Source organism: Somniosus microcephalus, chromosome 1, assembly GCF_052327205.1.
Source record: "Somniosus microcephalus isolate GS21.2 chromosome 1, FLI_Smic_1.0, whole genome shotgun sequence".
Lineage (NCBI taxonomy): Eukaryota > Metazoa > Chordata > Chondrichthyes > Squaliformes > Somniosidae > Somniosus > Somniosus microcephalus.
The window spans coordinates 33,148,925-33,437,282 of NC_140987.1; positions in this window are offsets into that span (position 1 = coordinate 33,148,925).

The following is a 288,358-nucleotide window of genomic DNA, read 5'->3' on the forward strand; positions in this document are numbered from 1 at the left end:
GCTGCACTGTCGGAGGGGCAGTACTGAGGCAGGGCTGCACTTTCGGAGGGGCAGCACTGAGGGAACGCTATACTGTCGATGGGGCAGTCCTGAGGGAGTGCTGCACTTTCGGAGGGGCAGCACTGAGGGAGCGCAGCACTGTTGATGAGGCAGTACTGAGGGAGTTCTGTACCGTCGGAGGGGCAGTACTGAGGGAATGCTGCACTGTCGAAGGGGCACTACTGATGTACCGCCGCACTGTCAGAGGGGCAGTACTGAGGGAGTGCTGCACTGTCGGAGGGCAGTACTGAGGGAGTGCTGCACTGTCGGAGGGGCAGTACTGAGGGAGTGCTGCACTGTTGGAGGGGCAGTACTGAGGGAACACTGTACTGTCGATGGGACAGTCCTGAGGGAGTTCTGCACTGTCGGGGGAGCAGTACTGATGGAGTGCTGCAATGTCGGAGGGGCAGTACTGAGGGAGCACTGCACTGTCGGAGGGGCAGTACTGAGGGTGCGCTGCACTGTCGGAGGGGCAGTACTGAGGGAGCGCTGCACTGTCGGAGGGGCAGTTCTGAGGGAGTGCCGCACTGTTGGAGGGGCAGTACTGAGGGAATGCTGCACTGTCGTCGGGCCAGTATTGAGGGAACACTGTACTATCGGAGGGGCTGTACTGAGGGAGTGCCGTACTGTCGGAGGGGCAGTATTGAGGGAGTGCTGCACTGTCAGAGGGGCAGTACTGAGTGAGCGCTGCGAGGGGCAGTACTGAGGGAATGATGCAGTGTCGAAGGGGCAGTACTGAGGGAGTGCTGCACTGTCAGAGGGGCAGTATTGAGGGAGCGCTGCACTGTCGGAGGGGCAGTACTGAGGCAGGGCTGCACTGTCGGAGGGGCAGTACTGAGGGAACGCTATACTGTCGATGGGGCAGTCCTGAGGGAGTGCTGCACTTTCGGAGGGGCAGCACTGAGGGAGTGCAGCACTGTTGATGAGGTAGTACTGAGGGAGTTCTGTACCGTCGGAGGGGCATTACTGAGGGAATGCTGCACTTTCGAAGGGGCAATACTGATGTAGCGCTGCACTGTCGGGGGGCAGTACTGAGGGAGTGCTGCACTTTTAGAGGCAGTACTGAGGGAGTGCTGCACTGTCGGAGGGGCAGTACTGAGGGAACGCTATACTGTCGATGGGGCAGTCCTGAGGGAGCGCTGCACTTTCGGAGGGGCAGCACTGAGGGAGTGCAGCACTGTTGATGAGGCAGCACTGAGGGGGTTCAGTACCGTCGGAGGGGCAGTACTGAGGGAATGCTGCACTGTCGAAGGGGCACTACTGATATACCGCCGCACTGTCAGAGGGGCAGTACTGAGGGAGTGCTGCACTGTCGGGGGGCAGTACTGAGGGAGTGCTGCACTGTCGGAGGGGCAGTACTGAGGGAGTGCTGCACTGTCGGGGGGCAGTACTGAGGGAGTGCTGCACTGTCAGAGGGGCAGTACTGAGGCAGGGCTGCACTGTCGGAGGGGCAGTACTGAGGGAACGCTGTACTGTCGATGTGGCAGTCCTGAGGGAGTGCTGCACTGTTGGAGGGGCAGTACTGAGGGAGTCCTGCACTGTTGATGAGGCAATACTGAGGGAGTGCTGTACTGTCGGAGGGGCAGTACTGAGGGAATGCTGCACTGTCAGAGGAGCAGTACTGAGGGAGTGCTGCACTGTTGGAGGGGCAGTACTGAGGGAGTGCCGCACTTTCGGAGGGGCAGTACTGAGGGAGTGCTGCACTGTTGGAGGGGCAGTACTGAGGGAGTGCCGCACTGTCGGAGGGGCAGTACTGAGGGAGTGCTGCACTGTTGGAGGGGCAGTACTGAGGGAACGCTGTACTGTCGATGGGGCAGTCCTGAGGGAGTTCTGCACTGTCGGAGGGGCAGTACTGATGGAGTGCTGCAATGTCGGAGGGGCCGTACTGAGGGAGCACTGCACTGTCGGAGGGGCAGTACTGAGGGAGCGCTGCACTGTCGGAGGGGCAGTACTGAGGGAGCGCTGCACTGTCGGAGGGGCAGTTCTGAGGGAGTGCCGCACTGTTGGAGGGGCAGCACTGAGGGAGTGCTGCACTGTCGGAGGGGCAGTACTGAGGGAATGCTGCAGTGTCGAAGGGGCAGTACTGAGGGAGTGCTGCACTGTCAGAGGGGCAGTATTGTGGGAGCGCTGCACTGTCGGAGGGGCAGTACTGAGGCAGGGCTGCACTGTCGGAGGGGCAGTACTGAGGGAACGCTATTCTGTCGATGGGGCAGTCCTGAGGGAGTGCTGCACTTTCGGAGGGGCAGCACTGAGGGAGTGCAGCACTGTTGATGAGGCAGTACTGAGGGAGTTCTGTACCGTCGGAGGGGCAGTACTGAGGGAATGCTGCACTTTCGAAGGGGCAATACTGATGTAGCGCCGCACTGTCGGGGGGCAGTACTGAGGGAGTGCCGCACTTTTGGAGAGGCAGTACTGAGGGAGTGCTGCACTGTCGGAGGGGCAGTACTGAGGGAATGCTATACTGTCGATGGGGCAGTCCTGAGGGAGTGCTGCACTTTTGGAGGGGCAGCACTGAGGGAGTGCAGCACTGTTGATGAAGCAGCACTGAGGGGGTTCTGTACCGTCGGAGGGGCAATACTGAGGGAATGCTGCACTGTCGAAGGGGCACTACTGATGTACCGCCGCACTGTCAGAGGGGCAGTACTGAGGGAGTGCTGCACTGTCGGGGGGCAGTACTGAGGGAGTGCTGCACTGTCGGAGGGGCAGTACTGAGGGAGTGCTGCACTGTCGGGGGGCAGTACTGAGGGAGTGCTGCACTGTCAGAGGGGCAGTACTGAGGCAGGGCTGCACTGTTGGAGGGGCAGTACTGAGGGAACGCTGTACTGTCGATGGGGCAGTCCTGAGGGAGTGCTGCACTGTTGGAGGGGCAGTACTGAGGGACTCCTGCACTGTTGATGAGGCAATACTGAGGGAGTGCTGTACTGTCGGAGGGGCAGTACTGAGGGAATGCTGCACTGTCAGAGAGGCAGTACTGAGGGAGTGCTGCACTGTTGGAGGGGCAGTACTGAGGGAGTGCCGCACTGTCGGAGGGGCAGTACTGAGGGAGTGCTGCACTGTTGGAGGGGCAGTACTGAGGGAATGCCGCACTGTCGGAGGGGCAGTACTGAGGGAGTGCTGCACTGTTGGAGGGGCAGTACTGAGGGAATGCTGCACTTTTGGAGGGGCAGTACTGAGGGAGCGCTGCACTGTCGTAGGGGCAGTACTGAGGGAGTGCTGCACTGTTGGAGGGGCAGTACTGAGGGAGTGCTGCACTGTTGGAGGGGCAGTACTGAGGGAGTGCTGCACTGTCGGATGGGCAGTACTGAGGGAGTGCTGCACTGTCGGGGGGCAGTACTGAGGGAGTGCTGCACTGTCGGAGGGGCAGTCCTGTGGGAGCTCTATACTGTCGGAGGGGCAGTACTGAGGGAGCGCTGCACTGTCGGAGGGGCATTACTGTGGGAGTGCTGCACTGTTAGAGGGGCAGTACTGAGGGAGCGCTGCACTGTCGGAGGGGAAGTTCTGAGGGAGTGCCGCACTGTTGGAGGGGCTGTACTGAGGGAGTGCTGCACTGTCATAGGGCCAGTACTGAGGGAACGCCGCACTGTCGGAGGGGCTGTACTGAGGGAGTGCCGTACTGTCGGAGGGGCAGTACTGGGTGAGCGCTGCACTGTCGGAGGGGCAGTACTGAGGCAGGGCTGCACTGTCGGAGGGGCAGTATTGAGGGAATGCTGCACTGTCGAAGGGGCAGTACTGAGGGAGTGCTGCACTGTCAGAGGGGCAGTATTGAGGCAGCGCTGCACTGTCGGAGGGGCAGTACTGAGGCAGGGCTGCACTTTCGGAGGGGCAGCACTGAGGGAACGCTATACTGTCGATGGGGCAGTCCTGAGGGAGTGCTGCACTTTCGGAGGGGCAGCACTGAGGGAGCGCAGCACTGTTGATGAGGCAGTACTGAGGGAGTTCTGTACCGTCGGAGGGGCAGTACTGAGGGAATGCTGCACTGTCGAAGGGGCACTACAGATGTACCGCCGCACTGTCAGAGGGGCAGTACTGAGGGAGTGCTGCACTGTCGGAGGGCAGTACTGGTGAGGGAGTGCTGCACTGTCGGAGGGGCAGTACTGAGGGAGTGCTGCACTGTTGGAGGGGCAGTACTGAGGGAACGCTGTACTGTCGATGGGGCAGTCCTGAGGGAGTTCTGCACTGTCGGGGGGGCAGTACTGATGGAGTGCTGCAATGTCGGAGGGGCAGTACTGAGGGAGCACTGCACTGTCGGAGGGGCAGTACTGAGGGAGCGCTGCACTGTCGGCGGGGCAGTACTGAGGGAGCGCTGCACTGTCGGAGGGGCAGTTCTGAGGGAGTGCCGCACTGTTGGAGGGGCAGTACTGAGGGAGTGCTGCACTGTCGTCGGGCCAGTGCTGAGGGAACACCGTACTGTCGGAGGGGCAGTATTGAGGGAGTGCTGCACTGTCAGAGGGGCAGTACTGAGTGAGCGCTGCACTGTCGGAGGGGCAGTACTGAGGGAATGCTGCAGTGTTGAAGGGGCAGTACTGAGGGAGTGCTGCACTGTCAGAGGGGCAGTATTGAGGGAGCGCTGCACTGTCGGAGGGGCAGTACTGAGGCAGGGCTGCACTGTCGGAGGGGCCGTACTGAGGGAACGCTATACTGTCGATGGGGCAGTCCTGAGGGAGTGCTGCACTTTCGGAAGGGCAGCACTGAGGGAGTGCAGCACTGTTGATGAGGCAGTACTGAGGGAGTTCTGTACCGTCGGAGGGGCAGTACTGAGGGAATGCTGCACTTTCGAAGGGGCAATACTGATGTAGCGCCGCACTGTCGGGGGGCAGTACTGAGGGAGTGCTGCACTTTTGGAGAGGCAGTACTGAGGGAGTGCTGCACTGTCGGAGGGGCAGTACTGATGGAACGCTATACTGTCGATGGGGCAGTCCTGAGGGAGTGCTGCACTTTCGGAGGGGCAGCACTGAGGGAGTGCAGCACTGTTGATGAGGCAGCACTGAGGGGGTTCTGTACCATCTGAGGGGCAGTACTGAGGGAATGCTGCACTGTCGAAGGGGCACTACTGATGTACCGCCGCACTGTCAGAGGGGCAGTACTGAGGGAGTGCTGCACTGTCGGGGGGCAGTACTGAGGGAGTGCTGCACTGTCGGAGGGGCAGTACTGAGGGAGTGCTGCACTGTCGGGGGGCAGTACTGAGGGAGTGCTGCACTGTCAGAGGGGCAGTACTGAGGCAGGGCTGCACTGTCGGAGGGGCAGTACTGAGGGAGTCCTGCACTGTTGATGAGGCAATACTGAGGGAGTGCTGCACTGTCGGAGGGGCAGTACTGAGGGAATGCTGCACTGTCGGAGGGGCAGTACTGAGGGAATGCTGCACTGTCAGAGAGACAGTACTGAGGGAGTGCTGCACTGTTGGAGGGGCAGTACTGAGGGAGTGCCGCACTGTCGGAGGGGCAGTACTGAGGGAGTGCTGCACTGTTGGAGGGGCAGTACTGAGGGAATGCCGCACTGTCGGAGGGGCAGTACTGAGGGAGTGCTGCACTGTTGGAGGGGCAGTACTGAGGGAATGCTGCACTTTTGGAGGGGCAGTACTGAGGGAGCGCTGCACTGTCGTAGGGGCAGTACTGAGGGAGTGCTGCACTGTTGGAGGGGCAGTACTGAGGGAGTGCCGCACTGTCGGATGGGCAGTACTGAGGGAGTGCTGCACTGTCGGGGGGCAGTACTGAGGAAGTGCTGCACTGTCGGGGGGCAGTACTGAGGGAGCGCTGCACTGTCGGAGGGGCAGTCCTGTGGGAGCTCTGTACTTTCGGAGGGGCAGTACTGAGGGAGCGCTGCACTGTCGGAGGGGCAGTACTGTGGGAGTGCTGCACTGTTAGAGGGGCAGTACTGAGGGAGCGCTGCACTGTTGGAGGGGCAGGACTGAGGCAGGGCTGCACTGTCAGAGGGGCAGTACTGAGGGAACGCTGTACTGTCGATGGGGCAGTCCTGAGGGAGTTCTGCACTGTCGGAGGGGCAGTACTGATGGAGTGCTGCAATGTCGGAGGGGCAGTACTGAGGGAGCACTGCACTGTCGGAGGGGCAGTACTGAGGGAGCGCTGCACTGTCGGAGGGGCCATACTGAGGGAGCGCTGCACTGTCGGAGGGGAAGTTCTGAGGGAGTGCCGCACTGTTGGAGGGGCAGTACTGAGGGAGTGCTGCACTGTCATAGGGCCAGTACTGAGGGAACGCCGCACTGTCGGAGGGGCTGTACTGAGGGAGTGCCGTACTGTCGGAGGGGCAGTACTGGGTGAGCGCTGCACTGTCGGAGGGGCAGTACTGAGGCAGGGCTGCACTGTCGGAGGGGCAGTATTGAGGGAATGCTGCACTGTCGAAGGGGCAGTACTGAGGGAGTGCTGCACTTTCGGAGGGGCAGCACTGAGGGAGCGCAGCACTGTTGATGAGGCAGTACTGAGGGAGTTCTGTACCGTCGGAGGGGCAGTACTGAGGGAATGCTGCACTGTCAAAGGGGCACTACTGATGTACCGCCGCACTGTCAGAGGGGCAGTACTGAGGGAGTGCTGCACTGTCGGAGGGGCAGTACTGAGGCAGGGCTGCACTTTCGGAGGGGCAGCACTGAGGGAACTCTATACTGTCGATGGGGCAGTCCTGAGGGAGTGCTGCACTTTCGGAGGGGCAGCACTGAGGGAGCGCAGCACTGTTGATGAGGCAGTACTGAGGGAGTTCTGTACCGTCGGAGGGGCAGTACTGAGGGAATGCTGCACTGTCGAAGGGGCACTACTGATGTACCGCCGCACTGTCAGAGGGGCAGTACTGAGGGAGTGCTGCACTGTCGGAGGGCAGTACTGAGGGAGTGCTGCACTGTCGGAGGGGCAGTACTGAGGGAGTGCTGCACTGTCGAGGGGCAGTACTGAGGGAGTTCTGCACTGTCAGAGGGGCAGTACTGAGCAGGGCTGCACTGTCGGAGGGGTAGTACTGAGGGAACGCTGTACTGTCGATGGGGCAGTCCTGAGGGAGTGCTGCACTGTTGGAGGGGCAGTACTGAGGGAGTCCTGCACTGTTTATGAGGCAATACTGAAGGAGTGCTGTACTGTCGGAGGGGCTGTACTGAGGGAATGCTGCACTGACGGAGGGGCAGCACTGAGGGAGTGCTGCATTGTTGGAGGGGCAGTACTGAGGGAGTGCCGCACTGTCGGAGTGGCAGTACTGAGGGAGTGCTGCACTGTTGGAGGGGCAGTACTGAGGGAATGCAGCACTGTTGGAGGGGCAGTACTGAGGGAGCGCTGCACTGTCGTAGGGGCAGTACTGAGGGAGTGCTGCACTGTTGGAGGGGCATTACTGAGGGAGTGCTGCACTGTCGGATGGGCAGTACTGAGGGAGTGCTGCACTGTCGGGGGGCAGTACTGAGGGAGTGCTGCACTGTCGGGGGGCAGTACTGAGGGAGCGCTGCACTGTCGGAGGGGCAGTCCTGTGGGAGCTCTGTATTGTCGGGGGGCAGTACTGAGGGAGCGCTGCACTGTCGGAGGGGCCGTATTGTGGGAGTGCTGCACTGTTAGAGGAGCAGTACTGAGGGAGCGCTGCACTGTTGGAGGGGCAGGACTGAGGCAGGGCTGCACTGTCAGAGGGGCAGTACTGAGGGAACGCTGTACTGTCGATGGGGCAGTCCTGAGGGAGTTCTGCACTGTCGGAGGGGCAGTACTGATGGAGTGCTGCACTGTCGGAGGGGCAGTACTGAGGGAGCACTGCACTGTCGGAGGGGCAGTACTGAGGGAGTGGCGCACTGTCGGATGGGCAGTACTGAGGGAGCGCTGCACTGTCGGAGGGGAAGTTCTGAGGGAGTGCTGCACTGTTGGAGGGGCAGTACTGAGGGAGTGCTGCACTGTCATAGGGCCAGTACTGAGGGAACGCCGCACTGTCTGAGGGGCTGTACTGAGGGATTGCCGTACTGTCGGAGGGGCAGTATTGAGGGAGTGCTGCACTGTCAGAGGGGCAGTACTGAGGGAGCGCTGCACTGTCAGAGAGGCAGTACTGAGGCAGGGCTGCACTGTCGTAGGGGCAGTACTGAGGGAGTGCTGCACTGTTGGAGGGGCAGTACTGAGGGAGTGCCGCACTGTCGGATGGGCAGTACTGAGGGAGTGCTGCACTGTCGGGGGGCAGTACTGAGGAAGTGCTGCACTGTCGGGGGGCAGTACTGAGGGAGCGCTGCACTGTCGGAGGGGCAGTCCTGTGGGAGCTCTGTACTTTCGGAGGGGCAGTACTGAGGGAGCGCTGCACTGTCGGAGGGGCAGTACTGTGGGAGTGCTGCACTGTTAGAGGGGCAGTACTGAGGGAGCGCTGCACTGTTGGAGGGGCAGGACTGAGGCAGGGCTGCACTGTCAGAGGGGCAGTACTGAGGGAACGCTGTACTGTCGATGGGGCAGTCCTGAGGGAGTTCTGCACTGTCGGAGGGGCAGTACTGATGGAGTGCTGCAATGTCGGAGGGGCAGTACTGAGGGAGCACTGCACTGTCGGAGGGGCAGTACTGAGGGAGCGCTGCACTGTCGGAGGGGCCATACTGAGGGAGCGCTGCACTGTCGGAGGGGAAGTTCTGAGGGAGTGCCGCACTGTTGGAGGGGCAGTACTGAGGGAGTGCTGCACTGTCATAGGGCCAGTACTGAGGGAACGCCGCACTGTCGGAGGGGCTGTACTGAGGGAGTGCCGTACTGTCGGAGGGGCAGTACTGGGTGAGCGCTGCACTGTCGGAGGGGCAGTACTGAGGCAGGGCTGCACTGTCGGAGGGGCAGTATTGAGGGAATGCTGCACTGTCGAAGGGGCAGTACTGAGGGAGTGCTGCACTTTCGGAGGGGCAGCACTGAGGGAGCGCAGCACTGTTGATGAGGCAGTACTGAGGGAGTTCTGTACCGTCGGAGGGGCAGTACTGAGGGAATGCTGCACTGTCAAAGGGGCACTACTGATGTACCGCCGCACTGTCAGAGGGGCAGTACTGAGGGAGTGCTGCACTGTCGGAGGGGCAGTACTGAGGCAGGGCTGCACTTTCGGAGGGGCAGCACTGAGGGAACTCTATACTGTCGATGGGGCAGTCCTGAGGGAGTGCTGCACTTTCGGAGGGGCAGCACTGAGGGAGCGCAGCACTGTTGATGAGGCAGTACTGAGGGAGTTCTGTACCGTCGGAGGGGCAGTACTGAGGGAATGCTGCACTGTCGAAGGGGCACTACTGATGTACCGCCGCACTGTCAGAGGGGCAGTACTGAGGGAGTGCTGCACTGTCGGAGGGCAGTACTGAGGGAGTGCTGCACTGTCGGAGGGGCAGTACTGAGGGAGTGCTGCACTGTCGGGGGGCAGTACTGAGGGAGTTCTGCACTGTCAGAGGGGCAGTACTGAGCAGGGCTGCACTGTCGGAGGGGTAGTACTGAGGGAACGCTGTACTGTCGATGGGGCAGTCCTGAGGGAGTGCTGCACTGTTGGAGGGGCAGTACTGAGGGAGTCCTGCACTGTTTATGAGGCAATACTGAAGGAGTGCTGTACTGTCGGAGGGGCTGTACTGAGGGAATGCTGCACTGACGGAGGGGCAGCACTGAGGGAGTGCTGCATTGTTGGAGGGGCAGTACTGAGGGAGTGCCGCACTGTCGGAGTGGCAGTACTGAGGGAGTGCTGCACTGTTGGAGGGGCAGTACTGAGGGAATGCAGCACTGTTGGAGGGGCAGTACTGAGGGAGCGCTGCACTGTCGTAGGGGCAGTACTGAGGGAGTGCTGCACTGTTGGAGGGGCATTACTGAGGGAGTGCTGCACTGTCGGATGGGCAGTACTGAGGGAGTGCTGCACTGTCGGGGGGCAGTACTGAGGGAGTGCTGCACTGTCGGGGGGCAGTACTGAGGGAGCGCTGCACTGTCGGAGGGGCAGTCCTGTGGGAGCTCTGTATTGTCGGGGGGCAGTACTGAGGGAGCGCTGCACTGTCGGAGGGGCCGTATTGTGGGAGTGCTGCACTGTTAGAGGAGCAGTACTGAGGGAGCGCTGCACTGTTGGAGGGGCAGGACTGAGGCAGGGCTGCACTGTCAGAGGGGCAGTACTGAGGGAACGCTGTACTGTCGATGGGGCAGTCCTGAGGGAGTTCTGCACTGTCGGAGGGGCAGTACTGATGGAGTGCTGCACTGTCGGAGGGGCAGTACTGAGGGAGCACTGCACTGTCGGAGGGGCAGTACTGAGGGAGTGGCGCACTGTCGGATGGGCAGTACTGAGGGAGCGCTGCACTGTCGGAGGGGAAGTTCTGAGGGAGTGCTGCACTGTTGGAGGGGCAGTACTGAGGGAGTGCTGCACTGTCATAGGGCCAGTACTGAGGGAACGCCGCACTGTCTGAGGGGCTGTACTGAGGGATTGCCGTACTGTCGGAGGGGCAGTATTGAGGGAGTGCTGCACTGTCAGAGGGGCAGTACTGAGGGAGCGCTGCACTGTCAGAGAGGCAGTACTGAGGCAGGGCTGCACTGTCGTAGGGGCAGTACTGAGGGAGTGCTGCACTGTTGGAGGGGCAGTACTGAGGGAGTGCCGCACTGTCGGATGGGCAGTACTGAGGGAGTGCTGCACTGTCGGGGGGCAGTACTGAGGAAGTGCTGCACTGTCGGGGGGCAGTACTGAGGGAGCGCTGCACTGTCGGAGGGGCAGTCCTGTGGGAGCTCTGTACTTTCGGAGGGGCAGTACTGAGGGAGCGCTGCACTGTCGGAGGGGCAGTACTGTGGGAGTGCTGCACTGTTAGAGGGGCAGTACTGAGGGAGCGCTGCACTGTTGGAGGGGCAGGACTGAGGCAGGGCTGCACTGTCAGAGGGGCAGTACTGAGGGAACGCTGTACTGTCGATGGGGCAGTCCTGAGGGAGTTCTGCACTGTCGGAGGGGCAGTACTGATGGAGTGCTGCAATGTCGGAGGGGCAGTACTGAGGGAGCGCTGCACTGTCGGAGGGGCCATACTGAGGGAGCGCTGCACTGTCGGAGGGGAAGTTCTGAGGGAGTGCCGCACTGTTGGAGGGGCAGTACTGAGGGAGTGCTGCACTGTCATAGGGCCAGTACTGAGGGAACGCCGCACTGTCGGAGGGGCTGTACTGAGGGAGTGCCGTACTGTCGGAGGGGCAGTACTGGGTGAGCGCTGCACTGTCGGAGGGGCAGTACTGAGGCAGGGCTGCACTGTCGGAGGGGCAGTATTGAGGGAATGCTGCACTGTCGAAGGGGCAGTACTGAGGGAGTGCTGCACTTTCGGAGGGGCAGCACTGAGGGAGCGCAGCACTGTTGATGAGGCAGTACTGAGGGAGTTCTGTACCGTCGGAGGGGCAGTACTGAGGGAATGCTGCACTGTCAAAGGGGCACTACTGATGTACCGCCGCACTGTCAGAGGGGCAGTACTGAGGGAGTGCTGCACTGTCGGAGGGGCAGTACTGAGGCAGGGCTGCACTTTCGGAGGGGCAGCACTGAGGGAACTCTATACTGTCGATGGGGCAGTCCTGAGGGAGTGCTGCACTTTCGGAGGGGCAGCACTGAGGGAGCGCAGCACTGTTGATGAGGCAGTACTGAGGGAGTTCTGTACCGTCGGAGGGGCAGTACTGAGGGAATGCTGCACTGTCGAAGGGGCACTACTGATGTACCGCCGCACTGTCAGAGGGGCAGTACTGAGGGAGTGCTGCACTGTCGGAGGGCAGTACTGAGGGAGTGCTGCACTGTCGGAGGGGCAGTACTGAGGGAGTGCTGCACTGTCGGGGGGCAGTACTGAGGGAGTTCTGCACTGTCAGAGGGGCAGTACTGAGCAGGGCTGCACTGTCGGAGGGGTAGTACTGAGGGAACGCTGTACTGTCGATGGGGCAGTCCTGAGGGAGTGCTGCACTGTTGGAGGGGCAGTACTGAGGGAGTCCTGCACTGTTTATGAGGCAATACTGAAGGAGTGCTGTACTGTCGGAGGGGCTGTACTGAGGGAATGCTGCACTGACGGAGGGGCAGCACTGAGGGAGTGCTGCATTGTTGGAGGGGCAGTACTGAGGGAGTGCCGCACTGTCGGAGTGGCAGTACTGAGGGAGTGCTGCACTGTTGGAGGGGCAGTACTGAGGGAATGCAGCACTGTTGGAGGGGCAGTACTGAGGGAGCGCTGCACTGTCGTAGGGGCAGTACTGAGGGAGTGCTGCACTGTTGGAGGGGCATTACTGAGGGCGTGCTGCACTGTCGGATGGGCAGTACTGAGGGAGTGCTGCACTGTCGGGGGGCAGTACTGAGGGAGTGCTGCACTGTCGGGGGGCAGTACTGAGGGAGCGCTGCACTGTCGGAGGGGCAGTCCTGTGGGAGCTCTGTATTGTCGGGGGGCAGTACTGAGGGAGCGCTGCACTGTCGGAGGGGCCGTATTGTGGGAGTGCTGCACTGTTAGAGGAGCAGTACTGAGGGAGCGCTGCACTGTTGGAGGGGCAGGACTGAGGCAGGGCTGCACTGTCAGAGGGGCAGTACTGAGGGAACGCTGTACTGTCGATGGGGCAGTCCTGAGGGAGTTCTGCACTGTCGGAGGGGCAGTACTGATGGAGTGCTGCACTGTCGGAGGGGCAGTACTGAGGGAGCACTGCACTGTCGGAGGGGCAGTACTGAGGGAGTGGCGCACTGTCGGATGGGCAGTACTGAGGGAGCGCTGCACTGTCGGAGGGGAAGTTCTGAGGGAGTGCTGCACTGTTGGAGGGGCAGTACTGAGGGAGTGCTGCACTGTCATAGGGCCAGTACTGAGGGAACGCCGCACTGTCTGAGGGGCTGTACTGAGGGATTGCCGTACTGTCGGAGGGGCAGTATTGAGGGAGTGCTGCACTGTCAGAGGGGCAGTACTGAGGGAGTGCTGCACTGTCGGAGGGGCAGTACTGAGGGAATGCTGCACTTTCGGAGAGGCAGTACTGAGGGAGTGCTGCACTTTCGGAGGGGCAGTACTGATGGAGTGTTGCACAGCCGGGGGGCAGTACTGAGGGAGTGCTGCACTGTCAGAGTGGCAGCACTGAGGGAGTGCTGCACTGTCGGAGGGGTAGTACTGAGGGAACGCTCCACTGTCGATGAGGCAGTACTGAGGAAATGCTGCACTGTCAGAGGAGCAGTGCTGAGGAAGCGCTGCACTGTCGGAGGGGCAGTACTCAGGAAGTGCTGCACTGTCGGAGGGCAGTACTGAGGGAGTGCTGCATTGTCAGCGGGGCAGTACTGAGGGACCGCTGCACTGTCGGATGGGCAGTACTGAGGTAGGGCTGCACTGTCGGAGGGGCAGTACTGAGGGAGTGCTGTACTGTTGATGGTGCAGTACTGAGGCAGTGCTGCACTGTCGGAGGGGCAGTACTGGGTGAATTCAGCACTGTCAGAGGTGCAGTACTGAGGGAACGCTCCACTGTCGCTGGGGCAGTACTGAGGGAACGCTGTATTGTCGGAGGGGCAGTACTGAGGGAGTGCTGCACTGTCGGAGGGGCAGTACTGAGGGAGTGCTGCACTGTCGGATGGGCAGTACTGAGGGGGTGCTGCACTGTCGGAGGGGAAGTCCTGTGGGAGCTCTGTACTGTCGGAGGGGCAGTACTGAGGTAGTGCTGCACTGTCGGGGGGCAGTACTGAGGGAGTGCTGCACTGTCGGAGTGTTAGTCCTGTGGGAGCTCTGTACTGTCGGAGGGGCAGTACTGAGGGAGCGCTGCACTGTCGGAGGGGCAGTACTGTGGGAGTGCTGCACTGTTAGAGGGGCAGTACTAAGGGAGCGCTGCACTGTTGGAGGGGCAGGACTGAGGCAGGGCTGCACTGTCAGAGGGGCAGTACTGAGGGAACTCTGTACTGTCGATGGGGCAGTCCTGAGGGATTTCTGCACTGTCGGAGGGGCAGTACTGATGGAGTGCTGCAATGTCGGAGGGGCAGTACTGAGGGAGCACTGCACTGTCGGAGGGGCAGTCCTGAGGGAGCGCTGCACTGTCGGAGGGGCAGTACTGAGGGAGCACTGCACTGTCGGAGGGGCAGTTCTGAGGGAGTGCCGCACTGTTGGAGCGGCAGTACTGAGGGAGTGCTGCACTGTCATAGGGCCAGTACTGAGGGAACGCCGCACTGTCGGAGGGGCTGTACTGAGTGGGCGCTGCACTGTCGGAGGGGCAGTACTGAGGGAATGCTGCAGTGTCGAAGGGGCAGTACTGAGGGAGTGCTGCACTGTCAGAGGGGCAGTATTGAGGGAGCTCTGCACTGTCGGAGGAGCAGTACTGAGGCAGGGCTGCACTGTCGGAGGGGCCGTACTGAGGGAACGCTATACTGTCGATGGGGCAGTCCTGAGGGAGTGCTGCACTTTCGGAGGGGCAGCACTGAGGGAGTGCAGCACTGTTGATGAGGCAGTACTGAGGGAGTTCTGTACCGTCGGAGGGGCAGTACTGAGGGAATGCTGCACTGTCGAAGGGGCAATACTGATGTAGCGCCGCACTGTCGGGGGGCAGTACTGAGGGAGTGCTGCACTTTTGGAGAGGCAGTACTGAGGGAGTGCTGCACTGTCGGAGGGGCAGTACTGATGGAGTGCTGCACTGTCGGGGGGCAGTACTGTGGGAGTGCTGCACTGTCGGAGGGGCAGCACTGAGGGAGTGCTGTACTGTCGGAGGGGCAGTACTCAGGGAGTGCTGCACTGTCGGAGGGCAGTACTGAGGGAACGCTGTATTGTCGGAGGGGCAGTGCTGAGGGAGCGCTGCTCTGTCGGAGGGGCAGTGCTGAGGGAGTGCTGCAGTGTCGGAGGGGCAGTACTGAGGGAGCGCTGAACTGTCGGAGGAGCAGTACTGAGGGAGTGCTGCACTGTCAGAGGGGCAGTCCTGAGTGAGTGCTGCATTGTCGGAGGGGCAGTACTGAGGCAGGGCTGCACTGTCGGAGGGCAGTACTGAGGGAGTGCTGCATTGTCGAAGGGGCAGTATTGAGGGAGCGCTGCACTGTCGGAGCGGCAGTACTGAGGCAGTGCTGCACTGTCGGAGGGGCAGTACTGACGTAACGCTATACTGTCGATGGGGCAGTCCTGAGGGAGTGCTGCACTTTCGGAGGGGCAGCACTGAGGGAGTGCAGCACTGTTGGTGAGGCAGCACTGAGGGAGTTCTGTACCGTCAGAGGGGCAGCACTGAGGGAATGCTGCACTGTCGAAGGGGCACTACTGATGTACCGCCGCACTGTCAGAGGGGCAGTACTGAGGGAGTGCTGCACTGTCGGGGGGCAGTACTGAGGGAGTGCTGCACTGTCGGGGTGGCAGTACTGAGGGAGTGCTGCACTGTCTGGGGGCAGTACTGAGGGAGTGCTGCACAGTCAGAGGGGCAGTACTGAGGCAGGGCTGCACTGTCGGAGGGGCAGTACTGAGGGAACGCTGTACTGTCGATGGGGCAGTCCTGAGGGAGTGCTGTACTGTTGGAGGGGCAGTACTGAGGGAGTCCTGCACTGTTGGAGGGGCAGGACTGAGGCAGGGCTGCACTGTCAGAGGGGTAGTACTGAGGGAACGCTGTACTGTCGATGGGGCAGTCCTGAGGGAGTTCTGCACTGTCGGAGGGGCAGTACTGATGGAGTGCTGCACTGTCGGAGGGGCAGTACTGAGGGAGCACTGCACTGTCGGAGGGGCAGTACTGAGGGAGCACTGCACTGTCGGAGGGGCAGTACTGAGGGAGCGCTGCACTGTCGGAGGGGCAGTTCTGAGGGAGTGCTGCACTGTCATAGGGCCAGTACTGAGGGAACGCCGCACTGCCGGAGGGGCTGTACTGAGGGAGTACCGTACTGTCGGAGGGGCAGTATTGAGGGAGTGCTGCACTGTCAGAGGGGCAGTACTGAGGGAGTGCTGCACTGTCGGAGGGGCAGTACTGAGGGAATGCTGCACTTTGGGAGAGGCAGTACTGAGGGAGTGCTGCACTTTCGGAGGGGCAGTACTGATGGAGTGTTGCACAGCCGCGGGGCAGTACTGAGGGAGTGCTGCACTGTCGGAGGGGTAGTACTGAGGGAAAGCTCCACTGTCGGAGGGGTAGTACTGAGGGAAAGCTCCACTGTCGATGAGGCAGTACTGAGGAAGTGCTGCACTGTCAGAGGAGCAGTACTGAGGAAGCGCTGCACTGTCGGAGGGGCAGTACTCAGGAAGTGCTGCACTGTCGGAGGGCAGTACTGAGGGAGTGCTGCGTTGTCAGAGGGGCAGTACTGAGGGACCGCTGCACTGTCGGATGGGCAGTACTGAGGCAGGGCTGCACTGTCGGAGGGGCAGTACTGAGGGAGTGCTGTACTGTCGATGGTGCAGTACTGAGGCAGTGCTGCACTGTCGGAGGGGCAGTACTGGGTGAATTCTGCACTGTCAGAGGTGCAGTACTGAGGGAACGCTCCACTGTCGCTGGGGCAGTACTGAGGGAACGCTGTATTGTCGGAGGGGCAGTACTGAGGGAGTGCTGCACTGTCGGAGGGGCAGTACTGAGGGAGTGCTGCACTGTCGGATGGGCAGTACTGAGGGAGTGCTGCACTGTCGGAGGGGAAGTCCTGTGGGAGCTCTGTACTGTCGGAGGGGCAGTACTGAGGTAGTGCTGCACTGTCGGGGGGCAGTACTGAGGGAGCGCTGCACTGTCGGAGGGTTAATCCTGTGGGAGCTCTGTACTGTCGGAGGGGCAGTACTGAGGGAGCGCTGCACTGTCGGAGGGGCAGTACTGTGGGAGGGCTGCACTGTTAGAGGGGCAGTACTAAGGGAGCGCTGCACTGTTGGAGGGGCAGGACTGAGGCAGGGCTGCACTGTCAGAGGGGCAGTACTGAGGGAGCGCTGTACTGTCGATGGGGCAGTCCTGAGGGATTTCTGCACTGTCGGAGGGGCAGTACTGATGGAGTGCTGCAATGTCGGAGGGGCAGTACTGAGGGAGCACTGCACTGTCGGAGGGGCAGTCCTGAGGGAGCGCTGCACTGTCGGAGGGGCAGTACTGAGGGAGCGCTGCACTGTCGGAGGGGCAGTTCTGAGGGAGCGCTGCACTGTCGGAGGGGCAGTACTGAGGGAGCGCTGCACTGTCGGAGGGGCAGTTCTGAGGGAGTGCCGCACTGTTGGAGGGGCAGTACTGAGGGAGTGCTGCACTGTCATAGGGCCAGTACTGAGGGAACGCCGCACTGTCGGAGGGGCTGTACTGAGGGAGTGCCGTACTGTCGGAGGGGCAGTATTGAGGGAGTGCTGCACTGTCAGAGGGGCAGTACTGAGTGGGCGCTGCACTGTCGGAGGGGCAGTACTGAGGGAATGCTGCAGTGTCGAAGGGGCAGTACTGAGGGAGTGCTGCACTGTCAGAGGGGCAGTATTGAGGGAGCGCTGCACTGTCGGAGGAGCAGTACTGAGGCAGGGCTGCACTGTCGGAGGGGCAGTACTGAGGGAACGCTACACTGTCGGTGGGGCATTCCTGAGGGAGTGCTGCACTTTCGGAGGGGCAGCACTGAGGGAGTGCAGCACTGTTGATGAGGCAGTACTGAGGGAGTTCTGTACCGTCGGAGGGGCAGTACTGAGGGAATGCTGCACTGTCGAAGGGGCAATACTGATGTAGCGCCGCACTGTCGGGGGGCAGTACTGAGGGAGTGCTGCACTTTTGGAGAGGCAGTACTGAGGGAGTGCTGCACTGTCGGAGGGGCAGTACTGATGGAGCGCTGCACTGTCGGGTTGCAGTACTGAGGGAGTGCTGCACTGTCGGAGGGGCAGCACTGAGGGAGTGCTGTACTGTCGGAGGGGCAGTACTGAGGGAACGCTCCACTGTCGATGAGGCAGTACTGAGGAAATGCTGCACTGTCAGAGGAGCAGTACTGAGGAAGCGCTGCACTGTCGGAGGGGCAGTACTCAGGGAGTGCTGCACTGTCGGAGGGCAGTACTGAGGGAACGCTGTATTGTCGGAGGGGCAGTACTGAGGGAGCGCTGCTCTGTCGGAGGGGCAGTGCTGAGGGAGTGCTGCAGTGTCGGAGGGGCAGTACTGAGGGAGCGCTGCACTGTCGGAGGAGCAGTACTGAGGGAGTGCTGCACTGTCAGAGGGGCAGTACTGAGTGAGTGCTGCATTGTCGGAGGGGCAGTACTGAGGCAGGGCTGCACTGTCGGAGGGCAGTACTGAGGGAATGCTGCACTGTCGAAGGGGCAGTACTGAGGGAGTGCTGCACTGTCAGAGGGGCAGTATTGAGGGAGCGCTGCACTGTCGGAGGGGCAGTACTGAGGCAGGGCTGCACTGTCGGAGGGGCAGTACTGAGGGAACGCTATACTGTCGATGGGGCAGTCCTGAGGGAGTGCTGCACTTTCGGAGGGGCAGCACTGAGGAAGTGCAGGACTGTTGATGAGGCAGTGCTGAGGGAGTTCTGTACCATCGGAGGGGCAGTACTGAGGGAATGCTGCACTGTCGAAGGGGCACTATTGATGTAGCGCCGCACTGTCGGAGGGGCATTATTGAGGGAGTGCTGCACTGTTGGGGGGCAGTACTGAGGGAGCGCTGCACTGTCGGGGGGCAGTACTGAGGGAGCGCTGCCCTGTCGGAGGGGCAGTACTGAGGGAGCGCTGCACAGTCGGTGGGGCGGTACTGAGGGACCGCCGCACTATCAGAGGGGCAGTACTGAGGGAGTGCTGCACTGTCGGAAGGACAGTACTGATGGAGCGCTGCAATGCCGGAGGGGCAGTACTGAGGGAGTGCTGCACTGTCGGAGGGCAGTACTGAGGGAGTGCTGCACTGTTGGAGGGGCAGTGCTGAGGGAGTGCTGCACTGTCGGAGGGGCAGTACTGAGGGAGTGCTGCACTGTCGGAGGGGCAGTACTGAGGGAGTGCTGCACTGTCGGGGGGCAGTACTGAGGGAGTGCTGCACTGTCGGACGGGCAGTACTGAGGGAGTGCTGCACTGTCAGAAGGGCAGCACTGAGGGAGCGCTGCACTGTCGGAGGGGCAGTGCTGAGGGAGTGCTGCACTGTCAGAGGGGCAGTACTGAGTGAGCGCTGCACTGTCGGAGGGGCAGTACTGAGGCAGGGCTGCACTGTCGAAGGGGCAGTACTGAGGGAGTGCTGCACTGTCAGAGGGGCAGTATTGAGGGAGCGCTGCACTGTCGGAGGGGCAGTACTGAGGCAGGGCTGCACTGTCGGAGGGGCAGTACTGAGGGAATGCTATACTGTCGATGGGGCAGTCCTGAGGGAGTGCTGCACTTTCGGAGGGGCAGCACTGAGGGAGTGCAGCACTGTTGATGAGGCAGTACTGAGGGAATTCTGTACCGTCGGAGGGGCAGTACTGAGGGAATGCTGCACTGTCGAAGGGGCACTACTGATGTAGCGCCGCACTGTCGGAGGGGCAATACTGAGGGAGTGCTGCACTGTCGGGGTGCAGTACTGAGGGAGTGCTGCACTTTTGGAGGGGCAGTACTGAGGGAGTGCTGCACTGTTGATGAGGCAATACTGAGGGAGTGCTGTACTGTTGGAGGGGCAGTACTGAGGGAATGCTGCACTGTCGGAGGGGAAGTACTGAGGGAGTGCTGCACTGTTGGAGGGGCAGTACTGAGGGAGTGCCGCACTTTCGGAGGGGCAGTACTGAGTGAGTGCTGCACTGTTGGAGGGGCAGTACTGAGGGAATGCCGCACTGTTGGAGGGGCAGTACTGAGGGAGCGCTGCACTGTCGGAGGGGCAGTACTGAGGGAGTGCTGCACTGTTGGAGGGGCAGTACTGAGGGAGTGCTGTACTGTCGGATGGGCAGTAGTGAGGGAGTGCTGCATTGTCGGAGGGGAAGTCCTGTGGGAGCTCTGTACTGTCGGAGGGGCAGTACTGAGGGAGTGCTGCACTGTCGGGGGGCAGTACTGAGGGAGCGCTGCACTGTCGGAGGGGTAGTCCTGTGGGAGCTCTGTACTGTCGGAGGGGCAGCACTGAGGGAGCACTGCACTGTCGGAGGGGCAGTACTGTGGGAGTGCTGCACTGTTAGAGGGGCAGTACTGAGGGAGCGCTGCACTGTTGGAGGGGCAGTACTGAGGGAGTGCTGCACTGTCATCGGGCCAGTACTGAGGGAACACCGTACTGTCGGAGGGGCTGTCCTGAGGGGGTGCCGTACTGTCGGAGGGGCAGTATTGAGGGAGTGCTGCACTGTCAGAGGGGCAGTACTGAGTGAGCGCTGCACTGTCGGAGGGGCAGTACTGAGGGAATGCTGCAGTGTCGAAGGGGCAGTACTGAGGGAGTGCTGCACTGTCAGAGGGGCATTATTGAGGGAGCGCTGCACTGTCGGAGGGGCAGTACTGAGGCAGGGCTGCACTGTCGGAGGGGCATTACTGAGGGAACGCTATACTGTCGATGGGGCAATCCTGAGGGAGTGCTGCACTTTCGGAGGGGCAGCACTGAGGGAGTGCAGCACTGTTGATGAGGCAGTACTGAGGGAGTTCTGTACCGTCGGAGGGGCAGTACTGAGGGAATGCTGCACTGTCGAAGGCGCAATACTGATGTAGCGCCGCACTGTCGGGGGGCAGTACTGAGGGAGTGCTGCACTTTTGGAGAGGCAGTACTGAGGGAGTGCTGCACTGTCGAAGGGGCAGTACTGAGGGAACGCTATACTGTCGATGGGGCAGACCTGAGGGAGTGCTGCACTTTCGGAGGGGCAGCACTGAGGGAGTGCAGCACTGTTGATGAGGCAGCACTGAGGGAGTTCTGTACCGTCGGAGGGGCAGTACTGAGGGAATGCTGCACTGTCGAAGGGGCACTACTGATGTACCGCCGCACTGTCAGAGGGGCAGTACTGAGGGAGTGCTGCACTGTCGGGGGGCAGTACAGAGGGAGTGCTGCACTGTCGGAGGGGCAGTACTGAGGGAGTGCTGCACTGTCGGGGGGCAGTACTGAGGGAGTGCTGCACTGTCAGAGGGGCAGTACTGAGGCAGAGCTGCACTGTCGGAGGGGCAGTACTGAGGGAACGCTGTACTGTCGATGGGGCAGTCCTGAGGGAGTGCTGCACTGTTGGAGGGGCAGTACTGAGGGAGTCCTGCACTGTTGATGAGGCAATACTGAGGGAGTGCTGTACTGTCGGAGGGGCAGTACTGAGGGAATGCTGCACTGTCAGAGGGGCAGTACTGAGGGAGTGCTGCACTGTTGGAGGGGCAGTCCTGAGGGAGTGCCGCACTGTCGGAGGGGCAGTACTGAGGGAGTGCTGCACTGTTGGAGGGGCAGTACTGAGGGAATGCCGCACTGTTGGAGGGGCAGTACTGAAGGAGCGCTGCACTGTCGTAGGGGCAGTACTGAGGGAGTGCTGCATTGTTGGAGGGGCAGTACTGAGGGAGTGCTGCACTGTCGGATGGGCAGTACTGAGGGAGTGCTGCACTCTCGGGGTGCAGTACTGAGGGAGTGCTGCACTGTCGGGGTGCAGTACTGAGGGAGCGCTGCACTGTCGGAGGGGAAGTCCTGTGGGAGCTCTGTACTGTCGGAGGGGCAGTACTGAGGGAGCGCTGCACTGTCGGAGGGGCAATACTGTGGGAGTGCTGCACTGTTAGAGGGGCAGTACTGAGGGAGCGCTGCACTGTTGGAGGGGCAGGACTGAGGCAGGGCTGCACTGTCAGAGGGGCAGTACTGAGGGAACGCTGTACTGTCGATGGGGCAGTCCTGAGGGAGTTCTGCACTGTCGGAGGGGCAGTACTGATGGAGTGCTGCAATGTCGGAGGGGCAGTACTGAGGGAGCACTGCACTGTCGGAGGGGCAGTACTGAGGGAGCGCTGCACTGTCGGAGGGGCAGTACTGAGGGAGCGCTGCACTGTTGGAGGGGAAGTTCTGAGGGAGTGCCGCACTGTTGGAGGGGCAGTACTGAGGAAGTGCTGCACTGTCATAGGGCCAGTACTTAGAGAACGCCGCACTGTCGGAGGGGCTGTACTGAGGGAGTGCCGTACTGTCGGAGGGGCAGTACTGAGTGAGTGCTGCACTGTCGGAGGGGCAGTACTGAGGCAGGGCTGCACTGTCGGAGGGGCAGTACTGAGGGAATGCTGCACTGTCGAAGGGGCAGTACTGAGGGAGTGCTGCACTGTCAGAGGGGCAGTATTGAGGCAGCGCTGCACTGTCGGAGGGGCAGTACTGAGGCAGGGCTGCACTTTCGGAGGGGCAGTACTGAGGGAACGCTATACTGTCGATGGGGCAGTCCTGAGGGAGTGCTGCACTTTCGGAGGGGCAGCACTGAGGGAGCGCAGCACTGTTGATGAGGCAGTACTGAGGGAGTTCTGTACCGTCGGAGGGGCAGTACTGAGGGAATGCTGCACTGTCGAAGGGGCACTACTGATGTACCGTCGAACTGTCAGAGGGGCAGTACTGAGGGAGTGCTGTACTGTCGGGGGGCAGTACTGAGGGAGTGCTGCACTGTCGGAGGGGCAGTACTGAGGGAGTGCTGCACTGTCGGGGGGCAGTACTGAGGGAGTGCTGCACTGTCAGAGGGGCAGTGCTGAGGCAGGGCTGCACTGTCGGAGGGGCATTACTGAGGGAGTCCTGCACTGTTGATGAGGCAATACTGAGGGAGTGCTGTACTGTCGGAGGGGCAGTACTGAGGGAATGCTGCACTGTCGGAGGGGCAGTACTGAGGGAGTGCTGCACTGTTGGAGGGGCAGTACTGAGGGAGTGCCGCACTGTCGGAGGGGCAGTACTGAGGGAGCTCTGTACTGTCGGAGGGGCAGTACTGAGGGAGCGCTGCACTGTCGGAGGGGCAGTACTGTGGGAGTGCTGCACTGTTCGAGGGGCAGTACTGAGGGAGCGCTGCACTGTTGGAGGGGCAGGACTGAGGCAGGGCTGCACTGTCAGAGGGGCAGTACTGAGGGAATGCTGTACTGTCGATGGGGCAGCCCTGAGGGAGTTCTGCACTGTCGGAGGGGCAGTACTGATGGAGTGCTGCAATGTCGGAGGGGCAGTACTGAGGGAGCACTGCACTGTCGGAGGGGCAGTACTGAGGGAGTGCTGCACTTTTGGAGAGGCAGTACTGAGGGAGTGCTGCACTGTCGGAGGGGCAGTACTGAGGGAACGCTATACTGTCGATGGGGCAGTCCTGAGGGAGTGCTGCACTTTCGGAGGGGCAGCACTGAGGGAGTGCAGCACTGTTGATGAGGCAGCACTGAGGGAGTTCTGTACCGTCGGAGGGGCAGTACTGAGGGAATGCTGCACTGTCGAAGGGGCACTACTGATGTACCGCCGCACTGTCAAAGGGGCAGTACTGAGGGAGTGCTGCACTGTCGGGGGGCAGTACTGAGGGAGAGCTGCACTGTCGGAGGGGCAGTACTGAGGGAGTGCTGCACTGTCGGGGGGCAGTACTGAGGGAGTGCTGCACTGTCAGAGGGGCAGTACTGAGGCAGGGCTGCACTGTCGGTGGGGCAGTACTGAGGGAACTCTGTGCTGTCGATGGGGCAGTCCTGAGGGAGTGCTGCACTGTTGGAGGGGCAGTACTGAGGGAGTCCTGCACTGTTGATGAGGCAATACTGAGGGAGTGCTGTACTGTCGGAGGGGCAGTACTGAGGGAATGCTGCACTGTCAGAGGGGCAGTACTGAGGGAGTGCTGCACTGTTGGAGCGGCAGTACTGAGGGAGTGCCGCACTGTCGGAGGGGCAGTACTGAGGGAGTGCTGCACTGTTGGAGGGGCAGTACGGAGGGAATGCCGCTCAGTTGGAGGGGCAGTACTGAGGGAGCGCTGCACTGTCGTAGGGGCAGTACTGAGGGAGTGCTGCACTGTTGGAGGGGCAGTACTGAGGGAGTGCTGCACTGTCCGATGGGCAGTACTGAGGGAGTGCTGCACTCTCGGGGTGCAGTACTGAGGGAGTGCTGCACTGTCGGGGTGCAGTACTGAGGGAGCGCTGCACTGTCGGAGGGGCAGTCCTGTGGGAGCTCTGTACTGTCGGAGGGGCAGTACTGAGGGAGCGCTGCACTGTCGGAGGGGCAGTACTGTGGGAGTGCTGCACTGTTAGAGGGGCAGTACTGAGGGAGCGCTGCACTGTTGGAGGGGCAGGACTGAGGCAGGGCTGCACTTTCAGAGGGGCAGTACTGAGGGAATGCTGTACTGTCGATGGGGCAGTCCTGAGGGAGTTCTGCACTGTCGGAGGGGCAGTACTGATGGAGTGCTGCAATGTCGGAGGGGCAGTACTGAGGGAGCGCTGCACTCTCGGGGGGGCAGTACTGAGGGAGCGCTGCACTGTCGGAGGGGCAGTACTGAGGGAGCGCTGCACTGTCGGAGGGGAAGTTCTGAGGGAGTGCCGCACTGTTGGAGGGGCAGTACTGAGGGAGTGCTGCACTGTCATAGGGCCAGTACTGAGAGAACGCCGCACTGTCGGAGGGGCTGTACTGAGGGAGTGCCGTACTGTCGGAGGGGCAGTACTGAGTGAGCGCTGCACTGTCGGAGGGGCAGTACTGAGGCAGGGCTGCACTGTCGGAGGGGCAGTACTGAGGGAATGCTGCACTGTCGAAGGGGCAGTACTGAGGGAGTGCTGCACTGTCAGAGGGGCAGTATTGAGGCAGCGTTGCACTGTCGGAGGGGCAGCACTGAGGCAGGGCTGCACAATCGGAGGGGCAGTACTGAGGGAACGCTATACTGTCGATGGGGCAGTCCTGAGGGAGTGCTTCACTTTTGGAGGGGCAGCACTGAGGGAGCGCAGCACTGTTGATGTGGCAGTACTGAGGGAGTTCTGTACCGTCGGAGGGGCAGTACTGAGGGAATGCTGCACTGTTGAAGGGGCACTACTGATGTACCGTCGAACTGTCAGAGGGGCAGCACTGAGGGAGTGCTGCACTGTCGGGGGGCAGTACTGAGGGAGTTCTGCACTGTCGGAGGGGCAGTACTGAGGGAGTGCTGCACTGTCGGGGGGCAGTACTGAGGGTGTGCTGCACTGTCAGAGGGGCAGTACTGAGGCAGGGCTGCACTGTCGGAGGGGCAGTACTGAGGGAGTCCTGCACTGTTGATGAGGCAATACTGAGGGAGTGCTGTACTGTCGGAGGGGCAGCACTGAGGGAATGCTGCACTGTCGGAGGGGCAGTACTGAGGGAGTGCTGCACTGTTGGAGGGGCAGTACTGAGGGAGTGCCGCACTGTCGGAGGGGCAGTACTGAGGGAGTGCTGCACTGTTGGAGGGGCAGTACTGAGGGAATGCTGCATTGTTGGAGGGGCAGTACTGAGGGAGCGCTGCACTGTCGTAGGGGCAGTACTGAGGGAGCGCTGCACTGTTGGAGGGGCAGTATTGAGGGAGTGCTGCACTGTCGGATGGGCAGTACTGAGGGAGTGCTGCACTGTCAGGGGGCAGTACTGAGGGAGCGCTGCACTGTCGGAGGGGCAGTCCTGTGGGAGCTCTGTACTGTCGGAGGGGCAGTACTGAGGGAGCGCTGCACTGTCAGAGGGGCAGTACTGTGGGAGTGCTGCACTGTTAGAGGGGCAGTACTGAGGGAGCGCTGCACTGTTGGAGGGGCAGGACTGAGGCAGGGCTGCACTGTCAGAGGGGCTGTACTGAGGGAACGCTGTACTGTCGATGGGGCAGCCCTGAGGGAGTTCTGCACTGTCGGAGGGGCAGTACTGATGGAGTGCTGCAATGTCGGAGGGGCAGTACTGAGGGAGCACTGCACTGTCGGAGGGGCAGTACTGAGGGAGCGCTGCACTGTCGGAGGGACAGTACTGAGGGAGCGCTGCACTGTCGGAGGGGAAGTTCTGAGGGAGTGGCGCACTGTTGGAGGGGCAGTACTGAGGGAGTGCTGCACTGTCATAGGGCCAGTACTGAGGGAACGCCGCACTGTCGGAGGGGCTGTACTGAGGGAGTGCCGTACTGTCGGAGGTGCAGTACTGAGTGAGCGCTGCACTGTCGGAGGGGCAGTACTGAGGCAGGGCTGCACTGTCGGAGGGGCAGTACTGAGGGAATGCAGCACTGTCGAAGGGGTAGTACTGAGGGAGTGCTGCACTGTCAGAGGGGCAGTATTGAGGCAGCGCTGCACTGTCGGAGGGGCAGTACTGAGGCAGGGCTGCACTTTCGGAGGGGCAGAACTGAGGGAACGCTATACTGTCGATGGGGCAGTCCTGAGGGAGTGCTGCACTTTCGGAGGGGCAGTACTGAGGGAGCGCTGCACAGTCGGAGGGGCAGTACTGAGGGAGCGCCGCACTGTCGGAGTGGCAGTTCTGAGGGAGTGCCGCACTGTTGGAGGGGCAGTACTGAGGGAGTGCTGCACTGTCATCGGGCCAGTACTGAGGAAACACCGTACTGTCGGAGGGGCTGTACTGAGGGAGTGCCGTACTGTCGGAGGGGCAGTATTGAGGGAGTGCTGCACTGTCAGAGGGGCAGTACTGAGTGAGCGCTGCACTGTCGGAGGGGCAGTACTGAGGGAATGCTGCAGTGTCGAAGGGGCAGTACTGAGGGAGTGCTGCACTGTCAGAGGGGCAGTATTGAGGGAGCGCTGCACTGTCGGAGAGGCAGTACTGAGGCAGGGCTGCAATGTCGGAGGGGCAGTACTGAGGGAATGCTATACTGTCGATGGGGCAGTCCTGAGGGAGTGCTGCACTTTCGGAGGGGCAGCACTGAGGGAGTGCAGCACTGTTGATGAGGCAGTACTGAGGGAGTTCTGTACCATCGGAGGGGCAGTACTGAGGGAATGCTGCACTGTCGAAGGGGCAATACTGATGTAGCGCCGCACTGTCGGGGGGCAGTACTGAGGGAGTGCTGCACTTTTGGAGAGGAAGTACTGAGGGAGTGCTGCACTGTCGGAGGGGCAGTACTGATGGAACGCTATACTGTCGATGGGGCAGTCCTGAGGGTGTGCTGCACTTTCGGAGGGGCAGCACTGAGGGAGTGCAGCACTGTTGATGAGGCAGCACTGAGGGAGTTCTGTACCGTCGGAGGGGCAGTACTGAGGGAATGCTGCACTGTCGAAGGGGCACTACTGATGTACCGCCACACTGTCAGAGGGGCAGTACTGAGGGATTGCTGCAATGTCGGGGGGCAGTACTGAGGGAATGCTGCACTGTCGGAAGGGCAGTACTGAGGGAGTGCTGCACTGTCGGGGGGCAGTACTGAGGGAGTGCTGCACTGTCAGAGGGGCAGTACTGAGGCAGGGCTGCACTGTCGGAGGGGCAGTACTGAGGGAACGCTGTATTGTCGATGGGGCAGTCCTGAGGGAGTGCTGCACTGTTGGAGGGGCAGTACTGAGGGAGTCCTGCACTGTTGATGAGGCAATACTGAGGGAGTGCTGTACTGTCGGAGGGGCAGTACTGAGGGAATGCTGCACTGTCAGAGGGGCAGTACTGAGGGAGTGCTGCACTGTTGGAGGGGCAGTACTGAGGGAGTGCCGCACTGTCGGAGGGGCAGTACTGAGGGAGTGCTGCACTGTTGGAGGGGCAGTACTGAGGGAATGCCGCACTGTTGGAGGGGCAGTACTGAGGGAGCGCTGCACTGTCGTAGGGGCAGTACTGAGGGAGTGCTGCACTGTTGGAGGGGCAGTACTGAGGGAGTGCTGCACTGTCATAGGGCCAGTACTGAGAGAACGCCGCACTGTCGGAGGGGCTGTACTGAGGGAGTGCCGTACTGTCGGAGGGGCAGTACTGAGTGAGCGCTGCACTGTCGGAGGGGCAGTACTGAGGCAGGGCTGCACTGTCGGAGGGGCAGTACTGAGGGAATGCTGCACTGTCGAAGGGGCAGTACTGAGGGAGTGCTGCACTGTCAGAGGGGCAGTACTGAGGCAGCGCTGCACTGTCGGAGGGGCAGTACTGAGGCAGGGCTGCACTTTCGGAGGGGCAGTACTGAGGGAACGCTATACTGTCGATGGGGCAGTCCTGAGGGAGTGCTGCACTTTCGGAGGGGCAGCACTGAGGGAGCGCAGCACTGTTGATGAGGCAGTACTGAGGGAGTTCTGTACCGTCGGAGGGGCAGTACTAAGGGAATGCTGCACTGTCGAAGGTGCACTACTGATGTACCGTCGAAGTGTCAGAGGGGCAGTACTGAGGCAGGGCTGCACTGTCGGAGGGGCAGTACTGAGGGAGTCCTGCACTGTTGATGAGGCAATACTGAGGGAGTGCTGTACTGTCGGAGGAGCAGTACTGAGGGAATGCTGCACTGTCGGAGGGGCAGTACTGAGGGAGTGCTGCACTGTTGGAGGGGCAGTACTGAGGGAGTGCCGCACTGTTGGAGGGGCAGTACTGAGGGAGTGCTGCACTGTTGGAGGGGCAGTACTGAGGGAATGCTGCACTGTTGGAGGGGCAGTACTGAGGGAGCGCTGCACTGTCGTAGGGGCAGTACTGAGGGAGTGCTGCACTGATGGAGGGGCAGTATTGAGGGAGTGCTGCACTGTCGGATGGGCAGTACTGAGGGAGTGCTGCACTGTCGGGGGGCAGTACTGAGGGAGTGCTGCACTGTCAGGTGGCAGTACTGAGGGAGCGCTGCACTGTCGGAGGGGCAGTCCTGTGGGAGCTCTGTACTGTCGGAGGGGCAGTACTGAGGGAGCGCTGCACTGTTGGAGGGGCAGGACTGAGGCAGGGCTGCACTGTCAGAGGGGCAGTACTGAGGGAACGCTGTACTGTCGATGGGGCAGCCCTGAGGGAGTTCTGCACTGTCGGAGGGGCAGTACTGATGGAGTGCTGCAATGTCGGAGGGGCAGTACTGAGGGAGCACTGCACTGTCGAAGGGGCAGTACTGAGGGAGCGCTGCACTGTCGGAGGGGCAGTACTGAGGGAGCGCTGCACTGTCGGAGGGGAAGTTCTGAGGGAGTGGCGCACTGTTGGAGGGGCAGTACTGAGGGAGTGCTGCACTGTCATAGTGCCAGTACTGAGGGAACGCCGCACTGTCGGAGGGGCTGTACTGAGGGAGTGCTGTACTGTCGGAGGGGCAGTACTGAGTGAGCGCTGCACTGTCGGAGGGGCAGTACTGAGGCAGGGCTGCACTGTCGGAGGGGCAGTACTGAGGGAATGCTGCACTGTCGAAAGGGCAGTACTGAGGGAGTGCTGCACTGTCAGAGGGGCAGTATTGAGGCAGCGCTGCACTGTCGGAGGGGCAGTAATGAGACAGGGCTGCACTTTCGGAGGGGCAGAACTGAGGGAACGCTATACTGTCGATGGGGCAGTCCTGAGGGAGTGCTGCACTTTCGGAGGGGCAGCACTGAGGGAGCGCAGCACTGTTGATGAGGCAGTACTGAGGGAGTTCTGTACCGTCGGAGGGGCAGTACTGAGGGAATGCTGCACTGTCGAAGGGGAACTACTGAGGCAGTGCCGTACTGTCGGAGGGGCAGTACTGAGGGAGTGCTGCACTGTCGTGGGGCAGTACTGAGGGAGCGCTGCACTGTCGGACGGGCAGTACTGAGGGAGCGCTGCACTGTCGGAGGGGCAGTACTGAGGGAGTGCTGCACTGTCAGAGGGGCAGTACTGAGGCAGGGCTGCACTGTCGGAGGGGCGGTGCTGAGGGAACGCTGTACTATCGATGGGGCAGTCCTGAGGGAGTGCTGCACTGTTGGAGGGGCAGTACTGAGGGAGTGCTGCACTGTTGATGAGGCAATGCTGAGGGAGTGCTGTACTGTCGGAGGGGCAGTACTGAGGGAATGCTGCACTGTCGGAGGGGCAGTACTGAGGGAGCGCTGCACTGTTGGAGGGGCAGAACTGAGGGAGTGCTGCACTGTCGGGGGCAGTACTGAGGGAGTGCTGCACTGTCGGGGGGCAGTACTGAGGGAGCGCTGCACTGTCGGAGGGGCAGTCCTGTGGGAGCTCTGTACTGTCGGAGGGGCAGTACTGAGGGAGCGCTGCACTGTCGGAGGGGCAGTACTGTGGGAGTGCTGCACTGTTAGAGGGGCAGTACTGAGGGTGCGCTGCACTGTTGGAGGGGCAGGACTGAGGCAGGGCTGCACTGTCAGAGTGGCAGTACTGAGGGAATGCTGTACTGTCGATGGGGCAGTCCTGAGGTAGTTCTGCACTGTCGGAGGGGCAGTACTGATGGAGTGCTGCACTGTCGGAGGGGCAGTACTGAGGATGGACTGCACTGTCGGAGGGGCAGTACTGAGGGAGCACTGCACTGTCGGAGGGGCAGTACTGAGGGAGCGCTGCCCTGTCGGAGGGGCAGTTCTGAGGGAGTGCCGCACTGTTGGAGGGGCAGTACTGAGGGAGTGCTGCACTGTCATCGGGCCAGTACTGAGGGAACGCTGCACTGTCTGAGGGGCTGTACTGAGGGAGTGCCGTACTGTCGGAGGGGCAGTATTGAGGGAGTGCTGCACTGTCAGAGAGGCAGTACTGAGGCAGGGCTGCACTGTCGGAGGGGCAGTACTGAGGGAACGCTGTACTGTCGATGGGGCAGTCCTGAGGGAGTGATGCACTGTCATAGGGCCAGTACTGAGGGAACGCCGCACTGTCGGAGGGGCTGTACTGAGGGAGTGCCGTACTGTCGGAGGGGCAGTATTGAGGGAATGCTGCACTTTCGGTGAGGCAGTACTGAGAGAGTGCTGCACTTTCGGAGGGGCAGTACTGATGGAGTGTTGCACAGCCGGGGGGCAGTACTGAGGGAGTGCTGCACTGTCGGAGTGGCAGCACTGAGGGAGTGCTGCACTGTAGGAGGGGTAGTACTGAGGGAACGCTCCACTGTCGATGAGGCAGTACTGAGGAAGTGCTGCACTGTCAGAGGTGCAGTACTGAGGAAGCGCTGCACTGTCGGAGGGGCAGTACTCAGGAAGTGCTGCACTGTCGGAGGGCAGTACTGAGGGAGTGCTGCATTGTCAGAGGGGCAGTACTGCGGGACCGCTGCACTGTCGGATGGGCAGTACTGAGGCAGGGCTGCTCTGTCGGAGGGGCAGTACTGAGGGAGTGCTGTACTGTCGATGGTGCAGTACTGAGGCAGTGCTGCACTGTCGGAAGGGCAGTACTGGGTGAATTCTGCACTGTCAGAGGAGCAGTACTGAGGGAACGCTCCACTGTCGCTGGGGCAGTACTGAGGGAACGCTGTATTGTCGGAGGGGCAGTACTGAGGGAGTGCTGCACTGTGGGAGGGGCAGTACTGAGGGAGTGCTGCACTGTCGGATGGGCAGTACTGAGGGAGTGCTGCACTGTCGGAGGGGAAGTCCTGTGGGAGCTCTGTACTGTCGGAGGGGCAGTACTGAGGTAGTGCTGCACTGTCGGGGGGCAGTACTGAGGGAGCGCTGCACTGTCGGAGGGGTAGTCCTGTGGGAGCTCTGTACTGTCGGAGGGGCAGTACTGAGGGAGCGCTGCACTGTCGGAGGGGCAGTACTGTGGGAGTGCTGCACTGTTAGAGGGGCAGTACTGAGGGAGCGCTGCACTGTTGGAGGGGCAGGACTGAGGCAGGGCTGCACTGTCAGAGGGGCAGTACTGAGGGAACGCTGTACTGTCGATGGGGCAGTCCTGAGGGAGTTCTGCACTGTCGGAGGGGCAGTACTGATGGAGTGCTGCAATGTCGGAGGGGCAGTACTGAGGGAGCACTGCACTGTCGGAGGGGCAGTACTGAGGGAGCACTGCACTGTCGGAGGGGCAGTACTGAGGGAGCGCTGCACTGTCGGAGGGGAAGTTCTGAGGGAGTGCCGCACTGTTGGAGGGTCAGTACTGAGGGAACGCTATACTGTCGATGGGGCAGTCTTGAGGGAGTGCTGCACTTTCGGAGGGGCACGACTGAGGGAGTGCAGCACTGTTGATGAGGCAGTACTGAGGGAGTTCTGTACCATCGGAGGGGCAGTACTGAGGGAATGCTGCAATGTCGAAGGGGCAATACTGATGTAGCGCCGCACTGTCGGGGGGCAGTACTGAGGGAGTGCTGCACTTTTGGAGAGGCAGTACTGAGGGAGTGCTGCACTGTCGGAGGGGCAGTACTGATGGAGTGCTGCACTGTCGGGGGGCAGTACTGAGGGAGTGCTGCACTGTCGGAGGGGCAGCACTGAGGGAGTGCTGTACTGTCGGAGGGGCAGTACTGAGGGAACGCTCCACTGTCGATGAGGCAGTACTGAGGAAATGCTGCACTGTCAGAGGAGCAGTACTGAGGAAGCGCTGCACTGTCGGAGGGGCAGTACTCAGGGAGTGCTGCACTGTCGGAGGGCAGTACTGAGGGAGTGCTGCACTGTCAGAGGGGCAACACTGAGGGAGTGCTGTACTGTCGGAGGGGCAGTACTGAGGGAACGCTCCACTATCGATGAGGCAGTACTGAGGAAATGCTGCACTGTCAGAGGAGCAGTACTGAGGAAGCGCTGCACTGTCGGAGGGGCAGTACTCAGGGAGTGCTGCACTGTCGGAGGGCAGTACTGAGGCAGGGCTGCACTGTCGGAGGGGCAGTACTGAGGGAGTGCTGTACTGTCGATGGTGCAGTACTGAGGCAGTGCTGCACTGTCGGAGGGGCAGTACTGGGTGAATGCTGCACTGTCAGAGGAGCAGTACTGAGGGAACGCTCCACTGTCGCTGGGGCAGTACTGAGGGAACGCTGTATTGTTGGAGGGGCAGTACTGAGGGAGCGCTGCTCTGTCGGAGGGGCAGTGCTGAGGGAGTGCTGCAGTGTCGGAGGGGCAGTACTGAGGGAGCGCTGCACTGTCAGAGGAGCAGTACTGAGGGAGTGCTGCACTGTCAGAGGGGCAGTACTGAGTGAGTGCTGCACTGTCGGAGGGGCAGTACTGAGGCAGGGCTGCACTGTCGGAGGGGCAGTACTGAGGGAGTGCTGCATTGTCGAAGGGGCAGTATTGGGGGAGCGCTGCACTGTCGGAGGGGCAGTACTGAGGCAGGGCTGCACTGTCGGAGGGGCAGTACTGACGGAACGCTATACCGTCGATGGGGCAGTCCTGAGGGAGTGCTGCACCTTCGGAGGGGCAGCACTGAGGGAGTGCAGCACTGTTGATGAGGCAGCACTGAGGCAGTTCTGTACCGTCGGAGGGGCAGTACTGAGGGAATGCTGCACTGTCGAAGGGGCACTACTGATGTACCTCCGCACTGTCAGAGGGGCAGTACTGAGGGAGTGCTGCACTGTCGGAGTGGCAGTACTGAGGGAGTGCTGCACTGTCAGGGGGCAGTACTGAGGGAGTGCTGCACTGTCAGAGTGGCAGTACTGAGGCAGGGCTGCACTGTCGGAGGGGCAGTACTGAGGGAACGCTGTACTGTCGATGGGGCAGTCCTGAGGGAGTGCTGCACTGTTGGAGGGGCAGTACTGAGGGAGTCCTGCACTGTTGATGAGGCAATACTGAGGGAGTGCTGTACTGTCGGAGGGGCAGTATTGAGGGAATGCTGCACTGTCGGAGGGGCAGTACTGAGGGAGTGCTGCACTGTTGGAGGGGCAGTACTGAGGGAGTGCCGCACTGTCGGAGGGGCAGTACTGAGGGAGTGCTGCACTGTTGGAGGGGCAGTACTGAGGGAATGCCGCACTGTTGGAGGGGCAGTACTGAGGGAGCGCTGCACTGTCGTAGGGGCAGTACTGAGGGAGTGCTGCACTGTTGGAGGGGCAGTACTGAGGGGGTGCTGCACTGTCGGATGGGCAGTACTGAGGGTGTGCTGCACTGTCGGGGGGCAGTACTGAGGGAGTGCTGCACTGTCGGGGGGCAGTACTGAGGGAGCGCTGCACTGTCGGAGGGGCAGTCCTGTGGGAGCTCTGTACTGTCGGAGGGGCAATACTGAGGGAGCGCTGCTCTGTCGGAGGGGCAGTACTGTGGGAGTGCTTCACTCTTAGAGGGGCAGTACTGAGGTAGCGCTGCACTGTTGGAGGGGCAGGACTGAGGCAGGGCTGCACTGTCAGAGGGGCAGTACTGAGGGAACGCTGTACTGTCGATGGGGCAGTCCTGAGGGAGTTCTGCACTGTCGGAGGGGCAGTACTGATGGAGTGCTGCAATGTCGGAGGGGCAGTACTGAGGGAGCACTGCAGTGTCGGAGGGGCAGTACTGAGGGAGCGCTGCACTGTCGGAGGAGCAGTACTGAGGGAGTGCTGCACTGTCAGAGGGGCAGTACTGAGTGAGTGCTGCACTGTCGGAGGGGCAGTACTGAGGCAGGGCTGCACTGTCGGAGGGGCAGTACTGAGGGAGTGCTGCATTGTCGAAGGGGCAGTATTGGGGGAGCGCTGCACTGTCGGAGGGGCAGTACTGAGGCAGGGCTGCACTGTCGGAGGGGCAGTACTGACGGAACGCTATACTGTCGATGGGGCAGTCCTGAGGGAGTGCTGCACCTTCGGAGGGGCAGCACTGAGGGAGTGCAGCACTGTTGATGAGGCAGCACTGAGGGAGTTCTGTACCGTCGGAGGGGCAGTACTGAGGGAATGCTGCACTGTCGAAGGGGCACTACTGTTGTACCTCTGCACTGTCAGAGGGGCAGTACTGAGGGAGTGCTGCACTGTCGGAGTGGCAGTACTGAGGGAGTGCTGCACTGTCAGGGGGCAGTACTGAGGGAGTGCTGCACTGTCAGAGGGGCAGTACTGAGGCAGGGCTGCACTGTCGGAGGGGCAGTACTGAGGGAACGCTGTACTGTCGATGGGGCAGTCCTGAGGGAGTGCTGCATTGTTGGAGGGGCAGTACTGAGGGAGTCCTGCACTGTTGATGAGGCAATACTGAGGGAGTGCTGTACTGTCGGAGGGGCAGTATTGAGGGAATGCTGCACTGTCGGAGGGGCAGTACTGAGGGAGTGCTGCACTGTTGGAGGGGCAGTACTGAGGGAGTGCCGCACTGTCGGAGGGGCAGTACTGAGGGAGTGCTGCACTGTTGGAGGGGCAGTACTGAGGGAATGCCGCACTGTTGGAGGGGCAGTACTGAGGGAGCGCTGCACTGTCGTAGGGGCAGTACTGAGGGAGTGCTGCACTGTTGGAGGGGCAGTACTGAGGGGGTGCTGCACTGTCGGATGGGCAGTACTGAGGGTGTGCTGCACTGTCGGGGGGCAGTACTGAGGGAGTGCTGCACTGTCGGGGGGCAGTACTGAGGGAGCGCTGCACTGTCGGAGGGGCAGTCCTGTGGGAGCTCTGTACTGTCGGAGGGGCAGTACTGAGGGAGAGCTGCTCTGTCGGAGGGGCAGTACTGTGGGAGTGCTTCACTCTTAGAGGGGCAGTACTGAGGTAGCGCTGCACTGTTGGAGGGGCAGGACTGAGGCAGGGCTGCACTGTCAGAGGGGCAGTACTGAGGGAACGCTGTACTGTCGATGGGGCAGTCCTGAGGGAGTTCTGCACTGTCGGAGGGGCAGTACTGATGGAGTGCTGCAATGTCGGAGGGGCAGTACTGAGGGAGCACTGCACTGTCGGAGGGGCAGTACTGAGGGAGCGCTGCACTGTCGGAGGGGCAGTACTGAGGGAGCGCTGCACTGTCGGTGGGGCAGTTCTGAGGGAGTGCCGCACTGTTGGAGGGGCAGTACTGAGTGAGCGCTGCACTGTCGGAGGGGCAGTACTGAGGCAGGGCTGCACTGTCGGAGGGGCAGTACTGAGGGAATGCTGCACTGTCGAAGGGGCAGTACTGAGGGAGTGCTGCACTGTCGGAGGGGCAGTATTGAGGGAGCGCTGCACTGTCGATGGGGCAGTCCTGAGGGAGTGCTGCACTTTCAGAGGGGCAGCACTGAGGGAGTGCAGCACTGTTGATGAGGCAGTACTGAGGGAGTTCTGTACCGTTGGAGGGGCAGTACTGAGGGAATGCTGCACTGTCAGAGGGGCAGTATTGAGGGAGCGCAGCACTGTCGATGGGGCAGTCCTGAGGGAGTGCTGCACTTTCGGAGGGGCAGCACTGAGGGAGTGCAGCACTGTTGATGAGGCAGTACTGAGGGAGTTCTGTACCGTTGGAGGGGCAGTACTGAGGGAATGCTGCACTGTCGAAGGGGCACTACTGATGCAGTGCCGCACTGTCGGAGTGGCTGTACTGAGGGAGTGCTGCACTGTCGGAGGGGCAGTACTGAGGGAGTGCTGCACTGTTGGAGGGGCAGTACTGAGGGAATGCCGCACTGTTGGAGGGGCAGTACTGAGGGAGCGCTGCACTGTCGTAGGGGCAGTACTGAGGGAGTGCTGCACTGTTGGAGGGGCAGTACTGAGGGGGTGCTGCACTGTCGGATGGGCAGTACTGAGGGTGTGCTGCACTGTCGGGGGGCAGTACTGAGGGAGTGCTGCACTGTCGGGGGGCAGTACTGAGGGAGCGCTGCACTGTCGGAGGGGCAGTCCTGTGGGAGCTCTGTACTGTCGGAGGGGCAATACTGAGGGAGCGCTGCAATGTCGGAGGGGCAGTACTGAGGGAGCACTGCAGTGTCGGAGGGGCAGTACTGAGGGAGCGCTGCACTGTCGGAGGAGCAGTACTGAGGGAGTGCTGCACTGTCAGTGGGGCAGTACTGAGTGAGTGCTGCACTGTCGGAGGGGCAGTACTGAGGCAGGGCTGCACTGTCGGAGGGGCAGTACTGAGGGAGTGCTGCATTGTCGAAGGGGCAGTATTGGGGGAGCGCTGCACTGTCGGAGGGGCAGTACTGAGGCAGGGCTGCACTGTCGGAGGGGCAGTACTGACGGAACGCTATACTGTCGATGGGGCAGTCCTGAGGGAGTGCTGCACCTTCGGAGGGGCAGCACTGAGGGAGTGCAGCACTGTTGATGAGGCAGCACTGAGGGAGTTCTGTACCGTCGGAGGGGCAGTACTGAGGGAATGCTGCACTGTCGAAGGGGCACTACTGATGTACCTCTGCACTGTCAGAGGGGCAGTACTGAGGGAGTGCTGCACTGTCGGAGTGGCAGTACTGAGGGAGTGCTGCACTGTCAGGGGGCAGTACTGAGGGAGTGCTGCACTGTCAGAGGGGCAGTACTGAGGCAGGGCTGCACTGTCGGAGGGGCAGTACTGAGGGAACGCTGTACTGTCGATGGGGCAGTCCTGAGGGAGTGCTGCACTGTTGGAGGGGCAGTACTGAGGGAGTCCTGCACTGTTGATGAGGCAATACTGAGGGAGTGCTGTACTGTCGGAGGGGCAGTATTGAGGGAATGCTGCACTGTCGGAGGGGCAGTACTGAGGGAGTGCTGCACTGTTGGAGGGGCAGTACTGAGGGAGTGCCGCACTGTCGGAGGGGCAGTACTGAGGGAGTGCTGCACTGTTGGAGGGGCAGTACTGAGGGAATGCCGCACTGTTGGAGGGGCAGTACTGAGGGAGCGCTGCACTGTCGTAGGGGCAGTACTGAGGGAGTGCTGCACTGTTGGAGGGGCAGTACTGAGGGGGTGCTGCACTGTCGGATGGGCAGTACTGAGGGTGTGCTGCACTGTCGGGGGGCAGTACTGAGGGAGTGCTGCACTGTCGGGGGGCAGTACTGAGGGAGCGCTGCACTGTCGGAGGGGCAGTCCTGTGGGAGCTCTGTACTGTCGGAGGGGCAGTACTGAGGGAGCGCTGCTCTGTCGGAGGGGCAGTACTGTGGGAGTGCTTCACTCTTAGAGGGGCAGTACTGAGGTAGCGCTGCACTGTTGGAGGGGCAGGACTGAGGCAGGGCTGCACTGTCAGAGGGGCAGTACTGAGGGAACGCTGTACTGTCGATGGGGCAGTCCTGAGGGAGTTCTGCACTGTCGGAGGGGCAGTACTGATGGAGTGCTGCAATGTCGGAGGGGCAGTACTGAGGGAGCACTGCACTGTCGGAGGGGCAGTACTGAGGGAGCGCTGCACTGTCGGAGGGGCAGTACTGAGGGAGCGCTGCACTGTCGGTGGGGCAGTTCTGAGGGAGTGCCGCACTGTTGGAGGGGCAGTACTGAGTGAGCGCTGCACTGTCGGAGGGGCAGTACTGAGGCAGGGCTGCACTGTCGGAGGGGCAGTACTGAGGGAATGCTGCACTGTCGAAGGGGCAGTACTGAGGGAGTGCTGCACTGTCGGAGGGGCAGTATTGAGGGAGCGCTGCACTGTCGATGGGGCAGTCCTGAGGGAGTGCTGCACTTTCAGAGGGGCAGCACTGAGGGAGTGCAGCACTGTTGATGAGGCAGTACTGAGGGAGTTCTGTACCATTGGAGGGGCAGTACTGAGGGAATGCTGCACTGTCAGAGGGGCAGTATTGAGGGAGCGCAGCACTGTCGATGGGGCAGTCCTGAGGGAGTGCTGCACTTTCGGAGGGGCAGCACTGAGGGAGTGCAGCACTGTTGATGAGGCAGTACTGAGGGAGTTCTGTACCGTTGGAGGGGCAGTACTGAGGGAATGCTGCACTGTCGAAGGGGCACTACTGATGCAGTGCCGCACTGTCGGAGTGGCTGTACTGAGGGAGTGCTGCACTGTTGGGCGGCAGTACTGAGGGAGCGCTGCACTGTCGGACGGGCAGTACTGAGGGAGCGCTGCACTGTCGGAGGGGCAGTACTGAGGGAGCGCTGCACTGTCAGAGGGGCAGTACTGAGGCAGGGCTGCACTGTCGGAGGGGCAGTACTGAGGGAACGCTGTACTGTCGATGGGGCAGTCCTGAGGGAGTGCTGCACTGTTGGAGGGGCAGTCCTGAGGGAATGCTGCACTGTCGGAGGGGCAGTACTGAGGGAGTGCTGCACTGTTGGAGGGGCAGTACTGAGGGAGTGCCGCACTGTCGGAGGGGCAGTACTGAGGTAGTGCTGCACTTTTGGAGGGGCAGTACTGAGGTAATGCCGCACTGTTGGAGGGGCAGTACTGAGGGAATGCCGCACTGTTGGAGGGGCAGTACTGAGGGAGTGCTGCACTGTTGGAGGGGCAGTACTGAGGGAGTGCCGCACTGTCGGAGGGGCAGTACTGAGGGAGTGCCGCACTGTCGGAGGGGCAGTACTGAGGAAGTGCTGCACTGTTGGAGGGGCAGTACTGAGGGAATGCCGCACTGTTGGAGGGGCAGTACTGAGGGAGTGCTGCACTGTTGGAGGGGCAGTACTGAGGGAGTGCTGCACTGTCGGATGGGCAGTACTGAGGGAGTGCTGCACTGTCGGGGTGCAGTACTGAGGGAGTGCTGCACTGTCGGGGGGCAGTACTGAGGGAGCGCTGCACTGTCGGAGGGGCAGTCCTGTGGCAGCTCTGTACTGTCGGAGGGGCAGTACTGAGGGAGCGCTGCACTGTCGGAGGGGCAGTACTGTGGGAGTGCTGCACTGTTAGAGGGGCAGTACTGAGGGAGCGCTGCACTGTTGGAGGGGCAGGACTGAGGCAGGGCTGCACTGTCAGAGTGGCAGTACTGAGGGAATACTGTACTGTCGATGGGGCAGTCCTGAGGTAGTTCTGCACTGTCGGAGGGGCAGTACTGATGGAGTGCTGCACTGTCGGAGGGGCAGTACTCAGGAAGTGCTGCACTGTCGGAGGGCAGTACTGAGGGAGTGCTGCATTGTCAGAGGGGCAGTACTGATGGAGCGCTGCACTGTCGGATGGGCAGTACTGAGGCAGGGCTGCACTGTCGGAGGGTGATACGCTTATCAATTACTTCATAAAAGGTGATGAGTCAAAGAAGAGATGACGAGTCGAAAGAAGAGATGAATAAGGCTTTTATTAGCTAAGAAGAGACCATGCTTCTTCGTGAGTGACTGAACAAGTCTGAACGAAACCCACACAGTGGTGGGTGGAGTCAGCTGAGGCATGCCTCCATACACAGCGCCACCCAGAGGTGGCAATATACAATACAGTGGTTTACCACATTCACCCCTTGTTTAATGTGAAGTCCGGCAGGGTGAAGGGTACTACAAGTTAAGTCTATCAGGAGGCCTTGTCTGACGTCCTGACCGTCGTGGTGGCGGCGGTGGTGTTGCAGCATCCGACGTCGGGTCTGGTGTCTGGGTGGTTGGCGAAGATTCCTGGGGCTTTGGCATGCCGTCTGCAGGGGTTGGGTTGGGAGGGGTGGTGGGGGATAACAGTGGTAAGGGGGATAACGGTGGTAAGGGGGATAACGGTGGTAATTCAGGGGTACCCGAGGGTGCGAGATCTCGTATGGAGACCGTGTCCTCCCGCCCGTCTGGGTATGTCACCCAGGCATACTGGGGGTTGGCGTGTAGGAGGTGCACCCGCTCGACCAGGGGGTCCGTTTTATGCGTCCTCACGTGCCTCCGCAGTAGGACGGGCCCAGGAGAAGTCAACCATGCCGGTAGCGAGGTTCCCGATGTAGACTTCCGGGGGAAAACGAACATTTTCTCATGAGGGGTCGCATTAGTGGCAGTACAAAGCAGTGACCGAATGGAGTGGAGTGCTGCAGGGAGGACCTCCTGCCAGCGGGAGGTCGGAAGGCCCTTAGATTTTAGTGCTAAGAGGACTGCCTTCCAAACCGTCGCGTTCTCCCTTTCCACCTGGCCGTTCCCCCGGGGGTTGTAACTGGTGGTCCTGCTCGTGGCGATACCTCTTGTTAGCAGGTACTGCCGAAGTTCGTCGCTCATGAACGATGAGCCCCTGTCGCTATGTATATAGCTGGGGAACCCGAACAGAGCGAAGATGTCATTCAGACACTTGATGACCGTGGTACTGGTCATGTCTGGGCAAGGGATGGCAAAGGGGAAACGGGAGTACTCATCAACTATGTTGAGGAAGTACACATTGCGGTCAGCGGAGGGGAGGGGCCCTTTAAAATCGACGCTCAGGCGTTCGAAGGGGCGGGTGGCCTTGATCAGGCTTGCTCTGTCCGGCCTATAGAAGTGCGGTTTGCACTCGGCGCAGATTTGGCAGCTCTTGGTCATGGTCCTGACCTCCTCGATGGAGTAGGGCAGGTTACGGGATTTGATAAAATGGAAAAACCTGGTGACCCCCGGGTGGCAGAGGTCATTGTGGAGGGACTGCAGCCTATCACTCTGCGCGTTGGCGCATGTACCACGTGATAGGGCATCTGGGGGCTCATTGAGTTTCCCTGGCCGATACAAGATATCATAATTGTAGGTGGAGAGTTCGATTCTCCACCTCAAGATCTTGTCGTTCTTGATTTTACCCCTCTGCTTATTATTAAACATAAAAGCTACTGAACGCTGGTCAGTGAGCAGGGTAAATCGTTTCCCGGCCAGGTAATGCCTCCAGTGACGCACCGCTTCTACAATAGCCTGGGCCTCCTTTTCGACGGAGGAGTGTCTCGTCTCGGGGCCCTGGAGGGTCCTTGAGAAAAAGGCCACGGGTCTGCCCGCCTGGTTAAGGGTCGCGGCTAGGGCGAAGTCGGAGGCATCGCTCTCCACTTGGAAGGGGATGGACTCATCCACCGCGTGCATTGCGGCCTTCGCGATATCGTTCTTGATAAGAGTGAAGGCTGCACACGCCTCTGGTGTCAGGGGGAAGGAGGTGGCTTTGATGAGGGGCCTGGCTTTGTCTGCATAGAGGGGCACCCACTGGGCGTAGTAGGAGAAAAACCCCAGGCATCTCTTCAGTGCTTTTTGGCAGTGGGGAAGGGGTAGCTCCATTAGGGGGCGCATTCTGTCGGGGTCGGGCCCGATGACTCCGTTCTCCACCACGCAGCCGAGGATGGCCAGGCGCTTGGTGTGAAACATACATTTTTCCTTATTGTACGTTAGGTTCAGCCGTTGGGCCGTACGGAGGAAATTTGCTAGATTAACGTCGTGGTCCTGCTGGTCGTGGCCGCAGATGGTGACGTTATCCAAATAGGGGAAGGTTGCCCGCAGCGCGTTCTGGTCAACCATTCGGTCCATCTCCCTTTGGAAGACCGAAACCCCGTTGGTGACGCCGAAGGGGACCCTAAGGAAGTGGTAGAGGCGGCCGTTTGCCTCGAAGGCAGTATACTGGCGGTCCTCATGGCGGATGGGCAGCTGGTGGTACGCTGACTTAAGGTCGATGGTGGAGAATACTTTGTATTGCGCAATCTGATTGACCATATCAGATATGCGAGGGAGGGGGTACGCGTCCAGCTGGGTGTACCGGTTTATGGTTTGGCTGTAGTCGATTACCATGCGGCGTTTTGCAGTGGTTTTAACGACTACAACCTGGGCTCGCCAGGGGCTAGTGCTACCTTCGATAATGCCCTCCTTCAAGAGCCGCTCCACCTCAGAGCTGATAAAAGCTCTGTCCCCGGCACTGTACCGCCTGCTTTTGGTAGCGATGGGTTTACAGTCGCGGGTGAGGTTAGCGAACAGGGGAGGGGGGGGACTTTTAATGTGGAAAGGCTGCAGGTGGTTTGCAGCGGGCGATTTAAAAGTTGTTGGTTGCAGACTGTGAGTGGGGGGAGGGGTCCACCGTATGCTAGTGTGACACTCTTAAGGTGGCACTGAAAATCCAACCCTAGCAGGACGGCAGCGCAAAGACGGGGCAGGACTAGCAGTTTAAATTTTTGATATTCAGTGCCCCCTACTGACAGGGTCACCACACAGTAGCCGCTGATGTCCATTGACTGGGACTTGGACGCCATAGAAATGCGATGGTGCGTTGGCAGAATCGTGAGGGAGTGGCTACGTACCGTGTCGGGGTGGACGAAACTCTCTGTGCTCCCGCTGTCGATCAGGCAACTGGTGGCGCGGCCGTTTACCGCGATATCCATCATGGAGCTGGATAGATGGTGAGGGAGGGCTTGATCCAGCGTCACGGAGGCCAGTATGTGGCTTAGTGAGTCACTATAGTCATCCGCCGAGACGGTGGTCGGTTCCGGTGACGAAATGGCGGTTGAGTGCGTTGGATACGATGGCGGCGGATGCCATGCGGCCGGGGGTACACAAAATGGCGGATAAGATGGCTGCTCCCACGGCCCGCACGCTGCGCTGCTGGCTGGCTTCCCCTTGCAGGCGTTAGCGTAATGGCCTTTCTTCCCGCAGCCCGAGCAGGTAGCTGTCTTAGCTGGGCAGTGCGCTCTGGGATGTTTTAACTGGCCACAGAAATAGCATTTTTGGGCCTGGTTACTGGGCATCGAAGCAGTTCTTACCGGAGGCTGCTGTCTCGGTTGGGTCGCTGCAGCGGTTGGTGCCGGGGGCGGCGGTCCCGTGTCCCACGGTTTCGATTGCCATGTCTCGGCGCCGTTACGGGGGTATGCCTCGAGGTTTCGGTGGGCCTCTTCTAACGAGAGCGCAAGGGCAATGGCCGTCTTCAGGTCGGGTTCCTTGCTTTCTAGCAGTCTCTGCCGGGTGTGGTCTGACTGGAGGCCCCTGACGAAGGCATCACAGGCGAGTCCCTGCGCGTGCTCCACAGCCGTTACCGCTTTACAATCGCAGTCTCTGCAGAGTGCCAGTAGCGCCCGTGCAAATGCCCCTACCGATTCTCCCGGTTGCTGCCTGCGGGATCCCAAGAGGTGTCGGGCGTAAATTGTGTTCACTGGGCGCGTATATTGCCCTTTTAGTAGCTCGAGGGCCGCCACGTACGTATTAGAGTCCCGGATTAGCATATATACTTGATGGCTCACCTGGGCGGTCAAAATTTTCAGTTTGTGATCCTCCTCTGTAACCTGTGAGATTGCGAGGAAGGATTCAAAGCAGCTCAGCCAGTGTTCAAACTTGGCTGATGCACCCACATCTTGAGGGTCGAGGTCCAGGCGTGGTGGTCTGAGGGCTCTCAGCAATGTCTGCTGTATCCGTTGCTGTTGTTGCTCCTCAGGTGTCGCCATTTAACTTTTAGCTAATAAAATTGATACGCTTATCAATTACTTCATAAAAGGTGATGAGTCAAAGAAGAGATGACGAGTCGAAAGAAGAGATGAATAAGGCTTTTATTAGCTAAGAAGAGACCATGCTTCTTCGTGAGTGACTGAACAAGTCTGAACGAAACCCACACAGTGGTGGGTGGAGTCAGCTGAGGCATGCCTCCATACACAGCGCCACCCAGAGGTGGCAATATACAATACAGTGGTTTACCACAGAGGGGCAGTACTGAGGGAGTGCTGTACTGTCGATGGTGCCGTACTGAGGCAGTGCTGCACTGTCGGAGGGGCAGTACTCGGTGAATTCTGCACTGTCAGAGGAGCAGTACTGAGGGAACGCTCCACTGTCGCTGGGGCAGTAATGAGGGAACGCTGCATTGTCGGAGGGGCAGTACTGAGGGAGCGCTGCACTGTCGGAGGGGCAGTGCTGAGGGAGTGCTGCACTGTCGGAGGGGCAGTACTGAGGGAGCGCTGCACTGTCGGAGGAGCAGTACTGAGGGAGTGCTGCACTGTCAGAGGGGCAGTACTGAGTGAGTGCTGCACTGTCGGAGGGGCAGTACTGAGGGAGTGCAGCACTTTTGATGAGGCAGTACTGAGGGAGTTCTGTACCGTCGGAGTGGCAGTACTGAGGGAATGCTGCACTGTCGAAGGGGCACTACTGATGTAGCACCGCACTGTCAGAGGGGCAGTACTGAGGGAGTGCTGCACTGTCGGGGGGCAGTACTGAGGGAGTGCTGCACTGTCGGAGGGGCAGTACTGAGGGAGTGCTGCACTGTCGGGGGGCAGTACTGAGGGAGTGCTGCACTGTCGGAGGGGCAGTACTGAGGGAGTGCTGCACAGTCGGAGGGGCAGTACTGAGGGAGTGCTGCACTGTCAGAGGGGCAGCACAGAGAGAGCGCTGCACTGTCGGAGGGGCAGTACTGAGGGAGTGCTGCACTGTCAGAGGGGCAGTACTGAGTGAGCGCTGCACTGTCGGAGTGGCAGTACTGAGGCAGGGCTGCACTGTCGGAGGGGCAGTACTGAGGGAATGCTGCACTGTCGAAGGGGCAGTACTGAGGGAGTGCTGCACTGTCAGAGGGGCAGTATTGAGGGAGCGCTGCACTGTCGGAGGGGCAGTACTGAGGCAGGGCTGCACTGTCGGAGGGGCAGTACTGAGGGAACGCTATACTGTCGATGGGGCAGTCCTGAGGGAGTGCTGCACTTTCGGAGGGGCAGCACTGAGGGAGTGCAGGACTGTTGATGAGGCAGTACTGAGGGAGTTCTGTACCGTCGGAGGGGCAGTACTGAGGGAATGCTGCAGTGTCGAAGGGGCACTACTGATGTAGCGCCGCACTGTCGGAGGGGCAGTACTGAGGGAGTGCTGCACTGTTGGGGGGCAGTACTGAGGGAGCACTGCACTGTCGGGGGGCAGTACTGAGGGAGCGCTGCACTGTCGGAGGGGCAGTACTGAGGGAGCGCTGCACTGTCAGAGGGGCAGTACTGAGGGAGTGCTGCACTGTCGGGGGGCAGTACTGAGGGAGTGCTGCACTGTCGGGGGGCAGTACTGAGGGAGCGCTGCACTGCCGGAGGGGCAGTCCTGAGGGAGCTCTGTACTGTCGGAGGGGCAGTACTGAGGGAGCGCTGCACTGTCGGAGGGGCAGTACTGTGGGAGTGCTGCACTGTCGGAGGGGCAGTACTGAGGGAGCGCTGCACTGTCGGAGGGGCAGTCCTGAGGGAGTGCTGCACTGTCATAGGGCCAGTACTGAGGGAACGCCGCACTGTCGGAGGGGCTGTACTGAGGGAGTGCCGTACTGTCGGAGGGGCAGTATTGAGGGAGTGCTGCACTGTCAGAGGGGCATTACTGAGGGAGTGCTGCACTGTCGGAGGGCAGTACTGAGGGAGTGCTGCACTTTCGGAGAGGCAGTACTGAGGGACTGCTGCACTGTCGGAGGGGCAGTACTGATGGAGTGCTGCACTGTCGGAGGGGCAGCACTGAGGGAGTGCTGCACTGTCGGAGGGGCAGTACTGAGGGAACTCTCCACTGTCGATGAGGCAGTACTGAGGAAGTGCTGCACTGTCAGAGGAGCAGTACTGAGGAAGCACTGCACTGTCGGAGGGGCAGTACTGAGGGAGTGCAGCACTGTCGGAGGGCAGTACTGAGGGAGTGCTGCACTGTCAGAGGGGCAGTACTGAGGGAGCGCTGCACTGTTGGATGAGCAGTACTGAGGCAGGGCTGCACTGTCGGAGGGGCAGTACTGAGGGAGTGCTGTACTGTCGATGTGGCAGTACTGAGGCAGTGCTGCATTGTCGGAGGGGCAGTACTGGGTGAATGCTGCACTGTCAGAGGAGCAGTACTGAGGGAACGCTCCACTGTCGCTGGGGCAGTACTGAGGGAACGCTGTATTGTCGGAGGGGCAGTACTGAGGGAGCGCTGCACTGTCGGAGGGGCAGTGCTGAGGGAGTGCTGCACTGTCAGATGGGCAGTACTGAGGGGGCGCTGCACTGTCGGAGGAGCAGTTCTGATGGAGTGCTGCACTGTCGGAGGGGCAGTTCTGAGGGAGCGTTTCACTGTCGAAGCGGCAGTACTGAGGGAACGCTGCACTGTCGGAGGGGCTGTACTGAGGGAGTGCTGCACTGTCGGAGGGGCAGTACTGAGGGTTTCTGCACTGTCGGATGGGCAATACTGATGGAGTGCTGCACTGTCGGAGGGGCAGTACTGAGGGAGTGCTGCAGTGTCGGAGAAGCAGCACTGAGGGAGTGTTGTACTGAGGGAGCGCTGCACTGTCGCTGGGGCAGTACTGAGGGCTCGCTGCACTGTCGGAGGGGCAGTTCTGAGGGAGCTTTGCACTGTCGAAGCGGCAGTACTGAGGGAGCGCTGCACTGTCAGGGGCAGTGCTGAGAGAGTGCTGCACTGTCGGAGGGGCAGTACTGAGGGTTTCTGCACTGTCGGATGGGCAGTACTGATGGAGTGCTGCACTTTCGGAGTGGCAGTACTGAGGGAGTGCTGCAGTGTCGGAGAAGCAGTACTGAGGGAGTGCTGTACTGAGGGAGCGCTGCACTGTCGCTGGGGCAGTACTGAGGGATCGCTGCACTGTCGCTGGGGCAGTACTGAGGGATCGCTGCACTGTCGGTGGGGCAGTATTGAGGGAACGCTGCACTGTCGGAGGGGCAGTACTGAGGGAGCGCCGCACTGTCGCTGGGGCAGTACTGAGGGATCGCTGCACTGTCGGTGGGGCAGTATTGAGGGAACGCTGCACTGTCGGAGGGGCAGTACGGAGGGAATGCTGCACTGTCGAAGGGGCAGTACTGAGGGATCGCTGCACTGTCGAAGGGGCAGTACTGAGGGATCGCTGCACTGTTGGTGGGGCAGTATTGAGGGAACGCTGCACTGTCGGAGGGGCAGTACGGAGGGAATGCTGCACTGTCGAAGGGGCAGTACCGAGGGAACGCTGCACTGTCGAAGGGGCAGTACCGAGGGAGTGCTGTACTGTCGAAGGGGCAGTACCGAGGGAGTGGTGCACTGTCGGATGTGCCGTTTTTTGGATGAAACGTTAATCTAAGGCCCCATCTGCTCTCTCAGGTGGACGCAAAAGATCTCATGGCACTATTTCAAAGAAGAGCAGGGGAGTTTTTCCTGGTGTCCTGGACCAATATTTATCCCTCAACCAACATCACCAAAACAGATTATCGTGTCATTATCACGTTGCTGTTTGTGGGAGCTTGCTGTGAGCGAATTAGCTGCCGCGTTTCCCACATTACAACAGTGACTACACTTCAAATGTATTTCATTGTCTGTAAAACGCTTTGGGACATCCTGAGATCATGGAAGGCACTGTAGAAATCCAAGTCTTCCTTTAGTACACTGAGGGGCCGATTTTCCTGGAGCCGTCAGGTGGGCTTTCAGGCGTGTGGGGGGGGGGGAAATCGCAAAAATAGGGGGTCGCAACCGTTCCCCCCGCCTGATTCCCCGCCCCGTTCGATTTTCACCCAGGCGTTTCTGTCCAACCTGAATCAGTCCCACCCGCAGCAGGCGGGACTGGTCTTCAGGCACCTTAATCACCAATAATTGGCATCTATAATGCCATTTTAAGGGGCCCTTGCTATTTTCAACCTTTTCTCACGTTAAACACGCCTGGTGGGAACCCCGCTGATGAAATCTGGCGTGAACAATATCGGATTGCTGACGATCAGCTGCAGGTCAATCAGGAAAGAAGAGATTGAATCAGACATCATTTGTAGGTTGCAGGACCTTGTTGTTTCAGGCTTGGGGCAACTTGTTCAAGGCTTAGGCACAGCTGTGGAAGGTTGGAGCCTCACACACTTCTCCAGTGTGAGCTCCTGGGAAGCCCCTCTCGCCACCCTCACTCAGCGCTTCCTCAACTGAAGCACCTACCAGAAGCATGGGAGGCCTTTTTTTCCTTCCCCTCTTGGCATTAGAAGACCTCCAGCCCCATTCGCGAAATGACACATGCCACAACTGCAGAAGTTGCCATCAGAAATTTTATTTACAATAACCAACTGATGGCATTTTTCAAATAAACACAACATTCCACCCAAGTGACTACCCTTGTGACTATTAGTGATTTATTTTCCTCTTACGCGTGCTCCTACGTAGTGGTTCCCCTGTGGCTTCAGCAGATGTGGAGGCCCCTTGCTCACTTTCCTGCTGCTCCTGTCTCGACACCTTTGGCGGGCGTCCTCTGGGATGGCGAGCCTGTGAGGGCTCGCCAGCAGTCTGCTGCTCCTGGGGCTGTGCAGGGGTTGAGATCTCTATCTCCGTTGGGTGTGGACTCCAGCGGGGCTTTGACCGAGGGCTCTGCAGTTGCATGGAAGTGTGAGTGCTTGGAGAGGAGCCCCCACTTCCTTGAGGTCTGCCACCAACCTCCCTCTCATGGGTCAGGTCCCCCTCAGTGCCTGCAAGTGGCTTGAGAGCAGCTTGCTACACATCAGGGGGGCCATGGGGACCCGTATCTACAATGCCAGTCCTACTCAGAGGGCCTGCCATGAAGGTCTGGTTTCTCTGCTCAATAGCTGACCATCGCTCCTCCAGAGATGTCAGTCTATTCTGAACACTCACCATGTTTTCAACACTCTGGTGACTTAGCTCCTCCATGGCTGTAGCCACCCTCTCCTCTACTGTAGCCATCCTTACCACGGAGGTTGCCATCCTTTCCATGGTGATGCGTTCATGCGCAAATGACTCCACAAAAGCTCTGCTCATATTCGCTATGGACTCCTCCATTCGCTCCACACTCGCAGCGACCCTGGAGACAAAACCTGCCAGAGACTCCTGCATCTGTGCATGGAGATCCATCACCTCTGCTCTTGCGGATGGACCCAGAGGCAGAGGGTCGACATGCAGCTGAGCTGAGCTGGCAGAGTCCTGCGCCCTCCGACGAGGACTCTCCACTGCTGTCCTGTCTCCACCATCTGCTGATGCTCACTTGTGAGCTGTGATACACCAGGTGACAACACTACTCTATCTCGCCAAGGTCCCACCAGAATCACAGAAACAGAATCACAGAAACCCCACAGTGCAGATAGAGGCCATTTCGGCCCATCGAGCCTGCACTGACACATATCCCACCCGCTCCCCGTAACCCCTACACCAACACATATCCCACCCTATCCCCGTAACCCCACGTATTTAATCCCCCTAACACTAAGGGTCAATTTTTTTTTTTGATCATAGCCAATCAACCTAACCCGCACATCTTTGGACTGTGGGAGGAAACCGGAGCACCCGGAGGAAACCCACGCAAACACGGGGAGAATGTGCAAACTCCACACAGTCACCCGAGGCCGGATTCGAACCCGGGTCCCTGGTGCTGTGAGGCAACAGTGCTAACCACTATGCCACCGTGCTGCCACCAAGGTGTGAGTGTCTGCGCTGGTGCTGGGTGCGTTGAATTCTGCTGACGCTGTGCCCTCAGAGGTTGGAGCTTCCTCTGAGGAGTCTGGCTGCTCAGCCTCTTCCTCCTCTGCAGTGGGGACGGGGGCTCTGGATGGTCCTGTGGGGGGGTAAAGGAAAGAGTTAGAAGTGTGATGCCAAGGTTACATGCACATTGGATTTTGCAGATGTTCATAAGTCCAAATGATGTAGCTTCAGAATCATAACAGCGACTCATGCAATGTCAATGAGAGAGATGGAAAACTATTCTGTCACCAGCTTGCAGGACTGCCCTTGTCTCTCCTTTCCAAACTTCCGCAGCCACATCAGCCCCGACAATTTCCAGCACTCCTTCCTCCCAGGGGGTCAGGTGGGCTACTGAGGGTGGGCCTCCTCCAGTCCTGGCTCACTCTCTGTTGTTGTGAGCTCTCTTTTCCTGCAATGAGGGAGACAAGTGGAGTCTGAGTGAGAATGAAGGAGTGAGTGTAGAGATTGCATAGCATAGATACTTAGAGGAAGACAAAGATGGTGTGAGGCTGCAAGACCAAGGGCCCTCCCTGTGTGTTGTTAGTTGTGTTCAAAGCATCAGAGTGAGAGGGAGTGTGAGGGCTGCATGGTGGAATGGTTATGTGAATGTGAGCATAGAGAGAGAGGGAATGGGTAAGGGTGCATGGATGTGACTGTGAAGTGGGATGTGGAGGAAGAGAGTGCTAAAGCTGAGTGCTGATGGGGAAAGGCAATGGGGATCAGTTTGACGATGATGGAAACTTCGTACTTACTTTTCCTGTACGGTGAAGGTCATGGAATCGTTTCCGACACTGTATCCAGGTTCTTCTGGTGACTCCCAGTGAGTTGACATCTGCTGTCACCTGCATCCATGCAGCCTTGGTCTCAGTGGGAGGCCTCTTCCTCCCTGACCTAGGGAAGTGGACCTCCCTGTGGGGCCTGACCCCATCCAATAATGCCTGCAGTGAAGCCTCATCGAATTTGGAGGCAGCTCGGGGTCTGGCACTGGCCACAGCTGCTGCAGGCTCCTCTGCCATCCTGTATGGTTCGTTTGGAAACCTGCAGAGGAAGCAATGCTTGCTGTGGACCTTAAAAGCACCACGAATGATGACATCATACTGTGCGACTTTCTGACTGGAAATAGTCAATTAGCAAGGGTTCCCACACGCCGGAAATGAATTGGCCAATTGAAGGAAAATTGCATCAGTCTGGCAGACCCATTTACATTCGTGTGGGAACCCCGACATTCGGGGAACCCGACAATTCCCCACACCTGTAGGAAAATCGGCCCCTGAGTGTCAGAGAAGCAGATATTTGGGGAACTTACATTTTTTGGCCGGAAATCAGGATGTTTACTTTTAGTTATAAAAATAGAAAATGCGGGAAATGCACAGCAGCTTCTTAATGAAGAGTTTGCGCTAACTTGCCCTTTCTTTTTGCAGATGCTGGCCTTGAAACTGGTCTTGCGACGAAAGTGCGACGAGGGCGATAGCGAGTGAACGGCTCGCTTTATACCGTTGGAAAATAAAATGAGGCGCGGTGTTGAACGGGCTGCCGATTCACTGTCTGCCATTTCACCCGCCACTCCCCCCCCACCACCCAACTGTGTTTCACCGTTTCTATCGAAACATAGAATCATACAGCACAGAAGGAGGCCATTCGGCCCATTGTGCCTCTGCCGGCTCTTTGAAAGAGCTCTCCAATTAGCCCCATTCCACCCTGCTCTTTCCCCACAGCCCTGCAAATGTTTCCACTTCAAATATTTATCCAATTCCCCTTTTGAAAAAGTTGCTGTTGAATCTGCTTCCACCGCCCTTTCAGGCAGCGCGTTCCAGATCATCACAACTCGCTGCGTTAAAAAAAAAGATAAATTCTCCTCATCTCCACCTCTGGTCCTTTTGCCAATTATCTTAAATCCGCTTCCTCTGGTTCTAATTCAGATTCACGTCCCTCGCCGCTTTTGGATTTCGATTGATCTGTTGAGATGGAGAATTCCCTCAAGGAATGGGAAACACTTGGACAGGGTTGAAATCTCACTCTGGATCAGAACGATGCTGGAAGGAGGCCACGTCCTTTATCTGAGGTCGAGAGTTGCTGTCAGTTTGTTTTGGGAACGTGACTCGAGCCACCAGACAAAACACAAGGAGGCTGTGGTTAGGGAATCCTGTGCAGGAGCAGTAGAAGTGCGGCGGTCTGCTGAGTCTGTAAAATCTACCGCAGTGCTAGCTTTGGATCGGGCCGAAGAAATAGATTTACTACAACAATGGGGAAAGTTACGAATCCGAAAGCGCTTGGAAAGCAAAGTTAATTATTTTACCATTAGAAAGTAACAGATCAAAAAAAAAATCTCCTTTGCCTTACATGACAGAATGCGTCCTCCTCTCCTTTGTAGAAAGACATATGACCTTAGCAACAACTGACACAACAGACACAGAGATGATTGTCTGCCGAGTAAAGCAACTAGGCAGATGTAGCAAACATCGAGATCTCGATCTGAAGAATTTGGCTCCAATTCAGTTGCCTGTCCTCTCTTTTAACCCTTGAGGTTTTGACAGTTGGAAGACAAACTGTTTCCTTTAGTGCCTGTCTGCTGCGAACCCTTAATGTTCTGAAGTAACTTGGTACACAATTGTAGGGCTGCGGAGAAAGGGCCGGGCAGTGGGACTAATTGGAGAGCTCTTTCAAAGAGCTGACAGAGGCACGATGGGCCGAATGGCCTCCTTCTGTGCTGTATCATTCTATGATTCTATGAACAACAATCCATTCCTGGCATATTTTTTCTTGATAGCAGTCCCCAGTTTTACAGACTGTGCTGTCCAAAGAGTATATCAGAATGTTAAAGGGCTTGTGAGATTTGTTTTATTCCCCTTAGAGCGAAGATTGATTCAAAGATAATGGACGTGTCTGGTTTAGGCCCACGGGGGTGGGGCTGATGTTCATGTCGAGCGACAGAGGGAGCGGTTGCATTGCCTGCCCCATGGCACTAGCGAGAGGCCTGAATGATTGCCGTGGTTGGCCCTAATTTGAATGGGATCAGCAAACGCTGACAGGCAGCTCACCAATCCGGGGGGGATTGCTGGGGGGCAAGAAGACAGCTTACCAATCAGGGTAGGGGTGCGGTGTAGGAATGACACACTGCCGGGGACTCGCTACAAACACTGACACACTGCCGGGGACTCCACAAAAACACTGAAACACTGCCGGGGGCTCCCTACTATTACTGACACACTGCTGGGGACTCGCTACAAACACTGAAACACTGCCGGGGGCTCCCTACTATTACTGACACACTGCCGGGGACTCCACAAAAACACTGAAACACTGCCGGGGACTCCCTACAAACACTGACACACTGCTGGGGGCTCCCTACTATTACTGACACACTGCCGGGGACTCCACAAAAACACTGAAACACTGCCGGGGGCTCCCTACAAACACTGAAACACTGCTGGGGGCTCCCTACAAACACTGACACACTGCTGGGGACTCCACAAAAACACAAACACTGCCGGGGGCTCCACAAAAACACTGAAACACTGCCGGGGGCTCCCTACAAACACTGACACACTGCTGGGGACTCGCTACAAATACTGACACACTGCCGGGGGCTCCACAAAAACACTGAAACACTGCCGGGGACTCCCTACTATTACTGACACACTGCTGGGGACTCCACAAAAACACTGAAACACTGCCGGGGGCTCCCTACTATTACTGACACACTGCTGGGGACTCCACAAAAACACTGAAACACTGCCGGGGGCTCCACAAAAACACTGAAACACTGCCGGGGACTCCACAAAAACACTGAAACACTGCCGGGGGCTCGCTACTATTACTGACACACTGCTGGGGACTCCACAAAAACACTGACACACTGCTGGGGACTCGCTACAAACACTGACACACTGCTGGGGACTCCACAAAAACACTGAAACACTGCCGGGGGCTCCCTACTATTACTGACACACTGCTGGGGACTCCACAAAAACACTGAAACACTGCCGGGGGCTCCCTACTATTACTGACACACTGCTGGGGACTCCACAAAAACACTGACACACTGCTGGGGACTCGCTACAAACACTGAAACACTGCTGGGGACTCGCTACAAACACTGACACACTGCTGGGGACTCCACAAAAACACTGAAACACTGCCGGGGGCTCCCTACTATTACTGACACACTGCTGGGGACTCCACAAAAACACTGAAACACTGCCGGGGGCTCCACAAAAACACTGAAACACTGCCGGGGACTCGCTACTATTACTGACACACTGCTGGGGACTCGCTACAAACACTGACACACTGCTGGGGACTCCACAAAAACACTGAAACACTGCCGGGGACTCCCTACTATTACTGACACACTGCTGGGGACTCGCTACAAACACTGACACACTGCTGGGGACTCCACAAAAACACTGAAACACTGCCGGGGGCTCCCTACTATTACTGACACACTGCTGGGGACTCGCTACAAACACTGACACACTGCTGGGGACTGCCTACAAATACTGACACACTGCTGGGGACTGCCTACAAACACTGAAACACTGCCGGGGGCTCCCTACTATTACTGACACACTGCTGGGGACTCGCTACAAACACTGACACACTGCTGGGGACTGCCTACAAACACTGACACACTGCTGGGGACTCGCTACAAATACTGACACACTGTTGGGGACTCGCTACAAACACTGACACACTGTTGGGGACTGCCTACAAATACTGACACACTGTTGGGGACTGCCTACAAACACTGACACACTGCTGGGGACTCCACAAAAACACAAACACTGCCGGGGGCTCCACAAAAACACTGAAACACTGCCGGGGGCTCCCTACAAACACTGAAACACTGCTGGGGGCTCCCTACAAACACTGACACACTGCTGGGGACTCCACAAAAACACAAACACTGCCGGGGGCTCCACAAAAACACTGAAACACTGCCGGGGGCTCCCTACAAACACTGACACACTGCTGGGGACTCGCTACAAATACTGACACACTGCCGGGGGCTCCACAAAAACACTGAAACACTGCCGGGGACTCCCTACTATTACTGACACACTGCTGGGGACTCCACAAAAACACTGAAACACTGCCGGGGGCTCCCTACTATTACTGACACACTGCTGGGGACTCCACAAAAACACTGAAACACTGCCGGGGGCTCCACAAAAACACTGAAACACTGCCGGGGACTCCACAAAAACACTGAAACACTGCCGGGGGCTCGCTACTATTACTGACACACTGCTGGGGACTCCACAAAAACACTGACACACTGCTGGGGACTCGCTACAAACACTGACACACTGCTGGGGACTCCACAAAAACACTGAAACACTGCCGGGGGCTCCCTACTATTACTGACACACTGCTGGGGACTCCACAAAAACACTGAAACACTGCCGGGGGCTCCCTACTATTACTGACACACTGCTGGGGACTTCACAAAAACACTGACACACTGCTGGGGACTCGCTACAAACACTGAAACACTGCTGGGGACTCGCTACAAACACTGACACACTGCTGGGGACTCCACAAAAACACTGAAACACTGCCGGGGGCTCCCTACTATTACTGACACACTGCTGGGGACTCCACAAAAACACTGAAACACTGCCGGGGGCTCCACAAAAACACTGAAACACTGCCGGGGACTCGCTACTATTACTGACACACTGCTGGGGACTCGCTACAAACACTGACACACTGCTGGGGACTCCACAAAAACACTGAAACACTGCCGGGGACTCCCTACTATTACTGACACACTGCTGGGGACTCGCTACAAACACTGACACACTGCTGGGGACTCCACAAAAACACTGAAACACTGCCGGGGGCTCCCTACTATTACTGACACACTGCTGGGGACTCGCTACAAACACTGACACACTGCTGGGGACTGCCTACAAATACTGACACACTGCTGGGGACTGCCTACAAACACTGAAACACTGCCGGGGGCTCCCTACTATTACTGACACACTGCTGGGGACTCGCTACAAACACTGACACACTGCTGGGGACTGCCTACAAACACTGACACACTGCTGGGGACTCGCTACAAATACTGACACACTGTTGGGGACTCGCTACAAACACTGACACACTGTTGGGGACTGCCTACAAATACTGACACACTGTTGGGGACTGCCTACAAACACTGACACACTGCTGGGGACTCCCTACAAACACTGACACACTGCTGGGGACTCCCTACAAATACTGTCACACTGTTGGGGACTGCCTACAAACACTGACACACTGCTGGGGACTCGCTACAAATACTGACACACTGCTGGGGACTCGCTACAAATACTGTCACACTGTTGGGGACTGCCTACAAACACTGACACACTGCTGGGGACTCGCTACAAATACTGACACACTGTTGGGGACTGCCTACAAACACTGACACACTGCTGGGGACTCCCTACAAACACTGACACACTGCTGGGGACTCCCTACAAATACTGTCACACTGTTGGGGACTGCCTACAAACACTGACACACTGCTGGGGACTCGCTACAAATACTGACACACTGCTGGGGACTGCCTACAAACACTGACACACTGCTGGGGACTCGCTACAAATACTGACACACTGCTGGGGACTCGCTACAAACACTGACACACTGCTGGGGACTGCCTACAAACACTGACACACTGCTGGGGACTCACTACAAATACTGACACACTGCTGGGGACTCGCTACAAATACTGACACACTGCTGGGGACTGCCTACAAACACTGACACACTGCTGGGGACTCGCTACAAATACTGACACACTGCTGGGGACTGCCTACAAATACTGACACACTGCTGGGGACTCACTACAAACACTGACACACTGCTGGGGACTGCCTACAAACACTGACACACTGCTGGGGACTCACTACAAATACTGACACACTGCTGGGGACTCGCTACAAATACTGACACACTGCTGGGGACTGCCTACAAACACTGACACACTGCTGGGGACTCGCTACAAATACTGACACACTGCTGGGGACTCCCTACAATTACTGACACACTGCTGGGGACCTCCTACAAATACTGACACACTCCTGGGGAATCCCTACAAATACTGACTCACTCCTGGGGACTCCCTACAAATACTGACACACGCCTGGGGATTCCCTACAAATACTGACTCACTCCTGGGGACTCCCTTCAAATACTGACACACTCCTGGGGACTCCCGACAAATACTGACACACTGCTGGTGATTCCCTACAAATTCTGAAACACTGCTGGGGATTCCCTACAAATACTGACACAATTCTGGGGACTCAATACAAATTCTGAAACACTGCTAGGGATTCCCTACAAATACTGAAACACTGCTGGGGACTCCCTGCAAAGGCTGACACACTGCTGGGGACTCCCTACAAATACTGACACACTGCTGGGGACTCCCTACAATTACTGACACACTCCTGGGGAATCCCTACAAATACTGACTCACTCCTGGTGTCTCCCTACAAATACTGACACACGCCTGGGGATTCCCTACAAATACTGACTCACTCCTGGGGACTCCCTTCAAATACTGACACACTCCTGGGGACTCCCTACAATTACTGACACACTGCTGGGGACTCCACAAAAACACTGAAACACTGCCGGGGGCTCCCTACTATTACTGACACACTGCTGGGGACTCGCTACAAACACTGACACACTGCTGGGGACTCGCTACAAACACTGACACACTGCTGGGGACTCGCTACAAATACTGACACACTGTTGGGGACTGCCTACAAACACTGACACACTGCTGGGGACTCGCTACAAATACTGACACACTGCTGGGGACTGCCTACAAACACTGACACACTGCTGGGGACTGCCTACAAATGCTGACACACTGCTGGGGACTCCCTACAAATGCTGACACACTCCTGGGGACTCCCTACAAATACTGACATACTACTGGGTACTGCCTACAAATAATGACACACTCCTGGGGACTCCCTGTAAATACTGACACACTCCTGGGGACTCCCGACAAATACTGACACACTGCTGGTGATTCCCTACAAATTCTGAAACACTGCTGGGGATTCCCTACAAATACTGACACAATTCTGGGGACTCAATACAAATTCTGAAACACTGCTAGGGATTCCCTACAAATACTGAAACACTGCTGGGGACTCCCTGCAAAGGCTGACACACTGCTGGGGACTCCCTACAAATACTGACACACTGCTGGGGACTCCCTACAAATTCTGACACACTGCTGGGGATTCCCTACAAATATTGACACACTGCTGGGAATGCCCTACAAACACTGACACCCTCCTGGGGATTCCCTACAGTACCGACACACTCCTGGGGACTCCCTGTAAATGCTGACACAGTCCTGGGGACTCCCTACATAGAAGAAACATAGAAACATAGAAGATAGGAGCAGGAGTAGACCATTCGGCCCTTCGAGCCTGCTCCGCCATTCAACGAGATCATGGCTGATCATCCAAACCCTAGCACCCAGTCCCTACACCGACAGCCATCCCACACTAGCCCTATCCCCGTAACCCCGTAACCCCACGTATTTAATCCCCCCCTAACACTAAGGGTCAATTTTTGTCATGGCCAATCAACCTAACCCGCACATCTTTGGACTGTGGGAGGAAACTGGAGCACCCGGAGGAATCCCACGCAAACACGGGGAGAATGTGCAAACTCCACACAGACAGTCACCCGAGGCCGGATTTGAACCCGGGTCCCTGGCGCTGTGAGGCAACAGTGCTAACCACTATGCCACTGTGCTGCCCTACGAATACCGACACATTCCTGGGGACTCCCTACAAATACCGACACACTGCTGTGGACTCCCCCCATAAATATTGTAAGGTTCTCAAAATTCCAACATTCATCGAAGTTATTATTAATTAAAAGGGACTCTGGATGGACTTGATTTTAAAACCAGGGTACCCAAAATGGCTGCGGTAAACCTGGTGACCGGGCCAAATGGGATTTTAAAACAAAGGTTCTGCAAAACAAGCAGGTCAAGGAGTTCAAGTTTTAAACTAATCAAAGACTTTGTAAGGACTGATAAAATGAACAAAAGACTGTACGTTCCAGTCATTAGGTTGGAATGGGCTCCATCAAGCCATTAGGCTTTCTGCATTTTAAATCGGGAACCGCTCACCAGGGACATTAAGCCTGAATGGGAGCAATTCACAACTTGTCTTGAACAATGGCCAGGGTTTCGAGGCTACTTTAGACATAATGACTATCACTCTACAGGTCATTTTTTATAAACGTTTTTAAACATTTAAACGAGCTCACCCAAATCAGACAAAGGACTGAACTGATTTAGAGCGCAGATAAGGGCTCCCGATGGGGATATAACTATGGGCCCATCGGGAAGCCACTCGATCTCTTGCCTCTTCTCTCCTGCCTCCTGCCTCTCAACTTGCTGCCAGATTACAAACAGGACGGGTTGTATGAAGAAGACTGCGTGGGGCTTCGAATAAATGGGCCCTCAGTCCAGCTCATTCAACCCAACAGGATCAACCAAGGAAGAACATCAACTGAAGAAGAGCCCATCCTGCGAGGTAAAATACCCAGGCAGAGACTTTAATATTGGGGTATTTAACCTGGACAGCACCCTTGCAGCACGCTGGAACCACGTGATGTCGGCAGGCCACAGAGTGCACAAGGAGTGAACCCAAAACCTTCAACTTTTTTTAAACGTAACAAGTTCTTGGATTGGTGAGCATGAAGTTCTGGCCCCCTCATAGTCTAATCTAGTTAGGTACAGGGGGTGGGAATTAAGGTGATTGCTAATATAGTTGTTTTCCCTCGATTGTGCCGTGTGTTCCCCATTCCCTTTAAGTAAAAGCATTTTATGTCTGTAGTGTGCTGTACCAGTAATTTTCTCATGTAAGATTGTTATAATTTTTCAGTTCAATAAAATCTTGGTTCTTTTACACCAAACCACCTGTCTACTCGATTTTCTGTATCGCTGCCTGTATCTAAGTCCAGTGTCCAGAACCCAGGGGGCGAGTGATTCGAACCGCTCAAAGAAGGTAGTCAGAGGCAAAGCTGGCTGACTAAGCACGCCTGTGCAAACCCCCTACAGAAATGGCGACCGCGGCAGGACATCAGCAACAGGGTTGCGATACAGTAGACAATGGTTTGGATGAGCGAACCGTAATGGAGGAAAGGTTTTCAGATTATGGCCTAGAAATTCAGCATAGCCACGTTTGGGGTGCTACAGCCGGGCGTTCGCTAAATTTAGCGCCCGGCGCAACTTAGTGCCTCCTTCGCCGATATTCAGTTGCATCGCCCCAAGAGGTTGCTGCTGCGCTAAAGCAGGCGATGCACGACTATCATAAGGCGCTAAGCCGGCGTGCCGAGGCGCTAACACCGAGGGCGGGCGCAGCCCAGGTGCGGCGAGTTGCTGATTGAAGGCAGACACGCTGGCGCCGATCAGCTCTTAAAGGGGGAGGGTGGACTTGTTTGGCTGCCACGCCCTGCACACTGCAGCCCTGAATCAAGGCCTGAATATAACTGCTTCAACAGTTCAACGCCCACGAGTATGGAGAAGGCTAGGGAGCGAGTGCAGCGCTTCAGCGAGGGTGCCCTGAAGCTACTGGTTGGCGCAGTGGAGCGCAGGTGACTTGTCCTCTTCCCTGATAGTGGCAGGAGGCTGCTGCCCAGCGAGTATAGAAAAGCCTGGAGGGAGGCGGCAAACAGGGTGCCCTCCAACAGCATGGTTGCCAGGACTCCTGTGCAATGCAGAAAAAAGTTCAACGACCTCACTCTGGTTGTCAGGGTGAGTACCCTTTCCAGTATCCTCCTCATCCCTGCATGTGCACCTCACTTTATGGCCAAAGGGACCTGAAAGCCCCAATGCCCAGCCCTCATCCAACAGCTATGGGACTCTCATGAAAATCACTTGCACATTCAGCACTTTACACACTGTCAGGGCTATTCCACCATGGGAGGCAGTGCAAGCAAGATGAGGGCTTGACACGGTCAGGTCTATTCCACCATGGGAGGCAGTGCAAGCAAGATGAGGGCTTGACACTGTCAGGGCTATTCCACCATGGGAGGCAGTGCAGGCAAGATCAGGGCTTGACACTGTCAGGGCTATTCCACCATGGGAGGCCGTGCAGGCAATATCAGGGCTTGACACTGTCAGGGCTACTCCACCATGGGAGGCAGTGCAGGCATGATCAGGGCTTGACACTGTCAGGGCTATTCCACCATGGGAGGCAGTGCAGGCAAGATCAGGGCTTGACACTGTCGGGGCTAGTCCACCATGGGAGGCAGTGCAGGCAAGATCAGGGCTTGACACTGTCAGGGCTATTCCACCATGGGAGGCAGTGCAGGCAAGATGAGGGCTTGACACTCTCAGGGCTATTCCACCATGGGAGGCAGTGCAGGCAAGATCAGGGCTTGACACTGTCAGGGCTATTCCACTGACACTGTCAGGGCTATTCCACCATGGGAGGCAGTGCAGGCAAAATCAGGGCTTGACACTGTCAGGGCTATTCCACCATGGGAGGCAGTGCAGGCAAGATGAGGGCTTGACACTGTCAGTGCTATTCCACCATGGGAGGCAGTGCAGGCAAGATCAGGGCTTGACACTGTCAGGGCTATTCCACCATGGGAGGCAGTACAGGCAAGATCAGGGCTTGACACTGTACTTAGAGGCCGTCCTTTCTCTTGCAGGGCAAGCTTGCCCACAATCGCAGGCAGCAGCGACGGACCGGGGGAGGCCGTCCTGACCTCAAAGAGCTCAGTGACCTGGAGCAGCATGTGGAGCTCATTATGGCAGGCTGGCTGATTGGCCCCATTACCAGTGGAGATGCCGACCCTGTTCTGGACAGCAATGGTAAGGTCATCACCTTTTTGACCTCTCTCTTTCCACTTGTGCCTCACACCAGCATCCTTTGCCACTATCGAACCAATGCAGTGCATAGCAGCACTCATGCCTCCCTCGCTGCCGCCCTGTCCTCACTCTAAAGCAACTCTTGTGCCTCCCTGCTTTCAGATGCTGTTTCGCCAGGTGAGGAGGCGGGCCCTCAAGCTGCCACTGTGTCTGATTCTGAATTCGAGGAGGAGGAAGAGGATGCCGGCCCATCAGTGCCACCCTCAGCCGAGGCAGCCCATGGCCATGATGGGGACACGTCTTCCCTGGAGGGGAGCAGGGGGGAAGGGTCTGAGGAGAGTGAAGCTCCGGGGCCCAGCGGGCTGCAGCAACGCGGGAGGGGTGGGGAAGCTCGGCGGCCTTCTCCCCGGAGGGTAAGTGCAGCCTCCAGTCCTGCTACAGTGAGCGCAGAGGAGGTGCAGCTCCTTGGTGAAATGGGCGCCCAGGCTGAGCGCAGGCACACTGAGCTCATGGCTGCAGTGGCAAGGATGCCTGACTCCATAGAGTCACTGGCAAGGAGTGCTCAGGAATTCAGTGCAGCACAGGCCAGGAGTCTGCAAGAATTCAGTGCAGCACAGGCAAGGAGTCTGCAGGACTTTGCGGCAGCACAGGTGGCTTCCAGCCAAGTGCTCAGTTGTGGCGTGCATTCACTGGCTGGTCTGATGCAGACACAGATCAGGGCCACATGGGCACTAACTGCTGCCACCCTCGCTGGATCGGCCAGGCATCGCCGGGGCCCTCGCCGCCCCACAGCAGCCCAGCAGTCTGTGCTTCAGCAGATTGCTGCGCATGCTGCAGTGCTGGCCCGTGCAAGTGCCAGTGTATCAGCCGACCAGGGAGCGCCTGTGCTCTGTCAGGTTGGCAGCATTCCTGCAGCCAACACTGTCACTCCTCCACTGCAGCTGCCACCACCCGTAGGACAGACTGCTGCCGCCCAAGCAGAGTTGGAGCAGTCAGCAGCCGGGCCCTCCAGGCCCAGAGCTGGTCCAGGCCATCCCCCAAGGGCATCTGCCGTCTCACCATCTGACCCTCAGCAGCCTTCCCCCAGCCTTGCTGCAGCCACTGGGTTCCCATTGAGGAGGAGCTGCAGGGCGGGAAGGGGCCACTCGCGGAAGCGAGGAGGATCACCCTCGCAAGGGAAAAAGTAGAAGGTGTGGCCAAATGTTTTTTTTATATATGAAGGCCGAGAAGGTTTTTTTATATATGAAAGCCGAGACTGTTGTGTTTGTTTTTTATGAAGGCCGAGACTGTTGTGTTCGTTTTTTATGAAGGCCAAGACTGTTGTGTTTGTTTTTTATGAAGGCCGAGACTGTTGTGTTTGTTTTTTATGAAGGCCGAGACTGTTGTGTTTGTTTTTTATGAAGGCCGAGACTGTTGTGTTTGTTTTTTATGAAGGCCGAGACTGTTGTGTTTGTTTTTTATATGAAGGCCGAGGATCATGGTCATTTTTGTTTAACTGTTTTTTTCATTTTCTGAAGGTTGTGAGAGCCAGTTATGTCTCTGACTGTTTTTTGGGGAGTTTATCGGAATTAGTTTGTCATGCGGGAAGGGTACAGAGTTTGCACAGTAAAAAATTTTCTTTAATCACATTGTCCATGTTTGCACTTTGATCTATTTGTTGCCTTGACCGGCTGAGGGCTTGCGGAGCGGCTCCATTCATGTTCTTTCATTGGCACAAGCCATTCCCTGAGATAGGGCCTAGAACTGAGTTGCAATAAGCCGCCGACGGACGGCCCTTGCACTTTGTGCCTCCCTCCCCCTCCTCCTCCTCCTCCTCTGGTGGGCCTCCAATGTCTGGTGGCAGTGGCTGAGTCCTAAGGATAGCCAGGTTGTGAAGCATGCAGCACACTACAACGAAATGGGAGACTGGCTCAGACGAGTACTGTGGGGCTCCTCTGGAATGATCTAGACAGCGGAACCATTGCTTGAGCACGCCGATTGTGTGCTCAATGATGTTCCTGGTAGCTTGATGGCTGTCATTGTATCGCTCTTCAGCAGGGGTGCTGGGCGCACGGAGCGGGGTCATCAGCCAGGTGCACAAAGGATAGCCTTTGTCCCCGAGAAGCCATCCTCGTGGGTGAGCCTGGGCTTCGAAAATGTCTGCCACAGAAGTCTGGTGCAGGATGAAGGCATCATGGCTGCTGCCTGGAAAGTGGGCATTGACAGCTAGTATGAGTTGCCTGTGGTCACACACTAACTGGACGTTGAGCGAATGGAAGCCCTTCCGGTTGCGGTAATCCTCGGCATTCTGTAGAGGTGCCCGCAAAGCCACATGCATGCAGTCAATGGTGCCCTGGACCATGGGGAAGCCCGCTATTCCTCCAAATCCCATTTCACGCTCTTGCAGCTTGTCCAGGGTCATGGGGAAGGAGATGTACTGACGTCTCCTTCTGAAAAGGGCATTGGTCACCTGGCGGATGCAGCAATGTACCGCGAACTGGGAGATGTTGACAATGTCCCCAGTAGCGGATTGGAAGGAACCGGTTGCATAGAAGTTGAGAGCCACCGTCACCTTCACTGCCACCGACAGAGACGTCCTGCTCCTCAGCTGTGGCTGCAGATCTCTGCGAAGCAGGTGTCAGATCTCAGTGACAACCTCCCTTCTGAATCGCAGCCTCCGAACACACTGCTCCTCAGACATGTTCAGATATGAGAACTGCTGGCGGTATACCCTGGGTGGGTAAGGCCTCCTGTGCCGATGCCTGTTGGCCCTTCTCCATCTGGCCATGACTGGCACTCTCTCACGGCGTCTCTGAGCCCTTTGAATGCAATGCAGTAAGCCAATGTTTCCACCCATTGCAGCCCCCATTATATGTGGCGACTCAAGGCTATGGCACTGAAAGTTAAATCCAAGTGCAAACCTCTGGCCTGAAGCCAGAAGTACCTGTGCGAGTGCTGAGTCAAACCAGAAAGCTCTCTGCCTTTGTCTCTCTCCAAATATCTGTCTCTCACAAAGAAGGATTGCCACAAAATGGCTGCCACTTATAATGCAGGAGGAGTCCCCTTTAAATAGCTCCCCCCGCACCCCGCAGCGACTGGGAGCCATTCCCCTCTACCAGTCGCTGGGGGCGCCAGGCGCACAGAAGGGCGGCGCCACTGAAGTTCCTGTTCGGGGCGCACCAAGGGCGTTGCACCATGAAATGACGTCAGGATCTGCGCGCGCAGCTGAGCAGGTGCTGCGGTTTTGCGCCGCCGCTAAATCTTGAGTGAAGTTCACGAGATGTGCAGATCGCGCCGCGCCCGGGCGCTAGCTGCTTAGCGCCCCACTTCTCCTCCTCCTAAGGCACTAGCGGCTGGTGCTAACAACTGAATTTCTAGGCCTATGTGTTTAAGAAGGTGAATACCACCAAAAGGTGGATCACCACTCTGTTAAGGGCTGGGTGTCGGTAGATGCCGCAGCCAAGTGGACAGAGGGTAAAGAGCATAAGAAGTCTATAGAAGAGGCAGTTTGGCTGATGTGCTACAAAAAGCAGGTCCAGCTTTTGGACGGAGCTGTTGCAGCACAGGCAGCCAAGATCAAAGATGCAGCCCTGGAGATTCAGGATAAGGCCCTAGCAGGGGAGAAATTATTGGTCGCGCTCCAGGCTTTAAATCAGGAAAGGGTACTGTAATGATCAATAACATGTCATTCTATAGTGGACACTAGGTGGAGCCGTAGAGCTGTGTAGAGCTGTATATAGCTGTATGTATAAGACTACACTACCCAGCTGTATGTATATTAAGACTACATCACCCATGAGGCACTAGGCTACCCACAAGGCAGCAGTCAAGATGGCTGCCTCTACAGATACTGTACCTAGTCCACATGGGCTCAATAAAGTGTCTAGCAAAAGCTAGCTGTGTTCACAATAAGAATGTCTATTTATTAATGAACATAAGATGGTACCAGGATGGTGAAGATCTGCTGAAAATTGTGAAAAGCGACATGGAGAATTTGAAGCCACCAGAGCGTTTGAAACTCACAGGAAATATCGACTACAATTGGCAGACTCTTAAACAACAATTTGAACTCTACATTGCAGCCATCGGATTCAGTATGAAGCCAGACGCAAGGAAGATAGCGTTGCTGCTTATGGTTGCAGACCCACAGGCGATAAAGGTATTTAATAAATTTGTATTTAATCCAGAGGAGAACAGAGAAAAATTAGAAGATGTGCTAAAAAAATTTGATGCACATTGCTCTCCCAAAAAGAATGAGACCTATGAAAGATACATGTTCTGTTCAAGGACACAGCAGCAAAATGAGACTTTTGATAGCTTTATAACTGATCTGAAACTGAAAGCACAGACATGTAATTTCTCTGAGCTGAATCATCCATGATTCGTGACCAGATTGTGTTTGGTATTCATGATAAAAAAGTCAGGGAACATCTGTTGAGAGAAACCGAATTAAATTTGGAAAATGCAGTGAAAATATGCCAAGCCAGCGAGCTAGCTTAAAAGCACGCGAAGACTTTCAGTGAAATCAATAATGATGCGATTGTAATGAGTGATAATGCTGCTGTTGGTGCTGTGTCCTACAAGGGGAAGAAACGTGGGCAGAACAGAAATGAAAAGCAATCGGAGGATGAAATTTTTAATTGTAAACGCTGTGGTTACAAACACCAGTTAAGACAATGCCCAGCATTTGGAAAAATGTGCACAAAGTGTAATGGAAAGAATCACTTTGCCAAACAATGCTTTACAAAAGTAAAAACTAAGAAAGGGCAACGAGTTAATGTAATTCAGGACACTGATTTAAGTGAGACATTTTTTGTAGGAATGGTGTCATGTGACAATATCAAAAAGGATACAGAAAATGTGCAGCCCTCAGAAATGGACAATGCTGAACATAAAGTTAATGCAGTAAAAGAGGACAAATGGATGATCCCACTGCAGGTAAATGGAGCATTAGTTACCTTGAAACTAGACACTGGGGCAAAAGCAAACTTAATCAGTATGAGTGACATTAACAATGTGAAAGAAAAGCCCAAAATACAGAAAAAGTCAGTACTACTGAAGGACTATAATGGACAGAAAATAGATAGCTTAGGTGTATGCAGACTCAAAGTGACAGTCAAAGACAAAGTGCATCATCTCATGTTTTCTGTTGTGGCTGAAAGACTTGATTCACTACTGGGTGACAAAGCTTGTGAGGACTTAGAACTGGTCAAGAGAGTCTACCGTATAAACTGGGCCATAAGCAGACCAGATGACTCAGTGGATTCTGTAGTGAATAATTTCCTGGATGTGTTTAAAGGATTTGGAGTTCTACCATTCACTTACAAGATCCAGCTAAAGGAGGATGCTCAGCCAGTGGTACATGCTCCATGAAGAGTTCTAGCACCCCTGCATGACCGGCTCAAGAATGAACTGGACAGAATGACCACACTAGGAGTCATCAGGAAAGTCGAAGAGCCAACAGACTGGGTTAACTCCATGCTATGTGTAAAGAAAAAGAACAATGATCTAAGAATATGCATGGATCCAAAGGACTTAAATGCAAACATAAAATGTGAACACTACCAGATTCCCAAGCGAGAAGAAATCACCAGTGAAATGTCAGGTGCCAGATACTTTACAAAGCTCGATGCCTCACAAGGATTTTGGCAACTAAAACTGGATGAAGAGAGCACCAAATACTGTACCTTCAACACACCATTTGGCAGGTATTGTTTCCTCAGAATGCCTTTCGGGATAATATCTGCATCTGAAATCTTTCATAGAGCGATGGAACACATAATTGAAGGTCTGGAAGGAGTTTGGGTCTATGTTGATGACATCATCATCTGGGGCTCCACACTGAAAGAACACAATGAGAGACTGACTAAAGTGCTACAGAGCATACGCCGGAATGGACTGAAGCTCAACAAAGCCAAGTGTCAGTTTGGCATCCAGGAAGTCACTTTCCTAGGAGATAATCTATCTGGTAAAGGAATAGAGCCAGATATGGAAAAAGTAAACGCCATACTCAAAATGCCCCGACCCACTGACAAAAAAGGAGTGCTATGCGTCATGGGGATGATAAACCTCATTGGAAAGTTCATTCCTAACTTGTCAGCAAAGATAGCCTGTCTGCGAGACCTGCTACATAAAACAAATGAGTTCGCATGGACAGAAAGACATGAACAAGAGTGGATAAACCTCAAAACAGTGCTGACAACCACACCTGTACTCACCTTCTTTGACCCAACAAAAAGAATCAAAGTGTCAACGGATGCATCAAAAGATGGCTTAGGTGCGGTCTTGCTACAAGCAGAGGGTGAAGATTGGAAGCCTGTTGCCTATGCCTCCAGGTCTATGACTGATACTGAGTGTCGATATGCCCAGATTGAAAAGGAATGTCTAGGCTTGGTAGTTGGACTAGAAAAGTTTCATGGCTACATATATGGACTTCCCACCTTCACAGTTGAGACAGACCACAGCCCTCTGGTTGCCATCATAAAAAAAAACCTGAATGAGATGTCTCCAAGGATTCAACGACTCATGATGAAGCTGCAAAGATATGACTTTGAACTGATGTACACACCAGGCAAATACATAGTGTTAGCAGATGCACTATCCCGAGCACCCACAATGAGTCATGTGAGCTCTACTGAAGAAGACGTGGATGTTCATGTGAGTAGGGTCACTGCTGCGCTGCCCGTGTCAGACACAAAATCAAAGCAAATAGCAGAAGAAACAGTAAAAGATACAGTATTACAAACAGTAATAGAGAACATTCATCATGGTTGGCCAAAAGGTTCCTGTCCAAAATATTTTCACATAAGGTCAGAATTGAGTGTCGCAAGTGGACTACTACTAAAACAGAACAGAATAGTCATTCCACAGGCTCTACATCAAGACATGCTCAAAAGGATTCATGAGCGACACCGCGGAATTGAAAAATGCAAAAGGAGAGCAAGAGACACTGTTTATTGGCCTGGCATAAATAAGGACATTGAGAACATGATAGGCATATGTGAGACATGTCAGAAACACCAAAACAAACAAGCAAAGGAACCAATGATAATAGCTGACATACCAACAGCACCATGGCAAAAGGTTGGTATGGACCTTTTTCATTTAAATGGTAAAGACTATCTAATAGTGATTGGCTACTATTCTAACTATCCTGAGATGGCGCTGCTCTCAAGCACCACAGCAAGCAGTGTCATAATGCATGTGAAATCCATCTTCGCCAGACATGGAATTCCCAGGACTGCCGTTAGCGACAATGGTCCGTGCTTCAACTGTAAGGAGTGGCAACAGTTTGCAGCGCATTATGACTTTCAGCACATCACATCCAGTCCTTGTATGCTCAGTCAAATGGTAAGGCAGAGAAAGGTGTTCAGGTTCTCAAGCAGCTACTGAAGAAAGCGACAGAAAGCAAGTCTGATCCTTATCTCACCCTGCTGAGCTACCGAGCCTCACCTTTAGACTGTGGTTCTTCAGCTGCTGAACTACTAATGGGTCGCAAGTTGCGCACCACGCTACCCTGCTGTGCAAAAGAACAGTAAAGTGAGGAACTGAGACAGAGACTTCAACTGTTAAAGCTGAAACAGAAATCATACTATGACAAGTCATCCAAAACTCTAAAACCATTGACAAGGGATGATGTTGTCAGGATTGAGGATCCAGATGCATGGAACAGGAATGCTACAGTTCTTGAGGAAGTAGGACCAAGGTCATACACTGTTAGAACTGAGGAAGGACAGATTCTCAGGAGGAACCGCCGTTCCCTCCTAAAAACACAAGAGACTATTCAAGAGCAGATTGATGACAATGCCGCAACTGTATCTTGTCATTCACCGCCAGAACAATCTCATGAAGACACATCAGACTTACCCATGTTGAGAAGATCCACACGTGAAGTAAAAAAGCCTGATAGACTTAATCTTTGAGTACAATGTAAAGCTTTGAAAATGTGTTGACTGTTTTGAAAATGTTTATTTATAGAGCACTAACAAAAGTGTTACTGATATTATCTTTATTGTTTTCTTGAAAGTTGATTGATATTGATTTTGTTAAACCTCAAAGAAAGGGGGATGTAATGATCAATAACATGTCATTCTATAGTGGACACTAGGTGGAGCCGTAGAGCTGTGTAGAGCTGTATATAGCTGTATGTATAAGACTACACTACCCAGCTGTATGTATATTAAGACTACATCACCCATGAGGCACTAGGCTACCCACAAGGCAGCAGTCAAGATGGATGCCTCTACAGATACTGTACCTAGTCCACATGGGCTCAATAAAGTGTCTAGCAAAAGCTAGTTGTGTTCATAATAAGAATGTCTATTTATTAATGAACATAAGAGGTACAATTAATGGGGAAGCACCAGGCTAAGTTAGAGTACCTGGAATGCCAGGTCACCGAGGCCAAAAGTAACGAAGTGAGGTTGCGGGAGAAAAATGCCCGCCTCGCACAGCAAGTGAAAGAGCAGGAGGAGAAAGTTAAGGAAGTTAAAGCAGCTTATAAGTTAGCATGTGATCGGGGTTTTGAGGAAGCGGATCATGGCCCCTGCAGAGAGGAAATTGAAAGTCTAAGTGTGGCCCATAAGGGCAAAAGACATGGTGTGCCTCATAAGCCCAAAGGCAGGTCAGGCAGATTTCATGGGGAACCAGGGGAGAACAGTTCCACAAGAACCAGTTGGGGAAACAGAGGTTTCACGGCCACCACCCATAGCGCCGAGCTTTAGCGAGGCCTGGCAGCAAAGGGGGGTGGAAACAGAAGTAGAAGCGGAGGTAGAGCAACCCCCGTTAGAAAGGTCGGAGCCGGGACCAATGTGCCCCGCCCGGCATCGGAGGTTCGGCCTGCCCGTTGACGGCGATGGTGATGGACCCCTCCAAAACCAGTTCGTGTTACCACATAGCGCCCAACAGCTTAGGGCCATGGTGAGCCATAATCCAAAGCTCACTGAGACAGGGGACCCCTCAGGGAAGTAGAACAGGCGGCTGGCATCAACGAGTGTGATGATGCCGAGCAGGCCAAAATGTTGCTATTTTCCCTGGACAGTAGGCTCCTCCAATCCCTCTCTGACAAGTGTAAGAGGGGGCAGAGTGGGTATGAGGAGCTCAGAGACGAAGTTCTGGAGGCCATGAGGATGAATGAGGGCAGTCCTTTCTCCCGTGTGTAGAGGACTGTGCAGCTTGCAGGGTAAGCCCCGCAGGCTTTTGCAGACAGGCTGTGGCCAGTTTATAGGAGTGCCTGTCCTGGCATGCCTGACCGGGCATTCCTGAACCAGGATCAGCTGACCCACTGGCTCTGTTGCCTGGTGGCGAACAGCCTGCCACAGGTCCGGGCCAAGGCAGAGGTCTGGTTCGACCCCAGAAATCCCCAGACCACCGAACTTACGGTGATCAGGCAGCTAACCCTAGCTTACAAAAACGGCAGGGGAACCGATGCACACCCACTTAAAGGGAAGGTGCATGAGGTAAAACCCGAAGTGCAGAGTAGAATGGAGTGGCATCAGGAAGGGAATCACCCTTCCAATGCCAAGCTCAATTGCTATGGGTGCGGGAAAGACGGTCACTGGATAAAAGACTGTAAGAATCCCTGGAAAGACAACAAGGGAAAGAATCCCACAGCCCCAGTCCAAAAGGTAGAGACAGGAATTCCTCCCGCCTTGGTCGAGTCACTATTGGAGGCAATGCATAGAAACATAGAAACATAGAAGATAGGAGCAGGAGTAGGCCATTCGGCCCTTCGAGCCTGCTCCGCCATTCAATGAGATCATGGCTGATCATCCAAATTTAGTACCCTGTCCCTGCCTTCTCCCCATATCCCTTGATCCCTTTAGCCTTAAGAAATATATCCAACTCTTTCTTGAATATATTTAATGAACTGGCCTCCACCGCCCTCTGTGGCAGAGAATTCAACAGGTTCACCACACTCTGGGTGAAGAAATTCCTCCTCATTTCAGTCCTAAATGGCTTACCCCTCATCCTTAGACTATGACCCCTGGTTCTGGACTCCCCGGCCATCAGAAACATCCTTCCTGCATCTAGTCTGTCCAGGCCTGACAGAATTTTATAGGTTTCGATGAGATCCCCTCTCAATCCTCTAAACTCCAGTGAGTATTGTAGTGTATGTACCTTTAAGGGGAGAACTACTTTTTACAGCTCCTGTATACTGTAGTACCGGCAGTGACCACACCTGTATATAAACCCTGAGTAGGGATCTGTACAGTTACTTTTTAGAGTAACCCTCATCCAGTAAACATCTGTTGATTGTTCCTTGCAGTCTCGTGTCTAGTTATTGAAGGACACACAATGTAGTGTATGTACCTTTAAGAGAGAACTACTTTTACAGCTCCTGTGTACTGTAGTACTGGCAGTGACCACACCTGTATATAAGCCTTGAGCATGCCTCTGTACCCCCAGTCTTGAGACTACCCTACTCCAGTAAATACCTGTTGATTGTTAAGTTACAACATCCGTGTAGTTATTGAAAAACATCATAACCTCAGAATCACGGATCTAACAGTGGCGACGAGTGTCGATTCGAATCTACCTGCAACTCTGCATTTCCCTTCGAGGATTCGCTCCGGGAGGGCGGTGGAAGAAAGTCGAGGCCAGAAGCACGGGCGTCGACCACGAGCAACCGCCCAATCGTCCGGCAGAGAGTGAACATCGCAGGGGAGGCTGTGGAGAGCCGGGCTTGGTTCCCCAGCCACGACGATCAGCAACAGACTGACGACAGCTACAGCGCAGACCCTTCCTGGACAGCGGCGGCTGGAGCCGACCGATGGCAGAGAAAAAAGCCGAGCAGCATCGACGGGGTAAGATAGAGGGTGAAGTGCACAGGGCGCAGCCGGGGGTTGAAAACCGAGCAGCGTCGAGGAAAAACAAAACGGAGAGAGAGAGGGTAAAGCAGCAGCCGGGTTCAGGACCGAGCGGCAGAAACGGGAAAGGCGCACAGAAATAAAACGCGCAGAGCACAGCCAGGGCTCAAGGGCTGAACAGTGTCCGCGGGGAGAAGAAGGGAGAGCGCGGGAGACGCCATTGAGCCGCGGAGAAGAAGGAAGAGCGCGGGAGACGCCATTTTTAGAAGCCGCAGTGGAGAAGAAGGGCGAGCGCGGGAAGAAAGGAAAGCGCGGGAGACGCCATTTTGAGCCAGCGGAGAAGAAGGGAAAGCGCGGGAGACGCCATTTTTGACAGTAAATCACACCCAGGGATGCCGAAGAGTGGCAGTATCTCTACGTTCGACAATGAAGTCAAAGATTGGCGACATATGTGGAACCTATTGAGGTGCACTGCAGGGCGAATGAAGTGCCAGATACTAGGAAAGCACTGGTTTTGTTAAATTCCATGGGTGCAAAAACTTATGGGTTACTGCAAAACCTAATAACCCCAGAGAAGCCTGTGAACAAGAATTTCGAAAACATAGTAGAAATCCTACAGGACAACTTAAACCCCACACCGCTGCTGATAGCAGAACGATTTAAGTTCCATAAAAGGAACCAACACAAAGACGAGAGCAATGCTGAGTACTTAACGGAACTGCGCAAGCTATCGAAACACTGCCAGTTTGGAGTGGGACGAGCAGATACATTAAGGGACAAGTTTGTGTGTGGGCTTCAAAGTGAAGGAACCCAGAAACGGCTTCTATCAGAAAAGGATCTTATGCTGGACAAGGCTTTCAGTATGGCAATATCACACGAAGCAGCCGCAAGGGGCGCTGCAGAGATACAACAGAGACCGCAAGAATATGGCACCAATGAAATGTCCTATGGAACAGGGGGTGTTATCGCTGCGGCAGAACAACACACGACCAGAAGGATTGTTGGTTCAAGGACCAAGTGTGCAGACAGTGTGGAAAAGCAGGACACATAGCAAGAGTCTGCAGGTCTGGGAAGAAAACCAACAGCAAGAAATCTCCACAGGAGAAGTACAAAAAGGTACACAAGGTGATGGACAGTAGTTCAGACGAACAGAAAAGTGACACAGACTCCGGAAGCAAGGAGCTGGGTTGTCTGAAACTACATAAGGTAATCAAAATGGAGGATCACCAGACTATCTGGGTTACACTCAAGATAGACGGAGTCCAAGTGAAAATGGAATTGGACACAGGATCAGCCCTAACAGTCATAAACCAAAGGGACTACAAGCGGCTATTTTCACATATACCCTTGAAAGCTACAGAGATTGTCTTGAAGACGTACACGGGGCAAAAAGTCTACCCCAAAGGAAAAATAAGGGTGAAAGTGATATACAAAGGCCAGGAAATACCTAAAATGGACCTATATGTATTGCCAGATGGAGGACCACCACTGCTAGGACGTGAATGGATCCGAAAGATACAATTAGATTGGCATTCCATACAGGCACTGAAGGTTGAGGCCAAAAAGGATGACGACGTCACACCTGGACGACTGTCAAAAATGCTAACTGACGCAAAAGAACTGTTCCAGGAGGGACTCGGAACACTAAAAGGCATAACAGCAACGATTAAAATAGAGGAAAATGCAAGCCCAAAGTTTCTTAAGGCCAGACCAGTGCCTTATGCGATCCGCCCAGCCGTCGAAGCAGAGCTGGAAGGGTTGGAACGTTCAGGAGTACTGTCCAAAGTAGACTGCAGCGAGCGGGCTACACCCATCATTCCTGTAATGAAGAGGTCGTTGAGTAATACGCCTGGGGAACCAAAGAAGGTCCGCATCTGTGGGGATTTTAAGGTGACAGTGAAGCCAATCCTTCACATGGTACAATATCCGCTTCCACGAATTGAGGATATTTTTGCCTCGCTATCTGGAGGTAAACGCTTCACCAAAATTGATCTAGCCCAGGCGTACTTGCAAATTGAGGCAGAAGAAGCCTCGAACCAATACCTCACGATCAACACTCATAAAGGTCTCTATCAATGCAACCGGCTGGTGTTCGGGGTAGCATCAGCTCCGGCTATTTGGCAAAGGGCGATGGATCAAGTCCTGCAAGGGATTCCAGGGACCCAGTGTTATTTGGACGACATCCTGGTCACGGGCGAAAATGACAGTGATCACCTCGCCAACTTGGAGAAGGTGCTCACCAGATTAAAGGAATATGGGCTACGAGCTAATCGCCACAAGTGCGAGTTTTTCCAGAAGCAGATCTCGTATTGTGGCCACGGCATCGATGAAGAGGGGTTACATAAGTCCCCTGAAAAGATTGAGGCAGTAGTCAAGGCTCCAGCACCAGAAAATGTGTCACAACTGAGGTCGTTCCTCGGGCTGGTAAACTACTACCATAAGATCTTACCAAATTTGTCTGAGGTATTACACCCACTGAACACCCTACTGCAAACAGGGGTACCATGGAAGTGGAATGACGAACGTAGATGAGCTTTCCAGAGGTGCAAAGAATTGATTACATCAAAAGAGGTGTTGGCCCATTTCAACCCAGCACTACCAATTCATTTGGCATGTGATGCATCACCCTATGGTATTGGAGCGGTGCTGTCGCACAAATTCCCAGACAGGTTGGAGAGGCCAGTAGCCTTTGCGTCTTGGTCACTAAACTCAGCCGAGCGCAACTAAGCCCAGATTGACAGGGAGGCCCTCAGCCTAGTATGGGGAGTAAAAAAATTCAACCACTATCTGCATGGGCAGAAGTTCACCTTGCTGACTGACCACCAACCACTTGTCTCCATCTTTAATCCTAAGAAGGGCGTTCCAGTGATGACTGCACAACAGTTACAAAGATGGTCCCTGTTTCTAGGGGCGAATCAATATGAAATAGAATATAAAGGCACGAAACAGCATGGAAATGCTGATGGGCTATCAAGCCTGCCACTGCCTACTGTGGAGGAAGCACCAGCAGTGGACCCTATCGAGATATTTTATTCGTCAATAATTGAACGATTGCCAGTAACGAACGCGGATATAGAGAAGGAGACCCGCAATGATCCGACGCTGTCTAGGGTATATGATTTGACGGTGAGGGGATGGCCAACACATGGCGACTCATTGTTGCCAGCATTCTCATCCAGAAGAGAACAGCTGTCAGTATGCTAGGGGACAGTGATGTGTGAATCCAGAGTGGTGATTCCACCCAAGTTAAGGGAGAGAGTGCTAAATGAGCTTCATGAAGGTCATCTGGGAGGAGTGAAAATGAAAAGCCTTGCTAGGGCTTATGTGTGGTGGCCGGGAATCGATCAACAAATCGAAGACCTAACCAAGAGCTGCTCAGGATGCCAGAAGGTCCAAAATGCACCACCACATGCCCCTCTACACCCATGGAGTGGCCCTCCTCTCCATGGCAACGGGTGCATATTGATTTTGCTGGTCCATTCATGGACTCCATGTTCTTAATAGCAGTGGATGCTCATTCAAAATGGCCTGAGGTGATAAAAATGTCCTCAACCACTACAGAGAAAACAATTGCAGTCCTACGGACCATATTTGCCAGGAACGGCTTGCCAGAGCAGATTTGCTCTGATAATGGACCACAGTTTGTGTCCGAAGAGTTTCGAAAATTTATGAGAAGGAATGGGGTAAGCCATTACACATCTGCCCCGTATCATCCAGCCACAAATGGATTGGCTGAGAGGTTTGTACAAACCTTTAAGAAGGCGATAAAGGCCATGTGCGACGATGAAATTCCACTACAGCATAAGGTGGACAATTTCTTATTAGCCTACCGAAACGCGACACATGCAGTTACCAACCAGACCCCGGCCATGATGTCCTTTAACCGAAGGTTGAGATCTTGTCTGGACTTGCTCAGACCAAATGTGTGAAGAAATGTTGAGGATAAACAATTCCAGCACATCAACGAGAAGCCGACAAGGAGCTTCAACGTAGGACAACCAGTCTTGGCCCGTGACTACCGAACAGAGAAATGGCAACCCGGAACGATATGCACAAGGCAGGGGCCATTAATGTACACAGTGGATGTCGGGGAGAACATTGTGAGACGCCACGTCGCTCAGATCTTAGTGTCACAGGAACGAGTCAACCCCATGTCTCGCGTACCTGGGGATGAACGCGACATACCGGTAGCATCTACCTCCGAACCAGTAGCAGTGGAAACCGATGAATTAACCGACGAAAAGGGGCCAGAATCGCCTCCGCACCAAGAAGAACCACCTCAGGAAAGGCGCTACCCTGAAAGGATCAGGAAGCCGCCCCAAAGACTGAATCTATAAATGGACTATTGTTGTTTAATGTACATGTTAAAGTGTTAATTGTTATTTGAATATTATGGGTACTGCTAATCTAAAAGGGGAGGAATTGTAGTGTATGTACCTTTAAGAGAGAACTACTTTTACAGCTCCTGTATACTGTAGTACCGGCAGTGACCACACCTGTATATAAGCCTTGAGCATGCCTCTGTACCCCCAGTCTTGAGGCTACCCTACTCCAGTATATACCTGTTGATTGTTAAGTTACAGCATCCGTGTAGTTATTGAAAAACATCATAACCTCAGAATCACGGATCTAACACACAACATCAAGATACACGGATCTAACATTGGCGACGAGAAGATTCAAACCTACCTGCAACTCTGCATCACCTCCCAGGGATTCGCTCCTGGAGAAAAGTGAAAGAAGAAGGCCGAGTCTAGAAGCACGGGCATCGACCATACCAGCGGAGACTTGAGCATCGCAGGGGAGGCTGTTGAGAGCTGGGCTTGGTTCTCCAGTCACGGTGGTCCAGCGATAAGGGCTGGCAACAGGTACGGCGCAGACCCTTCCCGGACAGTGGCGGCTAGAGCCGACCGACGGCACAGAAAAAGGCCGAGCAGCATCGACGGGAAAAGAGAGAGGGTAGAGCGCACAGGGCGCAGCCGGTGTTCAGGACCGAGCGGTGTCGACGGGAGAAGAGAGAGGGTAGCGTGCACAGGGCGCAGCCGGGGTTCAGGACCGAGCGGCGTCAACGAGAGAGAGCACAGCGTAGCGGTGTTCAAGGACCAAGCAGCGTCAACAAGAGAGAGAGAGGCGCACAGGAAAACACACAGAGCGCAGCCGGTGTTCAAGGGCCGAGCAGCGTCAGCGGGGAAGAAAGGAAAACGCGGGAGACGCCATTTTGAGCCGCAGCGGAGAAGAAGGGAGAGCGCGGGAAAACGCCATTTTGAGCCACAGCGGAGAAGAAGGGAGAGCGCGGGAAAACACCATTTTGAACCACAGCGGAGAAGAAGGGAGAGCGTGGGAAAATGCCATTTTGAGCCAGTCTAACCACACCCAGGTGTGCCGAAGAGTGGCAGTGTCGCAGCGTTCGACAATGAAGTCGAAGATTGGACGACATCCTGGTCACGGGCGAAAATGACAGTGATCACCTTGCCAACCTGGAGCAGGTGCTCACTAGTTAGAAGGAATATGGGCACCGTGCAAATTGCCACAAATGTGAGCTTTTCCAGAAGCAGACCTCGTATTGTGGCCACGTTATTGATGAAGAGGGGGTACATAAGACCCCTGAAAAGATTGAGGCAGTAGTCAAGGCTCCAGCACTGGAAAATGTGTCACAACTGAGGTCGTTCCTCGGGCTGGTGATCTACTACCATAAGTTCTTGCCGAATTTGTCAACAGTACTACACCCACTGAACACCCTACTGCAAATGGAGGTACCATGGAAGTGGAATGACGAATGTAAACGAGCTTTCCAGAAGTACAAAGAATTGATCACATCAAAAGAGGTGTTGGCTCATTTCAACCCAGCACTACCAATTCGGTTGGCGTGTGATGCATCACCCTATGGCATTGGAGCGGTGCTGTCGCACAAATTCCCGGACGGCTCGGAGAGGCCGGTAGCCTTTGCGTCTCGGTCACTAACCTCAGCCGAGCGTAACTATGCCCAGATTGACAGGGAGGCTCTCAGCCTAGTGTGGGGAGTGAAAAAGTTCAACCACTATCTGCACGGGCAGAAGTTCACCTTGCTGACTGACCACCAACCACTTGTCTCCATCTTTAATCCAAAGAAGGGCGTTCGGTGATGACTGCGCAACGGCTACAAAGATGGTCCCTTTTTCTAGGGGCGAACCAATATGAAATCGAGTATAAGAGCACGAAACAGCATGGAAACGCTGATGGGCTATCACGCCTGCCACTGCCTACTGCGGAGGAAGCACCAGCAGTGGACCCTGTCGAAATATTTTATTCGACTATAATTGAACGGTTGCCAGTAACTAACGCTGATATAGAGAAGGAGACCCAAAATGACCCGACACTGTCTCGGGTATATGACTTGATGGTGAAGGGATGGCCAACACATGGCGACTCACTGTTGCCAGCATTTTGATCCAGAAGAGAACAGCTGTCAGTATGCCAGGGGACCTTGATGTGTGGATCCCGAGTGGTAATTCCACCCAAGTTAAGGGAGAGAGTGCTAAATGAGCTTCACGAAGGCCATCTGGGAGGGGTGAAAATGAAAAGCCTTGCTAGGGCTTATGTGTGGTGGCCGGGAATCGATCAGCAAATCGAGGACCTGACAAAGAGCTGCTCAGGATGTCAGAATGTCCAAAATGCACCACCACATGCCCCTCTACACCCATGGGAGTGGCCCTCCTCTCCATGGCAACGGGTGCATATTGATTTTGCTGGTCCATTCATGGACTCAATGTTTTTAATAGCCGTGGATGCGCACTCGAAATGGCCTGAGGTGATCAAAATGTCGTCCACCACCATGGAGAAAACTATTGCAGTCCTATGGACCATATTTGCCAGGAACGGCTTGCCAGAGCAGATTTGCTCTGATAACAGACCACAGTTTGTGTCCGAAGAGTTTTGAAGATTCATGAAAAGGAATGGGGTAAGGCATTACACATCCGCCCCGTATCATCCAGCCACAAATGGATTGGCTGAGAGGTTCGTACAAACCTTTAAAAAAGCAGTAAGGGCCATGTGCGATGACGACATTCCACTGCAGCATAAGGTGGACAATTTCCTGTTAGCCTACAGAAATGCGACACATGCAGTCACCAACCAGACCACGGCCATGATGTTCTTTAACCGAAGGTTGAGATCTCGTCTGGATTTGCTCAGACCAAATGTACGAAGAGATGTTGAGAATAAGAAATTCCAGCACATCAATGAGAAGCCGACAAGGAGCTTCAACGTAGGGCAACCAGTCTTGGCCCGCGACTACCGAACAGAGAAATGGCAACCAGGAACGATATGCACACGGCAGGGGCCACTAATGTACACAGTGGATGTTGGGGATGACATTGTGAGACGCCATGTCGACCAGATCCTAGAGTCACAGGAACGAGTCAACCCCATGTCTCGCGTACCTGGTGATGAACCCGACATACAGGTAGCATCTACCCCAGAAATAGTAGCATCGGAAACTGATGAACCAACTGACGACAGGGGGCGTCCGCACCAAGAGCAAGACACTCAGGAAAGGCGCTTTTCCAGAAAGGATCAGGAAGCCGCCCTAGAGACTGAATTTATAAATGGACTATTTTTAGTTAATGTTGCATGTTAAAAGTGTTAATTGTTAAATGAATGTTATGTACTGTTAATCTAAAAGGGGAGGAATTATAGTGTATGTACCTTTAAGGGGAGAACTACTTTTTACAGCTCCTGTATACTGTAGTACCGGCAGTGACCACACCTGTATATAAACCCTGAGTAGGGATCTGTACAGTTAGTTTTTAGAGTAACCCTCATCCAGTAAACACCTGTTGATCCCTGCAGTCTCGTGTCTAGTTATTGAAGGACACACAACATCAAGATACACGGATCTAACAAGTATAAGCCCAATCGATACAATCTCTCCTCATACGTCATTCCTGCCATCCCAGGTTTCAGCCTGGTGAATCTTTGCTGCACTCCTTCCATGGCAAGAACGTCCTTCCTCAGGTAAGGTGACCAAAACTGCACACAATATTCAAGGTGCGGTCTCACCAAGGCCCTGTACAACTGTAGCAAGACATCCTTGTTCCTGTACTTGAACCCTCTTGCTATGAAGGCCAACATACCATTTGCCTTCTTAACCGCCTGCTGCACCTGCATGCTTACCTTCAGCGATTGGTGCACAAGAACACCCAGGTCTCTTTGCACTTCCCCTTCTCCCAATCTATTGCCATTCAAATAATAATCTGCCTTCCTGTTTTTGCCACCAAAGTGGATAACCTCACCTTTATCCACATTATAGTGCATTTGCCATGTTTCTGCCCAATCACCCAACCTGTCCAAATCATACTGGAGTTTCACGACATCCTCCTCACAGCATACCCTCCCATCCAGCTTTGTGTCGTCTGCAAATTTGGAGATATTACATCCAATTCCCTCGTCCAGATCATTAATATATATTGTGAACAGCTGGGGTCCTAGGACCGATACCTGCGGTACCCCACTTGTCACCGCCTGCCACCCGGAAAACGACCCGTTTATTCTAACTCTTTGCTTTCTGTCCGCCAACCAGTTCTCTATCCAAGTCAATACCTTGCCCCCAATCCCATGTGCCTTAATTTTGTACGCTAATCTCTTATGCGGGACCTTATCGAAAGCCTTCTGAAAACACAAATACACTACATCCACTGGTTCTCCCTTATCTATTTTACCAGTTACATCCTCAAAAAATTCCAGTAGATTAGTCAAGCATGATTTACCTTTTGTAAATCCATGTTGACTTTGTCCAATCCTGTCACTGCTTTCCAAGTGCTCTGCTATTACATCTTTTATAATGGACTCTAGCATTTTCCCCACTACCGATGTCAGGCTTACTGGTCTATAATTCCCTGCTTTTTCTCTACCACCCTTTTTGAATATTGGGGTAACATTAGCTACCCTCCAATCCATGGGTACTGTTCCAGAGTCTATCAAGTTCTGGAAGATGACTAGCAATGCATCTACTATTTCTAGGGCCACTTCTTTAAGTACCCTGGGATGTAGACCATCAGGCCCTGGGGATTTATCGGCCTTCAGTCCCATCAATTTTCCTAACACCATTTCCCTACAAATACTGATTTCTTTCAGTTCCACCCTTTCATCAGACCCTATGTTCCCTGGCATCTCTGGGAGGTTATTTGTGTCCTCCTTTGTGAAGACAGAACCAAAATATGTATTTAGTTGGTCTGCCATTTCTTTGTTCCCCATTATAAATTCCCACAATTCTGACTGCAAGGGACCTACGCTTGACTTCACCAATCTTTTTCTCTTCACATATCTATAAAAGCTTTTACAGTCAGTTTTTATGTTCCCTGCAAGCTTACTCTCATATTCTATTTTCCCTTTCTTAATTAATCCCTTTGTCCTCCTTTGTTGAATCCTAAACTGCTCCCAATCCTCAGGATTATTGCTTTTTCTGGCCAATTTATATGTCCTCTCCTTGGATCTTATGCTATCCCTAATTTCCCTTGTTAGCCACGGTTGAGTCACCTTTTTTGTTTGATTTTTATGCCAAACTGGGATGAACAAATTCTGTAGCTCATCCATTTGGTCTTTGAATGTTTGCCATTGCTGATCCACTGTCAACCCTTTGAGTGCCATTCCCCAATCAATCCTACGCAACTCGCTCCTCAGACCATCGTAGTTTCCTTTATTTAAATTGAGGACCCTAGTCTCTGAGTCAACTACTTCATTCTCCATCTTAATGAAGAATTCGATCATATTATGATCGCTCTGACCCAAGGGGCCTCGTACAACAAGATTACTAATTAATCCTTTCTCGTTACATAATACCCAGTCTCTGGTTGGTTCCTCAATATATTGGTCCAGGAAACCATCCCGTAAACACTCCAGGAATTCCTCCTCCACATTATTGTCACTAATTTGATTGGCCCAATCTATATGTAGATTAAAGTCACCCATGATGACTGCTGTGCCCTTATTGCACGCTTCTTTAATTTCCCTTTTAATGCCATCCCCAACCTCCGCTTTACTGTTTGGAGGTCTATATACTACCCTCACTAACATTTTTTTCCCCTTAGTATTTCTCAATTCTACCCATACAGATTCCACATTATCAGAGCTAATATCCTTCATTACAATTGTGTTAATCCCTTCTTTAACCAGTAATGCTACTCCACCTCCCTTTCCTTTTTGCCTATCTTTCCTTAATATCGTATACCCCTGGATGTTGAGTTCCCAGTCTTGGCCATCCTTGAGCCATGTTTCCGTAATCCCAACCAAATCATATTCGTTTACCTCTATTTGCACAGCCAATTCATCCACCTTATTACAAATGCTCCTCGCATTAAGACACAAAGCCTTTAGGCTTGTTTTTTTAACGCTCTTAGACCTATTCGAATTATTATTTACTGTGGCCACGTTTGATTTAAACCGTTGATTTCTCTGACTGCCACTTTTGTTTTTCTCCTTCCTATCTTTTGCTTTTATCCTTGTTTCCCTTTCCTCTGTCTCCCTGATCAGGTTCCTAACCCCCTGCCATTTTAGTTTAAACCCTCCCCCACAGCACTAGCAAACACTCCCCCTAGGACATCGGTTCCAGCCCTGCCCAGATGCAGACCGTCCGGTTTGAACTGGTCCCACCTCCCCCAGAACCGGTTCCAATGTCCCAGGAACTTGAATCCCTCCCCCTGGCACCATTCCTCTAGCCACGTATTCATCTGAAGTATCCTTCTATTTCTACTCTGACTAACATGTGGCACTGGTAGCAATCCTGAGATTACTACCTTTGAGGTCCTATTTTTCAATTTATCTCCTAACTCCCTATATTCCGCTTTTAGGACTTCATCCCGCTTTTTACCTATATCGTTGGTGCCTATATGCACCACGACAACTAGCTGTTCACCCTCCCCTTCCAAGATGTTCTGCAGCCGCTCGGAGACATCCTTGACCCTTGCACCAGGGAGGCAACACACCATCCTGGAGTCTCGTTTGCAGCCGCAGAAACGCCTATCTATTCCCCTTACAATAGATTCCCCTATTACTATCGCTCTACCCCTCTTTTTCTTCCCATTCTGTGCAGCAGAGCCACCCCTGGTGCCAGGAAGTTGGCTGCTGCTGCCTTCCTCTGATAAGCCGGATGGAGAGGGGGATGGCCACAGGGGACCCCTGCACTACCTGCCTGCGCCTAGTACTCTGCCTGTTGGTCACCCGTTCCATTTCTTCCTGTCCAACCTCTACCTGCGGTGTGTCCAACTCCGTAAGTGTGATATTCACGATGTCCTGAGCATCGTGAACGCTCCAGTATGCATACAATCGCAGCTCCAGTGCCGCAATGCGGTCTGTCAGTAGCTGCAGCTGGATGCACTTCCTGCACATGTAGTTGTCAGGGACACAGGAAGTGTCCCTGAGTTCCCACATAGTGCAGGAGATGCATACTATGGGGCTGGGCTGTCCTGCCATGACTTACCCTTTAATTAATTAATTAAAATTAAATGAATCCCACCAATTTTTCTTCAATTAAATGATATACTCAAAGGCCTTTGCTTAACAGTAGTCCCCGCTACACAACAGAGTCCTTAGAAACCACAACATTTAAGTTTAGAAAAATTTAGAAAGAAAATACTCACCAACCAATCACTTACCTGCTTCTTGGTGACGTCACACTTCGATTACTTTTTGCTTCCCTCTCCCGGAACCTGGATTGGTAAGCCGCCTCTGATGCTCCCTCGCAGGTCTGCCGCCTCTCCGCTCTCTCGGGGCTCTGGGCCTCGCTGCTCGCTGCCTCGGGGCTGCTCATTATGTACCGCCGCCGCCTCTGATGCTCCCTCGCAGGTCTGCCGCCTCTCCGCTCTCTTGGGGCTCTAGGCCTCGCTGCTCGCTGCCTCGGGGCTGCTCCTTATGTACCGCCGCCACCTCTGGTGCTCCCTCGAAGGTCCTCCGCTCTCTCGGGGCTCTGGGCCTCGCTGCTCGCTGCCTCGGGGCTGCTCCTTATGTACCGCCGCCGCCTCTGGTGCTCCCTCGCAGGTCCGCCACCACTCCGCTCTCTCGGGGCTCTGGGCCTCACTGCGGTCTCTTCTGACTGGCCAGGGGAGAGTAGCAGCCACCACCGGTGCTTTGACCCCATCTGCCCCATCCCACTCCCAGCAATGACTAGAGCTAGCGCAGCCTGTCGACCTGTGTCCCCGCGAAAACGCTGAGGGGAGCAGGCCTTATGTTAGGATGGGGGTGAAGACGGTACAGGGGAGATATTTGGTGGACACTGGAGCTTCCAGCACGGTGGTCCATTCGGAAGACCCGACCATTCCACCCAGGTCTAACAAGGTCCGATTTAGCTTAATGGGATCCACAGGGAACCAGCAGGCTGGGGAAAGGTCAATACCTTTGGCCATAGGTTTAGCATCCCTCCATACCATGTGGGAGGGTAACCAAAAAACCGACGAGGTGGCCAAGCAGGGGGACAGGGAAGGAGAGTTCTGGGACCCCTGTAGAGCAGGCCCGGTAGACGCAATCCGGGACAAGGGAGGCACACAGCGGGTAGCTTGGCCCCGGACCAAAAGCAGGTCCAAGCCCAAGATCCCGTCTTTAAGGCCGCCCTGGTAAGGAGAAAGAATTTAGAACAGGGTTACTGGCAGGCAGCTAGTTATATTAAACAATGTAAGTCATTTAAATCCGAAAAGAAAGAGCAGCCAGTTGGGACAAGGTCTGAGGATAGAGATCCTCAGCCCGCAGCGGGTACAAGCTCACAGGCTGCACAGGCAGGCGCTGTGGCTTGTGTTAGGGGAGGAGCCATTCCGCCCACCGTTCAGGACACTCCCCCAATTTTTGGGGATTCAGATGGGGAGGAGACCGAGCTGCGGTCCGAGCCAAAGGTCCACCCACCAAGAAAACCCCACCCGTAGCACCCCCTAGAAGGTCCCCTCGGACACCCCAGCCTAGGAAACCATGATCACCGGCTCCCCAGTTTAAAAGGGCAGCCTCCCGAGTTAGGGATAGGTCAAGGATAGAGGTCCCCAGCCAGCAGCCACAGGCTGCAAGGGACCGGAAGTGCAGGTCAGTGCGACCACGCCGCAGGAAGTGGTGTGCCGCAGCCCAAACAGGGATTAGGCTGGCCGCCCGGAGATGGGCAGCGGATGTATATAGTTTAGGTAGTTTAAGTTTTAAGTTTATATAGTGTTAAGTTTAGGGTGTAACCAAAAGACTTGGAAGGAACATTACGTTCTGTTTTGTATCATTAAAGCATCATTGTTATTTTGCCGTGTTGTAATGTTTAAAGGTTGTTTTTGCATGTTCCTTTTATTAATTTTAATAAAGATGTTTGAAGTATGGTATTTTAAATAAAGATATGTGTGTACAAAGTGGTGCAAGGGTGTTGGACCCCCTCCACACTTGGATGTGTATAACTGACTGTATTCTATCTATGGATGCTTAATGTACACTATGTTTTTTTCTAGAATGGGAAATGCATGTGTCGTGGGGTCGTAGATAGGTAAATACAGGGGAAGGTTGATTATGGAGGGTCAAAAATTTTGCTCACCTTGTAAGCATGATACTTCAAGCAAGTTCTAGTATCACAAGGCGGACTGTAAGGTTCTCAAAATTCCAACATTCCCCGAAGTTATTAATTAAAAGGGACCCTGGATGGACTTGATTTTAAAACCAGGGTACCCAAAATGGCTGCGGTAAACCTGGTGACCAGGCCAAATGGGATTTTAAAACAAAGATTCTGCAAAACAAGCAGGTCAAGGAGTTCAAGTTTTAAACTAATCAAAGACTTTGTAAGGACTGATAAAATGAACAAAAGACTGTACATTCCAGTCATTAAGTAGGAATGGGCTCCATCAAGCCATTAGGCTTTCTGCATTTTAAATCAGGAACCGCTCACCAGGGTCATTAAGCCTGAATGGGAGCATAAGAACATAAGAACATAAGAAATAGGAGCAGGAGTAGGCCATACGGCCCCTCGGGCCTGCTCCGCCATTCAATAGGATCATGGCTGATCTGAATCTAGACTCACGTCCACTTCCCTGCCCTCTCCCCGTAACCCCTAATTCCCTTATCTGCTAGGAAAATGTCTATCTCCATTTTAAATTTATTTAATGTTGCAGCTTCCACAGCTCTCTGGGGTAGCAAATTCCATAGATTTACTACCCTCTGAGTGAAGAAGTTTCTCCTCATCTCAGTTTTGAAAGGGCAGCCCCTTATTCTAAGATTATGCCCCCTAGTTCTAATCTCACCCATCAGTGGAAACATCCTCACCGCATCCACCCAATCAAGCCCCCTCACAATCTTATATGTTTCGATAAGATCGCCTCTCATTCTTCTGAACTCTAATGAGTAGAGTCCCAACGTCAACCCCCTCATCTCTGGAATCAACCGAGTGAACCTTCTCTGAACCGCCTCGAGAGCAAGTATATCTTTTCTTAAATATGGAAACCAAAACTGCACGCAGTATTCCAGGTGTGGCCTCACCAATACCCTGTATAACTGCAGCAGGACTTCCCTGTTTTTATACTCTATCCCCCTTGCAATAAAAGCCAAGATTCCATTGGCCTTCCTTGATCACCTGCTGCACCTGCATACTAACTTTTTGTGTTTCATGCACCAGGACCCCCAGATCCCTTTGTACTGTAGCACTTTGCAGTTTCTCTCCATTTAGATAATAACTTGCTCTTTGATTTTTTCTGCCAAAGTGCATAACCTCACACTTTCCAACATTATATTGCATCTGCCAAATCTCTGCCCACTCACTTAGCCTGTCTATGTCCTTTTGCAGGTTTTTTATGTCCTCCTCACTCACTGCTTTCCCTCCCATCTTTGTATCGTCGGCAAACTTGGATATGTTGCACTTGGTCCCTTCCTCCAAATCGTTAATATAGATTGTAAAGAGTTGGGGTCCCAGCACTGACCCCTGCGGAACACCACTAGTTACTGATTCACAACTTGTCTTTAACAACAGCCAGGGTTTCGAGGCTACTTTAGACATAACGGCCTAGAAATTGGGTTTTGGCTTAGCCAGGGCTTTAGCGCCGGAAGTTAGTGCCGGCGCTAAGTCCCCTGCGCGCGCCAAAAATTCAGTGGTGCCGCGCCCAAATGGCTGCCGGCGCTACTGAAGGGTCTTTGCGGCGGTACATCGGCGCTAACTGCCGTTTCGCGCCGCAATTCCGGCGCTGCGGCACCCGATGCGGTGCGGCAGGCTGGGGACGTGCAGGTCTCCTCCTCCCGTTAAGGAGGAGCTGCCTGCACCCGGCCGCGGCCCGCGCAAATCAGCTTAAAAATGAGCCCGGCACCTCGGACAAGTGCCGGGCTTGCATCTGTTCCGGGGGGGGCGGGGGGAGAAGTCCGGGGAGGGAGCTGCGGGCAGGCGGCCGGCGGGAAAGTGGCCGGCCGCCGCGGGGCCTTTAATGCGCCGGCGCAAACTGGAGTAAGGCACCTCTGCCAGAACGTTGCTTGCGGCTGCCACGGGCGAGGCGGCCGCAACTCAATTTCGGAGTTCGGGCGGGTTACCACGGCAACCGGGACTCTGCGCACACCGATGACGTCATCGGTGCCGGCGCAGCGCTACCGGTGCAACGCCGATTTAGGGCCCCAGGGAATTTTTAAACTGGCCATAACTCTGGCGCTAGTCCCTCTAGCGCCTCAAAAGCGGCGCTAAGGCAACTGAATTTCTAGGCCAACGACTATCACTCTACAGGTCATTTTTTATAAACGTTTTTAAACATTTAAACGAGCTCACCCAAATCAGACAAAGGACTGAGCTGATTTGGAGCGCAGATAAGGGCTCCCGATGGGGGTATAACTATGGGCCCATCGGGAAGCCACTCTCTCTCTTGCCTCTTCTCTCCTGCCTCCTGCCTCTCAACTCGCTGCCAGATTACAACCAGGACGGGTTGTATGAAGAAGACTGCGTGGGGCTTCGAATAAACGGGCCCTCGGTCCAGCTCATTCAACCCAACAGGATCAACCAAGGAAGAACATCAACTGAAGAAGAGCCCGTTCTGCGAGGTAAAATACCCAGGCAGAGACTTTAATATTGGGGTATTTAACCTGGACAGCACCCTTGCAGCACGCTGGAACCATATGACATCGGCAGGCCACAGAGTACACAAGGAGTGAACCCAAAACTTTCAACTGTTTTTTAAACGTAACAAGTTCTTGGATTGGTGAGCATGAAGTTCTGGCCCCTCATAGTCTATAATCTCGTTAGTATAGGGGGTGGGAATTAAGGGGATTGCTAATATAGTTGTTTTCCCTCGATTGTGCCGTGTGTTCCCCATTCCCTCTAAGTATAAGCATTTTATGTCTGTAGTGTGCTGTACCAGTAATTTTCTCGTGTAAGATTTTTATAATTTTTCAGTTCAATAAAATCTTGGTTCTTTTACACCAAACCACTTGGCTACTCGATTTTCTGTATCGCTGCCTGTATCTAAGTCCGGTGTCCAGAACCCAGGGGGCGAGCGATTCGAACCGCTCAAAGAAGGTAGTCAGAGGCAAAGCTGACTGACCAAACACGCCTGTGCAAACCCCCTACAATAACGACACACTCCAGGGGACTCCCTACAAATACAGAAATAATCAAGGGGATTCCCTGCATATACCGACACACTGCCGGGGACTCCCTGCAAATACTGACTCACTACTGGGGACTCCGCAGAAATATTGACACACTGCTGTGTACTCCGTACAAACATTGACACACTGCTGCGGACTCCCTACAAAGACTGACACACTGCTGGGGACTCCTTACAAAGACATACACACTCCTGCGGCCTGCTACAAATACCGATAGGCTACTGTGGTTTCTCTGCAAATACCGGCACACTGCTGGGACTCCCTACAAATACTGACCCACTCTTGGGGACCCGCTACGAATACCGACACATTCTGGCCGACTGCCTACAAATACTGACAGACTACTGGAGATGCCCTACAAATACTGAAACACTACTGGGCACTCCCTACATATACTGACACACTCCTGGGGACTCTCTGCCAATACCGACTCACTCCTGGGGACTCCCGACAATACGGACACACTCCTGTGGACTCCCTGCCAATACCGATTCACTCCTGGGGACTTCCTGTAAAATGATGGGACTCAAGGCGGATAAATCCCCTGGACCTGATGGCTTACATCCTAGGGTCTTGATGGAAGTGGCGGTAGGGATTGTGGATGCATGGTAATAATTTTCCAAAACGCCCTGGACTCAGCAAAGGTCCCGACAGATTGGAAAACTGCTAATGTAACACCCTTATTTAAAAAGGGTAGTAGGCAGAAGGCTGGAAACTATAGACCTGTTAGCCTAACATCTGTGGTTGGTAAAATGTTAGAGTCCATTATTAAGGAGACAGTAACAGGACATTTGGATAAACATAATTTAATAGGACAAACTCAGCATGGTTTCATGAAGGGGATTCATGTTTGACAAATTTGCTTGAGTTCTTTTGAGGAAGTAACATACAGGGTGGATAAAGGGGAACCAGTGAACATAGTGTATTTAGACTTCCAAAAGGCATTTGACAAGGTGCCACACAAAAGATTATTGCTCAAGATAAAAAATCACAGGATTGGGGGTAATATTCTGGCGTGGGTGGAGGATTGGCTCTCTAACAGAAAGCAGAGAGTTGGGATAAATGGTTCATTCTCAGACTGGCAATCAGTAACTAGTGGTGTTCCGCAGGGGTCAGTGCTGGGTCCCCAACTCTTTACAATCTATATTAACGATTTGGAGGAGGGGACCGAGTGTAACATATCAAAGTTTGCAGATGATACCAAGATGGGAGGGAAAGTAGTGAGTGAGGAGGACATAAATAACCTGCAAAGGGACATAGACAGGCTAAGTAAGTGGGCAGAGATTTGGCAGATGGAATACAATACTGGAAAGTGTGAGGTTATGCACTTTGGCAGGAAAAATCATAGAGCAAGTTATTATCTTAATGGCAAGAAACTGGAAAGTACTGTAGTACAAAGGGATCTGGGGGTCCTGGTGCACGAAACTCAAAAAGTTAGTATGCAGGTGCAGCAAGTGATCAAGAAGGCCAATGGAATGTTGGCTTTTATTGCTAGGGGGATAGAATATAAAAACAGGGAGGTATTGCTGCAGTTGTACAAGGTATTGGTGAGACCGCCCCTGGAATACTGCATACAATTTTGGTGTCCATACTTAAGAAAAGACATACTTGCTCTCGAGTCAGTACAAAGAAGGTTCACTCGGTTAATCCCGGGGATGAGGGGGTGGTCATATGAGGAGAGGTTGAGTAGATTGGGACTCTACTTATTGGAGTTCAGAAGAATGAGAGGCGATCTTATTGAAACATATAAGATTGTGAAGGGGCTTGATCGGGTGGATGCGGTGAGGATGTTCCCAATGATGGGTGAAACTAGAACTAGGGGGCATAATCTTAGAATAAGGGGCTGCTCTTTCAAAACTGAGATGAGGAGAAACTTCTTCACTCAGAGGGTGGTAGGTTTGTGGAATTTGCTGCCCCAGAAAGCTGTGGAAGCTACATCATTAAATAAATTTAAAACAGAAATAGATAGTTTCCTAGAAGTAAAGGGAATTAAGGGTTAAGGGGAGCGGGCAGGAAATTGGACATGAGTCTAGGTTCGGAATGGTCATGGCCCTGTGGGTAGTGGAGAGGGCCCAGGGGCCGTGTAGCCTGGTTCTGCTCCTACTTCTTGTGTTCTAATTCTGTGTTAGATTTCAGGAGATGGTTTTATTCCTGTTCCTGGCTGGGGTGGCGATCGCCTTTACAGAAGGTAAGTACTGCAGAAAATATAGGGACAGAGTGATCTCCTGGACGAGTTTCGATCGCCTAGATGGGTCGGAGAGGAATTTCCCAGATTTATTTCTCCCAAATTGGCCATTGGATTTTTAGCTGGTTTTTCGCCTCTCCCGGGAGATCACATGGGTTCGGGTGGGATGGAGAGTGATAGAAGATTTGAGGTTAGGATCAGATCATCCATGATCTTATTGAATGGTGGAGCAGGCTCGAGGGGCCGATTGGCCTACTCCTGCTCCGTTTCTTATGTTCTTATGTTCTTATGTCACTACTGGGGACTCCCTGTAAATACTGACACACTCCTGGGGACTCCCTACAAATACTGAAACACTGCTGGGGATTCTCTGCAAATATCGACACACTGCTGGGGATAACCTACAAATACTGACACACTCTAAGGGACTCGCTACGAATACCGACACATTCCGGGCGACTCCCTACAAATACCGACAGACTACTGGAGATGCCCTACAAATACTGAAACACTACTGGGCACTCCCTACATATACTGACACACTCCTGGAGACTCTCTGCCAATACCGACTCACTCCTGGGGACTCCCTACAAATACCGACACACTACTGTGCACTTCCTACATATACTGACACACTCCTGGGTACTCTCTGCCAATACCGACTCACTCCTGGGGACTCCCTACAATACGAACACACTCCTGTGGACTCACTGCCAATACCGATTCACTCCTGGGGACTCCCGACAAATACTGACGCACTGCTGGGTATTCCCTACAAATACTGACACACTGCTGGGGACTCCCTGTAAATACTGACACACTCCTGGGGACTCCCTGTAAATACTGACACACTACTGGGGACTCCCTGTAAATATTGACACAATCCTGGGGACTCCCTACAAATACTGACACACTCCTGGGGACTCCCTACAAATACTGACACACTGCTGGGGACTCGCTACGAATACCGACACATTCCGGGCGACTCCCTACAAATACCGACACACTACTGGGCACTTCCTACATATACTGACACACTCCTGGGGACTCTCTGCCAATACCGACTCACTCCTGGGGACTCCCTACTAATACTGACACACTGCTGGGGACTCCCTACAAATACTGACATACTCCGGGGGACTCGCTACGAATACCAACACATTCTGGGGACTCCCTAGAAATACTGACATACTGTTGGGGACGCCCTTCAAATACTGACACTGCTGGGGACTCCCTACAAATACTGACACACTGCTGCGGACTCCCTACAAATACTGACACACTGCTGCGGACTCCCTACAAACACTGACACACTCCTTGGGACTCCCTACGAATACCGACACATTCCTGGGGACTCCCTACAAACACTGACACACTCCTGGGGACTCTATACGAATACCGACACATTCCTGGGGACTCCCTACAAATACTGACAGACTACTGGGTATTCCCTACAAATACTGACACACTCCTGGGGACTGCCTACAAATAATGACACACTCCTTGGGACTCCCCACAATACTGACACAATGCTGTGTACTCCGTACAAACACTGACACACTGCCGGGGACTCCCTACAAATAGTGACATACTGCTGGGGACTCCCTACAAATACTGACACACTCCTGGGGACTCCCTACAAATACTGACACACTCCTGGGGACTCCCTACAAATACAGAAATAATCCTGGGGATTCCCTGCAAATACCGACACACTGCTGGGGTCTCCCTACAAATACATACACACTCCTGGGGGCACCCTGCTAATGTTGACACACTGCTGGGGACTCGCTACAAATACTGATACAATCCTGGGGACTCCCTGCCAATACTGACTCACTCCTGGGGAATCCCCACAAATACTGACAAGCTGCTGTGTACTCCGTACAAACACCGACACACTGCTGGGGATTCCCTACAAATACTGACATACTGTTGTGTACTCCGTACAAACACTGACACACTGCTGGGGACTCCCTACAAATTCTGACACACTGCTGGGGACTCCCTGTATATACTGACACACTCCTGGGGACTCCCTACAAATACTGACACACTGTTGGGCACTCCCTACAAATATTGACCCTCTCCTGGGGACCCCTTACAAATACTGACCAACTCCTGGGGACTCCCTACGAATACCGACACATTCCTGGGGACTCCCTACAAATACTGACAGACTACTGGGGACTCCCTACAAATACTGACACACTCCTGGGGGCTGCCTATGAATAATGACACTCTCCTGGGGACTCCCTACAAATACTGATGTAAGGGGTGGTGTGTGTGGTCAGCTTTACCTCTGACTCCCTGGGTGGTTCAAATCGCTCCCACTCTTTTTGTTCTAGGCTTTAGACTTATTTGGGGGTTGTAATGAAATTGCAACAGACACCTGGGTTGGTCAAAAGAATTGAGATTATTTTTTGAGACAGGAAAATATACAATACAATAAAATCTTATACTCTAAAAGGGTGGGGAACACTCGGAATGTGCGAGGCAGAATTACAATATACAAAAATACCTCACCCTCTCAACCCCACTATCCTAACTAGGTTGAAATCCAGAGGAACAGGAAATGCTCACCAAATGACTTTCTTGACAGATTGTAGAGGTTCGCGATTTTGGGGTTCTCCTTAGTTGTGGCGATTGGGGCCTGCCGTACCGCAGACATGGTAGAAGACTGCACCTGCATTTGGTCTTCAGTCTCGGGTTGTCCGCTGATGCGGTTAGCTGCGTAGTTGGATTTATCGGGTAAGAACCCAATTTTCTTTAGTTAGGTAACATTTTTAGGGTCTTTTGTGTCAAATCTTACCCAGGGGTAAGTCAGACTAGCCTGTAGAGTGGAAACAAGTTTGTGACTTTTGATTTTTCGGTGGTTGGTTTCTTGTTGGTCGCGGTGGCCCAATATTACCTGGTTGCTTGTAATATTGGTAGTTGTTGGTTTCTTGAGGCCTTTGGTTGCCGCAACTTTCCTTTTCCTTCTGTTTCGTTCTTCTTTCTTCAAGTCTCCGATTGTCCTGTACTGTCTTTCGAATGCAACGATGATGTTGGTCTCTCCTGAATGTTACCGTGCTGTCTTGCCTGCTGAACTTGAATGTGCTGACTGTACTGAACTCGTGCTCTGATCTTACTGTTTCACTGAACACACAGGCCTCAATTATATTGGTTTGAGGCCTGGCTTATCTGACCGCCAAATCTCTGGTTCCTTTGTTAATTTTGGCGGGCTCGTTATTTTTAACATGTTTTAAATCCACAATGAGCTTCAGGGATGGTCCATCTATTTATAATTGGCTTTTAACTGGTTTCGGGATTGCCTTGAAATCAGTTTAAAATGTGTAAAGTGTTTTGGAAATCTTTCTGATTGGTTTTAAATTGCTGTTCGATTGACTTTTCCTGCTGGGGGCCAGGTTCTCTTTTGTTGACTGTTGGCATGTATTGTTTTATTCATGTTCTTGGTGGCTCTGTGAGTTTCGGTGGGAACAGATTTTATTGTCTTTATGTAAAGGCTGGGGTGGCCCAGAACATTCCCAGACGGCCCAATACTCAAACTGTCTGTGTTTTGGGGACCCATCCCACCTCCCATTTGTCACAATTTTCACAGGCCTGAACATGCCTTTAAAAACTAGTCAAATCTTCCTGGGGTTTTGACTTTAAGCCCCTTTGGCCCAATATTAATTCAAACAGTCCAATATCTCTTCTTTTCTTACTCTGGGGGAATTTGTATAATTTTGCGAGCCTTGTACTGACACATTGCTGGGGACGCCCTACAAATACTGACATACTGCTGGGGATTCCCTACAATACTGACACACATAGAAACATAGAAGATAGGAGCAGGAGTAGGCCATTCGGCCCATCGAGCATGCTCTGCCAATCAATGCGATCATGGCTGATCATCCAAATTCAGTACCCGGTCCCTGCTTTCTCCCCATACCCCTTGATCCCTTTAGCCTTAAGAAATATATCCAACTCCTTCTTGAATATATTTAATGAATTGGTCTCTACTGCCTTCTGTGGTAGAGAATTCCACAGGTTCACCACTCTCTGGGTGAAGAAATTCCTCCTCATTTCTGTCCTAAATGGCCTACCCCTTATCGTTAGACTGTGACCCCTGGTTCTGGACTCCCCGGCCATCAGGAACATCCTTCCTGCATCTAGTCTGTCCAGTCCTGTCAGAATTTTATATGTTTCAATGAGATCCCCTCTCATTCTTCTAAACTTCAGCGAGTACAAGCCCAATCGTCCCAATCTCTCCTCATACGTCATTCCTGCCATCCCAGGTATCAGCCTGGTGAATCTTCGCTGAACTCCTTCCATAGCAAAAACATCCTTCCTCAGATAAGGCGACCGAAACTGCACACAATAGTCAAGAGGTGGTCTCACCAAGGCCCTGTACAACTGCAGCAAGACATCCTTGTTCCTGTACTCAAACCCTCTCGCTATGAAGGCCAACATACCATTTGCCTTCTTAACCGCCTGCTGCACCTGCATGCTTACCTTCAGCGACTGGTGCACAATAACACCCAGGTCTCCGTGCACTTCCCCTTCTCCCAATCTATTGCCATTCAGATAATAATCTGCCTTCCTGTTTTTGCCACCAAAGTGGATAACCTCACATTTATCCATGTTATATTGCATCTGCCATGCTTCTGCCCAATCACCCAACCTGTCCAAATCATCCTATAGTTTCTTGGCATCCTCCTCTCAGCACTCACGCCCACCCAGCTTTGTGTCGTCTGCAAATTTGGAGATATTGCATCTAGTTCCCTTGTCTAGATCATTAATATATATTGTGAATAGCTGGGGTTCAAGGACCGATCCCTGTGGTACCCCACTAGTCACTGCCTGCCACTCGGAAAAAGACCCGTTTATTCCAACTCTTTGCTTTCTGTCTGCCAACCAGTTCTCTATCCAAGTCAATACCTTGCCCCCAATCCCATGTACCTTAACTTTACACGCTAATCTCTTATGCAGGAGCTTATCGAAAGTCTTCTGAAAGTCCAAATACACCACATCCACTGGTTCTCCCTTATCTATTTTACCAGTTACATCCTCAAAAAATTCCAGCAGATTAGTCAAGCACGATTTACCTTTTGTAAATCCATGTTGACTTTGTCCGATCCTGTCACTGTTTTCTAAGTGCTCTGCTATTACATCTTTTATAATGGACTCTAGCATTTTCCCCACTACCGATGTCAGGCTTACTGGTCTGTAATTCCCCATTTTCTCTCTACCACCTTTTTTGAATAGTGGGGTAACATTTGCTACCCTCCAATCCATGGGTACTGTTCTGGATTCCATCGAATGTTGGAAGATGATCAGCAATGCATCTACTGTTTCTAGGGCCACTAGGATGTAGATTATCAGGCCCTGGGGATTTATCGGCCTTCAATCCCATCAATTTCCCTAACACCATTTCCCTACAAATACAAATTTAGGACAGAGATGAGGGGGAATTTCTTCACCCAGAGAGTGGTGAACCTGTGGAATTCTCTACCACAGAAGGCAGTGGAGGCCAATTCATTAAATACACACTGCTGGGGGCCCCCTACAAATACTGACGCACACGTGGGCACTCCCAACAAACACTGACACACTGCTGGGTACTACCTACAAATACGGACACACTCCTGGGCACTCCCTGCCAATACTGACTCACTCCTGGGGACTCCCGACAAATACGGACACAATGCTGGGGACTCCCTGCCAATATCCACTCACTCCTGGGGACTCCCTACAGACACTGAAACACTGCTGTGGACACCCTACAAATACTGACACACTGCTGGGGACGCCCTACAATTACAGACACAATGCTGGGGACTCCCTGCCAATATCCACTCACTCCTGGGGACTCCCTACAGACACTGAAACACTGCTGGGTACTCCCTACAAACACTGACACACTCCTGGGGCCTCCCTACAAATACTGACATATTGCTGGGGATTCCCTACAAATACCGACACATTCCTGGGGACTCCCTACAGATATTGACACAATCCTGGGGACTCCCTACACCTACAGACACCCTCCTGGGGACTCCCTACAAATAGTGCCACACTGCTGGGGACTCCCTACAAATACTGACACACACCTGGGGACACCCTGCAAACACTGACACACTCCTGGGGACACCCTACAAGTACTGACGCACTCCTGGGGACTCAGTACAAACACTGCTGGGGACTCCCTACAATACCGACACACTCGTTGGAACACCCTACACACACTGACACACTCCTGGGGAATCCTTCTGACATAATAAAACTCACTATGCGCTTGGTTTGAGTATAAAGCAAGGCTTTAATCAACTTGTTTCAGAACATTGAAGTCTAATTGTACTTCACTAGTTCCTATTTTACAAAATGTCCCTGACAAGCTGGGCCCACACCCGAGTATTTATACTCCTTGTACAGTGCCACCAGCTGGCCATCCAGCGTTATTTCATGAGTAGTTTCTTAATGATGATGAGATTTACAACATTCTTCCTGCCTAAAAGATTTGGAAGTCCGACTTCCTCTTAACGGATTAGGCGGACCACGAATAGCCGCAGTCCGTTAGATTTTTGTTTAAGGCTAGAAGGCACATCTCCCTGGACCATGTCTTGGTCCCTGGGCTGCTTGATCTGTACCGGTGGATCGACAGGGCCTGTGTTGCCCTGATCGGCCCGAGGGAGGCTAGGGAGATCGTGACTCCGGGTGCGGGTCCCCACAGGCACAGAACTGGCTTCATCCTGTTTGATAGCCGGGGATTCACCGGCGTCCTGGCCTCGGGTGGCCATCCTACGGGGAGCGCTCGGCTCCCCGAGTGGATCCGGTGGGGCAGCTGGCAGATCTCTCGATGTCCCAGGTAGGGCGTCACCTTCGGGGGAGCGCAGAGTGTCGGCATCATCACCGTTTGTCCCTCTATTAGTTGGGTCCGTGGAACCGGCTGGACAGGGAGCCAGGTCCTGGAGTGAAACAGTGGACTCCCGGCCATCAGGGTGCCGCACGTGTGCGTACGTGGGATTGACGTCCGTGAGTTCTACCTCGTCGACGAGAGGATCATTTTTGGACGATCGGACGAATCTTTGGAGCAGCATGGGGCCGGGAGCTGCCAACCATGACGGGAAGCTGAAGAATCGCTCGTGAGGTATGACATTGGTAGACGTAGAAAGGAGAGACCTGATGGAATGCAACACGTCAGGGAGCATAGTTTCCCACTGCTGGTCTGGTAGGTTGCGTGACCTCAGCGCGAGACGAACAGCATTCCAAATGATAGTGTTGTATCTCTCAACCTGTCCGTTACCGATGGGATGGTACAGTGTTGTTTTACTTGTGGCGATTCCCCGTTGGGAGAGATAACTTTTGAGTTCGCTTGACATGAAGGAGGGACCTCGATCAGAGTGGATGAAATTGGCCGTACCACAAAGGGAAAAGACTTGATCAAGGCATTTGATCACTGTGGAAGTAAGCATATTGGGACAGGGGAAAGCAAAGGGAAAGCGTGAATATTCATCCACCATAGTCAGTAAGTAGGTGTTTCACGTTGAGGAAGGCAATGGCCCTTTAAAGTCAATGCTGAGTCGCTGCATAGGCTGCATAGTGTGTATGAGCGAGCCATCCGATGGACGGAATAATTGCGGTTTTAATTCCGCACAAATTCTACAGGAGGAGTATGTTCTTTTCACATCTTCCGTAGAAAATGGGAGATTTTTAGATCGCACAAAGTGCAACATACAGGAAACGCAAGGATGGCATAAGTCAGTATGAAGATTCGTAAGAGTCGAAGTTGACATAGAAGAGCAGAATGCCCGTGTGAAGGTATCCGGGACCACATTCTCTTTGCCAGGTCGATAATGTATGGTGTAGCCAAAGGCGGGCAATTCCATCCAGAGTTGTATTTTGTTATTCTTGATCTTAGTGCGTTTCCGGTTATCCAGCATAAAGGCCACGGAGCGCTGATCAGTTATAAGTGTGAAATGGCGACGAGCGAGAAAATGACTCAATTTACGTACAGCTTCGATGATGGCCGTAGCCTCCTTCTCGACAGGAGGATAATGGAGCTCGCTACCCTGCAAAGTTCTGGACAGAAATGCAATGGGTCGACCACCTTGATTCAAGGTAGCAGAGATCGCCACACCCGATGCATCCCACTCGACCACGAAAGGAAGATTTTCATCAATGGAACGAAGCGTGGCTTTTTCCAGTTGTCGCTTGAGGAGGTTGAAAGCTGAAATAGCCGTCGCCTCCAATGGAAATGACTTTGCGTGAAGCAGGGGCTGGATCTTGTCGGAGAAGTGGGGTATCCATTTCGCATAATAGGCGAACATGCCTAGTGCCCGACGAAGAGAGCCGAGATTCGTAGGGGGAGGGAGCTCCTGAAGCGGACGAAGTCGCTCCAGATCCGGTTTGATGACACCGTTGCCCACCCAGTAGCCAAGGATGTTGACTGATGGTACTGATTTCACAGATTTGGACTCAATTAAGGTTAAGTTGCGACAACGGAGAAAGTCAAAAAATTTCTGGAGGTTGGCATCATGCTCCTTCTGGTCATGACTAGCAATGGTGATATTATCCAGATATGGAAAAGTGTCCATTACGTTCTCCTGTTTGACTAGGCTATCCATTGCCCGTTGAAAGATGGCCACCCCATTGGTGACCCCAAATGGAAGGCGACAAAACCGGTAAAGCTGACCATTGGCCTCAAAGGCTGTATACTTTTTGTCAGAGTTCTTTAACAGTACTTGATGATATGCGCTCTTTAAATCAAAAGTTGAAAATACCTTTCAGTTGGCAAGGTTATTGACCATGTCATCGATGCATGGTAGTGGGTAGGCATCCAGGTCGGTATGCTGGTTAATAGTTTGTGAGTAATTGATGCAAAGATGTTTCTTGTGTTGCTTCAGAGGATTTTTAACAACGACGACTTGAGCCCGCCAGGAAGATGAACATGGCTCAATGATACCGTCAGCTAGAAGGCGAGAGATTTCTGCCTCGATAAAGGATCGATCATCTTGGCTGAAACGTCGTGATTTAGTGACTATAGGCTTACATCGGGGGGAAAGATTAGCAAACAGGGAGGGCTCGTCGAGCGAAGCCGCCGAAAGCGCACAAAATGGTACTTTGGAAATAGTAAGCTGCGGCTTTGACCCTCCAAACTCGAAAGTGAGCCTTTTGTGTTGTTTCTGGAAATCCTGTCCCAGGAGCACATCACTGCATCGGTTGTTGAGCACCCCGAGCCGGGTGGCAAAATAAGTGCGACCATTGAGAATAAGCTCGACAAGACAAAAGCCGGAAGAATTGGTGTTCAGTGTCGTCAGAGCCATTGCAATTTCCCTGTCCGAGGGGTAAATACGCAGTTTTAACTTACTGACAGCCCGCTCACTAATGAAGCTGTCAGAGCTGCATGAATCGATTAGTGCACTCAAAATGTGTCCATTTACCGAAACCTTCGTGGCTGCATGGGACAGACTTTGGGGAAAAACAGCTGTGATGGGAGGAGGGGCAGTTTTACCCTTGACAGCTGTAACCTTAGTAGTGGTTCTTGGGAGAGGAGCAGTTTTACAGATTGCAGCTGTAACCTTAGTAGTGGCTCTTGGGGGAGGAGCAGTTTTATAGATAGCAGCTGCAAAACTAACAGGAGCTCTCGACCGGTTTACCTTGGAAAAGTGGCCTTTCTTGCTGCAATGATTGCAGGTTGCGTTACGAGCAGGACAAAATTTCCTATAATGGAACGCACCTCCACAGAAGAAACACTTCCTTCCAGATTGCCAAGATGCCGCTAGGTCGGGGTCATCATCAGTGTAGGTTTCTAGGGTAGGGTTGTCATCCGCTAACTTACAGTCATCATCACTGAGGGCGTCCGCCCAAGACCTTTCGAAGGAGTCATTAAAAGTGATAGCAGCAGCCCGTGCATGAGGTAAAAGATAGGTATCTGCATTCCTCTTTGCTAAGTCCAGGGAACACGCCTGGTCATAGGCAGCCTGTAACTTGAGGGTTTTATTCTCCAACAGACGCTCGCATATGAAGGGAGACGTAATTTCATTAATAAAGGAATCGCGAATTAGCTCCTTCTGGTACTGCTCAGCTGTGACAGTTTTAAGGTTACAATCCTTGCTGAGCCTGCAAAGCTTCTGAATTAATTCGTCAAGTGATTCCCCGGGATGTTGTCGAGTTGTGGCCAATAGATGCCGAGCAAAAATTTTGTTTGGGGCCTTAACATACAGTCGCTGTAATATTAGGATAGCGGAGTCATAGAGCTGGATTTTGCTACAGGGGCGGGTTGGAGGTGGGAAACCCACATTCGGGCTTGTTGTCCCGCCTCCATGGAGATGTGGCCAACCCACTGGATTTTCCTCTGATTGACCTTGTTGAGCCCGCCCTGTGGGCTCAGCAGGCCAATTAAGGGCCACCCGGCAACAGGTGACGTCAGAGATTGACATTTCATCTGTCAAAAGCTTTTGGCACATGAAATATCAGTGTTTAACAGCTGTTTGAAGCTGTCAAGCACTGAAAAACTGCTAATTCAGCCTCAGTCCTTTCTCAGGATAACTTTAAAATCATTTTGCTGTAGAAACAAAGAAGCTGATTTTTTTTTTTAAATCGGAGCTTCTGTGGTTCTTGCAGCCGACTCCCGACACCGGAATGCAGGACTCCTGTAAAGGTAAGTAAAAGTAAGTTAAACTTATTTAAACACTTGCAAAACACTTACCTTTGCACTCCTGCACCCCTCACTCACCTGAACACTGGGCATCTCGACCCCTCCAAGACCTCAGACCCACGTCCCGCCTCGAAAACTTTTCGTGGTTTGGAGCTGTCGGGAAGCCCACAAACCTGCAATAAAAATCGCGAATAGGCAAAAAACTACCTGTTAACTACCTGTTAACAGGCAGTTTAATTGCCTTTAATCCCTTCCCGCCTCTGGGAGTCGGGTTCCAGCACTTGTCGGGAACCCGACTCCTATGAAATTGACATGGAGGCGGGTTGGAGGCGGGATGGGGTTGGGACCCCCGGATCTCCGATTTTTATCGCCCGCACGCCTCCAACCCGACTCCAGGGGCTTAGGAAAATCCAGCCCATAGTCTACACAGTCTTCGATATAGTCAAACACATGAGGAGATACATAATTGGCAAGTATCTCTAATTTATCAGGAACATTCTCACCACACACCCTGAGGAAGTTGCTGAAGGTACGATACCAGTGTTTCCATATCTTGGCAGTTGTAGTTGAATTTGGGTCCAGGTCAAGATGGGCGGGCCTGAGTAGTTTGTCCATGATGGATTGATTTCTACGCCGGAGTTCCCTTCTGCAGTTGAAGTCATAGCTGGCTGTTCCCGGAATCACTCAGAGTGTGGAGTTGATATCAAGTTGATTAAATTGACTTAATAAAACTCACTACGTACATGGTTCGAGTATAAAGCAAGGCTTTAATCAACTTGTTTCAGAACATGGAGGTCTAGTTGTACTTCACTAGTTCCTGTCTTACAAAATGTCCCTGGAAAGCTGGGCCCACGCATGAGTATTTATACTCCCTGGACAGCGCCACCAGCTGGCCATCCAGCGTTATTTCATGAGTAGTTTCTTGATGATGAGATTTATAACACCTTGAAAATACTGACAGCGCTGGGGACTGCCTACAAATACCGACACACTCATTGGAACACCCTACACAGACTGACACACTCCAGGGGACTCTCTATAAATACTGACAATGCTGGGGACTCACTACAAATACTGACACACTGCTGGGGACTCCCTACAAATACTGACACACTGCTGGGGACTCCCTACAAATACTGACACACTGCTGCGGACTCCCTACAAATACCGACACACGGCTGGGGTCTCCCCACAAATACTGACACACTGCTGGGGACTCCCTACAAATACTGACACACTCCTGGGGACTCACTGCCAATACCCACTCACTCCAGGGGACTCCCTACAAATACAGAAACACTGCTGGGGACACTCTACACACACTGACACACTCCTGGGGAATCCTTGCAAATACTGACACACTGCTTTTGACTCCATACAAATACTGAAACACTGCTGGGGATACCCTACGAATACTGACACACTCCTGGGGACTTCCTACAAATACTGACACACTGCCGGTGACTCCCTACAAACACTGACACACTCCTGGGGATTACCTGCAAATACTGACACACTGCTGGGGACTCCCTACAAATACTGACACATTCCTGGTGCCTCCCTACAAATACTGACATACTGCTGGGGACTCCCTACAAATACTGACACACTGCTGGGGACTCCCTACAAATACTGACACACTCCTGGGTACTCCCTGCCAATACCCACTCACACCATGGGACTCCCTACAAATACGACACACTGCTGGGGACTCCTTACAAATACTGACACACTCCTGGGGTCTCCCTACAAATACTGACATATTCCTGGGGACTCCATACAAATACTGACACACTCCTGGGGACTCCCTACAAATACTGACACACTCCTGGGGACTCCCTACAAACACTGACACACTCCAGGGGACTCCCTACAAATACAGAAACACTGCTGGGGTCAACCTACAAATACTGACACACTGCTGGGGATTCCCTACGAATACTGACACACTGCTGGGGACTCCCTACGAATACCGACACATTCCTGTGGACTCCCTACAAATACTGACACTCTCCTGGGGACTCCCTACGAATACTGACACATTCCTGGCGACTCCCTACAAATACTGACACACTGCTGGGGACTCACTACAAATACTGACACACTACTGGGGACTCCCTACAAATACTGACACACTGCTGGGGACGCACTCCTCTTCTTCTTAGGCAGTCCCTCGGAACCGAGGATGACTTGCTTCCACATTAAAAATGAGTTCGCAGCTGACTGATGAGTCCAATGCGGGACCTGCAGTCTCTGTCACAGGTGGGGCAGAAGGTGGTTGAAGGAGCGGGTGGGTGGGGTGCTTGGGTTGACGTGCGCTCCTTGCGCTGCCTGTGCCTGGCTTCCGCTTGCACCCGGCGAAGAGACTCGAGGTGTTCGACGCCTTCCCGGATGCTTCTCCTCCACTTTGTGCGGTCTTGGGCCAGGGATTCCCAGGTGTCGGTGGGTAGTTACACTTTTTCAAGGAGGCTTTGAGGGTGTCCTTGAAGCGTTTCCTCTGCCCACATGGGGCTCTCTTGCCGTGTTGCAGTTCTGAGCAGAGCGCTTGTTTTGGGAGTCTCGTATCGGGAATGCGGACAATGTGACCTGTCCATCGGAGCTGATCCAGCGTGGTCAAAGCTTCGATGCTGGGGATGTTGGCCTGAGCAAGAACACTGACATTGGTGTGCCCATCCTGCCAATGGATTTGCAGGATCTTGCGGAGGCAGCGTAGGCGGTACCTCTCTAGTGCTTTGAGGTGCCTTCTGTACATGGTCCATGTCTCTGAGGCATACAGCAGGGTGGGTATCACTGCTGCTCTGTAGACCATGACCTTAGTGCCGGGTTTGACGTCCTGGTCTTCAAACACTCTGTTCCTCAGGCGACCGAAGGCTGCACTGGCACACTGAAGGCGGTGTTGGACTTCGTCGTCGACGTCTGCCCTTGTTGACAGTAGGCTCCCGAGGTATGGAAAGTGGTCCTCATTGTCCAAGGCCTTGTCGTGGATTTTGATAATCGGGGGGCAGTACTGTGTGGCGGGGGCAGGTTGGTAGAGGACCTTTGTCTTATGGATGTTTAGTGTAAGGCCCATGTTCTCATATGCTTCGGTGAAGGTGTTGACGATGGTTTGGAGTTCGACATCCGAGTGAGCGCAGACGCAAGCGTCGTCTGCATACTGTAATTCGACGACAGAGGATGGGACGACATTGGATCTGGACTGGAGGCGACGGAGGTTGAACAGTTTCCTGTTTGTTCTGTGAATTAGCTCCACTCCAGCGGGGAGCTTACTGAGGGTGAGATGGAGCATTGCAGTAAGGAAGATCGAGAAGAGCGTTGATGCGATGACACAGTCTTGCTTGACCCCGGTCCGTATTTGAATTGGGTCTGTGCTGGAACCGTTGGTCACGATCACAGCTTGCATGTCATCGTGAAGCAGGCGGAGGATGGTGACAAACTTTTAAGGGCAGCAGAATTTGAGGAGGATACTTCATAATCCCTCACAGTTGGACAACTGTCACTACAAATACTGACTCACTACTTGGGACTCCCTGCCAATACAGACTCACTCCTGGGGACTCCCTATGAAAACTGACACACTGCTGAGGACTCCCTACGAAAACTGCACACTGCTGGGGACTCTCTACAAATACTGACACACTCCTGGGGACTCCTTACAAACACTGACACACTGCTGGGGACTCCCTACAAACACTGACACATTGCTGGGGACTCCCTACAAACACTGACACACTGCTGGGGACTCCCTACAAACACTGACACATTGCTGGGGACTCCCTACAAACACTGACACACTGCTGGGGACTCCCTACAAACACTGACACATTGCTGGGGACTCCCTACAAACACTGACACACTGCTGGGGACTCCCTACAAACACTGACACACTGATGGGAACTCCCTACAAACACTGACACACTCCTGGGGACTCCCTACAAATACGGACACACTCCTGGGGACTCCCTACAAATACTGACACACTGATGGGAACTCCCTACAAACACTGACACACTCCTGGGGACTCCCTACAAATACTGACGCACTCCTGGGGCCTCCCTACAAATACTGAAACACTGCTGGGGACTCCCTACAAATACTGACTGTTATGTCTTCTAGTGCTCGTAGTGCTTTGTAAAGACGACTCTGGACTCAGTAGTTTGTAATTATAACTACTGTTTTATTTGTGTTGTAATGGCTGCCTGCCGCATGGTGCGGGCTGATATTTCCAAAGTCCTGTGCGGCGCCTGTGCACTACTTTCCCAGCATCGTAGTGCTGCTACACTTGATTTGAGTGTTAGTACACTTGTACAATGTAGTCCCAACATAACTATGTAACATCCCTCTTTCCCAACAAAACTAATTACATCAATTTTCTATTTTACAATGTTTCCAGTTGAATAACGTTAACAAAATACAGAACGTGAGCTTTCTTTGCTCAGTTTATGTACAGGTATTTGTTCATGTTGTTTTACTGTTCTGTGCGAATTATAATTGTCTTTATAATTATTCGCGATACCGCTCAGGTGGTTGTTTGTTACTCCTCCATCTTGTGGACTTGGCTGTAACTATTCCTTTCTGCGGTGTTTTGGTGTGTTCTTTTCTTGTTGCCGGTGCTGTCGTGTTTGGCTCTGGAGAGTGCATGTTTGCAGTTGTTGTATTTGAGGTGTTTGTTTCTGGCGTTATATTGTTTTCCGTGTCTGGTACTCTAACTGCTGTTAATGTTGTCCGCTGTTTGACAGCTTCAGGTGAGGGTCTGATATGGATCCTGTTTCGCCTGTATTGGTTTCCAGGTTCTGTCTCTACCAAGTAAGATCTTGGAGTATCAGCTTTTCCAATAACCTTGGCTGGACTCCATGTTCTCAACAACAGATCTTGTATATGCACTGATTGCCCATTTAGCAGCTCCGGTAGTGGTTTTGCATGCTTGTTATAGTGTGTGCTCCCCGTAGCTTGTGTTTCCATCAGCTTCTGCCGAACGTCCTCTTGGTCCTGGGGAGGATATACCTTTGCTAGTAGAGTTGTTTTGTATTTTCTACCGTTTAGTAGTTCTGCTGGTGATTTCGAGTCTGCTCTCAAAGGTGTCGATCTGATTGCCAAAAGGGCGAGGTCTTGGTCTTCTCCCATCTCCTTGCTTTTAATGAGAGCTCTTTTGACTGTTTGGCTCTGTCTTTCAATAAATCCGTGTCCCCTTGGGTAATGTGGGGATGAGGTAATTATTTTAAATCCGTATTTTCCAGCCAGTGCTCTGAATTCGCTGGAGGTGAATTGTGTCCCATTGTCGCAGATGACCTTCTCTGGGATGCCCTGTTCTGCGAATAAGTTTTTCGCAATTTTTGTGATTGTTGTGGCTCTCATGTCGTTTATCCTTCTGACAAAAGGAAATTTTGAGTAGTAGTCTGCTACTATGATGTACCACTCCTGGTTGCACAGGAACAGATCTGTTCCGACTGTGTGCCATGGTCTCGGGGGTACTTCCATTTGAATAATCTCCTCCTTCTGCTGTGTGTTTCGGTATTTCTGGCATATGCAGCATGTGGAGACCATTTGTTCTATGACCCTACCCACCCCAGCCACAGTCTGTTCACCCTCCTGCCATCTGGGAGACGCTACAGATGCATTCGCACCTGAACGACCAGATTTAGGAACAGCTTCTTTCCCAGGGCTGTCATCCTACTGAACTCCACAAACAAACTCTAAAGCCTGCACATCTGCCAATGCACTTTATTATGTTTATGTTAATGTATTACAAGCCAAATGAATGCTGTATGTTTAAATGTCTCCAAATGTACACTCTCGGGAGCCGCAAGCCTACGTTTCGTTGTACTGCACTTGTGCACTAACAATGACAATAAAGTTGATTATTATTATTATATGGCCTTGGTGTATTAAGTGGAGAAGTTCCATTTGCATCGTTTTTGGTATTATGATTCTTGAGCCAGCAAGGAGAACACCGTCCTCCACCGAGATGTCGTCTTTGATTGTCCAGTACTGTTGGATTTGGTTTTGGACCTGCTGGATCTTCTCTGGCCACCCCTGTATTACCTGTTGCATGAGTAGTAGCAACTCCTCTTCTTTACCAGTCTCCTCTTGAATTTGGCTAAGCTTTGTGGGAGTAACATTTACGAGGTGGTGTATTTTTACCGTCAGGCCCTTCATCTCGTGTTTTTCGTGTGGTGACAATTGAGACAATGCATCTGCCAGTGCCATTTCTTTCCCTGGCTGATATTTTAATTCAAAGTCGTAACTTTGGAGTCTTAACAGTAACCTTTGCAGCCTTGCTGGGGCCTTGCTTAGGTTTTTCTTGTAAATTTGTTCGAGTGGATGATGGTCACTCTCTACCTCGAATTTTCTTCCGTATAAGTAGGTGTGGAACTTTTCGCATCCGTGTACTACTGCCAATAGCTCTCTTTCGATGTTTGCGTATCTTGTCTCTGCTGATGTCAATGCCTCCGATGCGAAAGCTATTGGTTTTCCTTCCTGCACGAGGGCTGCCCCTAGCCCCCTGGTAGAGGCATCTACCTGTAGGGTGACAGGTTTTTTTCTATCGTAATAAGACAGGCTGGTTTCTTTACATAATAATTCCTTTAGGTGTTTGAAGTTCCTCTCATGGGATTCTGACCATTGGTATTCAGTGTCTTCTTTTAGTAATTCTCTTAGGTTCGCTGTTTAGTCTGACATATTCGGGATGAAAGAGCTCATATACTGGACCAAGCCGAGGTAGCTTCTCAGCTCCTTCTTGTCGTTTGGAGGTTTCATCTCTGCTATCGCCTCGGCCTTTTCGGGATTAGGCTTGACACCCTCCGGTGTCTAGGTCATGCCAAAAAATTTGCATTTCGTACTTTTAACGATGCACTTCTCGGCGTTCAGCTTGATGCCAACCATTCTGGTGCGCTCCATGGCCTCGTGCAAGTGCACGTCGTGGTCTCTTTCGTTTGATCCGTAAACTTGGATGTCATCAGCGATTCCAATGGCTCCTTCACAGCCTTTGTACGTTTCATCGATCTTTTGTTGGAAGATGTCTTGGCTGACTTTCAACCCGAATGGCAGCCGCAGGAATTTATAACGCCCCAATGGTGTATTAAAAGTCGTCAGGTTAGTTGATTCTTCGTCCAGTTTTACATTCCAGTAGCCGTTTCTGGCATTCAGTTTGGAGAAGACTTTGGCTCCTGCCAGTGCTGGTGTGATTTCTTCTAATGTTGGTGTGAGGTAGTGGTCCCGCTTTATTGCCTGGTTTAAGTCTTTGGGGTCCAGACAGATTCTGAGCCGCCCGTTCGGCTTTTCCCGTACCACAATCGAGTTTACCCAGTCTGTGGGTTCAGTGACCTTTGCGATTATTTCTTTCTCTTCCATTTCTTTTAGTTCGGTGTATAATTTTTCTTTTAGCTCGATGGGTATTTTTCTTGGAGCGTAGATGACAGGTTTTACCTCTGGATCTATTGTTATATGGTACTTGAACTCCCCGAAGCATCCTACAGTGTCATCAAAACATTCTGGATACATGCCCATCAAATGTTTTGTGTCCATGATTTGTGGACGATTCTCCAGTGGGGTGTTGCTGTCGACTTTCAGTGATATTTTTGTTAGTTCGTGGTTTACCGAGATTAACTCCCGCTTCTCGCAACTGTTTAATCCCAGGATCGCCGGTTCCTCGGAGTCGGTCACATAAAACATGCAGTTGATGGTTCTGCTTTTGTGTGTTCCTTTTATATAGGTTGTTCTGAGTTGTCTGATCTCGCTCCCCCCATACGCTGTCAGCATGATGTTGTTTGCTTTTAAACATCCGCTTTTCGGGCATCTATCTTCGCCCAAGTTTTCGGGGAAGATCCTCTGGTATAGCCTCAGTGGAAGGATGTTGCTCTGAGCTCCTGTGTCCAACTTTACTTTTAGATTGGCGGTTGTGGGTTGTCCTTCGATCCTCTTTTTAATCTGGATGATAGTATGCCATTCTTTCTTTGGGGTGCTTTCCGCTCTGGACGTTTCGTGTAAGAGAACCTTTATGGTTTCAATGTTGAGAGCTTTGTCGTACCCGCAGTCTTCGTCATCTTGCTCACCCATGGTATGGATTTTGTTTTTCTTTTGTTGGTTCTGCTGCCCACCTCTGGTTTTGGTGTGTAGCCCCTCTCTTTTAGCTCTGCACATCTTTTGCCAGTGGTTTGCTTTACCACACGTGTTGCAGCTTGTTCCATACGCTGGGCATTTCCTTCTGTCTGTGTAGTCGTGCTGTCTTCTGCAGTTTCTACACATATTCTTCCCGCTGTCATATACTTGTTTTTGTGTGCTGTGCTTTTCGCGCACTGCATCTACTCTGTGATCCGGTTCAGGAGTTGTCCGCATGTCAGCCATATGAGTATTCAGCGTTTTCATCTGTTGTTTTGTGGCTTCGCAAGCCCTCGCTGTATCTATGGCTTCTGATATTCTGAGCTTTTCTTTTCCTATTAGTTCTTTTTGTACTTCTGTATGTGCTGATCCCCATATTAATTGGTCTACCAGCCTTTCTTCTAGCTCCGTAAACTTGCATTTGCTGGCTTCGTTTTTTAATCTCGTCAGGAAATTGTCAGCCGTTTCACCAGGTTCCTGTCTTAAGCTTTGGAATTTATACCTGTGTATGCGGTGGTTTGATTTAGGCTCGAGATGGTTACTGAACTTTTCATAAATCTTCGCAGGGTTTGTTTAATCCTCTTTGGATAAACTCCAGCTGTTATAGAGATCTAAGCCTTTTTCTCCCGCCCACAGTAGAATGTAGCTGACTTTTTCCTCGTCGGAGGAGCTTTTCAGGAAACTTTTAAATGGAAGCTCGCATTTTTGCTTAAATTTCCGGAAAGCTTCCACGATATCGTCGGCTTCCCAGTTCATGATGGGGAGCATATTTGCGGTCAGTGCATTGGACGCCGCCATTTTAGCTGCCCGTACGATTCGCGGTTACAACGCTGCAGAGTTTACTTTTAAATTTCTTTCTTCAATCTGATATCGTTTTTATTTGCGTAAGTTTTACTCACTTATACCGCTGCCACCATGTTATGTCTTCTAGCGCTCGTAGTGCTTTGTAAAGATGACTTTGGACTCGGTAGTTTGTAATTATAACTACTGTTTTATTTGTAATGGCTGCCTGCCGCACAGTGCGGGGTGATATTTCCAAAGTCCTGTGCGGCGCCTGCACACTACTTTCCCAGCATCGTAGTGCTGCTACACCTGAATTGAGTGTTAGTACACTTGTACAATATAGTCCCAACATAACTATGTAACACTGACACACTCCTGGGGACTACCTACAAATACTGGCACACTGCTGGGGACTCCATACAAATACTGACACACTGCTGGGGACTCCCGACAAATACTGACACACTGCTGGGGACTCCCTGCAAACACTGACACTCTCCAGGGGACTGCATATGAATACTGACACAGTGCTGGGGATAGATAAGGGAGAACCAGTGGATGTGGTGTATTTGGACTTTCAGAAGGCTTTCGATAAGGTCCCGCATAAGAGATTAGCGTGTAAAGTTAAGGTACATGGGATTGGGGGCAAGGTATTGACTTGGATAGAGAACTGGTTGGCAGACAGAAAGCAAAGAGTTGGAATAAACGGGTCTTTTCCGAGTGGCAGGCAGTGACTAGTGGGGTACCGCAGGGATCGGTCCTTGGACCCCAGCTATTCACACTATATATTAATGATCTAGACAAGGGAACTAGATGTAATATCTCCAAATTTGCAGACGACACAAAGCTGGGTGGGCATGTGTGCTGTGAGGAGGATGCCAAGAAACTACAGGATGATTTGGACAGGTTGGGTGATTGGGCAGAAGCATGGCAAATGCAATATAACGTGGATAAATGTGAGGTTATCCACTTTGGTGGCAAAAAAAGGAAGGCAGATTATTATCTGAATGGCAATAGATTGGGAGAAGGGGAAGTGCAAAGAGACCTGGGTGTTCTTGCGCACCAGTCGCTGAAGGTAAGCATGCAGGTGCAGCAGGCGGTTAAGAAGGCAAATGGTATGTTGGCCTTCGTAGCGAGAGGGTTTGAGTACAGGAACAAGGATGTCTTGCTGCAGTTGTACAGGGCCTTGGTGAGACCACATCTTGAGTATTGTGTGCAGTTTTGTTCACCTTATCTGAGGAAGGATGTTCTTGGCATAGAAGGAGTTCAGCGAAGATTCACCAGGCTGATACCTGGGATGGCAGGAATGACGTATGAGGAGAGATTGGGATGATTGGGCTTCTACTCTCTGGAGTTCAGAAGAAAGAGAGGGGATCTCATTGAAACTTATAAAATTCTGACAGGACTCGACAGACTATATGCTGGAAGGATGTTCCCGATGGTCGCGGAGTCCAGAAACAGGGGTCACAGTCTAAGGATAAGGGGTAGGCCATTTAGGACAGAAATGAGGAGGAATTTCTTCACCCAGAGAGTGGTGAACCTGTGGAATTCTCTAACACAGAAGGCAGTAGAGGCCAATACATTAAATATATTCAAGAAGGAGTTGGATATATTTCTTAAGGCTAAAGGGATCAAGGGGTATGGAGAGAAAGCAGGGGCCGGGTACTGAATTTGGATGATCAGCCATGATCGCATTGAATGGCGGAGCAGGCTTGAGGGGCCGAATGGTCTACTCCATCTCCTGTCTTCTATGTTTCTATGTTTCTATGTCTGCAAATACCAACACAAATACTGACACACTCCTGGGGCCTTCCTAAAAATACGAACACACGGCTGCGGACTCCCTACAAATACTGACACACTCCTGGGGACTCCCTACAAATACTGACACACTCCTGGGGACTCGCTGCCATAACCCACTCACTCCTGGGGACTCCCTGCAAATACTGACACACTGCTGGGGACTCCCTACAAATTCTGACACACTGCTGGGGATTTCCTACAAATACTGACATACTGCTGGGGACTCCATACAAATACTGACACACACTGGGGGACTCCCTGCAAATACTGACACACTCCTGGGGATTCCCTATAAATACAGACACACTCCTGGGGATTCCCTACAAATACTGACATACTCCTGGGGACTCCCTACAAACACTGACACACTCCTGGGGACTCCCTACAAATACCGACACACTCCTGGGGACTCCCTACAAATACTGACACACTCCTGGGGACTCCCGACAAATACCGACACACTCCTGGGGACTCCCTACAAACACTAACACACTCCTGGGGACTCCTGACAAATACCGACACACTGCTGGGGCTCCCTACAAACACTGACACACACTCGGGGCCTCCCTTCAATTACTGACACACTGCTGGGGACTCAATACAAATACTGACACACTCCTGGGGATTCCCTGCAAATACTGACACACTCCTGGGGCTCCCTACAAATACTGACACACTCCTGGGACTCCCTACAAACACTGAGACACACTGGGGGCCTCCCTTCAATTACTGACACACTGCTGGGGACTCCCTACAAATACCGACACACTGCTGGGGACTCCCTGCAAATACTGACACACTGCTGAGGACTCCCTACAAACACTGACCCACTCCTGGGGCCTCCCTACAAATACTGACACACCCCTGGGGATTCCCTGCAAATACTGACACACTCCTAGGGCTCCCTACAAATACCGAAACACTGCTGCGGACTCTCGACAAATACTGACACATTCCTGGGGACACCCTACAAACACTGACACACTCCTGGGGCTCCCTACAAATACCGAAACACTGCTGCGGACTCTCGACAAATACTGACACATTCCTGGGGACACCCTACAAACACTGACACACTCCTGTGGACTCCCTACAAATACAGAAACACTGCTGGGGACTCACTACAAATTCTGACACACTGCTGGGGACTGCCTACAAATACCGACACACTGCTGGGGACTCCCTACAAATACCGACACACTCCTGGGGCTCCCGACAAACACTGACACACACTGGGGACCTCCCTGCCAATACTGACACACTGCTGCGGACTCCCTACAAATACTGGCACATGCCTGAGGACACCCTACAAACAGTGACAATCTGCTGCGGACCCCCTACAAACACTGACACTCTACCGGGGACTCACTACAAATATTGACACACTCCTGGGGACTCCCTACGAATACCGACACACTGCTGGGGACTCACTACAAATACTGACACACAGCTAGGGACTCCCCACAAATACTAACACACTGCTGGGGACTCCCTACAAATTCTGACACACTGCTGGGGACTCCCTGCAAATACTGATACACTGCTGGGGATTCCCTGCAAATACTGACACACTGCTGGGGATTCCCTGCATATACTGACACACTGCTGGGGACTCACTACAAATTCTGACACACTGCTGGGGCTCCCTACATGTATTGACACACTCCTGGGGACTCTCTAATAATACTGACACACTGCTGGAGACTCCCTAGAAATACTGACACTCTGCTTGGGACTCCCTACAAATACTGACACACTGCTGGGGACGCCCTACAAATATTGACACACTGCTGGGGACTCCCCACAAATACTGACACACTGCTTGGGACTCCCTACTAATACTGACACACTCCTAGGGACTCCCTACAAATACCGACACAGTGCTGGGGCCACCCTACAAATACTGACACATGCCTGGGGACTCCCTACAAACAGTGACAATCTGCTGCGGACCCCCTACAAACACTGACACACTACCAGGGACTTCCTGCAAATACCGACACACTGCTGGGGATTCCCTACAAATACTGACACACCGCTGGGGAATCCCTACAAATACTGACACACTGCTGGGGACTCCTTACAAACAGTGACCCACTCCTGGGGCCTCCCTACAAATACTGGCACACTCCTGGGGACTCCCTTCAATACCGACACACTCCTGGGGATTCCCTACGAATACGGACACACTGCTGGGGACTTCCTACAAATACTGACACACTCCTGGGGCTCCCTACAAATACCGACACACTGCTGCGGATTCCCTACAAATACCGACACACGGCTGGGGACTCCCTACAAATACCCAATCTCTCCTGGGGACTTCCAGCAAATACTGACACACTGCTGGGGACTCCCTGCAAATACTGACACACTGCTGGGGACTCCCTACAAATTCTGACACACTGCTGCGGCTCCCTACAAACACTGACACACTGCTTGGGACTCCCTACAAGTACTGTCACACTGCTGGGGACTCCCTACAAATAGTGACACACTGCTGGGGACTCCCTACAAATACTAACACACTGCTTGGGACTCCCTACAAATACTGACACACTGCTGGGGACTCCCTGCAAATACTGACACACTGCTGGGGACTCCCTACAAATACTGACACACTGCTTGGGACTCTCTACAAATACTGACACACTTCTTGGTGTAGTGTATGTACTTTGCAGAAGGAACTATATTCTGCAGCCCCTGTATACTGCAGTACCAGTAGTGACCACCCCTGTATATAAGCCTGTGTAGTAACATTTGCATAGTAGTTCCAGGTTGTCTCCATTCAGTAAAGACCTGTTATAACCAACTCCTGCCGTCCGTCTCTCAATTATACACGGACATAATACCGGCGACGAGCAGATACGAACTCACCTACAGTCTGCACCGCCTCATGGGGATCCATCCCTGAAGCGAAGTTATCAGAGGTCGAGGCCAGAAGGAAGAAAGAAACAGAAGAAACGGGCATCGACCATGGGCATCCGCCTCTGAGTCAGCGGAGTTGAAGATTTGCAGGAGAGGCTGTCGAGAGCGGGGCTTGGTTACCCTGTCAATGGTGCTTCAGCTAATCGGGCTGGTGGCAGGTAGTACACTGATTCTTCCTGGGCTGCGGCGGTCTAGAGCTCGAGCGGGTGGCTTTGCAACAGGGCCGAGCAGAGTTGTCGGGAAGAGGAGAGAGAGAGAGGGTGGAGCACGCAGGGTGCGGCCGGTGCTACGAAGCCGGGCAGCGTACAGACCCGAGAAGAGGGAGGCAAGTGTCCCGCAGGGTTGTTCCGACGACGGGGAAATAATAAAAATTAAACGCGCAGAAAACCGCGAGGAGCTGCAGTTTGCCACGGGAACCGCGGAGAGCGGCGTTAGCAGCAGCACGGGGGGAAGTGCGCGAAGACCATAGGGCGTTGCCATCAAGGCATAAAACGCCAGCAACAGCTCTAGCAACAGTGGAGAAGACAGAAAGCGCGGGAGGAGCCATTTTGTTAAATCGGGGAAGAAGGCAAAGCGCGGGAGGCGCTATCTTAGATTTCCAAGATGCCGAAGACTGGCAATATCACTGCCTTCGATAATGCAATAGAAGACTGGACAACGTATGTGGAAAGAGTCGAGGTACATTGCGAGGCAAACGAAGTAGCCGATGAGAAAAAGGCATCGGTACTGCTAAACTTAATGGGCGCAAGAATGTACGGCCTATTGCGGGACCTGATTACTCCAGCCAAACCGAAGGCGAAGAGTTTTAACGAAATTGTTGCTATCCTACAGGAACACCTAAATCCTACACCGCTGCTGATAGCAGAAAGATTTAAATTCCACAGGAGAAATCAGCATAAAGATGAGAGCAATGCTGATTACCTTACGGAACTACGCAAGCTATCAAAGCACTGCCAGTTCAGAGCAGGACTGGCAGATACCTTACGGGACAAATTTGTCTGTGGACTCCTGAGTGAAGGAACCCAGAAGAGGTTACTCTCAGAGAAAGAGCTGACGCTAGATAAGGCTTTCAGCGTGGCAGTATCGTACGAAGCAGCAGCAAGGGGAGCTGCAGAAATACAGCAAAAGCCACAGGAATACTGCACCCACGAAATGACACGGGGATTTGCAAAATGTTATCGCTGCGGCAGAACAACCCATGACCAGAAGGACTACTGGTCCAAGGACAAAATATGCAGGCAATGCGGAAAGATGGGACACATTACATGAGCTTGCAGGTCTGGGAAGAAGACCAACGACAACAAAAAGGCTACTAAGGAACCGTACAGGAAAGTACAAAAGATGACGGACAGTAGTTCCGAAGACCAGATGAGCGATAGTGAATCCGGGAAGAGACTAAGCTGTCTCAAACTTCACAACATAATCGCAAAAGACGATCACCGAACCATTTGGGTCACCCTCACGATAGCAGGGTCCCAAGTCAAAATGGAATTTGATACAGGATCAGTTCTAACCGTCATGAATCGACGAGACTACAAGCGGCTATTCTCACACATACCCTTGAAAGAGACATCCATTGTCTTGAAGACGTATACGGGGCAAAAAGTAAAAGAGGAAAAATAAGGGTGCCTGTCGAATACAACGGCAAGGAAATACAGAAATTGTATCTGTACATACTGCAAGATGGTGGACCACCGTTATTGGGACGTGAATGGATCAGAAAGATAAGTTTAGACTGGCACTCCATTCAGGCACTGATGGTGGCTGGTAAAAAGGATGACGACGTCACACCTGGCCGATTGGCAACAATCTTAGCTGACGCCAAAGAGGTATTTCAACAAGAACTGGGCACTCTTAAAGGCGTAACCGCCTCGATAAAAATAGAGGAGAATGCAATTCCCAAGTTTTTCAAAGCAAGACCGGTACCATATGCAATTCGCCCAGCCGTCGAGGCAGAGCTGGAGAATCTGGAGAATGCAGGCGTGTTATCTAAGGTAGACTGGAGCGAGTGGGCGACACCCATTGTTCCTGTCATGAAGAAAACGTTAAACAATAAGTCTGAGGAGCCAAGGAAGGTTCGCATCTGTGGGGACTTCAAGGTGACGGTGAACCCAGTCCTTCACACAGTACAATATCCTCTTCCAAGGATAGAAGATATCTTCGCCTCACTATCTGGAGGGAAGCGTTTTACAAAAATTGACCTAGCACAAGCATATTTGCAGATGGAGGTTGAAGAATCCTCTAGGAAGTACCTCACGATAAACACTCACAAAGGTCTTTACCAGTATAATCGACTGGTATTCGGAGTAGCATCAGCTCCGGCGATATGGCAAAGAGCGATGGAACAAGTCCTGCAAGGGATTCCGGGGACTCAGTGTTACTTGGACAACATCCTAGTGACAGGTGAAGATGACAGTGAACACCTTGCCAACCTAGAGCAGGTGCTCACTAGACTACGTGAACATGGGCTACGAGCCAATCGCCCCAAGTGCGAGTTTTTTAAGAAACAGATATCGTATTGTGGCCACGTGATTGATGAAGAGGGGTTACATAAGTCCCCTGACAAAATTGAAGCGGTAGTTAAGGCTCCAGCGCCTGAAAATGTGTCGCAACTGAGGTCATTCCTCGGATTGGTGAATTACTACCATAAGTTTTTGCCGAATTTGTCCACAATTCTGCACCCACTGAACGCCGTACTACAAACGGGAGTAGCATGGAAATGGAGCGATGAATGTAAGCGGGCCTTTCAGAAGAGTAAGGACCTAATCACTTCAAGAGAAGTATTGGCTCACTACAACCCATCACTACCGATAAGACTGGCGTGTGATGCGTCTCCCTACGGCATTGGGGCGGTACTGTCACATAGATTCCTTGATGGTTCAGAGAGGCCGATAGCTTTTGCGTCACGCTCGTTAACTTCAGCCGAGTGTAACTACGCCCAGATTGACAGAGACGCCCTCAGCCTGGTGTGGGGGGTGAAGAAGTTCAATCACTACCTGCACGGTCAGAAATTTACTCTACTTACTGATCATCAACCTCTTGTCTCCATTTTCAACCCTCAGAAGGGCGTACCGATAATGACAGCACAACGGCTACAGAGGTGGTCCCTTTTCCTAGGGGCACACCAATATGACATCGAGTACAAAGGAACTAAACAGCATGGGAATGCTGATGGATTGTCGCACCTACCGTTGCCGACAGTGGAAGAAGAACTTGCAGTGGATCCAGTGGAGATATTCCACTCGACCATAGTCGAATGTCTCCCTGTGACGAATGCAAACATAGAAAAGGAAACACGAAATGACCCGACACTCTCCTGGGTCTATGATTTAACGGTGAAGGGATGGCCAGCACATGGCGCACCACTGCTGCCAGCATTCTCGCCAAGAAGAGAACAGCTGTCAGTGTGCAGAGGAACCTTGATGTGTGGATCCAGAGTAGTAATTCCACCCAAATTGAAGGATAGAGTGCTCAATGAGCTTCATGAGGGTCACCTGGGAGGGGTAAAAATGAAGAACTTAGCCAGAGCGTTTGTGTGGTGGCTGGGAATCGATAGAGAAATCGAAGAGATGACCAAGAGCTGTACAGGATGCCAGAAGGTCCAAAACGCCCCACCACAAACCCCTCTACATCCATGGGAGTGGCCCTCATCTCCATGGCAAAGGGTGCACATTGATTTTGCTGGTCCATTTATGGACTCGATGTTTTTAATTGCGGCGGATGCACATTCAAAGTGGCCAGAGATAATAAAAATGTCCTCAACCACCACAGAAAAAACTATCACAGTCTTACGAACCATATTCGGCAGGAATGTGCTGCCTGAACAGATTTGCTCCGACAATGGACCACAGTTTGTGTCTGAAGAGTTCCGGAGGTTCTTAAAGAACAATGGTGTTAAGCATTACACATCCGCCCCATATCATCCAGCCACTAATGGATTGGCCGAGAGGTTCGTTCAAACATTCAAGAAGGCTATCAAGGCAATGTGTAATGAAGATATACCCCTACAACACAAGGTGGATAACTTCTTGTTTGCCTACCGGAATGCGACACATGCGGTTACCAACCAAACTCCAGCCATGATGTTCTTCAATCGAAGACTACGATGCCGCTTGGATTTGGTTAAGCCAAACATCAGAAGAGATGTGGAGAACAGGCAGTTTCAGAATATGAATGAAAGGCCAACCAGGAGTTTTAAGATAGGTCAACTAGTTTTGGCCCGGGACAACCGCACAGAGAAATGGCAGCCAGGAACGATCTGTACACGGCAAGGACCTCTAATGTATACCGTGGACGTTGGAGAGAGCATTGTAAGATGCCATGCTAACTAGATTCTAGAGTCATTGGGAAACGTCAACTCCACACCACGATCTGATACACCTGGCGATGAAACCGAAGTACCAATTGCATCTACCTCAGAATCGGTGATATAGGAAGTAGACGAACCAAACAATGACATTGATCCCGACTCAACTTTGCCAGAAGAACCTGATACCCCAAAGCGGCGTTATCCAGACAGAATCAGGAAGCCTCCTCAAAGACTGAACTTATAACTGCTTAACTTCAACTAATGTATCTAGCAACTGTAATTGTAAATATGTTATTTCATTGTTAATCGAATGTTATGTACTGTTTAGCTAAAAGGGGAGGAATTGTAGTGTATGTACTTTGCAGAAGGAACTATATTCTGCAGCCCCTGTATACTGCAGTACCAGTAGTGACCACCCCTGTATATAAGCCTGTGTAGTAACATTTGCATAGTAGTTCCAGGTTGTCTCCGTTCAGTAAAGACCTGTTATAACCAACTCCTGCCGTCCGTGTCTCAATTACACACGGTCATAATACTTGGGACTCCCTACAAATACTGACACACTCCTAGGGACTCCCTACAAATACCGACACAGTGCTGGGGCTCCCTACAAACACTGACACACACTGGGGACCTCCCTACAAATACCGGCACACTGCTGCGGACTCCCTACAAATACTGACCCACTCCTGGGGCCACCCTACAAATACTGAGACATGCCTGGGGACCCCCTACAAACACTGACACACTGGCGGGGACTTCCTGCAAATACTGACACACTGCTGGGGATTCCCTACAAATAGTGACACACTCCTGGGGCTCCATACAAATACTGACACACTCCTGGGGCTCCCTACAAGTACCGACACACTGCTGCAGACTCCCTACAAATATTGACACACACCTAGGGACTCCCTACAAATACTGACACACTGCTGGGGACTCCCTATATAGACTGCCACACTGCCGGGGACTTCCTGCAAATACTAACATACTGCTGGGGATTCCCTACAAATACTGACACACCGCCGGGGAATCCCTACAAATACTGACACACTCCTGGGGCTCCCTACCAGTACCGACACACTGCTGCTGACTCCCTACAAATATTGACACACACCTAGGAACTCCCTAAAAATACTGACACACTCCTGGGGAATCGCTACAAATACTGACACACTCCTGGGGCTCCCTACAAATACTGACACACTCCTGGGGCCTCCCTACAAATATTGACACACTACTGGGGCTCCCTACAAGTACCGACACACTGCTGCGGACTCCGTACAAATATTGACACACACCTAGGGACTCCCTACAAATACTGACAACCTGCTGGGGACCCCCTATATACACTGCCACACTGCCGGGGACTTCCTGCAAATACTGACAAACTGCTGGGGATTCCCTACAAATAGTGACACTTTGCTGGGGAATCCCTACAAATACTGACACACTGCTGGGGACTCCCTTCAAATACTGACACACTCCTGGGGCTCCCTACAAGTACCGACACACTGCTGCGGACTCCCTACAAATATTGACACACACCTAGGGACTCCCTACAAATACCGACACACTGCTGGGGACTTACTACAAACACTGACACACTCCTGGGGCCTCCCGACAAATAATGACAGACGGCTGGGGACTCCCTACAAATACCGACACACTGCTGGGGACTTACCACATAAATACCGACACACTGCTGCGGACTCCCTACAAATACTGACACACACCTGGGGACTCCCTACAAATACGGACACGCTCTTGGGGATTCCCTACAAATACCGACACACTGCTGGGGACTCCCTACAAATACCGACACACTGCTGGGGATTCCCTACAAATACCGACACACTGATGGGGTCTTCCTACAAATACTGACACACTCCTGGGGACTCCCTACAAACACTGACACGTGTGTGGGCACTCCCTACAAACAGTGACAATCTGCTGCGGACCCCCAACAAACACTGACACACTACCGGGGACTTCCTGCAAATGCTGACACACAGCTGGGGATTCCGTACAAATACTGACACAGTGCTGGGGAATCTCTACAAATTCTGACACACTGCTTGGGACTCCCTACAAATACCGACACAGTGCTGGGGCTCCCTACAAACACTGACACACACTGGGGGCCTCCCTACAAACACCGACACACTGCTGCGGACTCCCTACAAATACTGACACACTCCTGGGGATTCCCTACAAACACTGACACACCGCCGGGGAATCCCTACAAATACTGACACACTGCTGGGGACTCCCTAAAAATACTGACACACTCCTGGGGCTCCCTACAAATACTGACACACTCCTGGGGCGCCCTACAAATACTGACATACTCCTGGGCTCCATACGAATACCGACACACTGCTGGGGACTTACTACAAACACTGACACACTCCTGGGGCCTCCCTACAAATAATGACAGACGGCTGGGGACTCCCTACAAATACCGACACACTGCTGGGGGCTCCCTACAAATACTGACACATTCCTGGGGACTCCCTACAAATACTGACACACTCCTGGGGACTCCCATCAAATACTGACACACGCTGGGGAAACCCTACAAATACTGACACACCGCTGGGGATTCCCTACAAATGCCGACAAACTGCTGGGGGCTCCCTACAAATACCGACACACTCCTGGGGACTTCCTACAAATACAGACACACTCCTGGGACTCCCTATGAGTACTGACACACTCCTGGGGACACCCTACAAACACTGACACGTGCGTGGGCACTCCCTACAAACAGTGACAATCTGCTGCGGACCCCCTACAAATATTGACACACTACCGGGGACTTCTTGTAAATACTGACACACTGCTGGGGATTCCCTACAAATACTGACACACTGCTGGGGACTTACTACAAACACTGACACACTCCTGGGGACTCCCTACAAATACTGACACACTGCTGGGGACTTACTACAAACACTGACACACTCCTGGGGACTCCCTACAAATACTGATACACTCCTGGGGCTCCCTACAAATACTGACACATTCCTGGAGACTCCTTACAAATACTGACACACTCCTGGGGACTCCCTACAAATACGGACACACTCCTGGGGACTTCCTACAAATACCGACACACTGCTGGGGACTCCCTACAAACACTGACACACTCCTGGAGACTCCCTACAAATACTGACAGACTGCTGGGGACTCTCTACAAATACTGACACACTCCTGGGGAATCCCTACAAACACTGACACATGCCTGGGGACTCCCTACAAACAGTGACAATCTGCTGCGGACCCCCTAGAAACACTGACACACTACCGGGGACTTCCTGCAAATACCGACACACTGCTGGGGATTCCATACAAATACTGACACACCGCTGGGGAATCCCTACAAATACTGACACACTGCTGGGGGCTCTCTACAAATACTGACACACTCCTGGGGTTCCCTACAAATACTGACACACTCCTGGGGATTCCCTGCAAGTACTGACACACTCCTGGGGACACCTTACAAATACTGACGCACTGCTGGCGGCTCCCTACAAATACCGACACACTGCTGCAGACTCCCTACAAATATTGACACACTCCTGGGGACTCCCTACAAATACCAACACACTGCTGGGTATTCCCTGCAAACACTGACACACTGCTGGGAAATCACTGCTGGGGAATCCCTACAAATACCCATTCACTCCTGGGGACTTCCAGCAAATACTGACCCACTCCTGGGGCCTCCCTACAAATACTGACACACTCCTGGGTACTCTCTGCAAATACTGACACACTGCTGGGGACTCCTTACAAACACTGGCGCATTGCTGGGGACAGCCTACAAATACCGACACACTCCTGGGGATTCCCTGCAAATACTGACACACTGCTGGAGACTCCCTACAAATACTGACACACTCCTGGGGACTCCCTATAAATACCGACACAGTGCTGGGGCTCCCTACAAACACTGACACACACTGGGGGACTCCCTACAAATACCGACACACTGCTGCGGACTCCCTACAAATACTGACCCACTCCTGGGGCCACCCTACAAATACTGACACATGCCTGGGGACTCCCTACAAACAGTGACAATCTGCTGCGGACCCCCAGAAACACTGACACACTGCCGGGGACTTCCTGCAAATACTGACACACTGCTGGGGATTCCCTACTGTTACGTCCGTGGAATAATAAGAAAAGGACTGCAGAGAACGGTACAACAGGTGTTTACTCAATGTGGTTCAAACTGCAACTGAAACAACAGATTACTACTCAGCGTTATATACAGGTGTGGTCACTGTCGGTACTACAGTATACATGAGCGGTAGAAAGTAGTTCCCCCCTTAAAGGTACATACATTACAATTCCTCCCCTTTTAGATTAACAGTACCATAACACTCATTTAACAATTAAATATCAAACTAATTACAATTAACACTTTTAACATGCAACATTAGCTGAAAATAGTCTAATTATAAATTCACTCTTTGTGGAGTCTTCCTGGTCCTTTCTGGATAGCGCCTTTCCCGAGTGTCTTGCTCTTGGTGTGGAGGCGATTCTGGCACCCTGTCGTTGGTTGGTTCATCAGCTTCCGATGCTACTGTTTCTGGGGTAGATGCTACCTGTACGTCGGGTTCATCACTAGGTACGTATGGGCGAGGCATGGGGTTGACTCGTTCCTGTGACTCTAGGATCTGGTCAGCATGGCGTCTCACGATGCTCTCCCCAACGTGCACTGTATACATTAGTGGCCCCTGCCATGTGCATATCGTTCCTGGTTGCCATTTCTCTGTTCGATAGTCGCGGGCCAAGACTGGTTGCCCTACATTGAAGCTCCTTGTCGGCTTCCTGTTGATGTGCTGGAATTGCTTACTCTCAGCATCTCTTCGTACATTTGGTCTGAGCAAATCCAGACGAGATCTCTGTTGTGTATGTACCTTTAAGGGAATAACTGGTCTCAGACTGCAGTACCGGCAGTGACCACCCCTGTATAAAAGGCCCTAGCAGGCTTCTGTAGTTTCAGTTTCCAGGTTGTCTCCATTCAGTAAAGACTTGTTATAATCAACTCCTGCAGTCTCAATTATACACAGACATAATACTGGCGACGAGTAAGAAACGAACTTACCTGCAACTTGGCAGCACCTCAGACGACGTTATTGAAGGTCGAAGACAGAAGAAAGAAAAAAAAAAAAATCCAAAGAAACTCGAGAAACGGGCGTCGACCGTGGGCAACCGCCCTCCAAATCATCAAATTGAAAAGTGCAGGAGAGACTGTCGAGAGCCAGGCTTGGTTCTCCAGTCTGTGGTTTCCCAACTAATCGTGCTGGTGGCAGGTAGTGCATTGATTCTTCCTGGGCTGCGGCGGGCTAGAGCTCGATCGGGTGGCTCTGCAACGGGGCCGGGCAGCGAGTCGGGAAGCAAAGAGAGAGAGAGAGGGTGGAGCACACAGGCCGCGGCCGGTGCTTCGAAGCCGGGCAGCGTTCGGACCTAAGAAGAGGGAGGGAAGTGTCCCAGAGGGTCCGCTCCACGACAGGAATGGTTCTTCAATTAACGGAGCAAATATTGAAGCGCGATAGAAAATTAAAAATACCGCGGAGAGCGGCGTTGGCAGCAGCGATCGGGGAGGCGCCATCTTAACTTGGCGGGGAAGAAGGAAAAGCGCGGGAGGCGCCATTTTAATCCGTCGGGGATGAAGGCAAAGTGCGGGAGGCGCCATCTTAGATTTTCAAGATGCCAAAGACTGGCGATATCACTGCCTTCGATAATGCAATAGAAGACTGGACCACGTACGTGGAAAGAGTCGAGGTATATTGCGAGGCAAACGAAATAGCCGATGAGAAAAAGGCATCGGTATTGCTAAATTTAATGGGCGCAAGAATGTACGGCCTATTGCGGGACCTGATTACTCCAGCCAAACCGAAGGCGAAGAGTTTTAACGAAATTGTTGCTATCCTACAGGAACACCTAAATCCTACACCGCTGCTGATAGCAGAAAGATTTAAATTCCACAGGAGAAATCAGCATAAAGATGAGAGCAATGCTGATTACCTTATGGAACTACGCAAGCTATCAAAGCACTGCCAGTTCGGAGCAGGACTGGCAGATACCTTACGGGACAAATTTGTCTGTGGACTCCTGAGTGAAGGAACCCAGAAGAGGTTACTCTCAGAGAAAGAGCTGACGCTAGATAAGGCTTTCAGCGTGGCAGTATCGTACGAAGCAGCAGCAAGGGGAGCTGCGGAAATACAACAAAAGCCACAGGAATACGGCACGCACGAAATGACACGGGGATTTGCAAAATGTTATCGCTGCGGCAGAACAAACCATGACCAGAAGGACTACTGGTCCAAGGACAAAATATGCAGGCAATGCGGAAAGATGGGACACATTGCACGAGTTTGCAGGTCTGGGAAGAAGACCAACGACAACAAAAAGGCTACTAAGGAACCGTACAGGAAAGTACAAAAGATGACGGACAGTAGTTCCAAAGACCAGATGAGCGATAGTGAATCCGGGAACAAGAGACTAAGCTGTCTCAAACTTCACAACATAATCGCAAAAGACGATCACCGAACCATTTGGGTCACCCTCACGATAGCAGGGTCCCAAGTCAAAATGGAATTGGATACAGGATCAGCTCTAACCATCATGAATCGACGCGACTACGAGCGGCTATTCTCACACATACCCTTGAAAGAGACATCCGTTGTCTTGAAGACATATACGGGGCAAAAAGTATACCCCAGAGGAAAAATAAGGGTGCCTGTCGAATACAACGGCAAGAAAATACGGAAATTGTATCTCTACATTCTGCAAGATGGTGGACCACCGTTATTGGGACGTGAATGGATCAGAAAGATAAGTTTAGACTGGCACTCCATTCAGGCACTGACGGTGGCTGGTAAAAAGGATGATGACGTCACTCCTGGCCGATTGTCAACAATCTTAGCTGACGCCAAAGAGGTATTTCAACAAGAACTGGGCACTCTTAAAGGCATAACCGCCTTGATAAAAATAGAGGAGAATGCAATTCCCAAGTTTTTCAAAGCAAGACCGGTACCATATGCAATTCGCCCAGCTGTCGAGGCAGAGCTGGAGAATCTGGAGAATGCAGGCGTGTTATCTAAGGTAGACTGGAGCAAGTGGGCGACACCCATCGTTCCTGTCATGAAGAAAACGTTGGGCAATAAGTCTGAGGAGCCAAGGAAAGTTCGCATCTGTGGGGACTTCAAGGTGACGGTGAACCCAGTCCTTCACACAGTGCAATATCCTCTTCCAAGGATAGAAGATATCTTCGCCTCACTATCTGGAGGGAAGCGTTTTACAAAAATTGACCTAGCACAGGCATATTTGCAGATGGAGGTTGAAGAATCCTCTAGGAAGTATCTCACGATAAACACTCACAAAGGTCTTTACCAGTATAATCGACTGGTATTCGGAGTAGCATCAGCTCCGGCGATATGGCAAAGAGCGATGGAACAAGTCCTGCAAGGGATTCCGGGGACTCAGTGTTACTTGGACGACATCCTAGTGACAGGTGAAGATGACAGTGAATACCTTGCCAACCTAGAGCAGGTGCTCACTAGACTACGTGAACATGGGCTACGAGCCAATCGCCCCAAGTGCGAGTTTTTTAAGAAGCAGATATCGTATTGTGGCCACGTGATTGATGAAGAGGGGTTGCATAAGTCCCCTGACAAAATTGAAGCGGTAGTTAAGGCTCCAGCGCCTGAAAATGTGTCGCAACTGAGGTCATTCCTCGGATTGGTGAATTACTACCATAAGTTTTTGCCGAATTTGTCCACAATTCTGCATCCACTGAACGCCCTACTGTGAACGGGAGTAGCATGGAAATAGAGCGATGAATGTAAGCGGGCCTTTCAGAAGAGTAAGGACCTAATCACTTCAAGAGAAGTATTGGCTCACTACAACCCATCACTACCGATAAGACTGGAGTGTGATACGTCTCCCTACGGCATTGGGGCGGTACTGTCACATAAATTCCTTGATGGTTCAGAGAGGCCGATAGCTTTTGCGTCACGCTCGTTAACTTCAGCCGAGTGTAACTACGCCCAGATTGACAGAGAGGCCCTCAGCCTGGTGTGGGGGGTGAAGAAGTTCAATCACTACCTGCACGGTCAGAAATTTACTCTACTTACTGATCATCAACCTCTCGTCTCCATTTTCAACCCTCAGAAGGGCGTACCGATAATGACGGCACAACGGCTACAGAGGTGGTCCCTTTTCCTAGGGGCACACCAATATGACACCGAGTACAAAGGAACTAAACAGCATGGGAATGCTGATGGATTGTCGCGCCTACCGTTGCCGACGGTGGAAGAAGAACTGGCAGTGGATCCAGTGGAATTATTCCACTCGACCATAGTCGAATGTCTCCCATGTGACGAATGCAAACATAGAAAAGGAAACACGAAATGACCCGACACTCTCCTGGGTCTATGATTTAACGGTGAAGGGATGGCCAGCACATGGCAAACCACTGCTGCCAGCATTCTTGCCGAGAAGAGAACTGCTGTCAGTGTGCAGAGGAACCTTGATGTGTGGATCCAGAGTAGTAATTCCACCCAAATTGAAGGATAGAGTGCTCAATGAGCTTCATGAGGGTCATCTGGGAGGGGTAAAAATGACGAACTTAGCCAGAGCGTTTTTGTGGCGGCCGGGAATCGATAGAGAAATTGAAGAGATGACCAAGAGCTGTACAGGATGCCAGAAGGTCCAAAACGCCCCACCACAAGCCCCTCTACATCCATGGGAGTGGCCCTCATCTCCATGGCAAAGGGTGCACATTGATTTTGCTGGTCCATTTATGGACTCGATGTTTTTAATTGCGGTGGATGCACATTCAAAGTGGCCAGAGGTAATAAAAATGTCCTCAACCACCACAGAAAAAACTATCACAGTCTTACGAACCATATTCGCCAGGAATGGGCTGCCTGAACAGATTTGCTCTGACAATGGACCACAGTTTGTGTCTGAAGAGTTCCGGAGGTTCTTAAAGAACAATGGTTTTAAGCATTACACATCCGCCCCATATCATCCAGCCACTAATGGATTGGCCGAGAGGTTTGTTCAAACATTCAAGAAGGCTATCAAGGCAATGTGTAATGAAGATATAACCCTACAACACAAGGTGGATAACTTCTTGTTTGCCTACCGGAATGTGACACATGCGGTTACCAACCAAACTCCAGCCATGATGTTCTTCAATCGAAGACTACGATGCCGCTTGGATTTGGTTAAGCCAAACGTCCGAAGAGATGTGGAGAACAGGCAGTTTCAGAATATGAATGAAAGGCTGACCAGGAGTTTTAAGATAGGTCAACCAGTTTTGGCCCGGGACTACTGCACAGAGAAATGGTAGCCAGGAACGAACTGTACACGGCAAGGACCTCTAATGTATACCGTGGACGTTGGAGAGAGCATTGTAAGATCCCATGCTGACCAGATTCTAGAGTCACTGGAAAACGTCAACTCCACACCACGATCTGATACACCTGGCAATGAAACCGAAGTACCAATTGCATCTACCGCAGAATCGGTGATATTGGAAGAAGACGAACCAAACAACAACATTGATCCCGACTCAACCTTGCCAGAAGAACCTGATATCCCAAAGAAGCGTTATCCAGACAGAATCAGGAAGCCTCCTCAAAGACTGAACTTATAATTGCTTAACTTCAACCACTGTATCTAGCAACCGTAATTGTAATTGTAATTAGTTATTATTTAGTTGTTAAATGAATGTTATGTACTGTTTATCTAAAAGGGGAGGAATTGTTGTGTATGTACCTTTAAGGGAATAACTGGTCTCAGACTGCAGTACCGGCAGTGTCCACCCCTGTATAAAAGGCCCTAGCAGGCTTCTGTAGTTTCAGTTTCCAGGTTGTCTCCATTCAGTAAAGACTTGTTATAATCAACTCCTGCAGTCCGTGTCTCAATTATACACGGACATAATAACCTCAACCTTCGGTTAAAGAACATCATGGCCGGGGCCTGGTTGGTGACTGCATGTGCCGCATTTCTGTAGGCCTACAGGAAATTGTCCACCTTATGCTGCAGTGGAATGTCGTCATCGCACATGGCCTTTACTGCTTTTTTAAAGGTTGGTACGAACCTCTCAGCCAATCCATTTGTGGCTGGATGTTACAGGGCGGATGTGTAATGCCTTACCCCATTCCTTTTCATAAATCTTCGAAACTCTTCGGACACAAACTGTGGTCCGTTATCAGAGCAAATCTGCTCTGGCAAGCCGTTCCTGGCAAAAATGGTCCGTAGGACTGCAATAGTTTTCTCCGTGGTGGTGGAGGACATTTTGATCACCTCAGGCCATTTCGAGTGCGCATCCATGGCTATTAAAAACATTGAGTCCATGAATGGACCAGCAAAATCAATATGCACCCGTTGCCATGGAGAGGAGGGCCACTCCCATGGGTGTAGAGGGGCATGTGGTGGTGCATTTTGGACCTTCTGGCATCCTGAGCAGCTCTTTGTCAGGTCCTCGATTTGCTGATCGATCCCCGGCCACCACACATAAGCCCTAGCAAGGCTTTTCATTTTCACCCCTCCCAGATGACCTTCGTGAAGCTCATTGAGCACTCTCTCCCTTAACTTGGGTGGAATTACCACTCGGGATCCACACATCAAGGTCCCCTGGCATACTGACAGCTGTTCTCTTCTGGATGAGAATGCTGGCAACAGTGAGTCGCCATGTGCTGGCCATCCCTTCACCGTCAAATCATATACCCGAGACAGTGTCGGGTCATTTCGGGTCTCCTTCTCTACACCAGCGTTAGTTACTGGCAAGCATTCAATTATAGTCGAATGAAATATTTCGACAGGATCCACTGCTGGTGCTTCCTCTGCAGTAGGCAGTGGCATGCGTGATAGCCCATCAGCATTTCCATGCTGTTTCGTGCCCTTCTAGTCGATTTCATATTGGTGCGCCCCTAGAAAAAGGGACCATCTTTGTAGCCATTGCGTAGTCATCACCAGAATGCCCTTCTTTGGATTAAAGATGGAGACAAGTGGTTGGTGGTCAGTCAGCAAGGTGAACTTCTGCCCGTGCAGATAGTGATTGAACTTTTTCACTCCCCACACTAGGCTGAGGGCCTCCCTGTCAATCTGGGCGTAGTTACGCTCGGCTGAGGTTAGTGACCGAGACGCAAAGGCTACTGGCCTCTCCGAGCCGTCCGGGAATTTGTGCGACAGCACCGCTCCAATGCCATAGGGTGATGCATCACACGCCAACCGAATTGATAGTGCTGGGTTGAAATGAGCCAACACCTCTTTTGATGTGATCAATGCTTTGCTCTTCTGGAAAGCTCGTTTACATTCGTCACTCCACTTCCATGGTACCCCCGTTTGCAGTAGGGTGTTCAGTGGGTGTAGTACGGTAAACAAATTCGGCAAGAACTTATGGTAGTAGTTCACCAGCCCAAGGAACGACCTCAGTTGTGACACATTTTCCGGTGCTGGAGCCTTGACGACTGCCTCAATCTTTTCAGGGGACTTATGTAACCTCTCTTTATCAATACCGTGGCCACAATATGAGATCTGTTTTTGGAAAAACTCGCATTTGTGGCGATTAGCTCGGAGCCCATATTCCTTCAATCTAGTGAGCACCTGCTCCAGGTTGGCGAGGTGATCACTGTCATTTTCGCCCGTGACCAGGATGTTGTCCAAATAACACTGGGTCCCTGGAATCCCTTGCAGGACTTGTTCCATTGCCCTTTGCCAAATAGCTGGAGCTGATGCTACCCCGAACACCAGCCGGTTGTATTGGTAGAGACCTTTATGAGTGTTGATCGTGAGGTACTGTTTCGAGGCTTCTTCTACCTCCATTTGCAGGTACGCCTGGGCCAGATCAATCTTAGTGAAGCGTTTCCCTCCAGATAGTGAGGCGAAAATATCTTCAATCCGCAGAAGCGGATATTGTACAGTGTGAAGGACTGGGTTCATAGTCACCTTAAAGTCTCCACAGATGCGAACCTTCTTTGGTTCCCCAGGCGTATTGCTCAACGACCTCTTCATTACAGGAACGATGGGTGTAGCCCACTCGCTCCAGTCCACTTTGGACAGTAATCCTGAACGTTCCAAACCTTCCAGCTCTGCTTCGACGGCTGGGCGGATCGCATAAGGTACCGGTCTGGCCTTAAAAAACTTTGGGCTTGCATTATCCTCTATTTTGATCATCGCTGTTATGCCTTTTAGTGTTCCGAGTCCCTGCTGGAACACTTCTTGTGCGTCAGTTAGCATTTTTGACAGTCGTCCAGGTGTGACATCATCATCCTTTTTGGCATCTACAGTCAGTGCTTATATGGAATGCCAATCTAGCTGTATCTTCCGGATCCATTCACGTCCTAGTAGTGGTGGTCCTCCATCTGGCAATACATATAGGTCCATTTTTGGTGTTTCCTTGCCGATATATATAACGTTCACCCTTATTTTTCCTTTGGGGTAGACTTTTTGCCCCGTGTATGTCTTCATGACAATCTTTGTAACTCTCAAGGGTATATGTGAGAATAGCCGCTTGTAGTCCCTTCGGTTTATAACTGTTAGGGCTGATCCTGTGTCCAATTCTATTTTCACTTGGACTCCTGCTATCTTGAGCGTGACCCAGATAGTTTGGTGATCCTCCATTTTGATCACATTATGTAGTTTCAGACAACCCAGCTCCTTGCTTCCGGAGTCTGTATCACTCTTCTGTTCGTCTGAACTACTCTCCGTCAGCTTATGTACCTTCTTGTACTTCTCCTGTGGAGATTTCTTGCTGCTGGTTTTCTTTCCCGACCTGCAGACTCTTGCTATGTGTCCTACTTTTCCACACTGTCTGCACACTTTGTCCTTGAACCAGCAATCATTATGGTCGTGTGTTGTTCTGCCGCAGCGATAGCACTTCACTGTTCCGTATGACATTTCATTTGTGCCATATTCTTGCGGTCTCCGTTGTATCTCTGCAGCGCCCCGTGCTGCTGCTTCGTGTGATACTGCAATGCTGAAAGCCTTGTCCAGCGTAAGATCCTTTTCTGATAGAAGCTGTTTCTGGGTTCCTTCACTTTGAAGCCCACACACAAACTTGTCCCTTAAAGTATCTGCTAGTCCCGTTCCAAACTGGCAGTGTTTCGATAGCTTGCGCAGTTCCGTTAAATACTCAGCATTACTTTCATCTTTATGCTGGTTCCTTTTGTGAAACTTAAATCTTTCTGCTATCAGCAGCGGTGTGGGGTTTAAGTGGTCCTGTAGGATTGACACTATGGGGGAGAAATTGGGTGAGTAGCGCCACCTATTAGCGCCTAAAGAGGCAGTCAGTGGCTGTAGCGCCACTGGATGCGTCTCCGGCGATATTCAGTAGGGGCGCTAATGGTGGCGTTAGGCATTTGCGCTGCGCCGCCACCGATGATGTCATCAGTGTACGCAGCGCCCCATTCGTGTGGCGTTCGCGATATTTGTTAGCGAACGCCGCAGTTGCGCCGCTCGCTACCCGCGCCCGGTTCACGGGGCCTTACTGTGCCGGCAGCGGCGCAAGTTAAGGTGGAGGTGCGGGGCGGCCGCTTTTCCGGTGGCCGCCTGCCAGCACCTCCGTCCCCGGCCTCCTAACCACCCCTCCGCGGCATTGCCAGCTGTTTCCCGAGAGCCCGGCACTTCTCCTTGGTGCCGGGCTCATTTGCCGGCACTCGCAATCGGGGCTCGCGCTGTTGCAGGCACCTCCCCCTTAACAGTGGGAGGAAGGCCTGCAGTACCGCAGCGTGCCGTGCCGCAGCGTGTGGCGCTGCGGCACGTTGCGCTGTGATAATCAGTTTCAGTGCCCTAAGAGGGACGAGGAGCGCCTCGGTCCTCGCCCCGTGTCCCTCGAGGGGCAATGAAACTGAATATCTGGCGATCGGTATCACTCCGATCGCTGCGCTAAATCCTGCGCTCCGCCGACTTTTGCGCAACTTTGGCGCCCCAACCCAATTTCTAGGTTTCAAAATCCTTTTCTACTGGCTTCTCTGGTGTTACTAGGTTTCGTAGTAAGCCATACGTTTTTGCACCCATTTAATTCAACAATACCAGTGCTTTCTTGTCATCTGGCACTTCATTCGCCTTGCAGTATACTTCTATGCGTTCGACATATGTCGTCCAATCTTCAACTTCATTGTCGAACGCTGTGATACTGCCACTCTTCGGCATTTTTGGGTGTGGTTAGACTAGCTTAAAATGGCGTCTCCCGCGCTTTCCTTTCTTCCCTGCTGCGGCTTAAAATGGCGCCTCCCGCGCTGCTGCCAATGCCACTCTCGGTGGTCCTCGTGGCAAATGGCGACGCCCTGTGGGTTTCGTGCGCTGCTCCTGCGCTGCTGCCAACGCCGCTCTCTGCGGTCCTCGTGGCAATGGCAGTGCCTCGCATTTTCCTGCGCGCCTCTCTCCCCCGTTGACGCTGCTCGGCCCTTGAACACCGGCTGCGCTCTTCTCTCTCTCGCCTCTCTCCCCCGTTGACGCCGCTCGGTCCTGAACACCGGCTGCGCCCTGTGCGCTCTGCCCTCTCTCTCTCCCCCGTCGAGGCTGCTCGGACTTTTGCTGTGCCGCTCGGTCAGGCTCTAGCCTGTCGCTGTCCGGGAAGGGTGTGCGCAGTACCTGTTGCCAGTCCGTTTCGCTGGACCACCGTGACTGGAAAGCCAAGCCTGGCTCTCGACAGCCTCCCCTGCGATGCTCAAATCTCCGCTGGATGACTGGGCGGTTGCCCGTGGTTGACACCCGTGCTTCTGGACTTGACCTTCTTCCACTGTTCTCCAGGAGCGAATCCCTGGGAGGTGATGCAGAGTTGCAGGTAGGTTCGAATCTGCTCGTCGCCACTGTTACGTCCGTGTAATAATAAGAAAAGGACTGCAGAGAATGGTACAACAGGTGTTAACTCAACGTGGTTCAAACTGCAACTGAAACAACAGATTACTACACAGCGTTATATACAGGTGTGGTCACTGCCGGTACTACAGTATACATGAGCTGTAGAAAGTAGTTCCCCCCTTAAAGGTACATATATTACACCTACAAAAACTGACACCCTGCTGGGGACACCCTACAAACACTGCCACACTGCCGGGGATTTCCTGCAAATACTGACACACAGCTGGGGATTCCCTACAAATAGTGACACACCGCCGGGGAATCCCTACAAATACTGACACACTGCTGGGGACTCCCTACAAACACTGACACTCTCCTGGGGATTCCCTACAAATACCGACACACTGCTGGGGACTCCCTACAAATACTGACACACTGCTGGGGACTCCCTACAAACACTGACACTCTCCTGGGAAATCCCTACAAATACCGACACACGGCTGGGGACTCGCTTCAAATACTGACACACTGCTGAGGACTCCCTACAAATACTGACACCCTGCTGGGGACCCCCAATATACACTGCCACACTGCCGGGGACTTCCTGTAAATACTGACACACCGCTGGGGATTCCCTACAAATACTGACACACCGCCGGGGAATCCCTACAAATACTGACACACTGCTGGAGACTCCCTAAAAACACTGACACTCTCCTGGGGATTCACTACAAATACCGACACACTGCTGAGGACTCCCTACAAAAACTGACACACTGCTGGGGTCTCCCTAAAAATACTGACACACTCCTTGGGCTCCCTACAAGTACCGACACACTGCTGCGGACTCCCTACAAATATTGACACACACCAAGGGACTCCCTAAAAATACTGACACACTCCTGGGGAATCTCTACAAATACTGACACACTCCTGGGGATTCCCTGCAAATACTGACACTCCTGGGGCTCCCTACACATACTGACACACTCCTGGGCTCCCTACAAATACTGACACACTCCTGGGACTCCCTAAAAGTACTGACACACTCCTGGGGCCTCCCCACAAATACTGACACACTGCTGGGTATTCCCTACAAATACTGACACACTGCTGGGGACTCCTTACAAACAGTGACCCACTCCTGGGGCGTCCCTACAAACACTGACACACTCCTGGGGACAACCTACAAATACCAACACACTGCTGGGGAGTCCCTACAAATACCGACACACTGCTGGGGACTTCCTACAAATACTGACACACTCCTGGGGACTTACCACATAAATACCGACACACTGCTGGGGCTCCCTACAAATACAGACACACTCCTGGGGCTCCATACAAATACCAACACACTGCTGCGGACTCCCTACAAACACTGACACACTCCTGGGGACTCCCTACAAATGACACACTGCTGGGGAGTCCCTACAAATACCAACACGCTGCTAGGGAGTCCCTACAAATACCAACACACTGCTGGGGACTTCCTACAAATACTGACACACTCCTGGGGACTTACCACATAAATACCGACACACTGCTGTGGACTCCATACAAATACTGACACACTGCTGGGGAGTCCCTACAAATACTGAAACACTGCTGGAGCTCCCTACAAATACTGACACACTCCTGGGGCTCCCTACAAATACCGACACACTGCTGCGGACCCGCTACAAACACTGACACACTTCCGGGGACTTCCTGCAAATACTGACACACTGCTGGGGATTCCCTACAAATACTGACACAACGCTGGGGAATCCCTACAAATACTGACACACTGCTGGGGCTCCCTACAAATACTGACACACTGCTGGGGATTCCCTGCAAATACTGACACACACTGGGGGCCTCCCTGTAAATACCGACACACTGCTGGGGACTCCCTACAAATACCCAATCAGTCCTGGGGACTTCCAGCAAATACTGACACACTGCTGGGGACTCCTTACAAACAGTGACCCACTCCTGGGGCCTCCCTACAAATACTGACACACTGCTGGGGCTCCCTGCAAATACTGACACGCTCCTGGGGCTCCATACAAATACCGACACACTGCTGGGAGCTCTCTACAAATACTGACACATTGCTGGGGATTCCCTACAAATATTGACACACTCCTGGGGCTCCCTACAAATACTGACACACTCCTGGGGCTCCCTACAAATACTGACACATTCCTGGAGACTCCCTACAAATACTGACACACTCCTGGGGACTGCCTACAAATACCGACACACTGCTGGGGACTTCCAACAAACACTGACACACTGCTGGGGACTCGCTACAAATATTGACACACTCCTGGGGCTCCCTACAAATACCGACACACTGCTGCGGATTCCCTACAAATACTGACACACTCCTGGGGACTCCCTAAAAATACCAACACATGCCTGGGGACTCCCTAGAAACAGTGACAATCTGCTGCGGACCCCCTACAAACACTGCCACACTGCCGGGGACTTCCTGCAAATACTGACACACTGCTGGGGATTCCCTACAAATACTGACAGACCGCTGGGGAATCCCTACAAATACTGACAGACTGCTGGGGACTCTCTACAAATACTGACACACTCCTGGGGACTCCCTACAAACACTGACACGCTCCTGGGGATTCCCTACAAATATGGACACACTGCTGCGGACTCCCTACAAATCCTGACAGACGGCTCGGGACTCCATACAAATACTGACACACTGCTGGGGACTGCCTACAAATAGCGACACACGCTGGAGGACTTACCACATAAATACCGACACACTGCTGGGGTCTCCCTACAAATACTGACACACTGCTGGTGTCTCCCTACAAATACTGAAACACTCCTGGGGCTCCCTACAAATAGTGACACACTGCTGCGGACTCCCTACAAATATTGACACACACCTAGGGACTCCCTAAAAATACTGACACACTCCTGGGGACTCCCTACAAACACTGACACATGCCTGGGGACTCCCTACAAACAGTGACTAGCTGCTGCGGACCCCCTACAAACACTGACACACTACCGGGGACTTCCTGCAAATACCGACACACTGCTGGGGATTACCAACAAATACTGACACACCGCTGGGGAATCCCTACAAATACTGCCACACTGCTGGGGAGTCTCTACCAATACTGACACACTCCTGGGGATTCCCTGCAAATACTGACACTCCTGGGGGCCTCCCTACAAATACCAACACACTGCTGGGGACTCCCTGCAAACACTGACACACTGCTGGGTACTCCCTGCAAATACTGACTCATTGCTGGGGACTCCCTGCAAATACTGACGCACTGCTGGGGACTCCTTACAAACAGTGGCGCATTGCTGGGGACAGCCTACAAATACCGACACACTCCTGGGGCTCCCTAAAAATACTGACACACTCCTGGGGACTCCCTACAAATACGGACACACTCCTGGGGATTCCCTACAAATACTGACACACTGCTGGGGACTCCCTACAAATACTGACACACTCCTGGGGACTTACCACATAAATACCGACACACTGCGGGGGACTCCCTACAAATACTGACACCCTGCTGGGGCTCCCTACAAATACAGACACACTCCTGGGGCTCCATACAAATACCAACACACTGCTGTGGACTCCCTACAAACACTGACACACTCCTGGGGACTCCCTACAAATACCGACACACTGCTGGGGAGTCCCTACAAATACCGACACACAGCTGGGGACTTCCTACAAATACTGACACACTCCTGGGGACTTACCACATAAATACCGACACACTGCTGGGGAATCCCTACAAATACTGACACTCTGCTGGGGAGACCCTACAAATACTGACACACTGCTGGAGCTCCCTACAAATACTGACACACTGCTGGGGATTCCCTGCAAATACTGACACACACTGGGGGCCTCCCTGCAAATACCGACACACTGCTGGGGACTCCCAACAAACACTGACCCACTCCTGTGGCCTCCCAACAAATACTGACACTCTGCTGGGTACTCCCTACAAATACCGACACACGGCTGCGGACTCCCTACAATTACCCAATCAGTCCTGGGGACTTCCAGCAAATACTGACACACTGCTGGGGACTCCCTGCAAATACTGACACTGCTGGGGACTCCTTACAAACAGTGACCCACTTCTGGGGCCTCCCTACAAATACTGACACACTCCTGGGGATCCATACAAATAACGACACACTGCTGGGGACTCCCTACAAATACTGATACATTGCTGGGGATTCTCTACAAATATTGACACACTCCTGGGGCTCCCTACAAATACTGGCACACTCCTGGGGCTCCCTACAAATACTGACACATTCCTGGAGACTCCCTACAAATACTGACACACTCCTGGGGACTGCCTACAAATACCGACACACTGCTGGGTACTTCCAACAAATACTGACACACTGCTGGGGACTCCCTACAAATATTGACACACGCCTGAGTCTCCCTACAAATACCGACACACTGCTGCGGATTCCCTACAAATACTGACACACTCTTGGGGACTCCCTAAAAATACCAACACATGCCTGGGGACTCCCTAGAAACAGTGACAATCTGCTGCGAACCCCCTACAAACACTGCCACACTGCCGGGGACTTCCTGCAAATACTGCCACACTGCTGGGGATTCCCTACAAATATTGACACACTCCTGGGGCTCCCTACAAATACTGACACACTCCTGGGGCTCCCTAGAAATACTGACACATTCCTGGAGGCTCCCTACAAATACTGACACACTCCTGGGGCTCCCTACAAATACCGACACGCTGCTGGGGACTGCCTACAAATACCGACACACTGCTGGGGTCTTCCAACAAATACTGACACACTGCTGGGGACTCCCTACAAATACTGACAGACCGCTGGGGAATCACTACAAATACTGACAGACTGCTGGGGACTCTCGACAAATACTGACACACTCCTGGTGATTCCCTACAAATACTGACACACTCCTGGTGATTCCCTACAAATACTGACACACTCCTGGTGATTCCCTACAAACACTGACACACTCCCGGGGCTCCCTACAAGTACCGACACACTGCTGCGAACTCCCTACAAATATTGACACATACCTAGGGACTCCCTACAAACACTGACACCCTGCTGGGGACCCCCGATATACACTGCCACACTGCCGGGGACTTCCTGCAAATACTGACACACTGCTGGGGATCCCCTACAAATACTGATACTCCGCCGGGGAATCCCTACAAATACTGACACACTGCTGGGGACTCTCTACAAATACTGACACACTCCTGGGGACTCCCTACAAATATGGACACACTGCTGCGGACTCCCTACAAACCCTGACAGACGGCTCGGGACTCCATACAAATACCGACACACTGCTGGGGACAGCCTACAAATAGCGATACACGCCGGAGGACTTACCACATCAATACCGACACACTGCTGGGGACTCCCTACAAATACTGAAACACTCCTGGGGCTCCCTAAAAGTACCGACACACTGCTGCGGACTCCCTGCAAATATTGACACACACCTAGGGACTCCCTAAAAATACTGACACACTCCTGGGGACTCCCTACAAACACTGACACATGCCTGGGGACTCCCTACAAACAGTGACAATCTGCTGCGGACCCCCTACAAACACTGACACACCACTGGGGACTTCCTGCAAATACCGACACACTGCTGGGGATTACCAACAAATACTGACACACCGCTGGGGAATCCCTACAAATACTGACACACTGCTGGGGAGTCTCTACAAATACTGACACACTCCTGGGGATTCCCTGCAAATACTGACACTCCTGGGGGCTTCCCGACAAATACCAACACACTGCTGGGGACTCCCTGCAAATACTAACACACTGCTGGGGACTCCTTACAAACAGTGACCCACTCCTGGGGCCTCCCTACAAATACTAACACACTGCTGGTTACTCCCTGCAAATACTGACTCACTGCTGGGGACTCCCTGCAAATACTGACGCACTGCTGGGGACTCCTTACAAACACTGGCGTATTGCTGGAGACTCCCTACAAATACCGACACACTCCTGGGGCTCCCTAAAAATACTGACACATTCCTGGGCCTCCCTTCAAATACTGACACACTGCTGGGGCTCCCTACAAATACTGACACAATCCTGGGCTCCCTACAAATACTGAAACACTGCTGGCGGCTCCTTACAAATACTGACACACTCCTGGGGACTCCCTACAAATACGGACACACTCCTGGGGACTTCCTACAAATACGGACACACTGCTGGGTACTCCCGACAATTATTGACACACTGCTGGGGCTCCCTACAAATACTGACACAATCCTGGGGCTCCCTACAAATACTGACACACTGCTGGGGGCTCCTTACAAATACGGACACACTGTTGGGGACTCCCTACAAATACTGACACACTCCTGGGGACTCCCTACAAATACGGACACACTCCTGGGGACTCCCTACAAATACGGACACACTCCTGGGGACTCCCTACAAATGCCGACACACTGCTGGAGACTCCCTAAAAATACTGACACACTGCTGGGGACTCCCTACAAATACTGACACACAGCTGGGGTCTCCCTACAAATACTGACACACTCCTGGGGACTCCCTACAAACACCAACACACTCCTGGGGAATCCCTACAAATACTGACACACTGCTGGGGTCTCCCTACAAATACTGACACACTCCTGGGGCTCCCTACAAATACTGACACACCCCTGGGGATTCTCTGCAAATACTGACACTCCTGGGGCTCCCTATAAATACTGACACACTGCTGGGTACTCCCTTCAAATACTGACACACTCCTATGGCCTCCCTACCAATAATGACAGACGGCTGGAGACTCCCTACAAATACTGACACACTGCTGGGGACTCCCTACAAACACCGACACACTGCTGGGGACTTCCTACAAATACTGACACACTCCTGGGGATTCCCTACAAATACTGACACACTGCTGGGTACTCCCTACAAATACCAACACACTGCTGGGGTCTCCCTGCAAATACTGACACACTGCTGGGGACTCCCTCCAAATACCGATACACTCCTGGGGACTCCCTACAAATACTGACACACTCCTGGGGACTCCCTACAAATAGTGACACACTCCTGGGGAGTCCCAACAAATACTGACACATTCCTGGGGACTTACCACATAAATACTGACACACTCCTGGGGATTCCCTGCAACTACTGACACACTCCTGGGGCTCCCTACAAATACTGACACACTGCTGGGGATTCCCCACAAATACCAACACACTGCTGGGGACTCCCTACAAATACCGACACACTGCTGGGGTCTCCCTACAAATACTGACACACTCCTGGGGATTCCCTACAAACACTGACACACTTCTGGGGACTCCCTACAAATTCAGACACACTCCTGGGGACTCCCTACGAATACTGACACACTCCTGGGGACTCCCTACGAATACAAACACAATCCAGCGGACTCCCTACAAATACTGACACACACCTGGGGTCTCCCTGCCAATACTGACACACTCCTGGGGACTCCCTACGAATACCAACACAATCCTGGGGACTCCTTACAAATACTGACGCACTGCTGGGGACTCCTTACAATCACTGGCGCATTGCTGGGGACTGCCTACAAATACTGACACACTCCTGGGGCTCCCTACAAATACTGACACACTGCTGGGGCTCCCTACAAATACTGACACAATCCTGGGGCTCCCTACAAATACTGACACACTGCTGGGGGCTCCTTACAAATACTGACACACTCCTGGGGACTTACCACATAAATACCGACACACTGCGGGGGACTCCCTACAAATACTGACACCCTGCTGGGGCTCCCTACAAATACAGACACACTCCTGGGGCTCCATACAAATACCAACACACTGCTGCGGACTACCTACAAACACTGACACACTCCTGGGGTCTCCCTACAAATACCGACACACAGCTGGGGAGTCCCTACTAATACCGACACACTGCTGGGGACTTCCTACAAATACTGACACACTCCTGGGGACTTACCACATAAATACGGACACACTGCTGGGGAATCCCTACAAATACTGACACTCTGCTGGGGAGTCCCTACAAATACTGAAACACTGCTGGGGCTCCCTACAAATACTGACACACTGCTGGGGCTCCCTACAAATACTGACACACTGCTGGGGCTCCCTACAAATAGTGACACACTGCTGGGGATTCCCTGCAAATACTGACACACACTGGGGGCCTCCCTGCAAATACTGACACACTGCTGGGGACTCCCAACAAACACTGACCCACTCTTGTGGCCTCCCTACAAATACTGACACTCTGCTGGGTACTCCCTACAAATACCGACACACGGCTGCGAACTCCCTACAAATACACAATCAGTCCTGGGGACTTCCAGCAAATACTGACACACTGCTGGGGACTCCTTACAAACAGTGACCCACTCCTGGGGCCTCCCTACAAATACTGGCACACTGCTGGGGCTCCCTACAAATACTGACACATTGCTGGGGATTCTCTACAAATATTGACACACTCCTGGGGCTCCCTACAAATACTGACACATTCCTGGAGACTCACAATTCACAATTCAAATCGCTTTATTGGCATGATAAGTTACATCTTATGTTGCCAAAGCATCAAAATACATTTATGGTTTAGCACATAAACGCAGTTCTATTCATACAGTGTATAAACAGGTATATCCCTGAGTGTATAAATATACATTCGCATTGTTTATATATATTCTTTTCTTAGTTTACTGGTTGTCCCTCTGTTCATGGCAAGCTGTAATATAGTGTGCCGCCAGTGTTATACAGTTTCTCTCCTCTCCCAGTAGGAATGGGAGTTTTTGGTTGTCACTCAGATTTCTGAAAATGAGACTCCCTACAAATACTGACACACTCCTGGGGACTGCCCACCAATACCGACACACTGCTGGGGACTTCCAACAAATACTGACACACTGCTGGGGACTCCCTACAAATACCGACACACTGCTGCGGATTCCCTACAAATACTGACAGACTCCTGGGGACTCCCTAAAAATACCAACACATGCCTGGGGACTCCCTAGAAACAGTGACAATCTGCTGCGGACCCCCTACAACCACTGCCACACTGCCGGGGACTTCCTGCAAATACTGACACACTGCTGGGGATTCCCTACAAATACTGGCAGGCCGCTGGGGAATCAATACAAATACTGACAGACTGCTGGGGACTCTCTACAAATACTGACACACTCCTGGTGATTCCCTACAAATACTGACACACTCCTGGGGATTCCCTACAAACACTGACACACTTCTAGGGACTCCCTACAAATTCAGACACACTCCTGGGGACTCCCTACGAATACAAACACAATCCTGGGGACTCCTTACAAATACTGACTCACTGCTGGGGACTCCTTACAAACACTGGCGCATTGCTGGGGACTGCCTACAAATACCGACACACTCCTGGGGCCCCCTAAAAATACTGACACACTGCTGGGGCTCCCTACAAATACTGACACAATCCTGGGGACTTCCTCCAAATACGGACACACTGCTGGGGACTCCCTACAAATACTGACACACTCCTGTGGACTCCCTACAAATACTGACACACTCCTGCGGACTTCCTACAAATACGGACACACTGCTGGGGACACCCTACAAATACTGACACACTCCTGGGGACTCACTACAAATACTGACACACTCCTGCGGACTTCCTACAAATACGGACACACTGCTGGGGACACCCTACAAATACGGACACACTCCTGGGGACTCCCTACAAATACGGACACACTCCTGGGGACTCCCTACAAATACCGACACACTGCTGGAGACTCCCTACAAATACTGACAAACTGCTGGCGACTCCCTACAAATACTGACACACTGCTGGGGCTCCCTACAAATTCAGACACGCTCCTGGGGCTCCATACAAATACCAACACACTGCTGGGGAGTCCCTACAAATACCGACACACTGCTGGGGACTTCCTACAAATACTGACACACTCCTGGGGACTTACCACATAAATACCGACACACTGCTGGGGAGTCCCTACAAATACCGACACACTGCTGGGGACTTCCTACAAATACTGACACACTCCTGGGGACTCCATACAAATACTGACACACTCCTGGGGCTCCCTACAAATACCGACACACTGCTGCGGACTCCATACAAACACTGACACACTCCTGGGGACTCCCTTCAAATACCAACACACTGCTGGGGACTCCCTACAAATACCGACACACTGCTGGGGACTTCCTACAAATACTGACACAGTCCTGGGACTCCCTACAAATACTGACACACTCCTGGGGATTCTCTGCAAATACTGACACTCCTGGGGCTCCCTACAAATACTGACACACTCCTGGGGCCTCCCTACAAATACTGACACACTGCTGGGTACTCCCTTCAAATACTGACACACTCCTATGGCCTCCCTACCAATAATGACAGACGGCTGGGGACTCCCTACAAATACCGACACACTGCTGGGGACTTCCTACAAATACTGACACACTCCTGGGGCCTCCCTACAAATACTGACACACTGCTGGGTACTCCCTTCAAATACTGACACACTCCTATGGCCTCCCTACCAATAATGACAGACGGCTGGGGACTCCCTACAAATACCGACACACTGCTGGGGACTTCCTACAAATACTGACACACTCCTGGGGATTCCCTACAAATACTGACACACTGCTGGGTACTCCCTACAAATACCAACACACTGCTGGGGTCTCCCTGCAAATACTGACACACTGCTGGGGACTCCCTCCAAATACCGATACACTCCTGGGGACTCCCTACAAATACTGACACACGCCTGGGGACTCCCTACAAATAGTGACACACTCCTGGGGAGTCCCTACAAATACTGACACATTCCTGGGGACTTACCACATAAATACTGACACACTCCTGGGGATTCCCTGCAACTACTGACACACTCCTGGGGCTCCCTACAAATACTGACACACTGCTGGGGACTCCCCACAAATATTGACACACTCCTGGGGACTCCCTAAAAATACCAACACATGCCTGGGGACTCCCTAGAAACAGTGACAATCTGCTGCGGACCCCCTACAACCACTGCCACACTGCCGGGGACTTCCTGCAAATACTGACACACTGCTGGGGATTCCCTACAAATACTGACAGGCCGCTGGGGAATCAATACAAATACTGACAGACTGCTGGGGACTCTCTACAAACACTGACACACTTCTGGGGACTCCCTGCAACTACTGACACACTCCTGGGGCTCGCTACAAATACTGACACACTGCTGGGGATTCCCCACAAATACCGACACACTGCTGGGGACTCCCTACAAATACCGACACACTGCTGGGGACTCCCTACAAATACTGACACACTCCTGGGGATTCCCTACAAACACTGACACACTTCTGGGGACTCCCTACAAATTCAGACACACTCCTGGGGACTCCCTACGAATACTGACACACTCCTGGGGCTCGCTACAAATACTGACACACTGCTGGGGACTCCCTACAAATACCGACACACTGCTGGGGACTCCCTACAAATACCGACACACTGCTGGGGACTCTCTACAAACACTGACACAGTTCTGGGGACTCCCTGCAACTACTGACACACTCCTGGGGCTCGCTACAAATACTGACACACTGCTGGGGATTCCCCACAAATACCGACACACTGCTGGGGACTCCCTACAAATACCGACACACTGCTGGGGTCTCTCTACAAATACTGACACACTCCTGGTGATTCCCTACAAATACTGACACACTCCTGGGGATTCCCTACAAACACTGACACACTTCTAGGGACTCCCTACAAATTCAGACACACTCCTGGGGACTCCCTACGAATACAAACACAATCCTGGGGACTCCTTACAAATACTGACTCACTGCTGGGGACTCCTTACAAACACTGGCGCATTGCTGGGGACTGCCTACAAATACCGACACACTCCTGGGGCTCCCTAAAAATACTGACACACTGCTGGGGCTCCCTACAAATACTGACACAATCCTGGGGACTTCCTCCAAATACGGACACACTGCTGGGGACTCCCTACAATTATCGGCACACTGCTGGGGCTCCCTACAAATACTGACACAATCCTGGGGCTCCCTACAAATACTGACACACTGCTGGGGGCTCCTTACAAATACTGACACACTCCTGGGGACTCCCTACAAATACTGACACACTCCTGCGGACTTCCTACAAATACGGACACACTGCTGGGGACACCCTACAAATACTGACACACTCCTGGGGACTCACTACAAATACTGACACACTCCTGCGGACTTCCTACAAATACGGACACACTGCTGGGGACACCCTACAAATACGGACACACTCCTGGGGACTCCCTACAAATACGGACACACTCCTGGGGACTCCCTACAAATACCGACACACTGCTGGAGACTCCCTACAAATACTGACAAACTGCTGGGGACTCCCTACAAATACTGACACACTGCTGGGGCTCCCTACAAATTCAGACACGCTCCTGGGGCTCCATACAAATACCAACACACTGCTGGGGAGTCCCTACAAATACCGACACACTGCTGGGGACTTCCTACAAATACTGACACACTCCTGGGGACTTACCACATAAATACCGACACACTGCTGGGGAGTCCCTACAAATACCGACACACTGCTGGGGACTTCCTACAAATACTGACACACTCCTGGGGACTCCATACAAATACTGACACACTCCTGGGGCTCCCTACAAATACCGACACACTGCTGCGGACTCCATACAAACACTGACACACTCCTGGGGACTCCCTTCAAATACCAACACACTGCTGGGGACTCCCTACAAATACCGACACACTGCTGGGGACTCTCTACAAACACTGACACACTTCTGGGGACTCCCTGCAACTACTGACACACTCCTGGGGCTCGCTACAAATACTGACACACTGCTGGGGATTCCCCACAAATACCGACACACTGCTGGGGACTCCCTACAAATACCGACACACTGCTGGGGACTCTCTACAAACACTGACACACTTCTGGGGACTCCCTGCAACTACTGACACACTCCTGGGGCTTGCTACAAATACTGACACACTGCTGGGGATTCCCCACAAATACCGACACACTGCTGGGGACTCCCTACAAATACCGACACACTGCTGGGGACTCTCTACAAATACTGACACACTCCTGGTGATTCCCTACAAATACTGACACACTCCTGGGGATTCCCTACAAACACTGACACACTTCTAGGGACTCCCTACAAATTCAGACACACTCCTGGGGACTCCCTACGAATACAAACACAATCCTGGGGACTCCTTACAAATACTGACTCACTGCTGGGGACTCCTTACAAACACTGGCGCATTGCTGGGGACTGCCTACAAATACCGACACACTCCTGGGGCCCCCTAAAAATACTGACACACTCCTGGGGCTCCCTAAAAATACTGACACACTGCTGGGGCTCCCTACAAATACTGACACAATCCTGGGGACTTCCTCCAAATACGGACACACTGCTGGGGACTCCCTACAATTATCGGCACACTGCTGGGGCTCCCTACAAATACTGACACAATCCTGGGGCTCCCTACAAATACTGACACACTGCTGGGGGCTCCTTACAAATACTGACACACTCCTGGGGACTCCCTACAAATACTGACACACTCCTGCGGACTTCCTACAAATACGGACACACTGCTGGGGACACCCTACAAATACTGACACACTCCTGGGGACTCACTACAAATACTGACACACTCCTGCGGACTTCCTACAAATACGGACACACTGCTGGGGACACCCTACAAATACGGACACACTCCTGGGGACTCCCTACAAATACGGACACACTCCTGGGGACTCCCTACAAATACCGACACACTGCTGGAGACTCCCTACAAATACTGACAAACTGCTGGGGACTCCCTACAAATACTGACACACTGCTGGGGCTCCCTACAAATTCAGACACGCTCCTGGGGCTCCATACAAATACCAACACACTGCTGGGGAGTCCCTACAAATACCGACACACTGCTGGGGACTTCCTACAAATACTGACACACTCCTGGGGACTTAGCACATAAATACCGACACACTGCTGGGGAGTCCCTACAAATACCGACACACTGCTGGGGACTTCCTACAAATACTGACACACTCCTGGGGACTCCGTACAAATACTGACACACTCCTGGGGCTCCCTACAAATACCGACACACTGCTGCGGACTCCATACAAACACTGACACACTCCTGGGGACTCCCTTCAAATACCGACACACTGCTGGGGACTCCCTACAAATACCGACACACTGCTGGGGACTTCCTACAAATACTGACACAGTCCTGGGACTCCCTACAAATACTGACACACTCCTGGGGATTCTCTGCAAATACTGACACTCCTGGGGCTCCCTACAAATACTGACACACTCCTGGGGCCTCCCTACAAATACTGACACACTGCTGGGTACTCCCTTCAAATACTGACACACTCCTATGGCCTCCCTACCAATAATGACAGACGGCTGGGGACTCCCTACAAACACCGACACACTGCTGGGGACTTCCTACAAATACTGACACACTCCTGGGGATTCCCTACAAATACTGACACACTGCTGGGTACTCCCTACAAATACCAACACACTGCTGGGGTCTCCCTGCAAATACTGACACACTGCTGGGGACTCCCTCCAAATACCGATACACTCCTGGGGACTCCCTACAAATACTGACACACTCCTGGGGACTCCCTACAAATAGTGACACACTCCTGGGGAGTCCCTACAAATACTGACACACTGCTGGGGACTCCCCACAAATATTGACACACTCCTGGGGCTCCCTACAAATACCGACACACTGCTGCGGATTCCCTACAAATACTGACAGACTCCTGGGGACTCCCTAAAAATACCAACACATGCCTGGGGACTCCCTAGAAACAGTGACAATCTGCTGCGGACCCCCTACAACCACTGCCACACTGCCGGGGACTTCCTGCAAATACTGACACACTGCTGGGGATTCCCTACAAATACTGACAGGCCGCTGGGGAATCAATACAAATACTGACAGAATGCTGGGGACTCTCTACAAACACTGACACACTTCTGGGGACTCCCTGCAACTACTGACACACTCCTGGGGCTCGCTACAAATACTGACACACTGCTGGGGATTCCCCACAAATACCGACACACTGCTGGGGACTCCCTACAAATACCGACACACTGCTGGGGACTCCCTACAAATACTGACACACTCCTGGGGATTCCCTACAAACACTGACACACTTCTGGGGACTCCCTACAAATTCAGACACACTCCTGGGGACTCCCTACGAATACTGACACACTCCTGGGGCTCGCTACAAATACTGACACACTGCTGGGGACTCCCTACAAATACCGACACACTGCTGGGGACTCTCTACAAACACTGACACACTTCTGGGGACTCCCTGCAACTACTGACACACTCCTGGGGCTCGCTACAAATACTGACACACTGCTGGGGATTCCCCACAAGTACCGACACACTGCTGGGGACTCCCTACAAATACCGACACACTTCTGGGGACTCCCTACAAATTCAGACACACTCCTGGGGACTCCCTACGAATACTGACACACTCCTGGGGACTCCCTACGAATACAAACACAATCCAGCGGACTCCCTACAAATACTGACACACACCTGGGGTCTCCCTGCCAATACTGACACACTCCTGGGGACTCCCTACGAATACCAACACAATCCTGGGGACTCCTTACAAATACTGACGCACTGCTGGGGACTCCTTACAATCACTGGCGCATTGCTGGGGACTGCCTACAAATACCGACACACTCCTGGGGCTCCCTACAAATACTGACACACTGCTGGGGCTCCCTACAAATACTGACACAATCCTGGGGCTCCCTACAAATACTGACACACTGCTGGGGGCTCCTTACAAATACTGACACATCCTGGGGACTTACAACATAAATACCGACACACTGCGGGGGACTCCCTACAAATACTGACACCCTGCTGGGGCTCCCTACAAATACAGACACGCTCCTGGGGCTCCATACAAATACCGACACACAGCTGGGGAGTCCCTACAAATACCGACACACTGCTGGGGACTTCCTACAAATACTGACACACTCCTGGGGACTTACCACATAAATACGGACACACTGCTGGGGAATCCCTACAAATACTGACACTCTGCTGGGGAGTCCCTACAAATACTGAAACACTGCTGGGGCTCCCTACAATTACTGACACACTGCTGGGGCTCCCTACAAATACTGACACACTGCTGGGGATTCCCTGCAAATACTGGCACACACTGGGGGCCTCCCTGCAAATACTGACACACTGCTGGGGACTCCCAACAAACACTGACCCACTCTTGTGGCCTCCCTACAAATACTGACACTCTGCTGGGTACTCCCTACAAATACCGACACACGGCTGCGAACTCCCTACAAATACACAATCAGTCCTGGGGACTTCCAACAAATACTGACACACTGCTGGGGACTCCTTACAAACAGTGACCCACTCCTGGGGCCTCCCTACAAATACTGGCACACTGCTGGGGCTCCCTACAAATACTGACACATTGCTGGGGATTCTCTACAAATATTGACACACTCCTGGGGCTCCCTACAAATACTGACACACTCCTGGGGCTCCCTACAAATACTGACACATTCCTGGAGACTCCCTACAAATACTGACACACTCCTGGGGACTGCCCACCAATACCGACACACTGCTGGGGACTTCCAACAAATACTGACACACTGCTGGGGACTCCCTACAAATATTGACACACTCCTGGGGCTCCCTACAAATACCGACACACTGCTGCGGATTCCCTACAAATACTGACACACTCCTGGGGACTCCCTAAAAATACCAACACATGCCTGGGGACTCCCTAGAAACAGTGACAATCTGCTGCGGACCCCCTACAACCACTGCCACACTGCCGCGGACTTCCTGCAAATACTGACACACTGCTGGGGATTCCCTACAAATACTGACAGACCGCTGGGGAATCACTACAAACACTGACACACTCCCGGGGCTCCCTACAAGTACCGACACACTGCTCCGAACTCCCTACAAATATTGACACATACCTAGGGACTCCCTACAAATACTGACACCCTGCAGGGGACCCCCGATATACACTGCCACACTGCCGGGGACTTCCTGCAAATACTGACACACTGCTGGGGATTCCCTACAAATACTGCCACTCCGCCGGGGAATCCCTACAAATACTGACACACTGCTGGGGACTCTCTACAAACACTGACATACTCCTGGGGACTCCCTACAAATACAGACACACTCCTGTGGACTCCCTACAAATATGGACACACTGCTGGGGACTGCCTACAAATAGCGACACACGCCTGGGGCTCCCTAAAAGTACCGACACACTGCTGCGGACTCCCTGCAAATATTGACACACACCTAGGGACTCCCTCAAAATACTGACACACTCCTGGGGACTCCCTACAAACACTGACACATGCCTGGGGACTCCCTACAAACAGTGACAATCTGCTGCGGACCCCCTACAAACACTGACACACTACCGGGGACTTCCTGCAAATACTGACACACCGCTGGGGAATCCCTACAAATACTGACACACTGCTGGGGAGTCTCTACCAAAACTGACACACTCCTGGGGATTTCCTGCAAATACTGAAACACTGCTGGGGACGCCCTGCAAATACTGACACACTGCTGGGGACTCCTTACAAAGAGTGACCCACTCCTGGGGCCTCCCTACAAATACTGGCACACTGCTGGGTACTCCCTGCAAATACTGACTCACTGCTGGGGACTCCCTGCAAATACTGACGCACTGCTGGGGACTCCCTACAAATACCGACACACTCCTGGGGCTCCCTAAAAATACTGACACACTCCTGGGCCTCCCTACAAATACTGACTCACTGCTGGGGACTCCCTGCAAATACTGACTCAATGCTGGGGACTCCCTACAAATACCGACACACTCCTGGGGCTCCCTAAAAATACTGACACACTCCTGGGCCTCCCTACAAATACTGACACACTGCTGGGGCTCCCTACAAATACTGACACAATCCTGGGGCTCCCTACAAATACTGACACACTCCTGGGGACTTCCTACAAATACGGACCCACTGCTGGGGACTCCCTACAATTATTGACACACTGCTGGGGCTCCCTACAAATACTGACACAATCCTGGGGCTCCCACAAATACTGACACACTGCTGGGGGCTCCTTACAAATACTGACACACTCCTGGGGACTCCCTACAAATACTGACACACTCCTGGGGACTCCCTACAAATACGGACACACTCCTGGGGACTTCCTACAAATATGTACACACTGCTGGGGACTCCCTACAAATACTGACACACTCCTGGGGACTCCCTACAAATACTGACACACTCCTGGGGACTCCCTACAAATACGGACACACTCCTGGGGACTCCCTAAAAATACCGACACACTGCTGGAGACTCCCTAAAAATACTGACACACAGCTGGGGACTCCCTACAAATACTGACACACTGCTGGGGACTCCCTACAAACACTGACACACTGCTGGGGACTCCCTACAAACACTGACACACTCGTGGGGACTTCCTACAAATTCTGACACACTGCTGGGGTCTCGCTACAAATACTGACACACTCCTGGGGTTCCCTACAAGCACCGACACACTGCTGCGGACTCCCTGCAAATATTGACACACACCTAGGGACACCCTACAAATACTGACACCCTGCTGGGGATTCCCTACAAATACTGACACACCGCCGGGGAATCCCTACAAATACTGACACACTGCTGGGGACTCCCTACAAACACTGACACTCTCCTGGAGATTCCCTACAAATACCAACACACTGCTGGGGACTCCCTACAAATACCGACACATGGCTGGGGACTCCTTACAAATACTGACACACTGCTGGGTTCTCCCTAAAAATACTGACACACTCCTGGGGCTCCCTACAAGTACCGACATACTGCTGCAGACTCCGTACAAATATTGACACACACCTAGGGACTCCTTAAAAATACTGACACACTGCTGGGTACTCTCTACAAATACTGACACACTCCTGGGGCACCCTACAAATACTGACACACTCCTGGGGCTCCATACAAATACCGACACACTGCTGCGGACTCCCTACTAACACTGACACACTCCTGGGGCCTCCCTACAAATACTGACACACTGCTGGGTACTCCCTACAAATACTGACACACTCCTGGGGAACTCCCTACAAATACTGACACACTGCTGCGGATTTACTACAAACACTGACACACTCCTGGGGCCTCCCTACAAATAATGACAGACGGCTGGGGACTCCCAACAAATACCAACACAGTGCTGGGGACTCCCTACAAATACCGACACACTGCTGGGGACTACCTACAAATACTTACACACTGCTGGGACTCCCTACAAATACTGACACACTGCTGGGGCTCCCTAGAAATATTGACACACTCCTGGGGACTCCCTACAAATACTGACACTCTCCTGGGGACTCCCTACTGTAGTGTATGTACCCGTTTACCTTTAAGGGAACTATTGAATGTAACCGTTTGCCTTTAAGAGCACTATTTTAGGTGTGGCACTATTTGTTGGCTCATGTATACTGTAATACCGATAGTGACCACACCAGTATATAAGGGCTGGGATATGTTAACGAGGGCAGGAATCGCCTGAACCTCTGAATAGTAAAGACCTGTTTTGTTGTTAATCTTGGAGTCTGTGTATTATTTACAATACAACCCACATACTTAACAATGGCGACGAGGACGATCGTACCCTGCGGCAACAGTACTTCCTAAGCTACTAAGGAGCGTCGAAGTGAGGCAACCGCCTTCGTCGTGCTGCTGGAAGAACACACGAGGATGCAGCAACAGAGAGGAAGCAGACTAGCAACGAAAGTTCATCAGCAACAGGCACAACTACCCTTTTACCACGGTGAGGTGTGTGTCGATCAACTAACAAAAGAAAGCAACCGGCGACCGCAACGACTGTGAGTAGGGGAAAGTGTGGAAAATATCCGGAGGATAAGGGCAGTGACCACCACGGTCGAGAGGGTGAAAAAGGCCGGACAGCGACCGGGATCACAAGGCGCGGTGGCGATAAATAAATAAATAACTAAATAACCCGCGAAGAATCAGCCGCAGCCGGGGAGGAAAGGGCCGGACTGCGGGAGGTTGGGGAGAGGCATTTGAATCCGCTGAGCGAGAGCCCCGAGAGGGAGCGAGCAAGAGCCGCGTGAGCGGGTGAGCCAGAGCCCGAGAGGGAGCGAGCAAGAGCTGCTTCGAGCGGGAGGCGCTTCGCGAGCCAGCGATCGCACCAGCGATAAGGGCCGAGAGCCGCTTCGGGCGAGAGGCGCAGCGCGGGCCATCGATCGCATCCACTGATAAGGGCCGGGCCGCTTTGAAGTGAGGGGCGCAGCCGGGCCATCGATCGCAATCCCTGATAAGGGCCGCACTCGGGCTGGTAGGGCAGAGTCGGCAGACACTGAAGGCGCGAGAGCCGCGGTGAACAGCGCGGGCCATCGATCGCGGCGGAGATAAGGGCCGCACTCGGGCTGGAAGACAGCGTCGGGGGTCGGGTGAAGACCGCCAAGCGCGGGAAAACCGCCATTGAAGTGGGCGGGGAGAGCGAGAAGCGCGGGAATGCCGCCATTTTTCGCGGGGAAACCGCTGGGGAAGAAGACAGAAGCGGGAAACCGCCATCTTAGAAAATTAATAAGAATTTTCAGAAATGCTGGTGTGTTCTCAAGAAGAGAGGAAAAATAAGAATAAGTAAAGCAATACTTGTGTTGTTCTCAAGAAGAGAAGAAGATGCCTAAGCGAGGAAATATTAATGATTTTAATGCTGAAATAGAAGACTGGGCCACGTATGTGGAACGCATAGAAATATATTGCGTAGCCAACGAAATTGAGGATGACGACAAGGCAATAACTTTGTTAAATTCGATGGGAGCAAAAACATACGGGCTTTTGAAACATCTAATAGCACCAGTTAAACCAGTGGACCAGACCTTCGAAGAGATCGTAGCAGTGCTGAAGGATCACTTGAACCCCACACCGTTGATGCTGGCTGAACGATTTAAATTTTACGCAAGAACCCAGAGGAAAGATGAAAGCAATGCGGAATACTTAGTCGAACTGCGTAAGCTAGCGAAATACTGCCAGTTTGGAGGGAATTTGACAGAGGCACTGCGGGACAAGTTCGTATGCGGCTTGGCCAAAGAAGGAACGCAGAAGCGACTTCTGGAAGAAAACGACCTCACACTGGACAGGGCTGTCCTCATAGCTTCATCGCACGAAGCCGCAGCGAAAGGAACGGCGGAAATGCAGCTAAAGGCGGCGGCACTCGGGGTGGACCAAATTACTGCAAGCACTTCCAAATGCTACTGTTGTGGAAAGACAACGCACGACCAGAATCAGTGCTGGTTTAAGAACCAAGAGTGCAGGAAATGTGGCAAACTGGGTCACATCGCGAAGGTATGCAGGTCCAGAAAGAAGACCAACAAGCAAAGGAAGCCACCACCACAAGAAAAGTACAACAAGGTGCATCAGGTGGCTGAAAAGAGTTCAGACGAACAAAATTCGGACTCAGACCCAAACAGCCAGGAGTTGGATAGTCTGAGAATCCACAATGTGGGTAAAGTAACTGATCTACAGACGATCTGGGTCACACTAAAAATAGCTGGAGTCCAAGTACGAATGGAGCTGGACACGGGATCAGCTGTATCAGTCATCAACCAAAAGGACTACCACCGGCTATTCTCTCACATACCCTTAAGAAATACCAAGTTCGTATTACAGACATACACGGGGCATAACGTATACCCCATGGGGAAAATAAGAGTCAAGGTGAGAGATAGGGGTAAAGTACACCCAAGAATGAATTTGTACGTACTACCTGAGGGAGGACCACCACTTCTAGGACGGGAGTGGATCAGGAAAATAGACATGGAATGGCACTACCTACAAGCAATGACGAGTGAGGACTCAGTGCAGACAAGCAGCTCAGACTCCGAGCCGGAAGACGATAAGTCCAGCTTACGTATGAAAAACAAGGTTAACATGAACTCACGGACTAAGGTTGGAAAATCGATGGCGTGCATAAAGACAGAGAATTCTGAGTCTGTTCAAGTTACAGACATATGCATTACGGAGGAACACCGGGCTCGAACTCAACGTTATTTCAAAGTACGACAACAATTAGAACAATTAAGTTACCGCCTCGTACAAGAGATGAAAACAATGAAAAGGTTCTATGACACCGAATGGGAGAGTCTGGAAAGACAACAGAACCTACTGGCTCAAGCAGAGAGCGACCATAGAGCCATCGTGACCAATTACCGATCACATCTCCCTTATGATGTTCAGGAGTTAGAATATTTGCATGATCTAGAGATACAGCAGAAGGGCAAACCACGCTACACTGAGGATTTTGTTCTGCAATTGGAGACGGAGCTAGTGCAGGCAAGGTTAAGAGAAGTTGAATCGCAGTGTGCTCTTAAGGAGATGCAGAAACAAATCTTGGACATGGAAAAGAGAAACGCTTCTTTACCTGATGTGAATAATGTGGACATGTTGCGAGAGGGGATTATTGAGGCGAAACTGAAAGAAGCTAAGCAAAGGATGTTGGAACTTGAAACACAGAACCAAATCAGCAGAAATCAGCTATGTCGAGCAGAGAAGGAGTGCTATGGTCCACATGAGAAGGTGCAATATCTCTCAGCCCAGAATAAGGGGCTACTCACTCAGTTAAATGAGAGTAAACGGGAAATGGCTGAGATAGACTGCAAAAATAAAGAAGAATTGATGGCAGTGAGACTTCGAGAGGCAGATAGCATAGCAGCCTTGGCTGAACTCCAACAGGAAATTGCAAAAAAACCAATTGCAGAGGAATCTTCAGGAAGCCAGGATTTTATTCCAGTCCTTCTCTACGACTCCTTACAAGCAGAGTGTGAGAAGTTGAAAGAACAGTATGGACAGGCCCAGGCTACAATTCTGGAGGGGATTAACTCGGCAACCCCCGAAAAGCTAGTTTCAGTAGAAGCATATGAACAACTAAAGGTTGAACATGAGCAAGAAGTCCAAAGGCTGCAGGAAATGTTTGATGAGCTCCAGGCCAAGGCTGCCTCATCGGTAAAGATTCCATCCATAGATGAAACATTAGTGGTGGAAGAGGAGAGGGGTTTGGAGCTCTCAAAAGTTATTGAAATAGCTGAGGTTGCAACACAGACTGAGAAGATGGCAGCAGAGCAACCCTTGGATACCAAAAGTACGCTGACTCACGTCAATGTAGAACAACAGACCGCTGAAACAGCTGCTCCGGTAGAGGGATTGAATAGTCCGATCAATCAATCTCCAAAGGAAGTTGAAGTATTAAAATCACAAATGAGGTCATTAGTAAACGACTTGCTGAAAGCCCAGAAAAAGCTGGATGAAGAGGTACACATGAAGAAGTCTCTTCAGGAAAGATGTCTGGATTTGGAACAAGAGCTGGCTAACGTCCAGCTGGGTATGGAGGAAATAGACGACCCTCTCGCTGGCCTAGCTCAGGACGACACCGAATATTACCATGACCTGGTGGACTACACCGAATATTACGATGTCCTGTCCTGCCCAGCTTGTAACTTCGACTCCCAAAGTGCAGAAATCATGGAGGAGCACCAAAAGTCTACGGAACATCGGGAGAAGGTGGCTCTACTACGGAAAAAGGAGGAAGAGAAGGAGGAACTGCGCATGCAGCTGGCAGCTGACAGTGGAGCCCAGAGAGTCTCCAAGAAGCAGAAAAGGAAAAGTCGAAACAGAAGATGACCCATCTGAACCATTATCACCTCTACCAGATCACACACGTGGTCCCTCCGAACGGAGCCAAATCAGTTCGGAAGTTCAAACTGTTAAATCCATGGAAGGACTATTGAATGAGTCACTCCAGCAATGTGAACCGACTACACCACAGAGACTGAATCTGTGAACTGTTTTCCGCAGAGACTGAATCTGTGATCTGTTTTGACATGAAGTTATATATGTTATTATGTTATGTTAAACATGAAGTTATATGACGTTGACTCCATCGAGAGTACGTCTGTTAATTGTTATATGACGTTGACTCCATCGAGAGTATATCTGCAAACTGTTTATATAAAGTTGAAGATTGTATGTTTAACGGGATTCTGTAAGTAAAAAGCTAAAAAGGGAGGATTGTAGTGTATGTACCCGTTTACCTTTAAGGGAACTATTGAATGTAACCGTTCGCCTTTAAGAGCACTATTTTAGGTGTGGCACTATTTGTTGGCTCATGTATACTGTAATACCGATAGTGACCACACCAGTATATAAGGGCTGGGATATGTTAACTAGGGCAGGAATCGCCTGAACCTCTGAATAGTAAAGACCTGTTTTGTTGTTAATCTTGGAGTCTGTGTATTATTTACAATACAACCCACAGACTTAACACCTACAAATACTGACACACTCCTGGGGCTCCCTACAAATACCGACACACGCCTGGGGATTCCCTACAAATACCGACACACTGCTGGGTACTCCCTTCAAATACTGACACACTGCTGGGGACTCCCTACAAATACCGACACACTGCTGGGGACTTCCTACAAATACTGACACACTCCTGGGGATTCCCTACAAATACTGACACACTGCTGGGTACTCCCTACAAATACCAACACACTGCTGGGGTCTCCCTGCAAATACTGACACACTGCTGGGGACTTACCACATAAATACTGACACACTGCTGGTTACTCTCTACAAATACTGACACACTGCTGGGGACTCCCTACAAATACCGACACACTGCTGGGGACTCCCTACAAATACTGACACACTCCTGGGGATTCCCTACAAACACTGACACACTCCTGGGGACTCCATACGAATACAAACACAATCCTGTGGACTCCCTACAAATACTGACACACACCTGGGTTCTCCCTGCCAATACTGACACACTCCTGGGGACTCCCTACGAATACCAACACAATCCTGGGGACTCCTTACAAATACTGACACACTCCTGGGGACTCCCTACAAATACTGACACACTCCTAGGGCTCCCTACATTACTGACACAAGCCTGGGGACTCCCTAGAAACACTGACACACTGCGGGTGGCTCCCTACAAATACTGACAGACTCCTGGGGACTCCCTAAAAATACCGACACACTCCTGGGGACTCCCTACAAATGCTGACACACTGCTGGGGACTCCCTACAAATACCGACACATTGCTGGGAACTCCCTACAAATACTGACACAGTGCTGGGGATGTTAAATCTCAAGAGTTTAATAACCTTGCTTGTATAACAATTAAAAGAGTACGCAGGAGACCGAGTTCAGTTAACAGCCATGACTTTTCAGAATCTTCTCCACTTCATGCACTCTATTTCCCATGGTGCATTGCACATCAGAACTACAGTAAGCTGTGTGAGACAATTCAAATACAACATTCAAAATACACAACATCTCCTCCCCTCTTACATTAGATGTCCCAATAGAACCACAAAATTAAAAAAATTTAAAAACACAATAATAACACAATTAAACACAGATAAGGGATAAGCCTCTGGACTATAAGTTCAAACGTATAGGGGGCCGCCGCTCTCTGGTAGGATACAGGCAGTCAACCTGACTCTCCAGTCCATTGTCTCTCACAGGTGACGTCAACACAGGTGTAGGCGGCTGAGGTGCCTGTATACAGGTCTCCCTTGCTGATGAGATAGGGGCTGAAGCGGCTGCTTCCTCAGAAGGTGAGCCTCTCGGTGTAGAAGGCGGATGACCCACAGCATCACCCAATGGCAGATAAACTGCTGTTGTGGTTCAGTGGATGTTGCTGCACTTCGTAGAAGCTGATCGGTGTGTCTCTTCCAGACAATGTTCTCGGGTGTCTGTACAGTGTAAGATACTGGACCATTCTGTGCAATGACAGTAGCAGGAACCCACTTAGGTCCACCACTGTAGTTCCGTGCCAACACATGTTCACCTGGACTGAAGACTCTGGCCTAGAAATTGAGTGGGCTTAGCGCCCATTTTGCGGCGCTAGAGGGCATTGCGCTGGACTTACAGCCGGTTGTGAAATTGACTAGGGCCCAACATCGGCGTTACACCGGTAGCGCTGTGCCGGCACCGATGACGTCATCGGTGTGCGCAGCGTCCCGGTTGCCGTGGTGACGGGCCCCAGCGCCGAAATTCAGTTGCGGCCGCCTCGCCCGCGGCAGCCGCAACTAAGACTCTGGCAACAGAGTCTTGCACGACTTTGCGCTGGCGCATAAAGGTGGAGCGGCGGCCGGCCGCTTTCCCGCCGGCCGCCTGCCCGCACCTCCCTCCCCGGACTCCCCCACCGCCCCCCCCCGCGGAACAGATGCTTCTCGGCTGCGAGCCCGGCACTTCCCCGAGGTGCCGGGCTCATTTTTGTGGCGATTTAACCGGCCAGCGGGCGGGTGCAGGCAGCTCCTCCTTAACTGAAGGAGGAGGCCTGCACTTCCCGAGCCTGCCGCACCGCATCGAGCGCCGGAATAGCGCCAGTTTTCAGGCGCAAACAGCCTTCAGTAGCGCCGGCAGCCGTTTGGGCGCGGCGCTACTGAATTTTTGGCGCGCGCAGCGCGACTTAGCACCGGCGCTAAATTTCCGGCGTTAAGCCCCGGCGCAGCGCAAACTCAATTTCTAGGCCTCTGTCTTTGGAGCGTTGTTCACATCGCTTGATCTGCTTGTCCTGCTGATACTGTACCACGTCTTTCACCTTTGGCGGTTTCAACAGGTCAAAGTTGGTTCGTAGCTCTCTTTTGAGCAGTAGAGTGGCAGGTGATGCTTTTGTGGTCGCATGTGGTGTGTTCCTGTAACTCAACAGGAAACTATTCAGGCACTGATTAAGCGTTCCCTGGCCTTGCGATGCCTTTAGAGTGTTTCATGGTCTGAACAAACCTCTCAGCTAGACCATTGGTCGCAGGGTGGTATGGTGCAGCCCTGATATGTTGTATGCCATTCACCTGCAGGAATATAGCCATTTCTTGTGACACCAACCATGGACCGTTGTCTGAGACAAGTTGCATCGGAGATCCAAATCGGCTGAACACCTCACCTAACTTCTCGATGGTCTTCTCAGCGGTGGTGGACCTCATTATAACAACCTCTGGCCACTTACTGTGTGCGCCACACGCTGCGGCACGGCGCGCTGCGGTACTGCAGGCCTTCCTCCCCTTCTTAAAGGGGAGGGGCCTGCTGCAGCGCGATCTGAGATCACGAGTGCCGGCAAATGAGCCCGGCACCGAGGAGATGTGCCGGGCTCTTGGGAAACAGCTGGCACAATGCGGGGGGCGGGGGTGCTCAGGAGGCCGGGGACGGCTGCACGAAGAGGTGCTGGCAGGCGGCCAGCAAAAAAAATGTCCGCCCCGCACCTCAGCGCCTCTACCACCGCAGGTAGGCCCCCCTGAACCGGTCGCAAATTGCGACCGGTGTTACAGCGGGGGGCGCTACCAAATTTGGCAATCGAGGCGGTAGCGGGGCGCTGCGCACACCGATTATGTCATCGGTGGTGGCGCAGCGCTACCGGCTAACGCCTCCATTAGCGCCCTGCTGAATTTCATGGGAGGCGTGGCTAGTGGCGCTAAACCCACTAAGTGCCCTCTTTGGGTGCTAACTGGTGGCGCAGGCCACCGAATTTCTAGGCCATGGTTTCAGGTTTGTGTCATCGCTGTCATGCTTGCCCCTGGTGATAATGTCCAGCACTGCAGACAACACTGGGTCGTTTCTGGTGTTTCGTTGGACCTGTGTCGAAGTAACAGGCACGTTCTCCACCTGCCTAAAATAGCAGATGTCCATGCTACGTGTCATAGGCTTGGTGACAGGCAGCGGCAACCTGGAAAGACCATCGGCGTTGCCGTGCAGGTCAGACTTACGATATCTAATGTCAAATGTGTGTGCAGACAGCAGCAGTGCTCACCTTTGCATTCTGCTTGCAGCAAGTGATGGAATCCCTGTATGTGGCCCGAAGATGGTCACGAGCGGGCGGTGATCTGTTAGTAGGGTGAACTGTCTCCCGTACAAATATTGGTGAAACTTGCGAACGCCAAAAACGATGCTCAATGCTTCTCATTCTATTTGGGCGTAGTTAGTTTCAGCTCTGTTCAAAATCCTAGATGCGAATGCTATCGGCTTCTCTTCTCCGTTTGGCATGATATGAGAAACGACCGCTCCTACACCATATGACGATGCATCGCAAGCTAACTGTATTGGTAATGAAGGGTTAAAATGCATCAAAGCCTCTGACTTCAGGAGCGTGTCCTTTGCTGTCATGAACGCCTCCTGGCACTTGTTAGTCCATTCCCACTTCTTGTCTTTACATAGCAACCAATGCAGTGGCCTTAGCATCGAGGCTAGGTTCGGTATGAACTGCCCATAGTAGTTCAGTAACCATGAAAAAGAACGCAGCTGGCTGATATTTTCAGGTGCTGGGGCATCCATGATTGCCTTGGTCTTGGACGGTGCCTTGTGAAGGCCTGTGGCATCGATCACATGACCGAGGTACTCAACTGATGCCTGAAAAAGATCGCATTTATCCCTGCGAACTCTGAGTCCGTAATCCCTCAGTCTCTGTAGCGTTGCGTCCAAGTTACGCAGATGGTCTTGGTCATCACACCCAGTAACTAAGATATCATCTAGGTAGCACTGGACTCCAGGCAATCCACTAAGGATCTGGTCCATAGCACGTTGGAAAAGCGCTGGAGCTGATGTAATTCCGAAAGGAAGTCGACGATACCTAAATAGGCCCTTGTGCATCACAATAGTCAGCATTTCTCTTGACTGTTCATCCACATGCATTTGCAGGTAGGCTTGACAGAGGTCGATTGTGCTAAACTTCTGGCCCCCAGCAAGTCTCGCAAACAAATCATCAATATGGGGAAGCGGATATTGCTCCACTGACAATACAGGGTTAACAGTTACTTTAAAATCTCCACATATCCTAACTCCACCCCCTTTCTTGAGCACTGGTATGATGGGCATTGCCCATTCACTCACGCTGACTGGTTCTAGTACTCCGCTTTCAACTAGGGCTTCTAAGTCAGCCTCGACTTTTGGTCTGATGGCATAAGGTACGGGTCGTGCCTTCATGAACTTGGGTTTGCTGTCCTGCTTAATACGAAGCTTCACAGTAATAACTTTCATGCTACCCAGTTCTCCATTAAAGACTTCTGCATGTTTCTTTAAGATGGCGGGTAAGCCTGGATCATTGTGTGACATCATGTAGACTGATAACCAGTCTAATTTTATTCCCTCCACCCACGAACGTCCCAGCAGGGAGGGGTAGTCTCCTTTAACTACGTAGAGTGGTAACTTCCAAGTTTGCCCATTTAACTGAACTGTGACCTCAGTGATACCTCTCATGGTTACTCTTTCACCGGTATATGTCTTTAAAGCTATGTTAGCTGGCTGAAGTGGAAGGTGCTTTAATGTCTTTTTGTAGACTGTCTCTGACATAAGAGATACTGCTGCCCCGGTATCGACCTGCATTCGCACAGGCTGCCCCTCTAGCAAGGGTGAGACCCAGTAGCCATGTGAATCCCCAACTACAGTCAGCACATTCAGTGATAGTTCCTCCTCTGAAGTGTCACTTGCCTCTGTTTTGTCCTGTTCTACAGAGCGGACATGCTTCTTTGTCTTTTGTCTGAATGTTTTTTTTCTTCCTTCCGTCTTTGACGTTTTCTCTGTGTCCTTTTTATTTCTGCATGCGCGCTGAATATGTCCCTTTTTACCACAGCTGTGGCAATCCATGTCCACACACCAGCATGCAGACGCAAGATGCCCCGTTTTGCCACAACGGAAGCATGGCCCTTGGCTCTCTGTTCTTACTTTGTGCACTTTTTCTGTTGCACCCAACTGTTGAGCTTCCTTAGCTGCCAATTCCATGGAAATACTGATTTCAATGGCCTTTTGTAGAGTCAGATTACTCTCCGTTAACAGTCTCTTCTGTATGGCTTCAGTTCTCATACCACACACTAGCCTGTCTCTTATAGTATCATTTAGCACGTCATTAAACTCACAGTGCTCTGATAGTCTTTTTAGTGCAGCTACAAACATGGTCACTGTTTCTCCTTCTTCCTGGTTACGCCTGTGGAACCTAAACCTCTCAGCTATGACTAGGGGTTTGGGTGAAAAATGCCCTTTTAGTATCTCCACAATTTCGTTATATTGTTTAGTCCCTGGTTTATCTGGGTGCACTAAAGCACGCAAAAGATTGAAAGTCTTTGGTCCCATCACACTTAACAATGTAGGTACTACTTTGATCCCTCCAATGTCATTTGCTTGTGTGAAGCATTCAAATCGTTCTGTGTATGAGCTCCATTGTTCGACATTCTCATCAAACGGTCCAATGTTACCGATAATTCCAGCCATTTCCTTCTCTCAGGCTCCTAATTATCATTCACTAAGGATCCTTCCAATGTTGAACTCAACTAAAATCACTATCAGTTATTTAGTGCTTCAATTCACAGATCGTTTCACAGTTGAATAAATTTCCTTCCCGATTTACTCACTTTAATTAACTGTCCACAGCAAAAATAAGTTTTAAACACGTAAAACCCGACTATTTCTGCACAGCAGAGCCACGTAAGTTCAGACGTCCTCGTCGCCACTTTTGTTAAATCTCAAGCGTTTAATAACCTTGCTTGTATAACAATTAAAAGAGTACGCAGGAGACAGAGTTCAGTTAACAGCCATGACTTTTCAGAATCTTCTCCACTTCATGCACTCTATTTCCCATAGTGCATTGCACATCATAACTACGGTAAGCTATGTGGGACAATTCAAATACAACATTCAAAATACACAACAGGGGACTCCCTACAAATACCGACACAATGTTGGGGACTCCCTACAAATACTGACGCACTGCTGGGGACTCCCTACAAATACTGACGCACTGCTGGGGACTCCCTACAAATACTGACACACTCCTAGGGACTCCCTGCAAATACTGACTTACTCCTGGGGACTCCCTACAAATACTGACACACTCCTAGGGACTCCCTGCAAATACTGACTTACTCCTGGGGACTCCCTACAAACACTGACACACTCCTAGGGTCTCCCTACAAATACTGACACACTGCTGGGGACTCTCTACAAACCCTGACACACTGCTGGGGATTCCCTACAAATACTGACACACTGCTGGGGACTCCCTACAAATACTGAAACACTGCAGGGGATTCCCTACAAATACTGAAACACTGCTGGGGATTCCCTACAAATACTGACACACACCTGGGGACTCCCTACAAATACTGACACACTGCTGGGGATTCCCTACAAATACTGACACACAGCTGGGGACTTCCTACAAATACTGACACACTGCTGGGGACTCACTACAAATACCGACACACTCCTGAGGACTCTCTACAAACACTAACACACTCCTTGGGACTCCCTACAAGTACTGACACACTGCTGGGTGCTCCCTCCAAATACTGCCAAACTGCTGGGAACTCCCTACAAATACCGACACACTGCTTCGGAATCACTACAAATACTGACACGCTGCTGGGGACTCCCTGAAAATACTGACACACTGCTGGGGAATCCCTACAAATACTGAAACACTGCTGCAGAGTCCCTACAAATACTGACACACTGCTGGGGACTCCCTACAAATACTGACACACTGCTGGGGATTCCCTACAAATACTGAAACACTGCTGGGGCATAGAAACATAGAAGATAGGAGCAGGAGTAGGCTATTCGGCCCTTCGAGCCTGCTCCGCCATTCAATGCGATCATGGCTGATCATCAAATTCAGTACCCGGTCCCTGCTTTCTCCCCATACCCCTTGATCCCTTTAGCCTTAAGAAATATATCCAACTCCTTCTTGAATATATTTAATGTATTGGCCTCTACTGCCTGCTGTGGTAGAGAATTCCACAGGTTCACCACTCACTGGGTGAAGAAATTCCTCCTCATTACTGTCCTAAATGGCTTACCCCTTATCCTTAGACTGTGACCCCTGGTTCTGGACTCCCTGACCACCGGGAACATCCTTCCTGCATCTAGTCTGTCCAGTCCTGTCAGAATTTTATAAGTTTCAATGAGATCCCCTCTCATTCTTCTAAACTCCAGCGAGTACAAGCCCAATCGACCCAATCTCTCCTCATACGTCATTCCTGCCTTCCCAGGTATCAGCCTGGTGAATCTTCGCTGAACTCCTTCCATGGCAAGAACATCCTTCCTCAGACAAAGCGACCAAAACTGCACACAATACTCAAGATGTGGTCTCACCAAGGCCCTGTATAACTGCAGCAAGACATCCTTGTTCCTGTACTCAAACCCTCTCACTACGAAGGCCAACATACCATTTGCCTTCTTAACTGCCTGCTGCACCTGCATGCTTACCTTCAGCAACAGGTGCACAAGGACACCCAGGTCTCGTTGCATTTCCCCTTCTCCCAATCTATTGCCATTCATATAATAATCTGCCTTCCTTTTTTTGCCACCAAAGTGGATAACCTCACATTTATCCACGTTATATTGCATCTGCCATGCTTTTGCCCAATCATCCAACCTGTCCGAATCATCGTGGAGTTTCTCGGCATCCTCCTCACAGCACACACGCCCACCCAGCTTTGTGTCGTGTGCAAATTTGGAGATATTACAACTAGTTCCCTTGTCTAGATCATTAATATATATTGTTAATAGCTGGGGTCCAAGGACCAATCCCTGCGGTACCCCACTAGTCACTGCCTGCTACTTGGAAAAAGACCCGTTTATTCCAACTCTTTGCTTTCTATCCGCCAACCAGTTCTCTATCCAAGTCAATACCTTGTCCCCAATCCCATGTGCCCTAACTTTACACGCTAATCTCTTATGCGGGACCTTATCGAAAGCCTTCTGAAAGTCCAAATACACCACATCCACTGGTTCTCCCTTATCTATTTTACCAGTTACATCCTCAGAAATTTCCAGTAGATTAGTCAAGCACGATTTACCTTTTGTAAATCCATGTTGACTTTGTCCAATCCTGTCACTATTTTCCAAGTGCTCTGCTATTACATCTTTTATAATGGACTCTAGCATTTTCCCCACTACCGGTGTCAGGCTTACCGGTCTGTAATTCCCCGTTTTCTCTCTACCACCTTTTTTGAATAGTGGGGTAACATTAGCTACCCTCCAATCCATGGGTACTGTTCCAGATTCCATCGAATGTTGGAAGATGATCAGCAATGCATCGACTATTTCTACAGCCACTTCCTTAAGTACCCTCGGTTGTAGATTATCAGGCCTTGGGGATTTATCGGCCTTCAATCCCATCAACTTCCCTAACACCATTTCCCTACAAATACTGAATTCTTTCAGTTCCTCCCTTTCATCAGGCCTTATGTTCCCCGACATCTCTGGGAGGTTATTTGTGTCCTCCTTTCTGAAGACAGAACCAAAATATGTATTTAATTGGTCAGCCATTTCTTTGTTCCTCCATTATAAATTCCCCTGATTCTGACTGCAAGTGACCTACGCTTGACTTCACCAATCTTTTTCTCTTCACATATCTATAAAAGCTTTTACAGTCGGTTTTTATGTTCCCTGCAAGCTTACCGTCATATTCTATTTTCTCTTTCTTAATTAATCCCTTTGTCCTCCTTTGTTGAATCCTAAACGGCTCCCAATCCTCAGGTTTACTGCTTTTTTTGGCCAATTTATATGTCCTTATGCTATCCCTAATTTCCCTTGTTAGCCACGGTTGAGTCACATTTTTTGTTTTATTTTTATGCCAAACTGGGATGAACAAATTTTGTAGTTCATCCACGCGGTCTTTGAATGTTTGCCATTGCCTATCCACCGTCAACCCTTTGAGTGACATTCCTCAATCAATCCTACCCAACTCGCACCTCAGACCATCGTAGTTTCCTTTATTTAAATTTAGGACCCTATTCTCTGAGTCGACTACTTCATTCTCCATCTTAATGATGAATTCGATCATATTATGATCGCTCCGACCCAAGAGGCCTCGTACAACAAGATTGCTAATTAATCCCTTCTCGTTACATCATACCCAGTATAAGATGGCCTTGTGGTGTATGTGCCTTTAAGAGCAATTATGGTGTATGTGCCTTTAAGAGCCCCAGGTGTGCGTAATGCCGGTAATTGCCACTTGGGCTATATAAGCCTGTGTATTGTGTATATCCTTTAGAAACCCCCCTGCAGACTTGCTTAGTAAATACCTATGAACCAACTCCTGTCTTCAGTGTCTTTATCTACACACGGACACTACAGTGGCGACGAAGTGGAAACGGACTTACCTGCAATTTGGCAGCACCTCAAGGACATCGATTCCTCCAGCGTCCAGAAGACTCAAGGAAGTAAGAGAAACTGTGGTTTCACCAGCTGGCCAAGCTGGTGACAGGTACTGCGCTAATCCTTCCTGGGCGTCAGGCTGGAGCTCCAGCGGCTGGCTCTACAGCTGAGACAGGCAGCAAAATCGGAGGCAAGCAATAACGGACTGGGAGGGTGCACTCGAGAGACGGCCGGCGCGGCAAGCAGGTCAGCGTTTAGACCTCCGTCGGGAACGAGTCTCCAACAGTGAATAAACTGAAACCACAGTAAAACAGCGTTGTTATCGGTAGCAGCGGCGGGAAAGCGCGGGAAGCACCATATCGTTGCTACAGAGAGAAAAAAAAAGCGCGGGAAGCACCATATCTTTTCTGAAATGCCTAAATCTGGTAATATTGAGGCTTTTGATGATGAAATAGAAGATTGGACCACATATGTGGAAAGAGTAGAGGTTTATTGCACTGCAAATGGAATAACAGATGAAAAAAAAGCTTCAGTACTTCTGAACTTAATGGGCGCGAAGACATACGGGCTGTTACGAAATGTAATCACTCCAGCCAGACCAAAGGACAAGACTTTTAAAGAAATTGTTGATACCCTGCAGGAGCATTTAAACCCAACACCGCTGCTGATAGCGGAACGATTCAAGTTCTTCAAGAGAAATCAACACAAGAATGAAAGTAACGCTGATTATCTAACCGAATTAAGAAAGCTATCAAAGTACTGCCAATTCGGAGCAGGACTATCGGATTATCTTCGAGACAAATTTGTTTGCGGTCTCTTAAGTGAAGGAACACAAAAAAGACTGCTTTCTGAAAAAGATTTAACATTGGACAAAGCTTTCAGTATGGCTGTATCATACGAAGCAGCAGCAAAAGGAGCTGCAGAGATACAACAAGAGACACAAGACTTCGGCACCCATAAAATGACACAGGAGTTCGGAAGATGTTATCGCTGCGGCAGATCCACCCATAACCAGAGGGACTGCTGGTTCAAGGGCAAAGCATGCAGGCAATGTGGTAAGATTGGACCCATTGCACGGGTATGCCAATCTGGACAAAATAAATCCACTGACAGAAAACGAAAAATCAATAAAGAAAAGTACAGGAAGGTACAAATGATGACGGACAATAGCTCCGAAGACCAGAATAACGATAGCGACTCCAGAAACAAGAGACTAAGCTGTCTCAAATTACATAATGTACTTGCCAAAGAGGATTACCAAACCATTTGGGTTACCCTCACAATAGCAGGGTCCCCAGTTAAAATGGAGCTAGATACAGGATCAGCTCTAACCGTAATAAATCGACGAGATTACGAGAGGCTATTTTTGCATATACCTCTAAAAGACACATCCATTATCTTAAAAACATATACGGGGCAGAAAGTCTACCCCAAAGGAAAAATAAGGGTGCCTGTGGTATACAACGGCAAAGAAATACAAAAGTTGTATTTATACATTCTACAAGATGGTGGTCCACCGTTGTTGGGACGTGAATGGATAAGGAAGATACGTTTAGACTGGCACTCCATTCAGGCACTGACGGTGACCAGTAAGTAAAAAAACAATGATGACATCATACCTGAACGATTAAAAGACATCTTGGCCAACGCCAAAGAAGTGTTTCAAGAGAAACTAGGAACCTTGAAAGGCATCACCGCCTCAATAAAAGTGGAAGATACAGCAATTCAAAAATTTTTTAAGGCAAGACCGGTGCCATACGCAATACGTCCGGCAGTCGAGGCAGAGCTGAAGAATTTGGAAAAGGCAGGCGTATTATCCAAAATAGGTTGGAGCGAATGGGCAACACCCATCGTTCCAGTCATGAAAAAAACATTGAAAAATAACTCTGAGGAACAGAAAAAAATTCGCATCTGTGGAGACTTTAAGGTGACTGTAAACCCGGTCCTTCACACGGTACAGTATCCTCTTCCGAGGATAGAAGATATTTTCGCCTCACTATCCGGAGGAAAACGTTTCACAAAAATTGACTTGGCACAGGCATATCTACAGATGGAGGTTGAGGAGACCTCTAAAAAGTATCTCACAATAAACACACACAAAGGCCTGTACCAGTACAATCGACTGGTTTTTGGAATAGCATCAGCTCCAGCTATCTGGCAAAGAGCTATGGAGCAAGTCCTGCAAGGGATTCCGGGGACTCAATGCTACCTAGACGACATCCTTATAACAGGAGAAAATGACAACGAGCACCTTGCCAATTTGGAGCAGGTGCTCACTAGGCTGAAAGAACGGGGCCTACGAGCAAATCACCCCAAGTGCGAATTTTTCCAAAATCAGATATCATATTGTGGTCACATAATTAATAAGGAAGGGTTGCATAAGTCACCTGAAAAAATTGAAGCAGTTATAAAAGCCCCAGCACCTGAAAATGTTTCACAATTAAGGTCATTCCTGGGATTAATAAATTACTATCATAAATTTTTACCGAACATATCAACTATTCTACACCCTCTTAATGATCTTCTACAGACAGGAGCGATTTGGAAATGGAACGAAGACTGTAAACGTGCCTTCCATAAATGTAAAGACTTAATCACATCCGAGAAAATTTTGGCTCATTACAACCCATCACTACCAATCAGACTGGCGTGCGATGCATCCCCTTACGGCATAGGAGCGGTATTGTCCCATAGGTTCCCTGATGGCTCGGAACGGCCGATAGCTTTTGCGTCACGCTCATTGAACTCAGCTGAGCGTAACTATGCCCAGATAGACAGGGAAGCACTCAGCCTGGTATGGGGAGTGAAGAAATTCAACCATTACCTACACGGACAAAAATTTACCTTGCTGACTGACCATCAACCCCTCATCTCCATATTCAACCCTAAAAAAGGTGTCCCCATTATGACGGCACAAAGACTACAGAGGTGGTCCCTTTTTCTAGGGGCACACCAATACAACATTGAATACAAAGGGTCAAAACAGCATGGGAATGCTGACGGTTTATCACGCTTACCGTTGCCAACGATAGAAGAGGCACCTACAGTAGACCCAGTAGAGATATTCCACTCTACCATAGTGGAATGTCTACCGGTGACAAATTCTGCCATTGAAAGGGAGACAAGAAATGACCCTACTCTCTCACGGGTCTACGATTTAACAGTGAAGGGATGGCCAGCACATGGCGAACCACTGTTGCCAGCATTCTCGCAAAGAAGAGAACAGCTGTCAGTGTGCCGAGGAACCTTGATGTGTGGATCCAGAGTGGTGATTCCACCCAAACTCCAGGATAAAGTGCTAAAGGAGCTTCACGAGGGGCATCTGGGTGGAATGAAAATGAAGAACCTAGCTAGGGCGTTTGTATGGTGGCCAGGTATCGATGGAGACATCGAAGACATGACCAAGAGCTGCCTAGGATGCCAGAAGGTCCAAAATGCTCCACCACAGGCCCCTGTACATCCATGGGAGTGGCCCTCATCTCCCTGGCAAAGGGTGCACATCGACTTTGCTGGTCCATTTTTGGACTCAATGTTCTTAATCGCAGTTGATGCACACTCCAAGTGGCCGGAGGTAATAAAGATGTCCTCCACCACCACGGAAAAAACCATCACAGTATTAAGGACCATATTTGCCAGGAATGGGCTGCCGGAGCAGATATGTTCTGATAATGGACCGCAATTTGTGTCCGAAGAATTCAGAAAGTTCTTAAAAAACAATGGGGTAAAGCACTACACGTCCGCCCCATACCATCCCGCCACCAATGGATTGGCTGAAAGGTTTGTCCAGACCTTCAAGAAGGCCATCAAGGCCATGGGTAATGAAGACATAAAACTTCAGCACAAGGTGGATAACTTCTTATTTGCATATAGGAATGCAACGCATATGGTTACTAACCAAACTCCCGCCATGATGTTCTACAATAGAAACCTAAGATGCCGGCTGGATTTGGTCAAGCCCAACATCCGAAGGGACGTGGAGAACCGGCAGTTTCAGGGCATGAATGAAAGGCCAACTAGGGCCTTCCAGATAGGCCAACCGGTTTTGGCCCGGGACTACCGTACCGAGAAATGGCAGCCTGGAACTATCTGCACACGATTAGGACCACTGATGTATACCGTGGACATCGGAGACAGCATAATAAGGCGCCATGCTGACCAAATCATCAAGTCATCCGAAAAGGGACAACCTACACCACCACTCTATACATCTAACGATGAAGTAGAGATACCCATATCTACCTCCGATCCGGTGATACTGGAGCCCGATGAACCCGACACTGGCCTTCAAGCCGAATCAGCCTTGCCAGAAGAACCTACTACACCACCAGAAACTACTACACCCCCGAGGCGTTATCCGGACCGAGTCAGGAAGCCTCCTGAGAGACTAACTTATAATTAATTAATACAGCAATGTATATTATTTTGCATATAACATGTAATTAATAATTACTTAAAATATGATGTACTAGTTAGCTAGAAGGGGAGGAATTGTGGTGTATGTGCCTTTAAGAGCAATTATGGTGTATGTGCCTTTAAGAGCCCCAGGTGTGCGTAATGCTGGTAATTGCCATTTGGGCTATATAAGCCTGTGTATTGTGTATATCCTTTAGAAACCCCCCCCCCCCAGACTTGCTTAGTAAATACCTATGAACCAACTCCTGTCTTCAGTGTCTTTATCTGCACACGGACACTACAGGCCTGATCTCTGATTGGTTCCTCGACATATTGTTCCAGTAAACCATCCCGTAAACACTCCAGGAATTCCTCCTCCACAGTATTGTTACTAATTTGGTTAGCCCAGTCTATATGAAGATTAAAGTCACCCATGATGACTGCTGTGCCCTTATTGCACGCTTCTCTAATTTCCCTATTAATGCCATCCCCAACCTCCGCATTACTGTTTGGAGGTCTATATACCACTCTCACTAACGTTTTCTGCCCCTTGGTATTTCTCAGTTCTACCCATACAGATTCCACATCATCAGAGCTAAAATCCTTCCTTACAATTGTGTTAATCCCTTCTTTAATCAGCAATGCTACCCCACCTCCCTTTCCTTTTTGCCTATCTTTCCTCAATATTGAATACCCCTGGATGTTGAGTTCCCAGCCTTGGTCACCCTGCAGCCACGTTTCCGTAATCCCAATCAAATCATATTTGTTTACCTCTATTTGCACAGCTAATTCATCCACCTTATTACGAATGCTCCTCGCATTAAGACATAAAGCCTTCAGGCTTGTTTTTTTAATGCACTTAGACCTATTAGAATTATTGGCCTAGAAATTCGGTGGCGCCCCATTTGGGGTGCCAAGCTTGCCTGGGCACTGGAATTTCTGCTCCAGATGGAGCCGCTTGCGCCAACGCAATATTCAGTTTCAGCGCCCCAAACGGAAGCGGGGCGCTGCTCGAGGCGCCCCGCGTCCCTCTTGGGGCGCTGAAACTGAATATCGCAGCGCAACGTGCCGCAGCACCACATGCTGTGGCATGGCGCGTTGTGGTACTGCAGGCCTTCCTCCCCTTCTTAAAGGGGAGGGGCCTGCACCAGCGCGATCTCCGATCGCGAGTGCCGGCAAAATAGCCCGGCACCAAGGAGAAGTGCTGGGCTCTTGGGACACAGCCAGCACTGCCTGGGTGGGGGGGGATCAGGAGGCCGGGGAGGGCAGCGTGAGGAGGTGCTGGCAGGAGGCCAGCGAAAAAAATGGCCGCCCCGCACCTCCCCTTTAATTAGCGCCACTACTGCCACAGGTAGGCCCCCCTGAACCGGTCGCGAATTGCGACCGGCGCTACGGGGGTGGGGGGCGCGACCTAATATCACCTTCGGGGCGGTAGCGGGGAGCTGCGCACACCGATGACATCATCGGTGGCGGCGCAGCGCTACAGGCTAACGCCGCCATTAGCGCCCCACTGAATTTTGCAGGAGACGTGGTCAGTGGCGCTAAAACCACTAAGTGCCCTCTTTAGGTGCTAACTGGTGGCGCAGCACACCGAATTTCTAGGCCATTATTTACTGTGGCCATGTTTGATTTAAACCGTTGATTCCTCTGACTGCCACTTTTGTTTTTCTCCTTCCTATCTTTTGCTTTTATTCTTGTTTCCCTTTCCTCTGTCCCCCTGTGTGAGGAATGGAACTTGGTGAACCCAACTGCAGGAAGGCAAACTGAGGCTGAGGTTAGTTTGCAATAACAAAGATAGACTTTACTTGAATTAAACAAAATAACAACAGCACAGATACAGGCCGGCAAGAGGATCACAAGGCAGTGAAACTCAAGACTGAGCAATGAACATAAACTAAGCACCACTTAAATAGCAGGCATATAACCATGCACAGGTGAGTACAATTAGGAATAAAGAAGGAAACAATTAAGAGTTCATGGTGCCCTCTGGTGGCGAGGCGAGGCAAAACCTGGGTCATTCCTGACAGGACCCCCCCCCCAGGAATGGCTCCTGACGTTCCCCCAGAAGGTCCATGGCGACGACGAAGAAAGTTCTGCACTAAATTGCGATCCAGGATGTTCCGGTCCGGGACCCAGGAGCGTTCCTCCGGACCATATCCCTCCCAGTCCACCGGGAACTGGAGGCCCCCGTGAACCCGGCGAGAGTTCATCAGGCGACGGATCGTGTAGGCAGGCTGGCCTTCGATGATGCGGGGAGCAGGAGGAGGCCTTGTGGTGGGCGCCAGGGAACTGATGGCCACTGGCCGGAGCCGGGAGACGTGCAAGGTAGGGTGAATCCGCATGGAGCGGGGCAGCTGGAGACGGTAGGACACCGGGTTGACCTTCCTCAACACCGTGAAGGGACCGATGAAGCGGGGCGCCAGCTTGCGGGACTCCACTCGCAGCGGGAGATCCTGCGTAGAAAGCCAGACCCTCTGACCAGGACGGAATGAAGGAGCCGGTCTGCGCCACTTGTTGGCCTGGATCCGTCGTTGCCGAGAAGCTCGTTGTAAGGCCAGCCGCGCTCTCCTCCAGGTCTGTCGACAGCGCTGGACAAACTTCTCCACGGAGGGAACCCCCACCTCGAGCTCCTGCTCCTGGAACAGTGGAGGCTGAAAACCGAACTGGCACTCAAATGGCGACATTCCTGTGGGGGAGCAGCGCAAGGTGTTGTGCGCGTACTCAGCCCAGACGATGTGACGACTCCAGGTCGCAGGGTTAGCGGACACGAGACACCTCAGGGTCGCCTCCAGGTCTTGGTTGATCCGTTCTGTTTGACCATTAGTCTGAGGGTGGAAGCCCGAGGAAAGGCTGACAGTAGCTCCAATGAGCTTATAGAAAGCTCTCCAAAACCGGGAGGCGAATTGTGGACCATGGTCAGAGACGATGTCAAGAGGCAAACCGAACAACCTGAAAACATGCTGGACCATGAGCTCGGCTGTCTCTTGGGCTGAGGGAAGCTTGCGCAAGGGCAGAAAGCGACAGGCTTTGGAGAAGCGATCTACGATGACCAGAATGACTGTGTTGCCTTGAGATGGTGGAAGACCTGTGATGAAATCCACAGCGAGGTGTGACCAGGGGCGGGTGGGAATGGGGAGAGGATGCAGCAAACCCTGGGGGCGAGATCGAGGGTTCTTGTTTCGTGCACAAATAGCACAAGCTGCCACAAACGCCTTTACATCCTTCTCCATGGTGGGCCACCAGAACCTTTTACGAAGGAACTCCAGCGTCCTGGATGTGCCTGGATGACTGGTGGGTCGTGACAAATGCCCCCACTGCAGGACTTGTGAGCGTGCCGTGTTGGGAACAAAAAGGCGACCTGGTGGGCCGTTGCCAGGGTCTGCCTCCCTCTGTTGCGCCTTTCTGACCAGCGTCTCGATCCCCCAGCGAACCGATGCTACAATTTGAGAAGTTGGAAGAATAGGTTCTGGTTGCCTCTCCCGCTTGGGTGGATCAAATTGCCTGGAGAGAGCATCAGGCTTGAGATTCTTGGATCCTGGACGATATGACAGGACAAAGTCGAAACGATTGAAAAACAGTGCCCAGCGAGCTTGACGAGAGTTAAGCCGTTTGGCCTCCTGGATATAGGCCAGATTCTTATGGTCTGTCCAGGCAATGAATGGGTGTTTAGACCCCTCCAACCAATGTCTCCACTCCTCCAGTGCCAACTTAACTGCTAGTAGTTCCCTGTTTCCAATATCGTAGTTTCGTTCTGCAGGAATGAGTCGGCGAGAAAAGAAGGCGCAAGGGTGCAGTTTGTTGTCGTTAGACCGCTGGGACAAAACGGCACCCACTCCTATATCAGAGGCATCCACCTCGACAATGAAGGGCAGTGAGGGATCCGGAATCACAAGGACAGGAGCAGACGTGAAGCGCCGCTTGAGATCCTCGAAAGCCTGCGCAGCCTCAGCGGACCAACTGAACCGGGTGGAAGCGGTTTTGGTGAGGGCGTTGAGAAGGCCAGCAATGGTGCCGAAGTTCCTGATGAATCTCCGATAGGAATTAGCAAACCCCAAGAAACGTTGCACCTGTTTGAGAGAGGTGGGTGGTGGCCAATCTCGGACAGCTTGGGTCTTGCCAGGGTCCATTTGGATATTGCCGCTGGAGATGATGAAACCCAGGAATGAAACCGTGGAAACGTGAAACTCACACTTCTCAGCCTTGACAAACAAGAGGTTATTAAGCAGAGGTTGCAGGACTTGCCTTACATGCTGGACATGATCGTGAAGAGTTTTGGAGAAAATGAGAATGTCGTCCAGGTAGACAAAGACAAAGCGATTCAGCATGTCTCGGAGGACGTCGTTGATGAGCGCCTGGAACACAGCAGGGGCGTTGGCCAATCCAAAAGGCATGACCAGGTTCTCATAGTGCCCGGTAGGTGTGTTGAATGCCGTCTTCCACTCGTCCCCTTCGCGGACAAGGTTGTAGGCGTTGCGGAGATCCAATTTTGTGAAGACTGTGGCTCCCTGTAGTAGCTCGAAGGCCGTCGACATGAGCGGAAGAGGATAACGGTTTTTTATAGTAATCTTGTTAAGGCCACAGTAGTCGATGCAGGGGCGGAGACCTCCATCTTTCTTACTCACGAAGAAAAAACCGGCACCAGCAGGAGAGGTGGACGGACGGATGAAGCCAGCGGCGAGGGCGTCACGGATGTAATCCTCCATGGCGGCGGTCTCTGGAGCAGAAAGGGAGAAGATCCTACCCCTAGGTGGGTATGTCCCAGGCAGGAGGTCAATGGTACAGTCATATGGCCTATGAGGGGGAAGTGATGTGGCTCGAACCTTACTGAAGACCTCTTTTAAATCCTCATACTCGGGAGGCACTCGGGACAATTCAGAGTGCGATGGGGGCTCCTGGGGCTGGGAAGGAGACTTGGAGCGAAGACAGGTGGTATGGCAGGCGGAGCCCCATTCTGTAAGCTGGCCGGCGGCCCAATCCATGCGTGGATTATGGCAGGCCAACCAAGGGTAGCCCAGAACTAATGGAAACTCGGGAGAGTGGATAAGGAAGAATTGGATGGTCTCGAAATGTTGTCCTTCCACGCCCAAACACAGGGGGGCAGTAAGATGGTGAATAGTTCCGGAGCCCAGGGGTCTTTCATCCAGGGCGATAACAGTGAAGGGGTGAACTGGATGGGTCAGGGGAATCTTGAGCTGTTTAGCTAAACCCAGATCCATGAAGTTACCATCGGACCCAGAATCCACCAGGGCCTTAAGATCATGTTGTTGATTGCCCCAGAAAAGGGAGGATGCCAGCAGGACCCTAGAAACAGTGGGACCGGGAGGGATGGCTACGCTCATCTCAGGTCCCTCCGTCCTGGACGAGCCCTGGCTTTTCCCACCAACTTTGGGCAAGAAGAGCGAAAGTGGCCCGGTTCCCCACAATAGAGGCAAGATCCCTCTCTCATTCGGCGATCCCGTTCAGGCTGCGAGAGACGAGTTACTCCCAACTGCATGGGCTCCTCTGGATCAGTCAAAGATGGACTCGGGATGGCTCGGAGGTTCTCGGATGGCTTCGAAGCAGGGAAGGCTCCTGTCTCCGGAAGTGGGGTGAAAAAGGAGTGGCGTTCTCTTCGCCTCTCACGGAGACGATTATCCACTCGAATGGAGATATCAAAGAGAGACTCCAAATCACTCACCGGATCTCTGGAAGCCAGTTCGTCCTTGATTTCATTCGTGAGACCATGGCGAAAAGTGGCGATGAGCGCCTCCGAATTCCATTGGCTCTCTGCAGCGAGAGTGCGAAACTCAATAGCGTAGTCCACAACGCTACGAGCCCCCTGGCAAAGCCGAAGCAGTTTGTTAGATGCCTCTCTCCCACTGACAGGATGATCAAAGACCCTTCTCATTTCCTCAGAGAAAAGTTGGTAGTTTGAACATGCCGGAGTTTGCTGTTCCCAGACGGCTGTAGCCCAGGTAAGTGCTTTGCCGGTGAGTAGCGAAATGATGTAGGCTACTCGGGAACGGTCACTGGGAAATAATGAACCTTGCAGTTGGAAAACCAGGGAACACTGGGTTAGAAAGCCTCGACATCCTCCTGGGTTACCGTCATAGCGCTCGGGTGCAGGTAATCGGGATTCTTTCAGAGGGGGAGGCGAAACCTGAGGAGCGGGTAACGGTGCTGGAGTAGCTTGGGTCGCCTGACTCTGGCTCTGATGGAAAGCAATGACGAGGGCCTCCAGCTGTTTCTGGCTTCGGGAAAACAACGTGGCGAAGCACCGCAGTTCATCCAAGATCAGTTGTAGATGTTCAAAGACTTGTCGTAGCCATTGGTCCTTCTCTGCTGGGTCCATGTTTGGCTCAGTCTTGCTGTGAGGAATGGAACTTGGTGAACCCAACTGCAGGAAGGCAAACTGAGGCAGAGGTTAGGTTGCAATAACAAAGATAGACTTTACTTGAAACAAACAAAATAACAACAGCACAGATACAGGCTAGCAGGCCGGCACAAGGATCACAAGGCAGTGAAACTCAAGGCTGAGCAATGAACATAAACTAAGCACCACTTAAATAGCAGGCATATAATCATGCACAGGTGAGTACAATTAGGAATAAAGAAGGAAACAATTAAGAGTTCATGGTGCCCTCTGGTGGCGAGGCGAGGCAGAACCTGGGTCATTCCTGACACCCTGCTCAGGTTCCCAACCCCCTGCCATTTAAGTTTAAACCCTCCCCCAGAGCACTAGCAAACACTCCCCCTAGGACATCGGTCCCGGCCCTGCTGAGACACTGAGACACTGCTGGGGACTCCCTACAAATACTGATGGGGAGACATTTAACTCAGGAGTCGGGTTGGAGGTGGGACTAAACTTTCAGGGTTGCAGTCCTGTCTCCATCGAGATGCGGCCAATCCACGCGATTTTAACTTGATTGACCTTGTTGAGCCCGCCCAGCGGGCTCAGCAGGCCAATTAAGGGCCACCCGGCAACAGGTGACGTCACAGATTGGAATTTCGGCCCCGGTTTTCTCCCAGCCGTCGGGCGGGTTTTCAGGCGGGCGGGGGCTGAAAATCGCAGAAGTAGGGGGTCGTGACCCCCCGCCCGATTCCCCGCCCCGCCTGACTTTCGCCCCCGTGTTTCAGTGCGACCCGAATCAGTCTCGCCCGCCGCAGGCGGGAATGGTCGGCGGGAGCCTAATGATCAATTATTGGCATGTTTAATCCTATTTTCAAGGGCCCTTGCAATTTTCAGCCTTTCCCCACGTAAAACACGCCTGGTGGGAACACTGCTGATGAAACCTGGCGTGAACAGAGTTGGCTTGCTTGCTTTCAGCTGCAGGTCAATCAGGACTGAAGAGATTTAATCAGACAGCATTTGGAGGCTGCAGGACCTTGTTGCTGAAGGCTTGGGGCAACTTGTTGAAGGCTTAGGCACAGCTGTGGAACGTTGTAGCCTCACACACTTCTCCAGTGTGAGCTCCTGGGAAGCCCCTCTCATCGCCCTAACTCAGCGCCTCCTCAACGGAGGCATCTGCCAGAAGCATGGGAGGCCTTTTGTCCCTTCCCTTCCTGGCATTAGAGGATCTCCAACAGCAGAGGAGGCTGGAGCAACTCCAGCAACAGCAGCACCAGCAACAACAGCAGCACCAGCAGGAGCGACAGGCTGTGGCTCAGCCACCTGGGGCAGCACAGGCCAGAAGGGGCCAGCGCATGGAAGGCCGTCGGCGCAGGAGATACCCCCCAAACAGGGTCTACAGACACAGGGTCAGCTACCTCAACATGACTGAGCAGCAGTGCCAGAGGCGGCTCTGACTTTCGCGAGAGGTTGTGACTGACATCTGCACAATGCTGCAGCAAGACCTGGAGCCCAGAGAACCAGGTCCACACTACTTACCAGTGGCCATCAAAGCCACCACCGCACTCAACTTTTATGCCTCAGGCTCCTTCCAGGGATCAGCAGCAGACATCAGCGGCATCTCCCAGGTGGCCGCACACACTTGCATCACGCAGGTAACCAATGCCCTCTTTGCCCTCGCGCACAATCACATCCATTTTACCAGGGATCGCGCAAGTGTGAGGGCGCGAGCGCTTGGATTAGCTCAGCTGGCTGACTTTCCAAGGGCGCAGGGCATCATTGACTGCACACATGTGGCTCTTAGGGCACCCCACCGCAATCCAGGGGTTTTTGTCAACCGCAAGGGCTTCCAATCCCTTAACGTTCAGCTGGTGTGTGACCACAAGAAGGTGATTTTGCATGTTTGTGCCAGGTACCCTGGCAGCTGCCATGACTCCTTCATACTGCGCCAGTCTACTGTGCCTCCGCTATTCAGTCCGGCAAGTGAACTTCAAGGATGGCTACTTGGAGACAAAGGATATCCCCTACGCTCTTGGCTAATGACGCCATTGAGGAGACCAGCCAGCGAAGCTGAGGAGCGCTACAACTTCGGCCACATTTCCACCAGATGCATTATCGAGCAAACCATCGGATTGCTGAAGATGCGCTTCAGATGCCTCGATAGATCAGGTGGAGCCCTACAGTACTCATCAGCCAGGGTCTCCAAAATCATCGTGGTATGCTGTGTGCTTCACAACATGGCACAGCGTCGTGGCTTGCCGATTCCGCAGGACCAAGAGGCTCCTCACAGAGCCGCCTCGGATGAGGATGATGCTGAGAATAATGCTGAGGAGGAGGAGGAGGAGGAGGAGGAGGAGGACGGAAATGAGCATCCTGCAGAGGCCTGCCAACCAGCGGCACCAGTGCGCGAGAACATTGCTGGGCGGAATGCAAGGAACGCACTCATCCTGGGCAGATTTGCGTAGCCTGGTACATCAAACACTGCAGCCTCACTGCTTCTTAACTGACCATGGACAATGGCCCATGCCTACACATTCCTACCTATTTGACCAGCTTGCTGACATCTGCAAGTTATCCTAAGGCCTCTATGTGATATCGCCATTCGCCAAATGACAGACGCCATAACTGCAGCAGTTGCCACCAGATTTTTTATGTACAGGAAAATGATGGCATTAAAACTATTTACAAGACTTTTCACCCAAGTGACTACCCTTGTGATTACTGGTGCTTTATTTTTCTCTTACGCGTGCTCCTACATAGTGGTACCCCTGTGGCTTCAGCAGATGTGAAGGCCCCTTGCTCACTTTCCTGCTGCGCCTGTCTCGACACCTTTGGCGGGCGTCCTCTGGGGTGGTGAGCCTGTGAGGGCTCGCCAGCAGTTTGCTGCTCCTGCGGCTGTGCAGGGCTTGAGACTCCTATCTCACTGGGGTGTGGACTCCGACGGGGCTCTGACTGAGGGCTCTGAAGTGGCATGGAAGTGTGAGCGCGTGGAGAGGAGCCCCCACTTCCTTGAGGTGTGCCAACAACCTCCCTCTCATGGGTCAGCTCCCCCTCAGCACTGCAAGTGGCTGGAGAGCACCTTGCTGCACATCAGGGGGGCCATGGGGACCCGTCTCAGCACTGGAAGTCCTGCTCAGAGGGACTTCCATGAAGGTCTGGTTTCGGTGCTCAATAGATGCCCATCGCTCCTCAAGAGATGCCATTCTATTCAGAGCATTCACCATGTTTTCGACACCTTGGCGACTAAGCTCCTCCATGGCCTTAGCCCTCCTCTCCTCGGCTGCAGCCCTCCTCTCCTCGGCCACAGCCCTCCTCTCCTCGGCCACAGCCCTCCTCTCCTCGACTGCAGCCCTCCTCTCCTCGGCAGTAGCCAGCCTTACCACGGAGGTTGCCAACCTTTCCGTGGTGATGCTTTCATGCGCCAATGACTCCAATAAGGCTCTGCTCATGCTCGCCATGGACTCCTCTATTCGCTCCACACTTGCAGCAACCCTGGAGACAAAACCTGCCAGAGACTCCTGCATCTGTGCATGGAGATCCATCACCTCCTCTCTTGCGGATGGACCCAGAGGCATAGGGTCGACATGCAGCTGAGCTGAGCTGGCAGAGGCCTGCGCCCTCCGACGAGGACACTCCACTGCTGTCCCTGTCTCCACACTCTGCTAATGCTCACTTGTGAACTGTGATACACCAGGTGACAACACTACTCTATGTCCCGAGGGTCCCACCGAGGTGTGAGTGCCTGCGCTGATGCTGGGTGCGCTAACTTCTGCTGACGCTGCGCCCTCAGAGGCTGGAGCTTCCTCAGAGGAGTCTAGCTGCAAAGCCTCTTCCTCCTCGGCAGTGGCGACGGGGGCTCCGGATGGTCCTATGGGGGAGTAAAGGAAAGAGTTTAGAGATGTGATGCCAAGGCTACTTGCACATTGGATTTGGCATATGCTCATAAGTCCAAATGATGTGGCTTCACAATCATATCAGCAACTCATGCTGTGTCAATGAGAGAGATGGGGAACTATTCTGTCACCAGCTTGCGGGCTTGCTCCTGTCTCTCCTGCCCCAGCATCCACAGGCACGTCAGCCCCAGCAATCTCGATCACAGCTTCCTCCCAGGGGCTCAGGTGGGCGACTGAGGGTGGTCCTGCTCCAGTCCTCGCACGCTCTCGTCTATTGTGAGCTCTCTTTTCCTGCAATGAGAGAGACAAGTGGAGTTTGAGTGAGAGTGCAGGAGTGAGTGTAGAGATTGCATAGCATAGATACTTAGAAGGAGACAAAGATGTTGTGAGGCTGCAAGACCAAGGGCCCTCCCTGTGTGTTGTCAGTTGTGTTCCAAGCATCAGAGTGAGAGGCTGTGTGAGGGCTGCATGGTGGAATAGTTATGCGAATGTGAGCATAGAGAGAGACGGAATGGGTAAGAGTGCATGGATGTGACTGTGAAGTGGGATGTGGAGGAAAAGATTGCTGAAGCTGAGTGCTGTTGGGGAAAGGCAATGGGGATCAGGTTGAGGGTGATGGAAACTTCGTACTTGCTTTCCCTGTGCGGTGAAGGTCATGGAAGCGCTTCCTGCACTGCATCCAGGTGCGACAGGTGACTCCCAGAGAGTTGACCTCTGCAGCCACCTCCATCCAGGCAGCCCTGGTCTCTTTGGGAGGCCTCTTCCTCCCTGAGCGAGGGTAGAGGACCTCCCTGTGGGCCCTTACCCCATCCACCAAGGTCTGCAGTGAAGTCTCATTGAATTTGGCGGCAGCTCGGCCTCTGCCGCTGGCAGCAGCTGGTGTAGGCTCCTCTGCCATTCTGCAAGACTGGTTCAGAAGCCTGCAGAGGTGGAGAAGCTTGCTGGACACTTTAAAAGCACCACGAATGATGACATCATACTGTGGGGCTTTCTGACTGGAAATGGACAATTAGCAAGGCTGCCCACACGCTGGAACTTAATTGGCCACTTGAGGGAAAATTGCGTGCAGCTGGCTGACCCATTTTTTTTCAGGTCAGAACCCGACATTCGGGGAACCCGAAAATTTCCCGCACGATCGAGAAAATCGGGCCCGACATTTGACAGGTGAAATATCAGCTTTTGACAGCTGTTGGAAGCTGTCAAGCACTGACAGTCTTACTTCTAACCTGAGTCCTTCTCCACAGATTCAGTTAGAAATCTCTCCTGCACAGAAAGCTGAAGGCTGTCACTTTTGACAGTTCGCAGCCATTCTCCTTTCTGTGCCGGTGAGATGAGGGACTCCCGGAACCTAAAGGAAGGAAGGCTGAAAAGGTAAGAGAAGGTATGTAAAACTTATTAATTACTTTAGATGCACCAAACACACTTACCTTTGCACTCATACACACATCACTCACCTGAACACCCGACATCTCGACCCCTCCAATTCCTTCAACCCGACGGCCCGACTCCTCCAACTTGGTGTGGTTTGGAGCCATCGGGAATCCCACACTTCAACATCAAACATAGGGATTAGGCTAAAAACTGTCTGTTAACTACCTGTTAACAGGCAGTTAATTGGCACTAATCTCTTCCCGCCTCGGGTAGGCGGGTCCAAGTGCGGGGCGGGTACCCGCCTCCTCTGAAACTGGCATGGAGGTGGGTTTGGGTGCGGAAAGGGGTCGGGACCCCCGATTTCGGGATTTTAACCTCCCGCACGCCTCCAAGCCCGACTCCACGGCTCAGTAAAAATCGAGCCCTGATTCTCTCCTGGGGACTCCCTACAAACACTGAAACACTACTGGGGACTCCGCTGGCCCTTGGCCATTGTCGATGCTCAGGTAAGAAGCTGTGAGGCAAAAGTGCTTGATTGGCTAGGCTAACCAAATCTGTCCAAGATGAGTGTGTTCCTTGCATCCCGGTCCTCAGGAACCTGCAAGCCACGACGCTGTGCCATGTTGTGAAGTGAACAAACCACAATGATTCTGGAGACACTGGCTGCTGAGTACTGCAGGGCTCCACCTGATCTATCCAGGCAGCTGAATCGCAAGTTCAGCAAACCGATGGTTTGCTCGATTATGGCTCTGGTGGACATGTGGCTGGTGTTGTAGCTCTCCTCAGCTTCGTTGGATGGTCTCCTCAACGGCATCATTAGCCACGTCCTCAGGGGATAGCCCTTGTCTCCAAGTAGCCATCCGTGAAGTTGGTCTGGTGGACTGAATAGCAGAGGCACATTAGACTGGCGCAGTATGAAGGAGTCATTGCAACTACCAGGGTACTTGGCACAAACATGCAAAATCTCCTTGGGGTGCCTTAAGGGCCACATGTGTGCAGTCAGCGACACCCTGCACCCTTGGAAAGCCTGCCAGATTAGCTAATCCAACTGCTCGCGCCGTGACACTTGCTTGATCCTTGGTGAAATGGATTGTGCGCGATGGCAAAGAGGGCATCGGTTACCTGCGTGATGCAACTGTCTGCGGCTGCCTGGGAGATGCCGCTGATGTCTGCTGCTGATCCCTAGAATGAGCCTGAGGCAAAAAAGTTGAGTGCGGTGGTGACTTTGATGGCCACTGGTAAGGGTTGTCCACCTGGTCCTCTGGCCTGCAGGCCTTGTTGCAGCCTTGTGCAGATGTCACCCACTACCTCTCATGAAATTTGGAGCCGTTTTTGGCACTGCTGCTCAGACATGTTGAGATAGCTGACCCTGTGTCTGTAGACCCTGTTTGGGGGGTAACTCCTGCGCCGACGGGCTTCCAAACTTCCTGGCACCAGGGGTGGCTCTGCTGCACAGGACGGGAGGAAAAAGAGGGGTAGAGCTATTGTAATAGGGGATTCTATTGTAAGGGGAGTAGATAGGCGTTTCTGCGGCCGCAAACGAGACTCCAGGATGGTGTGTTGCCTCCCTGGTGCAAGGGTCAAGGATGTCTCCGAGCGGCTGCTGAACATCTTGGGGAGGGCGAACAGCCAGTTGTCGTGGTGCATATAGGCACCAACGATGTAGGTAAAAAGCGGGATGAGGTCCTAAAAGCGGAATATAGGGAGTTAGGAGGTAAATTAAAAAACAGGACCTCAAAGGTAGTAATCTCAGGATTGCTACCAGTGCCACGTGCTAGTCAGAATAGAAATAGAAGGATACTTTAGATGAATACGTGGCTAGAGGAATGGTGCCAGGGGGAGGGATTCAAGTTCCTGGGACATTGGAACCGGTTCTGGGGGAGGTGGGACCAGTTCAAACCGGATGGTCTGCACCTGGGCAGGGCTGGAACCGATGTCCTAGGGGGTTTGTTCACTAGTGCTGTGGGGGAGGGTTTAAACTAAAATGCAAGGGGGTTGGGAACCTGAGCAGGGAGACAGAGGAAAGGGAAACAAGGATAAAAGCAAAAGATAGGAAGGAGAAAAACAAAAGTGGCAGTCAGAGAAATCAACGGTTTAAATCAAACATGGCCACAGTAAATAATAATTCTAATAGGTTTAAGAGCATTAAAAAAACAAGGCTGAAGGCTTTGTGTCTTAATGCGAGGAGCATTTGTAATAAGGTGGATGAATTGGCTGCGCAAATAGAGGTAAACGAATATGATTTGGTTGGGATTACGGAAACGTGGCTCAAGGATGGCCAAGACTGGGAACTCAACACCCAGGGGTATTCGATATTCAGGAAAGGGAGGTGGGGTAGCATTACTGGTTAAAGAAGGGATTAACACAATTGTAATGAAGGATATTAGCTCTGATGATGTGGAATCTGTATGGGTAGATTTGAGAAATACTAAGGGGAAATAAACATTATTGGGAGTGGTATATAGTCCTCCAAACAGCAAGGCGGAAGTTGGGGATGGCATTAAAAGGGAAATTAAAGAAGCGTGCAATAAGGGCACAGTAGTCATCATGGGTGACTTTAATCTACACAAAGATTGGGCTAACCAAATTGGTAACAATACTGTGGAGGAGGAATTCCTGGAGTGTTTACGGGATGGTTTCCTGGACCAATATGTCGAGGAACCAACCAGAGATCAGGCCATCTTAGACTGAGTATTATGTAACGAGAAAGGATTAATTAGCAATCTTGTTGTACGAGGCCCCTTGGGTCGGAGCGATCATAATATGATCGAATTCTTCATTAAGATGGAGAATGAAGTAGTTGACTCAGAAGCAAGGGTCCTCAATTTAAATAAAGGAAACTACAAGGGCCTGAGGAGCGAGTTGGGTAGGATTGATTGGGGAATGGCACTCAAGGGGTTGACGGTGGATAGGCAATGGCAAACATTCAAAGACCGAATGGATGAACTACAGAAGTTGTTCATCCCAGTTTGGCATAAAAATAAAACAAAAAAGGTGACTCAACCGTGGGTAACAAGGGAAATTAGGGATAGCATAAGATCCAAGGAGAGGACATACAAATTGGCCAGAAAAAGCAATAATCCTGAGGATTGGGAGCAGTTCAGGATTCAACAAAGGAGGACAAAGGGATTAATTAAGAAAGGGAAAATAGAATATGAGAGTAAGCTTTCAGGGAACATAAAAACTGACTGTAAAAGCTTTTATAGATATGTGAAGAGAAAAGGATTGGTGAAGTCAAGCATAGGTCCCTTGCAGTCAGAATCGGGGGAATTTATAATTGTAGTGTATGTACCTTGAAGGGGAGAATTACTTTTTACAGCTCCTGTATACTGTAGTACCGGCAGTGACCACACCTGTATATGAACCCTGAGTAGGGATCTGTACAGTTAGTTATAGAGTAACCCTCATCCAGTAAACACCTGTTGATTGTTCCTCTGCAGTCTCTTGTCTCATTATTGAAGGAAACACATCAAGATACACAGATCTAACATTGGCGATGAGAAGATTCAAACCTACTTGCAACTCTGCATCACCTCCCAGGGATTCGCTCCTGGAGAACAGTGAAATAAGAAGGCCGAGTCCAGAAGCACGGGCGTCGACCATCCAGCGGAGATTTGAGCATTGCAGGGGAGGCTGTTGAGAGCTGGGCTTGGTTCTCCAGTCACGGTGGTCCAGCGAAATGGGCTGGCAACAGGTACTGTGCAGACCCTTCCTGGACAGCGGTGGCTAGAGCCGACCGACGGCACAGAAAAGGCCGAGCAGCGTCGACGGGAGAAGAGAGAGGGTAGAGCGCACAGGGCGCAGCCGGTGTTCAGGACCGAGTGGCGTCGACGGGAGAAGAGAGAGGGTAGAGCACACAGAGCGCAGCTGGTGTTCAAGGACCGAGCAGCGGCAACGAGAGAGAGAGGCGCCTAGGAAAACGCGCAGAGCGCAGCTGGTGTTCAAGGACCGAGCCGCAGCGGAGAAGAAGGGAGAGCACGGGAGACGCCATTTTGAGCTGCAGCGGAGAAGAAGGGAGAGCATGGGAGATGCCATTTTGAGCCGCAGCGGAGAAGAAGGGAGAGCGCGGGAGACGCCATTTTGAGCCAGTCTAACCACACCCAAAAATGCCGAAGAGTGGCAGTATCACAGCGTTCGACAATGAAGTCGAAGATTGGACGACATATGTCGAACGCATTGAAGTATACTGCAAGGCGAATGAAGTGCCAGATGACAAGAAAGCGTTGGTATTGTTGAATTCAATGGGTGCAAAAACGTATGGCTTACTGCGAAACCTAGTTACCCCAGAGAAACCAGTGGAAAAGAATTTGGAAAACATAGTGTCAATCCTACAGGACCACTTAAACCCCACACCGCTGCTGATAGCAGAAAGATTTAAGTTTCACAAAAGGAACCATCATAAAGATGAAAGTAATGCTGAGTATTTAACGGAACTGTGCAAGCTATCGAAACACTGCCAGTTTGGACGGGACTAGCAGATACTTTAAGGGACAAGTTTGTGTGTGGGCTTCAAAGTGAAGGAACCCAGAAAGGGCTTCTATCAGAAAAGGATCTTACGCTGGACAAGGCTTTCAGCATGGCAGTATCACACGAAGCAGCAGCATGGGGCGTGGCAGAGATACAACGGAGACCGCAAGAATATGGCACAAATGAAATGTCATACGGAACAGTGAAGTGCTATCGCTGTGGCAGAACAACACACGACCATAAGGATTGCTGGTTCAAGGACCAAGAGTGCAGACAGTGTGGAAAAGTAGGACACATAGCAAGAGTCTGCAGGTCGGAAAAGCAAACCAGCAGCAAGAAATCTCCACAGGAGAAGTACAAGAAGGTACATAAGGTGACGGAGAGTAGTTCAGATGAACAGAAAAGTGATACAGACTCCGGAAGCAAGGAGCTGGGTTGTCTGAAACTACATAATGTGATCAAAACAGAGGATCACCAAACTATCTGGGTCACGCTCAAGATAGCTGGAGTCCAAGTGAAAATGGAATTGGACACAGGATCAGCCCTAACAGTCATAAACCGAAGGGACTACAAGTGGCTATTCTCACATACACCCTTGAGAGATACAGAGATCATCTTGAAGACGTACACAGGGCAAAAAGTCTACCTCAAAGGAAAAATAAGGGTGAACGTTATATATAATGACAAGGAAACACCAAAAATTGACCTATATGTATTGCCAGAGGGAGGACCACCACTACTAGGACGTGAATGGATCCGGAAGATACAACTAGATTGGCATTCCATACAAGCACTGACTGTAGATGCCAAAAAGGGTGACGACGTCACACCTGGACGACTGTCAAAAATGCTAACTAACACACAAGAAGTGTTCCAGGAGGAACTCGGAACACTAAAAGGCATAACAGCGATGATCAAAATAGAGGAAAATGCAAGCCCAACGTTTTTAAGGCCAGACCGGTGCCTTATGCGATCCGCCCAGCCGTCGAAGCAGAGCTGGAAGGTTTGTAACGTTCAGAAGTACTGTCCAAAGTGGACTGGAGCGAGTGGGCCACAGCCATCGTTCCTGTAATGAAGAGGTAATTGAGTAATACGCCTGGGGAACCAAAGAAGGTTCGCATCTGTGGGGACTTTAAGGTGACAGTGAACCCAGTCCTTCACACGGTACAATATCCGCTTCCGTGGATTGAAGATATTTTCGCCTCACTATCTGGAGGGAAACACTTCACTAAGATTGATCTGGCCCAGGCGTACCTGCAAATGGAGGTAGAAGAAGCCTCAAAACAGTACCTCACGATCAACACTCATAAAGGTCTCTACCAATACAACCGGCTGGTGTTCGGGGTAGCATCAGCTCCGGCTATTTGGCAAAGGGCAATGGATCAAGTCCTGCAAGGGATTCCAGGGACCCAGTGTTATTTGGATGACATCCTGGCCACGGGCGAAAATGATAGTGATCACCTCGCCAACCTGGAGCAGGTGCTCACTAGATTGAAGGAATATGGGCTCCGAGCTAATCGCCACAAATGCGAGTTTTTCCAGAAGCAGATATCGTATTGTGGCCACATTATTGATGAAGAGGGGTTACATAAGTCCCCTGAAAAGATTGAGGCAGTAGTCAAGGCTCCAGCACCAGAAAATGTGTCATAACTGAGGTCGTTCCTCGGGCTGGTGAACTACTACCATAAGTTCTTGCCAAATTTGTCTACCGTACTACACACACTGAACACCCTACTGCAAACGGGGGTACCATGGAAGTGGAATGACGAATGTAAACGAGCTTTCCAGAAGAGCAAAGAATTGATCACATCAAAAGAGGTGTTGGCTCATTTCAACCCAGCACTACCAATTCGGTTGGCGTGTGATGCATCACCCTATGGCATTGGAGCGGTGCTGTCGCACAAATTCTCGGACGACTCAGAGAGGCCAATAGCCTTTGCGTCACGATCACTAACCTCAGCCGAGCGTAACTACGCTCAGATTGACAGGGAGGCCCTCAGCCTAGTGTGGGGAGTGAAAAAGTTCAACCACTATCTGCACGGGCAGAAGTTCACCTTGCTGACTGACCACCAGCCACTTGTCTCCATCTTTAATCCAAAGAAGGGCATTCCGGTGATGACTGCACAACGGCTACAAAGATGGTCCCTTTTTCTAGGGGCGAACCAATATGAAATCGAGTATAAGGGCACGAAACAGCATGTAAACGCTGATGGGCTATCACGCCTGCCACTGCCTACTGCGGAGGAAGCACCAGCAGTGGACCCTGTCGAAATATTTCATTCGACTATAATTGAACGCTTGCCTGTAATTAACGCTGATATAGAGAAGGAGACCCGAAATGACCCGACACTGTCTCGGGTATATGACTTTACGGTGAAGGGATGGCCAACACATGGCGACTCACTGTTGCCAGCATTCTCATCCAGAAGAGAACAACTGTCAGTATACCAGGGGACCTTGATGTGTGGATCCCGAGTGGTAATTCCACCCAAGTTAAGGGAGAGAGTGCTCAATGAGCTTCATGAAGGCCATCTGGGAGGGGTGAAAATTAAAAGCCTTGCTAGGGCTTATGCGTGGTGGCCGAGGATCGATCAGCAAATCGAGGACCTGACAAAGAGCTGCTCAGGATGCCAGGAGGTCCAAAATGCACCACCACATGCCCCTCTACACCCATGGGAGTGGCCCTCATCTCCATGGCAACGGGTGCATATTGATTTTGCTGGTCCATTCATGGACTCAATCTTTTTAATAGACGTGGATGCGCACTTGAAATGGCCTGAGGTGATCAAAATGTCATCCACCACCACGGAGAAAACTATTGCAGTCCTACGGACCATATTTGCCAGGAACGGCTTGCCAGAGCAGATTTGCTCTGATAACGGACCACAGTTTGTGTTCGAGGAGTTTCGAAGAGTTATGAAAAGGAATGGGGTAAATAATTACACATCCGCCCTGTATCATCCAGCCACAAATGGATTGGCTGAGAGGTTCGTACAAACCTAACAGAGAAATGGCAACCAGGAACGATATGCACACGGCAGGGGCCACTAATGTACACAGTGGATGCTGGGGAGAACATTGTGAGACGCCATGTCTCGCCGATACGTGCCTGGTGATGAATCCGACATACCGGTAGCATCTACCCCAGAAACAGTAGCATCGGAAGCTGATGAACCAACCGACGACAGGGGGCCAGAATCGCCTCCGCACCAAGAGCAAGACACTCAGGAAAGGCGCTATCCAGAAAGGATCATGAAGCCTCCCCAAAGACTGAATTTATAAGTAGACTATTTTCAGTTAATGTTGCATGTTAAAAGTGTTAATTGTAATTAGTTGATATTTAATTGTTAAATGAATGTTATGCTACTGTTAATCTAAAAGGGGAGGAATTGTAGTGTATGTACCTTTAAGGGGAGAACTACTTTTTACAGCTCCTGTATACTGTAGTACCGGCAGTGACCACACCTGTATATAAACCCTGAGTAGGGATCTGTACAGTTAGTTCTAGAGTAACCCTCATCCAGTAAACACCTGTTGATTGTTCCCTGCAGTCTCTTGTCTCATTATTGAAGGAAACACAACATCAAGATACACGGATCTAACAATAATGGGGAACAAAGAAATGGCAGACCAACTAAATACATATTTTGGTTCTGTCTTCACAAAGGAGGACACAAATAACCTCCCAGAAATACCGGGGAACATAGGGTTTAATGAAAGGGTGGAACTGAAAGAAATCAGTATTTGTAGGGAAATGGTGTTAGGAAAATTGATGGGACTGAAGGCCGGTAAATCCCCAGGGCCTGATAATCTACATCCCAGCGTACTTATGGAAGTGGCCCTAGAAATAGTAGATGCATTGCTGGTCATCTTCCAGAACTCGATATACTCTGGAACAGTACCCATGGATTGGAGGGTAGCTAATGTTACCCCACTATTCAAAAAAGCTGGCAGAAAAAAAGCAGGGAATTATAGACCGGTAAGCCTGACATCAGTAGTGGGGAAAATGCTAGAGTCCATTATAAAAGATGTAATAGCAGAGCACTTGGAAAGCAGTGACAGGATCGGACAAAGTCAACATGGATTTACAAAAGGTAAATCATGCTTGACTAATCTACTGGAATTTTTTGAGGATGTAACTTGTAAAATAGATGAGGGAGAACCAGTGGATGTGGTGTATTTGGACTTTCAGAAGGCTTTCGATAAGGGCCCGCATAAGAGATTAGCGTGCAAAATTAAGGCACATGGGATTGGGGGCAAGGTATTGACTTGGATAGAGAACTGGCTGGCGGACAGAAAGCAAAGAGTTGGAATAAACGGGTCGCTTTCCGAGTGGCAGGCAGTGACTAATGGGGTACCGCAAGGATCGGTCCTAGGACCCCAGCTGTTCACAATATATATTAATGATCTGGACGAGGGAATTGGATGTAATATCTCCAAATTTGCAGACGACACAAAGCTGGGTGGGAGGGTATGCTGCGAGGAGGATGTCATGAAACTCCAGTATGATTTGGACAGGTTAGGTGATTGGGCAGAAACATGGCAAATGCACTATAATGTGGATAAATGTGAGGTTATCCACTTTGGTGGCAAAAACAGGAAGGCACATTATTATTTGAACGGCAATAGATTGGGAGAAGGGGAAGTGCAAAGAGACCTGGGTGTTCTTGTGCACCAGTCGCTGAAGGTAAGCATGCAGGTGCAGCAGGCGGTTAAGAAGGCAAATGGTATGTTGGCATTCGTAGCAAGAGGGTTCGAGTACAGGAACAAGGATGTCTTGCAACAGTTGTACAGGGCCTTGGTGAGACCGCACCTTGAGTATTGTGTGCAGTTTTCGTCGCCTTATCTGAGGAAGGATGTTCTTGCCATGGAAGGAGTGCAGCGAAGATTCACCAGGCTGATACCAGGGATGGCAGGAATGACGTATGAGGAGAGATTGTGTCGATTGGGCTTATACTCACTGGAGTTTAGAAGATTGAGAGGGGATCTCATCGAAACCTATAAAATTCTGTCAGGCCTGGACAGACTAGATGCTGGAAGGATGTTCCCGATTGTCGGGGAGTCCAGAACCAGGGGTCATAGTCTAAGGATAAGGGGTAGGACATTTAGTACTGAAATGAGGAGGAATTTCTTCACCCAGAGAGTGGTGAACCTGTGGAATTCTCTGCCGCAGAGGGCGGTGGAAGCCAGTTCATTAAATATATTCAAGAAAGGGTTGGATATATTTCTTAAGGCTAAAGGGATCAAGGGATATGGGGAGAAGGCAGGGACAGGGTACTGAATTTGAATGATCAGCCATGATCTCATTGAATGACGGAGCAGGCTCGAAGGGCCGAATGGCCTACTCCTGCTCCTATCTTCTATGTTTCTATTTTTCTATGGCCCCTTCTGACCTGTGCAGCTTCAGGTGGGTGAGCAGCAGCTTGGTGCTCCTGTTGTTGCTGCTGCTGTTGGTGCTGCTGCTGTTCCTGGTTCTGCTGGTGCCGTGGCTGGTCTTCGTCCTCATCTAATGTCCAGAAGGGAAGGAAATAAATGGCTCTCATGCTTCTGGTATATGCCTCAGTTGAGGAAGCGCTGAGTGAAGGTGGCGAGAGGGGTTTCCCAGGAGGTCACACTGGAGGTGGGTGTCAGGCTCCAAACTTCCACAGCTGTGGTTATGCCTTCTGAAAGCTCCCCCAGACCTGAGACTACAAAGTCCTGCCACTTGCAAATCATGGCTGATCAAATCTCCTCTTTAATGGTTGAGCTGCAGCTGATAGTCAGCAATCCAATTGTGTTCCCGTCAAGTTTCACCGTCGTGCTTCAAAACAGGCATGGTTCACGTGGGAAAAGGTTAAAATCACAAAGGCCTTTCAAAATGGCATTGTAGAGGCAATTTAGTGCTTGCTAAGGGTCTTAACGGCCTACCCCGCCTCTTGGAGGCGGGATGTAGACGGGATCATTAGACACAAATTAATGATAATTGCTTGGAGGCGGGATGGAGGTGGGGTTGGGCCCGCCCGCCAGTTTTTGCAATTTTAACCCCCCACACGCCTCCATTCCCGCATCTACGGCCCAATGAAAACCCTAGCCACTGCTGGGGACTCCCGACAAATACAGACACACAGCTGGGGACTCCCTACAATTTCAGAAACACTGCTGGGGAAACCCTACAAATACTGACACACTGCTGGTGACTCCCTACAAATACCGACACACTCCTGGCGACTCTCTACAAATACTGATACACTCCCGGGGACTCCCTACAAATACAGAAACACTGCTGGGGAAACCCTACAAATACTGATACACTCCTGGGGACTCCCTACAAACACAGAAACACTGCTGGGGACTCCCTACAAATACTGACACACTGCTGGGGCCTCCCTACAAATACTGGAAGACTGCTGGGGATTCCCTACAAATACCGACACACTCTTGGCGACTCTCTACAAACACTGACAAACTCCTGGGGACTCCCTACGAATACTGAAAGACTGCTGGGGATTCCCTACAAACACTGACACACTGCTGGGGCCCCCTTCCAAACACTAACACACTGCTGGGGCCTCCCTACTGTTAAATTCTTGTATCTTAATGTAGTGTGTCCTTCAATCAATAGACAGAGACTGCAGAGGAGCAATCAACAGGTGTTTACTGGATGAGGGTTACTCTAAAACTAACAGTACAGATCCCTACTCAGGGTTTATATACAGGTCTGGTCACTGCCGGTACTACAGTATACAGGAGCTGTAAAAAGTAGTTCTCCCCTTAAAGGTACGTACACTACAATTCCTCCCCTTTTAGATTAACAGTACCATAACATTCATTTATCAATTAACACTTTTAACATGCAACATTAACTGAAAATAGTCCATTTATAAATTCAGTCTTTGGGGCGGCTTCCTGATCCTTTCTGGATAGTGCCTTTCCTGAGTGTCTTGCTCTTGGTGCGGAGGCTATTCTGGCCCCCTGTCGTCGGTTGGTACATCAGCTTCCGATGCTACTGTTTCTGGGGTAGATGCTACCTGTGTGTCGGGTTCATCACCAGGTACGCAAGACATGGGGTTGACTCGTTCCTGTGACTCTAGGATCTGGTTGACATGGCGTCTCACAATGTTCTCCTCAACATCCACTGTGTACATTAGTGGCCCCTGCCGTGTGCATATCGTTCCTGGTTGCCATTTCTCTGTTCGGTAGTCGCGGGCCAAGACTGGTTGCCCTACATTGAAGCTCCTTGTCGGCTTCTCATTGATGTGCTGGAATTGCTTATTCTCAACATTTGGTCTGAGCAAATCCAGACGAGATCTCAACCTTCGGTTAAAGAACATCATGGCCGGGGTTTGGTTGGTGACTGCATGTGTCGCATTTCTGTAGGCTAACAGGAAATTGTCCACCTTATGCTGCAGTGGAATGTCGTCATCGCACATGGCTCTTACTGCCTTTTTAAAGGTTTCTACGAACCTCTCAGCCAATCCATTTGTGGCTGGATGATACGGGGCGGATGTGTAATGCCTTAACCCATTCCTTTTCATAAATTTCCGAAAATCTTCGGACACAAACTGTGGTCCGTTATCAGAGCAAATCTGCTCTGGCAAGCCGTTCCTGGCAAATATGGTCTGTAGGACTGCCATCGTTTTCTCCGTGGTGGTGGAGGACATTTTGATCACCTCAGGCCATTTCGAGTGCGCATCCACGGCTATTGAGTCCAGGAATGGACCAGCAAAATCAATATGCACCCGTTGCCATGGAGAGGAGGGCCACTCCCATGGGTGTAGAAGTGCATGTGGTGGTGCATTTTGGACCTTCTGGCATCCTGAGCAGCTCTTTGTCAGGTCCTCGATTTGCTGATCGATCCCCGGCCACCACACGTAAGCCCTAGCAAGGCTTTTCATTTTCACCCCTCCCAGATGGCCTTCGTGAAGCTCATTGAGCACTCTCTCCCTTAACTTGGGTGGAATTACCACTCGGGATCCACACATCAAGGTCCCCTGGCATACTGACAGCTGTTCTCTTCTGGATGAGAATGCTGGCAACAGTGAGTCGCCATGTGTTGGCCATCCCTTCACTGTCAAGTCATATACCCGAGACAGTGTCGGGTCATTTCGGGTCTCCTTCTCTATATCCGCGTTAGTTACTGGCAAGCGTTCAATTATAGTCGAATAAAATATTTCGACAGGGTCCGCTGCTGGTGCTTCCTCCGAAGTAGGCAGTGGCAGGCGTGATAGCCCATCAGCGTTTCCATCCTGTTTCGTGCCCTTATACCCTATTTCATATTGGTTCGCCCCTAGAAAAAGGGACCATCTTTGTAGCCGTTGCGCAGTCATCACCGGAACGCCCTTCTTTGGATTAAAGATGGAGACCAGTGGTTGGTGGTCAGTCATCAAGGTGAACTTCTGCCCGTGCAGATAATGGTTGAACTTTTTCACTCCCCACACTAGGCTGAGGGCCTCCCTGTCAATCTGGGCGTAGTTACGCTCGGCTGAGGTTAGTGACCGAGACGCAAAGGCTTCTGGTCTCTCCGAGCCGTCCGGGAATTTGTGCGACAGCACCGCTCCAATACCATAGGGTGATGCATCACACACCAACCGAATTGGTAGTGCTGGGTAGAAATGAGCCAACACCTCTTTTGATGTGATCAATTCTTTGCACTTCTGGAAAGCTCGTTTACATTCGTCATTCCACTTCCATGGTACCCCCATTTGCAGTAGGGTGTTCAGTGGGTGTAGTACTGTAGACAAATTCGGCAAGAACTTATGGTAGTAGTTCACCAGACAGAGGAACGACCTCAGTTGTGACACATTTTCCGGTGCTGGAGCCTTGACTACTGCCTCAATCTTTTCGGGGGACTTATGTAACCCCTCTTCATCAATAACGTGGCCACAATACGAGATCTGCTTCTGGAAAAACTCGCATTTGTGGCGATTAGCTCGGAGCCCATATTCCTTCAATCTAGTGAGCACCTGCTCCAGGTTGGCGAGGTGATCACTTTCATTTTCGCCCGTGACCAGGATATCGTCCAAATAACACTGGGTCCCTGGAATCCCTTGCAGGACTTGATCCATTGCCCTTTGCCAAATAGCTGGAGTTGATGCTACCCCGAACACCAGCCGGTTGTATTGGTAGAGACCTTTATGAGTGTTGATCATGAGGTACTGTTACGAGGCTTCTTCTACCTCCATTTGCAGGTACGCCTGGGCCAGACCAATCTTAGTGAAGTGTTTTACTCCAGAGAGCGAGGCAAAAATATCTTCAATCCGTGGAAGCGGATATTGTACCTTGTGAAGGACTGGGTTCACTGTCACCTTAAAGGCCCCACAGATGCGAACCTTCTTTGGTTCCCCAGGCGTATTACTCAACGACCTCTTCATTACAGGAACGATGGGTGTAGCCCACTCGCTCCAGTCCACTTTGGAAAGTACTCCAGAACGTTCCAAACCTTCCAGCTCTGCTTCGACTGCTGGGCGGATCGCATAAGGCACCGGTCTGGCCTTAAAAAACTTTGGGCTTGCATTTTCCTCTATTTTGATCGTCGCTGTTATGCCTTTCAGTGTTCCGAGTCCCTCCTGGAACACTTCTTGTGCGTCAGTTAGCATTTTTGACAGTCGTCCAGGTGTGACGTCGTCATCCTTTTTGGCATCTACAGTCAGTGCTTGTATGGAATGCCAATCTAGCTGTATCTTCTGGATCCATTCACGTCCTAGTAGTGGTGGTCCTCCATCTGGCAATACATATAGGTCCATTTTTGGTTTTTCCTTGCCGTTATATATAACGTTCACCCTTATTTTTCCTTTGGGGTAGACTTTTTGCCCCGTGTACATCTTCAAGACAATCTCTGTATCTCTCAAGGGTATATGTGACAATAGCCACTTGTAGTCCCTTCGGTTTATGACTGTTAGGGCTGATCCTGTGTCCAATTCCATTTTCACTTGGACTCCGTCTATCTTGAGCATGACCCAGATAGTTTGGTGATCCTCCATTTTGATTACATTATGTAGTTTCAGACAACCCAGCTCCTTGCTTCCGGAGTCTGTATCACTTTTCTGTTCGTCAGAACTACTCTCCGTCACCTTATGTACCTTTTTGTACTTCTCCTGTGGAGATTTCTTGCTGCTGGTTTTCTTTCCCGACCTGCAGACTCTTGCTATGTGTTCTACTTTTCCACACTGTCTGCACACTTGGTCCTTGAACCAACAATCCTTATGGTCGTGTGTTGTTCTGCCGCAGCAATAACACTTCACTGCTCCATATGACATTTCATTTGTGCCATATTCTTGCGGTTTCCGTTGTATCTCTGCAGCGCCCCGTGCGGCTGCTTCGTGTGATACTGCCATGCTGAAAGCCTTGTCCAGCGTAAGATGCTTTTCTGATAGAAGCCGTTTCTGTGTTCCTTCACTTTGAAGCCCACACACAAACTTGTCCCTTAAAGTATCTGCTAGTCCCGTTCCAAACTGGCAGTGTTTCGATAGCTTGCGCAGTTCCGTTAAATACTCAGCATTACTTTCGTCTTTTTGCTGGTTCCTTTTGTGAAACTTAAATCTTTCTGCTATCAGCAGCGGTGTGGACTTTAATTGGTCCTGTAGGATTGCCACAATGCTTTCAAAATCCTTTTCCACTGGTTTCTCTGGGGTTACTAGGTTTCGCAGTAAGCCATACATTTTTGCACCCATGGAATTCAACAATACCAGTGCTTTCCTGACATCTGGCACTTCATTCGCCTTCCAGTACACTTCTATGTGTTCTACATATGTCGCCCAATCTTCGACTTCATTGTCGAACGCTGTGACACTGCCACTCTTCGGCTTCCCTGGGTGTGGTTAGACTGGCTAAAAATGGCGTCTCCCGTGCTCTCCCTTCTTCTCCGCTGGCTCAAAAATGGCATCTCCCGCGCTCTCCCTTCTTCTCTGCTGCGGCTCAAAAATGTCGTCTCCCGCGCTCTCCCTTCTTCTCCGCTGCGGCTCAAAAATGGCGTCTCCCGCGCTCTCCCTGCTTCTCCGCTGCGGCTCAAGTGGCGTCTCCCGCGCTTTCCTTTCTTTCCCCGCGGATGCTGCTCAGCCCTTGAACACTGGCCGCGCTCTTCATGTTTTCCTGCGCGCCTCTCTCGTTGACGCCGCTCGGTCCTGAACCCTGGCTGCGCCCCATGCGCTCTACACGCTCTCTCTTTTCTTTTCCGTCAACGCCGCTCGGTCTTCAACCCCGGCTGCGCCCTGTGCGCTTTACCCTCTCTCTTACCACGCCGATGCTGCTCGGCCTTCCCCTGTGCCGTCGGTGAGCTCCAGCCGCCGCCGTACGGGAAGGGTCTGCGCCGTACCTGCTGCCAGCCCGTCTCACTGGAGTCTCCGCCGGATGGTCGACGCCCGTGCCTCTGGACTCTCCGAAGAAACAGCAGTACTTTCTTCACTATCTCCTTGTCAAAGAGCCATTTACAACAGAATTCACAGCAATGATGGAATTTCCTTCTGCAGAGTTGCAGGTAGGTTCGAATTTTCTCGTTGCCAATGTTAAATCCGTGTATCTTAATGTAGTGTGTCCTTCAGTCAATAGACAGAGACTGCAGAGGAACAATCAACAGGTGTTTACTGGATGAGGGTTACTCTAAAACTAACAGTAGAGTTCCCTACTCAGGCTTTATATACAGGTGTGGTCACTGCCAGTACTACAGTGTACAGGAGCTGTAAAAAGTAGTTCTCCCCTTAAAGGTACATACACTACACCTACAAACACAGACACACTGCTGGGGACTCCCTACAAAAACCGACACACCCCTGGGGTCTCCCTATAAATACTGACACACTGCTGGGGACTTCCTACAAATACCGACACATGGCTGGGGACTCCCTAGAAATATTGACACACTCCTGGGGACTCCCTACAAATACTGACACACTCCTGGGGACTTCCTACAAATATTGGCACACTCCTGGGGACTCCCTACAAACACAGACACACTCCTGCGGACTCCCTACAAACACTGTCACACTCCTGGGGACTCCCTACAAACACTGACACACTCCTGGGGACTCCCTGCAAATACAGAAACACTGCTGGGGACACCCTACGAATACCGACTCACTCCTGGGAACTCCCTACAAACACTGACACACTCCTGCAGACTCCCTGCAAATGCTGACACAGTCCTCCCTTCAAATACTGACACACTGCTCGGGACTCCCTGCAAATACTGACACGCTGCTCGGGAGTCCCTCCAAATACTGACACGCTGCTCGGGACTCCCTACAAATACTGACACACTGCTCGGGACTCCCTGCAAATACTGACACTCTCCTGGGGACTCCCTACAAATACTGACACACTGCTGGGGACTCCCTGCAAGTACTAACAGACTGCTGGGGACTTCCTACAATACTGATTGCTGGATTTTCATTCAGGTGCGGGTTGGTGTTGTGTAACCCACATTTTGTGTTATCCACACAAATATAATTCGATGTGGGAGATTGATGCAATTTTAACTAAATTGTCCAATTGAGTTCCAGCGTGTGGGAACCCATGGCAAATGAGTTTCTCCAGTCTGAAAGTCGCCTCCGATGACGTCATCATTGCTGCTGCATTTAAGGTCTGCAAGAAGCCTTGCTTCTTCTGCAGACTGCCAACCTATTGGCATTTGCTGATACACTGAGCTGGAAGCAGAATGGCCAGAGAAAGACCGAGGTCTGCACCCCGTTTCAACGACGTTGCCCTGCAGGCTTTAGTGGAGGGAGCAAGAGCTCACAAGGAGGTGCTCTTCATCAAGGAGGAAGAAGCCCAATCACCCAACCTGTCCAGATCATACTGGAGTTTATCGGTATCCTCCTCACAACACACACGCCCACCCAGCTTTGTGTCATCTGCAAACTTGGAGATATTACATCTAGTTCCCTCATCCAGATCATTAATATATATTGTGAATAGCTGGGGTCCAAGGACTAATCCCTGCGGTACCCCACTAGTCACTGCCTGCCACTCGGAAAAAGAGCCGTTTATTCCAACTCTTTGCTTTCTGTCTGCCAACTAGTTCTCTATCCAAGTCAATACCTTGCCCCCAATCCCATGTGCCTTAATTTTACACGCTAATCTCTTATGCGGAACCTTATCGAAAGCCTTTTGAAAATCCAAATACACCACATCCACTGGTCCTCCCTTATCTATTTTACCAGTTACATCCTCAAAAATTTCCGGTAGATTAGTCAAGCACGATTTATCTTTTGTAAATCCATGTTGACTTTGTTCGATCCGGTCACTTTTTTCCACGTGATCTGCTATTACATCTTTTATAATGGACTCTAGCATTTTCCCCACTACCGATATCAGGCTTATCGGTCTGTAATTCTCCATTTTCTCTCTACCACCTTTTTTGAATAGTGGGGTAACATTAGCTACCCTCCAATCCATGGGTACTGTTCCAGATTCCATCGAATGTTGGAATACCGGTCTGTAATTCCCCATTTTCCGAGTCACATGAATATGTACCATGTACCTGGTGGGTGGTGTCCTCACGTGTGATGATGGTGTTATGGTACTGTTAATCTAAAAGGGGAGGAATTGTAATGTATATACCTTTAAGGGGGGAACTACTTTTTACAGCTCATGTATACTGTAGTACCGGCAGTGACCACACATGTATATAGCACTGAGTAGTAATCTGTACAGATCAGTTCCAGTGTGAGCCACGTTTAGTAAACACCTGTTGTACCGTTCTCCGCAGTCTGTGTCTTATTATACACAGACACAACATTGGCGACAAGGCAACTTCGAACCTACCTGCAACTCTGCATCACCTCCCGGGGATTCGTTCCTGGAGATCAGTGGATTGGAGATCAAGGCCAGAGACTCGGGCATCGACCACGGGCAACCGCCCAGTCATCCAGCAGAGACTCGAGAATTGCGGGGGAGGCTGTCGAGAGCCAGGCTTGGCTTTCCAGTTGAGGTGGTCCAGTGAAACGGGTTGGCAACAGGCAGTGCGCAGATCCTTCCCGGACAGCGGTGGGCTAGAGCCCGACTGAGCGGCACAGCAAAGGGCCGAGCAGCGTCGAAGGGGGAGAGAGAGGGCAGAGCGCACAGGGCGCAGCCGGTGTTCAGGGGCCGAGCAGCATCGGAGAGAGGGAGAGAGAGACGCACAGAAACCCGCGAGGCACCGCCATTGCCACGAGGACCGCCAAGAGCGGCATTGGCAGCAGTGCAGGAGAAGCGCGTGAAACCTACAGGGCGCCGCCATTGCCACAAGAACCGCTGGGAGCAGCGTTGGCAGCAGCGGGGGAGGAAGTAAAGCGCGGGAGACGCCATTTTAAGTCATTGGGAGACGCCATTTTAAACCACACCCAAAATGCCGAAGAGTGGCAGTATCACCGCATTTGACAATGAAGTCGAAGATTGGACTACATATGTCGAACGAATAGAGGTATACTGCAAGGCAAATGAGGTGTCAGATGACAAGAGAGCGTCGGTATTGTTAAATTTAATGGGTGCAAAGACTTATGGTTTATTACGAAATCTAGTAACCCCAACGAAGCCAATGGAAAAGAGTTTTGAAGACATAGTAACGATACTACAGGAACATTTAAACGCCACACCGCTGCTGATAGCAGAAAGATTCAAGTTTCACAAACGGAACCAGCATCAGGATGAAAGCAATGCTGATTATTTAACAGAACTGCGCAAACTATCGAAACACTGCCAGTTTTGGAGTGGGACTGGCAGATACCTTAAGGGACAAGTTTGTGTGTGGGCTTCAAAGTGAAGGAACCCAGAAACGGCTTTTATCTGAAAAGGACCTTACGCTGGAAAAGGCTTTCAGCATTGCGGTATCATATGAAGCAGCAGCATGGGGCACTGCAGAGATACAACAGAGACCGCAAGAATATGGCACAAACGAAATGTCAGATGGAACATCGGTGGCGGCGCAGCGCAAATGCCTAATGCCACCATTAGCGCCCCTACTGAATATCGCCGGAGACGCATCCAGTGGCGCTACAGCCACTGACTGCCTCTTTAGGTGCTAAAAGGTGGCGCTACTCACCCAATTTCTCCCCCATAGTGTCAATCCTACAGGACCACTTAAACCCCACACCGCTGCTGATAGCAGAAAGATTTAAGTTTCACAAAAGGAACCAGCATAAAGATGAAAGTAATGCTGAGTATTTAACGGAACTGCGCAAGCTATCGAAACACTGCCAGTTTGGAACGGGACTAGCAGATACTTTAAGGGACAAGTTTGTGTGTGGGCTTCAAAGTGAAGGAACCCAGAAACAGCTTCTATCAGAAAAGGATCTTACGCTGGACAAGGCTTTCAGCATTGCAGTATCACACGAAGCAGCAGCACGGGGCGCTGCAGAGATACAACGGAGACCGCAAGAATATGGCACAAATGAAATGTCATACGGAACAGTGAAGTGCTATCGCTGCGGCAGAACAACACACGACCAGAATGATTGCTGGTTCAAAGACAAAGTGTGCAGACAGTGTGGAAAAGTAGGATACATAGCACGCGTCTGCAGGTCGGGAAAGAAAACCAGCAATAAGAAACCTACCAAAGGAAAGTACAAGAAGGTACATAAGATGACGGAGAATAGTTCAGATGAACAAAAGAGTGATAACGACTCCGAAAGCAGGGAACTGAGTTGTCTGAAACTATATAATGTGAGCATAACGGAGGATCACCGAACCATTTGGGTCACTCTCAAGATAGCAGGAGTCCAGGTAAAGATGGAATTGGACACAGGATCAGCCCTAACAGTCATAAACTGACGGGACTACGAACGACTATTCTCACACATACCCTTGAGAGACACAAAAATTATTTTGAAGACGTACACGGGGCAAAATGTCTACCCCAAAGGAAAAATAAGGGTGACCGTTATATATAACGGTAAGGAAACACCAAAACTAGGCCTGTATGTATTGCAAGATGGAGGACCACCATTACTGGGACGTAAATGGATCCGGAAAATACAACTGGATTGGCATTCCATACAGGCACTGACTGTGGCTGACAAAAAGGATGACGACGTCACACCTGGGCGACAGTCAAAGATCCTAACTGACGCGAAAGAAGTGTTCCAGCAAGGATTCGGAACACTAAAAGGCATGACAGCGACGATTAAAATTGAAGAAAACGCAAGCCCAAAATGTTTTAAGGCCAGACCGGTGCCTTATGCGATCTGCCCAGCCGTCGAAGCAGAGCTGGAGAGTCTGGAACGTTCAGGTGTACTGTCCAAGGTAGACTGGAGTGAGTGGGCTACACCCATCGTCCCTGTGATGAAAAAGTTGTTGAGCAGCACGCCTGGGGAACCAAGGAAGGTTTGCATCTGTGGGGACTTTAAGGTAACAGTGAACCCGATCCTTCATACCGGACAATATCCACTTCCGCTGATTGAAGAAATTTTCGCCTCGCTATCTGGAGGGAAACGCTTCACTAAGATTGATCTGGCCCAGGCGTATCTGCAAATGGAGGTAGAAAAAGCATCAAAAAAATACCTCACAATCAACACCCATAAAGGTCTCTACCAATACAACCGGCTGGTGTTCGGGGTAGCATCAGCTCCGGCTATTTGGCAGAGGGCAATGGAACAAGTCCTGCAAGGGATCCCAGGGACCCAGTGTTATTTGGGCGACATCCTGGTCACGGGCGAAAATGACAGTGATCACCTTGCCAACCTGGAGCAGGTGCTCACTAGATTGCAGGAATATGGGCTCCAAGCTAACCGCCCCAAATGCGAGTTTTTTAGAAAACAGATCTCGCATTGTGGCCACGTTATCGATAAAGAGGGGTTACATAAGTCCCCAGAGAAGATTGAGGCAGTAGTCAAGGCTCCAGCTCCGGAAAATGTGTCACAACTGAGGTCGTTCCTCGGGCTGGTAAACTACTACCATAAGTTCTTGCCAAATTTGTCTACAATACTACACCCACTGAACAACCTACAGCAAACTGGGGTGCCATGGAAGTGGAGTGACGAATGTAGACGAGCTTTCCAGAAGAGCAAAACACTAATCACATCGAAAGAGGTATTGGCCCATTACAACCCAGCATTACCAATTCGGTTGGCATGTGATGCGTCACCCTACGGCATTGGAGCGGTGCTGTCACACAAATTCTCGGACGGCTCAGAGAGGCCAATAGCCTTTGCGTCACGATCACTAACCTCAGCCGAGCGTAACTACGCCCAGATTGACAGGGAGGCCCTCAGCCTAGTGTGGGGAGTGAAAAAGTTCAATCACTATCTGCACAGGCAGAAATTCACCTTGCTGACTGATCACCAGCCTCTTGTCTCCATTTTTAATCCAAAGAAGGGTGTTCCGGTGATGACTGCGCAACGACTACAAAGATGGTCACTTTTTCTAGGAGCGCACCACTATGAGATTGAATATAAGGGCACGAAACAGCATGGAAATGCTGATGGGCTATCACGCCTGCCACTGCCTACTGCGGAGGAAGCACCAGCAGTGGATCCTGTCGAAATATTCCATTCGACTATAGTTGAATACCTACCGGTAACTAACGCTTGTATCGAAAAGGAAACCCGAAATGACCTGACACTGTCTCGGGTATATGATTTGACGGTGAAGGGATGGCCAGCACATGGCGACTCACTGTTGCCAGCATTCTCGACAAGGAGAGAACAGCTGTCAGTGTGCCGGGGGACCTTGATGTGTGGATCCCGAGTGGTAATTCCACCCAAGTTAAGGGATAGAGTGCTCAATGAGCTTCATGAGGGTCATCTGGGAGGGGTAAAAATGAAAAGCCTAGCCAGGGCTTATGTGTGGTGGCCGAGAATCGATAAACAAATCGAGGACCTGACAAAGAGCTGCTCAGGATGCCAGAAAGTCCAAAATGCACCACCACAGGCCCCTCTACACCCATGGGAGTGGCCCTCATCTCCATGGCAACGGGTGCATATTGATTTTTTTGGTCCATTCATGGACTCAATGTTTTTAATAGCCGTGGATGCGCACTCGAATTGGTCTGAGGTCATCAAAATGTCCTCCACCACCACGGAGAAAACTAATGCAGTCCTACGGACCATTTTTGCCAGGAATGGCTTGCCAGAACAGATTTGCTCCGACAACGGACCACAGTTTGTGTCCGAAGAGTTCCGGAGGTTCTTAAAAAAGAATGGGGTAAGGCATTACACATCCACCCCGTATCATCCAGCCACAAATGGATTGGCTGAGAGGTTCGTACAAACCTTTAAGAAGGCAATAAAGGCTATGTACAATGACAACATTCCGCTGCAGCACAAGGTGGACAATTTCCTGTTCGCCTACCGGAATGTGACACATGCAGTCACCAACCAGGCCCCAGCCATGATGTTCTTTAACCGAAGGTTAAGATCGCGCCTGGATTTGCTCAGACCAAACGTACGAAGAGATGTTGAGAGTAAGCAATTCCAGCACATCCATGAGAAGCCAACAAGGAGCTTCAATGTAGGGCAACCAATCTTGGTCTGCGACTACTGAACAGAAAAATGGCAGCCAGGAACGATATGCACATGGCAGGGCCCACTAATGTACACAGTGGACGTTGGGGAGAGCATCGTGAGACACCATGCTGACCAGATCCTAGAGTCACAGGAACAAGTCAACCCCATGCCTCGCCCATACGTACCTGGTGATGAACCCGACGTACAGGTCGCATCTACCCCAGAAACAGTATCATCGGAAGCTGATGAACCAACCGACGACAGGGGGCCAGAATCGCCTCCGCACCAAGAGCAAGACACTCGGAAAGGCACTATCCAGAAAGGATCAGGAAGCCTCCCCAAAGACTGAATATATAAATAGACTATTTTCAGCTAATGTTGCATGTTAAAAGTGTTAATTGTAATTAGTTCGATATTTAATTGTTAAATGAGTGTTATGGTACTGTTAATCTAAAAGGGGAGGAATTGTAATGTATATACCTTTAAGGGGGGAACTACTTTTTACAGCTCATGTATACTGTAGTACCAGCAGTGACCACACCTGTATATAGCACTGAGTAGTAATCTGTACAGATCAGTTCCAGTGTGAGCCACGTTTAGTAAACACCTGTTGTACCTTTCTCCGCATTCTGTGTCTTATTATACACAGACACAACAGATGGTATCTGTGTTGATGATCTGGCATGTCTTGCGGAGTTTGCCGTGGCAGGGTTGTATCGTGTCGTGGTCGCTGTTCTCCTGAAAGCTGGGTAATTTGCTGCGAACGATGGTCTGTTTGAGGTTAGGCGGCTGTTTGAAGGTTAGTAGTGGTGGCGTGGGGATGGCCTTAGTGAGGTGTTCGTCGTCATCGATGACATGTTGAAGGCGACGAAGAACTCGGCCAACGTTGTCTACCTCATACGTTGCAGGAAAGGATGCCCCGGAGCATGGTACATCGGCGAGACCATGCAGACACTGTGACAACGGATGAACGGACACCGCACAACAATCGCCAGGCAGGAGTGTTCCCTCCCAGTCGGGGAACACTTCAGCAGTCATGGACATTCAGCCTCCGATCTTCGGGTAAGCATTCTCCAAGGTGGCCTTCGAGACACACGGCAACGCAAAATCGTCGAGCAGAAACTGATAGCCAAGTTCTGCACTCATGAGGACGGCCTCAACTGGGATCTTGGGTTCATGTCACGCTACATGTAACCCCACCTGATGTAGAGTCATCCAGACTCGAGTCGACGTTGGCTTGTTCTCTCTACACAGATGCGGCCGGACCTGCTGTGATTTCCAGCAAAAAAGTTTTTTTTTGTTTGTTTGTTTTTTGTTTTTCATACAGACCCCAGCATCTGTAACATTTGACCCCTTGTGACTCCACCTCATTGTTCTTTGATGTAATGTTTTCCTGACTGACCAGTTTGGACACCATTCACACCTTTGATTGCTGTGATTATCTCTCTGCCGAGGTGTGATAAAGGGCAGTTAGAAAGATTACTTGTAATCATCTGGCAGTGCTCTCTGACTATATATGCTGTGCCTATATGCATCTCTTCACTTCACCTGACGAAGGAGCAGCGCTCCGAAAGCTTTTGATTTCAAATAATGCTGTTGGACTATAACCTGGTGTTGTGTGACTTCTCACATCTGCGAATGTGAGCATAGAGAGAGAGGGAATGGGTAAGGGTGCATGGATGTGAGTGTCTAGTGGGATGTGCAGGAAGAGATTGCTGAAGCTGAGTGCTGGTGAGGAAAGGCAATGGGGATCAAATTGAGGGTGATGGAAACTTCATACAGTACTTACTTTTCCAGTGCGAAGAAGGTCATGGAATCTTTTCCTGCACTGCAACCACGTTCTTCGTGTGAGCCCCAAGCAGTTGACTTGGCCTGCCACCTGTAGCCACACAGCCTTGGTCTGACTGGGAGGCCTCTTCCTCCCTGAAGAAGGGAACAGGACCTCCTTGTGGGCCCTAGCACCATCCAGTAATGCCTGGAGTGATGCCTCATCAAATTTGGGGGCAGATCTGGCCCTCCTGCTGGCCGTTGCTCCTGCAGGCTCCTGTGCCATCTTAATGGTGACGTTTGGGAGCCTGCAGAGGAAGCAAGGCTTGCTGTGGACCTTGGAAGCAGCAGCAATGATGACGTCATATTCTGCGACTTTCTGACTGGAAATACTCAATTGCCAAGGCTTCCCACACGCTGGAAATCAATTGGCCAATTGAGTTAAAATTGCATCAATCTCACAGACCCATTTAGAATCATGTGGGAATCACTAAATTTGGGGAACCCGCCAATTCCCCGCACCTGAGTTAAATCCGACCCCGCTCATCCTGCAAGCTTGTCATCATTTGCAAGCCTGTTAATTATGTTATTTGAGCAGCCCCAGGCCCCCAGCTACAAGTTTTTGTTTATTTGAGATCTCACTGGCTGCAGTTTTCGCAGTTCTTGACCATTTTCTAAAGGCACCAGTTCATATTTCTACTCTCCTCCCTTTGATCATTTTAATCATAGATTATATTGATCACTTTTTGTAGTTAGTAGCCTCCTCCGGTCTTCCATCTTCATCACTTGCCCCATTTCCATCATTTTGAGTCGACCCTTCAATCTTTTTTCCAATCGCATCATAATAAGGGCAGCACGGTGGCATAGTGGTTAGCACTGTTGCCTCACAGCGCCAGGGACCCGGGTTCGAATCCGGCCTCGGGTGACTGTGTGGAGTTTGCACATTCTCCCCGTGTTTGCGTGGGTTTTCTCCGGGTGCTCCGGTTTTCTCCCACAGTCCAAAGATGTGCGAGTTAGGTTGATTGGCTATGATAAATTGACCCTTAGTGTTAGGGGGATTAAATACGTGGGGTTACAGGGATAGGGTGGGATATGTGTTGGTGTAGGGGTTACGGGGATCGGGTGGGATATGTGTTGGTGCAGGCTCGATGGGCCGAAATGGCCTCTATCTGCATTGTGGGGTTTCTGTGATTCTGTGATTCTCCAGGTGACACACGGACACAGGAATATTACAGTAATTAGAATAACTGTAATGTGTGAGAATATTCTAATCCATGTGTGTATGTTGACATTTGTACCCCAATTCCATATTTCATCCCACCATGTGTCCATCTTGATGCTCTTTATGTCCTTGCCAATTTCCTTTGTGTTCTGTTCCACTCATATGTAAGTCTGATGTACCATCAAGCTGATGCTTGATCCTAATGAAATGTTCCTTCTCTAATTGGATACTGGTCATATTTTCCAAAGTAATTGTCCAAGTTTCCTTTCAGGCTGTCAGCCACATTAATCTGAACAGTTTCTCTTTGCTCAATATCGATAATTTCTTCATTACCCAATCTCATAGGCTCTCTCTCTTCCCCCCAGTCGCTCTCTCTCTTCCCCCCAGTCGCTCTCTCTCTTCCCCCCAGTCGCTCTCTCTCTTCCCCCCAGTCGCTCTCTCTCTACCCCCCAGTCGCTCTCTCTCTTCCCCCCAGTCGCTCTCTCTCTTCCCCCCAGTCGCTCTCTCTCTACCCCCCAGTCGCTCTCTCTCTTCCCCCCAGTCGCTCTCTCTCTTCCCCCCCGTCGCTCTCTCTCTTCCCCCCAGTCGCTCTCTCTCTTCCCCCCAGTCACTTTCTCTCTTCCCCCCAGTCGCTCTCTCTCTTCCCCCCAGTCGCTCTCTCTCTTCCCCCCAGTCGCTCTCTCTCTACCCCCCAGTCGCTCTCTCTCTTCCCCCCAGTCGCTCTCTCTCTCTCTTCCAACAACAACATGCCTTCAAAAAAGCCTTGGCACCGCCGGGCACTTCAGCTCTTCTTCTCTATATATAAAGCGGCACTTCTGTCTGTCTGTCTGTCTGTCTGCCCGACTATACACTCTCAAGTTATAGAGCGTACCTACACGTGCGTTACATCAAAAGAAAGCTTACCATTCCAGAACGGTCATAAGCGTATTTACTTTTCGGTCGGACAAAAATTGCTCCCACGGAATCCAAAAAACGTTCAAAATTCCGCTCATTATCCGCTCATTATTCAAAATTCCGCTCATAATCCGCTCATTAGCATCGAGTGACATGAAGGTCGACCAATCGTACAGTCGAGCGACCTGACGGTCGACCAATCGCTGCGCCGGGGGGGCGGGTTCGTCGCGCGTGCGGGCGGGCCGTCCTAGAGTTGAGCGACAGGATGATTGACCAATCCTACACTTCAGTGACCTGACGGTTGACCAATCGGTGCGTGTGTAGGCGGGCCTAATCATTCTGAACCGAGGTGAGTGGCTGCCATCTTGATTCCAAACTCTTCATTTCCTTTTCCCGCTTTCTGCGTGTTTCTTTTCAAGTCTACATTTCCAGCAAAAAAAAAAGTTGCTTTTAAAACACTATGGCCTAGAAATTCAATATAGCCACTTTTGGGGCGGTAAAGCCGGGCGGCCGTTAAAGTTTGCGCCCGGCGCAAAGTCGCGCCCCCTTCGCCGATATTCAGTCGCATCGCCCCAAGAGGTTGCTGCTGCGCTAAAACAGGCGATGCACGACTATCTTTAGGCGCTAAGCCGGCGGTGCTGAGCGATACCCCCGAGGCCGGGCGCAGCGCCGGTGCGGCGAGTTGCTGATTGACGGCAGACACTCTGGCACCGGTCAGCTCTTAAAGGGGGAGGGTGGATTTGTTTGCCTGCCACGCCCTGCACACTGCAACCCTCAACCTAGGCCTGACCAATTCAGCTTCACCTGCACAACGCCCAGGGCTATGGAGAAGGCCAGGGAGAGAGCGCAGCGCTTCAGCGACGGAGACCTGAGGCTGCTGGTTGGCGGAGTGGAGCGCAGGCGCCGTGTTCTGTTCCCAGAAGGTGGCAAGAGGCCGCTGCCCAGCGCCTACTGGAAAGCCTGGAGGGAGGTCTTCCAACAGCGTGGTTGCCAGGACTCCTGTGCAATGCCGGAAGAAGTTCAACGACCTCACTCGGGTTGTCAGGGTGAGTACCCTTTCCAGTGTCCTCCTCATCCCTGCATGTGCACCTCACTTTATGGGCAAAGGGACCTGAAAGCCCTAATGGCCAGCCCTCATCCAGCAGCTATGGGACTGTCATGAAAATCACTTGCACATTCAGCACTTTACACACTGTACAAGCTATTCGACCATGGGAGGCAGTGCAGACAAGATCAGGGCTTCACACCGTACAAGCTATTCGACCATGGGAGGCAGTGCAGACAAGATCAGGGCTTCACACTGTACAAGCTATTCGACCATGGGAGGCAGTGCAGACAAGATCAGGGCTTCACACTGTACTTAGAGGCCGTCCTTTCTCTTGCAGACCAAGGTGGCGCACAACCGGCGGAAACGAATTGACACCGGGGGAGGCCGTCCTGACGTAAAAGAGCTCTCCGACCTCGACCAGCGTGTGGAGCGCATTATGGCAGGCCGGCTGATTGGACCCATCGCCAGTGGAGATGCCGACCCTGTTCTGGCCACCAATGGTAAGGGCATCACCTTTTTGACTTCGCTCGTTCCACTTGCGCCTCAGATCAGCATCTTTTGCCACTGTCCGACCAATGCAGTGAATGGCACCACTCATGCCTCCCTTGCTGCCGCCCTGTCCTCACGCTAAAGCTACTCTTGTGCCTTCCTGCTTTCAGATGGTGAATCGCCAGGTGAGGAGGCGGGCCCTCAAGCTGCCACTGTCAGCGCTTCGGAATACGAGGAGGAGGAAGAGGAAGCCGGCCCATCAGTGCCACCCTCAGCCGCGCCAGCCCATGGCGATGTAGGGGACACGTCTTCCCTGGAGGGGAGCCGGGGGGAAGGGTCGGAGGAGAGTGAAGCTCCGGGGCCCAGCGGCCTGCAGCAACGCGGGAGGGGTGGGGAAGCTCGGTGGACTTCTCCCCAGAGGGTGAGTGCGGCCTCCAGTCCTGCGACATTCAGCGCAGAGGAGGTGCGGCTCCTGGAGGAGATGGCCGTCCAGGCTGAGTGCAGGCACAATGAGCTCATGGCTGCAGTGGCAAGGATGCCTGACTCCATTGAGTCTTTGTCAAAGAGTGTGCAGCAATTTGGAGCAGCACAGGCCAGGAGTCTACAGGACTTCGCGGCAGCACAGGCGGCGTCGAGCCAAGTGCTCAGTCGTGCCGTCCATTCACTGGCTGTTGTCATGCGGACACAGACCAGGGCCACACGGGCACTAACTGCTGCCACCCTCGCTGGATCAGCCAGGCATCGCCAGGGCACTCGCCGTGCAGCAGTAGCCCAGCAGTCTGTTCTTCAGCTGTTTGCTGTGCATGCTGCAGTGCTGGCCCGTGCGAGTGCCAATGTCTCAGGCGACCAGCGAGCACCTGCGATCTGCCAGGTTGGCACCATTCCTGCAGCCGACACTGCCACTCCGCCATTGCAGCTGCCACGAGCCGCTGGACAGACTGCTGCCGCCCAGCCAGAGTTGGAGCAGTCAGCAGCCGGCCACTCCAAGGCCAGGGCTGGTGCAGGCCGACCCCCAAGGGCATCTGCCGTCTCGCCATCTGCCCCTCAGCAGCCTTCCCCCAGCCTTGCTGCAGCCACTGGGCTCCATTGAGGAGGAGCTGCAGGGCGGGCAGGGGCCAGGCAAGGATGCGAAAGGCATCGCCCTCGCAGGGCAAAAAGTAGAAGGTATGCACAAATGTCTGGTGCTTTTTGTAAGGCCGAGACTGGTGCAGTTGTGTTTTTGTAAGGCCGAGACTGGTGTCTTTCTTTATTTCTGTAAGGCCGAGACTGGTGCAGTTGTGTTTTTGTAAGGCCGAGACTGGTGTCTTTCTTTCTTTTTGTAAGGCCGAGACTGGTAGTTTTGTGTTTTTGGAGGGGGCTTCTCCACATGAGGATGTAATGTGGGAAGGGCAGAGGTTTGCAATAAATTATTGTTGTTAAATTGCAGTGTGCATGGTTTTTTGGTTAAGTCCTGGTTGCCCTGCTTGGCTGAGGGCTTGTGGAGCGGCTACATTCATCTGCTGACATTGGCACAAGCCATTCCCTGAGAGGGGGCCTAGAACCGACGTTCAATAAGCCGGCGACGGGCGGCCCTTGCACTTTCTGCCTCCCTCCTGTGCTGGTCCTCCTCCTCCTCCTCCTCCTCCTCCTGAGGTGGTCCTCCAATCTCTGGTGGCAGTGCCTGAGTCCTGCGGATAGCCAGGTTGTGCAGCATGCAGCAAACGACCACGAAATGGGAGACTCGCTCCGGCGAATACTGTAGGGCTCCACTGGAACAATCCAGACAGCGGAACCGTTGCTTCAGGACACCGATTGTTTGTTCGATGATGTTCCTGGTCGCTTGATGGCTCTCATTGTATCCCTCTTCAGCAGGGGTGCTGGGCGCACGGAGCAGGGTCATCAGCCAGGTACACAAAGGATAGCCTTTGTCCCCGATAAGCCATCCTCGTGGGTGAGGCTGTGCCTGGAACATGTCTGCCACAGAAGTCTGTCGCAGGATGAAGGCATCGTGGCTGCTGCCTGGAAAGCGGGCATTGACAGCTAGGATGAGCTGCCTGTGGCCACACACCAGCTGGACGTTCAGCGAATGGTAGCCCTTCCGGTTGCGGTAATCCTCGGCATTCTCCAGAGGTGCCCGCAAAGCCACATGCGTGCAGTCAATGGCGCCCTGCACCATGGGGAAGCCCGCGAATGCTGCAAAGCCCATTGCACGCTGTTGCTGCTTGGCAAGGGCCATGGAGAAGGAGATGAACTGACGTCTCCTTTTGAAAAGGGCATTGGTCACCTGGCGGATGCAGCAATGCACGGCGAATTGGGAGATGTTGGCAATGTCCCCAGTAGCGGATTGGAAGGAGCCGGTGGCATAGAAGTTGAGAGCCACCGTCACCTTCACTGCCACCGACAGAGACGTCCTGCTCCTCAGCTGTGGCATCAGATCACCGCCAAGCAGGTGGCAGATCTCTGTGACCACCTCCCTTCTGAATCGCAGCCTCCGAACACACTGCTCGTCAGACATGTTGAGATAGGAGAACTGCTGGCGGTATACCCTGGGTGGGTAAGGCCTCCTTTCCCGACGCCTGTTGCCCCCTCTCCATCTAGCCAGAGCTGCCACTCTCTCACGGCGTCTGTGAGAGAGTGGCAGCTCTCTTGGATGTAATTGAGAAAGCCAGCGTTTACACCCATTGCAGCCCCCATAATATGCTGGCAAACAATGAGATGTCAATGAAGGCAAAGACAAGTGGAAAGCTGTGGCCTGAAGCCACAAGTACCTGTCCGAGTGTTGGGCCAAAGCAGAAAGCTCTCTACCTTGGTCTCTCTCCAAAGATCCGTTTCTCAAGAAGGAGTGCTGCGAAATGGCAGCCTTTTATAATGCAGGAGGAGTGCCTTTTAATTTGCGCCCCCCGTGCCCCGCATCGACTGAGCACCGTTCCACTCTAACAGTCGCTAGGGGCGCCAGGCGCACAATGCCGTGCACTTCAGCTCTTCTCCATATATAAAGCGGTACTTCTGTCTGTCTGTCTGTCTGTCTGCCCGGCTATACACTCTCAAGTTATAGAGCGCACCTACACGTGCGTTACATCAAAAGAAAGCTTACCATTCCGGAACGGTCATAAGTGTATTTACTTTTCGGTCGGACAAAAATTGCGCCCACGGAATCCAAAAAACGTTCAAAATTCCGCTCATTATCCGCTCATTATTCAAAATTCCGCTCATAATCCGCTCATTAGCATCGAGTGACGTGAAGGTCGACCAATCGTACAGCCGAGCGACCCGACGGTCGACCAATCGCTGCGTCGGGGGGGCAGGTTCGTCGCGCGTGCGGGCGGGCCGTCCTAGAGTCGAGCGACAGGACGATTGACCAATCCTACACTTCAGTGACCTGACAGTTGACCAATCGGTGCGTGTGTAGGCGGGCCTAATCATTCTGAACCGAGGTGAGTGGCCACCATCTTGATTCCAAACTCTTCATTTCTTTTTCCCGCTTTCTGCGTGTGTCTTTTCGAATCTACATTTCCAGCAAAAAAAAAGTTGCTTTTAAAACACAAATTGTTTTAAAAAAAAGTTAATTTATTTGTCAATCTTTTCTCTAACATCTATAATTTTCCTACCTTTCACCGTTTTTCCAGGCCTGGAAGCCTGGGCCTCTGTTGCCCAGCCATGCCCGAGCTAGGCACCGCCCCTCCCGCTGGGCCCGCCCCCGCGATCGCCGCCATCTTGGTAAAGGCTGGCGGTGTGGGACTGGGCCGAGCGTAGCCATCGCCGCCATTTTGGTAAAGGCTGGTGGGGCCGGATGGAGCCTAGTGGGAGATGAGTTGCGGTCACCGCGGGGCTCTGGCTCAGCTGATCGGGCGCTCATCAGGGGTCGGCCCACAACACATCGACCGGAGAAGCGGCGGCTCTCTCTCTCTCCTTCGCCCCCGCGGCTCGGGCGGGGGGCCGGTGCTCGGGAGGGCGGGGCTCGGGAGGCCGGTGCTCAGGAGAGCGGGAAGGGGTACCCCGGCCACGGGGCTCGGGAGGGCGTGGGGCGGGGCTCGGGAGGCGGGGCTCGGGCTGACCGGGGCGCTGCGCTTGGCTGGGCCATGTCAGTGCGTGGGGCGACACGGAGCTCCGCGGAGCCATCGCCGGCAGAGGGGAGAGGGTCTGCTGGCTCCCCCCCTCCCTTTCTCCCCCCTCCCTTTCTCCCTTCCCCCCTCCCTCCCTTTCTCCCTTCCCCCCTCACTCCCTTTCTCCCTTCCCCCCTCCCTCCCTTTCTCCCTTCCCCCTCCCCCCTCCTCCCCCACCCTTACCCACCCACACCCTTCTCAACCCCCTTTCACCCCCACACCCCCCTCCCCCCTCCCCCCCTCGACCCCCCTCCACCCTCCACCCCACTCACCCCCCCACACACCCTCCCCCCCTTCCCCTCCCTCCCTCCCCTTCCCCTCCCCTCCCCCTCTCCCCCTTCCCCTCCCCCCTCCCCCCTCCCCCTCCCCCCTCCCCTTCCCCTCCCTCCCTCCCTCCCCCCTCCCCCCACACACCCCCTCCCCCCCACCCACCCTCCCCCTCCACCTCCCCTCCCCCTCCACCCCCTCTCTGCCCCCCACCCCCTCTCCCCCTTCCCCTCCCTCGCCCCTTCCCCCCTCCCCTCCCCCTCCCCCTTCCCCTCCCTCCCCCCTCCCTCCCCCCTCCTCCCTCCCCACTCCCCCCTCCCTCCCCCCTCCCCTTCCCTCCCCCCTCCCCCCTCCACCACCTCCCCCCTCCCCCCTCCTCCCCACTCTCCCACCTCCCCCCTCCCTCCTCCCTCCCCCCTCCCTCCCCCCCAGTTGCTCTCTCTCTTCCCCCCAGTCGCTCTCTCTCTTCCCCCAGTCGCTCTCTCTCTTCCCCCAGTCGCTCTCTCTCTTCCCCCCAGTCACTCTCTCTCTTCCCCCCAGTCACTCTCTCTCTTCCCCCAGTCGCTCTCTCTCTTCCCCCCGTCGCTCTCTCTCTTCCCCCCAGTCGCTCTCTCTCTTCCCCCCAGTCGCTCGCTCTCTTCCCCCCAGTCGCTCTCTCCCTTCCCCCCAGTCGCTCTCTCTCTCTCTTCCAACAACAACATGCCCTCAAAAAAGCCTCGGCACCGCCGGGCACTCCAGCTAGTCTATATATATAAAACAGTATGTCTCTCTGTCTCCCTGTCTGTCTGTCCGGCTATACAATCAAAAGTTATAGAGCATACCTACACATATGTTATATCAAAAGAAAGCTCATCATTAGGGGACTCTTGTAGGCATATTTACTTATTGGTTGGACAAAAATTATGCCGATGGTATCCAAAAAACTTTCAAAATTCCGCTCATTATCCGCTCATTTGCATCGAGTGGGGGCGGATTCATTGTGTGTGCGGGCGGGCCATCCTACAGTTGAGCAATGTGATGATTGACCAATCCTACAGTACAGCGACCTGACGGTTGACCAATCGGTGTGTGTGTGGTCGGGCCTTATCGTTCTGAAATGAGGTGAGTGGCCGCCATCTTGATTCCAAACTCTTCGTTTCTTTTTCCCACTTTTGGCGTGTTTCTTTTCAAATCTACATTTCCAGCAAAAAAAAAGTTGCTTTTAAAACACAAATTGTTTTTAAAAAAAGTTAATTAATTTGTAAATCTTTTCTCTAACCTCTATAATTATCCTACCTTTCACCATTTTTCCAGGCCTCAAAGCCTGGGCCTCTGTTGCCCAGCCACGCCCGAGCTAGGCACCTCCTGTCGCGATCAACAAAAGGCCCGCGATCGCCGCTATCTTTGTGAAGGCTGGAGGGGGCAGGCCTGAGCCGAGCGTCGCCATCTTAGTAAAGGTGGGCGGGGCGGGAGTCAGCGCGCATGTCAACTTCCGCCCGGAGCTCGACTTGAGTCCGGCCGGGCCTCACGCGGTAGGTTGCGCGGCGGTGTCTCTCTCTCTGGTCTTGAAGCCGGCTCGGGCGGGGGGGCGGGGCTCGGGAGGGCGGAGCTCGGGAGAGCGGGAGCGCGGGGCTTGGGAGAGCGGGAGCGCGGGGCTCGGGGAGGCGGGGCTCGGGAGAGCGGGAGCACGGGGCTTGGGAGAGTGGGAGCATGGGGCTTGGGGAGGCGGGGCTCGGGAGAGCGCGGGGCTCGGGGGGGCGGGGCTCGGGAGTGCGGGAGCGCGGGGCTCGGGAGCGCGGGTCTCGGGAGAGTAGGAGCGCAGGGCTTGGGAAGGCGGGGCTCGGGAGAGTGCGGGGCTCGGGGGGGCGGGGCTAGGGAGAGCGGGAGCGCGGGGCTCAGGAGCTCGGGAGCGCGGGAGCGCGGGAGCGGCCACTCGCCCTCTATCTCTCCTTCCCTCTGTCTCTCTCCCCTCCCCCCCTCCCTCCTCCCTCCCTCCCTCTCCCTCCCTCTCCCCCTTCCTCCCTCTCCCCCTTCCCCCTCCCCCTCTTCCCCCCCTTCCCTCCTCCCTTCCCCTTCCCCTCCCCCCCTTCCCGTCCCCCTCCCCCTCCTCCCCTGCCCCTCCCCCTCCCCCCCACCCCCACTTCCCTCCCCTACCCCCCTTCCCCCCACCCCTCCTTTCCCCCCCACCCTCCCTTCCCCCCTTCCCCCAGTCGCTCTCTCTCTTCCCCCCAGTCGCTCTCTCTCTTCCCCCCAGTCGCTCTCTCTCTTCCCCCCAGTCGCTCTCTCTCTACCCCCCAGTCGCTCTCTCTCTTCCCCCCAGTCGCTCTCTCTCTTCCCCCCAGTCGCTCTCTCTCTTCCCCCCAGTCGCTCTCTCTCTCTCTTCCAACAACAACATGCCCTCAAAAATCCCTCGGCACCGCCGGGCACTTCAGCTAGTTTTTTATATATCAATTCAATTCAATTCAATTCAATTCAATTTTATTTGTCATATATGCAGCAGACGTGTGTACTGCACAATGAAATGTAGATTCTTACGAGTCCTCTCAGTCACCCTTTGTAAACGAGGGGTCTTTGAGGAGCAAGCCATTCCAGGTAGGCGTGCCCAACCCTGGAGTTGGTGATTGGCGGCCATGAAATTTGGTGACCCGGTACTCGCTGTCTCCCTTATTGGTAAGTGAGGAGGAGATTCATTTGGGTCCCGTTCGTCATTTAGGAACAGGTTCCCTACTCCGTCCACCAGACCTGTTGCGTCCTGATCAGGCCTATCTGATTGGTTACCGTCATCTGAACCATCATTTCCTTCATCCAATCCCTGGGTATCTAAAGCATCCAGTTGTCCATGGTGCTGGTGAAAACTATCCACTTTCCCGAAAGTTTTTAACTGATTGATGTGGTGCCATTTGTACTTTCCTTGTCCGTCCATTATCTTATATATGGACGGACTATCTTTTTCCATTACTCTAAATGGTCCTGCATATTTTGGGCTCAGGAATGTTCCCTCCCTTTGGATCTTAACCATGACCTGGTCACCTATCTTGACTTCCCATGGGTGGGGTTTCCCATCAAAATAGGCTTTGCTTTTCTGATGCCTTTTTCCCATTTTTATGGCTGCGGTCATTTTTGCTGCTTCCAAATACTTCACCAAATCAGTCATGTATTTTTCAGATGACAAGGATGTCATCTGGATTTCACTTAGGTCCATACCCATAAATGCCTCAATACCTTTCATAATCCTTCCTGTCATTAACTCATGTGGTGAGTAGCCGGTGGATGTTACCACCGTGTTCCGGATGGCCTTTAATGCATAAGGGAGCACCCTATGCCAGGAGGTATGATTTTGTTGGACCAATTTCCTCATCATAGTTTTTAGGGTTCTGTTCATTCTTTCTACTATCCCACTGGACTCTGGATGGTATGAAATGTGAAAATCCTGTTTTACCCCAGCCAACTGCATGACCGATCTCATGACCTACCCAGTAAAATGGGTCCCTTGATCTGAGTCGATGCTTTCGGGTAATCCCCATCGGGAGAACACTTCTTCCATTAGGATTTTGGCGGTAGTGGCAGCTGAATTGTTATTGGTTGGGAAGGCCTCAACCCATTTAGAAAATACATCCACTATTACCAATATGTACTTCTTTCCTCTTGGGCAGGTGGGCAGTGGCCCTATATAATCTATCTGAAGTTGGGCCCAGAGGCCCTTGCCCTGTTGAGTGTGTCCCATTAAAGCCTGATTCTTGTATTTCCCAGGGTTGTTTTGAGCACAAGTCAAACAGTTCTTGACGTATTTCTCTACATCTGATTGTATTTCTGGCCACCAACATACATCCCTAATCTTGACAGTAGTTCTATCTATCCCCTGGTGTCCTCCCACATCATGGAACTGGTAAATTATTTCGGGTCTATCCTCCTCCGGTACCACATATTTTCCGTTCTTTAGCATCACTCCTTGATTTAAAGTTAAACCGGTTCTATATTGACTATATCGTTCAGGATAAGGCTTTCCTAATTGGATAGTGTTCAGATCCGGGTCAGAGCTTTGGCTCTCCCTTAGATCTATTACTGTCTTGGAGGATACCTTTACAGCCGAGAGGGTTTCTGTTAGTGTCCCTTCCTTTCCCTGCAGAGTGTCCCATAGGTAACCATCAATGGCTCCTTGTTTTACTGCTTCACCTGCTAATTGATTTCCTAATGGTGTGGTTTTCACATGGGCTTTAAACTTTTTCATTATATATTGTCCCTGATTGGCCATGGCCGCGCCAAAGATAACTTTAAGAAGTGGGCCCGTTGTTAATGGTTTCCCGTCTGCCGATATGAAACCTCTCGCTTGCCAAATGGATAAAAAAATCTGTTCGGCTGTTGCAGGTGTAACTGCTGTGTGAATGAATTTCCACCGGTGGGGGAAATGATTCTGGATGCAATACTACATGTGTTATGGCACTTAATTCAGCTATTTGTGCTCCTTTTGATCCTTCTAGTTTAATTGGGGTTGTTTCAAGAACTTTTTTCCCATCCTCGGTCATAGTTACCACTCCGAATCCTGTACACTGTTGTCCTTCGTGTATTGATGATGAACCATCTACGTAAAAATGAGTTTTAATTCTTATATCGTTATCACCCTCCCTTAATTTTGTCTGAAAGGGACCGGTCAGGGTACTTGATGACAAAATTTTACACTCATGTTGGTCCCCAGGGTATAACATGTTTTGTGCTAGGCTAGTTTGCTTTGGCTCATATCGAATATGATATCCCTTCCTTGTAGGAGTAGCATCCATCTAGCTATTCGTTGTGAACTAACTGCCCCTTCTGCAAAGTTTCCATCCAGGAGCATTTTAATAGGAGTATGTGGGGTGAGAATAATCAAAGGGTTAAGTCCAACTGTAAGGGAGAATTTATGTACGGCCAAAAATACACTGGCCTAGAAATTCACTAGGCTTAGCGCCCCACTTGGGGCGCTGGAGGGCCTAGCGCCGGAGTTATGGCCAGTTGGCAAATTCAGTGGGGCCCTTCCGTCGGCGTTACACCGGTTGCGCTGCGCCGGCACCGATGACATCATCGGTGTGCGCAGCGTCCCGGTTGCCGTGTTGACGGGCCCCAGCGCCGAAATTGAGTTGCAGCCGCCTCGCCCGTGGCAGCCGCAACTAAGACTTTGGCAACCGAGTCTTGCAGGAGTTAGCGCCGGCGCATTAAGGTCGCGCGGCGGCCGGCCGCTTTCCCGCCGGCCGCCTGCCCGCACCTCCCTCCCCGGACTCCTCCACCCCCCCCAGCGGAACAGATGCGTCTGGCCTGCAAGCCCGGCACTTGTCCGAGGTGCCGGGCTCATTTTTCTGAACATTTGAACGGCCAGCGGGCGGGTGCAGGCAGCTCCTCCTTAACTGAAGGAGGAGGCCTGCACTTCCCCAGCCTGCCGCACCGCATCGGGTGCCGCAGCGCCGGAATTGCGCCGCAATGCGGCACTCAGCGCCCATTTCGAGGCGCTGACACCCTCTAGTAGCGCCGGCAGCCGTTTGGGCGCGGCGCTACTGAATTTTTGGCGCGCGCAGGGGGACTTAGCGCCGGCGCTAAATTTCCGGCGCTAAAGCCCTGGCGAACCCACAACCGAATTTCTAGGCCACTGAGTAAGTTTTTCTCACAGGGTGAGAACATTGTTTCTACGGGGGTCAGAACTCTGGACGCGTAACCAACAGGTTGGAACTTTCCAGATGTTCCTGCAGTAATACCGCTGACAGACCATCTTCGCTAGAGGCCGTTTCCAGATAAAAGCTCAAAGACATGTCTGGGTTTCGTAGTGCAGGGGCTTGGATCAATGCTGATTTTAATTTACCGAACGAGTTCGCATATTCTTAGGTCCATTCCCATAGCACCCCCTGTAATGTATGTACCTTTAAGGGGGGAACTACTTTCTACAGCTCATGTATACTGTAGTACCGGCAGTGACCACATCTGTATATAACGCTGAGTAGTAATCTGTTGTTTCAGTTGCAGTCTGAGCCACGTTGAGTAAACACCATTGTACTGTTCTCCGCAGTCTGTGTCTGATTATTACACGGACGTAACATTGGCGACGAGGCAGGTTCGAACCTACCTGCAACTCTGCATCCCCTCCCGGGGATTCGTTCCTGGAGATCAGTGGATTGGAGGTCAAGGCCAGAGACTCGGGCGTCGACCACGGGCAGCCGCCCAGTCATCCAGCAGAGACTTGAGAATTGCGGGGGAGGCTGTCGAGAGCCAGGCTTGGCTTTCCAGTCGAGGTGGTCCAGCGAAACGGGCTGGCAACAGGTAGTGCGCAGACCCTTCCCGGACAGCGGCGGGCTAGAGCCCGACCGAGCGGCACAGCAAAGGACCGAGCAGCGTTGACGGGGGGAGAGAGAGAGGGCAGAGCGCACAGGGCGCAGCTGGTGTTCTGGGGCCGAGCAGCGTCGGAGAGAGGGAGAGAGAGAAGCACGCGAAACCTACAGGGCGCCGCCATTGCCATGAGAACCGCCGGGAGCGGCGTCAGCAGCAGCGGGGGAGGAAGGAAAGCGTGGGAGACGCCATTTTAAGCCATTGGGAGACGCCATTTTAAACCACACCCAAAATGCCGAAGAGTGGCAGTATCACCGCATTTGACAATGAAGTCGAAGATTGGACTACATATGTCGAACGAATAGAGGTGTACTGCAAGGCAAATGAGGTGTCAGATGACAAGAGAGCGTCGGTATTGTTAAATTTAATGGGTGCAAAGACGTATGGTTTATTATGAAATCTAGTAACCCCAACGAAGTCAATGGAAAAGAGTTTCGAAGACATAGTAACGATACTAAAGGAACATTTAAACCCCACACCGCTGCTGATAGCAGAAAGATTCAAGTTTCACAAACGGAACCAGCATAAGGATGAAAGCAATGCTGATTATTTAACAGAACTGTGCAAACTATCGAAATACTGCCAGTTTGGAGCAGGACTGACAGATGCCTTAAGGGACAAGTTTGTGTGTGGGCTTCAAAGTGAAGGAACCCAGAAACGGCTTTTATCTGAAAAGGACCTTACGCTAGAAAAGGCTTTCAGCATTGCGGTATCATATGAAGCAGCAGCACGGGGCGCTGCAGAGATACAACAGAGACCGCAAGAATATGGCACAAACGAAATGTCATATGGAACAGAGAAGTGCTATCGCTGCGGCAGAAGAACACACGACCAGAATGATTGCTGGTTCAAAGACAAAGTGTGCAGACAGTGTGAAAAAGTAGGACACATAGCACGAGTCTGCAGGTCGGGAAAGAAAACCAGCAATAAGAAACCTACCAAAGGAAAGTACCAGAAGGTACATAAGATGACGGAGAATAGTTCAGACGAACAAAAGAGTGATAACGACTCCGAAAGCAGGGAACTGAGTTGTCTGAAACTACATAATGTGATCTCAACGGAGGATCACCGAACCATTTGGGTCACTCTCAAGATAGCAGGAGTCCAGGTAAAGATGGAATTGGACACAGGATCAGCCCTAACAGTCATAAACCGATGAGACTACGAGTGGCTATTCTCACACATACCGTTGAGAGACACAAAAATTATTTTGAAGACGTACACGGGGCAAAAAGTCTACCCCAAAGGAAAAATAAGGGTGACCGTTATATATAACGGTAAGGAAACACCAAAACTAGACCTGTATGTATTGCAAGATGGAGGACCACCATTACTGGGACGTGAATGGATCTGGAAAATACAACTGGATTGGCATTCCATACAGGCACTGACTGTGGCTGACAAAAAGGATGATGACGTCACACCTGGGCGACTGACAAAGATCCTAACTGATGCGAAAGAAGTGTTCCAGCAAGGACTCGGAACACTAAAAGGCATGACAGCGACAATTAAAATTGAAGAAAACGCAAGCCCAAAATTTTTTAAGGCCAGACCGGTACCTTATGCAATCCGCCCAGCCGTCGAAGCAGAGCTGGAGAGTCTGGAACGTTCAGGTGTACTGTCCAAGATAGACTGGAGCGAGTGGGCTACACCCATCATCCCTATGATGAAAAAGTCGTTGAGCAGCACGCCTGGGGAACCAAAGAAGGTTCGCATCCGTGGGGACTTTAAGGTAACAGTGAACCCGGTCCTTCACATCGTACAATATCCACTTCCGCGGATTGAAGATATTTTCGCCTCGCTATCTGGAGGGAAACGCTTCACTAAGATTGATCTGGCCCAGGCGTATCTGCAAATGGAGGTAGAAGAAGCATCAAAAAAATACCTCACAATCAACACCCATAAAGGTCTCTACCAATACAACCGGCTGGTATTCGGGGTAGCATCAGCTCCGGCTATTTGGCAGAGGGCAATGGAACAAGTCCTGCAAGGGACCTCAGGGACACAGTGTTATTGGGACGACATCCTGGTCATGGGCAAAAATGACAGTGATCACCTTGCCAACCTGGAGCAGGTGCTCACTAGATTGCAGAAATATGGGCTCCGAGCTAACCACCCCAAATGCGAGTTTGTTAGAAAACAAATCTCGTATTGTGGCCACGTTATCGATAAAGAGGGGTTACATAAGTCCCCAGAGAAGATTGAGGCAGTAGTCAAGGCTCCAGCAACGGAAAGTGTGTCACAACTGAGGTCGTTCCTCGGGCTGGTAAACTACTACCATAAGTTCTTGCCAAATTTGTCTACAATACTACACCCACTGAACACCCTACTGCAAACTGGGGTGCCATGGAAGTGGAGTGACGAATGTAGATGAGCTTTCCAGAAGAGCAAAACACTAATCACATCGAAAGAGGTATTGGCCCATTACAACCCAGCATTACCAATTCGGTTGGCATGTGATGCGTCACCCTACGGCATTGGAGCGGTGCTGTCACACAAATTCTCGGACGGCTCAGAGAGGCCAATAGCCTTTGCGTCACGGTCACTAACCTCAGCCGAGCGTAACTACGCCCAGATTGACAGGGAGGCCCTCAGCCTAGTGTGGGGAGTGAAAAAGTTCAATCACTATCTGCACGGGCAGAAATTCACCTTGCTGACTGATCACCAGCCTCTTGTCTCCATTTTTAATCCAAAGAAGGGTGTTCCGGTGATGACTGCGCAACGACTACAAAGATGGTCACTTTTTCTAGGAGCGCACCACTATGAGATTGAATATAAGGGCACGAAACAGCATGGAAATGCTGATGGGCTATCACGCCTGCCACTGCCTACTGCGGAGGAAGCACCAGCAGTGGATCCTGTCGAAATATTCCATTCGACTATAGTTGAATACCTACCGGTAACTAACGCTTGTATCGAAAAGGAAACCCGAAATGACCCGACACTGTCTCGGGTATATGATTTGACGGTGAAGGGATGGCCAGCACATGGCGACTCACTGTTGCCAGCATTCTCGACAAGGAGAGAACAGCTGTCAGTGTGCCGGGGGACCTTGATGTGTGGATCCCGAGTGGTAATTCCACCCAAGTTAAGGGATAGAGTGCTCAATGTGCTTCATGAGGGTCATCTGGGAGGGGTAAAAATGAAAAGCCTAGCCAGGGCTTATGTGTGGTGGCCGGGAATCGATAAACAAATCGAGGACCTGACAAAGAGCTGCTCAGGATGCCAGAAAGTCCAAAATGCACCACCACAGGCCCCTCTACACCCATGGGAGTGGCCCTCATCTCCATGGCAACGGGTGCATATTGATTTTGCTGGTCCATTCATGGACTCAATGTTTTTAATAGCCGTGGATGCGCACTCGAAATGGCCTGAGGTCATCAAAATGTCCTCCACCACCACGGAGAACACTATTGCTGTCCTACGGACCATTTTTGCCAGGAATGGCTTGCCAGAACAGATTTGCTCCGACAACGGACAACAGTTTGTGTCCGAAGAGTTCCGGAGGTTCTTGAAAAAGAATGGGGTAAGGCATTACACATCCGCCCCGTATCATCCAGCCACAAATGGATTGGCTGAGAGGTTCGTACAAACCTTTAAGAAGGCAATAAAGGCTACGTACAATGACAACATTCCGCTGCAGCACAAGGTGGACAATTTCCTGTTCGCCTACCGGAATGCGACACATGCAGTCACCAACCAGGCCCCAGCCATGATGTTCTTTAACCGAAGGTTAAGATCTCGCCTGGATTTGCTCAGACCAAACGTACGAAGAGATGTTGAGAGTAAGCAATTCCAGCACATCCATGAGAAGCCAACAAGGAGCTTCAATGTAGGGCAACCAATCTTGGTCTGCGACTACTGAACAGAAAAATAGCAGCCAGGAACGATATGCACACGGCAGGGCCCACTAATGTACACAGTGGACGTTGGGGAGAGCATCGTGAGACGCCATGCTGACCAGATCCTGGAGTCACAGGAACAAGTCAACCCCATGCCTCGCCCATACGTACCTGGTGATGAACCCGACGTACAGGTAGCATCTACCCCAGAAACAGTAGCATCGGAAGCTGATGAACCAACCGACGACAGGGGGCCAGAATCACCTCTGCACCAAGAGCAAGACACTCGGGAAAGGCGCTATCCAGAAAGGATCAGGAAGCCTCCCCAAAGACTGAATTTATAAATAGACTATTTTCAGCTAATGTTGCATGTTAAAAGTGTTAATTGTAATTAGTTTGATATTTAATTGTTAAATGAGTGTTATGGTACTGTTAATCTAAAAGGGGAGGAATTGTAATGTATGTACCTTTAAGGGGGGAACTACTTTCTACAGCTCATGTATACTGTAGTACCGGCAGTGACCACACCTGTATATAACGCTGAGTAGTAATCTGTTGTTTCAGTTGCAGTCTGAGCCATGTTGAGTAAACACCGTTGTACCATTCTCCGCAGTCTGTGTCTGATTATTACATGGATGTAACACCCCCTTTGTTAGTAGATTATACAAGGGTTTGGCGACCACATAGTAGTCCTCAATGTGATCCCGGCAGTACCCTGTAATCCCTAAAAAGGACCTGAGGGATTTTACATCTGTGGGGGTGGGTAAGGTGGCAGCAGACTTCTTTCTATCTTCGGTCACCTCCCGTGCCCCCTGGTTTACTTGCATCCCTAAATATTGCACTTTTGGCTTTCCAATCTGTACCTTTTTCGGGTTTATTTTAACCCCTAATCTGTACAGAGTTACTAATAGTTCTTGTAACAGGATCTCGTGTTCCTCAAGGGTGTCTGTTTAGAGTAGGATATCATCTACGTACTGAACAAGGGCTGAGGGTTGAGAAAATCCCTTTAACCCATTTGCCATCATATTCGAGAATGTCGAGGGGCTATTATGGAAACCTTGGTGCAAACAAGTCCAAGTGTATTGTTGTCCTTTATGAGTGAATGCAAATTTATATTGACATTCCTTGGCCGATGGTATGGACCAAAATCCATTACTAATATCCAATACTGTGAAGAATTTTGTGGTTGGGGAAGAATTGAGAGCAGCCTCTGGTGCGGTGACGACCGTGGGTGTTGCTGAAAGCGTGACTTTATTTAATACTCGGTAGTCTATAGTAATGCACCATGATTTATCAGGCTTTTGGACTGGCCAAATGGGTGAGTTATTGGTAGACGCGATAGGTCTAAGTATGCCTTGTTCCAGGAGGCTATGGATAATGTTATCCACATCCTTTTCAGCTTCTACTGGGATTTTATACGGTTTCTGGGGTGGGGGATCGGGTCCCGTAATTAACACCTCTCTGGTGGCCCTACCACATTCATGTTTGTGAGTGGCAAAGGCATTTAAATTCTGACTTAGCACCTTCTGCAACCCTGGTTCACTTGTCATTAATATGGGGTTAAAGGAAATTTTTTTCATACAGCACACCCGTTTATCATATTGACCGGTCGGTATCAAACCATCATTACATATTTCATGCAATCTCCAAATACGCCTGTTCGTGGGATCATAGGCCAGATTAAATTTCCTCATGAAATCTATCCTGAGTATCACTTCTTCTCCCTGCATTTGTGGTACCGATAAACAGGCATGCTTAAATTTTAAATTGCCCAATTGGATGTCTAGTGGTTTAGTAAATGTGGCCATTTGCCCGTGTCCAGTAAAACCGCTTAGTAAAACTGTCACGTCTATTAAATCGCTATGTGAGAGAGGGTGCTGGTTTCACTGGCACGTCCTGGATCCACCTGTGTCCCATAAAAATGTGGTATCGTGACTGCCTATGGTACTTGACACTATAGGTCGTCCATGTTTGTCATATCCTATCCCACTGTAGGGGGTGGCGTGTGCCCAGTCAGCTCTGCCTCTGACTGTCTCTGAGCGGTTCGAATCGCTCCCACACCCCTGGGTTCTAGACACCGGACTTAGGTACAGGCGGCGATACAGAAAATAGAGTAGACAAGTGGTTTGGTGCAAGAAAACCGCAATTTTTATTAAAAGGCACAATAAAACACAATACTGAGAATTACTGGAATAATTACAGGCATATAAAATTAGACTTATTTGGGAATGGGGAACACACGGAACATCGAGGGAACAAACACATTAAAAAAATCCCTTTATCCTTATCCCGCCCCCAATATCTGACTAGATTAAGCTATGAGGGGCCAGGAATTCATGCTCACCAATGGGGTTTCCTTAACAATCCAAAACCTGTTGATCAAGCCGGTAGTGGTTTTTGGGGTTTGCTCTGGTTGTCCTTTGGGGCCTGCCGTCATCATGTGGTCGCAGGGTGTGGCGATGGTGTTGTCTGTGTAAAGTACCCTCCTTTTTCCTCCATTAGAAATGTGGTGTAAAGTCTTTACTTTGGGTACTTTACTTTGCAGGAATGGTTATTCTTCTGGTGCTGGTTTGGTCGCCGACGGCTTTGTTGCGGTTGGGGCCCGGTTAGCGGTTTTTATCGTCGATTGATTTTACTACCCATGCTTCAAATGCCAGCTTATAACGAGGCCGCTTGTCCCCACCACTTCTTTTCGCTGCCCTTCTCAGCCTATCGGTTTTACAGTTCGTCTCGTCTCGTCTGCCCGTTTGCGGCCTGTGTGTCCTGTGCTTGTTCGATTCGGTTCCGTTCTCCTTCCCGCGTTTTGGCCCCCGGTGTTGTAAAGGGCGTCCTCGGTGTCGGGAGGGGCAAGGGCACGAGGTAAGAGAGTGAGCAAGAGGCCGAGCAAGAGGCAAGAGGGCTTGGCTACCGGTGGGCCTACAATTATACCTGGTTCTTCACCCCTTATCTGCGCGCCAAATCAGGTCAGTTGTTTGTCCAACTTTTGGCGGGCTCGTCTAAAATGATTACAGTCATTTACTTTAACGACTTCTGGGGCGGTTGTCTCCTTGTTTAACGGCTTCGATATCCTGGCTGTTTGTTATTTATGAAGCTTAATCGTCTTTTCCTGGCTCGGTGGCCACGTTGATCTGTTACCGATTATGTATGCAAAAAGTTGATGGCCTCAAGATTAGGTCCATCCTGACTTGATCTGTTCCAAGGTGAAGAATGCATATTCTGTGTTTACCTAACTGTCTGGCTTTACAAAGTCTTTCACAGATCCATACATGTTAGGTTTCGTTTCGGGGCCTGCCTTTTGCAGGGCCTTGCTTTTAAAAATCCTGTAGGTTTTGGTCACGAGGTTACAGAAGCCATTTTGGGTACCCTTTTTAATAACTTGTCCATACAGGGTCCCTTTATCCATAACTTTTGGGGGCTGTGGGAATTTTGAGAACCCTACACCACATACGATGTCCGAGGTTGGACCCAGTCATTGGTCTCCCTGCTCTTGCCCTGGCTGTTCCTGGTAGGGTGCCATTCGTCCTAAACCTCCTACTGCTCCTGTCCTAGCACTTCTTTTCAGGGCTCTACATGCTCGGGACCAATGTCCCTGTTTCCCACAGTTAAAGCACGCTCCCTTCAGTACTCCAATTCCCTTGTACTCTTGGTTCCCTCCTGTGTATCCCGGTGGTCCCTCAGTCTTCCATGTTGCAGGACCATTCCTCCCTTGATTCTGCTGAAATGCATGCACCTTCCCTTTTTGCTGGGACGGGGGTTTATGTTGGTCATTTTGCCAGGCCATAATCATTTGTCTTAAGACCCAAGCTTCATTGTGAGTGGCCTCATTAGAGTCAAACATTCTACAGGCCTCTTGGCCATGGTCAGAAGCGTGCGAGATGATGGACTTTAGCCACAATGGTTTTTGGGTATCATCCAAGTCGTCATGCTCCAGTGTTCCAAAGACATTGCAGAAAACTATCCAAAGGCGTTCTGCATAGGCGCGGGGGTGTTCCCCAGTGGCCTGTTTAAAACTTGCTAATTCCATCACAGGGTCCTTACTGTTTATCCCTGCTACCTCGCGTACCGCAGCCCAGAGTTCTGCTGTGGTACCTCCTCCTTTTTTCTGTTCTTGTGTCAAGCCCCCATCAATAATCGGTCCTAGGCACAGGGTTATCAATAATCGGTCCTAGACACTGGGTTATCAATAATCGGTCCTAGACACAGGGTTATCAATAATCGGTCCTAGACACAGGGTTATCAACAATCGGTCCTAGACACAGGGTTATCAATAATCGGTCCTAGACACCAGGTTATCAATAATCGGTCCTAGACTCAGGGTTATCAATAATCGGTCCTAGACACCGGGTTATCAATAATCGGTCCTAGACACCGGGTTATCAATAATCGGTCCTAGACACCGGGTTATCAATAATCGGTCCTAGACACCAGGTTATCAATAATTGGTCCTAGACACCGAGTTATCAATAATCAGTCCTAGACACCGGGTTATCAATAATCAGTCCTAGACACAGGGCTATCAATAATCGGTCTTAGACACCAGGTTATCAATAATCGGTCCTAGACACAGGGTTATCAATAATCGGTCCTAGACACCGGGTTATCAATAATCGGTCCTAGACACCGAGTTATCAATAATCAGTCCTAGACACCGGGTTATCAATAATCAGTCCTAGGCACAGGGCTATCAATAATCGGTCTTAGACACCGGGTTATCAATAATCGGTCCTAGACATAGGGTTATCAATAATCGGTCCTAGACACCGGGTTATCAATAATCGGTCCTAGACACCGGGTTATCAATAACCGGTCCTAGACAGCAGGTTATCAATAATCGGTCCTAGACACCAGGTTATCAATAATCGGTCCTAGACACCGGGTTATCAATAATCGGTCCTAGACACAGGGTTATCAATAATCGGTCCTAGACACAGGGTTATCAATAATCGGTCCTAGACACAGGGTTATCAATAATCGGTCCTCGACACCGGGTTATCAATAATCGGTCCTAGACACCGGGTTATCAATAATCGGTCCTAGACACCGTGTTATCAATAATCGGTCCTAGACACCGGGTTATCAATAATCGGTCCTACACACTGGGTTATCAATAATCAGTCTTAGACACAGCATTATCAATAATCGGTCCTAGACACAGGGTTATTAATAATCGGTCCTAGACACCAGGTTATCAATAATCGGTCCTAGACACAGGGTTATCAATAATCGATCCTAGACTCAGGGTTATCAATAATCGGTCCTAGACACAGCGTTATCAATAATCGGTCCTAGACACAGGGTTATCAATAATCGGTCCTAGACACCGGGTTATCAATAATCGGTCCAAGACACCGGGTTATCAATAATCGGTCCGAGACACAGGGTTATCAATAATCGGTCCTAGACACCGTGTTATCAATAACCGGTCCTAAACACCGTGTTATCAATAATCGGTCCTAGACACAGGGTTATCAATAATCGGTCCTAGACACCGTGTTATCAATAATCGGTCCTAGACACAGGGTTATCAATAATCGGTCCTAGACACAGGGTTATCAATTTCCTGAGTTCCCTGTCATCTAAACCCTGGGTTTCAGAGGCTTGCTTGATGGCGGCTTTCCATAACTCAAAACTAGTTTTCCCATTGTACTTCGGGACATTCTTAGTAATGTCGTTTAGTTGGGAAAGACTAAACGGGGTAGAATAGCTGATGGGGTTGTTGGCATTGTGCCCTGGGGTTCGAGCTGTTACCATGGAGTTCCTGGGAAGCTCCGGAGTTGGAGTTTTATCAGGCGGTTCGGGGGCGGAGGGTGGTGCTCTCCCTTTCTCCTCTGGCTCAGGCCACTCCTCCCTTTCCCGTTGATCATATGCGTGAGCAGCCTCAGCTAGACTTGAGTAGTCTATATCGGCATCTCCTTCATCTGAAAAGGCGCAAATTACCCCTTTTAATGAGGACAACTGTAATCTTAATCCCTCAATATCTTTATTACAACGGGTATGGTCGGCATGCACATATTTCTCCCGTTGGTGGGACTGTTGTATTACCATAAGGGCTGATTTTAACTCCTGACATTTACCTTCTAAGGTATGTCGCTCCGTGTAATTGCTCTACCTGGGTTTTATATTTTTGAACTCAGGAGTTGCTCAAATCTACAGTTGTCCTGCTGGCAGCCACGTGGAGGATATGTAATCGCTTCTCATCTCGGCAATCACTCACCTCCCTTTTTAACTCCTCAGGCTTTCGATAAGGTCCCGCATAAGAGATTAGCGTGTAAAGTTAAGGCACATGGGATTGGGGGCAAGGTATTGACTTGGATAGAGAACTGGTTGGCAGACAGAAAGCAAAGAGTTGGAATAAATGGGTCGTTTTCCGAGTGGCAGGCAGTGACTAGTGGGGTACCGCAGGGATCGGTCCTAGGACCCCAGCTATTCACAATATATATTAATGATCTAGACGAGGGAACTAGATGTATTATCTTCATGTTTGCAGACGACACAAAGCTGGGTGGGCGTGTGTGCTGTGAGGAGGATGCCGAGAAACTCCAGTACGATTTGGACAGGTTGGGTGATTGGGCAAAAAACATGGCAAATGCACTATAATGTGGATAAATGTGAGGTTATCCACTTTGGTGTCAAAAACAGGAAGGCAGATTATTATCTGAATGGCAATAGATTGGGAGAAGGGGAAGTGCAACGAGACCTGGGTGTCCTTGTGCACCAGTCACTGAAGGTAAACATGCAGGTGCAGCAGGCGGTTAAGAAGGCAAATGGTATGTTGGCCTTCGTAGCGAGAGGGTTTGAGTACAGGAGCAAGGATGTCTTGCTACAGTTGTACAGGGCCTTGGTGAGACCACACCTTGAGTGTTGTGTGCAGTTTGGATCGCCTTATCTGAGGAAGGATGTTTTTGCCATGGAGGGAGTTCAGCGAAGATTCACCAGGCTGATACTTGAGATGGCAGGAATGACGTATGAGGAGAGATTGGGTCGATTGGGCTTATACTCGCTGGAGTTAAGAAGAATGAGAGGGGTTTCATTGAAACTTTAAAAATTCTGACAGAATTGGACAGACTAGATGCAGGAAGGATGTTCCGATGGTTGAGGAGTCCAGAACCAGGGGTCACAGTCTAAGGATAAGGGGTAAGCCATTTAGGACTGAGATGAGGAGGAATTTCTTCACCCAGAGAGTGGTGAACCTGTGGAATTCTCTACCACAGAAGGCAGTAAAGGCCAATTCATTAAATATATTCAAGAAGGAGTTGGATATATTTCTTAAGGCTAAAGGGATCAAGGGATATGGGGAGAAGGCAGGGACAGGGTATTGAATTTGGATGATCAGCCATGATCGCATTGAATGGCAGAGCAGGCTTGAGGGGCCGAATGGCCTACTCCTGCTCCTATCTTCTATGTTTCGATGTAATATTTTTCCTATAGGTTTCAGAATCATCGGTCAGCTGGCTTTTTACCTTTGCAGCTCATCTTTTGCTTCTTGGGCCAAATTTTATTTGTTTACTAATTCAAGATAACAGGCCGCCATTAGGAAGTGTTTATATTCCCTTTTCTTTATTTTCTTTCCTGTACTGATTACGGAGGTTTCCATAAACCTTTGTCCCGTATTCTGGGTGGGCCATACTCTAGCTGCGGTGAGTGCCCAGTTTTTATCATTTCCTACCATTAATTTATAATACTGTTCTTCCCAACTCCAGGAGGTCTCCCCTTTATTACTCGCCATTGTTATCCCGTAAAGTAGCGTCTTATTTTTAAGATTCCAACTCGTTCTGTTTGAGACACTTAATTTATTCGTCTTGAAGAGTCCCACTTCTCAAGCATCTATTTTTAAGGTAACTGACTCGTTCCGTTTGACACTCTTAATTTGTTCTCCTTGAAAAGTCCCACTTCTCAAGTCAAAAGTCCTGCCGCGGTCGTCAGTTTGTTTTCCCAAATTCACTGTATCTATTGAACTAGTAATAAGTAGACAGCTCAACAAAAGTTCAACAATTATGGTTCTTAGTTCAGAGTGTCAAATGTCGGTCGGACTCAGTAAGTTGCATACATTCAGTACTTTACTGGTTAACAAGTTATTTGAATAACTTACAAGGAAAATGACACGGGACTCACTTCCCTGTGTGCTAGCTTAAAACAATATTACCCGTTTGAAAATTGATCAGCCTTCATGCTGGTGTCCTACAACAAGTCCCGGACTTTTGGCTCCTCCCTTCTCGAGTGCGATTCCTCGGTTCTCGCTACCAGGTTCTCACTGCCACGTTCTCGCTGCTCAACTAGCTCTTGGCTCCCTTCTTTTATATACCTACTAGCTGGGGGGAGCCCGGCTTTGCCAGGGCTGTTTTGGGCCGGGCGGTTTAAATCGAGTGCCAGGCTTTGGGGCCCTGTCTGTGTCCCTTTGTGAATCAGGTGCCGGGCATCATTTTAAATCGAGTCCCAGGCTTTTGGGCCCTGTCTGTGTCCCTTTGTGAATCTGCTGCCGGGCAACATTTCTACCTTTTAATACCTTGAAAGATGAAAGTGAAAGTACTTATAAAACGTTTTTGGTAAATCTTATGTTATTTTTAAAAGAGAAACTAACTTTTTCAAAGCTGGATAAGGAGAGTAGTTTGAGCTGCAAGCAGTGAAACAATGGCTGGCAGATCCCTGAGATGAAAACAATTAGTCCCGCCCACACACACACTTAATACCTTGAAAGATGAAAGTGAAAGTACTTATAAAACGTTTTTGGTAAATCTTATGTTATTTTTAAAAGAGATACTAACTTTCAAAGTAGTTTGAGCTGGAAGCTGAAGTCATGGCACTGAAACAATGGCTGCTAGATCCCCGAGATGAAAACGATTAGTCCCGCCCACACACACACACACCAATTGGCCAACCATCAGGGGACCGTACTGTAGGATTGGTCAATCGTGACGGCACAGGATTGGTCGAACCTTGAGGTCAGTCAATCAATGCTAGCAGATAATGAGTTTAATTTTGAAGGTTTTTTGCATAAGGCGCGAACAATTTTCGTCCGACCGAAAAGTAAATACGCTTACCAGCGTCCCGGAAGGGTAAGCTTTCTTCGGGGGTAACGCGCGCGTAGGTACGCAGTATAACTTTCGAGCGCATAGCCGGACAGACGCACACCCGAGGACAGACAGACAGAAGGACAGACAGACAGATCGACCGCTTTATTTTATATATATATATAGATAGATAGATATATTTTACTACCTATGTGCCGCCCCCCCCGATAAGACTGTTTGCACAAGGTTGCTCTAATCAGTCATGAGACCTCTTGACAGTTAGCTCACAGCTTCTGTGATCATCACAACAGAACGGTCAAGGCGGGCCGTATGCAGATTCGGCCATTTTGTTTGTGATGTGTTCATCCTTAGCCAATCAGTATCCTTGGTCATTTAGGGAATTCCAGAGGTCCCTTATTATGTGACTTGCGACTGCTCAACCGTTAGACTAGATTGTCACCCTTATCTTGAGTTAATTATTGTTGTAGACTCGATCATCCTGCCTGTTAATTACGTTATTTGAGCAGCCCTAGGCCTCCAGATTCAAGTTTTTGTTTATTTGAGATCTCACTGTCTACAGTTTTCGCAGTCCTCGACGATTTTCTAAAGGCACCAGTTCATATTTCTACATACTGAGACACCCCCGGGGACACACTGCAAATACCGACACACTGCCGGGGACTCCATAAAAATACTAACACACTCCAGGGGAATCCCTACAAATACTGACACACAGCTGGGAACTCCCTACAAATACTGACACATTGCTGGGGACTCCCTACAAATACTGACACACTGCTGGGGACTCCCTACAAATACTGACACACTGCTGGGGATTCCCTACAAACACCGACACACTGCTGCGGACTCGCTACAAAAACTGACACACTGCTGGTGACTCCCTACAAATACTGACACACTGCTGCAGACTCCCTACAAATACTGACACACTGCTGGGGACTCCCTACAAAAACTGACACACAGCTGGGGACTCCCTGCAAACAATGACACACAGTTGGGGATTCCCTACAATACTGACACACTGCTGGGGATTCCCAACAAACAGTGACACGTTCCTGGGGACTCCCTGCAAATACTGACACACACCTGGGGGCTGCCTACAAATACTGACACACTGCTGGGGACTCCCTGCAAATACCGACACACTGCTGGGGACAAACCTCAGAAATATCAACACGTTCCTGATGACTCCATTTGAATACTGAAACATGGGGATTCCCAACAAACAGTGACACGTTCCTGGGGACTCCCTGCAAACACTGACACACAGCTGGGGAGTCCCTACAATACTGACACACTGCTGGGGACTCCCTACAAATATTGACACACTGCTGGGGACTACCTACAAATTCTGAAACACTGCTGGGGACTCCCTACAAACACTGACACACAGCTGGGGATTCCTTACAATACTGACACACTGCTGGGGACTGCCTACAAATACTGACACACTGCTGGGGACTCCGTACAAATACTGACACACTTCTGTGGACTCCCTACAAATACTGAAACACAACTGGGGATTCCCTACAAATATTGACACAAAGCTGGGGACAACCCACAAATTCTAAAACACTGCTGGGGACTCCCTGCAAACACTGACCCACAGCTGCGGATTCCGTACAATACTGACACACTTCTGGGGACTCCCGACAAATACTGGCACACTGCTGGGGACTCCCTGCAAATACTGACACACTGCTGCGGACTCCCTTCTAATAATGACACACTCCTGGGGATTCCCTATATATACCGACACATTCTTGAGGACTTCCTAGAAATACTGACACTCTCCTGGGTAATCCCTACAAATACTGAAACACTCCTGGGGACTCCCTGCAAACACAGACACACTGCTGGGGATTCGCTACAAATACTGACACACTTCTGTAGACTCCCTACAAATACTGACACACTGCTGGGGACTCCCTACAAATACTGAAACACTACTGGGGATTCCCTACAAATACTGCCACATTCCTGGGGACTCCCTACAAATATTGCCACATTCCTGGGGACTCCCTACAAATACTGCCACATTCCAGTGGGCTCGCTACAAATACCGACACACTCCTGGTGACTCCCTTGTAATACTGAAACACTCCTGGGGACTCCCTGCAAATACAGACACTCTCCTGGGGAACCCTAAAAAAACTGAAACTCTACTGGGTATTCCCTACCAATACTGACATACTGCTTGGGACTCCCTACAAACACTGACACATTCCTGGGGACTCCCTACAAATACTGACACACTCCTGGGGACATCCTACAAATACTGACGCACTGCTGGGGGCTGCCTACAAATACTGACACACTGCTGGGGACTCCCTACCAATACTGACACAATCCTGGGGATTCCCTACAAATACTGAAACACTCCTGGGGACTCCCTGCAAACACTGACAGACAGCTGGGGAGTCCCTACAATACTGACAACCTCCTGGGGACTCCCTACAAACACTGACACATTCCTGGGGACTCCCTACAAATACTGACACACTCCTGGGGACATCCTACAAATACTGACGCACTGCTGGGGGCTGCCTACAAATACTGACACACTGCTGGGGATTCCCTACAAATACTGACACAATCCTGGGGATTCCCTACAAATACTGAAACACTCCTGGGGACTCCCTGCAAACACTGACAGACAGCTGGGGAGTCCCTACAATACTGACAACCTCCTGGGGACTCCCTACAAACACCGACACGTTCCTGGGGACTCCCTGCAAATAGTGACACACTCCTGGGGACTGCCTACAAACACTGACACACTGCTGGGGACTCCCTACAAATACCGACACACGTCTGTCGACTCCCTACAAATACTGAAACACTACTGGGGATTCCCGACAAATACTGACACACTGCTGTGGACTCCCTGCAAATACTGCCACACTCCTGGGGACTCCCTACAAATACTGACACATTCCTGGGTACACACTACAAATACAGCCACATTCCTGGGGAGTCCCTACAAATACTGACACACTGCTGGGGACTTCCTACAAATACTGACACACTGCTGGGGACTCCCTACAAATACTGACACACTGCTGGGACTCCCTACAAATACTGACACACTGCTGGGACTCCCTGCAAATACTGACACACTGCTGGGGACTCCCTGGAAATACTGACACACTGCTGGGGACTCCCTGCAAATACCGACACACTGCTGGGGACTCCCTGCAAATACTGACACACTGCTGGGGACTCCCTGCAAATACCGACACACTGCTGGGGACTCCCTGCAAATACCGACACACTGCTGGGGACTCCCTACAAATACTGACACACTCCTGGGGACTGCCTACAAATACTGACACACTGCTGGGGACTCCCTACAAATACCGACACACGTCTGTCGATTCCCTACAAATACTGAAACACTACTGGGGATTCCCGACAAATACTGATACACTGCTGTGGACTCCCTGCAAATACTGCCACACTCAGAGAAATGTGCAAATAATAGGGTAATAATAATGGGGGATTTCAACTTCCCCAATATTAACTGGGATAGTCAAAGTGTGAAAGGCTCAGAGGGTGTAGAATTCTTAAAGTGCATCCAGGAGAGCTTTTTGAGCCAGCATGTAGAAAGTCCTACAAGAGAGGGGGCAGTACTGGACCTAATTCTAGGGAATGTGGCCGGCCAAGTGGAAAAAGTGCTAATAGGTGAGCACTTTGGTGACAGTGACCATAATATGGTGGGATTTAAGGTGGTCATGGAAAAGGACAGGGATGGGCCGGAAATAAAGGTTCTAAATTGGGGGAAGGCCGATTTTAATAGGATAAGGCAGGATCTGGCCAAAATGGACTGGGATCAGTTACTTGTAGGAAAATCCGCATCAGAGCAATGGGAGACTTTCAGAAGGGAGATTGAGATCATACAATGGCAACATGTTCCCGTAAAGGTCAAGGGTGGTTCCAAAAACCACAGGGAACCTTGGATGTCAGGGGATATACGAGAATGGATTAGGAAAAAAAGGAGGGCTTTTGGCAGATACAAAAGGCTAAAGACGGAGGAAGCCCTAGAGGAGTACAAAAAGTGCAGGGGGATACTTAAAAAAGAAATTAGGAGATCAAGGAGGGGCCATGAAATAACACTGGCAAGCAAAATAAAGGAAAATCCTAAGATGTTTTATAAGTATATTAAGGGTAAGAGGATAACTAGGGAAAAAATAGGGCCCATTAGGGACAAAAGTGGCAATCTGTGTGTGGAGCCGGAAGATGTAGGAGGGGTTCTAAATGAATTTTTTGCATCTGTTTTCACTATGGAGGAGGATGATGTAGACATAGAAATAGAGCGGGGGGACTGTGATATGCTCGAACATATTAACATCGAGAGGGAGGAGGTATTGGCGGTTTTAGCAGGCCTAAAAATGGATAAATCCCCAGGCCCGGATGAAATGTATCCCAGGCTGCTGTGTGAGGCAAAGGAAGAGATTGCAGGGGCTCTAACACATATATTCAGGACCTCTCTGGCCACAGGGGATGTGCCAGAGGACTGGAGAACCGCTAATGTAGTACCATTATTCAAGAAGGGAAGTAGGGAAAAACCGGGGAACTACAGGCCAGTGAGCCTAACATCAGTGGTAGGAAAATTATTGGAAAAAATTCTGAGGGACAAAATTAGTCTCCACTTGGAGAGACAAGGATTAATCAGGGATAGACAGCATGGCTTTGTCAAGGGAAGATCATGTCTGACTAATTTGATTGAATTTTTTGAGGGGGTGACCAGGTGTGTGGATGAGGGTAACGCAGTGGATGTGGTATACATGGATTTCAGTAAGGCCTTCGATAAAGTCCCGCACAGGAGACTGGTCAAGAAGGTAAGAGCCCATGGAATCCAGGGTGCCTTGGCACATTGGATACAAAACTGGCTTGGTGGCAGAAGGCAGAGGGTGATGGTCGAAGGTTGTTTTTGTGACTGGAAGCCTGTGGCCAGTAGGGTGCCACAGGGATCGGTGCTGGGTCCCTTGCTGTTTGTGGTCTACATTAATGACTTGGATATGAATGTAAAAGGTATGATCAGTAAGTTCGCGGATGATACAAAAATTGGTAGGGTGGTAAATAGCGAGGAGGGTAGCCTCAGTCTGCAGGACGATATAGATGGGTTGGTCAGATGGGCGGAACAGTGGCAAACGGAATTTAACCCAGAAAAGTGCGAGGTGATGCACTTTGGGGGGACTAACAAGGCAAGGGAATACACAATGAATGGTAAGACCCTAGGCAAGACGGAGGTGCAGAGGGATCTGGGTGTGCAAGTACACAGATCCCTGAAGGTGGTGGAACAGGTGGATAAGGTGGTAAAAAAGGCATATGGGATACTTGCCTTCATTAGCCGAGGCATAGAATATAAGAGCAAGGAGGTTATGATGGAGCTGTATAAAACACTGGTTAGGCCACAGCTGGAATATTGTGTGCAGTTCTGGTCGCCACACTACAGGAAGGATGTGATCGCTTTGGAGAGGGTGCAGAGGAGATTCACCAGGATGTTACCAGGGCTGGAGCGCTTCAGCTATGAAGAAAGACTGGGCAGATTGGGTTTGTTTTCCTTGGAGCAGAGGAGGCTGAGGGGGGACATGATTGAGGTGTACAAAATTATGAGGGGCATAGATAGGATGGATACTGAGGAGCTTTTTCCCTTAGTAGAAGGGTCAATAACTAGGGGGCATAGATTCAAGGTAAAGGGCGGGAGGTTTAGAGGGGATTTGAGAAAGAACCTTTTCACCCAGAGGGTGGTTGGAGTCTGGAACTCACTGTCTGAAAGGGTTGTGGAGGCAGGAACCCTCACAACTTTGAAGAAGCATTTGGATGAGCACTTGAAATGCCATAACATACAAGGCTACGGACCAAATGCTGGAATATGGGATTAGATTAGACAGGGCTTGATGGCCGGCACGGACACGATGGGCCGAAGGGCCTCTATCCGTGCTGTATAACTCTATGACTCTATGACTCCTGGGGACTCCCTACATATACTGACACATTCCTGGGTACACACTACAAATACTGCCACATTCCTGGGGCCTGCCTACAAATACTGACACACTGCTGGGGACTTCCAACAAATACTGATACACTGCTGGGGACTCCCTACAAATACTGACACACTGCTGGGGACTGCCTACAAATACTAACACACTGCTGGGGACTTCCTACAAATACTGACACACTGCTGGGGACTCCCTACAAATACTGACACACTGCTGGGAACTTCTTACAAATACTGACACACTGCTGGGCACTACTTACAAATTGTGAAACACTGCTGGGGACTCCCTGCAAACACTGACACACAGCTGGGAATTCCCTACAATACTGACACACTGCTGGGGAATCCCAACAAACAGTGACATGTTCCGGGGGACTCCCTGCAAATACTGGCACACACCTGGGGACTCCCTACAAATACTGACACACTCCTGGGGATTGCCTACAAATACTGAAACACTGCTGTGGATTCCCTACAAACACTGACACATGGCTGGGGGCTGCCTGCAAATACCGACACACAGCTGGGGAGTCCCCCAAGAAATACCGACACATTCCTGATGACTCCCTTCGAATACTGAAACACTCCTGAGGACTCCCTGCAAACACTGACACACAGCTGGGGAGTCCCTACAATACTGACACACTGCTGGGGACTCCCTACAAATACTGACATACTGCTGGGGACTCCCTACAAATACCGACACACGCCTGTCGACTCACTACAAATACTGAAACAGTACTGGGGATTCCCGACAAATACTGACACATTCCTGGGGACACGCTACAAATACTGCCACATTCCTGGGGACTCCCTACAAATACTGCCACATTCCTGGGGACCCCCTAAAAATACTGTCACATTCCTGGGGACTCCCTACAAATACTGACACACTACTGCGGACTCCCTGCAAATACTGACACACTGCTGGGGACTGCCTGCAAATACTGACACACTGCTGGGGACTCCCTACAAATACTGACACACTCCTGGGGACTCCCTACAAATACTGACACACTCCTGGGGACTGCCTACAAATACTGACACACTGCTGGGGACTCCCTACAAATACCGACACACGTCTGTCGATTCCCTACAAATACTGAAACACTACTGGGGATTCCCGACAAATACTGATACACTGCTGTGGACTCCCTACAAATACTGACACACTGCTGGGGACTTCCTACAGATACTGACACACTGCTGGGCACTACCTACAATTTGTGAAACACTGCTGGGGACTCCCTGCAAACACTGACACACAGCTGGGGATTCCCTACAATACTGACACACTGCTGGGGAATCCCAACAAACAGTGACATGTTCCTGGGGACTCCCTGCAAATACTGGCACATACCTGGGGACTCCCTACAAATACTGACACACTGCTGGGGATTCTCTACAAACACTGACACACTGCTGGGGATTCCCTACAAACACTGGCACTCTCCTGGGGACTCACTACAAATACTGCCACATTCCAGGGGACTCCCTACAAATACCGACACACTCCTGGTGACTCCCTTGGAATACTGAAACACTCCTGGGGACTCCCTGCAAATATGGACACACTGCTTTGGTTCCATACAAATACTGCCACATTCCTGGGGGCTCCCTACAAAAACTGACAAACTGCTGGGGACTCCCTACAAATACTGACACACTCCTGGGGACTCCATACAAACACTGACACACTGCTGGGGACTCCCTACAAATACCGACGCACTCCTGGTGACTCCCTTGTAATACTGAAACACTCCCAGGGACTCCCTGCAAATACGGACACTCTCCTGGGAGCTCCCTAAAAAAACTGAAAATCTGCTGGGTATTCCCTACCAATACTGACACACTGCTGGGGACTCCCTGCAAAGACTGACACACTGCTGGGAACTCCCTACAAATACTGACACACTGCTGGGGACTTCCTACAAACACTGATACACCGCTGGGGACTCCCTACAAATATTGACACTCTGCTGGGGACTCCCTATAAATACTGCCACATTCCTGGGGACTCCCTACAAATACTGCCACATTCCTGGGGACCCCCAAAAAATACTGTCACATTCCTGGGGACTCCCTACAAATACTGACACACTACTGCGGACTCCCTGCAAATACTGACACACTGCTGGGGACTGCCTGCAAATACTGACACACTGCTGGGGACTCCCTACAAATACTGACACACTCCTGGGGACTCCCTACAAATACTGACACACTCCTGGGGACTGCCTACAAATACTGACACACTGCTGGGGACTCCCTACAAATACCGACACACGTCTGTCGATTCCCTACAAATACTGAAACACTACTGGGGATTCCCGACAAATACTGATACACTGCTGTGGACTCCCTACAAATACTGACACACTGCTGGGGACTTCCTACAGATACTGACACACTGCTGGGCACTACCTACAAATACTGACACACTCCTGGGGACTTCCTACAAATACTGAAACACTGCTGTGGATTCCCTGCAAATACCGACACACAGCTGGGGAGTCCCCCAAGAAATACCGACACATTCCTGATGACTCCCTTCGAATACTGAAACACTCCTGAGGACTCCCTGCAAACACTGACACACAGCTGGGGAGTCCCTACAATACTGATACACTGCTGGGGACTCCCTACAAATACTGACATACTGCTGGGGACTCCCTACAAATACCGACACACGTCTGTCGACTCACTACAAATACTGAAACAGTACTGTGGATTCCCGACAAATACTGACATATTCCTAGGGACACACTACAAATACTGCCACATTCCTGGGGACACCCTACAAATACTGCCACATTCCTGGGGACCCCCTAAAAATACTGTCACATTCCTGGGGATTCCCTACAAATACTGACACACTACTGCAGACTCCCTGCAAATCCTGACACACTCCTGGGCACTCCCTACTAATACTGAAACACTCCTGGGGACTCCCTGCAAACACAGACACACTGCTGGGGATTCCCTACAAATACTGACACACTGCTGGGAACTCCCTACAAACACTGACACATTCCTGGGGACTCCCTGCAAATACTGCCACACTCCTGGGGACTCACTAGAAATATTGCCACACTCCTGGGGACTCCCTACAAATACCGACACACTCCTGGTGACTCCCTTGGTATACTGAAACACTCCTGGGGACTCCCTGCAAATATGGACACTCCCCTGTGGGCTCCCTAAAAAAACTGAAACTCTGCTGGGTATTCCCTACCAATACTGACACACTGTTGGGGACTCCCTGCGAAGACTGACACACTGCTGGGACTCCCTGCAAAGACTGACACTCTCCTGGGGACTCCATACAAATACTGCCACATTCCTGAGGACTCCCTACAAATACTGCCACATTCCTGGGGACTCCCTACAAATACTGCCACACTGCTGGGGACTCCCTATAAATACTGACACACTCCTGGGGACTGCCTACAAATACTGACACACTGCTGGGGATTCTGTACAAACACTGACACACTGCTGGGGATTCCCTACAAACACTGACACTCTCCTGGGGACTGCCTACAAATACTGACACACTGCTGGGGATTCTCTACAAACACTGACACACTGCTGGGGATTCCCTACAAATACTGGCACTCTCCTGGGGACTCCCTACAAATACTGCCACATTCCTGGGTACTCCCGACAAATACTGCCACATTCCTGGGGACTCCCTACAAATACCGACACACTCCTGGTGACTCCCTTGGAATGCTGAAACACTCCTGGGGACTCCCTGCAAATGTGGACACACTGCTTTGGTTCCATACAAATACTGCCACATTCCTGGGGGCTCCCTACAAATACTGACACACTGCTGGGGACTCCCTACAAATACTGACACACAGCTGGGGACTCCCTACAAAAACTGACACACTGCTGGGGACTCCCTACAAATACTGACACACTCCTGGGGACTCCATACAAACACTGACACACTGCTGGGGATTCCCTACAAACACTGACACTCTCCTGGGGACGCCCTACAAATACTGCCACATTCCTGGGGACTCCCTACAAATACTGCCACATTCCAGGAGACGCCCTACAAATACCGACACACTCCTGGTGACTCCCTTGTAATACTGAAACACTCCCAGCGACTCCCTACAAATACGGACACTCTCCTGGGAGCTCCCTAAAAAAACTGAAAATCTGCTGGGTATTCCCTACCAATACTGACACACTGCTGGGGACTCCCTGCAAAGACTGACACACTGCTGGGAACTCCCTACAAATACTGACACACTGCTGGGGACTTCCTATAAATACTGATACACCGCTGGGGACTCCCTGCAAATATTGACACTCTGCTGGAGACTCCCTATAAATACTGCCACATTCCTGTGGACTCCCTTCAAATACTGCCACATTCCTGGGGACTCCCTACAAATACTGCCACATTCCTGGGGACTCCCTACAAATACTGCCACATTCCTGTGGACTCACTACAAATCTGCCACATTCCTGTGGACTCGCTACAATTCTGCCATATTCCTGGGGACTCACTACAAATACTGACAGATTCCTGTGGACTCCCTACAATTAGTGACACCACTGGGGACTCCCTACATATACTGACACATTGCTGGGGATTCCCTACAAATAATGACACACTGCTGGGGACTCCCTACAAATACTGACCTGCTGGGGATTCCCTGCAAATACTGACACACTGCTGGGATCCTCTAACAAATATTGACACACTGCTGGTGACTCATAACAAATACTGACAGACTTCTGGCGACTCCCTACAAATACTGAAACCATTAAAAGTCAACAGATTTCGAATTGGTGAGCATAAATCCCTGGCCCCCTCATAGCTTAATCTAGTTATGTATAGGGCGTGGGATAAGGATAAGTGGATTTTAATGTATTTGTTCCCTCCATGTGCCGTGTGTTCCCCATTCCCAAATAAGTGTATTATTTTTATATGCCTGTAATTATCTTATTAATTCTCAGTATTGAGATCTTGTTTTACCTTTATTAAAAATTACGGTTTTCTTGCACCGAACCACTTGTCTACTCGTTTTTCTGTATCGCCGCCTGTACCTAAGTCTATTGTCTAGAACCCAGGGGGTGTGGAGTGATTCGAACCACTCAGAGACAGTCAGGGGCAGAGCTGACTGGGCACAAGCCACTCCCTACAGAAATGGCGACCGCGGCAGGACACTGGCAACAGGGGTGCGATACAGTGGACAATGGTTCAGAAGAACAAACCATGATGGAGGAAAGGACTTCTGATTATGTGTTCAGCAAGGTGAATATCACAAAGAAGTGGATCACCAATCTGTTAAAGGCTGGGCGTCCGGTAGATGCCGCAGCTAAGTGAACAGAAGGAAAGGAGCACAAGAAATCCCTAGAGAAGGCAGTCTGGCTGATGTGCTTCAAAAGGCAGGTCCAGCTTTTGGACAGGCTCGTTGCAGCACAGGCAGCCGAGATAAAGGAGTCAGCCCTGGAAATCCAGGACAAGGTTCTAGCAGGGGAGAAGTTACTGGTAGCATTGCAGACCCTGAATCAGGAAAGCGTTCAGTTAATGGGATAACATAGGCCAGGTTGGAATACCTACAGTGCCAAGTCACCGAAGCCAAGGGTAATGAGATGAGGTAACGGGAAAAGAACGCTCGCCTAGCGAGACAAGTAAGGGAGCAGGAAGAGAAAGTAAAGGAAGTAAAGGCAGCTTATAAGTTAGTGAGCAAACAGGGGTTTGAAGACGCAGATCATGGCCCCTGCAAGGAACAGATAGAGAATCTGAGCCTGGCCCTAAGGAGGGCAAAGGGCATGGTGTGCCTCATAAGTCTGAAGGCAGGCCAGGCGTATTTCACAGGGAATGAGGGGAGAATGGTTCAAACACCACAGGTAGTGCAGAGGGGTGACCCGGTTGAGGGACAGGAGGTCCCGCGACCGCCACCCGTAGCGCCAGGTTTTAGCGAGGTCTGGCAGCAAAGGGGGGCGCAGTCAGGGGTCGAAGCGGAGGTGGAACAACCCCCGCAGGAGAGGCTAGAACCAGGACCGATGTGCCCAGCCCGGCATCGGAGGTTCGGCCCACCCGTAGATGGCGAGGAAGAGGGACCCCTCCAAAACCAGTTCGTATTACCCTATAGCACCCAACAGCTTAGTGCAATGGTGAGTCATATCCAAAGGCTCACCGAGAAAGTTGACCCCTCGGTCCACTTCAGGGAAGTGGAACAGGCAGCCAGCATCAACGATTGCGATGATGCTGAGCGGGCTAAAATGCTGCTGTTCTCTTTGGAGAGTAAGCTCCTCCAAACCCTCTCTGACGAGTGTAAGAGGGTCAGGGCGGGTACGAGGCGCTCAGGGATGAAGTTCTGGAGGCCATGGGGATGAATGAGGGAAGTCCTTTCTCCCGTGTGGAGAAGACGGTGCAGCTCGCAGGGGAAACCCCGCAAGCTTTCGCGGACAGGTTATGGCCGGTGTACCGGAGTGCCTGTCCGGGGACACCTAACCGGGCATTCCTGAACCGGGATCAACTGGCCCACTGGCTCCGTTGCCTGGTGGCAAACAGCTTGCCACAGGTCCGGGCCAAGACGGAAGCCTGGTTCGACCCCAAGAATCCCCTGACCACCGAACTTACGGTGATCAGACAGCTGACCCTAGCCTATAAGAACGGTAGGGGAACCGATGCACACCCACCTAAGGGGAAGGTGCATGAGGTAAAACCCGGACAGGGTAGGAAGGAGTGGCATCAGGAAGGGAATAACCCTTCGAGCTATAAGCTCAATTGTTACAGGTGCGGGAAGGATGACCATTGGAGGAAGGAGTGCAAAAACCCTTGGAAAGATAGCAAGGGAAAGAACTCCACAGCCCCAGCCCAAAAGGTAGAGGCAGGGATCCCTCCCACCGCGGTCGAGTCATTTTTGGACACCATGAGGTCCTTATTGACCGGCCAGGGGAGAGTAGCCGCCGCCGCCGGTGCTCTGACCCCGTCAGCCCCATCCAACCCACAGCCATGACTAGAGCCAGCGCAGCCTGTTTACCTGTGTTCCCTGCGGTACGCTGTATGGAAAAGACCCCTCGTGGAGATGGAGGTAGAAAAGGTGAAGGGGACCTATCTGTTGGATACAGGGGCATCATGCACCGTGGTCCATTCAGCTAACCCCACCACCTTGCCTCTCTCTAGCGGGGTCCCATACAGCCTGTCAGGATTCACAGGCAGAGAAGAGGCCGGCTCATTTCCCATCCCGCTCTCCATTCGTTTGGGTACACTCCGCTCTAAGTGGACCTATATCCTAATGAAGTGGGAACAGGAGGGTGGAAAGGGGATCCTGGGAGCCGACTTTATTGTAGGCCATGGGATCCTGGTGGATTTAAGAAACCATTGCCTATGGGGGGCAAGTGCAGGAAAGGACGGCGCGGTAGTAGTCATCCCAGGGAAAGAAGGGAAGGGGACCCTGTGCACCATGAAGCCCAAAGAGGGTTATAACCTCGAGCTCATGGTCAGCAATACCCCAAAAGAGTTCCAGGCATTTGTGCGCGCCCACTTAGCCACATTTGCCATGCACAAACACGACTGCGGGAGGGTCAACGGGTTTGAGGTCAGCGTAGATGGGGACCCCATGGCCCGACCACAGAAGCAGTATAACTTCCCCAGGGAAGCGGAGCCAGACATGGAAGCAGCCATGTCCTCCTTAGTGCAACAGGGGGTCCTGAGACTGATAGCCACCCACGTAAACTCTCCACTGTGGCTGGTTAGAAAGCCAGACAATTCCTGGAGGGCCACGGTGGACTATTGGGTGCTCAACAGCACCATCCCAGCTTGTGCACCCATGGTAGCAGCAGTTGCCGACCTGATAGGAAGTATCCCAGCATCCGCGACCACTTTCACGGTGCTGGATATTTCCAACGGGTTTTGGTCCATCCCTTTAAGGAGGGAGGATCAGTACAAGTTTGTCTTTATGTTTAAAGGGCAACAGTACACATGGAACTGTTTGCCTCAGGGCTTCCACAACAGCCCCAGCATTTTCCACCAGTGTATGGCGAATAGTTTAAAGGGTTTCAGCCAGCCCAGACAGTTGGTACAATATGTGGATGACCTGCTCCTCTTCACCGATTCGAGAGAGGAGCATGGCCCACTACTGGCCGAACTGCTGGAGCTGCTCAGGCAGGAGGGTTTTAAAGTAAACCCGAAGAAAGCGCAGGTCGGCCAGCAGGAGGTGAAATTCCTGGGCCTGACTGTACGCGCTGGGGAAAGGGCCATAGATAAGGTGAGGAGGGAAGCGGTACAGGAGTTACCAGTCCCCAACACAGTCACAGGTGTGAGGTCATTTTTAGGGCTAACCGGGTACTGCAGAGACTTCATTGAAGACTATGCAGCCACAGCAGCCCCTCTGCTCCGACTCCTCCACAAGGGAGTGGAGTGGGTTTGGGATGAGGGTTGCCAGGCAGCATTTGTCAGGCTCAAGGAGGATCTGCAGACCGCACCAGCTCTAGGGGCCATAGATGGGGGGAAAGAGTTCTTCCTGGAGGTAGCAGTCAGCGGGGATAGCCTGAGTGCTGTGCTGCTCCAAGAGCGGCACGGCCGGCTAAGGCCGGTGGTCTACTCCTCCAGGATACTCACGGATGTGGAGAGGAGCTACTCCAATTGTGAGCGGCACCTCTTGGCCACATATTGGGCTGTGAAAAGATCGCTGATCTTCACAGGCACCTCTCCCATCACCCTCCTCACCCATCACACACACACCCAGATGCTCCTGGATGGGAGGATCAAGGGTGGGATGGTGAGCAGTGCCCGCATTGCTCGCTGGACCCTGCTCCTCTCACAGATGGACCTTAAGGTGAAGGGTCTCTGTGAGCCAAAGCTCGCAGCCAACCTGGTATATCCTGGAACAGCCCACCGGTGTTCCATAGAAGGGGTTTGGGAAGTGGACATTGTAGTGTATGTAACGTTCCACCTTTAAGAGAACTATTTTAAGGGTTGCACTACTTTATCTTGGCTACTGTATACTGTAATACCGGTGGTGACCACACCGGTATATAAGTGCTGTGTAAGGATTTATTGGGCAGATTCGCCCTGACCTTCGAATAGTAAAGTCCTGTTAAAGTTACTCTTGTAGTCTGTGTATTAATTCACCATATAACCCATAGACTTTACAGTGGCGACGAGTTTGATCTTACCCTGCGGCAGCGATACATCCGAAGCAGTTAACGAGCGTCGAGAGGAGGCACCCGCCCTCGTCATTCTGCTGAGAGAAGACTTGAGTCTGCAGAGCAAGGAAGAAGGAAGAATTCAGACACGAAGCCTTCCATCAGCAACAGGCAGTGATCGTCCCTTCTGCCACGGTGGTGAGTGAGCCGATCAGCCACGAGAAGCAAGTCGGCCACGTTGACTGTGAGTAGGGGGAAAATAAAAAAAAAGAACGGAGGAAGGGCGGTGAACTCGACCACGGTCGGGGGGGAAAGGAGCCGGACAGAAGTCGGGCCCAGAGGCGCTGAGACTGGGGCAGCGTGGGGCACGGAAGCCGCAGTGCAAGCGGGAACGCAGCCGGTGTGAGAGACCGGGCTACCAGCGGGAACGCAGCCGGTGTGAGAGACCGGGCTACAAGCGGGCTGGGAGACGCAACAGCGTCATGAGACAGCTCGACCGCGACCGGCGAAAGGCCGGGCAGCTACCGAGGCCGCGAGGCGCTGCGACCGGGATCGTAAGGCGCGGGAAGAAATAAAAATAAGAAACCGCGGAGAACTCAGCCGCAGCCGGGGAGGAAAGGACCGGACTGCGAGAGGGCTGGGAGGCGTGATTGGAAGCCGCTGAGGGAGAGACAGAGCCCGAGCGAGCGGGAGAGACAGAGCCGAGCGAGGGAGACCGAGGAGATTCAGCCAGCGGCTGGAACTGTTCGCCGTCAACGGGTTGTCCCCAGCGCCGGTTGCCCTGCCGAGAAAAGGGAACAAAGAACGCACTGAAGCCGGCGTGCAGGCTGCGAACCCCGAAAGCCAGCGGTCGTCGCCCGAGGGAAAAGCTTACCCCTCCCGCCAGTAGGCGGAGAAGAAGACAGGAGCGGGAAACCGCCATTTTGAAAGTGGGCGGGGGAAGAAGACAAGCGCGGGAAACCGCCATTTTTGGAAAAAAGAAGTTAAAGAAAAATTTCGTTGTTGTTTCTCAGGAAGATTGTGAAGATGCCTAAGCGTGGCAACATCAACGAATTCGATTCTGATGTGGAAGATTGGACCACGTATGTAGAACGCATCGAGATATATTGTAAGGTCAATAAGATAGCAAATTATGATAAAGCTCTAACCTTACTAAACTCAATGGGTGCGAAGACATACGGGTTATTGAAGCATCTTCTATCACCAGCAAAACCGGCGGATCAGTCTTTTGCTAATATTGTTGCTGTCCTGAAGGATCATGTGAACTCCACACCGCTGATGTTAGCGGAACGAACTAAATTTTACGGGAGAACGCAACTAAAGGAGGAAAGCAACGCGGAGTACCTGGTTGAACTGCGTAGGCTAGCAAAAGACTGTCAGTTTGGGGTAAATCTGACAGAGGCACTGAGAGACAAGTTCGTGTGCGGGATGTCGAAGGAAGGAACACAAAAGCGACTGCTCGAAGAGAACGATCTTACACTTGATAAGGCTGTCCTTATTGCAGCATCGCACGAAGCCGCAGCGAGAGGCACGGCAGAAATGCAGCTGAAGACAGCGGTACTCAGTGTGGATCAAATGACTTCGGGTACAACAAAATGTTACCGTTGTGGGAAGACAACACACGACCAGAACCAATGTTGGTTTAAAAACCAGGAATGTAGAAAATGTGGCAAACTTGGTCACATAGCTAAAGTATGCCGGTCAGGAAAGAAGACCAGCAACAATAAGTCACCGCAGAAGAAGTACAGAAAGGTACATAAGGTGACTGTGAAGAGTCCAAATGAACTGAATTCGGATTCAGACCCCAACAGCAAGGAACTGGGTAGTCTGAGGATTCACAATGTGAGTAAAGAAGCTGACCGACAAATTATCTGGGTCACACTGCAGATTGCAAAAGTCCAAGTGAAGATGGAAGTGGACACCGGATCAGCGTTGACGGTCATGAATAAACAAGATTACAAAAAGTTATTCAAACATATTCCCCTACGGGATACGGAGATAGTATTGCAGACATACACGGGGCATAAAGTATACCCCATCGGAAAGATAAAAGTCAAGGTGAGACACAAGGGCAAAGATCACCAAGGAATGGACTTATATGTACTACCCGAGGGAGGTCCACCACTTCTGGGACGGGAGTGGATCAGGAAAATAAAGATAGACTGGCACTCACTAAACACAATGACGGTAGATTTCGGAAAGAAAGATGTCAAACCTGAACGGTTGTCCAGAATATTGGACGAGGCTAAAGAGGTATTCCAGCAGGGACTGGGAACACTGAGAGGAATTAAGGCAAAAATCAAGATTGCAGAACATGCAAGCCCAAAATTTTTCAAAGCCAGATCGGTACCTTACGCGATACGACCTGCTGTGGAGGCAGAACTGGAAGAGCTTGAACATGCAGGGGTACTGTCGAAGGTGGACTGGAGTGAGTGGGCCACGCCCATTGTTCCCGTCATGAAGTCTTCATCAAGTAGCAAGCCAGGGGGACCGGGGAAGGTCCGCATCTGCGGAGACTTCAAGATCACAGTTAATCCGGTGCTTCACACGGTACAATACCCGCTTCCGCGGATTGAGGATATCTTTGCTTCATTGTCTGGCGGGAAACACTTCACCAAGATAGACCTGGCACAAGCATATTTACAGGTGGAGGTCGAGGAAGAGTCACACCAGTATCTCACAATCAACACGCACAGAGGCTTGTATCGATATAATAGACTGGTTTTTGGAGTAGCTTCGGCTCCAGCAATTTGGCAGAGGGCCATGGAGCAGGTCTTACAGGGTATTCCAAGCACTCAGTGTTACTTGGACGATATCCTGATTACGGGAGAAGACGAGGAGGAACACCTCACAAATTTGAAACTGGTGCTCACCAGGTTGAAGGAATATGGCCTTCAAGTTAATCGCCAGAAATGTGAGTTCTTCCAGAAACGGATCTCGTACTGCGGTCATGTCATTGACCAAGAGGGGCTGCACAAGTCACCTGACAAGATCGAAGCGGTCGTGAAGGCCCCCGCTCCGGAAAATGTATCACAGTTGAGGTCGTTTCTGGGGTTGATTAATTATTACCATAAGTTTCTGCCAAATCTATCCACGGTGCTGCATCCGCTGAATGCTCTGTTGCGGAAAGAAGTACCATGGAAGTGGAGCGAGGACTGTAAGAAGGCCTTTCGCAGAAGCAAGGCGTTGATTACCTCTGAGGAAGTGTTGGCTCACTTCAACCCAACGCTACCTCTTCGTCTAGCTTGTGATGCTTCCCCTTATGGTATTGGAGCTGTACTCTCACACAAGTTACCAAATGGCTCGGAAAGGCCAGTCGCATTTGCGTCCCGATCATTGACCTCCGCTGAGCGAAATTATGCTCAGATAGATAGGGAGGCTCTCAGCCTTGTGTGGGGAGTAACGAAATTCAATCATTACCTGCAGGGCAAGAAGTTTACATTGCTGACAGACCACCAGCCGTTGGTGTCCACATTCAACCCTAACAAGGCCGTTTCCACTATGACAGCACAAAGGCTACAGAGGTGGTCCATTCTACTAGGGGCACACCAGTATGACATCGAATACAAAAGGTCCAAACAGCAGGGAAATGCTGATGGGTTATCGCGCCGACCGTTGCCAGTGGAAGAAGAGGCGACTACAGTGGACCCAGTGGAGATGTTCCACTCAACCATAATGGAATGTCTACGAGTAACAAATTCCATGATCGAAAAGGAAACAAGAAATGACCTGACTCTCTCACGAGTCTACGATTTAACGGTGGAGGGATGGCCAGTACATGGCGAACCAATGCTGCCAGCATTTTCGCACAGAAGAGAACAGCTGTCAGTGTGCCGAGGAACCTTGATGTGTGGATCTAGAGTGGTGATTCCACCCAAACTCCAGCAGAAAGTACTAAAGGAGCTTCACGAGGGGCATCTGGGTGGAGTGAAAATGAAGAACCTAGCCAGAGCGTTTGTGTGGTGGCCAGGTATTGATGGAGACATCGAAGAAATAACCAAGAGCTGTCTAGGATGCCAGAAGGTCCAAAACGCGCCACCACAAGCTCCTCTGCATCCATGGGAGTGGCCCTCATCTCCATGGCAAAGGGTACATATCGACTTTGCTGGTCCATTTATGGACTCAATGTTTTTAATCGCGGTGGATGCACACTCCAAGTGGCCGGAGGTAATAAAAATGTCCTCCACCACCACGGAAAAAACCATCACAGTATTAAGGACCATATTTGCCAGGAATGGGCTGCCGGAACAGATCTGTTCTGATAATGGACCGCAATTTGTGTCCGAAGAATTCAGGAAGTTCTTAAAAAGCAATGGGGTCAAGCACTATACGTCCGCCCCATACCATCCCGCCACCAATGGATTAGCTGAAAGGTTTGTCCAGACCTTCAAGAAGGCCATAAAGGCCATGGGTAATGAAGACATAAATCTACAACATAAGGTAGATAACTTCTTGTTGGCGTACAGGAATGCAACACATGCGGTCACAAACCAAACTCCCGCCATGATGTTTTTCAATAGAAGAATAAGATGCCGGCTGGATTTGATTAAGCCAAACATCAGAAGGGACGTAGAGAACCGGCAATTTCAAGGCATGAATGAAAGGCCAACTAGATCCTTTCAGATAGGTCAACAAGTTTTGACCCGGGACTACCGTACCGAGAAATGGCAGCCGGGAACTATTGGAAAAAGGCTAGGACCGTTGATGTATACCGTGGACATTGGTGAAAGCATAATAAGGCGCCATGTTGACCAGATCATAGAATCATCCACAAAGGCCCAACCTACTCCACAACTCTATACGTCTAATGTTGAAGCAGAGATACCCAGAGCATCTACCTCCGATCCGGTAATACTGGAATCCGATGAACCTGAAACGGTCCTTCAAGCCGAATCGACCTTGCCAGAAGAACCTACTACACCACCGAAAATGACTACACCACCGAGGCGTTATCCGGACAGAGTCCGGAAGCCTCCAGAGAGACTGAATCTGTGAACTGTTTCACATAAAGTTGTATATATGTTAAGATGTTATATTAATGGGAATATGTATATATATTGTTAACCTAAAAAGGGAGGATTGTAGTGTATGTAACGTTCCACCTTTAAGAGAACTATTTTAAGGGTTGCACTACTTTATCTTGGCTACTGTATACTGTAATACCGGTGGTGACCACACCGGTATATAAGTGCTGTGTAAGGATTTATTGGGCAGATTCGCCCTGACCTTCGAATAGTAAAGTCCTGTTAAAGTTACTCTTGTAGTCTGTGTATTAATTCACCATATAACCCACAGACTTTACAGACATAGGTTTACGGGCATCCCACGGGCCGCGAGATCTATGTGGATGGCTCCAGCACAGTATCTGCTGGTGAGCGACTCACGGGGTGCGGAGTTTATGACCCAGCAGCAAACATTGCCCTGGCAATTAAGCTCACCAGCACCATGAGCGCCCAGCAGGCTGAACTGTCCGCGGTAGTGTACGTCGTTACACACCCCAAAATCTTCCCCACCCCATACACGATTTGCTCGGACAGCATGTTTACGTGCAATTTGTGTACGGAGTACCTGGCCAACTGATCCCGCCGCGGATACACCTCCGCCGACAGGAGACCCCTCACAGTAAAACCCCTGCTGGAGAAAATCCTAGCAGCAGTGGGGAAGGGGAGGTTTTCATTCACAAAGCGAAGGCCCATTCCTCCACAGAACCCTGTAGTCAGGGTAACCAGCAGGCTGACATGCTGGCTAAGGAGGGTGCCCACACAGGCACTTTCTGGGACCCATATGGGTCCAGATCCATAGCAGCAGTCAGGGGCAGGGATGGGATACAAGGGAGTGCAGGGGTAGCTTTAGCCCCGGACCTCAAGATGGTCCAAACCCAAGACCCCGTCCTTAAGGCAGTCCTCATCGCAGTGACTGAGGGAAGAAGGGTAGAGGGCCCTTACGGCGCAGCAGCCCTCTCCATAAAAGAAGGCATGCTGTTCGGGGGGGGCGGGGGGACAGTGGGTTGTGCTGCAGCAGCATTGGAGGGAATTCCTTCAACTGGCCCATGAGGGTCCAGGAGCGGGGCATCCCGGGCCTGAGACCACCTGGCAGCGGGTGGAACAGGCGGGATGGTGGCCAGGGCTCAGGGAAGATGTCTGCGAGTTCTGCGCCGGCTGTCTGCTGTGCGCTGCCAATATCCCTGACCCCCACAAAAGGAAGGTACCTATGGGACACATCAGGAGGGTAGCGGGACCATGGCAGTCGATACAGGTCGACTAGATCGGGTCCCTACCCACCGCACAGGGAGGCTATAAGTACTGCCTAGTTCTGGTAGATGTGTTCACCAAATGGGTAGAAGCCTTCCCCTGCAGAACAGCCACAGCTCTGGGTACGGCCAGGATCCTGGTCCAGGAAGTGTTCTCGCGATGGGGGCTACCACAGTATGTGGAGTCCGACCAAGGGAGTCACTTTACCGGGCAGGTAATGCAGAATACCCTTATGCTGCTCGGCATCGAGGGGAAGTGGCACGTTGCCCACAACCCACAGTCATCAGGGATTGTGGAGAGGATGAATAGGACCTTAAAGGAGAGGTTAAGGAGGGAGACAGTGGACTCGCCTCGAAAATGGGCAGAGGTCCTACCGTTGGTCCTAATGGGGATCCGGGCCAGCCAGTCGAAAAGCACGGGGTACTCCCCGCCCGAGCTGATGACTGGCAGAGTTATGCGGACCCCACCCATGTAATAGCCCCGGTGCTCACTGAAGGTCAGCTCAGGGAGGTAAACCGGGACAGGTTTGCCCGAAACCTCTTCGAGTACCATAAGCAGGTCCACGGGCAGGCGGCTGGGAACATGGGAAAGCAGCATCGGAGCAACCGATTGCTGTTAGAACCCCGAAAACACTACGAGTGGGAGGTAGGAGTTCAGGTCATGGTGAGGAACTATGCTCGGGTAGGAAGTCTAGAACTGCTATACATGGGGCGCTACAGCATTGTAGACAAGGCCAGCCCCATGGTATACACCATTAAGATGCCTTGGCGCACCAAATGGTTCCATATTAATCAGTGTAAACTGTTTAAACCCGAGAAGAGAGAGCAGTCAGTTGGAGTACGGTCTGAGGACAGAACTCCTCAGCCTGCAGTGGGAACAAGCTCACAGACTGCACAGGCAGGCGCTGTGGCATGTTTAAGGGGAGGGGCCATCCCGCCCACTGATTGGGACACTCCCCCACTCTTCTGGGATCCAGATGAGGAGGGACACAAGGGCGAAGACCCTGCCCCTGACCCAGGTTTAGATGAGGAGGGACCCGAGGGCGAAGACCCGCCCCGGACCCAGATTTGAGACCTGGGGGCGGAGACCCTCAGCCTGTAGCACCAGGCTGCGAAGAGTTACCTGCCCCTAGCCCAGGTTCAGGAGAGGAAAAGCCTGAGGAAGAAGAACCCCAGCCAGCGGTAGTGGTAAGTCCACAGACCACACCGGAGGGGGCAGTGGCTCAGGTTAAAGGCCCACCAGTCAGAAACCCCCCACCCGCCAAGGTCCCTAGAAGCTCTCCACGGACACCACAGCCAAGGAAACCGTGGTCACCGGCTCCCCAGTTAAGAAGGGCCGCCCCTCGAGTGAGGGATCGGTCCGAAGGCAGAGGTCCCCAGCCAGCAGCCACAGGCTGCGAGGGACCGAAAGTACAGGACAGTGCGGTCACACCGAAGGGAGCGGTGTGCCGCAGCCCAAACAGGAATTAGGCTGGCCGCCCGGAGACGGGCAGCGGATGTATATAGTTTAGGTAATTTAAGTTTGGTAATATTAAGTTTGGGTGTCTAGTGTAAGTTTAAACAAGGTGATGGGTAGTTTTAAATAAGTAGTAATCTGTTAAGAGTGTGTGTATTTGAGTCGAGGTCGCGAGACTCGACTATGCTCCACCCAAGCCAGAGAATCTCCTGGGGACCTGGCTATATGTTCTTGTATCTCTTTGCAGAAAGGATTTCAGGATAAGGGGGGCGTACTCCTACTCGCCCTGATAGGAATGAGCATTGGAAAGCGAGGTGACGTGGCGGAATCCCACATCTGTGGGTGCTCAGGAGAAAGAGCACCTATATTAACCAATGGAAGTGGCGAACAGGACGTGGAGGAGATCGCCGTCTACGTCCACGGAAGGTGGCCAGGGTGGCTGGGGTCCAATTCGTCTCAGTACTCCAGCCAAACTGGGTTCACATACGGGGAGGCCACCCTCCTGTGCCCCAGGGTAATGGTTGTTACCACAAGGGTTAGCATCACCGTAGGGAAACGTGTATGTTTAACATGCAAGGGACAGATTCCTTTGGATAGGTGGTGGTGGCTCAGAAAGCTGAGCAAGGTTATGAGAAACCCCGCAGTCAAGTGGGAACGGTTGGGGAAGAATACCCACCGGGCGATTACAGGGACTTACGGGGGATTAAGTGTGTGCTGGGACAAGTGGTGGGAACCGTGTTAAGTCTGTGTGTTATAGTGATGATTACTACACAGACTAAGAGAGTAAATTCAACAGGTCTTTACTGGTTGGAGGTCGGGACTATATTGAATACAATATTACTACACAGTGCTTATATACCGGTGTGGTCACCACCGGTATTACGTATACAGCAGCCAGAGAAAGTAGTACATCTCTTAAGGTGGAACAGGCTTAAGTTAGATACATAGATACATAGAAGATAGGAGCAGGAGTAGGCCATTCGGCCCTTCGTGCCTGCTCCGCCATTCGATGAGATCATGGCTGATCCTTTAATTCAGTATCCCGTCCCCGCCTTCTCTCCGTAACCCTTAACCCCTTTTGCCCGTAGAAATATATCTAATTCCCTCTTAAATATATTTAATGAGCTGGCGTACACTGCCCTCTGTGGCAATGAGTTCCACAGGTTCACCACTCTCTGAGTGAAGAAATTCCCCCTCATCTCTGTCCTAAATGGTTTAGCCCTTATCCTTAAATTATGTCCTCTAGTTCTGTTCTCACCCGCCAAGGGAAACATTCCTTCTGCATCCAGTCTGTCTAGACCTGTCAGAATTTTATACACTTCTATGAGGTCCCCTCTCAATCTTCTAAACTCCAGTGTGTACATCCCTAAACTACATAGTCTCTCCTCATAGGTTCTCTTAAGGTGGAACAGGTTACATACACCACAAACCGGATCAAGGGATTTATGTCTGTATGTGGGGGTCAGAGAGGATCTGCCCCACAGGCATATCCATCATTTTCCACCGGCAGTGGGAAGATGCCGGGGAGGGGATGAAGTAGGATACCAGCCTGAAGGCGTGCGCGGTCCCATACTCCCCGATCCCAGTCAATGCCACTGAGCTTGTGACCCGCCCCCAAAAGCCCCTGCCCACGACCCAGGCAGCAAGGACACACAGGGAGGGGTGCCCCGCCACCACTAAGGGACCAGGGAATGGGCTGGTACTAGTGCCTACGGATCAGGTGCTGTACCAGGTCCGTGATTTTAAACCTCACCGAGGTACACTTACCGGAGTGGTGCCCCAAAGAGACAGAGCAGCTATACCAGGCCCTATTAAAGGAGATGTTTAGAAAATTTTACGAGTTCGATTTCGCCAATGTCAACAAAACCAAACTGTACACCACACACCATGAGTTTTTGGGTAATACGGGGAGGCAAAGAAGGGGAGCCTGGAATGATGTTTTTACTGCGTTTAACACTGGGTCCTCTGTCATCAACAGTTTAGATGACATAGAATTACAGACCCAGATAAACGGTTTAAAAACACAGTTAAAGAAAATCTTGCGCAGCCCTCCATCCATTTGAGAATGCATTAAGCTCATGCCAACTCCGGCTAGTTTCTGAGGCCTACCCAGTCCCAGTAGATTGCGGACGGTCAAATCATACGATCATGGGTATAGTTGTTAGGATGCCGGTCATGGGTGGGAGAGCCAGACCCGCACTGGTATACAGGGTAGAGAACATTGGAGTCATTCAAGGGGGTGCACACATCCGTTTCACAGCGGTCCCACCTTATGTCATAAAGTGGGAGCATGCTATGACAGGTACTGACCTCTCGGGGTGCCGGAGCCGGGGAGCACACATAATCCTGTGTCCCCAGCACTTGAATGCCTATTCAAAACCACAGTGCAGGTTCAGAGCTGCTGGCGTGAAACCTATAAATTGTACCATGGAGGCAATGGCACAAGACCATGTTCCCCCAGAGGTAGCATATATAGGAGGTGGGACATATTGTGTCACCACAGGAGCGCCCCACTACCAGCATGGACAGCATAGCTGGTTTCCGGTAAGTGACAGCAGTTTCTGCTTTAAACCCAAGGCAGAAGTTCAAGTGGCCCAGGAACAAATTGTCCCCATTCCTGAACCCTCCACTGTTCACCTCACTGTAAAAGAGAATTTCACCAACCTGCACAAGTACGTAGCACATTTCGGCTATGAAATTCCCCCTCTCCCAGAACACCTTACCAAAATACTCAAAGCAGTAATAGTCTCCCAGAAACATTTCTACACTCTGGAGCAGAAAACAGTGGTGATAGGGTCCAATTATTGGACATTGTAGTTCCACCCTGGTGGGACATTTTTGAGAATATAGAGGTCCCTTCATGGATTAGACTGGCTTCCCACATCCTCGTGGTTTGCCAGCTGGGAATAGTATTGTACCTAGTGTGCACTCAGTGCAAGGGAAAAGGCCAAATACGAGAATTCCGAAACCAAAAGACCTGGAAGGAACATTATGTTAAGGTGGGGGGAGATACACCTGTTTAATTTTGTTGTGTGCGCTATTGAATAAAGATTTTTTTTTTGTGCCCTTTTGTTATTTTCAATAAAGACTTTGTCAAAGTGTTATGTTAATAAAGATGAAGCGTACCAAGTGGTGCAGGGGTGTTGGATGCCCTCCATGCTTGGATGTGTGTAAATGCCTGTAATCTGTCTATGTATGCTTATGTGCACTACATTTTTACAGAGTGGGAAATGCATGTGGCGTGGGATCATAGATAGGTAATTACAGGGGAAGATTGACTATGGAGGGTTGGAAATTTTGCTCACCTTGTCAGGATGATACTTAAACTGAGTTTAGTATCAACAGGGGGGAGTGTAGGGTTCTCAAAATCCCCACATTCCCCAAAGTTATGGATAAAGGGACCCTGATTGGACAAGTTGTTAAAAAAAAGGGTACCCAAAATGGCTTCTGCAACCTCGTGACCAAAAGTACAGGATTTTAAAAGCAAGGCCCTGCAAAAAGGCAGGCACTTTTCAAAGCCTGAAACGAAACCTAAAATGCATGAATCTGTGAAAAGACTTTGTGGGGCCAGACAGCTAGGCAAACACAGAATATGCATTCATTCACCTTGGAACAGATCAAGTCAGAATGGGCCTAATCGAGCCATTAGGTTTTCTGCATATATAATCAGTAACAGCTCACAGTAGCCGTCAAGCCAGGATGAGGACAATTACATTTCATAAATAACAAACAGCCAGGACATCGAAGCCATTAAGCACGGAGACAACCACCCCAGAAGTCGTTAAAGTAAATGGCTGTAATCATTTTAAATGAGCCTGCCAAAAGTTAGACAAAGGACTGACCTGATTTGGCGCGCAGATAAGGGATGAAGAACCGGGTATAATTGTAGGCCCACCGGTAGCCAAGGTCTCTGGACGCTCGCTCCCTCTTGCCCCTCCGGCTTGCTTCTCGACTCTTGTGCCCTGGCCTCGTGGCGGGCTCTCTTCTCGCTCCCCGCGCTGCTCAACACCAAGGACGCCTATTACTACACTGAGGGCCGAACGCGGGAGGAGAACGAGGCCCAATTCGTAAACACACAGCACACAGGACATACGGGCCACAAACGGGCAGACGAGATGAGACGAAGAAAATGGTAAACCGGTAAAGGCAGAGAAGGGCAGCGAAAAGACGCGTTGGGGGACAAACGCCTAGTTATAAGCTGGTGTTTGACGAATAAGTTGGTGTTCAAAGCATGGGTAGAAAAATCAGTTTGACAGTATAAACCGCCAACTGAGCCCCAACCGTTATAAAACCCGTCAGCGACTAAACCGCCCGAGGAAGAAGAAGAAGACCCATCGCGACTCGACGAAGATGTGACTCGACGACGACATTAGCTGAGGAAAAGGAGAGTGATTCGCATAAAAAACTCCATCGCCGCGCCCTGTGACCACATGGCGACGAAGGACCCCAAAGGACAGCAAGAGCGGACCCCAAACTCACAACCGTTAAAAGTCAACAGGTTTCGAATTGGTGAGCATAAATCCCTGGCCCCTCATAGCTTAATCTAGTTAGGTATAGGGGGTGGGATAAGGATAAGGGGATTTTAATGTGTTTGTTCCCTTGATGTGCCGTGTGTTCCCCATTCCCAAATAAGTGTATTATTTTTATATGCCTGTAATTATCTTAGCAATTCTCAGTAATGTGATCTTGTTTTACCTTTAATAAAAATTATGGTTTTCTTGCACTGAACCACTTGTCTACTCGTTTTTCTGTATCGCCGCCTGTACCTAAGTCCGGTGTCTAGAACCCAGGGGGTGTGGAGCGATTCGAACCGCTCAGACAGTCAGGGGCAGAGCTGACTGGGCACACGCCAAAACCCCCTACAACACATTCCTGTGGACTCCCTACAAATACAGACACACTGCTGGGGACTCCCTACAAATACTGACACACTGCTGGGGACTCCCTACAAATACAGACACACTGCTGGGGACTCCCTACAAGTAGTGACATACTGCTGGGGACTCACTGCAAAGACTGACACACTGCTGGTGACTCCCTACAAATACAGACACACTGCTGGGGACTCCCTACAAATACTGACACACTGCTGGGGATTCCCTACAAATACTGACACACTGCTGGGGACTCCCTACAAATACAGACACACTGCTGGGGACTCCCTACAAATACTGATACACTGCTGGTGACTCCCTACAAATGCTGAAACACTCCTGGGTACTTCCTGCAAATACTGACACACTGCTGGGGACCCCCTACAAATACTGACACACTGCTGGGGATTCCCTACAAATACTGCCACACTCCTGGGGACTCATTACAAATACCGACAGATTCCTGGGGACTCCCTACAAATACTGACACACTGCTGGGGACTCCCTACAAATACTGACCTTCTGGGGACTCCCTACAAATACCGACAGATTCCTGGGGACTCCCTACAAATACTGAAACACTCCTGGGGTTTCCCTGCAAATACCGACAAACTGCTGGGGACTCACTACAAATGTTGACACACTACTAGGGTCTCCCTACAAATACTGAGGGCTGGAGTTTGATACTGGAGGCGTGTAGGAGGTGGGACTACAACTTTTGCAGTTGTAGTTCCGCCTCCATCGAGTTGTGGCCAACCCACGCGATTTTCACTTGATTGACCTTGTTGAGCCCGCCCAGCCGGCTCAGCAGGACAATCAAGGGCAACCCGGCAACAGGTGACATCACAGATTGACATTTCATCTGCCAAGAGCTTTTGACAGATGAAATATCAGCGGTTGACAGCTCTTTGAAGTGGTCAAACACTGACAATCTGTACACTAAGTTAATTCCTTCCTCTCAGGCTGATTTAGAGATCTCTCCAGAACAGAAAGCTGAATGCTGCAACTTTTGACAGCTTGCGGCCATTCTGCTTTCTGTGCCAGTGAGATGAGGGACTCCCGAGACCTGAAGGAAGGAAGTTTGTAAAGATAAGTAAAGCTAAGTAAAACTTCTTTAAACACTTTACACACACCAATCACTTTATACACACCAAACACTCTTACCTCTGCACTCATGCATACATCACTCACCTGAACACCGGACATCTCGAACCCTCCAAGCCCTTCAGCCCGACGGTCCGCCTCGCTAATTTGGCGTGGTTTGGAGCCATTGGGAATCCCACACTTCAGGGGCTGGATTTTAACTTAGGTGCGGGATGGTGTCGTTTTATCCGAATTTCGTGTTTCCCACAAAAATCTAAATGGATGTGGGAGATTGATGCAATTTTAACTTAATTGGCCAATTGATTTCCAACATCTGGGAAGCCTTTGCAAATGGGTTTTTCATGACTGAAAGTCCCCTCCGATGACGTCATCATTGCTGCTGCATTTAAGGTCCACAGCAAGCCTTGCTTCTTCTGCAGACTGCCAAGCTTCTTGACTGTGCAGTGTGAGGGAGCTGCAGCAAATATGACAAGTGAGAGGGCCAGATCAGCTCCTCACTTTGACGAGGTGGCACTGCAGGCATTAGTGGATGGGGCTAGGGCCAACAGGGAGGTACTCTTCCCTTCATCAGGGAGGAAGAGGCCTCCCACTCAGACCAAGGCAGTGTGGATGCAGGTGGCTGAGGAGGTCAACTCCTTGGGAGTCACCCGCAGAACCTGGATACAGTGCCGGAAAAGATTTCATGACCTTCAGTGCACTGGAAAAGTGAGTATGAATTTCCCATCACCCTCAATCTGGTCCCCATTGCCTTTCCTCACCAGCACTCAGCTTCAGCAATCTCTTCCTCTGCATCCCACTTGACACTGACATCCATGCACCCTTACCCATTCCCTCTCTCTCTATGCTCACATTCACCTAACTATTCGACCATGCAGCCCTCACACTCCCTATCACTCTGATGCTTTGAACACAACTGACAGCACACAGGGAGGGCCCTTGGTCTTGCCACCTCACTCCATCTTTGTCTCCTTCTAAGTATCTATGCTATGCAATCTCTACACTCATTCCTTCATTCTCACTCAACCTCCACTTGTCTCCCTCATTGCAGGAAAAGAGAGCTCACAACAAAAGAGAGTGAGCCAGGACAGGAGGAGGGACAGCCTCAATAGCCCACCTGACTGCTTGGGAGGAGGCCGTCCTGGAAATTATGGGAATAGAGGATGATTCGCGCGTGGGGGACAGACAGATGGGTGTAACACAGCAAGCTAGTGACAGGAAAGTTTCCCATCTCTCTCTTTGACATTGCATGATCCACTGATAATGATTGTGAAGCTGTAACAGATGGACTTATGAGCATCTGCAAAAAGCTATGTGCATGTAGCCTTTGCATCAGATCTCTGATTCTTTCCTTTACTCCCCCACAGGACCATCACAAGCATCCGTCCCCCCTAGCCAGGAAGAAGAAGCTGAGCAGCCAGACTCCTCAGAGGAAGCTGCAACATCTGAGGGCACAGCGTCAGCAGAATTCAGCACACCCAGCACCAGCGCAGACACTCACACCTTGGTGGGACTTTCGGGTCATAGAGTAGTGTTGTCACCTGGTGTATCACAGCTCACAAGTGAGCATCAGCAGATTGTGGAGACAGGGACAGCAGTGGAGAGTCCTAGTCGGAGGACGCAGGACTCTGCCAGCTCGGCTCAGCAGCATGTTGACCCTCTGCTTCTGGGTCCATCCATAAGATCAGAGGTGATGGAACTCCAGGCACAGATGCAGGAGTCTCTGGCAGATTTTGTCTCTAGGGTCGCTGCGAATGTGGAGCGAATGGAGGAGTCCATAGCGACCAAGAGCAAACCTTTGTGGAGTCATTGGCGCATAAACGCATCACCACGGAAAGGATGGCTACCTCCGTGGAAAAGCTGGTTACCGTAGAGGAGAGGATGGCTACGGTAGAGGAGAGGATGGCTATGGCCATTGAGGAGCTTAGTCGCCAGGGTATGGAAAACATGGTCATTGTTCAGAATAGAATGACATCTCTTGAGGAGCGATGGGCATCTATTGAACAGAGAAACCAGATCTTCATGGAAGTCTTTCTGAGAAGGACTGCCATTACAGATACTGGTCCCCATGGCCCCCCCTGATGTGCAGCAAGCTGCTCCCCAGCCACTTGCAGGCGTTGAGGGGGACCTGACCCATGAGAGGGAGGTTGGTGGCAGACCTCAAGGAAGTGGGGGCTCCACTCCCAGTGCTCACACTTCCATGCCACTGCAGAGCCCTTGGTCAGAGCCCGACCGGAGTCCACACCCAAGTGAGATAGACGTCTCAACCCCTGCACAGCTGCAGGAGCCGCAGACTGTTGACGAGCACTCATAGGCTCGCCACCACAGAGGATGCCCGCCAAAGGTTTCGAGACAGGAGCAGCAGGAAAGTGAGTAAGGGGCCTCCACATCTGCTGAAGCCACAGGGGCAGCACCACATAGCAGCACGCATAAGAGGAAAATTCTGCACAAATAGTCACAAGGGTAGTCACTTGATTGCAATTTTGTGTTGATTGTAAAAATGCCATCACATCATTGCCATCGCGGCGGAGCGAGGCTTTAAAAGGCGCCAGAGACCAGGTAGGTTTACTTATCTCCAATCTCAGAGAGGGAGAGAAGTAAAAAGTAATCGAAGGGTGACATCACCAGAAAGCAGGTAGTGATTGGTTGGTGAGTATTTCTCTCTTTTTAAACTTTAACTCTGTGGTTTATAGTTTCTAAAGTCTCTGTGGTGTAGCAGGGATTGTTTATAAACCAGGGCCCTTAAATATACCATTTAACTGTAGTGAAATTGGTGGGATTCATTTGAGTTAATTTAATTGCAATTAATTGAAAGGTAAGTCATGGCTGGACAGCCCGGTGCCGTGGTATGCACCTCCTGCGCTATGTGGGAACTCAGGGACACTTCTTGTGCCCTGACAACGATGTGTGCAGAAAGTGTATCCAGCTGCAGCGACTGGCAGACCGCATTGCGGTGCTGGAGCTGCGATTGGATACATACTGGACCATTCGCGAGGCTGAGGACGTCGTGGATATCACGTTTGATCAGTTGGTCACACCGCAGGCAAAGGTTGGACAGGCAGAAAGGGAATGGGTGACCAACAGACAGAGTACTAGGTGCAGGCAGGTAGTGCGGGGGCCCCCTGTGGACATCCTCCTCTCAACAGATACACCACTTTGAGTACTGTTGGGGGGGATGGCTTATCAGAGGAAGGCAGCAGCAGCCAACTTCCTGGCACCAGGGGTGGCTCTGCTGCACAGGACGGGAGGAAAAAGAGGGGTAGAGCTATAGTAATAGGGGATTCCATTGTAAGGGGAATAGATAGGCATTTCTGCGGCCGCAAACGAGACTCCAGGATGGTGTGTTGTCTCCCTGGTGCAAGGGTCAAGGACGTCTCAGAGTGGCTGCAGAACATCTTGGAAGGGGAGGGTGAACAGCCAGTTGTTGTGGTGCATATAGGTACCAACGATAGAGGTAAAAAGCGGGATGAGGTCCTAAATGCTGAATATAGGGAGTTCGGAGGTAAATTAAAAAATAGGACCTCAAAGGTAGTAATTTCAGGATTGCTACCAGTGCTACGTGCTAGTCAGAGTAGAAATAGAAGGATAATTCAGATGAATACATGGCTAGAGGAATGGTGGAAGGGGGAGGGATTCAAATTCCTGGGACATTGGAACCGGTTCTGGGGGAGGTGGGACCAGTTCAAATGGGACAGTTTGAACCTGGGCAGGGCCAGGACCGATGTCCTAGGGGGAGTGTTTGCTAGTGCTCTGGGGGAGGGTTTAAACTAAAATGGCAGGGGGTTGGGAACCTGAGCAGGGGGACAGAGGAAATGGCAAACAAGGATAAAAGCAAAAGATAGGAAGGAGAAAAACAAAAGTGGCAGTCAGAGAAATCAACCATATAAATCCAACATGGCCACAGTAAATAATAATTCTAATAGGTCTAAGAGCGTTAAAAAAACAAGCCTGAAGGCTTTGTGCCTTAATGCGAGGAGCATTCGTAATAAGGTGGATGAATTAGCTGCGCAAATAGAGGTAAATGAACATGATTTGATTGGGATTACGGAAACATGGCTCCTGGGTGGCCAAGGCTGGGAAATCAACATCCAGGGGTATTCAATATTCAGGACAGATAGGCAAAAAGGAAAGGGGATTAACACAATTGTAAGGAAGGATATTAGCTCTGATGATGTGGAATCTGTATGGGTAGAACTGAGAAATACCAAGGGGCAGAAAACGCTAGTGGGAGTGGTATATAGACTTCCGAACAGTAATGCGAAGGTTGGGGATGGCATTAAAAGGGAAATTAGAGAAGCGTGCAATAAGGGCACAGTAGTCATCATGGGTGACTTTAATCTACATATAGATTGGGCTAACCAAATTAGTAACAATACTGTGGAGGAGGAATTACTGGAATGTATACGGGATGGTTTCCTGGACCAATATGTCGAGGAACCAACTAGAGATCAGGCCATCTTAGACTGGGTATTATGTAATGAGAAAGGATTAATTAGCAATCTTGTTGTACGAGGCCCCTTGGGTCAGAGCGATCATAATATGATAGAAAATGAGGCGCGTGTTGGGTAGGATTGATTGCGGAAGGTCACTCAAAGGATTGATGGTGGATAGGCAATGGCAAACAATCAAAGACTGCATGGATGAACTACAGAATTTGTTCATCCCAGTTTGGCATAAAAATAAAACAAAAAAGGTGACTCAACCGTGGCTAACAAGGGAAATTAGGGATAGCATAAGATCCAATAGAGAGGACATATAAATTGGCCAGAAAAAGCAGCAAACCTGAGGATTGGGAGCAGTTTAGGATTCAACAAAGGAGGACAAAGGGATTAATTAAGAAGGGGAAAATAGAATATGAGAGTAAGCTTACAGGGAACACACAAACTGACTGTAAAAACTTTTATAGATATGTGAAGAGAAAATGATTGGTGAAGTCAAGCATAGGTCCCTTGCAGTCAGAATCAGGGGAATTTATAATGGGGAACAAAGAAATGGCAGACCAATTAAATACATATTTTGGTTCTGTCTTCACAAAGGAGGACACAAATAACCTCCCAGAGATGTCAGGGAACATAGGGTCTGATGAAAGGGAGGAACTGAAAGAAATCAGTATTTGTAGGGAAATGGTGTTAGAGAAATTGACGGGATTGAAGGCCGATAAATCCCCAGGGCCTGATAATCTACAACCTAGGGTACTTAAGGAAGTGGCCCTAGAAATAGTTGATGCTTTGCTGATCATCTTCCAACATTCGATGGAACCTGGAACAGTACCCATGGAGTGGAGGGTAGCTAATGTTACCCCACTGTACAAAAAAGGTGGTAGAGAGAAAATGGGGACTTACAGACCGGTAAGCCTGACATCGGTAGTGGGGAAAATGCTAGAGTCCATTATAAAAGATGTAATAGCAGAGCACTTGGAAAACAGTGACCGGATTGGAAAAAGTCAACATGGATTTACAAAAGGTAAATCGTCCTTGACTAATCTACTGGAATTTTTTGAGGATGTAACTGCTGAAATAGATAAGGGAGAACCAGTGGATGTGGTGTATTTGGACTTCCAGAAGGCTCTCGATAAGCTCCCGCATAAGAGATTAGCGTGTAAAGTTAAGGCACACGGGATTGGGGGCAAGGTATTTGTTAGATCCGTGTGGTAATGGAGACACGGAATGCAGGAGTTGATTTACCAAGTGTTTATTGAACAAAGTCTGGAGGTGAACTAACTACACAAGAAGCTATACAGGCTTATATACCCGAGTGGTCACTACCGGTACTACAGTACACAGGGGCTTCAAAAACATAGTTCCTCTTAAAGGTACATACACTACAATTCCTCCCCTTTTAGATAAATAGTACATAACATTTTTACAAGAACAATAATCTACACATTTGCTGAAGTTAATTAATTACAAATTCAATCTCTCTGGAGGCTTCCTGACTTGGTCCGGATAACGCCTCGGTGGTGTAGTAGGTTTCGGTGGTGTAGTAGGTTCTTTTGGCAAGGTCGATTCGGCTTCAATGCCAGTGTCGGGTTCATCTGGTTCCAGTATCACTGGATCGGAGGTAGATACTATGGGTATCTTTGCTTCATCACTAGGCGTATAGAGTTGTGGTGTAGGTTGTCCTTTTTCGGGTGACTCTATGATCTGGTCAGCATGGCACCTTATTATGCTTTCTCCCATGTCCACGGTATACTTCAGTGGTCCTAGTCATGTGCAAATAGTTCCAGGCTGCCATTTCTCGGTACGGTAGTCCCGGGCCAAAACTGGTTGACCTATCTGGAAGATTCTAGTTGGCCTTTCATTCATGCATTGAAATTGCCGGTTCTCTACGTCCCTTCTGACGTTTGGCTTGACCAAATCCAGCCGGCATCTTAGTCTTCTATTGAAAAACATCATGGCGGGGGTTTGGTTTGTAACCACATGTGTTGCATTCCTGTACGCAAACAAGAAGTTATCTACCTTATGTTGTAGATTTATGTCTTCATTACCCATGGCCTTTATGGCCTTCTTGATGGTCTGGACAAACCTTTCAGCTAATCCATTGGTGGCGGGATGGTATGGGGTGGACGTGTAGTGCTTAACTCCATTGTTTTTTAAGAACTTCCTGAATTCTTCGGACACAAATTGCGGTCCATTATCAGAGCAGATCTGTTCAGGCAGCCCATTCCTGGCGAATATGGCCCTTAATACTGTGATGGTTTTTTCCGTGGTGGTGGAAGACATCTTTATTACCTCCGGCCACTTGGAGTGTGCATCCACCACGATTAAAACATTGAGTCCATAAATGGACCAGCAAAGTCGATATGTACCCTTTGCCATGGAGATGAGGGCCACTCCCATGGATGTAGAGGGGCTTGTGGTGGGGCGTTTTGGACCTTCTGGCATCCTAGACAGCTCTTGGTCATTTCTTCAATGTCTCCATCGATACCTGGCCACCACACAAACGCTCTGGCTAAGTTCTTCATTTTCACTCCACCCAGATGCCCCTCGTGAAGCTCCTTTAGCACTTTATCCTGGAGTTTGGGTGGAATTACCACTCTGGATCCACACATCAAGGTTCCTCGGCACACTGACAGCTGCTCTCTTCTTTGCGAGAATGCTGGCAACAGTGGTTCGCCATGTGCTGGCCATCCCTTCACCGTTAAATCGTAGACTCGTGAGAGAGTCGGGTCATTTCTCGTTTCCTTTTCAATGGTAGAATTTGTCACCGGTAGACATTCCACTATGGTCGAGTGGAACATCTCCATTGGGTCCACTGTAGGCGCCTCTTCTACCATTGGCAACGGTAGGCGCGATAACCCGTCAGCATTCCCATGCTGTTTTGTTCCTTTGTATTCTATGTCATATTGGTGTGCCCCTAGGAAAAGGGACCACCTCTGTAGCCTTTGCGCTGTCATAATGGGAACGCCCTTTTTAGGGTTGAATATGGAGACGAGGGGTTGATGGTCAGTCAACAAGGTAAATTTTTGTCCGTGTAGGTAATGGTTGAATTTCTTCACCCCCCACACCAGGCTGAGTGCCTCCCTGTCGATCTGGGCATAGTTACGCTCAGCTGAGTTCAATGAGCGTGACGCAAAAGCTATCGGCCGTTCCGAGCCATCAGGAAATCTATGCGATAATACCGCTCCCACGCCGTAAGGGGATGCATTGCACGCCAGTCTGATTGGCAGTGATGGGTTGTAATGAGCCAACACTTCCCTGGACGTGATCAAGCCTTTGCATTTATGGAAGGCACGTTTACAGTCTTCGCTCCATTTCCAAATTACTCCCGTTTGTAGCAGTGCGTTAAGAGGGTGCAGAACCGTTGACAAGTTCGGTAAAAATTTATGATAGTAATTTATTAATCCCAGGAACGACCTTAATTGCGAGACATTTTCAGGCGCGGGGGCTTTTACGACCGCTTCAATTTTTTTAGGTGACTTATGCAACCCTTCTTCGTTAATGACATGGCCACAATATGATATTTGTTTCTGGAAAAATTTGCACTTGGGGCGATTTGCTCGTAGGCCCCGTTCTCTCAGCCTCGTGAGCACCTGCTCCAAGTTGGCAAGGTGCTCGTTGTCGTTTTCTCCTGTTACAAGGATGTCGTCTAGGTAGCATTGAGTCCCCGCAATCCCTTGCAGGACTTGCTCCATAGCTCTTTGCCAGATAGCCGGAGCTGATGCCACTCCGAAAACCAGTCGATTGTACTGGTACAGGCCTTTGTGTGTGTTTATCGTGAGATACTTTTTAGAGGCCTCCTCAAACTCCATCTGTAGATATGCCTGTGCTAATTCAATTTTGGTGAAACATTTCCCTCCGGATAGTGAGGCGAAAATATCTTCTATCCTCGGAAGAGGATACTGTACCGTGTGAAGAACCGGGTTTACAGTCACCTTGAAGTCCCCACAGATGCGAATTTTTCTCTGTTCTTCAGATTTATCATTATTCAACGTTTTCTTCATGGGTGTTGCCCACTCGCTCCAATCTACTTTGGATAATACGCCTGCTTTTTCCAAATTCTCCAGCTCTGCCTCGACGGCTGGACGAATTGCGTATGGCACCGGCCTTGCCTTAAAAAACTTGGGAATTGCCGCATCTTCCACTTTTATTGAGGCGGTGGCGCCTTTCAGGGTTCCGAGTTCCTGTTGAAACACTTCTTTGGCGTTAGCCAAGATTTCTTTTAATCGTCCATGTATGACGTCATCATCAGTTTTTTTCTTACTGGTCACCGTCAGTGCCTGAATGGAGTGCCAGTCTAAACGTATCATTCTGATCCATTCACGTCCCAACAACAGTGGACCACCATCTTGCAGAACGTATAAATACAACTTCTGTATTTCCTTGTCGTTGTATACAACAGGCACCCTTATTTTCCCTCTGGGGTATACTTTCTGCCCCGTATATGTCTTCAAGATAATGGATGTGTCTTTCAAAGGTATATGCGGAAATAGCCGCTCGTAATCCCGTCGACTTATGATGGTCAGAGCTGATCCTGTATCTAGCTCCATTTTGACTGGGGACCCCACTATCGTGAGGGTAACCCAAGTGGTCTGGTAATCTTCTTTGGCAATTACATTATGTAATTTGAGACAGCTTAGTCTCTTGTTTCCGGAGTCGCTATCACTCTTCTGGTCTTTGGAGCTACTGTCCATCATCATTTGTACCTTTCTGTCCTTTTCCTTATTGCCCTTTTTACTGTCAGCGGATTTTTTACCAGATCTGCATACATGTGCAATGTGTCCCATCTTTCCGCATTGCCTGCATGCTTTGTCCTTGAACCAGCAGTCCTTCTGGTCATGGGTGGATCTGCCGCAGTGATAACATCTCTCGAAACCCCATGTCATTTCATGGGTGCCGAAGTCCTGTGGCTTTTGCTGTATCTCAGCAGCTCCTCTTGCTGTTGCTTCGTACGATACAGCCACACTGAAAGCCTTGTCCAGTGTCAAATCTTTCTCAGAAAGCAGTCTTTTCTGTGTTCCTTTGCTTAGGAGACCACAGACGAATTTGTCTCGTAGAGAATCTGCCAGTCCTGCCCCGAATTGGCAGTGCTTTGACAGCTTTCGTAATTCGGTGAGGTAATCAGCGTTACTTTCATTCTTGTGCTGATTCCTCCTGAAGAATTTGAATTGTTCCGCTATCAGCAGCGGTGTTGGGTTTAAGTGCTCCTGTAGGGTATCAACAATCTCCTTAAAATTCTTGTCCATTGGTTTGGCTGGAGTGATCAATTTTTGTAACAGCCCATATGTCCTTGCGCCCATCAGATTTAGAAGTACCGATGCTTTTTTATCATCCGCTACTTCATTCGCCTTGCAATATACCTCCACTCTTTCCACATCTGTGGTCCAATCCTCTATATCACTATCGAAAGCAGTAATATTGCCAGTCTTCGGCATCCTGAAAATCAAAAATGGCGCTTCCCGCGCTTTTCCTTCTTCCCCGCCGAGTCAAGATGGCGCCTCCCGCGCTTTCCCGCCGCTGCCGCTGCTGCCAATGCTGTTCTCCGCGGTTCCCGTTGCGACCTGCAGCTTTTCGCGGTATTTCTATTTTTTTTAATTTTTTATATATATTTTAAATAGTTTCTCCGTTACTTGGAGAACCGTTCCCGTCGTGGAGCGGACCCTCTGGGACTTTCCCCTCCCTCTGCTCAGTCCGAATGCCGACCTGCTTTACAGCACCGGCTGCCTCCTGAGTGCTCCACCCTCTGTCTCTCCCTGCCTCTGCTTTCCGACTCGCTGCCCGGCCCTACCGCAGAGCCACCCGATCGAGCCCCAGCCCGCCGCGGCCCAGGAAGGATCAGTGCACTACCTGCCACCAGCCCGTTTAGCTGATGAAACCACAGTTTTTTTTCTTCCCTTCCCTTCTTGCTTCGACCTTCGTCTGAGGAATCGAACTCCTTGAGGTGCTGCCGAATTGCAGGTAAGTTCATTTCTAACTCGTCGCCACTGTTAGATCCGTGTGCTAATGGAGACACGGAATGCAGGAGTTGATTTACCAAGTGTTTATTGAACAAAGTCTGGAGGTGAACTAACTACACAAGAAGCAATACAGGCTTATATACCTGAGTGGTCACTACCGGTACTACAGTACACAGGGGCTTCAAAGACATAGTTCCTCTTAAAGGTACATACACTACAGTATTGACTTGGATAGAGGACTGGTTGGCAGACAGAAAGCAAAGAGTTGGAATAAACGGCTCTTTTTCCGAGTGGCAGGCAGCGACTAGTGGGGAACCGCAGGGATCTGTCCTTGGACCCCAGCTATTCACAATATATATTAATGATCTAGACAAGGGAACTAGCTGTAATATTTCCAAGTTTGCAGACGACACAAAGCTGGGTAGGCGTGTGTGCTGTGAGGATGATGCCGAGAAGCTCCAGGATGATTTGGACAGGTTGGGTGATTGGGCAGAAGCATGGCAGATGCAATATAACGTGGATAAATGTGAGGTTATCCACTTTGGTGTCAAAAACAGGAAAGTAGATTATTATCTGAATGGCAATAGATTGGGAGAAGGGGAAGTGCAACGAGACCTGGGTGTTCTTGGGCACCAGTTGCTGAAGGTAAGCATGCAGGTGCAGCAGGCAGTTAAGAAGGCAAATGGTATGTTGGCCTTCGTAGCGAGAGGGTTCGAGTACAGGAACAAGGATGTCTTGCTGCAGTTGTAGAGGGCCTTGGTGAGACCGCATCTTGAGTATTGTGTGCAGTTTTGGTCGCCTTATCTGAGGAAGGATGTTCTTGCCATGGAGGGAGTGCAGCGAAGATTCACAAGGCTGATACCTGGGATGGCAGGAATGACGTATGAGGAGAGATTGGGTCAATTGGGCTTATAGTCGCTGGTGTTTAGAAGAATGAGAGGGGATCTCATTGAAACTTATAAAATTCTGACAGGATTGGACAGACGAGATGCAGGAAGGATGTTCCCAAGGGTCAGGGAGTCCAGAACCAGGGGTCACAGTCTAAGGATAAGGGGTAAGCCATTTAGGACTGAAATGAGGAGGAATTTCTTCACCCAGAGAGTGGTGAACCTGTGGAATTCTCTACCACAGAAGGCAGTAGAGGCCAATTCATTAAATATATTCAAGAAGGAGTTGGATATATTTCTTAAGGCAAAAGGGTTCAAGGGATATGGGGAGAAATCAGGGACAGGGTACTGAATTTGGATGATCAGCCATGATAGCATTGAATGGTGGAGCAGGCTCGAGGGGCCGAATGGCCCACTCCTCCTCCTGCTCCTATCTTCTATGTTTCTATGTTTCTATACTGACACACTCCTGGGGATTGCCTACAAGTAACGACACACTCCTGGGGACTCCCTACAAATACTGACACACTCCTGGGGACACCCTACAAATACTGACACACTCCTGGGGATTCCCTACAAATACTGAAACACTGCTGGGGACCCTCCCAATACCGACACACTGTTGGTGGCTCCCTACAAATACCGACACATGCTGGATCTCCTCCTATAAATACTGACACACACCTGGGACTCCCTGCAAATACTGACACACTGCTGGGGACTCCCCCCATATATAACGACACTCTCCTGGGGACCCCCTACAAATACCGACTCACTCCTGGGGACTCCCTACAATACTGACACACTCCTGGGGACGGACTTCCAATACCGACTCATTCCTGTGGACTCCCTACAAACACTGACAATGCTGGTGACTCCTCTCAAATACTGACACACTACAGGTAGACTATCCTTTATCCGAAAACCTCGGGACCAGCCGTGTTTCGGTTTTCGGAAAATTTCGGATTTCGGAAGGTGGGTCAGCGGGGGTCCGCGGGGGGGTCGGCAGGGTTCCGCGGGGGCGTCGGCGGGGGTCGGGGTCGGCGGGGGTCCGCGGGGGGGTCGGCGGGGGTCAGGGTCCGCGGGGGGTCGGCGGGTGTCCGCGGGGGGGTCGGCGTCGGCGGGGGTCCGCGGGGGGGTCAGCAGTCGTGGCTTGTCCGTCGCTGCTAGCCTGGAATGCAATGAAGTTCCGCATTTCCACCAACAGGTCATCGTGCTCGGTCAGAACAGGGGCTGGCACCGCCGCGGGCTCAGAGCTCTCGTTGCTTTCGAGCCTTTGGAAGAGAGTCAGGTGGTTCCGTGGGGGGGGTCGGCGGGGGTCGGGGTCAGTGGGGGTCCGCGGGGGGGTCGGCGGGGGTTGGGGTCGGCGGGGGTCCGCGGGGGGGTCGGCGGGGGTCGGGGTCGGCGGGGGGGTCGGCGGGGGTCCGCGGGGGGGTCCGCGGGGGGTCGTGCGCCACTCTGGTCATGTCGTGCGCACGACTTACGCTGACCGAAAAAACCTTCGGTTTTTAGAGGGTTTCGGTTTTCGGAAGTTCGGATAAATGGTAGTCTACCTGTACTGGGGATTTCCTACAAAAACTGACACACTACTGGGGACACCCTCCAAATACTGACACACTACTGGGGACTTCCTACAAATACTGATGCACTACCGGGGACTCCCTACAAATACTGACACACTGCTGGGGACTCTCTGCAAATACCGACTCACTGCTGGGGACTCCCTACAAAAACCGACTCACTCCTTGGGACACCCTACAAATACTGACACACTACTGGGCACACCCTACAAATACTGACGCACTCCTGGGGACTTCCTATAAATACTGACACACACCTGGGGACTCCCTACAGTTACTGACACATACCTGGGGACTCCCTACAAACACTGACACACACTTGGGGACTCACTACAAATACTGACACACTCCTGGGGACTCAATTCAATTCAATTCAATTTGCTTTATTGGCATGACAAGATACATCTTATGTTGCCAAAGCACAGAAAAACATGTATGATTGAACACATAAACGCAGATCTAGACATACAGGGCTAGAAATTCAGTAGGCTTTGTGCCCAGTTTTCGCCCAAAGAGGGCTTTTGTGCCACTTGCTGAGCTTTCGCCGATATTCAGCGCTGCGGTAATGGCGGCGTTAGTCAGTAGCGCTGCGCCGCCACCGATGACGTCATCGGTGTGCGCAGTGCCCCGCTACCGGCCCGACCGCCATATATAGTTGCGGCCGCCTCTTCCGCAGCGGCCGCAAACAGCGATCAGGAAACGGGGCCGTCCTGTAGCGTTAGTGGGGCGAGTTAAGGCGGAGGTGCGGTCAGCCGCTTTTTCGGCGGCCGCCTGCCCGCACCTCCTTCCCCGGCCTCCTCCACCCCCCCCCCCCCGCGGCATTGCCGGCTGTTTTCCGGGAGCCCGTCACTTCTCCTTGGTGCCGGGCTCATTTGCCGGCACTAGCGAGCGGTGATCTCGCTGTTGCAGGCACCTCCCCCTTAAGAGAGGGAGGAAGGCCTGCAGAACCGCAGCCTGCCGCTCCACAGCGGGTGGCGCTGCAGCACCTAGCGCGCCGATATTCAGTTTCAGCGCCCCAAGCGGGGGCGCCGAAACCCTTGAATAGCGGCCGCCTTCGAGTTGGGGCGCTGAAACTGAATTTCCGGCGGGCGCAAGTGGCTCCGCACGCAGCGGTACTTTCTGGGCGCGAGCGAGCTGGCCGCCCCAAACTGAATTTCTAGGCCACAGTGTATAGACAAATATACCCATGTACACATATATATACGCACATATAATATGCATATAATCTTTTCTTAGATTTACTGGTCACTGGTTGTCCCTCTGCTTATGGCAAGCTGTGACATAGTTTGCCGCTAAAGTTACGCATTTTCTCTGTTCCCCGAATAGATATGGGAGTTTTTGGTGGTCATTCAAATTTTTGAATTCAGGGCATATTTTTATGAATTTTGGGTAGAAATTCCCCCTTATGTCCTGATAGTTTCCACAAGTTGTGAGGAAGTGCATCTCTGTCTCCACCACTCCCTGACTGCAGTGAGAGCATATCCTGTCCTCTCTGGGCAGCCAGGTCTGCCTGTGTCTGCCTTTTTCGATGGCCAGGCTATGCTCACTAAGTCTGTATATTGTCAAGGTTTTTCTCAGTTTGCTATCTTTTACCATGGTGAGGTATTCAGCCATGGTGTATTGTCTGTTTAGGGCCAAATAGCACTCGAGTTTGTTTTGGGTTTTTGTCGTTTCTGTCCAGTGTGTCATGTATTTTTCCTTTTGTTTAGTGATAATTGTGTTGGGTCGAATTCTCTGTGCTATGATGTCACTGTCCTGGGGCTGATTATTATTAGTAGTGTTAGTAGTTACTTCACTGAGTCCCAGGACCAGTTGACTGAGGGGACTCTTCTCTATGATCATCTCTTGGCATTTCAGGGCTTCGTAATGATAGCAGTGGGGGTTGCTCATTTTTAGGTGTTTCCAAAATTTGATGGCTCTTTTTTGGATATTAATTAGTGGTGGATATTGGCCTAGTCCTGCCCTGCATGCATTGTTTGCGGTTTTCCTCTGAGTCCGAAGGATACTTTTACAGAATTCTGCATGTAGGATCTCAATTGTGTGTTTGTCCCATTTTGCAAATTCTTGTTGTGTTAGCGGATCCCACACCTCACTGCCATCGAGTGCAATTGGTTCAATTACTGATTTAAAAATTTTGAGCCAGATGCCAATTGGAATTTCTATTTGGATTGACTTTTTAATGGCATAGAAAGCCCGTTTTGCTTTCTCTTTCAGTTCATTCACAGCCAGTTGAAAATTTCCCGTAGAACTGATTTTTAAGCCTAAGTATGTGTAATTTGTAGTTTGTTCAATTTTAGTTGCTCCAAGTGTGAAGTTTATTCTGGGTTCCTGATGTCTGGATCTTTGCTGGAACACAAGAACTTTGGTTTTTTGGGGGTTTATTGTCAGGGCCCAGGTCTGACAGAATGACTCTAGCAGATCCAGGTTCTGCTGTAGACCCTCCTCAGTTGGTGAGAGCAGAACCAGGTCATCTGCATAGAGGAGGAATTTAACCTTGGAGTCATATAGGGCGAGGTCAGGTGCTGTAGGTTGTTCAAGCAGTTTTGCCAATTCATTTATGTAAATATTAAGGAGTGTCGGTGAGATAGGCGAGCCCTACGCCACGCCATGCCCCTGTGAGAAATATTTTGTTTGTTTGTCTCCAATTTTAACTGCACATTTATTGTTTGTATACATTGATTTAATTACATCATATGTTTTTCCCCCTACACCACTTTCAATAAGTTTTAAGAATAGACCGTCGTGCCAAATAGAATCGAAAGCCTGCTGGAAATCTATAAAGCAGGCAAAAATTTTGCTTTTGTTTTGGTGAACATGTTTGTCAATTAGGGTGGGTAGGGTGAAAATATGATCCGATGTTCTATAATTTGGTAAGAATTCAATTTGGCTTTTACTCAAGACATTGTGCTCCTCAAGGAAGTTTATACGTCTGGCCCTGGGGGTTTATCGGCCTACAATCCCGTCAATTTCTCTAACACCATTTCCCTGCAAATACTGATTTCTATCAGTTCCTCCCTTTCATTAGAACCTATGTTCCCCGACATCTCTGGGAGGTTATTTGTTTCCTCCTTTGTGAAGACAGAACCAAAGTATGTATTTAATTGGTCTGCCATTTCTTTGTTCCCCATTATAAATTCCCCTGATTCTGACTGCAAGGGACCTATGCTTAACTTCACCAATCTTTTTCTCTTCACATATCTATAAAATCTGTTACAGTCAGATAACAACTGATTCCTGGTGACTCCCTACAAATACTGACACACTGCAGGGGACTCCTTGCAAATATTGACACACTGCTGGGGACTCCCTACAAATAATGAAATACTTCTGGGGCCTCCCTATAATTGCTGACACACTGCTGGGATCTCCCTGCAAATACCGAGGCACTACTGGGAACTCCTATAAATACTGACACACTCCTGGCGACTCCCTCCAAATACTGAAACACTGCTGGGGACTCCCTACAAATAACGACACACTCCTGGGGAGTCCCTGCAAACACTGACACATTGCTGGGGCCTCCCTACAAATGCAGACACTCTCTTGAGAACTCCCTACAATTACTGAAGCATTGCTTGGGACTCCCTGCAAATACTGACACACTGCTGGGGACTCCCTACAAAAACCGACACATACGATAGCAAAATACTGCAGATGCTGGAAATCCGAAATAACAACAGAAAATGCTGGAAAAACTCAGCAGGCCAGGCAACATCCGTGGAGAGAAATTAGAGTCAACGTTTCGGGTGAACCCTTTTTCAAAACTGGAAAGGAAATGAAATAGATCGAAGGCAGGGCTGCGATAGAACAAATGAAGTAAAGAGACATTAAGAGGTATTCAAAACCAGACGAGATAGTAAAAGGACAAGTGGAGACAAAAGATGGCTCAGATTAGGTGTGAAGTGTACTGGCAGAAAGAGAGACAGCTGCCAAGTGGGAGAGAGAAAAAAAAGGAAAGGGGGCGGGGGGGAAAACCCAAAACAAAGGGGTGGAAAAAAAATATAAGTAATAATGTAAATGGGGCCGTGCTTATGATCTGAAATTGTTGAACTCGATATTGAGTCCGGAAGGCTGCAAAGTGCCTAATCGGAAGATGAGGTGCTGTTCCTCGAGTTTACGTTGAGCTTCCATGGAAAAATACAAGAGGCTAAGGACGGTGAGGTCCGTGTGGGAATGGAGCGGTGAATTAAAATGACAGGCGACCGAAAGCTCGGGGTCACCCTTACGGATTGAACGGAGGTGTTCCACAAAGCGGTTGTATTGATTTCTATGTGGGTTCAATGATGACACATTCATGAAAGAGAATGTCTTATAATCTAAAGTATGCTCAACTCAGTTAACAGCATTACAGGAGACACCATCTTAGAGATCCATCTAAAACTAAACTAAAACTAAACTAAACTGCCTCTCTCACATGCCCTCTGCTGGTCAGGCATAAATAATCAAACAGGCAAATACCATCACTATTTGCTGATATCATTACATCTCCCTTTCTTAAAACAAAGTATTTTACTTTTATCTAACAACATGTTTTCTTTGTATTAATCTGCATTTTAACTGTAACACTTAATGAACTTACATTATCATTATCACGATCAAGGTTTTTTAACCTTGTTTTGTGTGTTCACATGAAATATGTAAATACACTAGAACTTGAAGAAAGAATAAGATAACATTACTTCCTTCTATAACAAGAGTCCTTAAATTTGCTCAATGAGTCTCTCAGGAGGCTTCACGCGTCTTGAGGATTTTCTGATTGATTGTCCTTGAATCTGAGTTGTTGCCTCAGATGATGATTTCTCAGCTGTGTGATCAGGTTGTTCAACAGTATCAGTCTTTTGACCTGCTGTGTGATCAGGTTGTTCAACAGTATCAGTCTTTTGACCTGCTGTGGCTGGTCCCATGAGAAGATCCTGACAATTTCTTCTCAGAACAGCACCCTCATCTGTCTGAATGGTGTATGATCTTGGTTGAACTTCACTCAGGACAGTTCCCTTCTGAGTCCATATGTTTGTTTTGCCTTTGAACCTTACTTGGTCACCAGTGTGGAGTTCAGGCAGGTTTTGTGTTCCTCTGTCATAGTAGTTGTGGTGTATGTAACCTGTTCCACCTTAAGAGAACTTAAGCCTGTTCCACATTAAGAGATGTACTACTTTCTCTGGCTGCTGTATACGTAATACCGGTGGTGACCACCGGTATATAAGCACTGTGTAGTAATATTGTATTTAGTAGCAGTCCTGACCTCCAACCAGTAAAGACCTGTTGAACTTTAATCTTGTAGTCTGTGTTAGTAATTACAACTAGAACACACAGACTTAACAGTGGCGACGAGTCCGATTCTTACCCTGCGGCAGTTTATATCCACGACGGCTTCGTCCATAGAATGGACGTCGAAGAGAGGCTTCCACCCTCATCACCCTGCTGGAAGACACGTCGCGCGGCAGACATCGAGAAACCAGAGTGCAGAAGACATCCTGAACTCGAAGCCTCCATCAGCGGCTGTCAGCTATCTTCTTTCTACCTCGGTGGTGGGTAAGCCGGGCAGCGACGCGACCAGAAAGTCGGCCGCGTTGGCTGTACAGGCGGGGAGGGAAGACGGAGGAATAAGGGCGGTGAGATCGATCGCGACCGGAGATAAGGGCCGGGCCGCATTCGGGCCGAAAGGCGCAGCGCGGGGACATCGATCGCGGGTGGTGATAAGGGCCGGGCCGCATTCGGGCTAAAAAGGCGCAGCGTCTGGGGCAACTGAAGGCGCGAGAGCCGCGGTGAAGCGGAGACAGCGTCGGGGGACGGGTGAAGACCGCCAAGCGCGGGAAAACCGCCATTTTGTAGGCGGAGGACGAAGACAAGAGCGGGAAGCTGCCATCTTGGATAAAAATTAAAATAAATTAAATTGCAACGATGCCTAATCATGGGAACATTAATACCTTTGATAGCGATATCGAAGATTGGGCCATGTATGTAGAACGCATACAAAATTATTGTAAAGCAAATAAAATCCCAGATGAAGAGAAAGCACTAACATTATTAAACTTAATGGGTGCGAAGACATACGGGCAATTGAAACACCTTTTATCACCAGATGAACCGGCGGATAAGACGTTCGAGGAGATTGTTACTGTCCTGAAAAATCATCTAAACCCCACGCCGCTGATGCTAGCGGAACGATTTAAATTTTACAGCAGAAGGCAGTTGAAGGATGAAAGCAATGCTGAATATTTAATGGTATTGCGTAAGCTAGCAAAGTACTGTCAGTTTGGAACGAGACTGACAGAGGCGCTACGAGATAAATTTGTGTGTGGTTTATTAAAAGAAGATACACAAAAGCGACTGCTCGAGGAGAATGAGCTGACGCTTGAGAAAGCGGTCACTATGGCAGCAGCACACGAAGCCGCAGCAAGAGGCACGGCAGTAATGCAGCTACGGTCACCGGAACTCAGTACAAATAAATTGGGTTTGAGTACTGTAAAATGTTATCGTTGTGGAAAGACAACGCACGATCAGAACCAGTGTTGGTTTAAAAACCAAGAATGCTGAACGTGTGGCAGGCTTGGCCACATAGCTAAAGTATGCCGGTCAGGAAGGAAGACCAGCAACAAAAAGTCACCGCAAGGAAAATACATAAAGGTACACAAGGTGACAAAGAACAGTTCGATCGAACAGAAGTCAGATTCAGGCGCTAGCAGTAATGAACTGGGTAGCTTAAGAGTACACAACGTTGGTAAGGATGCAGATCTCCAGACAATTTGGGTCACCCTTCAGATAGCAGGAGTCCAAGTAAAGATGGAATTGGACACTGGATCAGCATTGACGGTCATGAATAAGAAAGATTACAAAAGGTTATTCCAACATATTCCCCTACGGGATACGGAGATTATATTGAAAACATACACAGGGCAAAGAGTGTACCCCATCGGAAAGATAGAGGTAAAAGTGGTCCACAAGGGCGAAGAAAGCCAAGTAATGGACTTATATGTGCTACCTGAAGGAGGTCCACCACTACTGGGACAGGAGTGGATTAGGAAAATGAATATGGACTGGCACTCCTTGAAGGCACTAACGGTAGATACATAGATACATAGAGATAGGAACAGGAGTAGGCCATTCGGCCCTTCGAGCCTGCTCCGCCATTCAATGAGATCATGGCTGATCTTCGTCTGAGATCATAGCTGATCTTACCAGTTCAGTACCCCGTCCCCGCCTTTTCTCCGTAACCCTTAATCCCCTTAGCCTTCAGAAATATATCCAATTCTCTCTTGAAAATATTTATTGAATTAGCCTTCACAGCCCTCTGTGGCAGGGAATTCCATAGGCTCACCACTCTTTGAGTGAAGAAATTCTTCCTCATCTCTGTTTTAAATGATTTGCCCGCTATTTTTAGACTGTGGCCCCTGGTTCTGTGCTCCCCGGCCATTGGAAACATTCTCTCTGAATTCAGCCTGTCCAGGCCTGCCATAATTTTATATGTTTCGATGAGATCCCCTCTCAATCTTCTAAACTCCAGTGAGTACAAGCCCAAACTATTTAATCTCTCTTCGTAGGTCATTCCCGCCATTCCAGGTATCAGCCTGGTGAATCGCCGTTGCACTCTTTCCATGGCAAGAACATCCTTCCGCAGATGGGGCGACCAAAACTGTACACAATACTCCAGATGCGGTCTCACCAGCACCTTGTACAGCTGTAGTAAGGTATCCCTATTCCTATACTCGAACCCCCTTGATATGAAGGCCAACATACCATTTGCCTTCTTAATCGCCTGTTGCACCTGCATGCTCTCCTTCAGTGACTGGTGCACAAGAACACCCAGGTCCCTCTGCACTTCCCCATCTCCCAATCTATTGCCATTTAGATAATAATCTACCCTCCTGTTTTTACCCCCAAAGTGGATAACCTCGCATTTATCCACATTATAGTGCATCTGCCACGTATCCGCCCATTCCCCCAACCTGTCCAAATCACACTGTAGCCTCCTGACATCCTCATCAGAGCCCACCCCTCCTCCTAGTTTAGTGTCGTCAGCGAATTTGGAAATATTGCATCCAATTCCCTGATCCAGATCATTTATATATATTGTGAACAGCTGGGGTCCCAGGACAGATCCTTGCGGCACCCCGCTGGTCACTGCCTGCCACTCCGAAAACGAGCCGTTTATTCCAACTCTCTGTTTTCTATCCGCCAGCCAGTTCTCTATCCACGTTAATACTTTGCCCCCAATCCCATGAGCCTTAATTTTGCATGATAATCTTTTGTGTGGAACCTTATCGAAGGCTTTCTGGAAGTCAAGGTACACCACACCCACTGGCTCTCCCCCATCTATTCTACCAGTTACCTCCTCAAAAAATTCCAGCAGATTAGTCAAACACGATTTACCCTTTGTAAATCCATGTTGACTCTGTCCGATCCTTTCCCCATTTGTCAAGTGCTCCGCTATTTTATCCTTAATAATGGACTCCAGCATTTTGCCCACAACCGATGTAAGGCTTACTGGTCTATAATTCCCTGCTTTCTCTCTACCCCCCTTTTTAAATATTGGGGTAACATTAGCTACCCTCCAATCCACGGGTACTGTTCCCGAGTCAATGGAGTTCCGGAAGATGATCCTTAGAGCATCTGCTATCTCCAGGGCCACCTCCTTAAGTACCCTAGGATGTAGTTTATCAGGCCCTGGGGAAACAGATGTTAAACCTAAACGATTGTCCAAAATATTGGATGATGCTAAAGAGGTGTTCCAGCAGGGACTGGGAACACTGAGAGGAATTATGGCAAACATCAAGATTGATGAACATGCACACCCAAAATCTTTTAAAGCCAGACCGGTACCCTATGCAATACGACCTGCTGTAGAAGCGGAACTGGAAGCGCTAGAACGTTCAGGTGTACTGTCTAAGGTAGATTGGAGTGAGTGGGCTACGCCCATTGTTCCCGTTATGAAACGTCCTTCGAGCAACAAGCCAGGAGAACCAGGGAAGGTTCGCATCTGTGGAGATTTCAAAATCACCGTTAATCCGGTGCTTCACACGGTGCAGTATCCGCTTCCGCGGATTGAGGATATTTTTGCTTCGTTGTCTGGCGGGAAACACTTCACCAAGATAGACCTGGCACAGGCGTACTTGCAGATGGAGGTTGAAGAAGAGTCACGCCAATACCTCACGATCAACACACATCGAGGTTTGTACCGGTACAATAGGCTGGTTTTTGGAGTGGCATCGGCTCCAGCAATTTGGCAGAGGGCCATGGAGCAGGTATTACAGGGAATTCCCGGCACACAATGTTACCTGGACGATATTCTGATTACAGGTGATGGTGATGAAGAGCACCTCGCAAACTTGGAACTGGTGCTCAACAGACTGAAAGAGTATGGACTTAGAGTTAATCGGCAGAAATGTGAGTTCTTCCAGAAGCGGATCTCGTACTGTGGTCATGTCATTGACCGGGAGGGGCTTCATAAGTCTCCTGACAAGATAGAGGCAGTTGTAAAGGCTCCCGCTCCGGATAATGTCTCTCAGTTGAGGTCATTTCTAGGATTGATTAACTATTACCATAAATTTCTACCAAATCTATCCACGGTACTGCAACCGCTAAACGCTCTTTTACAGAAGGGGGTACCATGGGAATGGAGCGAAAACTGTAAGAAGGCATTTCACAAAAGCAAAGAATTGATCACCTCAGAGGAAGTGTTGGCTCACTTCAACCCGACACTGCCTATTCGGTTGGCTTGTGATGCTTCTCCATATGGTATTGGGGCAGTACTCTCACACAAGTTGCCAAATGGCACGGAAAGGCCAGTCGCGTTTGCATCCAGATCATTGACCTCCGCTGAGCGCAACTATGTGCAGATCGATAGGGAGGCTCTCAGCCTTGTATGGGGAGTGAAGAAGTTTAATCATTACCTGCAGGGCCAAAAATTCACACTTCTGACAGACCATCAGCCGTTGGTATCCATTTTTAACCCTAAGAAGGGTGTTTCAGTGATGACAGCACAGCGTCTCCAGAGATGGTCCCTTTTCCTAGGGGCACATCAATATCAAATAGAATTCAAAGGTACAAAGCAGCATGGCAATGCTGATGGGCTGTCGCGCCTGCCACTACCTGAAGAAGAAGAAACGACAAAAGTTGACCCTGTTGAGTTATTTCATTCGACCATCATCGAGTGTTTACCAGTCACCAATGCAAGTATTGAAAGAGAAACCAGGAACGACCCGACACTGTCCAGAGTCTACGAGGTGACAGTGAAAGGATGGCCAACACGTGGTGATCCTCTGTTACCGGCATTCTCGGCAAGGCGAGACCAGCTGTCCGTCTGCCATGGTACTTTGATGTACGGGACAAGAGTGATTATTCCTCCCAAGTTAAGGGAAAGAGTTCTAAAAGAACTGCATG